We start from the raw sequence: 230,040 nt of genomic DNA, 5'->3' as shown, positions 1-230,040 counted from the left end.
GGGAGCATTGCCACGTCTTTTTGTGGATGTCAGGACTCTGGGCATTGTGCTCGTTTTGCATAACGTGCCTGGGTCCCAAGTAATGCAATTTCAAAAATTGCATAAGCTAATACAAAATTGACACTTCTGCAGGCCAGGTTTCAGCAACAGTTTGCCTGGCACCCTGAGAAGGAATATAAACTGTTCTATGGCTTCAGACTTCACAGGGATGTAAATGAGGACAGATTTATTAAGCTGATTGAAACAGCTCATAGTGGCTGAAACTCTGCAGCTGTAACCATTATATTCCTGATCCTTGAGTCCCAAATGCAATCCAGCAGAATCCAATGTTTTAATCAAGACAGCAAGTGCCATGGCTTCTCCCCACTGCAGTCAGTTTAGAAATCAACACCAGCAGGTCTGCCAGGGAGGCAATTAGGTATTTTCCATAGGTATCCTGATAAAGAAGCCAGTTATTTACAGCTTCCTGGCACATCGATTACTTCAGTATTTCCTACACAACACTCAGAATAGAGAAGAACTGTTTTTTGTTTTGTTTTCTTTTTTTCCTCCCAGATAAAGGTGCTGTATTCAAGAGCCAATTCATTTTTCTTGTTCTTGGAGTTGGCTTCTATTTCCTCACCTGGATAACCACAAGCACATTTTTGTGAACATTAGGTAACAAGAAAGGCTGCTGCTAATTCTTCCTCATCAGAGCCTGGGGAAAAATCTGAGCTGTTGGGTGAAAGCTAAAAAAACAAACAGAATAGATGGGAGGGGGAAGAGGAGTGAGAAATAATTCAGGAGTGAGTCAGTCATACTCCTCCTGCTTAGTCACCTGCAGTTGTGCTCTCCAGACACACTGAAGATCGGGAATAAGATTCCTGCCTGCCCTCCACCTACCCCCTCCTGACAAGGACTTGGAAAAAGAGATAAGGCAGAGTTTGGGGAACCAGACACTAGAGATGCTTGTTTTCCAGTGTAAGAGAGCTGCCAGTAGCCTCCTTTTTTGTTTCCCACCTTTTCTGTTGCCCCTGCCCTATTTTGCAGTCAAATCATCTTGATTCAACCTGTTAATCTGCTGGTCTGAGTTCCTCTGATGGTGCCCTGCAGTTTTGACATCGTAGGGGGTTGCCATGGAGAAGAGGGTGATGTCATTGACACAAAAAGCACCGAACTTACAAATACAACAGGAACCGAGCTATTTATAAGAGCTGCTTCTCTTCCCCCACTCTTTGCTGAGGTGGGTGGAAGCAAAGACAGCAGCTCCATTCTTGATGTTTCTGTCAACAAGTTTCAGAAATGAATTTTCTTGTCAGAAAATATCCCAAGCCTGTGAGATTACTGAATGCTGTCAGCTTTCGGACTTCATTCATTAGAGCTAGATTTATCTTTCCCAGCCCCTCACTGGTTTGAGGTTAAATAACATTCATGTTTGTAGAGTAACTTCTGCCCTGAAAATTTCTGCAGCATTACTGAGATACAACCACTTCTGGAAGGAAAGACATGTCACAAAAAGAGAGGGGACAGAGAGCCTGGTTTATCTAAACGCTTCATACTGCTTATAACCACGCAGTAATAACTCATGGAATCACAGAACAGCCTGAGCTGGAAGGGACCCCCAAGGATCCTGTGACTATTAGTTTGGCCTTGGCTGTGTGGGGTTTGCACATCAACACAATTCTTACAGAACAAATGTTTAGTGCATGTAAAAATGGCAAAACACAGAGGAGAGAAAAAGGAAGATAAAGCACTTAGAGAGGAACAAAAATAATAATTTTAGAATGCACTTAGAATATGCCAGTTCAGTTCACATACAGGTAAAGTACTGATCCAGGTTGGCTCTTTAGGGGTAGATGCAGAACAATCCAGTGCCTTTACTGCACATCAAGGAAGCATACCAATACTGAATTCTGCAATATTCCAACTTTTTTTTTCCCTACAAAACGATTCCCAAGTAAATGATAATATAAAGTATCGCACTACAAAGTACATTACTAGTTTAACTTCAAGGAAATATACAACCCAAGACACTGAAAAATCAAGAGAATCCAAAGCACTGGGAAAAAAACCCATCAGCTCAGGCCTAGAAACTGAACACTAACATTTGTCTTTTGTCAGTATTGTGTCATCCAGCTCCTGATCCTGCTTGGTAAATCACACTTCCACACCAGCTGGAACCATGAGGTCAATAATTAAATAGCTTTGGATCACAGTTATTACAAAAGGAAAGCAGGGAACAAATATTTCTAGAACCAACAAATGAACATGGTTCCTCAGTCTTTACTGAATGACCTTGATATTCATGTTGTTTAATAATTTAAACTATTAGGGAAATGAAACCTTCATATTTCTAAGCTTCCAAACAGCATCCAGCTTCTGCTGGATTAACTGAGCAGAGGGGCAAAAAGTGTAAAAGAGTAAGAACCAAAAGAATGAAACTGTTAAAGGAGTTCAGTGTTCCTTGTCAAACTTTAAGGGTGATCTGTACAAACACAGGCACGTCCATGTGACTGCAGTGCCCATAGCCCAAGGCTAAAGGAAAGACTCCAACCACCAATTCCCCACCCCACAGGCAAATAACTCACTTCAAATAAGAACTCAGCTTTTGTACATCGAGGCATCCTTGGGGAAATCGATGGGGCACAGCAGGGAGTGCTGCACCTCAGCCCAAATGCATTTTGGAATATTATTTGGGAAAGCAGCAGCAGAACAGAAGAAAGATACAGAATTACTTCCTGATGCTTATGCAGAAGGGGTGATTAGTCTTCTTCAAATAATAGAATCATTAAGGTTGGAAAAGATCTCCAAGAGCCCACCCAGCACCACCAAGGTCACTACTAAACCAGGTCATCCCCAAGTGCCACCTCTATATATTATTTAAATCCTGCCAGGGACACTGACTCAACCACTTTTTACTAAAGAGTGCCTTAAAGTCCCATAAGAATGGAGATTCTTCTCAGCCCTTTTTGTTGCTCATTTATTTATAGAAGCATTTTTATACTGTCTTTCACAGCAGTACCCAGATTAAGTTTTAGTTGGGCTTTGGCCCTTTTAATTTTGTCCCTGCATAACCTCACAACATCCTTATAGCTCTCCTGCATTGCCTGTTCCTTCTAGTTTACTCTGGAAAATCCTAAAAATCCTAGTTTATTCTGTGAAGTCATTTTATCTGCTAGCACAAGCTCAGGCTTACACTTCTGATAATGTTCCAGTTATCAGGTGCATCTTTCTCTTCTGAGGTTTTCTTGATCTTTTTATTGAACACCAACCCCAGGCTGCTAAAGTCTCACATACATGTATTCTGAGTGCACTTATCTGATAAATTTTAGGAGATTTCCCAATTATCTCAGAGTTAGGATTTTTAATCTACAAATCACATACCTTTGAAGACCAGCAGACAATCAGTACTCCTCACCTTTCCTCAAGCTTCCTTAAAATCTCTTCAGATGTTAAGTGAGAAAATAAAGCCAGTTTCAGAGATCACAACGGATTTATAAATGCTTGCAGGTGTACCTTAAAAAGCAATTATGTTCTGTAACATCATTGGTCACTCCACTAAGGGCCACTAAGGAGGTAACCTGAATCACCTGTATTTCACAGATGTAAGCAATGGTGAGCCCTCAGAAACAGTGCAATCAACTCCAGCTGCAGCTTCCAGACAAAAGGAGAAGAAAATGGCTCACACATGTGGGGTTTGTCCCATCCACAGCTCAAGCACATTAAATCAGCCCCCATTTTCTACCTTTAGCATTTTTGGCTGCTCAGTGATTTCCTGTAAATATTTCTAGACCCCTTTTTGCTTAACAGAGTGGACATTAATAATTTGATTATTTCAGTTTCTGAATCAAAGCAGCTGAAGCCTGCAGATATCTTCCAGACATCCCTCTTGTATCTCTGGTCAAGTTTTGTTCCCAAGCAACCTGGTACAATCATGACCTATCACATTCCTATTTTCCTTTGTGCACTTTTATTTATATAATAGGCATTAAAATTTTCCATAGCTCAGATTCCACTGCTCTATTTTTTAATGATAACTTCACTAGGACTTCTACATCTGGCTGTCACACAATTTCATTTTACCCTCTACCTGGTGTAGAGGGTAAAATGAAATTGTCACATCAGGATTTATAAATGCCTCTTTTCCTTCAGAAAATATTAAGACCGTTTTCATCTCCAAATATCCTGAGGGCAAGGCTGGTGTGTCTCCTACTTCATGACAAGCCTATGGCAATCCCAGCCTGCAAGGTCACAGAGCACCTGTGTGTTACACAATGATTCAAAAAGTGATGCTCAGGAAAAGTTTGTTTAAGGCTAGAGGCAGTTACTTGAACAGACAACAGGGATGTCCCAAGAGCTCCCTGAGTTCCTGTTACATGTTGGTGCAATCAGCTCATGGCATAGGGGAGGCAGAGACTGACCTGTGCAGCAGAGAGGCAGAGTTCATCGAAGCAGAAGTGGGAACAAGCATCAGAAGAGATGACTGCTGGTTCTCGTTGTACCTGCTTGCTCCTCTTCGTTATTTGCGTGTGTTTATTATGGAGAAATTTATAATGCCATTGCTGTTTCTGTTTTTACACTACTGGGGGGCAGTTTTGTGTTGTCTGGGATGTACATGAAGAGTAACTGATCATAGGCAGCCATATTAGACAGAGAAGTATTAGCACATTTTTTGTTTAGACAGAAAACAGATGCCAACAAAAAAGTAATAGTGGAGTATTGCAGTATTGATTTAGATCTCATTTAAGTAAAGACAAATAGGTTCACTTACATATTTTAAAGACCTGAAGAACAGATTTCCTCTACTGAACTTCTGCTGAGAGCTCTTATCTCTGTTCAGCCTGTTCTCAAAAGCTTTCTGTGCAAATTAGACACAGTGAAGTTGTTCTGTACTGGCTACAAACACGGCTTGTCTGAGAAGTCCTTGGGATGACTGATACTTAGTTAGGAGTCTTCTCTTCCTAATCTACCTGGTATTCAGCTCAGTGCTGCAGGATATAAACTGAAAAAGTTGCAAGTGAGAGGACAGCAAGTGAGATTCCCCAGATTTTGTCTAAAAGGCAGTTAAAGGATCAGCAAAAGCAAAAAAATTTCAGTTAAATAAAAGAACAAACACGGCATCTTTTTAGAGCTAGCAGGAGTTAGCTATGCATTGGATTACTGATTCCTCTACCAGTGATCTTGGCTCTAAACCCTGGTTTGAGACAGAGCATTGTTTATCTGCTAGCTCAACAGATGACTAATCAATGTACTACAAGAAGCATTAATTAAGGCATTAATGGACCAAAATAAATTCTTCAGCAGCAGTTTACATTCGATATTAAAGCTGGTCTACCAGGGCATTTAGGTCCTATTCCTGAATTAGAATATATAGCCCTCTCAGAGAAAGTGTAAAAAAAGGCATTACGAATCCAAGACAGCAAAAAGAAGACAGGCCAAAGTAAGAGGAACAGGGATGGAATATGCAGAAAAAAAGCAGGAGAGAAGGTGGCTTGAAGCAATGTGGAAAAGACAAAACTGAGTTCCACCCCAAAATTTGAAGGTAACATAAACGGGGACAACCAAACAGAACCATGGCTGGAGAATTCAACAAAGTGAAAAAACACAGTCGATTTGGCTTCTTAGGGAGAAGAAATTGCTAATGATGCCGTTGTCTAATCTCACTTTCCTGTGTGGGAGAAGCTGTAAGGAAGTAAATCCCAAGTCTGAGAAGTTTCCCTTCACTTCAAGAACATAGTACCACCTTGGGTTTGGATCTGGTAAATTCTGTTGCCTTGAATAAAATGAAGCCTTTGTACTGGTTTCAGTAATGCAGTACATAAAAGGTTAACACATATAACTATCCACAAAACCTCCCACAAAAGCCTGCCAACACATCACTTAAGGCAAATTGAGATTTCAGGGATGCACAATCCAGTCAGGAACTCCAGGCCTTGCAAAAATAAACAAAACTCTTGCCTTAAGAAGAAAAATGGTTTATGTGTGCAGCTTTTCCACTTCTGACTTCATCTACTTCTTCTTATGACAACTTTCTACAAGAACACATTCCAAGTAGAATCATTCAAGCTGTATTCAAGTGTCCAGGAAATCCCATGTGGTTATGAAAGCTGCCACCAAATGAGGCGCTTTTGCATCCAGCAGCCACAAAATATTCCCAGTCAGGCAGCAGCACTCCTGCATGGATTCTAAATGAAGTCTTTTGAAGCCATTTGATAGCAATGTTAAATATGATACTCGCTACCAAAACACAACTTTATTGATTAAACACCAATTAAAAGATCAACTGAATGCAGGACAAAGACGTTTCAAAGAGTGTGGTACAAGTTAGGTGTTAAATTTTTAAGGAGCTGTACAAGAAGGGGAGGTGGCAGTTAAGACAAACAATTTTCTCTCACAAACGGCTCCGATACAAAAAGGTTCACGTAGAGATTCAGGAGGTTTTCAACACACTCATGCAATAGAAACATTCTTGAGCAAGTCCCATGTGAAGTATTGCAGAAATGGCTCCAATCACTCTCATGTTTACATTTGAAAACATAAGAAAGCAACAACAAATTCTTCTCTAGAATACAAAATGTGTTTGTTTTCTATGAAGTCACTGGAAGTTCACCAGGAGGAAAGTTTCTCCCACAGCAGCTAAGGTCAACAAAAGTCGTTCTTTGAAAGAGCTGTCAAACATTTCACTGATTTCCTCTCTTAACTCCCTCAGCAGAGGTACTGTGGACTTACCATCTGCATTCAGAATTCTCTCAAAAAGTTTACTCCAGAAATCACTGTCAGGGGTCCTAAAACAAACAGAGCAGCATTCAGTGGAACAATACACACACATACACACACACACATATATACAACGTGTCTATCAAGGTCTCCATTTATATTCAGCACCAAACATCCTGGGAGAACCATGCCTGAAAAAATAATTTCACTCACCTGAGTAAATATAAAGGAAAACTAGGAATGTGATGCTCATTTTATATGTATGGACCCCATTCTCTTTCTCCAATAGGTTTCTGGATAGTAACTACACAGGTCTAAACCAAATGTTTATACAGTTGCCTCTACTAGCATACCTGACCACTACCATCATTCACACTAAGCCACAGCAGTTTTAGTTTACAGGAATTATCAAGAACATTTTTGAACCAAACAACTTGGGAAACTCCTTTCATTAATAAAGGGCAGAGGTGAATCTTATTTACCCACTTGCAAGCTAAGTTAACAGGGCAATATTAAAGGAAAGCTGCAAGGAAAAAAAAAAAAGAAAAAGGTGGTTTACAGCCAGTTTTGCTTCCTTTTTAACCCACCTTCCATCTGCCAGCGTTCTGTACAGATAATATTTTGGAGACAATTAATAGTAATAAATCCCCCTCTCTCCCAGATGTACCCACACAACACGAATAAAAAGGTTAAGTGACTCATTTAAGTCTCAGAAAACTGATATTAGAGCAAATCCTTTGTTCTTCAGTCTTGCACTGCTACTGACTACTGAAGCATTTTTCTCCCTCGAGCTAGGAGTTACAGTGGCTTTGAAACAAATTATCTGCCTCTGCTTTATCTAAGTGACTCAAAAAACAGCAGCAGCCAGTCTCAGAATGAATCCAGCCTGTACTATTTGTGCTATTTCACTGGTAACTCTTATATTTGCTAAAACAATTAAGTCAATGCAGAACCTAACCAAGAAAACAATATACAAGACTCGAGTCCATTTTCTTTGTGGGATTAGATGAGCAAGAGGTGTGGCAGAGGAGATGAAGTGTTGCTAAGGAGGTGTCAAGAGTTCTGAGTGACAAAAATAGTCCTAAAAATTCAAATGCATATATATCCTGACTTACATAAACCTGCACAGATGAAGTTTCCTAAAATAGTAGTGAAAACAGAAAAAAATCACCATATCCATTCTTTATTAATGGTAAAAGCCCCTCCCCTGAAAAACAGGCTGTCAGCATTATACTTGCAGATGAAAAAACCAACTTGATCACAATTTAGATTCTACCTTCTCCTAAATCTCTACCACAATGTTTCAGTGGTTTCCATTCGTTCTGTCACCTTTTAAGTGGGTTCTCTTTTATTGAAAGCCATTGACCTTGGAAGAAAAATGTTGTGCTCTACCCTGCAATTCCCCACTGCTTCAGTATTTTGCTGAACTGGTAGTAAAATCAGTAGCTCTTGCAGTCATTCTGCTATATCTACATTTGTTTAATAAAAATAATTAAGTCCTGTTTAAAAAGCTTCCTTGAGATAAGAGGGTCATGGTTGTTGTATTTAACACCAGTCAGCCTTCTAGCAAGAAGCCTTATTTCTAGCTGTCAATACCTGAATTCTCAGAACCATTTTGAGGAAAGTTACTCTGTCAATAAAATCCTTGAAAAAAAAATACCCCAAAACAAACCACCAAACCACCAAACTAACTCAAATGAACCTCAAAGAAATAAAAAAATCACTTGGAGAACTTTGTGTTCAAAGGACAGAAGCAATGTCATCTTTACAAAAGTAGAATTACTAAAAACAACAGGAAGAAGAATCCTGTGTCTTCAGGGGTGTTACAGTGTCACCAGCACGTGTGGCTGTATGCACAGGATGAGACATTGATCTCCATCAGCTGACTCTTCTCCCAGGGAATACTCAGTTGTGGAGCCTCTTCTGGTGGATGAAGGCTCCCTACAGCAGTGAATTTGCTTGTCACAGATGACTTGAAAGCTTCAAACTGACTAGAGCAAATGTCATCAATCAATAAGAACTAGACAGACTAAAAGATCCATGTGTGAATGGAAATGGATTCAGTGCAAATTCCTTATTCCCACATAATGAAATAGCTCATTTACACTGTTGATATAAGACTTCAGTACAATGTGTAACTAAAGCACTTATGCAGACATTTATTGGAATAACTGATATTGAAAAGTAAGTATAGATAATGAATGATAAGTCTATAACACTTTCAGAAGCAAAGCAGAAGAGAGGGTGGAAAATAAATTCCTTATTTGTACTCTGAACTCCCAAATTATGAACTGATGCATGCAGGGGAGCGAGAAGCCATTACAGCCTGGTTCCAGCTCCACAGAACTTGTGCCCAGACTTGATCTTCTTCCTGCTGTGTCTCCTGTAGCCCTTCACAGGTCTCATTCCTCAAGACTCCCTCCAATTCCTACCTCAGCCCAAAATCCTAATTTTTTCAATCCAGCATCCCCAGCTTTGACTACAATTCCTTTCCAATATACTTCTCCCCTCCAAACTCCACTGACAGACAGACAGCCCTATCCTTCCCAACTCAGACTTACAATTCCTCTTGCTCCAGTTATTCAGACAGTTACTGCTCTTTTTCCCATACCCACATCCTGATCGTGTCCCTGACACCATGTCCCAGCCTTCTCAACTCAGGCTTTATGTGGCTTCATCTGCAGTAGCTCAATTTAATCTCCTGCAGAATTAAATAAAGGAAATCATAGTAGGAAACCAGACATATACCCAGTTAAAAAAAAAAAAAAAAAAAAAAAGACATTTTTTCCTCTGTACACAGCTTAAGAAGATTGGATTTTTTCCAAAGGCTGAATACAGCAAACTGGGAGATGTAAGCAGCGCAGGTTGCTAGGGAACTGGACAACTCCCACGCTGGTAATGGGTTTTCTTAAAGCAATGGTCCTAGGAGTGATCCATGATCCTGAATCAGATACCTGTCCAGCAACTGCTGGCATGAGTGCAGAGTTCTGGAAAATCCTTATGAAATGCCAAGGCAAGAAAACCTGCAGTATGTGCCTAACAAAATAAACAACTGTTCAGTCTAAGAACAAACAAAGGGCACAGGAAGGCAGAGCAGACTGATAGTCAAAACATGCAGCTAAAAGAGAGCAAACCAAACATACCTGAGACAAACAGCAGCTTCCAAAAAGCAGCTGTTTGCACACTTGCATCTTAGATGACAGTTTTAAATTATTTTCTTTGCTGCACAAGTGTACTGTTTCTACATCTGTTACACCCGGCCATCAGTGTCTTAGTAGAATGAAAAAAAAAAGCAGAAAGCCAAACGAATCCATTTCTGAGGCAACATGCTCATGTGATCTTTGCCCCTCTCACCACCCACCCACTTACAAACTTCTCCAAGCTTGATCTGTAAAGGTGCTGACTAAGCCAGTCTCATCTGAAAGGATGGAAAAAGCAAAATCATCTCAACCACATTATTCATATTCAACTTAAAATTGTCTCCTACACAGCACTGAAGCTACCAGTGAACAAGTCCAACAACTTCAGAATTTCAGGCCCCACAAAACCAACGCTTTTTGGCAAAACCAGCCCCAAGCTGCCGTACATTCCAAGCTCTGAAGATAGTACAGTCTAACCTCTGAAGATAGTATCACTATAAAGAAAATGAAGTTAGAGGTCTCTTCTTCCCCAGCAGCCCCTTCTGCAAAAGGACTTACTTTGATAAGTTTTGGCTGATTTTCCAGATGGAATTCTCCTGATAGACCTGGATATGATCCCCAAACAACAGCAAATGGACTATATCCGCAATGCCAACCAAGTCTACCTGTAATCACAACAAACACCAGAAAATTCAATGTCTATCACTTCTTGCTCTTACTGCTTTCACACATTTAAGTCGGAAGCATCTTTACACCAGAATCTTCCAGAGACCTGTTAAGCAAGAAAACTTCAAAAGGTAAAATTCTGATTTCATTGTAGGTTTCTAAATAAATACAGTAGCAACAGTCACTGAACAGCACTGCTAATCCTTTCATTTAATGCCAAAAAAGTCCATCAGATGCAAAATTCTCTTTATTCTCTATTTATTGATCAGAGCTTTCCACAGCGCTTGTAAGTTTTAACTTAAGAAAATAGGTTTTGTAAAGGAAACACAGAAATTAAGATGTCCTACTAAATACAGACTCACCTGATAAGGAAGAGAACTTTCTGCCAGAAGCTGTTGTCCGTGAGGGGTCTGAGCTGTGGGAAAGTTATAGGGCAAGCTGACTCGAGCCAGTACCCTCAAATCCAGACTGTGAGAGAAATCCACCACCTTCAGAGCATTTGGCACCTCCTCATTAGAAAATGCATCGCAGATCCTGAGCAGAAGAAGCACATTAGGCAGAAGACAATCCAACAAATTTTGCTTTTAGAATTAAATGTAACAGCATAGTGAAGGCGAGCCTTAGCCATGTCAATACTCCCCTCCGATGGCTGCTGTCAGAACTACTGCTGCTAGGGCTGCCCTGGATGGCAAGAGCTCACAGCAGGGAGCTTAGGGATGATAGTGCTGTCTCCACAGTAAACAATAGGAAACAATAAAAAGTTGAGGATGATGCTATTTTTGTATTTGTCACAATTATCTGAAACAAAGTCTGTGGACTGTGGGAGTAGTGTGATGCCTTTTCACTGGTCCTGAAATGATGAGCCAGACACAGGTGATAAAAAAGAGGTTATCTTTGGAAGGATCCTTATGGTGCACAACACGCCAGATGAAAAGCGCTGAAGGTGCACACATAACAAAGCAAATGCAATTTTTATAAGTTTAGCAAATTAGCATAACTGACAAGAATCCTCAATTAGAGACATAGGTGATGAGGTAATTCCCCCTGGTTCTACCCATTTCTGAACAACCCCCCTCAGATAGGAACTAAACTTTGTTTATGAATGTGTCTTGAAGAGCTGGTTTTCAGCCTTGGCTCTCAGAGAGCCTAACATTGGACCCTGGGGCTTGGAGCCACTGGGGAATTTATTTTGTCTTTCTGTCTAATAGAGTAGGTTAAATGCTAGCTATGAATGTAATAATAGGCTACAGAGCTACAAATATACATATGTAAAGAATATAGAGAATAGATAAAAGCAAAAAGGCAAGAATCAATTTGGAATCAGTGTAATGTTTTACACTTCTCCCTCTCCATCTAAATCTCAAAATACTTGATATAAAAAATAATTAAGCTTGATAATACTTCTACAAACTTCTCCTAGTCTACAGGTGAGGAAGGACAAACCGGAAGGGCAGGGAGGAATCTCTTTATTGACAACTGCCAAGCCAACAATATCCACATATCACAGCTCTCATGACTACTCTTCTTACATACTTGTATGCTCTGAGCTTATTTTGTAAGTTGTACTATGCACTTGTCCTTTTGCTATCTGAAAGACCCCCAAACCATTACCCTAACTTTTTGGCAGTTGTTTGTTTTGTATTTGCCACAGAGAAATACAGCAGGAGGTATCCAAGTCCATCAAGCCACTATTAGATCAGTGACTTCCAAAACAGGATGCAACACCCTAAGGGATGTGCAAGACAACCCATTGCAGGATGTGAAGAAAATATTAGAACTTGCATAGTACAGGTATGTAATTTATAAATAATTATGCAAATAAGTTATTAATAAAATAATCACAAAGAAATTATAAGTAAAATATGTTGAGAGTATGTATGTTAGATGACTGTAGGCTCAAAGTAAATTTAAATTTAATAGCTATTTTTAGCATATCAATGATAACTAAGAACAGCCCCAGTGAATTTATGTAATGGAATTATACCTGATTCATTAGACATTCTGGTTACTGGCTTCCCACTGATGCCTGAAGTTTTTAGCTTTTATGTATTTTTCATGTATTTGTAGTTCTGTAGACTGTTAAATGCCTCAGTGTAACTTCCAGTACTTTTCCAGCTTTCCTTCCCACAATGAGCAGGCACTTATTAACACATTCCTAAAATTTTGTTGTCTTGCCTGTAAGTTCTCCAAGGACACTTTACTTTGTACCACATAATCACTGGCATAATAAAGGTAGAAGAGGAGGGTAGAACCCAAGGAGATTACATAACCAACTGCTCCTCTAATTGGACAATATTGACCAGACATTCTATTTGCCTGATCTTATCAATTGCAAGGATCTAATTTGGGGCACTGGTTTTTGCCATATTATGTACCTGAAGGCACACAATCTTCAAGTAAAGGTTTGCTTTTATATTATCATTCTAACATGGTCTGGAAAAGTTTGTGCTTTATTTCCAGACATCACCACACTTAGTTCACAGATCACATTCCAAGGGATACGTGACTTTGTTAACATAACATGGGAAAGAGCTTAAAGAAGAAAATTAGGTCGGTGCATTAAGGTACAAGCTGGACTGCAGAGGAAGCCGAACACTTTGTTTAGACTATCTGGATATTCCAGTCCCCCCTGTCTTCTGATCTCCTGGGTTTCAAGTATGTAAAGACAAGTTACGAACTATATTGGGACTTGCATTAGCGGTCAGAACCTTGGTAAAGCAGAAACTTAAAAACACAGCAAACCATAATAGCAAAACCATTTTGTTGAACATAAGTTTTACAAAGTCAATGTATACTATTTCTACAGGAAGGCTTATTCCTAAATTAAGTGTTTTCACTCTTATCAGAATGCACTGGAGCCTAAAAAACCTGGACTGCAGAATTAGGCCTGTTTTGCCAGTGGGTAGGTTCAGCACAAGAGGCACAGAAACCAACTTAAGGAATAGTGTAATTTTCTATAATGCAAGACCTTAAAGAATTACACGAGGAGAAGTTCAGCAATGCACCTCATCATTGCTGCCAAGGATTGCCTACAGCAATGAAGATACAGCACCAGTTACACCCTAAGACTTCAGCACCCTCCAGAGCCACACAGCAGCTGGGGGACCCTGTCACAGCCAAGCACTGGAGATCCCCTCCCAGAACTGGGAATTCCTACGGGTGCGTCCATCCACAAGCAGAGGCTTCCAACTGTGCTGGGACAGGGCCCAGCTTGACCAGGGGGCAATAAACAAACTGACCCACTTCCAGTGCAGGAACATCTGGGGTCAGCCTCCTCCTGGCTTCCTCCCAAAGCCTGGCCAGGGCTCAAGGAGCAACCCAGAGAATTGCCTTTGCTCCTATACCCCCAAAATCCAGGTACGGCCTTATCTGGTTTCTAAATACAGGAAAGTGAATACATGTTTTGACAATGAGTGGATACATAGATGATACTGCTACTGAGTCTTTGTTAATGAGCAGATACAAATAAAACATTTGGTTGGAAGGTCATCTAGAGATCAGCTTTGGCTCAGGGCCTGCTGTTCAGGCCTCAGTGCTTCAGCTCAAGGGTAGAAGTTACAGCAGCGCAGGAGCTTTAGCTGAAATAACTGTTCTGTACCCTCCCATCCTGACAGGCAGAGACAAACCTGTCTCCCAGAAAAAACACCTCTGGCCTCAGATCTCCATGGACAATCTCAGCTTTGTGCAGCTTCTCTACCACATGCAGAAGATCATGAACAACCAAGAAGATGATTTCCTTTGTGATGAACTTACGGTCACGGAGAATATCCTGAAAAGAGAATAAACATCTGTCTCTGTACCTTTCTACCTCAGATTAGGTGAAATATTTATAGCTCAATTTTGTTTCATTATTCATTTGTACAGAGGTAACAGTCCCACCATAAATTCACTATAATCAGATTTTGCCCAGACAGAATTACAAGAACTGTAAGCTAGGAAACATTATTACTCAAAATTGGACAAAAGACCAGGAGGAGGAAATTGAACTGAAGACTGAAATCACTACTGAATTTCAGTCGTATTTGTATGCAACAATTCAAAATGCACTTACAAGACTTAAAGTGCAAATCATTCAGCAAGACATTAATTGCTATGACCTTGCTGTAGCTGACTGGAATGTATTGAAAGAGGTCATATTAAACAACAGCTTTAGATGCAAATCTCGCTGTGGAATAACATGTGGGTTTTGGCTCCAGTCCTTTATGACTCACAAAGACAGAAAATGTGAAAAATTGGTTCAAGATTGTCTCGGAGAAGCACATGATCTATGAATGAGAAACCAGACCCATCTGAGGCATTAACAGACAGCCCTGATTTGTATACAGATAAAGCCCAGAGCATCTGTATTGCAGGATTAGACAGGAGAAGCTCTTCAGCAAGGAGCGTAACACCTCTCCAAACTCACTACTGGCACCCAAGCAGGAGTTTGGACCTTCCAGCTGTCCCTGGTTTGTCTGTACTGACCCTCAGTGTGAAGCAATTTGTATCCTTGTGCACAATGGCACAGCCATCCTGGTACAGGTAACAGCTGCAATTCTCACTGAAGCTCTGGTCAAAGTCAGAATTCAAACGCTTCTGTAACTCAAGGGTGATATAAAAATCCCAAGGCACAGGCTGAGAATACACCTACAAGAAGGTACATAAGAAGAACATTTATTTTTGGAATAAAGTGAAAATTGCTCATTTTCATATTCTTCTCATCCTCTTTTTTTTCACCCTCCCACTTGATCAAGGAAGACATTTTTCACAGTCATAAACTTTTAAACTATATCCTCAATTAGGAAGAGGACTCAAAGTAGCAAACTTCTTGCATGGAATTCAGAAATTAAGAGTTCATATTAATGGATGAGATTTTACCAGTTCACATTTCTTGTACAATAACCATCATGTGTGTTACCTTTATTGCAAATCCCTTTGCATCCCACTGGAAAATGCATCCAGTTGGAATGGCAAAAAACATCTTGTATTCTTCATCGTTCCAATATTCCATTTTGATGCAGTAAGTCTCATTTCCTGTGTTGAAAGTTTACATTCATGAACTGTCACAGTAAATAGCTCTTCCCAAGTCATTCCCCACCTGTGGCACATAAAACTAAGAGGGTGGATATGAGCCATAATTCAAACCCATTAGAGCACAAACTCTGCACTGCAAAGGGTCTGGCACACCTACCCAGCTCAACGTCTTTCTCAGGCTCCATGAGAGGCAGAGCTCCAGCCTCCAAGTGAAAATCTGGAGAAGCAGTCAGTGATGACAGCACAGAACCTAAAAGCTTTTTACGCTGTTCAGGGCTCCACAGGAACTGAGCCACATCATCATCTAAGAAAACAAACAACACGTGGAGATGAGCTGAAATTGTGTTAACTCTCTGCAATTTGGTTGTATCTGTCAGTAAAAGTAAGCTGGATACTGGAAACTTTCGATCCACATTCTGATTCATCTCTTAGCAAGTCAACTCATCTCTTTCCAATAGTTCTGGGAAGTCAATGGGACCCTTGTCTTCAAAACTGCCTTACAGACTTTTATCATGAGGTCTCAAGGATTCTACTGTAGCATCATGCAAAATGTATCTTTCACAAGAGACAAAGCTCTGAATTATTTCAGCCACAGCAGAATTCAAACTCCTTCTGCAAATCAACAATCCTTTTTTAAATCTATGCCCATAGCAAGTGATTAGTTTGGGGTTTAGGGAAATTTAGTCCTTTGATTATAGCAGAGGTTTTATGTAAAAAAAGGAAAACAAAGTTGGATTCCAACTCTGCTGTTCTCAGCAATGCTAAGAATTTATTGGCTTTTATGTCCTGGAAGACACCTGTAGGACTAGACTTATTTTCCTTCTTAAGAGAACATAAGGTCATTCAATAGATGAGTTGATCTGTAAAAACCAAGATAGCCTCAATGTTTACTCTGCTTGATCATTTGAGATAAAACACAAGAACTAGATAGCCTCTACTGCCTTCTCCCAAATGCCATGGCTGAAATGAGGGAGAACATTTTAAACTTTCACAGTACACACGTAAGAACCAGACTATCTACTGTTATGCCCCCACTTATTTGAAGAGCATTGCACTAAGTACTGCTCAGGAAGCAATTCTGTGAAAGAGGCAGGAAATAGTGTAGGCTGGAGGCTACAAAGTGTTCCATGCTTTTGCCATCACAAACCTAGGAAATTTACTGGTATATTTTGTGGGAATAAACTGACAGACATCTGAAGTAACTTTTATTTTTTACACGGTATTAAGAATTACTATATCCAGGGTGAGAGCTGCAGTTCAAGGGAGATGTGAAGAAATCAAGAAACAAAGGAACTAGAAAGATCCAAAGTTTAAGAAAAGACCATTAAAACATCTGAACAAATGCTTCCTTTTTTCTGAAGAGTTTTTTCATCTTGCTCTAAACTTTAGTACATATGATAAAAACAAGACAAAGATCCATCCAAAATATCCCAGCTATTTAAGTGCCATGATTTCTAACTGTATTTTCCTTCCAAGTCCCAAGCATGCTTCATCATAAAATAGTGTGTAGGCACATAAGAACATAACTCTCCAGAGAAGATATACTGAAATTTCAAATGCACAATTCTAATAAAGCATCATAAGCCAAAACCAAAGCAGTCAAAGAAGGTTAAACACCTTGAACACCATCATCAAACACACATCTAATTCCCCAGGCCAGATTTTGAAGGCTTTTTGTGACCATTTCTGTTCTAACTGTAATCTAAATATTTAGAACAGAAAGAAACAAATGCCTTTAACTGGAAGAAAAATAAGCAAAGAAATTGACAATTTAAGTATCAGTACTGCTTTCCATCAATAGGAATAAGAAGGATACTGTGAAGCAGCACAGCAATTTACAGCATAGTTAAAATGCAGATTTAAACCAAAATTATGCAACTTGCACTAGACTCCAAATTCCTATTCATTCCTTTCAAAGTAGTAGCTTATCAGCACATCAGGAGACACACAATATGATGACAGAGAAAAAAGAAAGACAGACCAAAACAAAGCTACCTTAGCAGTTATTACTGTCATCCAGTCCCAATTTTTAATTTGGAATTTGACCTCATTACTCCCACAGACTGCATGCTTTACTACCCTAAGTAACTTCTCTGTCACCTTAACACTGACATGCTTTGGATGCTGACAAGCATCCTGTACTGCACCTCCCTGCTACTTCAGACAAGGGAGACAAGTTCAATCACCAGTCATAGTAATGGGAAACACACAAAGCAGAGCGGGAAGGACAGAAAAATCCCCACATTTAGTGACAGGTGCAAGTTATTTGTTGTGAATGAAATTCAGTTTAGTACTAACCAGTAACCCCTTCAGCAGGCAAGCTCTGAGCCAGCTCCAGTTTCTCACTGATCTGCAGGTATTTAATAGCAGATGTTTGTGTAACAGAGGATAGAGAACCTCCTGAGACCGAAGCACCTGAGGAGTGAGTATCTTCCAGGCTTGCTTCCATGATGGGGCTGTAAATAAAGCCATCAAGTACTCAGATTAAGCAAAGATACAAGTTGTAGATAACATCGCCCCGGGGACTAGGAGATGATACTGTGCACGCCCAGATTTAATTAACATGAAGGAATTCTTTCCCATCCCTAGCAGAAAGCTGGAAGTCATGTCAGAGCTTCATTTCAGTTTTGATGATTGATTATACTCAGAATCTTAGTCTAGAGATGATTTCATTAATCTTCTTTTCCACCAAATTTATCTGCTACAAAAGAAGACATCCTGAATATTTATCACTACCTTTGCTAAACAATTTCAGTGCTTTCAAAGCAGTGAAGGGTTGGGTGGGAAATATTTCTTCCTAATTATAATCAGCAAGGTTTTCAAGGAACTTCCTAAGTAAAAAACGCATTCAGCATGGTATATATGTTCACATCCTAAGAGCCAGCAAATCAACTCAGCTCTAGATTAAGAAATTCTCATATACCAGATGAATTTTCTTCACAATGATAAAAGGGTTTTTCTTCTCTCCAGCATTTTTACTCTGTAGAAGAACTAAAGTACAAACACTATAATCATTTTATATAGTCAAAATAAGTACAGGACCCAATAGTATAAAAGGAACTGATGATTCTGCTCTTCATGTTTGATAATGAAGATAGAAAGCACTTATTATTTCTCTGCAATTTATTTGGTTAAAAAACTTGTAATTAAGTCCCACAGCACTAACGCAAAAAGCCAAGTGGGCTTGCTATTACCTCTTCAATCTGCTCAAGGCAAAATGGACCCTGAGCTATAGAAATGGCTCTCTCCACAATATTCTGGTCTTTTCAGAAAACTCCTTCCTCAGCAACACTAAAACCACTACATGAAAGGCATGCAGGAGAAGGAGCTGTAGGTCCTTCACTGTAAATTACCTCAGTTTCTTTACACTGAGAACTTCAGTGTATGCCTCTTCACCCACTGGGGTCTCCTGATTCAGAGGTGCACTCTTGGATTCTGGACTATCTTCCTTCAGTTCACTCTGAGAGAAAGCAGGAGCTGGGACTCTCTGAGCTACCACCCCGTGAAAGGGCGTTGAGGCCAGGTGGGCAGCCCTGTTAAAGTCACACGTGTCCTCTGGGTTGGCACAAAGCGTCTTGTTCTTGTAGGAGCCGGTCACAATTGCATCCTCACTCAAACGCTCAATTCCATTCAGCTCATCCTGGAAAAAAACAGAAAAGACAGTGAAAGCCTGCAGATTTTAGGACAAATCTTTCTTTTCTATAAAAGCTGAACATTTCTCTTCCCTTTCTTCCACTCCACCACCTTCCAACATGAATAGGACTTTCAGCCTTCAGGAATTCTACTTAGCACAGAATCCCAGAATGGCCCGGGTCAGAAGGGACCTTAAAGGCCATCAACTTCCACCCCTCACCATGGCAAGGGACACCTTCCACAAGTGCAGGTTGCTCCAAGCCCCATCCAACCCGGCCTGGAACACTTCCTGGGACAAGGCAGCCACAGCCACAACGTGATATTGCCAGTACAAGCTCATCATCACCCCCTTCAATTACTGCCATGCCAGGCAGCACTTTAGAATCCTCCTTCTTCACACGTGATGCCAGCCCAGCCAAGCTGACTCCGTCTGACAGCAGCACACGCTGCCTTGGTGTCTCCTGGGCAGGAATCTGCCATGGGCTCAAGTGTTTCCTTACACAGCCTCCTGCTGCTGCTGCCGTGCTTTCCTTGGCACTCAGGGAATCCACAGGATTACGAACAGCCAGAGGCTGACGGGCACTTTTCTGATGGGCACGATCTGCTGAGCAACTAAGAAGAAGTTACAGTCAATTACATATTTATTAGAGCAGCTGCCCATCTCCAACAAATTCCACTCAAGAGCTAAAGTCTAGTGATCATTCCAATCAACCAATTTCTACTCCAGAACCAGCAGTAAGCAACAGATACAGCTCTCCAGAATGAAGCAAGTTCATAGAGCAGCTTAAATAGTTCTAGGTTAAAGAACAGAAGACTATTTCCTCATCAGGGACTCTGACTAATCAAATAAAAAAAAAACCAATATAAACAAAACAAAACATACACCCACACATCCCTACAAGAAACAGTTATTTCAGCTGCTATAGCAAGGATTTGATGCTTCCCTTTGTCTTCCCTCTGAAATCCAGGTCTTGAATAATTCTACCTTGTATTCTGATTTGTCAAAGTAGAGGATTCATCAAATATAGAGAAAAATGGAACAGCAGCTGGTGGGGGAAGCAAACATACATCTGTAAAGAAAAACCAAGAGGCTCTATCATATCCACAGTTCTTCCGAAATAGCATATCTAACTCTTCTTAAAATAGTTAATATGCAGTTCTAAAAGTATGGCTCCTAACAGGAAGTTCCAGAGCTGGCATATAAAGAAACCCATTTAAAAAGGTTTGGTTTTGCCACGTTAATGAACCACCCCTTTACCACCATGTTATGTGAGCTAACTTGCTGTGTTTAAACTATGCTTCAGAATTTGTACATTTTTCTGCAAGACTGTCTTATTCCTCTGTTTCTCCTTAGAGTTTAAAAATGTATTTCCACTGTGGCTGTCTGGGGATTCATCAGGAGTCTGGATAACCACAGTCAACAACAACAAAAGTCAACTCTGATCAGAAGTAAAGTTCTTCAGGATTTGACCTTCCCAACAAAACTTATAAAAATCAACAACATACAGTTTTGGGATGCATTCCCCTAGCCAAATCTCTGAGGAAAAAGGACTTAAGGTAGTTATCAATCTCATGATAGTTTTAAACTCTTCTGAAATGTTACTGAGACTGCAAACATCAAAGATGGAAGAAAACTTTCCAGCTACTGAAAGAAAAATGCTCTTCTTCTTCTTGAAAGTCCTTTCAAATAGTGACAGTTCTCACATCTCAGATGCTCCATGATTTGCTCAATAAGGTAAAAGGCACTATTAGCACACACACTGTCATTCTTCTAATCCACCTAAACTTTGGGTTTTACTTTGCTGCCTTCTTGGTATTCATGGAACACTTCCCTTTAACCAGAGCTTCTTGTTAATGGTAAAAAACTTGACTACTTACCCTCAGAACAAGATGGTTTATGTAGCTGAGTATCTTCATAGACCTGGAATTCACTGTGAAAAAGACAAAATAACCGAGTTTGTATTCTACAGACCTTCAGAAAACCTAAATAAACTCTGTAAAAAAGGCAAGCCAAGATGACAAATGATTCTTGCAAGAAGTTAGGATCCCTCAGACAAATAATCAAACAGACTCAGAAAGAGCACAGATCCTGGTTACAGGCTGATGCCAGGCTATATTCCATTCTAGCTGAGAAAACAGGCTGCTAGTGATCCATGTTACTAATCGTACCGACATAGCCTCACAAGTGTTCTCCCTGCTGTCACAAAAACCCCTCTATTACCTTTGTGACTGAGGCTGTTTCTCCCCATATTCTTTTGCACTGGGAAAAGTAAATCCTTGCATTCCCAAAGGTGTGGAAGCTGCCATTACCTCTGCTGCCTGTGGAAACAAAGCCACATTTCAGTTCTACAGTGGTTGCAAGCCTACAGAAATGCTTGCAAGTGGTTGCAAGTTGTACAGAAATGCAAGCCAGGCAAAAAGGTTCAAAACCATGAAGATAATCCCATTTAGCCATTAAAACCCTGATAGAAAATGGTTGCCTTTAGCCAGTTTTATTTGTACTTAGCTTACCTGCATGAACAAAGTAAAGTCCACTTTTATTGCATAGTGAAGTTAAAAGGCATCATTTACTCTTTGCAACCATATTTATACTTTCATAGGAGATTTTAGTTACCCTGCAACTATTAAGGACATATGTAAGCAGTTCAGTAGCTTACAAAGTCACAACTCTGTTTCATTATTTAAAGTACTTACTGTGAAGGCATTGTTTTGGAAACAGAGAAGGAAGAGATAGAGAATATAATTTACTAGTGAAGAATCCTTTCAAAAGAGGTTTAAAATGTGTTAGAATAATATCAGAAATTCTTCCTTTTGGCTTTCTTGGGTACTTTTATTTAAAATTGCAGCTATTTGCAGTTAAACGAGGACAATACCTGTTCATGTGGTTGTTGCTGCTTGTTATCTTCTTTCTTCTTTAATTTCTTTTCCAGCTCCTCAATTTTCTTTTGTATTTCTTCCTTCTTCCGTTCTATGGCTTGTATTTCATCTAAGAAAAAAACACCTCTAAGGCCCAGTGCCTATTACACATACAATTGGTGGCTGTCATACAATTCGGCCCCCTGTCAAGGAGCCGAAACATCTGGCGGTCTTTCCCTGTCCCACAGCTTCCACATAAAGCTTTTGAATGTGTTACTGTATCTGCACCTCACAGCAGTTAAACAACTACTCCTGTAGAAACAGAGAAGCAGCTGCAGTAACAGAAGCAAATACAATTTTATGATTCCATCTGGAATGCCTTACTTACTCCAGCCCACTTTGGAACATACCCTCATCTTTCTTTCTCGCTTTCTTCCTGTAGATTTCAGCTCGGATCTCTTCAAAAGAGAATTCATCCACTCCAGCATAAACTTTCTCTTTGCAGTACATGACCATCTCTTTCTTGGCCTGAGCATCCTGCTGCTGATGCTGCACCCGCTGCAGGGGGTCCTCCCGCTCCTCAGGTTTGCGAGTACTTAACACACGGTTTATGCTGGGCTCAATTTTGCAGGGAGTCCTAAAAAAGCAGGAATTTATTACTTAGGATTGGTGAACTTCACTGTAGCACAGAAAAGCAGGCATGGGAGACAACAGGACTAGTTTCAGAACCTAGTTTTGGAGTAGTGTAAAGATATTCTGTTCCATGCTTAGAAAAATGCATGAGAAAATTGGAATGAGCAACACCAAACTACTCAGAATTGTGTGATAACTAAAACAAAACAAACAACAACAAACAAAACAAGACAAATCCAACCTAAAGTGTCTATAAGGTACAGTGAAAAACAAAATTCTTATGATGTCTGAACTGCCCAGCATCCTGCAGCAGGATCTGTTCAATTTAGTTCCATTGAGCTGTGTGACCACAGGCATGAAAAGTCCCTAAACTCTGGTTTATAGGATGATTATCTGGGAGAAAAGGGACACAGGAGAAAAGGGACTTAAAAATGGACATTCTTGGTCCAGATGAAACCTACATGCTGATTCCAGGAGAGAAGCAATGCTGGTACAGCTTTACAAACACCAGCAATCCAGCTGACTTCAGCTGGACAAACTCAAATGTGGGAGTGATGATAAGGCAAACAGGTGCTCTGATTATTTGGGGCTATAAAGCTTTATTGGAGGAGTGCGGGGATCAATACCAAGATCCCAACAGGGTCCTTTTGCCAAGAACTCTGTATGACAGCTGATGGCATGATTTGCATCACATTTAAAGTTTCAGCATAACACTTCCACATTTGGCAGGTAACAATAGAATCATAAGGAAATGGATTCAAAGACAGAAAAAAAAACCCACAATCTACTTTTAAGATTTCAGCTACATAATTTAAACCAACATACCAAGTCTCTGCCTAAGTCCCTTAGAGCTAACTTAGCCTGGTGCTCAGTTCTACCCACTCCTTCCCTCTCCCTGCTATGAAAAGCCACTGCCTAAGTAAGTAACAAATCTTCATCCCAGAGAAATGGCCATGCCAAGAGATTTACCCTGGGATGCGGCAGCACTGACTTCCAGGAGAAAGAAATTGTCTTACAGTTTAAACAGGAATGCAGATTTTACACATTTGTCACCTAAACCATGGCACAGCCACGGGCAGAGCCACTCTGCAGTCCACATGCAATCCCTGCTGCTCACCACCTCTCAGCATTCCTTGCTTCCATGCAATTCCAACCTCTGGGAACTGTCTGTACTACCAAACAGTCTTTGCCACTCCTCTCTCAGAAGGAGCCTGTCTGTTCCCTGGCCAGCATCAGCCACAGAAAGGAAGAATAACCTTGCAAAAGAATGTGCTTTCCTCTGCTCTACCTAAACCACCTCATCTCCTGGGATTTATCAGCATTTCAGGGAGCACTGTACAAGCAGCACACTCACCCCTCCACGACCTAAGCAACACTGTTGGTATGGCAACTCTGACAGCTTCTTTCAGAATCAAACTCCAGATATGCTGAGCACAGAGTTCCCAAGACAGACAAAAAACAGCCACAAATCTGCCTCCATTCGGGGCTCTTGCACAGCAAACAGCACCCTAAGACACAGAGCTCGTGCTTTTGTGTCAACACACTGAGCTAAGCTATTAAACTCATTAGCATATATGAATATGATATAGGCCCCCACATCATGAGCAGCACTCAACACTCCCCATGTCCTTACACAACCTCTGCTGAAGCCTCTCTCTTCAAGCTGCAGCACTAATTGCTTCCAGGCCGACAGATTTTTAAATTCTCCCAGCTCCAGAGGCTTAAGTACCCGGCAAAACAAGTCCCTCTTTTAGGAAGCAGCTTTGGCAATTCCAGATGCAATCCCCCCACCTCCAACTCAGGACTCACATCATTTGTGGCTGAGCTGACTCGTCCACATAGGGGGTGAAACTGGGCACTGGGTGGGGCACTTCCAAGCCAGAGCTCACAGTGCTGCGAGGACGCTGTGGGAGGAAAGGCAACATCAGCAACACAGGCATTCCTTGCAGTCTCCACATCCCTCTGCATTCTGCATCTCCCTTTTCCTCATCTTCTGCTCATTTGGGCATTTTCTTACATAGACAATTCAACTTGATGGAGACTTTTCCAAATCCAATTCCCTTCTGACACAGTCACAGCCCACCAACTGAGCACTGGCACCTAAAAGGCTCCTCCTGCACGTCCTCACCAGCCCCAGTTCCTCTTATTCTGAGGGAATGTTTATATATATTGAGGGAGATTATATATACACATTATCCTGGTCAGGCTGGGTATTCCTTATTTTCCACAGATGCCACAGTTCTCATTTTACAGCCAAGATTGTCCCAATTCTATGATAATATTCACTCCCTGTCCACCAACAGCCTCCAGACTTGGAGTTTGGTTTTTTCTCAGTTTTCCCATCAGAGGCCATTGCAGCACCACAAAAATCCCTTAACACATTCTGAGGTCCATTAGTAAAGAGAAGAGGTGGAATTTAGTCTGGCAACACACTACTCTCATCTGCCTATTTCATTTCCCTGAGACTCTTCAGACCAAAAAAATGTACGTGGTGGGAATACTTCACAAACTCACACCTCTTTTCCATCATTTCCCAAACTGCTTCCTGGGGCATCTTGAAACCAGCAGTAAGAGAAATCCCTTCTTCCCCGTGCAGGTTTTAAGAGGTCAGAGCATTCACCAAAGTTTACTTTTGTACTGCCCTTCAGTGGAGTAGAATTAAACATCCTTGCCTCTTCTGCCAGAAACAGGATATTTTATTTAATTAAATCTAAGAAATTTCATTAAGAGGGGAGTAAAGACTACTCTAAGGGCAGACATTAAAAGAAATATGGAAGCATTTGGAGACCAGAATGAATGTTTTAAACAGCACAAAGAGACTGGCAAAATAAAATTTATATTAATAATTCTTCCTTGGTCTTCTCAGCTATATTAAATCTATGATTTAGTTAACTTTTCCATTCATGTAAGCAAACTGCTTTCTATCTGAAAAGAATGTTCCTGGAGTTTCCAAGAATTTTAGCCTGGTTGCATCCCTCCCTCATTCGAGTTTTTCTTACCAAGCTCCACTTATAACAATGTCCATATTGAAAAGATGAAAATACTTCTATTATCTCAATGCCTGAAGTTTTTAGCTTTTATGTATTCTTCATATATTTGGAGTTCTGTAGACTGTTAAATGCCTCAGTGTAACTTCCAGTACTTCCCCACCTTTCACTCCCACAGGGAACAGGCCCTTATTGACACATTCCTAAAATTTTGTTATCTCTTGCCTGTTACTTCTCCAAGGCCATTTTATTTTGCAATCACTGGCATAATAAAGGTAGTTGAGGAGGGCAGAAGCCAGGGAGGAGATTACCTCACCAACTGCTTTCTCATGGGACAACATTGGCCAGATATTCCAATTGCCCAATCCTATCAATTGTAAGGACTGAATTCTGAGCACTGGGCTTTGCCCTATTGTGTACCTGAAGGCTTTCAAGGAAAGCTTTGCTTTTACATTATCATTCTAACATGCTCTGGAAAAGTTTGTGTTCCACACCACGAGACCAGCAGAACAGACCACTGGGGACACAAGCATCATAATGTCCCCCTAGGGCATCCAGGCATCAGCCTTGTGACTTTCTATGCTCCTTTCCTCAGCTACAAAGAACATGGCAACACTGGGCCTTATCCAAGCACCTAGGAAACAAACCTGATCTCACAGGATTGAGTCCCTTCACACAAGCTTCTTCCATCACTTCTCTACAACAGCCTGAACACCTGTAGCACAGCTGTTCCTTTTGATGTCTAGTTTAAGCCATTGCAAGCTACTCTCTGTCATCCTATTGCCAGGATAAATATTCCATTGATACTGCACTTGAATTCTTTTGATCTGCGCTCTTCTCTTTTCCTCACAAGCGCTTCAAAACAAGACTTGCAGAATGCTGCACAGGCCTTCTTTGCACAAGGCAGCCAACAAGTTCTTCCTTCAGGTTCTAGTTTCCAAAATAATTCAACTCTTACCTTTCTGTCTTACAGATTTAACACATGCCTGCCTTCTCTCCCCTTCTCTGGCTCATGTTTTGCCTCTTACATTCCTTTGCTGCCCCCCAAACATTTCAGCAGGCCACCTCTGCCAATTCTTCTGCTTACCAAGAATTTCCTGTTCCTGAGTTTAAAACTCCACACAGTTTTTCAACCTTATTCAAGCAATATCAGCTTGCTAAACTTGAACAGAGTACACATGGCCAGGCACTCTTTAGGACAGCAACCACTCACAAGGGCATGCAGGGACAGGACAAGGGGGAATGGCCTTGAGCCAAAGAAGGGTGGCTTTGGATGAGATATTGGGAAGAAATTCTTCCCTGGGAGGATGCTGAGGCCCTGGCACAGGCTGACACACAGAAGCTGTGGCTGATCCATCCTTGCGAATGCCCAAGGCCAGGTTGCATGGGGCTTGGAGCAACCTGGGCCAGTGCAAGGTGAAACCAGATATCTGTAAGGTTCCCCCTAATCCAAACAATTTCACCATGCTATCATTTAATCTGTATTTGCAAGAGAGACAAACCACAGGCAAGGGAGAAAGAGACAACCTCTGTGTCAGCAATCAGAAGTCATCAACTTCCACACACCTTCCTCTCTTTTCCCCATCCATTTTGAGCCTCCTTACCCTGCCAGAATTCCACGGTCCTGCGCTGAGTTCATTCTCCTTGGCCCTGGGAACTGGAGGTGCTGGCCATGACTGTGCTGTAAGTGTGGGAATCTCAGGTCCAGACACAGAATTTTCATCAAATACAGCAAAACTTGGAGCATTTGGAAGCTGTAGAGAGGCCTGAGGCTGGGAGCTTCTGTTTGGGTTCATGACTATAAGCAAGAAGATTTATGTCAATTAACCTTTAACTGCCACATTGAATTGCAAATCTCAGTATAAAGAGATTAAGCTCCTCCAATAACAGGTTTTTTAGCTCTTTAATGTACCTTTAACTGCATCTCCCACACGACTAATGGGGGCTCTCACTTTCTTCTTCCCTCTGCCTTTGAGATCTGCCAGCGAACTTCTCTGAGGCTCTGCAATTTCCAGCAATCCCATATTGTCTCCATCAGGACTATCCTCAAGTGCCAGTAGTGTCTGCCGAGAAACACGGGCCTGAAACTGCCTAGAAAAAAAAAACACTGCAGAAGTCAGCATAACCTTCCCTATCCCGGGAACCCAGGTGAGCACCTAAGCTCTTCCCTTACTTGTGATGAGCCTGGAGTTTGTCCAAAGGCTCAGCCTTGCGCTGGAGTCCTTCCTGGAATATCAGATCTGCTTTCCTGAAGCTGCCCCTGGCCTCGAGTGCCTCTGCCCAGGTGATGTAGAGCGGGGCCAGCGTGGTGCCGATCTCCTGGCTGTGCAGGTAACTGTACAGATCCAAGGGCTCGTTGCAGTAATCGCCCTGCAATGACCCAAGGATGTCGGTAATCACACAGCACTGCAGGGGCTCCCAGCCAAAATCTGCATTTCAACACCTCCAGCAAGACCCCCATGATTTCAATACAAGTCTGACAGGAGCAGCTCTAAGGCCAACACATAGAATTTTATAATTTCTTATTTGAATGTGAGGTAATTCAATGATTGAATTGCACCGTATTAGTATTGCTGAGAATGAACAGATATTTTAGCTTCAGATGAAGTATAGCATATTCCTTGCCACTTTTAGAACTGGTAGATTACCTCAGCAAGCTAAAGATGGGGAAAAGCTGCTTTGTAAAAAAATGGACAACAAAAATTACAGCCATGGAGAGACAGGACAGGACCAGAACACACTTAGCTTGCTTTGGAGTTTAAAAAGATGGGGATAGAATACAGCTAGAAGCTAAAATATCTGGTAGGACAGATATATTTTAAATGTTGTATCTTTAAATCACTTTTCTTTCTCCTTAAATAAATGCTTGAACTCTATTCAAGGCAGCTTTTTCAAAACAAAAACTTCTAGAGTTTGTAGCTGTCCAAAGTGAACAACCCTAAAAAACAGTCTGGAAATGAGAAGCAGAATTCAAGAGTAACATTTGCAGAAAAATACATCCAATATTGCATTCGTTGTACAACACTGTTTGACTCTTGTCACCAGAATCAACTTAGCTGTGTGCAGACAACAGGAAAAGGACCCAAGGAAAAGCAGCACCCAAGAGATGTTCCTAAAACACTCACAAACTTGAGCCAGAGATTAAGATAGCGAGGATCTTTGTAGTATCGCTGCTGCCCGTGGAGGGCTTGCACGGCCCTTTCCAGAACTGCTGCCAGGTTGCCATCCTTGCCACCCCCAGGGAAGGCCTGCTCTGTCCACCTGATGTACCTAGAGACAGAATGTGTTCATAGCAAGTCAGTTCTTAATAATCATCTGTAAAATATGAGAAAAAATAGGCATAACATTGAAACACAATATAGTAATTAAAAACAAATATAAAACTTAGCTTTCAATGAGTTTCTTATTAAATTAGAATGTGTTTCCCTGGCTTTTACAAGGATATGTGACCATTTAACTCTTTTTTTCTGAAATAAAGAAAAACTTACCGCTCCCACACATCCAGAGGATCATCTCCAGAGTAAAATCGTATTTCTGCTTCAAACTCCCTAAAACATAACATTATTCATCCAATAAATACATTTGTATCACTGTAAGTTGATCTTGTATATTACAAATTAAGAGTTAATTATTAATTAAAAAGCACAGCCAAATCTCTCTAATGTTTGCTGTTTAAATGCTCCATTGCAAAATGAAAAAGTTGAAGTCTGTACTACACAACACTTGCACTGAGTAGTTCTAAAATCCTAGAGCGAGTTAGTAGCATAGACATCAATTACTAAACTTCTTTTATGCCTTTTTTAATGCCTATGGGATTGGTACACTTCAAGAAGATATAGATAAAATGAGGAAGGAGGAAGATAAGAGGAAAGGAGCTATTGTAACATCACTTACTGTTTTTTAAGCTGCACAGCAGTGTGGCTGGAAGAGTCCTGCTGAGACAGTGCCTCTTGCAAGCTGGACATCACCCGTCCCTGCCTGAGGGGCTGCACATTCTCCTTGCTCAGCTCCCACTCGTGGCTGTCCTCCTGGAACATGACCACCTCTCCTCCAATCCTGAACGCTTCTCCTTTAATCCTGCACTTAAAAAGAAATGGACACCTGTACAGCTGGGTACTGACCTGAAACCTGGCAGCTTTCCTAAGCCCATTCACCCTCAATTTCTGAGCAGCCAAAACACATCGCTTAGATACCCAAATTTTAGGGGGTTTGTAGAGGGACTTGGGGGTTTAATTACCCCTACGGGAAATATGTGAAAAAAGCACCCATCTTGACAGTGAAGAACCCCAAGCAGGCAATATTAGCAGCAAAAGCCACTAGATTAAGCCATCTCCCCCTCCCCGGTGATTGCTCCTTTCTCTGGCCCGAGATCCCCCCACTCTCCTCACAGGAGCTGCCGACGGCTGCGCTCCGGCCAGGGGGAGCCTCAGCCAGGCTTAGTCGGGACCCCTTGGTCCTTCACCAGTTCGACGAGCGGCTGCAGCAGGCGGGGGCACAGCCGAGCCTCGAGCCCTGCCTGGGGCAGAGTGGCGGGGACTCCCCGCTGGCACCGACGGGAGCCGAGGCTGTTGGTGCCCCGGGACGCATCGCCCCACGCCGGGACCGGGCACCCCGCCATGCCAGGCAGAAAAATATGTCTCAGAGCGCCACAGCCGCGAACGCCAAATACCTCATACCCTAAAGCCCCTCACGGATCCCACACAAACATAGCCCCTCCGCCCTACACACCTCACGGACCCCCACAGCCCCTCAGGCCGCCTCCGCTCTCAGCCCCTCGCAGGCCCCCAGACACACCCACAGCCCCACACACCTCACAGACCACAGCCCCTCACGGATCTCCCAGTGCCCCTCAGCCCCGCGCCCCTCACAAATCCCGCAGCCGTCAGTCCCGCGCACCTCAGTACTTAGAGCCCCTCAGCCCGACAGGAATGCCACAGCTCCCCACAACTCCTCAAACCCTATTCACACCTCACGGCTCCTCAACCCCACCGGGATCCCACAGCCCCTCAGCCCCGCGAGAGGATCGCCGAGCGCCTCTCAAGGACCCCACAGCTCCACGCACCTCCTAGCACGGAAGGCCGCCTCAGTCCCTTACAGACCCCACAACCATGAGCCCCGAGCACCTTGCAGCTCCTCACGGACTCCACAGCCCCAACAGATCCTCGAGGGCCCGTCACGGCCCACAGCCCCTCACAGACTCCACAAGCCCTCAGCCGACGCCAGCCCCACAGGCGCGCGCCCCTCACGGACCAAACAATCCTCAGTCTCGCGCACTTCACAGCCCCTGAGGCCGCCTGGGTCCCTCAGGGACACCACAACCCTCAACCGCCGCGCGCGTCTCACCCCACACGGCCTCATCCCTCACGAACCCCAATGCACCTCAGGCCGCCTCAGCCTCTAGCACCGCAGGCCGGCCCAGTCCCGCGAACCGCCCCCCAGCCGGACGTACCGCACACAGCCCCCAGCGGCGCGGGCCGCCCGGACCCCCACAGAACCCCAGCAGCGCTAAAGCCGTAACGGCGGCGCCGCCTCGGAATTCAAACCTCTCCCACCTCCCCATTGGCCGCGCCCCGCCCCGCCTGATTGGCGCCGTCCTGCGTCGCCCCGGAGCATCACGGGAAATGTAGTTCCCGTCTCGCCCGCGGCGCCGGCGAGGAAGTAACAAAAAAATTTTATAAATACTGCGCTCGCAGTTAACCTAATCTGAAAGGCATACTCCTGTTCCTGCTCCCGTATGTTCCCGCCCTTTCCCTCTGCTAACAGCTGGAAGTCACTGATTCTCCATATTATTTCTCTGTCTTAAATTCATCCTGTCATTTTTTTCTGAGGTGCTCACCTCATGCAACCGGCGATGTGTTTTCCACTTTAGTGTCATAGAAAACCTTACTTTTTGGGTATCCCTGAAAAATAAATTGTTTGACACTGCCAAAAGTGGCACTCAGAAGTGTAAGGCTGTGTTAATAAGATGCTTAGTCCCATTAATAACCTTCTCTCTACAAGTATAAAAGGAACTGGTGATTCTGCTTTTTGTATTTGATAATAAGGACAGAAAGTATTTATTAATTTCCCTGCAAGTTATTTGGTTAAAAAAAAACCTGGTAATTAAGTCCCACAGCACTAACGCAAAAAGCCAAGTGGGCTTGCTATTACCTCTTCAATCTGCTCAAGGCAAAATGGACCCTGAGCTAAAGAAATGGCTCTCTCCACAATATTCTGGTCTTTTCAGAAAACTCCTTCCTCAGCAACACTAAAACCACTACATGAAAGGCATGCAGGAGAAGGAGCTGTAGGTCCTTCACTGTAAATTACCTCAGTTTCTTTACACTGAGAACTTCAGTGTATGCCTCTTCACCCACTGGGGTCTCCTGATTCAGAGGTGCACTCTTGGATTCTGGACTATCTTCCTTCAGTTCACTCTGAGAGAAAGCAGGAGCTGGGACTCTCTGAGCTACCACCCCGTGAAAGGGCGTTGAGGCCAGGTGGGCAGCCCTGTTAAAGTCACACGTGTCCTCTGGGTTGGCACAAAGTGTCTTGTTCTTGTAGGAGCCGGTCACAATTGCATCCTCACTCAAACGCTCAATTCCATTCAGCTCATCCTGGAAAAAAACAGAAAAGACAGTGAAAGCCTGCAGATTTTAGGACAAATCTTTCTTTTCTATAAAAGCTGAACATTTCTCTTCCCTTTCTTCCACTCCACCACCTTCCAACATGAATAGGACTTTCAGCCTTCAGGAATTCTACTTAGCACAGAATCCCAGAATGGCCCGGGTCAGAAGGGACCTTAAAGGCCATCAACTTCCACCCCTCACCATGGCAAGGGACACCTTCCACAAGTGCAGGTTGCTCCAAGCCCCATCCAACCGGGCCTGGAACACTTCCTGGGACAAGGCAGCCACAGCCACAACGTGATATTGCCAGTACAAGCTCATCATCACCCCCTTCAATTACTGCCATGCCAGGCAGCACTTTAGAATCCTCCTTGTTCACACGTGATGCCAGCCCAGCCAAGCTGACTCCGTCTGACAGCAGCACACGCTGCCTTGGTGTCTCCTGGGCAGGAGTCTGCCATGGGCTCAAGTGTTTCCTTACACAGCCTCCTGCTGCTGCTGCCGTGCTTTCCTTGGCACTCAGGGAATCCACAGGATTACGAACAGCCAGAGGCTGACGGGCACTTTTCTGATGGGCACCATCTGCTGTGCAACTAAGAAGAAGTTACAGTCAATTACATATTTATTAGAGCAGCTGCCCATCTCCAACAAATTCCACTCAAGAGCTAAAGTCTAGTGATCATTCCAATCAACCAATTTCTACTCCAGAACCAGCAGTAAGCAACAGATTCAGCTCTCCAGAATGAAGCAAGTTCATAGAGCAGCTTAAATAGTTCTAGGTTAAAGAACAGAAGACTATTTTCTTATCATGGACTATGACTAATCAAATAAAAAATACCACAAAACACACCCCGCTCCTTATCCATGCAGCTAACAGTTATTTCAGCTGCTACAGCAAGGGTTTGATGCTCCCATTTGCCTTCCCTCTGAAATCCAGGTCTTGAATAATTCTACCATAGACAAATTCTGATTTGACAAAGTAGAGGATTCATCAAATATAAAGGAAAATGGAACAGGAGCCCGTTGGGGAAACAGATCTACAACTCTAAAGAAAACCCAAGAGACTCTATCATATCCACAGTCCTTCCAAAACAGCATATCCAACATTACTTAAAATAATTAATAACCACTCTTAAAACTACTGTCCCTAGCAGGTGTCCATTGTACCATGAGGAAATGGATTCAAAGACAGAAAAAAGAAGTACTTATAAGATTTTAACTACATAATCTAAACCTACAGTCCAAGTCTCTGCCTAAGTCCCTTAGAGCTAACTTAGCCTGGTGCTCAGTTCTACCCACTCCGTCCCTCTCCCTGCTATGAAAAGCCACTGCCTTGGTAAGTAACAAATCTTCACCCCAGAGAAATGGCCATGCCAAGAGATTTACCCTGGGATGTGGCAGCACTGACTTCCAGGAGAAAGAAATTGTCTTACAGTTTAAACAGGAATGCAGATTTTACACATTTGTCACCTAAACCATGGCACAGCCATGGGCAGAGCCACTCTGCAGTCCACATGCAATCCCTGCTGCTCACCCCCTCTCAGCATTCCTTGCTTCCATGCAATTCCAACCTCTGGGAGCTGTCTGTACTACCAAACAGTCTTTGCCACTCCTCTCTCAGAAGAAGCCTGTCTGTTCCCTGGCCAGCATCAGCCACAGAAAGGAAGAATAACCTTGCAAAAGAAGGTGCTTTCCTCTGCTCTAACTAAACCACCTCATCTCCTGGGATTTATCAGCATTTCAGGGAGCACTGTGTGAGGAGGACACTCACTCCTCCACTGTGGGATCATATTTACAGGAAAAGGGACATGTACTTAATGAACCAGCCTAACCTTCTGGAACTAAAGAACAAGGTCATCTTTGTGGATAGAAAACGTGATGTTGCAAGAAGAAAGAAGCAGCAGCAAAGTTAGTGACACACATAGGAATGTCCACCCGAGTAAAATGACACCTTACCAGCATCTAGCAATTCGATTAAGAAAAAGATGCATGCCTGCCTGGTGGTCAAAGTAGAGCTACCAATCAAGAGATGCATGGACAAAGCAGAGCTACCAATTTAACAATGCCTGACTGTGTAGACCAAGATAAGATGTAAATATAAAGTACATTTAGAAGCACAATAAACGGCTTTTTCTTGATTCACATTGTATCTGCAGAGTCCTTTTTTGTCTCACTCCACAACCCAAGCAGCACTACTGGCATAGCAACTCCAACAGCTTATTTCAGAATCAAACTCCAGATATGCTGAGCACAGAGTTCCCAAGACAGAAAAAAAACAGCCACAAATCTGCCTCCATTTGGGGCTGCTTCACAGCAAACAGCACCCCAAGACTGTGGTTTTGTGCAAACACAATGAGCTCAGCTATTAAGCTAATTACTATATATAATATGATATAGGTCCCACATCATGAGCAGCACTGAACACTTCCCATATCCTTTTGTATCACAGCAGAGACAGACACGACATTCCAAGGTTCAAGCAGGAATAGTGATCTTTATTGTTCACAGCTCATATTTATATGGTTTTCAAAAGCAGCACATTCAATCCCAATTGGCTGGTCACTTGTTGCCACCCAGCTCACTGGCCAATAGCTGCCTCCATACGTGCTGGCCAAAGATTGGCCACCACCCATTCCTTGCAGTTAAGTCCTTCAGCTTTTCATTGTTTTCTTCCTTTAAGAAGAAAAAAATCTTCCTTAAAGACTTCCTTTACTCACAGGTACAGGCTGATCAAGTCAAGGTCAAGGGTACTTTTGTCTGTGAGGCCTTCAGGTCAGCTGTTAGCCATCATAGTTCTCCCGTTTTGTATTTCAGCAACAAAGGTGGTCTTTATCATCCTCTCAGAGCCCTTTGCAGACAGGATGACGAACATGGCACAATGTACCAAATAATTACGGTAATACAAAAAATGATAAGCCCAGTTTGAATGAGGCTCTTCACCCAGCCTGATAAATCTAACTCTTCCAGCCAGTGATCTATCCCAGAAAATCCTCCATATAACACATGCCATCAAACTCTTCATAACTCTGTCCATGAGCTAACAAAAGAAAATCAACAGTATGCTGCATGCTATCTACATCTATAGCCATAGCACTCAAAATTAAGGAAGTTTCATTTACGCTTTTTGCTACAAAGCAAGCCAATCTATTTAATCCAGAAACTATTGGGAGTAACATTTTGCTTTCCTGTTCCACTTCTGTCCCACATATCATGTTCCAGTGTGTAATTAAAAAATACACATCCTTCTGCTGATAATGTCCCTAAAATGTCTGACTCTTGGGGTTCAAGTGAAGCAACAGGTAAATTGTCATCCCAAACATCCCATAGTTCCCTACAGGGGACTTGAGTATTACAATTGTTCTGGGAAGAGCATCACATTTTAACAATATTTTGAGTTACTTGTATCCTTTGTGTGCCATTCAAGGGTACCCCCACTAAGCAGGTGTGAAAAGGTTGTTCTGGTTGTGCCATAGATGCACAAAACTGCATCTGATTCAATGCACAGAGCAACTGATACCCAAACATTGTTTCTGTTCCACAGCATCAGCTGAGGGGCCCTCAGGGAGGCGTTGCTGGTTGTGATCCAGAGCAGAGCCTAGAGCAGGGCACTGGGCAGGTACCCATCACATTCCTGAATCTGTAGGAACACAAGCCCACCTGTGCCCTCAAGTGACAAGGCCTCAAGGACTTCCCTTGTTGGTAATGAGGTCCCTACCCATACCTCAGGCTTGGGCAACTGGATGTGCCTAGAGGACTGCAATGACAAAAAAAAATATTTTAAATAAGAGGGTTTTGGGAGTTTGGCGATACCACAAAGCGATTCAGTGTATACAGAGCTTTGGCCACCCGACTTTGTGGGGTTTCACCAGACATTGTCGCTTTTTGTTTTTCAAGAATGCACTTGAAAGTGCCATGGGCAAGGTCAACACTAGCTTGGCCTGTAGGGGAATGAGGAATGCCAGTGAGATGTGACACGCCCCATAATTGCAAGAATTGATGAGTTTTCTCTGAGATACAGCCAGGGCCATTATCAATTTAAAGGTGTGGCCAGCGCTGCAGCAGAGCAAGGCCCAGCCCAGCCCTGCCAGGTCACGTCAGCCAGGTGGTGGCCTGGCCTGACCAGTGTCCAGTTACCTGTTCAAAAGCTGGAAGCAAGACAGCTTTTCCTGGGTTTTGTTTGTTTTTAAATGTGATTACACAGGGATGTGTTCAGCTTCCTTAAGTGGTTTAACAAGGTGTCAATATTCAAAACTAGCCAGATGATTGGTTCTGATGGGCCCAGAGGAAGCTTTTAGCAGTCCTCACAGAGAATCACTTCCATAACTGATGGATTTTCTCTTTACCTAAAAACCAAGCTATGTTAAACCACAACACTCTCCACCCCTTGTCTCTGTGAATACACATTTAAAACCTATCAAAGCTACATTCAACAGGCAACTTCTAATTAGAACAATAAAAATTACTAAACTAAACAGAAGGAAAAAATTTCTTACACTAACCTCCACCCCTAGACATTTCACTATAATTACAATATAAATTTTCCACTATCATTCTATTTAAACTTATTGCTTAATACTTGCTTTGCCCTTTATTTCTCCTAATTATCTCACAGCTTTCACCAATTGCGTGTATTCTCCACCAAAAGATGCAGTGGTTTCAGTAACCAGGAAGAAACACCAATTAAGTGGAATGGTTTTGGTTTGCCAATCCAAGTTTTCTGGCCAATGCACCAATTAATGAAGTGGGTCTAGCACTGGCCAAATGCCAGTGCACCCACTAGAAGTATTTACTCATTTTCTGTTGTGAGATAAGGATTAGGAGGAGGGCAAAACAGGTTTTAACTAAAAAATAAGCTATGCTAAAGCAGAACACTAGGGAAGTTAACTCAGGGTCACCTTTAAGAATATTAAACAAGGGTGATAAATGTGGGCTAGTTAATCTTAAGTAGGGTCATACCCAGCTGATGATACCTAAAAGTTTTTCTGCATCATTTAATGTTTGGATCTTGGTTGAAAATTTAATCGTTTGTGGTTGTATTGTCTGATGTAACATTTTAACTCCTACGTATTTCCATGGGGGTTGTTGTTGCACCTCTTCAGGTGCATCTTGCAGTGCTTGCATCAATTTTGGCTGAATCTGTAAAAGGCCTTCTTTGCTACATGATTGACAGAGAGCACTGTAAATACAAATCTGGGATATCATCAAGACATAAAGAAATGGTAAAGTAACAGTCTTTTAAATCAACAATCAAAATGTCCCAAGTAGCAGGTGTCATAGCAGGGGATGGCATTCCAGGCCATAAAGCACACATACTTTCCGTAACTGTATTAATTTTTCTCAAGTCATGGAATAACTTCCATTTACCTGATTTCTTTTTAATCACAAACACAGGGGTGTTCCATGGACTTGCTGATGGCTCAATATGACCTTGATTTAATTGCTCTTTAACCAACAATTAAAGAGCGTTCAGTTTTTCTTTTTCAACGTGCCAGCGATCAACCCACACAGGTCCTTCAGTGAGTCATTTTAAGGCTAATGTAGGATGCTTTATGCCCTTCAGCACAGTGGCCCCTGTTAAAAATCTGTTCCCAGCCAAACCCCCCATGCTGACAAGACATCCCTTCCCCATAGGTGAGTGGCACAGCAGTAATATAGGGATGGATCGTGGCTGTCTGTTCTTCTGGATTTTCAACTAACACAGGATTACTACTCAAGTAACTTGGTGTGGTACCTCCAAGGCCAGCAACAGATCCTACAGCTGTGGTGGGCCACGATTGAGGCCATGTGTTAGCAGATATGATCATAACATCTGCTCCATATCTATCATCCCACTGACCTTGATGTGGAATGGATTTGCCTGAGGCATTGTAAGAGTACAAACCACTCCTGGTCTTGGATCAGATATGACCTGAGTCCAGTATACTTCAAGTTCCCCCGTCAAGCCAAAGCTTCAGTTTCCTCACAGCTTTGAGTCTGTTTCTGGAACACAAGACTTAAAGGTACAAGTTGAACAATATGACTTTTAGCTGGAACGGATACAGGAGGAGTAGGTGTTGATACCATAGCACATATTTGTCCAGTATACTCTGTATCTGTAACTCCAGGGTGGACAAAAAAAACCTGTAACATGGCTCTTGATCATCCTAATAATAATGTACTTAATCCTTCCCCAGTAGGCCCATGGGCCTCGAGGGGGCTTTCTATACCTTCAATGAGTCTGTAAGTTATAATGCCAGCGACAGAAACATCCACGTCAGCTGATCCTCTTGTTGTCCCCGTGAGCTGGTGGCATAGGCCTGCACTGGAGGACGGGAAGGTGCTCGTGTCTACGAGCATCTCCCTTGAGCACTCTTGTTCCTGTTTCCCCGTCCACTAAGAGGCTGTCCGTTAGCGTGGAATTTAGACTTGCATTGCTTGGCAAAATGACCGCGTTTCCCGCATCGGTAACAGTTTCCCACTACAGGCACAGTTCTCTGTTTCTGGCGTGTCCCCCATGAGTTGTACCTATGGGGACAATTTGCTTTGATGTGGCCTAGTTGCCCACATCCATAGCATTCATACGACCTTAGAGCAGCAGCCAAGGCATCAGCTAACACAGTCATTTTATAAGATACAGTTTCAAGTTCAGCACATGCATCAATCATTTCATCTAAGGATGGATTTCCTCCTGGTAATAGGTCTATAGCTTTCTTGCAGTCTTCATTTGCATTGCTTCGTGCCAATGCCAGTATCAACAGATCTTTTACATCATCATTTGCTATTTGCTTTCCCACTGCATCTTTTAATCGTTCTATAAATTGCACATAAGGCTCTTTGGGGCCCTGCTTAATTTTTACGCAACACTGAGTTGGTGTTACCAATCTCATTTTTCCAACTTGCATCAGAGCCTGCATTCCTAAATCTCTTGCCTGTGCCAATATCAAAGGATTCAGGCGTGCTTGCAACTGAGGGTTATTTATGAGAGGCCATTTCAGAAGCTGAGAGACCCCTGCCCCAAAGCATGGATCTTGCTGCGACACCGCTAAACTACACAGCCCTCGCATTTCCACCTTTTCCTGCCAGGTGGACTCAAACATCAGGTATTCCATCGAGGTACAGAGCAACCGCGCTATTTGCTTGATATCAAAGGGTGTCATTTCAAATTCAGCTAGAAGCTGTAACATCCTCGTTACAACTGGAGACCCCAGTCCATGCTGGGTAGCTAGTTGGCGTAACTGGGAGAGAATTTTAAAGACAACTTGTGTATAGGATGCAGTCCCATTGTTTTGCCCCTCTTGGTCATCCAAGGGCCGCGGGAACATAGGTACAGAAATTTGTTCAGCAACTCCATAATCTCCACTAGCAATTGCCATTAATTTCATATAATGCCAAAAGCTAACCGGATTGTATGCTGAGATAGTAGCCCCAGTCGTCCCACTCACAAGCTCTTGGCCACTCAAGGACAGCCGGGGATTTGGTACAGAAATTTGTTCAGCAAGTTCAAGATCCCCACTAGCAATGGCCTCTAATTTAGCATATTGCCAACGTCTAACCCGGTCATATGCTGAAATAGTAGCTGACACTGGTTGCATGGTAGAAACATCCTCCTGAGGGCCAGCAGGGGGGCGACAACCTGGGCCTCTCATGTTAGGATGCCACAAATCTACTACTAGAGGGGATTCCTTGGGCCTCTCAGGCTTTGGCTGTGGACACGATGGGGTGTGGCATCCTGCCACTCTGGGTGCTGGCAGCTCCCTGCTGGAACTCTCAGCACTGAGTGCCGCTCGGCTCCCGGCTCCCGTTTCCATGCCGAGGTTGCGACTGGACCTATCAAGCACTGGAGGGTCCGTCGGCAGAAGTTTATCATCACTCCCGTCATCCGTAGGCAGAGGAGGAGAGAATGGCTTTGTGCTAACTGGGGGTGCAGGACGTGGGGGTGCAGGTGCACATGGCGCGGGCAGAGTTGCAGGGATGGTGGGTGCGGATGACAGCTGCTTCCCTTCTAGTTTTTCACCCGTCCTTTCCACTCGCAAACTCAATGTGGCACCGACTCCCCCAACCACTCCCTCCTGAGCTCCACTACCACTGGGTGTCTTGGCAGGTGGAGCCTGTGGTGCCTCAGCTGCTGTTTTTGCATTTTGCTCAAGTTTCAGCAGTTTCAAGGTATCCAGCACCAGCCTCCAGGTAGTCATAATATTTTTAGCAGTCTTATCGCCTCGGGAGGCTGATTCAAAAATCAATTCACCAGCCCGTTCCCAGATTTTAACATTAAATACAGCTTGTATGGGGGCATCTACGCCATGGTTCCTACACCACTGCAATAAAGTATGCAGAGCCTTTTTATCATACTTCATCCCTTGGTGGTCCAACATAAGGGTCCATATATTCACTATAGCTTTTTCTTCTGCTGACACTTTAGCTTTTTCTTTGGTTGACACTTGAGATCCCATCATCCCAGGTGGCTCACCTTCTTAACTTTAAATCTTGACCTTTGCAGCTCTCCACACCACTTACAGCTCTCCACGCTTCACGGTATGCTCCTGCACCCAAAGGTGTCTCCTGATTCAGAGGTGCACTCTTGGATTCTGGACTATCTTCCTTCAGTTCACTCTGAGAGAAAGCAGGAGCTGGGACTCTCTGAGCTACCACCCCGTGAAAGGGCGTTGAGGCCAGGTGGGCAGCCCTGTTAAAGTTACATGTGTCCTCTGAGTTGGCACAAAGCCAAAGTCTTGTTCTTGTAGGAGCCGGTCACAATTGCATCCTCACTCAAACATTCAATTCCATTCAGCTCATCCTGGAAAAAAATAGAAAAGACAGTGAAAGCCTGCAGATTTTAGGACAAATCTTTCTTTTCTATAAAAGCTGAACATTTCTCTTCCCTTTCTTCCACTCCACCACCTTCCAACATGAATAGGACTTTCAGCCTTCAGGAATTCTACTTAGCACAGAATCCCAGAATGGCCCGGGTCAGAAGGGACCTTAAAGGCCATCGACTTCCACCCCTCACCATGGCAAGGGACACCTTCCACAAGTGCAGGTTGCTCCAAGCCCCATCCAACCGGGCTTGGAACACTTCCTGGGACAAGGCAGCCACAGCCACAACGTGATATTGCCAGTACAAGCTCATCATCACCCCCTTCAATTACTGCCATGCCAGGCAGCACTTTAGAATCCTCCTTGTTCACACATGATGCCAGCCCAGCCAAGCTGACTCCGTCTGACAGCAGCACACGCTGCCTTGGTGTCTCCTGGGCAGGAATCTGCCATGGGCTCAAGTGTTTCCTTACACAGCCTCCTGCTGCTGCTGCCGTGCTTTCCTTGGCACTCAGGGAATCCACAGGATTACGAACAGCCAGAGGCTGACGGGCACTCTTCTGATGGGCACGATCTGCTGAGCAACTAAGAAGAAGTTACAGTCAATTACATATTTATTAGAGCAGCTGCCCATCTCCAATAAATTCCACTCAAGAGTGTAAGTCTATTGATCATTCCAATCAACCAATTTCTACTCCAGAACCAGCAGCAAGCAACAGATACAGCTCTCCAGAATGAAGCAAGTTCATAGAGCAGCTTAAATAGTTCTAGGTTAAAGAACAGAAGACTATTTCCTCATCATGGACTATGACTAATCAAATAAAAAATACCACAAAACACACCCCGCTCCTTATCCATGCAGCTAACAGTTATTTCAGCTGCTACAGCAAGGGTTTGATGCTCCCATTTGCCTTCCCTCTGAAATCCAGGTCTTGAATAATTCTACCATAGACAAATTCTGATTTGACAAAGTAGAGGATTCATCAAATATAAAGGAAAATGGAACAGGAGCCCATTGGGGAAACAGATCTACAACTCTAAAGAAAACCCAAGAGACTCTATCATAACCACAGTCCTTCCAAAACAGCATATCCAACATTACTTTAAATAATTAATAACCACTCTTAAAACTACTGTCCCTAGCAGGTGTCCATTGTACCATGAGGAAATGGATTCAAAGACAGAAAAAAGAAGTACTTATAAGATTTCAACTACATAATCTAAACCTACAGTCCAAGTCTCTGCCTAAGTCCCTTAGAGCTAACTTAGCCTGGTGCTCAGTTCTACCCACTCCGTCCCTCTCCCTGCTATGAAAAGCCACTGCCTTGGTAAGTAACAAATCTTCATCCCAGAGAAATGGCCATGCCAAGAGATTTACCCTGGGATGTGGCAGCACTGACTTCCAGGAGAAAGAAATTGTCTTACAGTTTAAACAGGAATGCAGATTTTACACATTTGTCACCTAAACCATGGCACAGCCACGGGCAGAGCCACTCTGCAGTCCACATGCAATCCCTGCTGCTCACCACCTCTCAGCATTCCTTGCTTCCATGCAATTCCAACCTCTGGGAACTGTCTGTACTACCAAACAGTCTTTGCCACTCCTCTCTCAGAAGGAGCCTGTCTGTTCCCTGGCCAGCATCAGCCACAGAAAGGAAGAATAACCTTGCAAAAGAATGTGCTTTCCTCTGCTCTAACTAAACCACCTCATCTCCTGGGATTTATCAGCATTTCACGGAGCACTGTACAAGCAGCACACTCACCCCTCCACGACCTAAGCAACACTGTTGGCATGGCAACTCTGACAGCTTCTTTCAGAATCAAACTCCAGATATGCTGAGCACAGAGTTCCAAGACAGACAAAAAACAGCCACAAATCTGCCTCCATTCGGGGCTCTTGCACAGCAAACAGCACCCTAAGACACAGAGCTCGTGCTTTTGTGTCAACACACTGAGCTAAGCTATTAAACTCATTAGCATATATGAATATGATATAGGCCCCCACATCATGAGCAGCACTCAACACTCCCCATGTCCTTACACAACCTCTGCTGAAGCCTCTCTCTTCAAGCTGCAGCACTAATTGCTTCCAGGCCGACAGATTTTTAAATTCTCCCAGCTCCAGAGGCTTAAGTACTCGGCAAAACAAGTCCCTCTTTTAGGAAGCAGCTTTGGCAATTCCAGATGCAATCCCCCCACCTCCAACTCAGGACTCACATCATTTGTGGCTGAGCTGACTCGTCCACATAGGGGGTGAAACTGGGCACTGGGTGGGGCACTTCCAAGCCAGAGCTCACAGTGCTGCGAGGACGCTGTGGGAGGAAAGGCAACATCAGCAACACAGGCATTCCTTGCAGTCTCCGCATCCCTCTGCATTCTGCATCTCCCTTTTCCTCATCTTCTGCTCATTTGGGCATTTTCTTACATAGAAAATTCAACTTGATGGAGACTTTTCCAAATCCAATTCCCTTCTGACACAGTCACAGCCCACCAACTGAGCACTGGCACCTAAAAGGCTCCTCCTGCACATCCTCACCAGCTCCAGTTCCTCGTATTCTGAAGGAATGTTTATATATATTGAGGGAGATACACATTATCCTGGTCAGGCTGGGTATTCCTTATTTTCCACAGATGCCACAGTTCTCATTTTACAGCCAAGATTGTCCCAATTCTATGATAATATTCACTCCCTGTCCACCAACAGCCTCCAGACTTGGAGTTTGGTTTTTTCTCAGTTTTCCCATCAGAGGCCACTGCAGCACCGCAAAAATCCCTTAACAGTGTTATGAATGAAGTTCTGTATGACTAATTAATAAACAGCAAAATTTAATTTAGCAGCAATTTTAATTGAACTGCAATTTTATATAAATGAATTGTTATAAATAATAAATTATAAAGGCAAATCAATAATCAATAAAAACAATTTTACTTTGCGACCAGGATTCGGTCTCTGATAGCCGCAATCAAAGGGGCAGCGTCGAGCCTGGCATCGGCACTGGGTGAACACAGATCCCAACTCGACGGCTTCGGATCCCCTCTGTTCACCAATGCTGCCTGTGAAATACAAAGCTGTGTTTGGTGTCAGGTACATACAGGCAATGTGTGTATTTGTGATTGCCATATGTGTGGAGACCGACAGTGGGACATTGGCAAATTCTAATAATAACTGAGGAAAATAAAGCATGGAAGAAGGCCTTCGAACCTATCTTTTGTTTGCAATTAACCTTGCTTGATTTAGGAGCATTGGAATTAAAGCGTTAAGGATGTTGCTTTTTCCTTAAAGAGTTCTGCAATAATAACCTTTTGAAGTATAATTTTAGAATATTACTTGTACACTTGAAACTCTAGCTTTGGAATATATATAAAGGAAATATGCTTATTTCACACCTTAAAACAGAGAAAAACAGCTTGAGAAAGGAAGATGAACATCAACTCAAGGATTTATAGTTTCGACCAAGGGAAGCTGGACATCACTGTTATGAGATTTATAGTCTCTGCAATTAAAAAGTGGACCCACATCTGGGTGTTATGAATAAGAAGCTTGACTAGGCCAATATTCAAGCAGCAATCAATTTTTTAATTAATATGGTAAAGTATGAGCAATACAGCACTGGGTACAGTGGGGGAAGTTTTCCCTCCAACTGCACACTGATAGTTGAGGTTAAAGGTATTTATAGGGGTACTCATCAGTTTTTTTCAACAGTTTTTATTTCCAATTTTTACTCATCAGCAATTTTTATTCCAAATTATTACATCACAATTCTATACACTATTGTGATCTTAGTTTCTCAGGATGTATCTCAAAAGGAGGATCCCAGATGGTGGCAGTCCAGTTTCTGAAAGAAGAAAGACAAATCCCATCTGGTGGAGTCCAGCTCCCCAGATGTGGGTCCACCTTTTAATTGCAGAGACTATAAATCTCATAACAGTGATGTCCAGCTTCCCTTGGTCGAAACCATAAATCCTTGAGTTGATGTTCATCTTCCTTTCTCAAACTGTTTTTCTCTGCTTCAATAAGGTGTGAGATAAGCATATTTCCTATTTTGGAATATATATATTCCAAAGCTATAGTTTCAAGGATACAAGTAACATTCTAAAATTATACTTCAAAAGGTTATTAGTGCAGAGCTTTTTTATGGATTAAATGCAAGCAAAAAGCAACATCCTTAACACCTTAATTCCAATGCTCCTAAATCAACCAGGGTTAATTGCAAACAAAAGATAGGTTCAAAGGCCTTTTTCCATGCTTTATTTTCATCTGTTATTATTAGAATTCGCAACTATCCCATTGTCGATGTCCACAATTTCACATTCGCAAGTACACACGTCACCTGTTTGTACCAGACACGAAACACAGCTTTGCATCTCACATGGGGAGCTGAACTTCACCAGATGGGATTCATCTTTCTTCTTTCGGAAACCGGACCACCACCATCTGGGATACTACTTTTCTGGGATACATCCTGAGAAAAACTAAATCACCATAGTGTAGAGAATTGTGACGTAAAAATTTGGACTAGAAACTGCTGATGAATAAAAATTGGAATAGAAACTGCTGAGAAAGCTGATGAGTACCCCTATAAATACCTGTAACCTCAACTATCAGTGTGCAGTTGGAGGGAAAACTTCCCCCACTGTACCCAGCACTGTATTGCTCATACTTTACCATATTAATTAAAAAATTGATTGCTGCTTGAATATTGGCCTAGTCAAGCTTCTTATTTATAACTGGTCTCTGCCAGGCTAGTTTTATATGGGTTTTTTTTTTTGCCTGAGGCAGAGATTTTCCTATTCCTCCCGCTTCACATATTTGTGTAGTTTCCTTTTCTCTGTGCTGAACTGGACAGAACAGTTTCTGGGAAGCGATGAATGCTGATTGTCGAGTTAAGGGAGCCTGGTATTGGAATGCACTACTGGTATTTGAATGGACTACTCTATCTTGATCATAGATACTTATTGGGTATTCATAGCTTGGCTGTCTCTGGACTGTCCTGGGAAAGGGCCCATCTCTGCACAGAGCCACGGCTTTTCATTTGCTAATTAGGTTTTTTCTCTTGGCTGCAGTCTGTGATTTCACAATTTGTGAGGCCATCTCTTTCTCAGGCTGCGGCTTCTGGTTTTAAATCTTCAAGAATTTTTCATACAAGCACAACTTATTTCATGAATATTTTACACAGGCACGAATTATTCCATAACATATATCACACAATCAAGTATATTCAGTATAATCAAGCAAATAAATGTGGCTGTGATAAATTAAGTATGATTAAGGTTTGTATTAAGCATAAGCAAAACCGACCGGGGTACAGGGAGGGATTTCTCACCCTGACCCACGTATGAAACAAAAGTCATCCAAACTACACTTCCATACTGTATGCTAATACATATTCATCAGTATTTTTCCATAAAACTCCTCCTATTTTCAATTCTTGAAATCTGTCACTATACTGCACAGCACATGCTCACTTGTTGCTACAGGGTCTGCTGGTTTTTCGTGGTTTTTTCAGAGGCAGGCTCGCCATCTTCCTCACTGTCCTCTGAATAACCTTGGCAGGTCGCACATGCACACTAAGCTGTGTGTTATGTAAGTAAGCATCATGTTCCAAATAAGCCTTATTATTTTATAGATAAAACCACAACTTGGATTCCTCACCTGCAATCGTCCCAACTTAGCTCTGTTTTGGGATCTTGCTTATCTCAATATTACATTCTGTATCCCTTTTTTCACATGTAACAAAGAACTCTGTTCATGCCAAGGCCGATTCTGTTTTGGGATCTTGCTTATCTCAATATTACATCCTGTATCCTGTTTTCACATGTAACAAAGAACTCTGTTCATGCCAAGGCCGATTCTGTTTTGGGATCTTGCTTATCTCAATCCTACTTTATTACTTTATAACAATTATTTTCTAAAACATTGATATAGTTACAATTTAGTTAGCACCAATCATATCCATTTATCACACACGGTTCTCATTTTACAGCCAAGATTGTCCCAAGTCTATAATATTCATTATCCTGCCCACCAACAGCCTCCAGACTTGGAGTTTGGTATTTTCTCATTTTTTTCATCAGAGGCCATTGCAGCACCACAAAAATTCCTTAGCAGTTTCTGAGGTCTAACAGTGACTGAGAGAGGGGCTCTGCTTGGTGCAAGCAAGAAGCCAATTTATTGTTCCTACAGCTCAGTTTATGTACTCTTACAGCTTTAGGTAGAATTTTCCATTGCCAAAGTGATAACCACAATATTTATGTTTCCTGGTAACATTGCTTAACCACAGACTTTCATGATTTGCTTTAGACAAATGACAACATTCTTTCTGGTTTCTCTTTTACATTTCTGTTTGCTGTTCCCGGGGCTTTGGGCCCACCAGGTGCAAGATGACTGTGTAGTACTTTTTGTTCTACTGCTCAGCTGTCGCCCACAGAGGTCCATTAGTAAAGAGAGAAGAGGTGGAATTTAGTCTGGCAACACACTACTCTCATCTGCCTATTTCATTTCCCTGAGACTCTTCAGACCAAAGTAAGTTATATAGTGGGAATACTCACTCCTCTTTTCCATCATTTCCCAAACTGCTTCCTGGGGCATCTTGAAACCAGCAGTAAGAGAAATCCCTTCTTCCCTGTGCAGGTTTTAAGATGTCAGAGCATTCACCAAAGTTTATTTTTGTACTGCCCTTCAGTGGAGTGGAATTAAACATCCTTGCCTCTTCTGCCAGAAACAGGATATGATATTTTATTTAATTAAATCTAAGAAATTTCATTAAGTGGGGAGCAGAGACTACTCTAAGGGCAGACATTAAAAGAAATATGGAAGCATTCAGAGAACAGAATGAATGTTTTGAACAGCATAAAGAGATAGGTAAAAAAATTTATATTATAATTCCTCTTCACTCTTCTCAGCTATATTAAGCCTGTGATTTACTGAACTTTTCCATTAAATTATGTTATAAATGGCTAGGTACTAGTTGGCTCTTGCTACTATTTATATGTTTTCATTATAGAATTGCAACTCCTTGCAAAGAATTATTTTAAGTTTTAAACTGTTTTTAAGTATGGAAAAATTAGTAATAGCTTATGGGCAATGCAAACGGAAAAGCAAGGCTTTCACAAGATGTAAGTGGGCTTGCAAAAGATGTATTTTAAGATATGCTGCTGCAAAACAAACATTTAAAATAGCCTAAGTAGAGAAACGGAAACCACAAAAGCACCAAGCTTAAAGTGCCATCAGCAGACCATCAGAAGATCCCTGCAGACTGCTGAAGGCTGCAATTATTGAATTGTGCAAATGCAACAGAAACCTCAAGTAAGAAGTGTGGTCAAAGAGCCCAAAACAGATCTACAACAAACACTGAGTAAGTAATGCACCTGCAACAATGTAAAGGACCCAGGGCTGAAGAAGGGGTGTGTACAGGTGCCTGTATCTTTTGCTTTATGTTTTACCCTTTCTAAATAATTTATTAAACTCTTAAAGAGTGGGCTTAGTTTCTCACATTTAACCAAACTGTTTTCCATTTGAAAAGAATGTTCCTGGAGTTTCCAAGAATTTTAGCCTGGTTGCATCCCTCCCTCATTCGAGTTTTTCTTACCAAGCTCCACTTATAACAATGTCCATATTGAAAAGATGAAAATACTTTTATTATCTCAATGCCTGAAGTTTTTAGCTTTTATGTATTCTTCATGTATTTGGAGTTCTGTAGACTGTTAAATGCCTCAGTGTAACTTCCAGTACTTCCCCACCTTTCACTCCCACAGGGAACAGGCCCTTATTGACACATTCCTAAAATTTTGTTATCTCTTGCCTGTTACTTCTCCAAGGCCATTTTATTTTGCAATCACTGGCATAATAAGAGTAGGGGAGGAGGGCAGATGCCAGGGAGGAGATTACCTCACCAACTGCTTTCTCATGGGACAACATTGGCCAGATATTCCAATTGCTCAATCCTATCAATTGTAAGGACCGAATTCTGAGCACTGGGCTTTGCCCTATTGTGTACCTGAAGGCTTTCAAGGAAAGCTTTGCTTTTACATTATCATTCTAACACGGTCTGGAAAAGTTTGTGTTCCACACCACGAGACCAGCAGAACAGACACTGGGGACACAAGCATCATAAAGTCCCCCTAGGGCATCCAGGCATCAGCCTTGTGACTTTCTATGCTCCTTTCCTCAGCTACAAAGAACGTGGCAACACTGGGCCTTATCCAAGCACCTAGGAAACAAACCTGATCTCACAGGATTGAGTCCCTTCACACAAGCTCTTCCATCACTTCTCTACAACAGCCTGAACACCTGTAGCACAGCTGTTCCTTTTGATGTCTAGTTTAAGCCATTGCAAGCTACTCTCTGTCATCCTATTGCCAGGATAAATATTCCATTGATACTGCACTTGAATTCTTTTGATCTGCGCTCTTCTCTTTTCCTCACAAGCGCTTCAAAACAAGACTTGCAGAATGCTGCACAGGCCTTCTTTGCACAAGGCAGCCAACAAGTTCTTCCTTCAGGTTCTAGTTTCCAAAATAATTCAACTCTTACCTTTCTGTCTTACAGATTTAACACATGCCTGCCTTCTCTCCCCTTCTCTGGCTCATGTTTTGCCTCTTACATTCCTTTGCTGCCCCCCAAACATTTCAGCAGGCCACCTCTGCCAATTCTTCTGCTTACCAAGAATTTCCTGTTCCTGAGTTTAAAACTCCACACAGTTTTTCAACTTTATTCAAGCAATATCAACCTGCTAAACTTGAACAGAGTACACATGGCCAGGCACCCTTTAGGACAGCAACCATTCACAAGGGCATGCAGGGACAGGACAAGGGAGAATGGCCTTGAGCCAAAGAAGGGTGGCTTTGGATGAGATATTGGGAAGAAATTCTTCCCTGGGAGGATGCTGAGGCCCTGGCACAGGCTGACACACAGAAGCTGTGGCTGATCCGTCCTTGCAAATGCCCAAGGCCAGGTTGCATGGGGCTTGGAGCAACCTGGGCCAGTGCAAGGTGAAACCAGATATCTGTAAGGTTCCCCCTAATCCAAACAATTACACCATTCTATCATTTAATCTGTATTTGCAAGAGAGACAAACCACAGGCAAGAGGGACCTCTGCTTTGAGGTTTAGAAGTCATCAACTTCCACACACCTTCCTCTCTTTTCCCTGTCCATTTTCAGCCACCTTGCTTTATTGGATTTCTAAGGTCCTGCACTGATTTCTTTCTGCAGGCTGGTCATCTCCTGGTCCCGGCCAGGCAAGCGGCACATTCTCCCTTGTCAGGAGGGAGTGGCTGTCTCCTGGGACACGACCACCTCTCATTTGATCTTCCTTTTAAAAAGAAATCGACACCTGTACAGCTGGGTACTGACCTGAAACCTGGCAGAGACAGCTTTCCTAAGCCCATTCACCCTCAATTTCTGAGCAGCCAAAACACACCGCTTAGATACCCAAATTTTAGGGGTTTGTAGAGGGACTTGGGAGTTTAATTCCCCCCTAAGAGAAATATATGAAAAAAACACCCATCTTGACAGCGAAGGACCGAACGCAGGCAATATTAGCAGCAAAAGCCACTAGATTAAGCCATCTCCTTCCCTGGTGATTGCTGCTTTCCGTGTTCCGAGATCCCCCCACTCTCCTCACAGGAGCTGCCGACGGCTGCGCTCCGGCCAGGGGGAGCCTCAGCCAGGCTTAGTCGGGACCCCCTGGTCCTTCACCAGTTCGACGAGCGGCTGCAGCAGGCGGGGGCACAGCCGAGCCTCGAGCCCTGCCTGGGGCAGAGTGGCGGGGACTCCCCGCTGGCACCGACGGGAGCCGAGGCTGTTGGTGCCCCGGGACGCATCGCCCCACGCCGGGACCAGGCACCCCGCTCCGGCCGGGCTGCCCCAGCGCCGAGCCGGGACCGGGCAGAAAAATACGTCTCAGAGCTCCACAGCCGCGAGCGCCAAGTACCTCATACCCTAAAAGCCCCTCACGGATCCCACCCAGATGCAGCCCCTCCGCCCTACACACCTCACAGCCCCCCAGAGACACCCACAGCAACACACACCTCACAAAACGTCAGCCCCTCACGATCTCCCCCGTGCCCCTCAGCCCCGCGCACCCCAACAGCCCTCAGCCCCGCGCCCCTCACGAATCCCGCAGCCGTCAGTCCCGCGAACCTCAGTACTTAGAGCCCCTCAGCCCCACAGGAATGCCTCAGCCCCCTACAACCCCTCAAGCCCTACACACCTCACGGCTCCCCAGGCGCCTCTCAAGGGCACGGCAGCTATCAGTTCCCCGAACTTCCCAGCCCCTCAGAGACTCCACTGATACCCGAGGGCCCCTCACCCCCCCATCTCCGACCCTACAGGCGCGCAACCCTCACGGATCCCACAAACCTCAGCCCCGTGTATCTCACAGTCCCTGAGACCGCCTCAGTCCTCCATGGACCCCTCAGCCCTGCATACCTTTAACCTCACAGCACCTCAGCCCTCACCCCCGCACGGACCCCACAGCTCCTCAGGCCGCCTTAGACCAGAGCGCCACAGACTCCGCCAACCCTTCCTGGATCCGCCTCCCACCCAGCCGGACGTACGATACCAGTTCCCGGCCGCGCAAACCACCAAAGCCAGCACAGCACCTCCCGCCAACAAACTAGCCAAGCATCGCCGCCGGCTTAATATTCAAGCCTCTCCCGCCTCCCCATTGGCCACGCCTCTCGCCCCGCCCCGCCTGACTGGGGACACCGCCTCGCGTCGCCCCAGTGCATCATGGGAAATGGAGTTTTCATCTCACCAGCGCCAGCAGGCGGGGAAAAATAAGTAATTTTAAAATTAATGCGCTCGCAGTTAGTCTCATCTGAAAGGCATACTCCTGTTCCTGCTCGCGTGTGTTCTCGCCCGTTCAATCTGCTAACCGCTGGCACTTGCTGATTCTCCACTGTGAAAAATGCATGTATTTTATGATTGGCTTTTCACAAATATTAAAATGAATATTATATGTGTCGCGTTAGAAAGTAAAGCTGTATTAATTCTCTTAAGTACTGTGTTAAATATAGTTTTAGGTTATAAAAATTGTTAAAATAGAAACGATGCTATGTAGGATACTTTTTTTAAAAGAAAGGACTCGCAGTGAGATAGCAGCCACAGGACGCCTAAATCTTTCAGAGAAGAAGAATTTATTGCCCTCTTATCAGAAGAAACGAACTTCTTCCCGCCTCGAAGGCGCTGTTAGGATTTGGAGGAAGAAGCTGACAATGACCAGACAGAATCCTGTGTTTGAATGGAATTTAGGCATCATATATGAAGTGTATGACTATGCAACAGGCTATTGCTTTTAAAGGTTAATCCTCTGTTAACGGGGGTCCTTTTTCGGGCTCGTGCTGCCCAGAAAAAGGCACCTGAATGTCCGTAACTCTTTGTATTTATTGTCTCATATTGTCCTAATTCAATTTGTCCAAATTATTATTACTCTAATTGTATTACTATTTTTATAACCATTTTATTACTATTAAACTTTTAAGAATTTTAAAAACAAGTGATTGGCGTTTTTAACATCCACGTCATTTCTCTGTCTTAAATTCATCCCATCATTTTTTCTGAAGCACTCACTTCATGCAACTGGAGATGAGTTCTGCTTTGGTGTCCCAAAAACCCCTCACTTTTTGGGTGAAAAATACACAGTTTGCCGCTCCCAGAAGTGTATGTGTTAATGTGATCCTCAGCCTCATCAAATACCTTCTCTCCAACAGCATTCCAAGAAACAACTTAATAGTCTGATAGGCTGCAGTAATACACAGGAGCCTGGAGTGACTGGAAGCGTCCAAGGCCAGGTTGGACGGGGCTTGGAGCAACCGGGGGTAGTGGAAGGTGTCGCTGTTTATGGCAGAGGGTGGAATGGAATGGGCTTCAAGGTCCCTTCCCACCCGGAACATTCCAGGATTTTATGAATGTGTCATCACTGCTTCCAGTGCCTGAGCACGACCGGGGAGTGAGACAAGATTTTTCCTGCGCTCGTTGACAGGGCTGAGGGAAGAACTCAGGAGAAACAACGGGGGCAGAGGGTGAGTGCCGGAAGAGGCCACACAGCCTGTCCTGCAGCACTCCCTCGTGTTCCTGCGGGGAACTGCAACGAGCCGGGACTGCCTGATCGCCCCTCTGAGAGTTGAGATCTTAAAATCCATCATCTGCAGGGTCTCAAGGCTACAGATGTCCTGTTCCCCTCTGCATTCAGGATCTGCAAACGCTGACGTATGAGGCAGCTGCAAAAAGAAGTTGTCATGGACTTGGACAGGAATATCCTGCCAGGAACATAGGTTAGCTGCCTGCTGTTGTTGGAAATGTGATCAATAACAGAGATATTTGTCATAAAGAAAACTGAATGAGCAGAAAGAAGAATTTTTCTCACAACTGCCCTTGACTCACAGACTCTGGAGGCCTTTGTGATGCTTGTGACTAATGAAGCTTTTGTATGCACAGAAGAGGTTGTTGGGGTTGATGGGAGGTTATTTCTGCGTAACATGGGCAAGAAACTCATGAGAGACCCAGGACTGGGGACAGCGGGCAGTGCCGGACGGGGCTCGGTCGAGCTGTCTGGGGCTGTGATGTGAGTGCACGTGTGTGTGTTTGTGAGAACTTCTCTGTGTTGACGGACAGCGACAAACGTCGCTCCCAAAGGGGCGGAGGTGGCCGCAAATCAAATTCGGCAACGCCCAAGAGGGCGGCTCGGGCCGGAGGTGGCGGAACCGCTCGGACCCGGCTGCTGCCAGCACAAAAGATGGCGGGTCTGGGCAGAACTCACACGATACCACACCTAAGATGGCGGACATCACCGGAAGTTACTTCTTCCAGTACACAAGATGGCGGGTCTGGGCAGAACTCACGTGATACCACACCTAAGATGGCGGACATCACCGGAAGTGACTTCTGCCAGAACACAAGATGGCGGATTTCGGGCGGAACTCACCACACCTAAGATGGCGGCTTAGGTGGATGTTGCCCTTTCCAATATGGCGATGTTTCGCGCACGCGCTTTGAGTAGGGAGAAAATGGCGCCAAGAATGGACCCCGTGCCCAGAAAGACGTCCCGGTGGGGACGGGGCTGTTGGTCAGCGGCGCGGCGGGCGAGCAGGAGGCGGCGGCAGGCAGTGGTGGGGCAACCTCTGTGCCGGTCGCTGAGGCGAGAAGCCCCCTGAGCGGGCGCGGCGCGGGCCCGGCTCTGAGGGCCCCCCGCCGAACCCGAACCCTGGCCCGACCCCGGTGAGCGGCGAGAGCGGCTGCTGCGTCAGGCCCTCGGGGAGATCGTTCATGGCCTCGGCCCGGGGAAGACATGAAACGAGAAGATGGTCGAGAAAATAACACAAAGAGCCTCTTCTGGACGTGGTGGTGTCGGTCGAAGGCTCTGTGTCACCACAAGTCTGTAGAGCCCCTCTGAGGCAGACACCCCCCGAGGCCCCTGCTCTGGGCTGTTGTTCTGGGTCAGTGACAGTTTGTCCTGGTAATTGGTGTTGTCGAATGTCATTGCTGCAATATTCCTTCACACAGGGTGCCCTGTGCCAGCACTTACAGCCCCTATGCTCAGGAGTGATTAATTAAGGTCTTTTAGTCCTTGTTATTAATTAAAGTAAATAATTTCTGTAATTTTTAGCAATATACCTGGTCTGCTGCCCTTAATCCTGACAGGGTTGTACAGAGGTTTGATCACACCTCTAAAGCAGTTTTTCTCCCCCAAACCCCAGTTATACCCACTGAGATCACACACAGGTGATGCCCTCGAACTCTTGGGTTAATGTTAATTCTTGCCAAATTATGTTAAATTCCAGTGGAACTGTACCAAAAGATAGAAGCCCTGAAGTACAAACAGCTGTGCTGCAGGACCTGGTGGCAATGCTGTGCCTCTGCCACGACCTGTTCAGGTGTTCCAGTGGACCATCAGGTCCAACTGCTGCTTTTGTACAGCCTTGTCATAGTTTGCCCCTGTATTTGAAACACAGCTATCCAGGCCATAACACCCTTCCTATTGAATGTCAGTCCCCAAACCCAAAAGGAAATGTGTGGTTTCAGACCTTTTGCTGAGTTTCTCAGACTGTCAGTGACAAACCATTATGAGAACCCAGTGAAAGAGACAGACACGGATTTATTTATAAAACCCAGTGAAAGAGACAGACATGGATTTATAAGTATAACTTAACTATTTTAATAACTCTTGTACAGTGCATGGTTATATCGTCTCCTTCGCTCAGTTACATCAATGTACAGTACTTTATAGCAGTGTCTGCAGGCAGTACAAACAGAACAGATGCACAGCTCAGTTGCATGGAAATTTGTAAAAGTGACCTCTGCAGTAAGGTCTGCTGAGATATTTGTTTTTGGAAATGCTCCTGTGGCTCCCAGCTTTACAGAGCTGTCCTGTACACTCCTGTTAAAATCCCAGATAACTGTAATTCCCTGTGATTTGCTTTCCTCTACACCCCAGCACTAGAAGGTGGGGTGTTTCCTAGCTCAACATTTGGTTTTATTTTCATTTTAGAAACTCTTTCACCTCCTGTGCTTGCCATCCTGCTTCCCTTCACCCTCTTCCAGAGCCAGGGCTTCTCAGGAGGATTGTCCTCTTCATCCCTCCCTGACAAGGTGAGTGCCCTTCTCAGATCCCAGCAGGGCTGTGACTAAACCCAGGATCCCCCCCCCTGCCTGCACCCTAATTCTGCTGGTGCCAGCAGCGTCCTCTTTCAGATGAAGAAAACAGATTATCCATTGGAGACAATCAGGAATAAAGCCAAAACTGAGGTGCATTGGTGCTCTCAGATTGAGACACGAGTTCCCCAATGCTGTGTTAAAGCTTTTTCCATTAGATGTGCAAGGACAGACAAATTTGGGCAAAGACTGAGCAGTGCTGAGAGAGAAAAGCCAACTGTCCCTGGGCTGTGGGCAGCTCTGGAGCTGTGTTTGCTTCACTGCTTTGCAATCAGGTTGGTCTGTCAGCTAAACAGAGATAGAAATGCAATGTGCCAAACTTGCTGTGGACAGGAACTACGCTGCTTGCTTGAGTTTTGAAATTCTGAGTAAATTTTGGAAGCATAATCACTAATTCTGCCTCTAGGGAAGAGATTTTCCTCACTCCCTCTTTACAGATTGTTATATATAAATGCACATAACCTTATGAAGGAAAACAGGAAGTCAAGAGCAACATCCTGTGCTAAATTAGATTTTTTTCCTTGTGCCCATTTATTTGGAGTTAAACCTGCCCTTCCCAGTGTGCTTTGGGGTTTCAGCTATTTGGGAATCATTTCAGCTGACTTTCTACAGTGAAAACGTGAAGGTGGGGACGAGTGACCAACACCCTGGCAAGGGCTGTGGGCGTGCCTGGGACGGGAACAAATGGTCAGGGCTTATCTTCTCCTGGTTTGAGGCCGAGTTTGGCAGCCCCACAACATTCCAGGGCAGGATCAGCGGCCCAGGCAGCTGCCCTGAGCCCAGGCCTGTGCATCAGCAGCAGTGGGCAGGTGGAGCTCACCCATGTCCACGTTCAGATCCCTTTGTTTGTCAGTCCTGCTCCTTTCTAGGCACTGAGAGCTCATCTCAGAGACAGCACCAACTGGTCTGTGGATTTAAGGAAGCAGCCAGACTTTGGGAATGTGTGTTGCCATTCCAGCCTTGTCCAGTGAGGGGGCACAGGGGGACAGGAGGGGGACAGGGAGTTGTCACCGGGCTGTGCTCATGGGCTGCAGGGGACACCTGCACTGAGGAGGAAATGGAAATGGGGCTGCCTTAGGCTGCCCAGAGGGGTCCTTACTCCCCATCCCTGCAAGTGTCCAAGGCCAGGCTGGACAGGATTTGAACAACTTGGGCTTGGGAAAGGCGTCCCTGCCTATGATGGCGGTGGGACAGGATGAGCTTTAATGTCCTTTCCTTCAACCCAAAGCACTGCAGGGCTGTTCCTGCAGCCTCATTCCCGTGGTGCAGGCTCCAGGCCCTGAGCTGGCCCCTCCTGAGCTGTGTGCCAGGCCTGCTCTGCCAGCGAGGGCTGGGAGCAGGGACAGCCCTTGGAGAAAAGCTCTGGGGGTCTTTGTTTGAATCCAGCCCTTGTCGTACATCCAGCCCCGAGGGAATCCTGCTCCGATCGCATGCACGGAAAATTTCAGTATAAAATATATAGTTATAAAAAAAATACTTCATGCAAAATTAAAACACCTTTCCCAGTGGGATATGGTCTTATTGTCAACCCTTCCCAACAGTGTTTGAGGAATTGTCACTCTGATGGCAGCTGGAGCCCAAGGGGAGCTCTGCTGCCTCCGGCCTGGGCCGGGAATCATTGCTTTTGTTCCCTTCCCTTTTTTTCTGCACTACTTAGGGCTAAGAGCTGAAATAAAGCAGAGAGACTTTAATTAGCAGAATCAATCCTTTCCTGGCGGCGCTTCATGATTTCTTGGAGCTCTGACTCCCCTCTGCTTTTCTGGAATGGAAACAAAACAGGAAGTTTGGAGTTGAACTTCAAGCTGTAGTTAAATTACAGTATTCAGTGAATGCTCTGGGAGTAGAGCTAGTTTCAAAGGGATGGGTGATATCAGTAAAAAGCAGATTAATTAGTGGAAACAGGGGGATCTTGTGGATTTGGGGCCTTTTAGCTTAAAAGGCACTTCAGAATTTTTACGTGTCTTTTATTGCTTGTGTAGGTTTGGTTGCATTTTTTTTCCCCCAGTTGTGTTTCTTAAAATGCCTGTTTAATGAGCTATCTGACACTGCTGGTACAGCCCCCTACTCCAGCAGGAATTATCCAGAAAAACACTCACCTCCAGCTGGTTTTTCTCCACCGTGATCTTGCTGTACACTCTGTTCCCCTCATCACCACACACCTTCTTCAGCTCCTCTCTGTTGAGGGAGAAGAGCTGAGCTCCGGTGAGGATGCCCAGGTGTTCCACGGTCCTGGGGAGACACAAAGTGGGGGATGATGGTTGTGCTGCAGTGGCCTCGTGCCAGAGGTGAGGAGTGGGAGATGGGAGGCTGGGAGCTGCACTGGGGTCGTATCACAGGGCCCTGGGGCTGTGCCAGGCTGGCAGCTGTGATTCCAATGGCATCTCAGCCCTGGGTTTAATTTGTGGATTGTTTTTCTCCAAGAAAATGTTTATAAGAAAGAAAAGGAGTGAGTTTGGGCTCTGAACATCCTGGTTCTAGAGCCTGGGTTTAATAGGGTTGAAATCTAATTTACACCACAGGCTCTGTAGGTAAATCCCAGTGACTTGTCCCAGGTGAGATGGTGCCAGCAGCCTCCCCAGCTCCTTCTCCAGGGAAGGACGAGCGTTTCATGTGGCAACAGAGCAAATCTTACTCTTTGCTGAATGACTTGGCCTCTAGCCAGGCTTTGACTTCTTCAGTGCTGGATTCAAAGGTGAGGGGCACAAAAACTTGCTGAGGCTTTTCCACTTTGAAATTCCTGTGGGGAGGCTGAATTTTATTGTTTGTGATCTTCTTTAGCAGCTCGTCATTCAGCTCATCCATTTGGTGAATAAGTTCTGCAGAAACAGGTAGGGAATGAAATCAAATCTTCAGTCAAAAATCCCATTAAATGTGTTGGTGGGGAAATTGTAAGGAAAATGGGGGTGTGGCTCAGCAATCTTATTTAAATTCAGGCCAGAAAAGTGGTTCCCCTTTTCCTGAGCCCCTGTGTTGCCATTTATTTTCCTCCCATCACCCTTTGGCTGTTGCCTGATCTGGAAGGACAGATCTGTGAGAATCTACAATTGGAGAGTTGGGATTGAGACCTTTTCAGTCCTCTCTGCTACTTCTACTCAGTGATTTGCTGATCCCAGAGCTCCAGGTTTTGCTCCACAGCGGAACAGAAGCGGCAGGAAGCCCAAACTGGGAGTGAGGAACACACTCATGATGAGATGAGCTTGAAGGTCCCTGTGATTCTGGGAAAACTCCAGGGACACTTCATCCAGTGTCACTTTCCCCATGAAACTCCTGAGGACTGTGGAGAATAACTGGGTGTTATGAAAGATCCGTGTCCTTGTATTGAGGGGCTTTCCATCGTCCCAAAAGGGCTCCTGCTTCCAAGAGTGGACAGGGTGGGATAAGGGGTGAGGAGAGTGGGGCCCCTGGTCCCTCTCCTGCTCTGTGACCCCCACAACATGTCCAGGTGAAGGAGGGATCTCCTGTTTGTCTGGGAATTCTGTGGAACCACATAAAGGAACCAGCCAGGCAGGCACTACATGTGTGGCAGGATATGAGCAAAAGGAAAGGAGAGAAAGGGATTGACCTGAGGTCTTCCTTAGACACATTTAAATGCTTTGGAAGAAAAAGGCCTTGGGAGGAGGAGGAGGAGGAAGGTCAAGCTGGAGGAAGGAGGAATGGGGTGATCACTTATTGCCCTGCTTGTCCTGGGCGGCCTGAGAGCCTGGGATGTTCACAAGCTCCAGGGCTGCTCTCTTGGCTCTTGTCCTACCTGCAGTGGCCTCCAGACCTGGTGCTGTTCTATTTCTGATCACTGAAGGGTGCAGGGGAGCCCCTTGGGTAGGTCTGGTCCCCAGAGCACCCAACCCCAGGGGACCCCAGCGTGGGACACAGGGTGGGACACACACATACGTTCTTTGGCGTCCTGTGTAGAGTTACGTGATAACATCTCACTGCCCCACTTATCCCCGGCGTAGCTGGCAGGCAGCTTGTGAGTTGGACTGGATGGGCCATAGCCTCTGGGGCTCAGGTCTCCTTTGTACCTCTGGTTAGACTGCTTAGAAAGGGGGGGACAAAAAAAAAAAAGTAAGACTTTTTTCCTGCCATTTTTCATTTTCATTTAAGAGACAAACTGCCATGTTGTCCTTGTGCTGATGTGGGGCTGGTGACACCTCAGGTGGAGCAGCATGGAAGAAGTTAATTTCTGGGAATGAAGAACCCAAAGCAAAGTCTGAAGTTTGCATGAGGGAATCCTAGACATGCCAAACATGTACAATCCCATTGGAAGGCAAAGCCTAAATGCTCCATAGCTGGGATGTGAAGCATGACCATTGCCAAGGGCCTGGAGCAGACTGGGAAGTTTTTTGACATTTTGATTAAACTATCCAGAAGCTTGCTGGGCCCTCTTTGGCTTTGTCCAAACTCTGCAATACCAAAATTGGGAAGCAATTCCATGTTTTCCTAGGGTGTTCAGAACACTCCAGCTCCACATTTCTGGAGTGGAAGTTGCAGTATTCACGTAATTCTCACTTAAATGGCATTTCCATCTGCCTCCACTGGAGTGATGTATTCCTGCTGCTGAACTGAACTGGGTGAGGGAAGTGTCCATCTTTAATTTAATCCCCAGCAAAAAGCTTGACATGGAAAAATTTGGAAGACAGGAGGCTGCTGCACAAATGGGAAGGATAGGCCTTATTTGGGAAGGTGATGATGGCAAAATGGGAGTTTTATCATAGGAGATTCAGGAATCTCCTGACTTTTTCTACTTCTGAGGGTTCATCCTGACTTGTGCGTAGTATCCTAAGAAATCCAGGGAGGTCTAATGACAAGATTGTTCCCAGAGGCAGATTGTGCCCTGCAGCTGGTGCCAGTCAGGTACCACCTGACTACAGACCTGTTCAAGCTCTTCCAGTGTCACCACATCCAGGATATTGTATGGAACGTAACCAGCCTGCCCACTCCGGTTGAGCAACTTCCACCACTGCTTATTATCTTCCAACACCTGAGAGAGGGACAAAAATGAATCTGCTAGTGGGAACATGGGATTTCAGGCATATAGAACCAGGATACAGTGGGGATGGACCACCCAGAAGGTGAAGTTGCCAGGAGGACATCACTGAGGCCAGGAGCTCTGATTAGATCTGCTGCTCTCAGATGTAACCCAGGATTGAAACTTTTCCTGGAAGGCATCAGAATTTATCATAAGGGTGAAGAGGAGAGCACTTCCAGGTGCTGAAGAACTCATACTTGCTATGTAATGTCCCTGTTTCTCCAGATCTTTTTTTTCCAATGGCTGAGTTTCTGTTGCCTTTTTGTGTTAAAATAAATAAATATATATTTTTTTTAAGCTACATTTTGCACAGAAACCTTTTCCCCAGGCCACGGATCAGCGTTAGCCCAAATAATGTCCCACATTCTCCAGCTGCAGGAAGAGAAAGGTTATGAAAAAGATATTTTTCAGAGAAAACAATTCCTCATGGAGGGGGAAGGGTAATAAGGAGCGCAGACCCAGCAGGGGATGAGCAGAGCAGGACAGGGAGTTGTTGTCCTCCCTCCTCCCCGTGGTTCGGATGGGACCGATGTGTTTGAGCTGAGGAGGTGACACAGCCCAGCACAGGCAGCCTGTGCCAGCTTGGATTGGAGCAAAGCTCTGGGTCACTGCTCACACACCACCAGGGGAAATGGGATTGGTGCTGGCTGCTCTCCTGAGCTCTCTGCTGCCCCTGGGAAGGGGAGGGGACACACCTTTCCCAGGAGTGCTCACGTACCTCCAGGATTTCATCCTTCAGCACCGAGAGCTCGTTGGCGTTTCGCGCAGTGAAATCGTAGCGGATTTTGGCAAATCTCCTGGGCACAGCCACTCCCTGGGCCTCAAAATTCCTGCAGGAGAGAAAAACTGGAGTTTTAGTGGAGGCCCATCCAATTACAAGGCCAAGAAAATTGAAATTGGAGAAGAGAAATTATCCTTTCCCTGTTCCACACTGCATCTCTACCACCTGATGTTCCTACCAGGACCAGTGATAGGGTAAAAATGAGAAAAAAAATTATTATTTTGCTGATATAAGTGGATTTAAGGTCTTTTGCTGTGGATTTAAATTCTTGTAGTAAAGCTTATAAATCTTTTAGACTAGAACAGAAAACCATGGAAAACAGTCTAGCTTGAGGGGTTTTTTCCCAGACTAGAGCTGATGACAGAAAAATGGATGGTCAGCTGAAACCTTGACTCAAATCCCTGCAAAGTGTTCTGTCAAGTCACGACAGAGGATTCATGTGGAAGTTTGGAAGAGTTTGGTGACACTCAGAGATGTGACAATTTTCAAGGTGTGAGCTCATGTAAACAAGGAAGTAGATGGAGCCTCTAAACTCTGAACTAAAAGTACTTTGATGAAGGTTTTGTATCAAGGAATAACTGGTGATGGAAAATGAGCATTGAAGCTGTTGAAAGGTGGAAGAGCCATCTTTCCCTTGGGAAAAAGCCTGAGGCAAAAGAGTGGCCTGGTTGGTTCTGGGTTTGGAAGTGAACTTTCCAAGACTTCTGAAGAAAGGGGAGGGGTTTTTCTCCATTTTCTAGAATTCTTCTCATTAAGAAGAGTTGTCTGAACCCAGCACCCTGTCAGTTGCCTGGGGGAGAGGTGGGCAGGACTGAAATATATTCTTTTATTCAGCCTCTAATCAGTGGGGTTGCCTTTGGTTGTGTCTAAAGCCAAGGGGTAGCTGCTGTCTCCAGTGAAACAAAGCTCCTTCTTCAGCTGAAATGTTTTCCAGCAGCACTGGGAGCTTGGGCCGCTCTTCCCTGGCCCTGTGTTTCCAACAGGGCAAGGTTTGTGTGCGCCCTTCCCTTAGGGCAGATTCCCCCTGTAGGCAGCTTCTGTCTGTGCAGCCTGTGGTGGCTTTGGGATGAGTGGAGAGATCCTCAAGGGTGTCTAGAGGAGGCCAGGAAGGGCCAGGAAGTGCTCCAAGGGCTGGAGCATTACACAGACATGCTGGAAGAACTGGGAATGTTCAACCTGGAGAAGAGAAGGTTCCAGGGAACACTTAGAGCCCTTTCAAGTGCCTAAGGAGACTCCAAGAGAGCTGGAGAAGGACTTTGGGGAAGAGGCTGGAGTGACAGGACAAGGGGGAATGGCTTCCCACTGCCAAAGGGTGGGTTTAGATGCATATTGGGAAGAAATTCTTCCTTCTGAGGGTGGGGAGGCCCTGGCACAAGTTGCCCAGAAAAGATGGCTGCCCCATCCTAGGAAGTGTTCAAGGCTAGGTTGGACAGAGCTTGGAGCAACCTGAGATAGCAGAAGGTGGCCCTGGCCCTGGCAGGGGGTTGGAACTGGGTAATCTTTAAGGTCCCGTCCCACCCAATCCATTCTGTAATTCCATGATTCCAACGTTTCTACACATGTGGAGAGCCAAAGCACAGTGCAGCACCTTTGGCACCTGATCCTGAAAGTCACTTTGGTGGGCTGATGTTGGGAAACAAAACCTATGGATGGACTGATGAAGTCAGCCAATATTTTTGTCTCCTGTGGTGGAAAACACCTGGGATTCCTTTCCTTGCAGAGCTGCAGGGGGTTAAACAGCAGACAATGCTCATAGGAATAATCCCTCAGCTGATCTTTATCTTCTCTTGGAGGTTATTAATAGTGGTAGGAAGTTGTCTCCAGGATGCCCAAACTTCCCAGTGTCACCATATGTGTCTATGAGGTTCCAAGGTAGGAAGGTCACCATGTGTGTCCATGAGGTTCCAAGGTAGGAGCTGAAGCTCCAGGGGTGCAGATCCATTACCTATTTCCATGTGGAGTGACATTCTGTTTGAAGGCATCCCCAGGCTGTGTCTGCTCAGCCGTCTGGCCACGCTTGAGTGAGGAGTTCCGGTAAGGATATCCATTGGCTGAGGAGAGCTGGAAAGGCAGACATGGAGTCAGTGTTACCAGGAAAGGGGAAAGCTGATCAGAGAAAAGGAGAGGCATATAGTGGGAGATGAGTCATGGCCTGGCAGCTTTTGGTCAAGATGTTCTTCAGGGAAGCTTGTGTCCCTGGAGCTCAGTGACATTGTAGGGTCCTGTTGCCTTGAGGTGGGAGAGGCTGATTATTGCTGCCCTCTTCCAGCCTCACAATTTGCTTTCCATATTTAACGCTCTGGTTGTTGGAGTGACCAGATCCAATTGAGTTTTGATCCAACTACTTGTTGTACACCACCACACCCCCCTCAGCTCGATCTCTATGGAAAAGGGGAATGGAGAGGGAAGAGAGGATCCCCAGGGACACAGGACTAACCTCCTCTTGCAAATGTCCGATGTCGATTTCCCAGGGAGCTCCACGGAAGATTTCTGTGGGTGGTTCCCAGCCATTGCGGAATTTGGGGATGTAGGTGGGGATGTTCGCGTCTCGGGGCCACTCGGCTCTAGGACACAAAGTGGGAATATCAGGTGACATTCACAGGAATGTGTCTTTGGGAACATCCTCTCAAAGGAGAAGCAGGAGCATCAGGGCATCCAAGCATCCCCTCTGCCTGGGGAGCCTGGGGAGATGGCAGCTCTGTCCTCACCTGGATCTGGTCCATGTCTCCCCCAGGGAATCCCAGAGGTTTATCTCTTTGGGTGTCAGGTGTCCTCTCAGGAAATCGGTGGCATCTTTAGAAAGCAGTGGGCTGAGGACAGACCGGGCCAGCTCGGGGCCACCACAGCTATTGATGATCTGGGTCACACACAAACCACACAAAGAGGAGAGAACTTGCAACGGTCAAAGTGTCAAACCAGGGACACACAGAGGAGCAGGAATCAAAGACAAAGCTGATCCTTGGATCAGCTCAGTCACCTCAAGAAACACCAACCCAAGTCTTTGAAGTTCAGGGGAACATGAAATTTTTTTAGATTGGAGTCAAAGATCTGATCTATAAATGAGCTGTTGCTACAGACAAGTGAAGTGTCACAAGCTGACACTTGAAAAAATGGAAAGTATCTTTCTATTCCTGTGTTCCTTCTGGCTCCTTTTCCAAGTTGGGATTTCTGCTTCCAAGCCTTTTTAGTGCAAATACTGAGCTGTGTGTGCCTGAAGGTGAGACCAGACAGATTCCCCGTGGGAACCCCAGCTCACTGCCCCTTTTGCTCACAGTAATGCTTTATTGATTGGATGGAAAAATTCATATTTGCTGGGGTTCCTGTATTTACTTTAAGCTGCAAACCAGATCAGAGGCCAGGAACAACCAGCATCACTTCTGGAAGTTCCTGAGAAAGCTGTGGCCAGGTGCGAGCAGTTTTCTAACCCTTCTGCACAATCTGTCTGCTTATAAGTGTGAAGTAGAAATAAAATGGGAGTTCCCAGTGAGACCTGGGAATAAGATTTACCAGTTCCAGTGGCCCAAATAGGAAATGCACCAGCTCCGAAGCACTGGGGTTCTGGATGTGCTTCCTCAGTTTGGCCTGGAAAGAGAAACACAGTTTAACCCTAACCTGAGTGTTCCTTCTCTTCTCTGTCACATGGTGGGAGTGTTGCTGGCTGATGAGAAGAGTAAGGGATGGAGGAGTAGGAATAATTTATTTTAATTTTGTGTCCATTTCTAATTCCTGATGAATTTTTGGATGCGTGGAGTACCCTCTCTGTTAAATCAGTGCCTTGGAAGGTAATTGTGGAACAGACACACAAAACCTTGGCTTATTTTGAAAGTCCTAGGGAGGAAAGGTCAGGGTTATGGTTGCTTCTGCCTCTTTCAGGGTTGAGAATCCCATTAGTTCTATGAATGAAAACAACAGGATAGGTGTTTTGAGGGTCCCTTTGCAATTGCTGACAAGGGAAAGTCTTCACCGAGCTCTTGCCTGTGGCAGCTGGAGCTGCCCTGGCCACTGAAAGGCTCCAAATCCAGTTGTGCTTGAGGTGAACTGTGGCAGAATGGAGGAGCAAACACTTGGGATTAATTTACTGTAAGAACTGGGTTTTGGTAGCAGCTGTGATGAGAAACCTCTCCAGTTTGTGCTTTCATTCAAGATCCTTCTCCTGTCCTGGGCTCCTGGCACTGCTGCCATGAGAGACAGGCTCCCTGCTCCTACAGAAATGCAAAGCATTTGAAATGCTGAAGATTAAGCATTAATGTGGAGTGGGAAGTGAGAAACAACTGCTGGCAGCAGGGTGACCCAGTGAATGGGCACTTCCCAAGGACTTAGCAGCTATGTGGTGAGGAATGTGGCACAGATCCACCATGGAGTCCCAGCTTTGCTCCACGCTCAACCCTGGGCTCTTGCCAGGAGATAAACTGTTCCTTCTGATCCTGAGCAGGCACAAAGTATCCATATTTGCTTCTCAAAGAAAAGGCTGGAGCTTGGTGTCCTGCAAACCCCATCTCTGGGGTTTCCTTATTAATGACTGCCCAGGAGGGAGCTTGGATGATGTGTTTGGTCACAACAGACAGAATTCCTGCTGCCTTATTATCTTCCCTGTCTCTTGTGTTTCACTGAGCAGAGCTGGTAGCACTGGGAACATCTTTATCTCTTTCTTTTCATCCCCTTCACAATACAGAGGTCTGGCAGAGGAGAGAGGGGTCAGGAATATTGGGGCAATGGGGGACTTCAGTTACTGTCAAGCAGAGATTCCCCAGGCCTGGATCTGAAAAGATCTGGGCACTGCAACCCTCTGGCTGCTCTGTCCCTTCCTGGACTTGGTGCTTCTAGTTTTGGTTTAACAGCTTGTCCCAGAAAAACTGCACAAGCCTGACACAATGTTTGTCCTGAGTTCTGAAGAACATGGAATTCACACTGTTGTCCCTTGTCAGTGTTTTCCATTCAAGTTTCACTTTAAACACTTACTGCTGGTATTCACAGGGAAAAGAAAGCCCTGTCCCTGCATGGGATGGAAACTCCTCTGTGTCTTACCAAGAGGTTAAAAGCCAGTTTCGTTTTCTGGAAGCAGTCGATGAACTCAGCCTCACTCGGGGGTCTTGCTCGGAGGGTCAGCATTCCCTCTGCCAAGTGAAGGGGCAGAGAAGGACACATTAGTGAGAGCATCCCCTTTGGGAAGCTTCCATCTGCCTGCCATGCAGAAGGCACAGCAGAAATGGGTGTTGAGACCAGAACTACTGAAAATCAGGGGTTCAGGGAAAGGCAGACTTCCTTTCTGTGCCGGAGGCTCTGCGTGCTCTGCCAGAGAGAGCAGCACCTCCCACACTTGTGTGCCTGGATCTGTGGCTGTGCCATGGCATCGATCCGGCCTTGCTGGGCCAGGAGCTGAGGTGTCCCCCCCACCTTCATCCATGACCCCCCTGTGCTCCCCGTTTGTTGAGGCTGCTGCACTGCACCTGCTGGCCCTTTCTTCTTGTTCTTCTTCCCTTTCTTCCTTTGGTTGAGCTGTCGGAATGCCTCTGCAGCCTTCTGGAGCCGGGCAACGAACACTTCAATGTCATCCAGGGTGCAGTTCAGGATTTGCTGTGAGGACAGAAACCCAAGGGACCAGTGTGAAAGTGAGCCTGGGCTGCACACAGCTGGGAGCCTGAATCCCAGGGCCTGCTGCATTTCCTGGGAGAATGCACACAAGTGGGCGATCCAGGCATGAAGTGCAGCTCAATGCATCCCTTTGCAAGCACAGAGCTGCTGGGCCTGGCTGTGTGCTGTCCTTACCAAGGGGACAAGGGACCCCTCCTAATGGACAGCTGGAAAATAACCCAAGTGGGATGGGGAGGAGCAGAGCTGGAATCAGCAGAGCTGCCTCAGGTCAGAGGACATTGTCACATTGTCACCACATTGTGATGCGGTGATGGAGACTTGCTTTTCGCCACCTTATCTTTATGCACAGCAGGTATCAATTGGAAAAATGCCTAGATGATGCATTAAATGTCTACTCCCTGCCTCTGCTCCCTCTCCCTTGCTCCCTGCCTCTGCTCCTGCCTATGGACTGTGCAGTGTCCCTGTCACCCACCGTTTCCTTCTCAATCTTCTGTGCTAACATGGCGCGGGATTCCTCATGGTCATGAGAGCCAGAGCTTCGTCGGTCATAGTCTGCAAACCAGGGAGAGAAAAACAGATTTACTATCAGAGGTTGGAAATAGGCTCCATAAAAGACAGGGGTCCATGGGATGGTAGCTGCAAGCTTGGATGTTTGTTCTGGGTTGTGAGGGCACTTCAGGAATAATGTTTGTAACAGGTGCTAAATCACAATCATCCTACAAAAAACCCAACCCTAAGGCACCTCCTGGCTTCCAGAAGCCACACACCCAGTGTGGGGGGGATATCCTAGTGGGAACAATCGCTGGGTTGGCCCCTGGTACAAAGCAAACGGTGTCAACTCAGGGCAGGGACATGGAAAGGGTCAGCACAGCAGGATCTGCCAAGTGGGAGAATTGGGGAGGCGTTTTGGCAAAGGACCATGACAAGTCCAGAGCATCTGTAAATGTGGGGATGAGGTACCCCATCCCTGAGGACAGGTTTTGTAGGAAAAGCAGGAAGGTGTTTAATGGAGAAGGAATCTCAGTAAACAGGCATCACTCAAGACTTTCTCCTGTCATCTGCTCTCCTGCCAGGCTCTGTGCACTCAGAGCCAGAAATCCTGCCTAGAGGAATTCCCAGCTCTGCTGATGTGAGCAGCCTTGGAAGGGCAGAGGTAAGAGTGGCTGCTTTTCACCAGAATAGAGATGTTTATTCATGGTCCAGCTGAGAAATAGAGATATTCCTTTTATGATGCAGAACTGGGCCTGAAATAAGTTCTCCATTCAGCAGCCAGAGCAGTTGCTTGGCTTCAGAAGCCATTCCAGCAAATTAGTGTTTTGGATGTGTTATAGTATCCTATTACGTGTTTTTGTTTTCCTTGAAACTAGAAATGGATTCTAAGATAAGGTGGTAGGATAGGCAGGAGTAAAAAATGCTTACAGTTTGTTCATCACTTTGATCTTTTGTAAGAGAAAGAGCTTGTTTCTGTTCCTAGGAACTTAATTCTGTTACTTTTTTCAAAGCAAAGTGCCAGGTTTTTCCAAGCCAACTCAAATGGGCTGAAGTCAGGATGGTTTTGGAATCAGACTTTAGATGAGCACATAAGAGGGGTGTTTAGATCTGCATTTCCACACTTGACTTTACAAGAATTCATGAAAACAAGTTGATTTTCAAGGGTGAAATCTTGTCTCCTGTGAAGTCAGCAGAGCCAGGAATTTGTCTTTCTAACCAAATGTCTTGTCTATACATTTTAAGATCACCAATGCCTGGTTCAAATTTCATGTGATGGCTTATGAAGGGTTTTTGGTTTTTTGGCATTTCTGTATCCCCCAAATAAGGGTGTTGTTACAAGGAGTTTCTGGGAGATTTTATTTGTTGAGCAGAAGATGCCCAGTGGGTACAAGACTTATTTTCACCACAGAGCACTTCAGGAAAGTTGGCTGTCTGAATTAATTAGTCTCCCATCCCCAGGACAGACTTCCTGAGTGCTCCCAGTACCTGGATCATGCTGGGAAGGAGGTGCCACCCTGTTCCTGTTCATTGCTGAGCCTCGCATGTCATGCTGGATTGGGATGGGAGCCGGTCCTTGAGGTGGGGGGAGGATGGATTGTCTCTGCTTGATCTTTTCCTGGTTTGCCCTGCAAAGAAAATGACACAGAACAAACCCATCAGTGGTGGCAAATCCCATTTCCAAGAGACTGGAGTGTGACTAAACCACTGGAAACAGAGGTTTATTGTTGCTGCTCCCAGCTGTATCCCACAGCACTTACTTGAGTGTCTGTGGCCGTATCTTCTTCCCGTGCTTGTGGTCTGCCAGGGCACTCTCTATGTCCTCATGAACCATCTCAGCCTTAAGGATAAAACAGGGATGTCTTTAAGGGCCTGGCTTTAGGAAGGATTGGAGGACGGGCGAAAGGGCAGACAGCAAGCAGTGTGTTTTGTTCTGTTTCACAGCAAGCAGGAGGGCTCTGCTTACCTCCACCTCGTCACAGTTGAAGAAGTGGATGTCAGGTTTGTGCTGCTCAGAATCCTGACACACAAGCAGGAGGATGGAGGAATAGCGCATCTGATTGAGCACTGTCTGGCAGTGCTGCACTGTTGGCAGGGGAAAGTCCTCCAGCTCCTCCTGCAAGAGAAGGGGGAAGGTGTCAGGCAATGGGGAACTACTGAACTGAGAGGGAATGGTGCTGTGCAGGAACTCCTGGGATCCCTGGGCTGATCTTCCTTAATTTGTCATTGCTAAAACCATCCTGTTCCCATGCTGCAGAGTGACTCTACTCCAGGAGAGCATTTTGGTAATGATTCACCCTTGTTTGTGTTCCTGAGAACTTGCCCTTTCCCAGGCAGAATGGAAAGGGCACTCACTGCACCCCACACTTCAGTCTGGGGTCAGTCCCACAGGGCTCCAGGTACCTGTGTCTCACAGTCCAGCAGCCGGATGGACTTGTCGTTCACTTGCAGCAGCATCTCCTGTGTCCAGATCTTCTCTTTGGAGTTGAGCAGGATGAGTTTCCGGATTGCATCATCCACTGTTGTGATGGACTCGCTCTTGTCCATTATGAAAGTGGCCAAGTGCTGAAGTTGGGGAGAGAAAGGAGATAAAAACAGGTGGAAAATGTTTTTTGGGGTGTATAAATTGGTGATGACAGCATCTCTAGAGGCTTCAATTACTGTTTGTAGTTTCTCAGAGCTCAGGCATGAAGTTGTTGCTGCACAAAACAGTTTTGGTTGTTGGTACCAGCCTGGTCGTGGCAGTGAAAGATTTGGGTTTCATAATGGGTTTTCATAACCAGTTTCACCACTTTTATATTACTCTCATCAATTCCAGCAGCCCTGATCCCTGTCTAGCAGGGCAAATGCTTCACATACATGAGTTACTCCCCAGGCCCCTCTGAATCTAGCTCGGAAGTAGAACTATGGCAGTCAAACCATTGATTTGCTTGCCAAGCTATAAAAGCACTTGTGTTTTGCTTGTCTTGTGTAGCAAACCTGCTTTGTGTGGGATTTGTGCCAGGCAAAGAGCTCACACAAACCATGGGCAAGTGTTGGTCCTCTGTGCCAAGTGGGATCCATGCAATGTGTGGGGTCCCATGCTCTGGGAACAGCTACTCTGAAGAGCTTCTATGCTGCAAAGCCTGCAGGAGCTCCAAACCTGGCAGCTCACTCTACCCCAGGCCTTTAAGCCCCCCTTAGGGCTGGGGTTACCTTCTCCCCAAAAATACCCAAATCAGCCCTCATAGGAGTGAAAATGGGTGTTGCTGACTGTAGGAAAGGATTTTTTGCTGCCTGCCTCTGTCCTGCCCTGTGGTTTTGCTTGGTTATCCTGGTATTCCTACCTCCCTTCACCTATCCTGTAAACCCAGCCCATGGTCTTTTCCCATCAGCCAGGCTTCTGTGCTGTCCTCCCTTCCTTACCCACCCTGTGTGAGCACTTGGGCCAGGAGCAGCTCAGCTACAGCACAGCCATCCAAGCTGCTTTCCCATCCCTGCTCCAACTGCACTCTGAAGTGTGTGGTGATCCAAGCCTTGCACTTGGAACCTGTATGTGAAGAGTTTGTGTAACGGGGCAGCACTTGCAGCTTTGGTGGGCCCCAGGGACTCCATGGGAAGGGAGTGGTGGGCAGGGAGGCAGCTGTGGAAAGGAGAGGTGTGTCACATCCAAATGTTGTGTCCCCACCAGCAGAGGGTGAAGGCAACTCCGCAAGTCCAGGTGAGCAAGTGCTGCTCCCTGCAGATGGAAGAACTGGGTGTGTGTGCCAGCAGAGGGCACTGCAAGGCAGGAAAAGCTGGGACTCCGAGCAGCCAAGATGTTTGCCCAGCTGTTGTCCCTGGGGCAGAGACAGCACAGCCAGGCCACATGTTCAGGTGATAACAGGGAAGGAAAAAAACCTCAGGAAGGAAAAAAAACCTCAGGAAGGAACAAGGTTCTGTTTCACCTTGTTCTTTTGTTGCCCAGCTATGTTCTTGGTAAGAAGGGAAGGGGAACATGCCTGACTGTCAAAAAGCAGCTGAAGCTTTTCCCTGTCTTTACCAACTTTCTCCAGCAGAGAAAAGCAGGTTTTTGCATGGGTAAGTTACAGGCCTGACTAAGCATCTATGCAGTCCAAGGGCCTGCAGCCCTTGGAGGCTTATAGGGCCAGATCCCAGCTTTTTCTCTTGTCCCTGGAGTATTAAAGGCCCATCCACCAGCATGACCCTCTCATCCTGGTTTCCTTGCTCAGTAGGGTACAGAGCAGGCACTTCAGCAGCAGTGGCTAAGCTGGAGAGCCAGGAGCAGATTAACCCCTGGAGCAGGAGAATCACAAGGTGCTGCAGGTAGAACTGCCCTAGGGGGCCAGGGACAGCAGTGTGGCCACCCAAAAATGGTCCTGCTGGGCATTCAGAGTTTGTGGGGAGGGCAGCAGTGAAATGCCTGCTTCTCTTTGATGCACACATCCTGGTTTCAAAGCAAGAGCTGGAAAAACAGGGAGTGTTTTAAAGCAAGTCCTAAAGGGATGGGAAATTTGTAGTAACTGGATGTGTTTTGCCTGGCTTTTCTCCCCTTGATCCTGTATCTTCCTGCTTTCTCCCAGTGATCAGAAATAACCTAGAATTAGGGATCAAGTACCTTCTTTCTGGTGCTGATGCACTCCTGAGCTAATTCAGTAACCCAGTGGGTTGTGTCCACAGTTGACATGTGCATCAATGGGCCATGGAGGAGGATGATGAAATTGTTGGGAAATAATTCCTTTCTCCTTGTAAAAGCCCAAGTAAATGCAAAGTGGGAAGCAGATTAAGAGGCAGCAAAAGCTGCTGCTGCTAGAGCATGTCCTGCTGTGGGACTTGGAGAAGCTGTGGATGTTGGGGTCTGGCACAGACCAGATGAACCTGAGATGGATGTGTGCACTTGGAGCACAGAGCCTTGGATGGTTGTGAGGAAGCACAGGCAAGAGCTGTTGCTGCAGTTGGCTCCACACAGGGTGGATGCAGGGAAAGGCTTGGATTTAAAGCACTTGTAGACCTTGCAGAAAATCTTTAAACATGCTCTTGGGCATTAGGGCTGTATAGGGTTTGTGGTGACCCATTTGCTGTTAGATGTTTTCCAAAGACTGGAGGAAGGAGCAGAGCAGAGGACAATGCAAGGCCCACTCCTGTGTTCATCAAGCAAAGGTATGGGGTGAGGCACTGTCTAAATAGAACTCCTGGCAGGTGTGTGAGCTGAAAGCTGAGATTAGCAATGCAATCACGAATGAAAAACATGCTGGGTGTATGTTACAGTAATTGTAAAATAGTGCATGGGAAGGTATTTGCCAAGTCAATTTTATCTGTGCGGAGGTGACAAGCCCTTTTCTTTCAGAGCAGTGAGGGTATGGGTTTACTTAAGATGACAGGCATTTTTATCTCTTTTATTATTTTATCCACCACCTTTACAAGCTTCATAAATTCTTTTGCTGTTTACTGTTCAGTCAGTTTTCATGGAGGGGAAGTTACTTTTCTGACTAAATCATTAGAATATTTTTCTGCTTTCCATTTTCTGTAGATATGGGTGGATTGAGAGGGAGAAGCTTGTTGCTGTCTTTGTTTTATCCCTTAAAACCCCTTTTCATCCAGATAGACATTCAAATACAGCCACTTTTATTAGAATGGGCAATGACTCCACCCACCATTAAACTTTGATCTGATTACTTCAAAGGGTATAAAATGCCTCCTGTGAGGAAACCTCATTCTATCTCACTGCCTGCCACTGCAATCCTGTTTGCCTTGGTCAAAGTTCAGGGGAGAAACTCACAAACGGGTGGCTTATGGCATAATTAATAAAGAATTAATTTACATGTCACTGTTTAAAGTCCCTGCTCTGCATCCTCATATGAGTGACTTCTGAGCCACTGAGTTGGTTTCTCCAATGGAAACCAGGACCTCTTTCCAAACAGGGACTTTTCAAGTCTAAATGTAGGCTTTCAAAGGGCCCCATCTCCTAAATATGAACCTGAGGAAGTGTTTTCCTGTCTTGCCTTGCTCAGTTTTCAGTGATGAATGGCCCCACCTCCTCCATGGAGTCCTGCACCACCAAGTTGCATTACAGGAATTGCCAAGCTCAGGATGGCCAGGCTGGCTTCTCTTTTTGGGATGGGTGTCTGTGGCAGTGGGAGGTGGATTTGGCATATTGCCTGTCTTGTGTGAAGGGGTTTGTGTTACCTGAGAGGACACAGTAGCTGAGGAGAGCTGAAAGCTGATAGTCCATGTGGTCTCTGTTGCTTGGAAAGCTAAGTTCCAGTAACCACCATGGGAACTCTGCTTTTAACCTGTCTGTGCTGATCAGAAGGGCTTAAAGCACAGGGTGATGGGACAGACAGCGTTTCATGCTCTCCTTCAAACACAGAGGAGGGAGAAGACAACAGCTTCTCCATTTCCTCTTTCCTTGTACAGAATTCCCCTTGTTTATTGAAATCTTCTTTCCCCCCCATTCTCCTTTACTCAGTGACTTGAGACTTTAATGGTAAGGAGGTTCCCAACTCGCCCTTGGCCTCCTAAAGGTCCAGAACACAGGGAACACACTGCACTACAGGCACCTATCACTGACCTCGGCCTCCCAGCCCCCTAGCACTCTGTTGTGTGTGCTCACCTGGACGTGGTACTGGGAAGTCTCGTGCATAATGATGTTGGAGTTGGAGTATTTTTTCCTTTGTTCTGTAAGAAACAAGAAAAGAAGCATTGGTTGTTTTTCTTTGGATCTGAGAATTACAACTCTTTCTCACAGTCCCCGAGCTTCCAGCTCGGGCTCCGCGGGCGCTGCCAGCAGGTGTCTCTCCAGAACAAGCATTGCCTTTCCTTGAGCTTTGCCTTGGGGATTTCACCCAAGAGCTCTTGACCAGCCAAGAGCTTTTAAATCGAGCTCCTCTTGGTGCACGGGGCTGAGCACAATCCTGCCCACGGCTTGGGGAGCGTACTGAGCACCCGGAGATATCCCAGTGAGAAGGATCATGAAAAGATGCCACTGCTCTTCTTTGGAGCCTGGCAAGGGCAGGTAGAAGTTAATTCAAGCTGATTTCTAAAGCTTTTTAACACTTACCCTACCACTCTTTAGGCTGTGCCATCAGATTGGCAGGACACACGAGTACTTCACACTTGTAGCTCCATGTCTGTGGCTGAAAACACAGCAGTGTTTTGCCTCTGTGCCTGACTGCTGACAGCCCTGGAGTGGTGGATGTTCCCCAGTAGAAGTGATTTCTTGATTTGTTGGTGGGAATATTGGCAGAGGCATTAATGGAGACTGCAGGGCTCTGAGCCTGTGTCTCATACACCACCAGCACCAGCTCAGAGGTGGAGTGAGGATCAGGGGAAAGACCTCAGACACCCAGCCCAGCTCCCTGGTCAGCCATTCCAGAGTGACCTTGAATAAACAAATTAATATTGCAGCGCAGCCCCTTCCCACCTCAGGCTGGCAGGAAAGGCTCAGTGGCACTTTCTGGTTGCTGGGGGCATTAATTGCAGTCTGTCCTACTTGCAATGTGGAGCAAGGTCTGGGATAGGGCACAGGCAGCGCATCCCACAGGGATTTGGGGCTGATGTGAGGCACTTTTTTCCTCTCAGTAACCTCAATTTCCTCCCTGAGCATTTCTCATGTAAATAGATGACACTGATGGAAATGAGAACACCGCATTCATGTGGGATGGAGACAGATTTGGGTTTTAAGACATCCCATCCCCTCCTTTTCCAAAGGGAGTGGAAAAGGCTGAAGTGGGTGGTCTGGAAACAAAGGGAGTTTACATTCGGACAGGCAAATGTCTCCAGCCCTGAGAGGAAGGGTGAGGAGCTGTGTGGGGAACTGGTAGTCCCTGAGGGAGGGAAGGAATACCAGGGGGATGAGGTTTCCAGTGGGAGGTTAGCACAGGTCTGTGTTCCTGGTAGGAAAACAGCCCATGGAGCTGTAGCAGTGGTCAGGGCAGCAGCTGGTTGCCCTCAGACTCTCTGGGATCCCTTCAAATGCCTTTTCCCCTTCCTCCAAGCTCAAGGAAGCTGCACGTGTCGCAGTCAGGGGAGATCTCAGCAGCACTGCTGAGAAAATCTTCAGAGAAGCTCTTGGAAGTTTTGGGGGCCAAAACCTCAGAACTCTGCATAGCCCAACTTCCCATCACCTGCACTCAGTGAGTGCAAGAGAGCAAAGGCCTCTTTAGCCCTTTGCAGCCTTGTTCAGACAGCAGCAAGCCCTGGGACAGGGAGAAATGCAGATGTTTCCCCTCCCTCTGTTGATTTTTCCCTGGGGGAATTTCTGCATTACCTCCACAAGCCACAGAACTAGAACAAAGTGCCTCTATTTTGTCTCCCGATGTCATTCAAGTGATGTCCCAGAAGCTGCCCAGGGCAAGAAATGGGGTGTTTCTGCATGTTCTCCTGAAATCCCTTCTGTCTCCTTGGCTTCTACCTGGCCCCCACACCCATGGAAATTTTTAGTTTTGTGTTTCCTGCTGGCATCCGCAAATAAGACCACGAGGTCTGGAACCAGCCAGAGTTTCTGGGGACAGCAGGGTTCCAGAACACCGAAATCTCCTTCTTTTCTAGCACTTGGGTTTGAATTAAACACAGGAAGAATTAAAGAACCAGGCTGCCGATCATGAAAGAGTCAGATTTGGGCCACATCTATCCAAGGAGCGTGGGTGCTTTAAAGAAAATGAGTGTTTTTTGGTTTATTTACTCAAAACAATGTGGTGAAATACTGCAGGGCTTTCCAACATGCATCATTATTTGTCTTTGATTAAATTTGGCTCTGGTTGGGCTGGGCTGATCCGAAAATGCTTTTAGGAAGAAGTTCTTCCCTGTGAGGGAGCTGAGGCCCTGGCACAAGTTGCCCTGAGAAGCTGTGGCTGCCTGATCCCTGGAAGTGTCCATAGCCAGGTTGGGCTGGACTTGGAGTGACCTGGGACAGTGGAAGATGTCCCTGTCCATGGCAGGGGATGGAATGAGATAAGCTTTCAGGTCCCTTCCAACCCAAACCACTCTGGCATTCTGTGAATGATGCCTATAGCAAAATCTGTGGCTCTTTGACTTCTTGATCAAGGGGGATCCTTTGCCTTGCCCAGGTGAACTCCCTTGCCAGCCATACCTCAGAAGGCAGGTCAGCTGTCCTGTGTGGCTCCACCCTGCCCTTCTGCACAGCTTTGTCCCTGACCTGCTGAATTTTGTATGAGTGCACGCTGGCCTGTTAGCAGCAGCAGGAGCAGGAGGAGCTCATTTCCTCCTGCTTCATCTGACACCTCACACCGGGATATTTGGCATTTCTACAGTGTCCTGCAACAGGACCTGGGCACCTTCAGGTGTTATCTGACCCCTAACCTGGCCCCAGGATGTGGAGAATTTGCATAATCCCTATGTGATAGATGAGCATTGCAGAAATATAGTGATGATTTCCCCAAATTAGCTCAAACACCCATCTGCACCTCTGTTTATCTCCTGCTATGACCTTCAGAGTCTGTGGCAGTGAAGGACTCTGGATATAACACAGGCAAAGGGCAGGGAGAGCTCCAGGGCTGTGGCACCGGTACAGCAAACATCCAGAGGTGATAAAGCTGGCATGAACCCACAGTGACCACTGTCCTTTTCCCCTTTTGTCTGCCAAGAGAGCCAAAGAGATGGGAAAACAATAGAGCTTTGCCCTGTCCTTTTTGTGTCTGGCAAGGAAAAAACCCAACTCGTAGCATGGGTATGCTGGCAGGTGCTGGTGGGATCCCCTGTGGCCTGAAGAGCAGTTGTGCTGATCCCAGACACTTGCTGTATGTATGGGATGGGGAATCCAGAAAGCCCTGAGTGCCTTGAGCATGGATAACATGTGGGATAACATGCACAACCTCTGGCAAATTGTCTCATATCTTGCCTCTCAGGGTCTGGATCAGTGATCCCTAAGACAATCCTTTGAGGGGAAAAAAAACCCTATAAATGGTTCTTTAACAGAATTCACTTCAATTCTCTACTAACCAGGTAGCTTTAATCTTGCCTCACACCCAGAGGAGTGGGCAAAATGGCAACAAATGTTATCTACCACTGGTATCTTACAGTTAAACAGTTCTGTGGGAATGGTGTTTCCCACTGGCACCAGTGAGGAAATGGGAAGAGCTGAGACCACTGCAGAGGTACAAGGTGGTACCTGAGGGCTCAAAACAGTGCTAGGCTGAAATCCCAGTAATGATACTAAAATCTTGGCAGGCAGGGAAAGAGTCCTGTTTGGCTTTATGTTAAGGAGTGGAAAGGATGAAAGAGAGTAATAAATCAGGAAAAAAAGCAGGATCGATGCACATCCTGGAGGGCTGGGGTTATCAGCTTGGTCCAGGAAGCCAAAGCACATCTTTAGTGCCAAGTTCCCTTCCCATTTCCATGCAAAACCTTATTTAGCAGGGAGCTGGGATGTGGCTGTGAATGTTCAGTGAGCACAGGAGATCAACTAGCGGGATAAACTGCCCATGGGCCCAGCTTACATCTGGAATAATTGGTTAAGGTCTCTGGAAATGCTGAGCAGTGCCAAGGAGGGCAGGAGCAGGCTTGTCTTTCTCCATGCACAGCCTCTGTCAAGCCAGAGGGGCACAGCACCCCCAGGACAGCCTGCCAGTGGCCTCTTCCTCCCCTCCAGGCACATCCTTCTTTGATTAATTAGTTTTACCACACAGGATCCTACCTGATCCTCCCTGTCCCTCCCCACATTTGTTTACAGCTGTTTCTGGGCAGAAGGCACAGCAGAAGACAGGGGGATGTATGGACAAGTACAGAGCAGTCTCTGAGGAATGAGAGGCATTGGATTTGTTCTCCCTGCCAGTGCCATACCAAGGACCTCTCCTCCATTCCCTGAATCACACTGCTGACCTCCCCAGCCTCCACATCCATTACAGCAACCTAAGGGAAGTCCTGGTGGTTGCTTCTGGAACTTGCCAGTTCCTTATATAATCTCTACGTTATCTATACATTATCTAGCAGTGCACACACTGTTTATAGGAACCTGCCAGCGTAGTGTGAGCTGCTCTGTGCCAAATGGCAGGTCAGGACCAGCCTGCTGAGCAGAAATGGGGCAGCAAATGCTCTGTGTGCTCATGGCAGCCACAGAAACCTGCCAGGCTGGCTTACAGAGCAGCAGTATGGAATAACCTCCATTCCAGGATCCCAGCCTGGGGCCAGATATGGCACTTGAACACAGCATCTGCCAGGTTCCTGCTTCCTGCTCCAGGTTACCCAGGGTTAGTCAAGGATCTGCTTTTGGGCCTTGCACTGACCTGCTGTGCCTGAGATACCTGACGGGGGAGAATCTGCAGGTCCTGCCTTGCTTCTTCCCTGCTCTCTCTGGCCAGCACAGAGAGAGCTCCATTTTGGGATATCTTTGCAGTCTAGGGAGCATCAAGCTCCCTGGGTTTGCTGTTAGATCTGTGGTACTTGCTGAACTGCTGGAGCTGGTCTGTACTGGCGCCTGTGGCACTGGGAATGTCTGCCTGGTCAGCTCTCCCTCATGGCTGTGTGTGCAGATGGATCTGGAAGCTCTTGGAGTGAATGAACAGCTCTCATTGAGGTGTGAATGGGCTGTGGCAGCAGGGAGCAGTGGCTCCGGGTTCCACACGGCTGAATTCCTGCTCGGCACGCTTCATATTTGCCACAGCTCAGCCCCAAGTGCTCACATTCCTGCTTTATTAGCTGAAGACACAACCCACTCTAGGAAAGCAAATAAAAACCTGGCACAGCTCCTGGGTTGTGCAAGGACTGAGTACATGGAGGAACAGTGTGTGTTTGTGTTCAGTGTGTCCAGCAGGCTGCTTGGAGCAGGATAATCAGGGCATTGAGAGCTATAGTTCACCAGTAGAGATATTCCCTTTTGCCTTTACAACCAGACCTGGAAGAAACCTGCTAAATTATTTTTCACCAAAAAGCCCGAAGTGGTGTTTTCTCAGCTTTCTGTAGCTGGTAATGACATTTTTTGAATGAACATAATAAGATTGGGGGAATCCTGATTTAATTAATTCGCTTTCTTTGAATCTTGAAAAAAATTCATAATGAAAAGTTCCTCCTTTTTTTTGGTTGTTATTTTTATGAACTATCACAACTTTAGTTCCCAGGCTACTTGGGCATATCCAAAACCCCATTTCCATTTAGAAAAAGGTTCCTCTGTGTGAGCTCTATGCAGTTACTCCATGAAAGGTGAAAACTTGTCCTTAGCAGTTTCAAGGTGGCAGAGAAAAAGGGTCACTGGAGATGCTGAACAGCATCAGAGGTGGGAGATCCCTTTCCACAGCATCCCTGTCACTAACTGCCATCCCAAACTCCTGGCCAGCAGCACCTGGAGCAGTGTCTGCTCTTCCCAGTAGCTCCAGTCATGGCTGAACTGAGCCAATGTGTTCCCTGTCTCACCCACCACTGGGGCTTGATCTGCAGGAACCAACAGGATTGTTGACTTCCAGTTTTTCTTCCAGCCCTGTTTCCAGTTGGTGTATTAAGTAAGTGTCCGAGGCATTGAATGGAAGGGTCACCCACACACACAGTGTCAAAGGGGAGCAGGGTAATCTGAAGCTGGAATCTCCGGTGGGAAAGGGGATGTGAAGAAGGGAGCTGGAATGGCACCAAGGGAGCAGGGGAAGGACAAGGGAGTTATTCAGGGCTGGCAGGAGGGGACAGGAGGAATTAAAGACCTGGGCAAGAAGGCTGGATCTCTGCTGAACCTCAGGCTTTTTCTCCAGTATGACGAAATCTCTAAAGACATGACAGTGAGTGGCACGGTTCTGAATCCCTGTGGATTTAGGTATGGACCTGGTCATCTTGATGCAGCAGTGTGGCTGAGCAGGCTTGGCAGGCCACTGCTCCTGCCAGGCTGTCTCTTGCAGGCAATACCAGCGTGTGTTAAATCCTGCACAAATCCTCTCCTAAAGGTTGTAGGGAAGGAACGATCCCTCCGTGCTCCTGTCAATAATGATGTGACAGCCATGTGGCCTCCAGCTGGGATTGTGAACAAGCTCATGCTTTGGGCAGGGTGTGGGAGAGCCAGCAGCAGGGAATTACAGTCTGGGCACTGTGGGTCTCATCTCAGAGACCTCTCCATGTGGCTGGGGCTGGAGGCCCTGTTGGGATACAAGCAGATCTGTGAGATCCCCAGGAGTTGGTTCATGACCATTAAAGGTAAGTTGCTTCCTCTCCACTGGTGTGTTCTGCCTGGCCAGTGCCAAGCAGCTGCCTGTGGCTCAGGGGTGATGCTGGCACCAGTGGAGCCTCTCTGCCCGTGGCTCCCCAGGGAGATGATCCCTGTGCAGGGCCACACTGGGCAGGAAGTGGCTCCTCTCTTTGTGACAGTGCCTCGTGTCCTGTTACAGCGCCGCAGCCTGGCTTGGGTTACGGGTGTGCAGTGTCAAGTGATTGGCATCAGCACTGTGCTTCTCCAGCCTAACTCATTGCTCTAAAACCCCTTTTCCAGCCCTGTGCCCTATCAAGTCTGGTTCTTTCCCAGAAATGAGTGCATGGAGGGTGGGTGGACAGGCTGGAAGCAGCTGGCAGAGTCTCACACACCCTGGAAGGAGGCTGAGCACCGCAGGGACAGACAGCAACCAAACAGAAATGAGCTGCTCCTCCCCACAGCCCTATGAGAAATCACTGCAATCATCAAACTGCCCTGAACTTCTCCTGCTATGCTGCCTAATCCATCAGGAGAGCCAGCCAGTGCTGTTTGACAGCTCTGGAAGCAGCTGAGGGGAACACCCACAGAAGCCCACTGAGAGTCACCTCAGAAAGGGGTGGCAGCAGCTTTCCTGCTGTGGGAAATGCTGTGCAGAAAGAAATACTTCCTGCCAGTCCTTCCATGGGTCCTGCTGGAGCCTGGTTTCCCCCCCTCAGGCTTTCATCTGGGCTCAGAACAGACGCCCGTAAGCAGAGAAGCAGCCTAATTTATTTATGGTGTGCATTAACATTTATTCAGCTGGTGGCTGTGTGGGGAGAGGTGGCAACCTGAGAGGGGCCAGCCATTCCCTGCTGCCAGCTGATGTGGGGCTGCTCCCTGCAGCCACAGACTCCTCCAGAATGTGGAGCTGAACGAATGTGGTGCTGTTTTACTAAGGGGGGAGGAAAAGATGAGTGTCCTGCTCCCACGAGAGCCAGGAAACTCCACTGAGGATGGCAGAGCAGCTGGAAAGCATATCAAACTCTGCTAGGAACAGAGCCAGGGGAGGGTATCTTGGGGTTTTAAGTCAGTTTCATTGTAGAATTCCCTTTGGTCATCTCTCCTCATCCCTCTGCGCTCACCACAGTGAAGAATACACAGTGGTAGGCAACATATTTGGTGATCAAAGCAATTTCAGCAGGCCAAATGTGACACCAGAGCCTTCCCCAGCCATCAACAGCCATGTGATGAGGCTGTGTCCTGTGAGGGCCTTCACACTATGCCCTGGAGGTCCCCCAGAGTGAACCTCCACCTTCACCATCCAGGTGCTTTCCTGTGCACAGCCTGAAGCTGCTGCTGTGTTCCAGCCTCAGCCCAACAATTTTAAATATCCCTCTTCAGGGTCTCCCCTGAGGTGGGTTTAATATTCCCAATAAGTCCCTGTTGATACTGGGGACATCTTGGCCCTCAGGTAGCACTTTTGTACCCACAGTTGGCACCCCTGTCATGTTAAGCCAGTATTACTGTAGAAAAAGTATCTTTAGAAAGGGAAACCAAAGGCCTTGTTCATTTAGAAATAATATTTAGACACCTGTGTGCATTGGAGCCATCATAACCCAGAGAGCTTTAAATGAGTGGATGCCTGTGTGCTGGGAATTTGGGAGTCACTGCTCTCACTTCTTGGAGGTCTGGCAGCGTACACAGGCTGAGGGTCCAGCCTGATTGCATGGGAGGAAAATAGAAATATGAAAAGTCTTGTCAGCTCCAAACATCCCTCAGCAGTGTTGTAATCACATAATCAAGGCCAGCTCAGCTTGGTGTGATTTGTTTCATTATGAAACATAATTCTCCCTGGAATTTTAGTTCTTGCTTGCCCTCTATCCCCAAATGTGCCAGCTCACAGCAGAAATTAATGCTGGGGGAGGGAGGATCCGAGTGGGAAAGGGACCAAGACATTTAAATATTGGTTTACACGTGCTGAGTGTCTTTTGCTGAATTAGCGGGTGGGTTTCAAGTGCTGCCAAGCAAAATCCCTCTGGATGTGCTCATGCCAGGGGCTGGGCTGGCCAAGAGGCACTGATTTGTGCAGGGAATCAGAGCTCAATCTGTGTTTCAGTAGTGGCAGGGAAATAGCAGGCAGCTGCTTTACTCCTCCTGAGGATTTGGCCCAGGGACATAGAGTCCTCATTTCAGGTTTGCTGGAATTTGGTCAGAGAGGTCCCAACCCTGGTGAATTTGTTTTTGAGGTGTGTTCATACAAAAAAATGTGGAATATGAAATTCTGTGTTGAAAAGTGCTTATTTGAGAGCTCTGTTTGTTTCCAAGGCAGTCTGTCAGCCTTTCCCTGCAGTGGCTTTTGTGGCACAGGATTGAGGGGCGCTCCCTGTGCCATGGCACCATTAGATCCCCCTCTGGAATTCTGGTGGCTGGAGCCCTGGGTTTCCTGCACCCATGGGTGCCAGCCTGCAAATCTGCTTGGCTTTAATCCCGTCGTGAGCCCCCAGGTTCATTTTTACACATCTCTGTAGGGCTGTTTACCTGGAACCTGCAGCCCTCCTGCTCCTGACAGGATGTGCCAGTGTCAGTGCACAGCCAAAGGAATGTGCACTGCCTTGGAGGCAGGAGGAGTTTGTCTGTACTAACATCCCTGTGTGCACCCAAAATTCCCACACCTCATCCTTTTGCTTCTTTATCATGTGTCCTTCCATCTCCAGAAGTGACTGCCACAGTTCAAACCCCTGCTTGGCACCCACCCACCCTGCAGCATCCAGGCCACAAACAGCTAAATTTCTGCTCTGCCATTATCCTCATGTTTCATTTCTTGGGAGTGAATTGACATAAACAGTGGCTTTGTTTAGCACTAAATACAGTCCCTGCCATCCCACTTCTCCCCAGGTGAGGCTGGCCTCTCTGAACACTGCTCCAGGCCACTCCACATAGATAAACCTCCAGCCTTGGGCAAAGGGAGTCACTTCTCAGGGACAAATAAACCACAGTGGCAGTTCATAGCCACCAAAGACAATCTCTGATCAAGTATAAGATCCCTAAGGAAAAGCACACACAGTCTGTTCCTTCCCAATTAAACCATCAACCAGGTAAATCCATAGCTCTCAGGTGGGAGAGCTGGCAGGCTCGGACACGCCAAAAACTGCTTGTGTTAGCCCAGACAACCTCCAACTTCTTACCCAGGAAATAACTGGGGGAGATGATTTCTCACATGATTTATGCTTGCTCTGCCCACCCCAGAGGCCACATTTTCACCTGGGACACTTGGATCTGCTGAGATCAGGAATAACTGTCATTGATACCTAAAGGTGCTGAACCCAAACAAGCTGCCTCTCAGATTGTGCACAAACACCCATCCTGCCCATTCCCTGCACTTCCAAAGAGCCAAAGGGCATGGAATTTTCATGGTTCACTAAGTAGTTAGAAGAGGATAATCATTAACCTGCTGAGGACAGTCTTTCTTTTGTGAGGCCCTTTATCAGGTGATCTTGTTAACAGACCTGGGGAGGATCTGGCTAAGGGAAGCAATGTTCTGTTCCCACAAAATCCCAGCTGTCCCCAGTGTGGGAGGTGTCAGCACAGATGTGAAGTGTCTTTTGGCTGCCAGGTCAGCCCAGCCTGTTGCGTATGGAACTCTGGATTCACGTGGCTTTGACTGAGTTCCAGCCTAAAGCTCCCCAACATCCACATCCAGCTCTCCAGAGGTGCCTTTGCCTTGGGAAACTTTGGATATGTTTGCAGGCACGACTCACCATACAAGTCCTTTGCACTCAGCTTGGAGGCTCCCTCGGCTTTGCCCATGCTGCCACTGAAAAAGGAAGAAGGTACAAATCAACCATCAGCTCCCAAATATTTTTAACATCAGTTTTCACAGAGCAGCTCTGCAGTGCCCAGAGGGACCAGCCCTTCCCTTCTTTGCAAAGCATTTCCTTGTGGGCCGTGCCGGCGGCTCCAGTGCAACCCTACCCGTTATCCACACCACAGGCACATGTCACTGAACCCAGCGCTGGAAACAGGACACGGAGCAGCCCAGCCAGGCCTGTCCCCACTAGAGTTACCTTCACAGTGTCCCCTGGAAGAACAGCATTCCGGAGGGGCTGGGTTAAGGACAGCAGCTCCCAGTGTGCCGTAAGTGGGAGTTACAGGGAGACCCCCTCCATGTTATCCCTGAGTCCACCTGAACCTGAGGCAGTACAGGAGCCAAGGTGATAATCCCTTCTCAATGGACATGTTGGACATGTACCCCTTGAAGGCAGGTGCTTGGATATAGAACATATCCCATGTAAGGGAAGGTGGAATTGTGTGAAAACAGTTGAGTTTTGGGGTGTCAAGTCTCTAAGCAGCACATGTAGGGCCACCCCCTGTACATGGGTCATGGGTAGGAATGAGCACCCAGGAGATAACAAAGTTTTCTCTGGCAGAGGAGGAGCCAAGTGGGATCTGAGGTGCTGTGGTTGGGCTGTCCTGCACAGAGCAGTGAGCCCATGCGTGCCCAGGGGCTGCTTTGTGCTCTGTCACCATGTCCCCCTGAGGGCAGGCCGTGGTTCGGGTGCTCATACCCAGTGCAGGAAGGAGGGAGAGAGCTGGTGGCTCTGGCTCAGCTGGGAGGTTGCCATGGGCTGCTGGTGGAGAGGCTCCTGATGTCCCTCTGCTCTCTCCACCTAATGTGCCATTATCAAACCCCAGTGCACAGGGCAGGTGATGTGTGAGGCAGTTTCCAGCTTGTGAGGTGCCCAGGAGGGGTGAAACAAACACCAGGGACTTTGGGGATGAGCAGGACTGCTTGGAGTATCCTGAACGGTAGGAAGGTGCAGGGAGATCCTTACTTTGACGAGCCAGGGTTGCAGTTGAGGGATCCCTTGTGACTCATGTTGCTTCACAGGCCAGGCAACTGCAGCAGAAGCACAAGAGACAGGGTCAGTGGTTATAGAACAGGCTCTCAGGTGATTTATCTGTGTGCATCCTGCCCTCTCTACCTCCAAGCTGGGGTCTCCAAGCAGATGAAGCAGTCAGGTGAGTACAAGGGTGTTTCCTCCTTGTTCTCAGTCACCTCTCACTGCTCCGACCTAGGCTGAAGGTGACACATCCCAGGACGCTTTTTCAAAACCTATTTCCACCTCTCCCTATTGCTCTTCCATTCCATGTACACCCCAACTTTGTGACATTCCAACACATCTTTTTCCAGCAGCACTGTCCTGCCTAAGGTTAAACAGGGACTGAGGTGCCCTTTGCCTCCATGGTCTGTTCCAGATGCCTGTGCCCATGTGCTTATGGCTGTGTCCCAGGTCATTTTTCATGAGTGCCATTAGCTTTTGTTATGTGGTAATTTTAAGCTCTACGCCAGCTGTTAAATTATCTTTATGAGGGGATTGACCACATAAAGAAAAATGGGATAACTGAATGCTGCTCCACTGGCAGCTCAGGGATGAAGGAAAATGTACTGCAGTGAGTGGTTAGTGAAAGGCAGACTGGATCAGCACAGATCATTTTCCTTTTCTTTCCAGTGAAATTAGAATGTGGGAGAAGATGTGAGTGAGATCCAGGCACTGTTCTGACTGCAGAACTGCCAAGGGAAGAGAGACAAATCCTGAAAACAAGATATAATAAGATCTCAGGGAATTATTTGTTTTGGTATCCAAGCTCTTCACCTCTGCTGCATGTGTGAGCTGAAGGGAAGCCAAGGCAATGTCCTAAAATTTTAGTAAGTCTCTTTTGAAAAGTTTAGGGGCACTTCTGTGCCTGGGTCAGACCCTGCTTACCTCATGATAAGGTTGTCAGAATTCAAAGGTTTGGCTTTGAAATACTTGTTGCTGGCCTAAAGGAAAAAATTCCTCAGTGTCCTCAGTGGGATTTCCTGCAAAGGAACTGCTGAGTGTGCTTGGCATGTGCCAAGGGCTGCCATGGCAGCCGTGGGCAGGCAGTGGAGCTTCCTCCAAGGGTTTGTCTTCACTGAATCTAGGCTAAAGTGTGTGTAATCCCCAGGGAATACTTTGGAGTCATCCCTGACACCTGGGATTTCCCCTCTGGAGGCTGACTACCTGCTGTAGGGCTTGTTGTATCATCAGCAGAGCTGCCCTAGATTCCTTACGTATCCGCATTTATTCCTCGTGTTGGAACACTTGTGGTATTTTGCTCTGTGTGTTTCACCCTGAGGTGAGGGCAGAGAGAGTGTTCTCACTGATCTTATCAGAACTGTCAGTGGGATGTCAGAGAGATGCATTTATGAGGATGCTGGTGAAGTACTTGGGTGTACACAGACTGCATGGAGAACACCAGCATGTTTTGGGCTCAGCCTTACAACTTTCAGCCTGTTTCCTGTCACAGTAACACACTCAGCACAAACACTGCTAGAAAGGACTCTCAAGTGCATTTTATTAGCTAGGATGTTAAATTCCCCCTTTTTTGTCTCTCTTGTGGTTGATACTGAAATCTCTATGCACACCTATAAGAGATATAAATCCATAATCACATTAGAATAGAAACTTGCTGGTCTGCCAAGCCCTCTGAGTGTAATAAAACCCATCTCTGTGCCTAAGCTTGGATACCTGTGAATTTTTCCTCTGTTAATAGCTGTCTGCCGGTTTCCTTTTACATTCCTCAAACTGTTCCTATCTCCTGGATCTCTTTGTGCATTAGCATAAGATACCTGGAAAAGAGAACTTGGGCTCTTAAAACCCCCGCTCTGTTCTGTTTACTCTGCACCACCCAATCACTTGAGTCCCACATGTGATGATAGCTGGGAGTGTTTCTGCATATTAATGTCGTATTTCTGGATCCCTTTTTCTTACTGCCCCAGGGCCATGTCCTAATGTACTGACATCCAGGTTACTCCAGCAGGAATGTGTCACCAGGTTTGGCCCATGGAGCTCAGAACTGTCCCAGCCCCATCTGTGAAGCACCAGGAGAAACCAGGGATCCAGCTAAGGTCACCCTGGTTTTTATTTCTCCTTCCTATGTTGCATCCAAAAAATAAACCTCTGGGATCTGCTCTTTGAGGAGCCCATCTGGGGCAACCCTGAGTGGCTGCCAGAGGTGCAGACTCCATGGCAGTGGCAGAGGAGTCTGGCTTCGTGGGTGAAGCAGGAACCAGCCCTGAATTCTTCAGCTCATGGTTATTCATGATTAATAAAGTCCTGATGGGATCAGCTGGCATCCCCAAATGATAAGCTAACCTGGAAGGCTTCATCTCTTTCAGGGTGCCTGTGTCCCAAAGAGGCCATGAAACTGGAAATGGTGCACACACCTGCCAAGTCGGCAGGTCCTTATCATGCTGGGCTCCCTTTTCTTTATTTATTCCTGCTATTTTCCTATTTGCCCTTTGCTCAGCTCTCCCCGCTGCATTCAGGCCATGGCCGTGCTCAGCCTTGTGCTGGACACAGCAAAGGTGTGGTGTGGTGCTGGCCAAGTGAAACCAGGATGGAGCCTCATGCCAAAGCTTTTAATTCAGCCTTAATTGCCGGATATTAATTGAATCTGAACTGGAAGACTGCAAGGGGGAAGGGCACATTCCTAAGGGGTTGGAGACTTTCTAATGAGTCTGCTAAATCAAGAGGCAGCTGGGCCTGTGAAAGGTGAAGGAGGGCTAAGAGCACTTCACCTGAAATGTGGACAGAACCAAGATGCGAGAGATGAAGCTGTGGGCTGGCCTTCCCTAGGTTCTCTCTCCCCTTGGGAGCATCCTTAAGAGCTCCCACAGTCTGCAGCCTCAGCCAGATGTTGTCTTCTCCCTGCCCTGATTAGAGGGTTCTGATCTCCCCCTTATCTCCCAGCAGGTGTGGCTGCTGCCTCCTCCTTCTCCAGCAGGAGCAGCGTAGGAAGGAAGGCGAGACCCAAATGTCACCACGCAGTGTGTGGCTGTGCAGGTATTAATTTTGAGTCAGCCTAATCAAAGCCGATTTCAAGACCATCTCCCACCCTTTTGCTGGTGCAGGGCAGAGTCTCTGCTTGGGTCACCAAGCAAGGCAGCTGAGCCTTGCACATGAGCCTGGTATGGAATGAGACATGGACTCCAGGAGCTAAGCCAGGCTCAAATTCAGTCTTCTGCCACTGGAGAAACTAGAGGGAAGCTAAACTGCATGGCTAAAGCCTAGCACCTTGATCTGGCGCAGGCCAGGAAGTCCCAGAGGGTCTTAGGGAGGCCAGCACAAATCAGTGCTGAAGGCCATCAAGGTGGGTGAAGCCATGTTGTACTCTAAAGCACAGGAAGCCCCACTCCCTGACTTTCCGGCCAGTCTTATCCTTGGAGGTCAAATATCCTCCCAAAGACACATGGAGCCGTGACAGGAGCCTGGCATTGTCTGCATCACATTTCTGTACTTTTATAGCAAATGGAAGCTGGCCATGCATTGTTTTGGCTTTCTCTGAGTCTCTTTGAAGAGGGAGCTGTGACATTGATCCCTCTTCTCCAAGGGTGGAGAAGCACTTTGTGAAGGGAAAAAGTAATATCTCTTTCTCCTCTCTGGGCTGATCTCTGTTATTGTTTTACTTTATTTTTATTAGGTATAGTTCTCCCTTATCTGCTGTGGTCAGACTTCTTATAGGGCATGGAAAGGACATGAAAAATTCTGGATTCTGGGTAAAGACTGGACAATGTGCAAATGTGAAATACTAGTGGGGTTTTTAGGGCAATTATTATTATTATCATCACTGTTAATAACAGCAGCATCTGGTGTTTGTGGGTTTTTCTCTTCATGGGTCTAAGACCTTTAAGACTGAGACTGGGTTTGTTGGTATCAGAGAATATTAGGATGTGATTGTAGCAGCAAGGATTTATGGTGGTCAGAACAGAACAGTTTTTGCTGGAACTGTAGAAAAACATGGCAAAACCCCCAAAAACCCTATACTAAGTGTTCTAGGAGTAACAGCAAGTTTTTCCAAGCATATTCTAACCCTTGCCTGTGTTTCCATCAGTCATCCCACTGAAATCTGCCTGGGGCAACAGGACTTCCGAATTCCCCATCAGCCATGCTGAAGGGAATCTCTGCACAAAGAGGTGATGGGGCTTGAGCACCGGGGAGATCCCTGGGATGGAAATGCCCCCTGGGATCCTGCCTGGGGTGAGGGGTTCAATGTAGCCCTGCTGTCTGTGTGTGTATCCCGTGCCAGGGGGATGGGCCAGGCAGAAATGCTGGACTGGCAGCAGCCTTGGCAGTAACATAAAGCGTCAGGAAGAAACATGAGCTGGCCACCACACGATGTTATCTCTCAGACTTCTCAAGCCCACAAAAGCTGTCTGTTAGGGCTGATGAGTGTTTTCCTACAGCAATGTCACACTGGAGAAAGCTGTTTGATGAGCTGTGCTGTAACGCTTGGGCTGCTTGGATTCACAGGAGAGCAAAGGGAGCACAGGCACTGTGGTGTGTGTGTCCTACACTGCTCCTGCTCCAGACAGCTCCCCCACCCTCTGAGAGTATCCCCCCAGTTCCCACAATCTACCCTACCGTCTCTGATGGTATAGAAGGAGCTGGCAGGTAGGGAAGGCCACAATCCCACATCAATCCACTAACAAAACACCTTTTGGGCATTAGTGTGGCACTGGGATATGTGTGCTCAGGGCTCCTCATGAGACACCAAGACTCCTAAATTCACAGAAACTGGTTTAGATCTCTCAAAGTGTTTGTGAGAGGGACCCCAGAAGCTGTGCTTGACTTGAGAACTTCACATGGGTCTCTGGTCTGCTGGTCCAGCCTCCTGGAACCACCCTTCTCCTGCTTTTAGTTGCTTTTCTGAACCTGCCCGTAAGGATGGCTTCAGGGCTCACCAGGAGAAACTCAGGGTCTCTGCCAGGAATATGCACTCTTTAAAAAAATAATCTTTGGGTTAGTCAGAAAGAATCAGGAAATGCAAATCCAGAGCAGAGAGGCTGACACCCAAACAGAGGAAAAGGTTGTTGTTTCTCCTTGGAGAAGCAAGCCAAGACCTTGTCCCATCCAAAATTTCCAAACCCTGTTTTTGCAAAATCAGGCCTTGGTTGTTCAGCAGGACCAAGTCAGAACACCACTACTTGGAAAGTGGCAAGTCCTCTGTTTTTTCCTTCTTCCACCCTTTCAAGTTACCTTTACAGTGAGGGAGCCACTCAGGATCATGGGTCCCTTTGGAAAGACAGAAGCCTATGGAAGGAGGGGAGTGGAGCTCCAGGGTGTGTGTGGCACGTGCCACATTCCAGCAGAGGCAGTCCCCAGGTACAACCTGCCCGGTGTCTGAAGGATACACTCCCTGCACTGCACATCAAATTGTTCACATTGTGGAGATTCTCCAGAAGACAAACACCTGGATAAATATAACCCAGCCCAACAGGTCTGGGCAGAGAGGAACCAAGTGTTCTTTAGCCTCCACAGCAGAAGTGGCAGCCACTCATTTGGACTGAGGCATCTCAGACCTACAGCCACCCCCATACCAGCTTTGGTGGACCCTGACCCCCCTTTGAATCCCATCTGGATTTCCTGTTGGTCTCCACGGGGATGAAATGGAGCCTTGGGAGCTCAGGAACACAAACTGGCACTACAGAGCAAAAGTGCCAATATTTACATATTCCTGATTGGAGATTCATGAACTGCCTATAGAGAGAATGTGTCCATGGTGATCCACAAGCAGACCTTAATTTAGGTCCCAGTCCAGAGTCCAGTGGCACTGGAGGCCCTTGGTGCCCACAAGCTGGAGTGGGAAAGGAAAGATCTGAACCAACCAAATATTCCTGCCAGAAAGTAAAACCTTCCTGCCAGAGCTACAACCAAAAGCAGGTCTGGACAGCGCCCTGCTCTATAAATACCCAGGGAAAATGCACAAATGGCCACAGTTTTCAAGATCTTGGGAAAAAACTGAAAGCTGGCTCCACCACCCCTCAGAAAGACTTGTTTGCAGAGTCCTGGTGCCGAGTCACAGCTCCTGGATTTACACCTTGCCTCTGTTGGAGGAATTCTGCAGGAGCTGGGTGGAAGGAAAACAGGGAGCAGGTTTGGGCTTGCTGTGTGTCTTGCCAGGGGTTCCAAGGTGAGCATTATCCATGCTTGGGCTGTAGTTTAGAAAGCTAGAGAGCCAGGCCGAGAAACAGCACATTAAATATTAATGGATGCCTTTGGAAAGACGGAGGAAGATGAATGAGCATTCCTTACATAAAACCTCATTAAATAGTTTAAATTAAAAGACCCCAGTTCAAAACTACCCAACTGGGAGAAAGTGTCATGTGAGTCACTTGTACTGCCCAGGAAGAAAAACCAGCATGACGTGTTCCCTTGGCTTCCTGGGAAGAGAGGAGTTTTGTGAGGAAATTTGTAGCTTTTTCCCCTCTGTCCTGTTTTTGTTTTGTGCCCACACCTTCTGTGAGCTAATCCTGTCCCTAGCACCACCCAGCTCCTGGGAGGTGGGAGCCAAGGAGCTGTGGGAGGCTGGAGCTGGCCGTGGGACTGTCTGGGCAGGATGCAAGGGAAAGGCTGGATGGCTCCAGAGCCGCCAGGACCTGTGGGTGTAGCATGCCTGGTATCCAAAAAGTTTGCTGAAGAAAGCACTGGTTGTTGTCATGCTGAAGGTTTCTCTGCTCTGCATCCTTATTCAACTCACAACCCCCCAAAATTATCCCCTTTTCCCAGCCTGGTGCTGTACTCTGTGCACTGGTTCACCAGCAGCAAGGGGTTTAAAGGTGTGATTTTTAGACATGGGAAGGATTTCATACTTTTGATGAAAGGGAAGCTTTTTCTTTGCTCTGTCTAAAAATCAGGACTCAGAGATCAGGCCAGTAAAAATAGGGAGCGACTCTGCCTGTGCGTGTCATATTCCAGAGCAGGATGGATAACAGCCGAGCCCAGCCTGGAGAAGGGCATTAATCTGTGTTCAGGCAAAACACCAAAATCCTGAAACTGGCTGTATGCTCGTGTTCCTGGCTGCAGGCACCAGCTCTCAGAGCTGTTCCTCATGTGCACCTCCTGCAGAGCTGGAATATTTCTCTGATGGCTTTTCCAAGCTCGAAGGCATCTGTGGAACAGATGGGAGACCCGGTGAAAGGCTGGCACCAGTGGGGGTTGCAGACTGCCCAGCTCTGGAAGCGTCCAAGGCCAGGCTGGATGGGGCTTGGAGCACCCTGGTCTAAGAGAAGGTGTCCCTGCCCATGGCAGGGAGTGGAGCTGGGTGGGCTTTAAGGTCCCTTCCAACCCAAACCATCCCAGAATCTATGAGGATGTGTTAAAGCTTGGATGGAGTTGTGAGGGTTCCTGTTGTGTCCCTAGTGCTTCCCACAGTAATGTCACAGCTCTGATGGACAGAAGCACAGTGGAGTGGTGTTTGTCATGGTGGGATTTCCAGGAACAAAGCTCAGGACTGTGACATCCGTGCTGGAAGGTGGTGTTCTGTTTATTCAAAGCACCCACAACAAGACTGCTTCCAGAAGCTTCAAAGCTGCCTGGTCCAACAGGGACCATGCTGATACACTTGGGTGGTCCTGGTTTGACTGGTGGGGATCAATAATTTCTCACTAGGTGTGCGTGTACAGGTAGGGGACAGGTTGACCTTGCTGTTTGAGCTAATCACTCAAGTGTCTTAATTTTCCATTAGATGATTGCTGTAATGTGTAAGAACATAGTGCCCTCCTCACATCAATCCTGTGCAATCCCTACGAGCCAGCCTCAGCATTCCTGCCTCCTTACCCCTAACAGGACAGCTGTAAAGCCTAACAGATGCATTTGGCAGGCAGATTCATTTTCCACAGTAATTCCCAACCTTCAGCCCCAGGCAGAGCATGATACAGCTGACCATCCTTGCCTAGCTGCTGCCAGCCCAAACTGGGCTGAAAAGCACCAAGCAAAGCTGGGGGGTGTGGCTGGTTCCTCATCCCCTCAGGAGGGGCGAGAGGGAGTCTTGTTTGTCAGTGCACTCCCCATGCTGACTGGTTCATGAGCAAGACAGAGCAGCTGAGATCCAAGGGACCTTTCCACTACCTCCTCCTAAGGAAGGGCATTTTTGGTCACTCCCTGAAATGCTGATTCACTTCCCTGGCAGAAATTCAGGCATGTAGCAGGGCAGTTGGTGTGCCAAGAGCTTTTTCTCTATTAGAGAAAAGCTGTCATTAGGCTCAGAGCCACTTTGGGGCCAGGTTTACCTTCAGTTTGTCTCTAGCAATGTCAGCTCAAACTCTCTGGGGTTTGATGAAGATTGGTAAAACTGCAGAAGTAATTGGTCAGTCTGAACTAAAAATCCTTTTCTGCCTAGGTAGAAAGGTTACAACATCCCATCTTTCCCCAAAGAAAGGGAGAGGGTTGCAGCCCATCTCCCTCTGCCCATACCAGGGAGGAGCTATTCCACTCTGCTCCTGTTTCAAATCTTTGTCCATAGCAATAGGGGTTTGGGGCTTGGGAAGTATCAGTAATTTTCATTTCCTGCTCTAAAACTCATCCTGGGCTTTTTGTTGGGAGGGTGGGGCAGAAGAATTAAGGGAGGAGATTAATCTCTTAAAAATCTCATTTGATATTTAAGGCTTTTCCAGCCTTTTTAAGCTAATGATGACAACATTCAACAATAATGATGACAACTGCTATCTCTTCCCATCCTATGTTGTGCTTCCTACTCATATCCTGCCTGGGTATTTTTGGCTATTTGTAACAATTCATTTGAGCTAAACTTGGCACATGGAAAATTGGCTCTGAGTGTCACTGCAGGAAAACAGCCAGTTTAACCAGCTCAGTAGTGGATCCTGGAGATGTGGTGGGGCTCAGGTCAGCTTTTGGTCTGAAAACATCACTTGAGCTTTTTTAGTAGCAGTCTAATGTAGTTTTTCCCTTCTGTAGTTGGTATTTTCATATATATTATCATGGTAGATAAATTTTTAAATGGAAGAAATGGTGATTTATCTCTTCCCCTTCACCTCTGAAAGGCAGAAATGGGAGTTCATGCAAAGGGACTTTTGCTGTCCATCACTGATTTGTTTTACATGCAAAATGCTGAGATTTTTGGATTTTCACAGAGTCCCTATAGGAACTATAATATTCATTGATGATACAAAACATGTTCTGCTTCAAAATACTCACACCCAGCTGAAGGATGCCCTGCTCTGTTTCTAGGGTCAGAAGACAAGATGTACAGTCACAGGAAATCACCGGGTTGATTTCCAATGTTTGGGCTTTCAGCAAAGCTGTGGATGAGACCACAGAAGGGTTTTTCAGCCTGAACATCCAGTTACCCAGTAACCAAAACAGTCCCAGGAGAGCTCATTCCAAAACCAAAATAAACCCCATTCCCTTTGCCCTTTGTTCTGTATAGAATAGAAGGATGTGTGAGGCTGGGTTTATCAAAATAATTCAAATGGCAGTTTCTAATCTTGCGGTGCAGAATTGTTTTAACAATCTTGCCACAAAAAAAATTTAATCTCTTGCAAGGGCGAGGAGGAAAAAGCACAATTGGTCCATGCAGAGGCTGGGATGGGAGTCTGAGCTGGGCTAGGAGGAACCAGACTGATTCCAGGGCTGGGAAGGGGAGAGAAGAGTTTCCTGCAGTGCCTTAGAGAGGAAAGGCTTCCCTGGCCACTACTGTGTGCCCACAGGGTCTTTGGCATGGAGGTTTCCAGTTCCAAAGGCTAAAGCTGTGCAGGGGACATGAAGGACAGGGTTTCTGCTCTGGGAACCCCAGCACTATGGAGCAGGTTTGCCCAGGGAGGTTGTGCCATCTCATTCTTGGAGATTTTCAAGAACAGCAGGAGTGAACTGTGCAGCCTGCTCTGATTTCAGAGCTGACCCTGCTTGAGGTTGGACTGGAGATCTCCTGAGATGCCTTCTGGCCTGCATAACCCTGTAATCCTCAGAGGAGGGGGTGAAAGAAGCAAGAAATCCCTTTTATGCCAGGTGGGCAAGGTGTGTGTGGAAGGATCAGGGCAGCTGGCACGCAGTGGGGCCAACACAGGCCACGTGGATGCTCCTGCAGCCAAAGGGGAGCCAGGTGGTGCTCACCATGACCTGGGGTTTAAAACCACTGAACTCTCCTTGCTGGCCTGACTGTCACTGGGGTCTGATCCTTAAATGAGCCACAGGTTTATGCAACCCCTCTGGAGCAGAGAAAGGTTGGCAGAAGCAGAGTTGTGCCTAAACATGCACACTGGAGAACCTGGTATATTCTGGGAAGGTTGTTCTGAAGGGAGGGGCAGATGGCCCTGAGAGCACAGGAATACCTGTGGTTTGGGAAGGACAAAGAGCTGTTCCTGGTGCTCCTCAGCCAGGTGTTCCTGAATCCTGCCCTGGGGGCCTACAGCTGAGCTCATGGATGCTCAAGGGATGGCATGAGCTACCCAAGTGCTCCCTTAGCTTGAGTTGTCAGGAGGATTCCAAGAGAAGCTGTGTGTCCATCACCCACATGGCACTGGAGCAGAGCACTCTGAGCAGCATCCTGACAGCCACAGGCACCTGGAAGGGCAGATCATGTTGGAAGCAGCTCTGGGAAAATACCAGGGACTGCTGAGGATGGTGGCAGCCCAGATCTCCCCCATAACCTTCTCCTGCTCCACATCATCCTTCTCACCTCTGACTGTTTGCTCACCAGCTGTTGGCAGGCAGGGAGAAGGGAGCAGGGAGCAGGAGTGTTTCCAGGCTCGTGCCAGGTGTGGAGCAGATGTTCTGGGACCTGTCTGGTCTAGTTTGCATGTGGCTGTGGCAGGGCTTTGGCTGCTTGGCTGGTCTCAGGCCTCCCTTCCTGGGCTCTGACTAAACCTGTACAACATTTCCTTCCACTGAGCAGTCACTGAGGCCAGAGCTCCTCTCCTCCCTTCCATCCTCCCCTTGGCTCAGAGGAGCCAGGAGCAGCTGCCTGAATGTGGGGTGGTCTATCACCTCTCCCATCACCTGCCCTCAGTTTTGCTTGGTGGCAGGCTGGGGGCACACACGACTGCAGCACTCATGCATACCTGGAGGAGAAGCCAGGAACAGGATGGAAGCACAGGAAGCCTCTCTGCATTTCCCAGCCTCCAGCAGTGTGAGTGAAGAGCTCCTGGTGCCCTTTTCCATCCCTGAATTTCTCCAACTGCATTTGTCTAAGCTCTGTAAACTCTGGGCATCCTGAATGGCCTGTGGCAGGATGCTCCATACTTGGCTCTGCACGATGTTCTCAGACACCTCCTTTTGTTCCTGCTGCACTCACCAGCTGCTGGTTTCATGGGATGCCCCCCAGCTCTGTCAGCAGGAAGCAGCTGGTCCCTCATTCCCTGTCTCCATGCCACAGGCTGTATCACAGATCTCAAGGTGGTCTTGGTCCCTCTCCCAAGCTGAAGAGCACTGCAAGTTTCAGGGCTGAAGTCACAGATACAGGGGCTGCTCCTGGTTTGTTTTTAAGCTCAGAGAGAGCGCAGCAGCAGCAAAAGGTGCTTCCTTGTCAAGAGATTGCTCGGGCAGCCGATGGCCCGACCACACCTTGGGTGTTACCTGCTCGTTCTGGCAGAGACCAGCAATGAGTACAGCTCTGGTACATTTGCTCTCAATTTATCCTGTTGAACCTGCTCCTGCCTCACTCCATGCAGCAGCTTCTCTGACAGAGGCACAGCTTTTCTGGCTTTTTTTAAGCTTCTGAAATTTTATCAACCTATTTTCCAAGCAGTAGCAACTCACAGCAAACCTGACAGCTCTTGAAGTTATCCCTGAGAGTCTTTCATGCTACTTTTACACTCCTGCCCTGCACCTTCTGTTGCAAAACAAACAAGGGGGAAAAATCCAGCCCAATATTTTCCTTGTGTTTTGACTCTGGCTTGAATGCCAGGTTGGAGTGAGCATGTACCTGGATGCTGGACTAGAGCCTTCCTTCACCAGTTGGGTTCCCTGCTATGGAAACTCTGCAGGGTAGCTGGAGATTCCTAAGTTACTCTCTTTAGGAATCATGGAAACATAGATAGAATCATAGAATCAGCCCTTTGACTTCAGTGGGTCAAAGTGTCATTTCCATGGCTCAGATGTACCACTCCCCTCCCACAGTTTGGCAGGGTTTCTGTTCTCCTGCACTGAAAAAGAAGTGAATCAGGAATGTGCCTGCCTGCATGACCAGGTCTCAAACCCATCAGGAGATCAGACAGAGATGCTGGTGTGCAGGTACCTGGTGGTGCAAGACTCCTTCCCCCACCAGCCTGAGGGCATGGACTCTCCTCTCATGGGGAAGTGGATCATGCCTGTTAAAGTCCACATAACTCCAATCAGAGGATTTGTTTGGGTGCAGTCTGGGGTACCCTCTCCATCTCAGAAATCCTGCCTGTGTCACATATCAGGGGATAGTGTGCAAAACCCTTTTGTGTTCTGTACCTGGACTGAGGAGCCACCCCTACTACCTAACCTTACCTCCACTCCTGCACAGGCTTCCTGGGTACATGTTATTGCTCTTCCTTTTTCAAGGACTTTTGAAAGTCCCATATCTCAGCCCAGAAGCCATGCTGAGAGCAGCAGGTACCAAAAACAGGACAAACTGCCTGGCTGTGTGAAAGTCAGAGTTACAGGTTAACCCGCGGGAATGGCCACAGACAAGGCCATTTGCTTCTGCCCCAGAGGAAGACATTAATATCTTCCCAGAGAAAAGAGGTTTTAATTAGTGCTCCCTTCTGCAAAGAGCCCAGCTCTCCTCCTCTGTCTCCTCAGCTGAACACAGCTATAATTAAGAGGCAGCAGTGTCAGGAATGAGAGTAGGCTCCAGCCTATGATTTATTAAGGGATATCGTGGGTGCAAATTACCTTTCTCTCTTCTCCTCTCCCTGGTGTTTTTATGAAATGAATTTGCTGATAAAAGGATTGTCTCAGGCTCAGGCAAATGGACACCTCTGTGTTTATCTCAGCACAGACAGTGAAGTCACTGCTTTGCCTCCTTAGAGTCTCCACTGAAAGCCTCAAACCTGATTTATCATGTCATAAATCGAATGGTTCAGGTTGAAAAAAAGTTCCGTTTCCCTTTATGGAAAATGGACCATGCCCTGTCCCTCCCTTCCACTAGGCCAGGTTGCTCCAAGCCCTGTCCAGCCTGGCCTTGAGCACTTCCAAGGATGGGGCAACCACAGCTTCTCTGGGCAACCTGTGCCAGGGCCTAACCACCCTCACAGGGAAAATATTCTTCCCAAAATTTAATGTAAAGCCACCCTCCTTCAGCTTAAGGCCATTCTACCTTGTCCTGTCACTCCATGACCTTGTGAAAAGGACACAGAGGAGTTTGGAGTACTTGGAAGAGTTTGTATCCACAAGTCACAATTCTGGCTGGCAGCACTGGTGGGACAAGGATTGACCCAAGAGAGTCCTGATGGTGGCAATGAGGAATGAGTGACAGACTAGGACAAGCTGCTGGCATGTCCACAGCAGGGAGGTGGGTCAGGTTTGGGATTCACCTTGTATTTGCTGGTGAGGGAATCTGGAGCCACCCTCAGCTCTAGTTCCAGCAGCCAACATTTGTAAGAGATTCTCAGCTGCCAGATGATTCCCACTTCTGTCCATCCTGAGCAACAGGGAAGTTAGGTGTAAACAGTCTGGGGGAGGGTGGTGTTGACTCAGCCTGATCCCAATCGCCATCCCACCAGCAGCACTACTTCACTTTCTGAATCAGCTGTGGTGCCTGAACTTTGGTTTATTGCCATTTGATGGGCTGCACTTTACCTTTGTAGGATATAGATCTGGACAAGTTGAGACTGATAAGACAGAGGAAGGGAAAAAAGAAAAAAGGAAGCAAGAAGGACTAAACTTAAATTCAAATCATGAAAGCTTTTGGGGGTCAGTGCCCCAACCAGAAACCAAAAATAAATAACCAAAAATAATAACCAGAAAATTCTTTCTGTCCCACTCCAAGGCAGTGCTGAAAGACCTCAGACCACAAATGTGGAGTGTTCCTGTTCCACCAGCCATGGAAAGTTCTGCCTTCACCTGGGGCAAGGCTAGGTTGGAGGCCCATGAGGGCTCATTTGTGCCACACCTGCCCATCACGACAGCCAAGGCTGTTGCAAAATCCCATCCTGTCACCCTGAGGGTGCTCAGCTCCTCCATTACAGCTGAAATTGCTGCTAGAAGCTATGGCACTGTCCAGGGAGTGGGAAAGAAGAGGTGAATAGGTGGGCTAATACCTCGACAGGTGAAACCCCAAGTGTGGACTGGATGGGGGAATGTGCCCCTGGCACCAGAGATGAGGATTTCTCACATGTGAGATGTGTTTGCACATCTCAGCAGGACAAGGAGAACCTTTGTGGGAGATGCTGGTGAGAGGGGTTGATTTGGACCCTCCTCTGAATGCAGGGATGGATGTAAGAGCACAGAGCATCCCAGGAAGGGTTGAGCTCTGTGCCAGACAGGCTAGAGCAGCCCAGCCTCTGCCACCAGCCTCTTCCCTTGTGAGGGTCCCTGCATCCCACTGTGCCTGCAGGAACAGGCACCTCCAGGCCTCACCTGGTGCTTCCAACCAAATCAGGGCCCCAGCAGCTTGTCTGGGCACTTCAGTCCCTGTCCCAGGGCAGCTGAGCAGGCAGAGCCTGTAACTCCCCACTTCTTCCCGGGGGTTGGAAGCTTTTGTTCTGTTCCTCGGCAGATCCTCAGTGGCAGCGAGCACGTTGCAGAAACACCCTTGGGAGCACCTGGAGAATGGGAACAAGGGCTGGGCTCTCCTGGGGAATTGCAGTTCAGGTGAATGGGAAATATCTCCAAACCGGTCCAGCTCAGCTACACACCCTTCCCTCCCTTCTTAATTGCAATTCTTCCTAATTTATCTGGATTACCAGGAAGTAAAATGCCAGGACTTTTTTGGTTACCCCCGTGGCATCGTGCATTTCAATTTTGAAGGCGGTACTGTCATCAGCCCAGGAGAAAGGAAAACTCTCTCTGCCTTGGGAAAAGACAAACCCTCACCTATGTGCAGAGGCGGCCATGTCCATGTGGGAGCAGCTCTCCCTGGATCCCTTTCCTTTCTCTCTTAACACCTAAATATTTTAGGGATGGGTGACAGCATATTTTTCCCTGACCCTGACATATTAAACCCACTGCAAGCAGACAGATATGCTGTTCACAGCCTCCCCACTCCATGAAAATCCTTCTGCTCTGCTGCATTCCTAACTATGGTCTTGTGGGCAGGTGGAGATCCAGAGCCAAACTGTGCTCTCAGACCTCCTGGGCCTCCTTGGATCTCATCTCCTGCATCTCTCAGGTGTGGTACAGTGCCTGGCACCATTTCTGATGGTGCAAGGACTCCCCTACAATGCAGTCGGATGAGCAGGGAGGGTTTCCTTCCTTTCCACCCTTCCCCTCCCTTGCAGTGGGAAACATAAACACCTCCTGGGCAGGTAGATGGGTGTTTCTGGGCACCTGCAGTGCCTTGGCCAAAAAGGTGGTTCAGGAGTCCATGCTGGCAGACCCAAGTGCTGTTGGATCTGCTGGCACTCCATGGGAGCTGAGATGCCAGGCAGACACTGAGCTGCTGGTAAAGCTCTAGCAGAGTGCAGGAGGTCATCCCTGTCGCTCCAACAAGTTGTAGCAGTGGACTTTACTTGGCACTTCTGCTTGGGGGTCACTAGGCTAGGCTCAAGAATTTTCCAAGGGTGATTGTTTTATTGCCAATGACACCAAACTCACAGGCTAAAGGCCGTGCATTCCTGTCCACCCTGGAGGGAAGGGCAGTGCTGCTGACTGCACTTGTGGAAAGGAGTCATGAGCCCTGATCAGCCCTGTTCAAGGACTAAAACACGGAGTCTTCTTCAAAACCACAAACCTGCCCCAGCCCAGCACTTCAGAGAGACCATGGCATGGAAGGGAGAAAGCCAAGAGTATGACAGAAAGTGCTCCAAAGCAGCAGTCCCAGATCCAGCCCTCTGGGAATAATACTCCAAGAGTCCCCCACGCACTCAGGACTTATTTCATATGGATGTTTCTCAAGCCCACACAAGCCAACGCATTTGTTCTCCCTGTTTCACTCCTTTCTTTTTTGCCACAAGGATTGAAACCTCCCAAGTCCTACAGTGCATTAGTGTCTCTTCTGAATCTTTCTTTTCCAGAATCATCCTGTGACCCTATGAAAAGCATTTTGTTTTCCAACACATTCCAAGCCATCTCATCCAGGGGCAGATGCCAACAAACCTCTGGCAGGTTTGGCCCTGAGACCATGCCCCAGCAGGGTCTCCTCTCAGTACCCACAGCCTGGCTGAGTGACCAGAGCAGAGCAAGCAGGCCAGGGTTCTTCCTGTACAACCCTTCCCTGTCTCTTCACGCCCTTGGATGAATCCAGGCAGGCAGCCATGACAATTTGTCACAGCCTGACAAAATGGTGACTGCTGTGACTTCACCAAAGACAGCATCTGCTCTGCAGTGTCCTTCACAGAATCATCATGGTTGGAAGAGACCTTTGAGATCATCTAGTCCTACCCTTGACCCATCACACCACCCATGGGAGTTGGGCAGATGGAGACCCAGGAGCAACAACCTGCAGGGCTATTTCAGGCTCAAGGCTGGGCTTTGTCACTCTGACTGATAGTGAGTGGTTTGCAGTCAGCAAAGGTGGGCACTGAAGGCACATTCTGTCTGCCCCTGCAATACCTATCCTGCGGCTCAGAAGACATTTCCTCCTGGTGCTTAGCAGGATCCCTGCTGCCCTCCTCTCTCGTGGTGTGTGTGCCCACCCTGACATGGGGGGGTGAGGGCAGAGGGGCAGAAAGCCAAGGACTGAAAGCTTGCCTTGGCAAACTGCTCCATGGCCCCACAGGAGCAGCGTGCGCACGTCACAGCCACTCTCCAGCGTCACTCACAGCTGCTCCCTTCCCGGGACTTCACCAGTTCAACAATGCTGGTGCCAAACTTTTCCTCAGGTGCCCAAAAACATTCCCTGTTCCTCTAAGCTCTATGATTACATGACAAAGCCACCCTGCCCTGATGAGTACAGAAGAGTACGTCCTGCTCTAGACCACTTGGAGAGCTGAAATACAGTTGGAAGAACACGGGCTCTTTCCCAAGGCTTCAGCTGTGGAAACCAGCAGCAGGAACAATGCAGGCCTGACCACAGTGGATCTGAGCTGCAGTGTTGTCCCAAACACCAGCTCAAGCCTTAGTTTTAAACATGGCCAACCAACGACCTTGCCTCTCACAGACACCTTCCCACAGTGGATCCCAAGTCCCTCTTCCCAGCCCTCTTTTAAAGGGCTCCTTGGTTCAGCACTGCTGCCTGCCCTTTCTGTCTGTGAAGGACTAATTTTCCTTCTTAATCAACCGAAAACTCACAGAGCAAAACGGAGCCAGGAATGTGCTGTTGCCTGTGGCATCCGTGAGCAAAACCGTGCGTGGGTCCTTGCTGTATCAGCTGGGGGCTGAGCCTCTGTCTGTCACTTCTTTACTCAGAAAAAGTCCTTTTTTGGGGCACATGCCAGCCAAGTTCTGGCACTCCTGGATGAGCAACTACCAATGGATCTGATCCCTGCTTTTGGAGCAGCCCAGCAACACAAGCGTTAACTCCCTGTTGTCCTAATTACAGCAGGGCAATCACCAGATTTTACTACTGTGCTGTGTCACAGTTATTTCCAGCATTTGAAAATAATGTCAGTCACATCAGTTGTCCCTGAGCCTTGTCCTCAGTGGAGTTTGCACCAGCATTTTCCAGGAAAATAAGAGAAAGGGGATGGGAATGCTGCGACTCGTTAACGTAGATGAAATCTCATCAGGAGGCAGAGCTGTCACGTGAAGGAACCGGGCAGCTCCGAGCTTCCCTCAGTGCTGAAATCGGGTGGCAAATCCTAGCAGGATGAGGGGTAAGGAGAGCTGGCCCACCAAAACCAGCAGCTCTTTGAGGGGCCCGGCGGGGAACGGCCTGAAATTCTACACATTTCCCCAAAAGAGGAAGCCCCGAGGTTTGCAAACAAACAGCTGCTCAAAACTACGTCTCCAGACTTCATTAGGAACAGAAAAAATGCCTCGCTCTGTGCCAAATGGACATTTTGCTGCCAAGAAAGTGCCACCTACTGGATCTCATCCGGTGGGGAATCACCAGGATGGGGGAAAAACTCAGAAAACATAATGCTGGGAAAAGTACGTTTTTTCATATTTTTTAATTAAAACAACAGAAAACTACACTGATAGTTCTCCCAGCCACAACCCCTCTCCAGCCATTCTCCCTCCACAGCAGAATCAGACAGACTTTTGAAGTGGATAAAAGCTGGGGAGGGGGATGAAGTTTTAGGATTTGCAAAGAGGGACTCACCGGTGCTGAGAAGCCGCTCTCGTTTCCCGCAGTTCGCTCAGCTCCCGTGAGTTCTCTCCCAATTTCCCGTGCCTTCCTAGTTAAATCCTGCTGCCATTCTCCAGCAGTCAAGATCCGTGTCCTGCCTGCACAGGCTGTGAGCCCGATGCCCCGAAGGCTGAAGGAGAGTGGGAGGCAGAGCCCACCCGGCACCCCGGCCTGGGGGTCCCCGTACCGTGGCTCCCCGCTGCCCTTTCCTCCCGGTGCCGCTCGCCGCGGGTGTCTGAGAGCAGGTGACAGAGGTTCCTTGGCAGAGGAGAGAGGAGGGGAGGGATGTGGAGGCAGCGAGAGGTGGAGCTGGGACCCGGAGCAACAGGTTACTGTATAACCAGGAGCCGATGGCCCCAGGAGCGCCGGAGGCTGCTGCAGCCTTCGCCCACTCCCCAGGCAAGGCGACCAAGAGCCCAGGAGGGACGTGTTAAACTTGGGGTTTCTTGCTCCCGAGATCATTTTGTACCCAATGGGAAGGGTGAAGGTGGCGAGGGGAGGTGAAGGAGTGCTTGGAGCTCAGTTTTCCATCGCCGGTGAGGGAGGGGACGTGCTGCCCGACCGCCTCATGGGGGGAACAAGGCACCTTTTGTGCAGCCCGGGCTCTCCTCAGCGCTGGCTCGCGGCTTGTTTTCCTCCAGCATCGCCCCTGCCTGCTCTCTGTCCCGACGTCTGCGGCAAGGGAAGGTGCTGGGAGACGGAGGGAAAAGGCAAAGCGTCCTTTCTCTCACATTCCCCAAAGCAATCAGGGGTGCGGAGCAGAGTCCCCTTTGGGGTACCCCCTCTGTGGCACTGCGCTCCTTGGGCTTATGTGGCCATAAAACCCCTCGTTTTGCCCCAGCTCTTCCATGAAAGAGTAGATTTAGATGGGATATTGGGAATATATTCTTCCCTGTGGGGATGCTGAGGCTCTGGCACAGAGAAGCTGTGGCTGCCCCATCTCTGGAATTGTTCAAAGCCAGGTTAGACAGGGCTTGGAACAACCTGGGATAGTGGAAGGTGTGCTTGGCAGGGAAGATATCAGCTGAATCATAGCGATGTGTCCATGGCAGGGTGGGCTCATTCTGGTTAGCCATTCCTCTCCCAAAACTGAGGCTTTTGAGAGTGTTTTTGTGGAAGTTCACGTGTCTGCAGGCTTCCCCACCATGCCCAGGCTGTGTGTTGAACCACTGCCATGCCCATGTGAAGTGAGACCCCGTGTTGCTGGCCCTGGCAGGAAACAGCTGAACTGCGACACTAGGGAAAGAAACAAGGAAAAGCTTCCCCCTCAGGACAGCAGTCTGGGAGAAGCCCAAACTCTTTAGCTTTACATTTGCTGAGTTTCCCGCTGCTGTGGGTTTCTTTGAGGGGCTTCTGCCCAGCGCAGGGCTTGGCCCGGGTCCAGGCGCCGCACGCACGGAGGAGCCGCCCTGGTGAGTTCCTGTGGGAGGAATGCGGCCGGGTGAGCCGGGCGGGCAGGGGGAGAGCAGCTCCCTGCTGACAGCCGGCATTTCTGCAGCTCGGCTTTGACAGGACCACGACCTCTCCTGCTGCGGGAGAACACGAACCGATACTTGGTGTGACACTCCCACCCAGTGCCCCGTCATCCTCATCAGGATCCCCGGGGACAGACTGTGAAAACACGGCCAGCCCTAGGAAAGGCAGGATTTAGGGAATGCCTGCTGTACCAGGCAGAAGGAATATCAGTCCAACACAAGAGAAATGCAGTGGGAATGTCAGCCGTGCTGGAGCCTTGTGAGCCTCAGCAGCCAGAAGGTTTTGTGCAGGAGATCCCTACTCCCTGAAACGCATCACTGGGGTATTTCAGCAGGACTGCTGGCCTGGGCTGACTTTCCTGGGATGCAAACAGGGAGCTGACAGGATGGTGTTTTAAGGCACTGCTTCCTATGCAGCTCTGCATTCACAATGAAGACAGGGCTACTGTGAGCTGCTGTGCCCCACAGCAAATCTCTTAACTGCTCTGCAGAGGCAGCAACTTTTCCTCTGGGCAGAGAAGAAAACCACAGCAGAGCTTATTACACCTTCCCAGCTGTCCCACCTGACAGCTGGTGCCGGTGAGGGTGGGCCAGAGGCAACTGGAGAATCATGGAATGGTTTGGCAGGAAGGAATCACGCTGTGGTATGGTGGTGGTTCCTGTCATGGCTCCCAGGTGTGGAATCAACTGAGTGCATGTCCTCAGCCTCCCTCCTTCACTGGAGCACCAGGCCACTCCAGAGGGACACCATAAAGTCATGGACCCATAACACCCTATCTTCCAGTATCTCCAATTTGGAAATCCCGGGAGGCTGACTTGCCTCTCGGGATCAGCCTTTTAAATCAGCTTGGCGGCAGACACCCCTGTGATGGCTCAAGAACAAAGACTTGTCGAGTAAACACCACCCAAACCCAGCTCCTCAAAATATGTGTTCCTCTAAATTTTTAATGCTGTTTGCATCCAACTTGCTTGTCCTGTTTCAGAAGGGCTGGGCCTCGTAATTAAAAGCTCCAGCGATTGTATGTCTGGCAAATGTCATCAATGGCTTCACTATGCCTGCCCTGCTTCTCCAAGCAGTGGGAACAGTTTGGAAAGGAGCTCCTGGTTAGGGAAACTCTCTGAAGCTGATTCACTTTGGGTCTTTGTACCACCTCAGCATCAAGAGATGCCACCATGAAATCAGGGACACCAACACATTGACAATTCCCATTGAAAGCCTGGAAATACTTGGGATGAAGGAGTTGTCTGAAGATTCCAGGCTTCATGCTTCATCTTAGAGTGCAGGTCTGTCAACAGCAGCAGTACCCCTCAGAAGAGTTCATGGACAATTTTATCTGGAATTGGAAAACTGAAACCAGAGCTGTCCTGCCCTTGTGAGAATGCAAGTCCAGGTTGGTGCCAGTTGAGCCCAGCAGGCACTGATAGCCAGCAAGGGCTCTGAACAGTTGCAGCCATCAGGCCTTGCCCTGAAACGAGCCAAAAAAATTAATGTTTGTTATCCTATGTGCATATTTACCCCATGCCTCACTATCACTAAGTACTGGCACTCTCTGCTGATCCTTGTTTTACACCCAGGTGATGGAAAGGGAGCAAAGGGTACACCATGTTTTATAATTCATATTTTGTGTTTATTTTGTTTGTGGTGATCACTCAAGAAGGTGAAGCACAGGAGCTGTGACTCAACATTAACCTGTGTGACCCTGTTTGCTGTTATCACCTGCATTCAGGTAAAAATTCCACTTTGCAATATTCCTTTTAGAACCTGTCAGTTGTTCTGTGGGCAGACCTTCGTGTAAGGCAGGTGCAAACACCAGGAAAAGTTTGTGCTTTTTTTTTGTGCCCATCCAGGAAGAGTTTTGCTTGTGTCCTTTGATCGTTAATGGGGCAGGGACAGCTCGGTATGTTGGTCACTCCTTGGAACAAGCATGTGATGGCACATTCCATCATGCCAAGCAAATCTGGGAGGACAAATAGGTGGGGGCTCCATTCAGGCAGATTAAGCACAGAAACATTTGATGGTTCCATTTCCTGGGTGCTCCTTAGCCCCTGTTCTGCTGTGATGTTTCTGTGGGAGCAGCAAAGGGCTGGCTGTGCCCTGGCTTAGCAGGACCTGTCCAAGGGGATTTGTGCCAGTGGGTACTCTGTGACTGCCAGGGGGTGTAATGTGGACAGAACTTGCTGTTACCTGGCCTGTGAGTAGAAAGGTTAGGGTTGGATGGGACTTTAAACCTCATCTCCTTCTATCCCCCCTGCCAACGGCAGGGACACCTTCCACTAGACCACATTGCTGCAAGTCCCATTCAGCCTGTCCTTGGACACTGCCAGGGATCCAGGGCAGCCACAGCTTCTCTGGGCAACCTGTGCCAGGGGCTCAGCACCCTCTGAGTCACAAATTTCTTGCTGGTATCTCATCGAAACCAATCCTCTTTTGGCTTGACACCACTCTCCCTTGTCCTGTCACTACATGCTCTTGTGAAAGCTCCCTCTCTTTCTTGTAAGCCCCCTCTAGGTACTAGAATCCTTAAGGCTGGAAAAGCCCTCTGTGATGGTCAAGTCCAAGCATGGAATGACTGAGGGATGAAACTGAGCTCTTCCACAGAACTTCTGTGTCTTTCATCCCTTTCTACCCCCACCAGAAAGCAAAGAGCAGCGTGGCTGAGGTGCCACAGGCCTGCACCCCACAGTTTTCAGCCCCTGGTGATTGCAAATTAACTCAGACCTTCCCAGGGCAGGAGAAGGGGCTACACACAGCAGCAGGATCAGGATCAGAAGAGGCTTCCACACACATCCAGGCTTGCCAAGTCTTCCTTTGGATGACTTAGCTGGAGCCCAAGATCTGAACAAGATGCTCTGCATTTCAAACACTTCTTAGACCTAAACCATTATTTATTTGAATGAATAAATAAATACAAAAATAGGAAATTCTGAATATAAAAGAGGCTTCTTCAAAAACCCAGGAACTCCCAAAGCTTTCCATTAACACATATTTTTGAGACAGTAAAAAACTCTGCAGTTGCACCAGTCAGAAGTTAAGACAGACTTGAATACAGTAATTTTTGCAAAATAGTAGAAATAAGCACATTTAACACCAAATAGAAATAAAACTGCCAACATTCTGTTGGACTTTTAAACAGGACAGAAGGGAGAATGAATGGTGAATGGTTTTGTTCATTTTAAGTCCATTCTGTCTAACCAAACATCCCCTCACGTAGTAAGAACTGGCTGCCAAACCTTGTGGCTTGGCTCTCCAGGTATGCACAAAACCCAGTTCCACTCTCCCCCGCTGGGATACATCAGGTTCTGCCCTACTAAAGTCAGGGAAATTACCACTGAGGTCTGGAAACACAAATGAGAGCAGCAGAGCAGCTGTGCCCTCAAACACGGACGTGTGCGTGGCAAGGCACAAGTGAGCCCTGGCCTGATTAATTTCTGTGTCACTTGGGCTGCATGTTGCTCCCGTGCCATGAAAACTGCCCCCATGCCAGCAGCACTGCCTCCTGTCCTGTGCTGGGAATGGACATTTAGTACTGACCCCTGGTGAATGCCAGAGTGTTAAGTGTTTTGTGATTCACCCCTTGCCTTTGCTCATAAATAAGCCAATGGTGGACAGCATCACACAGCTCCTGGGCGGGACATCTATGTCCCCAAAACTTCTCATTTAACCAGAGAGAAGCTTTCCAGGGTTTTTCTACACAAAGGAATTCAGCAGTGGAAATGAAGCCCCACTCTTTCAGAGAAGGAACGTGTGGCAGGTGTGTGGGAAGGGCCAGGCTCAGCTGACAAAGGCAGCGATGGCCGTGACCTTGAGGCCTGACTCGAGCCCGTAGGCAGCGAGCAGCACAGCGTTGAGGAGCACATCTGCCCACAGCACGTAGCTCTGCCACAGCAGCAGGTACACACACAGCAGCACGCTGCCCACCGTGAGCCCCAGGCTCAGCCCCAGCGGTGCCTCTGCTTCTGTCAGGTTACCCTTGAAACCTGCGAGGAAACAGAAACCAAAAGTCCAATTTGTTCTGACAACAGCTCAAGCTGTAACTCATGAATATTCCTGCTCAAAAAAGGCCCCGGTTCTGACTTTGCTCCTACTGAGTCCTAAAAAAGCTCAGAATACACTGAAATACCAGCCTGAATCAAAGCTCTGCCAGCAATCAAACAACAAGACCAACACCAATGGACAATCCATTTCAAAACAGGAAAACTAAACAAAGTTAATCTAAATAAGTTCATCAGTTGATAATCACAGCCAGGGCACCTCTTCTTACCACAGAGAATCAGTTCTGAAGCTGCATCCTTCTGAGCACTCAGCTTCAACCATCAAACTCTTCCTGAGCCCTCCAGCCCTGCACTCAACACAGTGACCTCAGTGTACTCCTGGAGTCCAATCCTCATTTTCAAGTCTTATTCCCTTCTAATCTATACCTGTTTCAGATGACTGGCATTGTGGAGAAGCTGTCCTTCTCTCTTCTTTGCAGCTTACTTCCAAGCTCAGCTCAGTAGATTTTGGTGTTTAACTACATTAGAGTTGAAACCCACCTCTTTATTAATGGATCAGGCTCCATAAATACCCAGAGAGATTTAAAGCAGTGGAATAAATCCAACCCTAAAGACACTCAGATTGATTCAAGGGCCCCACCCTGCACAAATGCCTTTGGAATATTAAGCAGATTTAAATTGTGATTTGGGTTTTTTAAAAATTGGACTTGAAGAAGTTTTAGCAGGCTTTGGACGAGGTCGGGAGGCCCTTCCCGCCCTTCTGTCTTAGTGAAAGGAAGGTGTTGGTGCTGGCAGGGGCATCCTCAGGAGAGAAAGGAAAGGTATAGGGGTCTCCAAATATCTGCTCAACTGACAGACTCCATTTCCAAATGATTCGTTTTTACAGATTACATTCCAGTCGCACTGATAACATCACCTACCCAAGTACAATCGAGGCACTTCCAGAATGGCCATAAGGAAAAGCACAGCAAGATCAGGAGCCAAAAAATCATCTGGATAACTGAAAACCTGACCTGGAGAATAAACCAGAGTAAATAAAGCAGGAAGACACAGCAGGACAAAACCCAGCTGTGCATCAGCACAGCCTGCTCTGGGGACAATACCTGCAACTTACTTTTGTAAATAATCATTGCAAGAGTTGCCAAGAAGTAGAAGATGTAATAAACCCCATTTACATAAAGCAGGATGTGCAAGGGAAGCGATGACAGCTGAGAACTGTTGTTAAGGATTTCTCATAGCAATGAGGTGGGATCTGTTCCATAAAAACACCATTTCCCAGTAACCCCAAAATACACTGCACTCCCTCTTTATACTGAATGGTCCAGCTATGCCTGGCTGTGGGGAGGGCTCAGGAAGGAACTTGAGGCTGTGGGATAAAAGCCTGCTGTTTCAGGCTTGGCTTTAGTTCCCTTTTTAAGGAATTTTATTTGGACTGCAGTGGGGCATCCGTTAGCCTGAGGAAGCAGGGGGGATGCATGTGTACATTACCCCAGACTACTTCTACACTTCTTAGTCAGCCTTAAGGAAGTTGACAGAGAGTTGGCAAACTCCATCAAACTTGTGTTTGGAGAAGAGGTGGCTCTGTGCAGCAGCCAGGCCTTGCTCCTACCCACAGCATGGAAATGCTTTGCTCCATACCTGTCTGAGCTCAGCTTTGAGATGCAAATTCCTAAGAAACAGCCTTAATTCACTCCCCTCTCTCCCCCAGCCTTTTTCAAATCCTACAAATATCTCCAAGCAGGGATTTCATCCCAGGCATCTTTTACAGGAACTGCCCATCCCGCTTCTAAACCCACCCACGCGCCGTGGATGGATTCCAGTTCCCAGAGCAGCTCATTTTATTAACACAGAACCAGGTTTTGGGGTTTTTCCAGTTGAAGGAAGGTGGAGCAAAAAAAAATTACTAGATAGGTTCTAAGCATGGAAATCTCAAGAGCCAAGGGTGTCTCCTCCTTGGAGGTTACTTGGATCATGGAAGGAGTAAAGGTGGGGTAACTTACTGTAAGAGAGGAGGAAGTTACTACTGAGGGCTGCTTTTACTACCCCTTGTCAGCTGTGTCAGCTGTCTGTGAGCTGTGATGAAGGGGGTGTGTCCACCAGTCCATAAATGCAATTTTTAACCTCCTTTCCTAAGAAAATTGGTTAAATCATGACTGCAGGGGGGGTGAAGAGGTTTCTGCAGGAGCAGGAGCCCATCAGGAGCAAATCCCAGCTAAACCTGCACCAAACATCTTCCATTGGAAGCAACGTTGTCCCAGTTGTGCTTCCTGTGGATGACACTGACAGAAAATTCAGGAGCACAGACCCAGCAGTGAGCAGAGTTACTGGACAGAAGACAGGAATCCACTTGAGGCAGTCTTCTCCAGGAGTCTTGCATGGAGGGAGCAGTGGTACAGAAAGGATACAATCTCTGATGTTCTTCCTTTCCATGGAGAAGGAGAAAACAAAGAGAAGAGAATATGTCTAAATCCAGAAACATTCTAACAATGGTATCTAAATTCTGGGAGGAATCTCTTTTTTCATCTCCCAGGAACATTTATTTCTTGGACTTCAGGTTCCAAAAATAACCTTTTCAAATAGATGAAGTCTCAAATAATTTGGGGAAAATCCCTTTTGGGAAAAGCCACTTTCATTGAGGAACTTTAGGCTCTTTCAAAGCCTGAAGGAAAGTGCACAGGCATTATCCAGAACTTGTTCATCCTGTCCTTTCCTAGCAGATGACACTTCATCCCCTCTAACTATGCAGGAAGGAGGTGAATATGGGATCCATTTGCTTGTAAATTGTGAGAAAGTTTGTGGAGAACACAGGGCTCCCAGGTTCCTCTAAATATCATCCCTCCAAATGTCATCTCTCCAAACCAGTTCCCTTCACAAAGTCATTCCACATCCAACCTCAGTGTGTTCTGACAGCCCACAGAAATCAAAGCAAGTATTCCCAATGATCCAACCAACACATTTCACTTTTATCCTTATTATTTTCTGCAAAAATCACATAAAATTCCCATGCAACAGGATGGCACCAACCTACTAAAGCACCTCTTGAGTTCCTCATTAATATTCTTGGCCTCTCTCAGACACATGAGGAATTGCACAGTTGGGATTTCTGTTCAATTGGGAGAGTAAAACCTGTGAAAGGCCATTTCATCTGTTTCTTCAGGGACAGCTCATCATTGTCACACCACCATCCTCATCCCCGGATTCCTGATCTCACTGTCCTCTTCACCTAAGAGTTTTATGCATTTAGGTCCAAATTATTTCCCCCTAACTCCAGGCAGCTAATTAAGGTGTCCAGTTTGGGAACACAGTGGGAACAGGCACATGATTTTAGGTGATTTATGTGTCCATGATCTGAAATGTCTCCTGGACCTGATCCTCTCCTCTCAGCTCTCTGTACAGGAACTGGGGGCTCCCAGCACTTATCCTGTCACTTGGGAGTGACAGGACAAGGGGGAACTGCTTTGATACTGGGAAGAATTCCTTCCCTGTGAGGGTGCTGAGGGCCTGGCACAGGGTGCCCAGGGAAGCTGTGGCTGCCCCATCCCTGGCAGTGTCCAGGGCCAGGCTGGATGGGGCTTGGAGAAGCCTGAGATAGTGGAAGTTGTCCCTGCCCATGGCAGGGGATGGATGAGCTTCAAGGTCTCTTCCAACCCACACCATTCCAGGATTCCATGATTCCATGTTCACTCAATATCCAGAACTACAGCTACACCACTGCTGCTGAATTGCATGATAGTCAAAGCCATGGAATTCCCACAGGGAACTCCGAGTGAATTCCCTCAGGGCAGTTCCCCATCTTTATACATGAACTCTTCTTTCCTTACTCCTTTCCCAGGAGAGGGCAGTGAGCCTCCTGCAGCTGTTCCAGGCCGGGATGGCAGCCACAGTTCCTGAGGATGTGCTGCCTCCCTCAGAGCGAGTGGGACATTTCACAGGGATAAACCCTGAAACCCCAGAGCACGCCAGAGCCAAGAGGGATTATTAAACTGCCTGAATATATCATTTCAGTGTTTTACCCAACAAAATCTTGGTTATCTATCCAGCCTGGTGCTGATTTTAGAGTGAGTGACACTGAGAATGGGGATTTGAGGTGGAACATGGCCCATTTTCTAACAGAAAGGTTTAATTTTTAACATAAAACTTTATTAAAGGCAGCAGATGTGGTTAGCATCGCCCAGAGCACCTCATTGCACAGTCTTGGGATTAGGACTTTTTTATTATTAATTCAGCACAAATTCTCTCAGCCGTCTTTATCATCTCCAGCCAAAAATTTACATTTTTGGGAGTAAACTCTGACCTCGGTGAAAGACTTGAAAATTAATGATTTTGACCACACTAATGATGAAATTTCCCCCCTCTGAATCCCAGCAGTTCCTAAACTGAAGCAAAGATCTGGATTTTCACGAGGCGTCTCTCGGCCTCAGGAAAGCGTCTTTCCCGAGGTCAAGATGCTCCCCAGCCCGCACATGCGCCAAGCCCCGGCTCGCGGCGCCACCGGGATCTCCCCAGCGTGTCGGGATTGTCGCGATATGCCAACAGGACTGGGCTCGACCTCGGCCCCGCCTCGCTCTAGTCGTGTCCCCCCGCGAGAGATCACCTCTAGCTCGGTGGGAGACGGCCCCCCCGGTGCCCCGGAAAGGGCTGTCGTGTCGTTGTCGTGTTGCTATCGCGACACCGCTCACCTCGGCTCGGCACCGCCATCTTGACGCCCCCGACCCGCCCGCCGGTCCTCCGCCGTCCCGGCAGCCCCCGCGCGGCCACTCGCCCCGCCCACCCGCCTTCGGGCACGATCGGAGCGTTCGGCCCGGTTCGGTCGCTTTCGGGCGCTGCCCGTTCGGGCGTCTCCGTTCGGGCCGGCGAGCGGAGCTCGGGCGGGATCGGAGAGGACTCGGCACAGATCGGCGCTCCTCGTTACCGCCTTCGGCTGAGATCGGACACTGCTCGAGCGCGCTCGGAACTCTTCGCCTCGCCGGGCCGCACCGCTCGGGGACTCGGCCGCGTTCGGGCGGGCTCGGGTCTCACCCGATCCGTCAGGTACCGCTTCGGGCCGCGCCGCGCGGACTCGGCCGCGCCCCATTGGCCAGCCGGCAGGGAGCGCGCACGCCGGCCGCCTTCGCACGGGGCCCGAGCGGCTCGGGCCGCTTCGGGCCTCATCGGAACTCGGTCGAAAGGCCCCGAACACGCTCGTCAGCGGTCGGGCAGGCTCGGCTGCGCTCGGCTCGCCGGTCCCCCCTGCCCGCAGTACCCCCCTCAGGCGCGCCCGGGGGGGGAGGCGGAGCGGGCTCGGCCACCCCCGGTCCCGCGCATGGAGCAGCGCGACGGCGACTCGGCCGCCGGACAGCTCGATTTGCCCGCGGGACCGGGGCAGCAGCGGGAGCCACCGCAGGCAGCGGAGGGGGAGGCGGAGCCCGAGGAGCAGGAGGAGGCGGTAACGGTGATGGCGGCAGACGCCGAGCACATCGAGATGGGAGCACCGCCAATGCCAAGCGCCGACGAGGCCGCCGCCGCCGCTGCCTTCGCAGGTCAGGGCGGGCAGCGCTCCCTCAGCCCGCCCGGGGCTCCCCCAACCCGGGCTCCGGCCCCCACACAGCCCCCGGGGCTCGGGCTGGGACAGTGAGGTCCCTCAGGGAGCGCTCCCACCCCCTCGCCGAATCCCACACTCCGCCCCTTCACACACAGTAAAGAGCGGGAGGCGCCCGGTGCGCCTGGGCCACGGCCCCGTGTCCCCACAGCCCAGCGCCCCCAGTCACACAGCAGCGTCGTGCAGCCGAGCTGCGGTGCCACAGAGGCCAGAGCCCTTCGCCCGCCCCAGCGGCTGTTGTTCTTTCACCCTCACCCACGTGGGAACCCAGAGATTTGAGCCAGGCCAAGCGCTGAACACCACAGAAACGCTGGGCTGTGCGGCTGTCAGCTCTTAACTGGGCGACCTGCACAGGTCATGGCACCGTGGGAATTAATACATGACAGAGGCAGAATCTGTTCAATTTCTCCTGATGTCTGCCTGTCACCCCTATTTAAATAAAAGCACCACAGCTCGGAGTATCCCTAGTACAGATGCCATACTTATTTTTCCCTTAGTTCATCACACACTGATAGTGACTGCCCTGGTTTCATGAAGGTTAAAGCCTGTTGAACCCAAAGATTAATAGAAATAAGAATGATTGTGTTTATAACAACTTACAGGTGCAATGAAAAATAAAATTAATTTAGAAAGGAAAGAAGAAGGAATTTTTCAGATGTTCACCAGGCTCTCTGCATGAAGCAGAAAATTAAATTAACCCTGTTTTACATTCCAGAAGTCACCACAGTGACAGTAGCCAACGTGGGGGCCTCTGCAGACAATGTTTTCACCACATCTGTGGCCAATGCAGCTTCAATTTCAGGACACGTGTTGGTAAGTCTGTCCTTTCATTTGAGGGCCTTGACAAAGTTTCTCAGTGTAAATGAAGAGCTGTACTAAGACTTGTTTTCATTGTAATATCCAGGCATTAAACTACAAAGCCATTAGCTGGGGGACATACAGGGGTTTTATTCCTAACTTTTTTACCTTTCCACCCCCACATATTTGTCTGGTAACAGAGCTGGTAACCTGGAACATGAAATCTTTGTATTTGCATCAGAGACTCAAAAATTAACCTAATAACTGCCATACTGATTGGAGTTTTGGGGTGCCTGTGAAATCTATTCATGTTGAAGTGTTTTAATCAATTTAAACTCTTTATTTCTTCTGCAGTCTGGGAGAACAGCCCTCCAAATTGGGGACAGCTTGAACCCTGAGAAAGCCACTCTGATAGTGGTGCACACAGATGGCAGCATCGTCGAAACCACCGGGATCAAGGGGCCTTCGGCACCTCTCACACCAGGTATTAGACAGTCTGCTTCTGGTGGGTCACTCTCCCAGAGGGATGGCTCCTACTCCACTCATCTTTCTGGAATCTAAAAATATGTGCATAATTTTATAAGGATGCTTTTCCCTCTTTTAAAGACCATAAAGTTGTTCAGATTGGAAAAGACTTTTAAGATATCAAGTCCTCACACAGTATTTTGTGTATTTCTTGGGAATGAAAGAATGCTTTTTTTGTTTTTGAATTTTTTTCCTGTCAGAAATGTGTTAAATTTCTTCATTCTTTGCCCTAACCCTGGCAAAGGATCTGCTTGAAAAATCTTGCCCTGTTACCGGGCTTTCTACACCCATCCCGCCCCCCCAAGGGCACACAGATAATTTTAACATGGTTAATAAAAATCTGAGTCTCCCAGTTCTGCACGTGTTCTTTCCAAGGCTCCTGGCACACATTTTCATGTCCATTCAGGCTGATACTTTAGTGTCTCTGTCGCTGAGGTTTTGTTCAGGGCTGCCTGTCAGTTTCCTTGCTGCCCGTCAGTTTCCTTGCTGCCCACGAGATGGCACAGCAAACCTTCAGTGCTCCAAAGCTTCCCACTGGATGGGCTCTGGGAAGGGGAATCTCCAGCCAGCTCCTTACACCATAGCTTACACGTGGTGTAAGGATTGGGTCACAGTCTCAGTGTTTATTCCCTGTTAGAGCCTGTTTCCTCAGGTCCTCTTTGCTTAATTATCAGCCTTTCTCAGTTCGTTCAGGCTGAGCTTTTGGTGCTGCTTCATTGTGGGGGCGTTCCAGCTGCTCCAGTCAACCCCTTGGCATATCATCCAGCCGAGCATGGGATGGAACACCACTCTGCCTTTTGGTTCTTGACACCTTTCTTTGCTCTTTCCTCCAAGGACCACAGTCTCCTCCTACCCCTCTGACAGCCGTCCAGGGGAAAAGTGGAACCAAGTACAACTGGGACCCGTCTGTGTACGAGAATGAGCTCCCGGTGCGGTGCCGGAATATCAGCGGCATTCTGTACAAGAACAGGCTGGGCTCAGGTAACTGCCACCGGGCTGAAGGGTGGCACAGCTCCTTTTCTTCCTTCTCTACTCTTCTTTTAATCAGGCTGCTCTTAATGGCTGATCGTGACAGGAAAAAAAACCAAGAGAGTTTCCAAGACAGCCCAGAGTCTTTTGATTTTACTGTTCCCTTTTGTTTTGCTTTTTCTTCAGAGGGTTTTTAACTTTTTCTTAAACCTGCAAATATCCAGGCTGCCATGCAGTGAGTCTCCTCAGTAATAGGCTGACTCCTTTAATGATTTTTTTGTCTCATAAGTAGACTTGTGTTTTTGCAAAACTCTGGAGAATCCCTGCTGGAATGCAAATAGTTTTTTCTCTTCACGGGGCTTCTGAGCTCTTCCTCTTGTCTTTTATCCCTGTGGGGAAGCTGGGGAAGCTGCAGCAGAAATTGCCAGCCAGCCTGGCTGCCCAGTGAAGTGCTTGCTTTGTGGACAGAAAGTTTTCTTCTAAACCCACCACAAACACAAAAAAGATTAGAAATTTAAGTGCACATTGAGGAAAGACTTAAATTTGTGGTGTTTGTCCAATACAGACTTTTCTTTTTTGTGGAGGAGTAATTTTTACAGCCTTTTGAGACCTAGAGTTGGAGCTCTGAACATGCCCATCATTGTCACAGCCACGATAATAAATGGACGTAGTTACCCAAGAGCAGTGGGCATGTATAGTGGTTCTTACAGATTAACTGCTCTTTTGTCCAGCAATTTTCATATTTTCTTCTTTAGAGAAGTGGCAGAATTATCCTTAACCTGGACTAACAGTGTATTTTGTTGCTTTACTTCAGGAGGCCGGGGCAGGTGCATTAAGCAAGGGGACAACTGGTACAGCCCCACGGAGTTCGAAGCCATGGCGGGGCGAGCCAGCAGCAAGGACTGGAAGAGGAGCATCCGCTACGCCGGGCGGCCCCTGCAGTGCCTTATCCACGTAAGGTTAAGTTTGCTCCCTCCTTTCTGCAGGAAGGGGCAGCTGGAGCCAGGGGCTGATGGCACCAGGAGCAGTGCTTGGTTTGGTTGAGGGGCAGTGAAGTAGGGGAATTGGTTTTGATATGTCTCAAATAGCACACTGGGAATCTCGTTTATACTGGGAAGAGTTTCTGCAGGGTGAAGCCCAGCCTTGAGCTATGCCACAGGAGTTGAGCTCTCACCTGTGATACTGTAATTCAGTAGCCTGATCTCCTTCAATGTCTGCCTGCGACGCATTCTTCATTTTCACCATTCATTATTTGAGTCTCCTGGAGAGCTTGGCATTGCCACTAGGCTGACAGTTGATTTCTGTTTGAGCAGAAATCAAGTCTCAAATTCATATATCCTGGCCTTTGGGTGTGGAAAAGGTTTGGTTTTCCTTTTCTCTCCTCTGACCCTCTCACCCCATTGCACTGGTGTGGGGAACTGGCCTCTCTGTTACTGTACAGCATCCAGGAGGGAATGGGTACCACTCTGGGAGCCATCCACATTTTTTAGCAGGATCAAGGTGTGCTCTGGGTGATTTTTGTGACTCTCGTGCTGAACTGGTGATCTCTGATTCCAGGATGGGATTTTAAATCCCCATGCTGCCTCGTGTACTTGTGCCGCTTGCTGTGACGACATGACCCTGGTGAGTGGGAGGCTTTACATCCATTACTTTAGGAACTAATTATTTTTGTTGGACAAATTAACCAGTCAAGCTGCCACAGCTCTTGGGTGAGCAGGTCATGAGTGTCCTGGGAATTGAGTGCCCTGACACATGAGTGTTCAGGGACAAGTGCTTTGTCCCTGCCCTGTGGAGAAAGGAGATGAGGAACTGCTGGCATTATTGCAGACCCTCAGTAAAAGTAGATCCTACTTAGTGCTTTTTTTCTTGTTTTTTCATTTTCTAATTAATATATCTATGCAAAATGCCTTTTGGGAATGTCAGTGCTATTCATGATTTTTGACTCAAATTTCACAATGTTTTGAGTTGGAAAAATATTTTTGTAAAGAAGTAACATTATAATCTTAATTTTCATTTTAAAACTACTTGGGCTTTTTGTTAGTTGATTAGGGGTTTGATTTTTTTGCTAGTTTGTTTCAAAAATGAGATTTAAATCCTGAAGCAGAAGACTTTAGCTTGACCTGGTGCTTTGCCTTTCTTTTCTGCTATGAACTGACTGATGTGCTTGTTTTCTAGCCTGGAACTCCTCCCTCTTTTTCTCTTTTCTTCCACCACCTTGGCCAGCAGCTGATTATCTGCCCAGTTCTACTCCTTAAATAATAGTGGGAAGATGTTGAATTTGTGACTCTTCAGCTGGAGGGAGCTGAGTTTAACTTTTCTTTTTTATTCAAAGTTCTTTTTGTTTGGAAAACTTTTAAGTGCTTTGGTCTATTGTTGCAAACCAGACATCATCCATGGGGATCTGTGCTGCTGTTCCTGGAAAGATGAGAGTAAAACCAAAGTCTCCAAAGAGGTGCCTTAGCTAATGCCTTTTCCTTTTTTCTTTTCATTGTCTTTCTTGTGTTTTTCTACCCAGAGTGGCCCTATACGACTCTTTGTGCCATATAAAAGGCGGAAAAAAGAAAATGAAATACCGGCAACTCCAGTGAAGAAGAATTGTTCCAAAAACATCACTCTGCTTCCAGCCACTGCTGCAACTACGTGTAGGTTCTTTTCTCCTGGTAAAAATTGCTTTTATTTATTGTCTCAGTGTCACTTCCTATTTTATAGGAAGTAGCACAGTGTTGCCACATCTGAACACAAGTTGAATAGGAAAAAGTGCAGCTCTAGACCTCCAGGAGACTCAGGTTTAAGCATTGTGACATCCTTGTGCCATGAACAGTAGGTTTCATATTTTGTGCTGAGAGAGGTTTGGGCTATGTCCTATGCCTGGAATTGTTCAAGGCCAGGTTGGATGGGGCTTGGAGCAGTCTGGTTTAGTAGAAGGTGCCCCTGCCCATGGTAGGGTGGTGGAAGGAGATGACCTTAAGGTCCCTTCCAAGCCCAAGCATTTCAAGATTCTGTGGTTATAGTTTATGATTATATTGCCCCCTGTACCTGCTCTCAGTGGGGTGACAATTATGGGATCCTGGCCTGGATCCTTAGTGAATTTCAGGTTGATTTTTCACAAATAACAACTGAGAAATTTCCTGTTGGAATTAGTTTTGGGAGAGGCTGGCCCTTCTCTGCTCTGCCAGAAATCCCTATTCCATCCTCTGAGCTTCTTTGTGTCCCTTAGAAGCTGGAGTAAGATTTGTGCTATTCCATGCAAAATAGCCTGGAAGCAGCTGGAATGAAATCCCCAGCCTGAAAGTCGTTAATGAAGGAGGCAGAAGGTGATGCTTTGATCTGCACATCCCTCTCCAACATTCAGCTTTGTCAGTTACTGGTTTGATTGGCAAATTATCTGTGTGAGAACAGGAATTAATTTGCAAGCTGATCCAGCTCACACATCCCCAGTCACATCCATATGTCCTCCTGCTCTCGGCACACTGGCATCATCTGCAGGTAACAGTACAAAGTGAGTCAAGGAGGAAGCAACAGAAATCTAAAAAAAACCCAAAAAAGTAAGATTAGATCATCAGCAACAGTAGGAGGAGAAACACACAAGGATTCTGCAGAGGTTTTTTTATGGCTTCGGTCTTTTTAGTCCCCAGATAGGTTGAATCTGTATTGGTTTGTTATGTGAGGTGCTGTGAGGCTGCTCGTTCTCTCATGCTGGCACTGGAAGAGAGAACCTCTTGTTTTGGTGGCCAAATACTTCAGCCAGGAATTTGTAGCTACGGTATTTTAAAATTTAATTATTGTGTACCACAGAATCAGACCATCACCAATTAACGGTACCAGTTAAATAATCCTCTTTAAAATGGGTTTTAAACATTCAGAAGCCACTCAGGTATAATTATCCAGAAGGATTTTGTGCCTTGTTCCTTTCATTGGCTGAGCATATTCTATCACTTTGTGTAGATAAACAGCTAAAATTGCCTAGCTGTCATGGAATGAGCTGTAATCCACAAGTTGTTGTGTTGATTTAAGTAGCAACAAACACTCTTGCTAAAATTGTCATAAAGCAGCCAGAAATTGATGGGGTGTGTGGCCTCACTGAATCTTTATGGGAAGTGTTAAGTTATGGTTCATAAAATAACTGAAAATGTGGAGATTTGGGAGATACTAGGTTGTAAATGAACATTTTGGCCTCGTGCCCCCAGAGCCTTGGAAGGACAGCAGAGCCTTCAGAAACCCCTTGGGTTTTTTATTCCCTTTTCCAACTGCACTGGTCACAGGTGTGATCCAAACTGGGTTGTCCCAGGCTGGTGATCTGTGAGTCCCCTGAGCTTGGATGGTGCAGCACAGGGATAACAACAAACAGCTGGACAGGCATGTCCTCTGCACTGAGTGTTAATTATGAAAGTGCTTTAATGTTTCCAGTCACCGTGACTCCCTCTGGACAGATCACAACCTCCGGGGCGCTGACCTTCGACCGCGCCTCCACCGTGGAGGCCACAGCCATCATCTCAGAGAGCCCAGCACAGGGGGATGTTTTCACTGGAGCCACTGGTAAGAGCTCAGCTGTCTCCTAGACAGCCGTGGGGAGGAGGAATAGAGGTTTGGATGCCCACTGCTGTAGGAAGGAACATTTTGAATGCAACACAAAGGATTTATTTCTCAGAGGAGACACTGCCTAAGGCACTGTCTTTCCTGTGAGATCATTTCAGCAGTTTGAAATCTTAGCAGTTGCACCAAAGGAGAAGCTTTGCCCAGGTGTGGCAGCTGCTAATGTTCACCTCTGCTGAGTTCCTAGGATTTATGTTCATCTCTGTAATTTTTTTTTTTTTTACTCCTCATTTAACCTAAAATACTACCAAAAAAACCCAAACTAGGTGAGGGTTGAAATTGAGTGAAAAATGCCAGGGTAAGTCAAACAAAATATAAATGCATTATAAACATTTTAGTTCTCTCAGTTTGAGTCATGCTTTGGGTAGTGAGCTCTTCTGGGGGAATGATCTTGCTCCAAGAATGAGAGTTTGGAGCCCTTTGATGATCATGGATATTTCAATATGTGGGATGGAACTAAGGAACCTGTGGCTCTAAAGGTGAAAGTAGAACATGGTCGCGCCAGGACCAGGATTCCTTGCTTGCTGACTGTGTGAGACCCTGCTGCTGTTTCACATTTTCAACCCTTGGGAATTACCACAGAGTGTAGGAACTTATCTAAAACATAAAAACATAGGGGTGAATGCAGTGTAAGGAACACCTGCCAGGTGTGTTAGTGATTCCAAGGCCCTTGTTCTCCTGCAGTTCAGGACACCAACGTCCAGCAGCCTTGCCGGGTGTCTCATCCAGAGCCTCACTATCCCAGTTACCAGGACAACTGCCAGATCTCACCTTTCCCTGAGGCTGCACTGCCAACGTCTCATCCCAAAATCGGTACGTTTGCTCTCCCTGTGCTTCAATTTCCTCCCATCTTTCTCAACAAAGGTAAAGATTGGGACTTTGCTCTATTTTGCTTGTGAGTTTTACAGATACTAAGATTTGGACAAACAGGTGTCCCCTTCATGGGAGATTTTTCACTCTTTATTGAGAGTGATTTGATTTATTGATTGTGCCAGAGGTGGCTGCTGTGATTCTGCATCATGAGTTGTCTTGCATTCCCTGCCGTTCCTAAAGTTTTTGCTTCCAGACTTTTGTCTCTTTGGGCACTGTGGCTGAACATTTATTTAGTGTTCGATCTGAGGAGAACAAACCCAATTAAAATCATGCCACAGAAGCTTTTCTAGACATCCCTTTACTCCGGTGATGCGTGCTGGGGGTACTTTTGACCAGGTTTAATGTCAGTTTTCAATCCCCTCTGTATGACCCTTATTTATTTCTTTGGAGTGGCACAGGATGTTCCTGGTCTCCAGAGTCAGATCTTCTTGTGTTTAAGACATAGTCAGATCTTGATGTTACTAATTAAACATTGATTGTTTTTTCACCAGTGAATACTTTCTCTTGTCTGATGTACTTGTGCCAAAATGAGGAATTGGAAGTAATTCCTGTTTGATACGTTATCAAATGCCAGACAGGGATAAATACTGTGTTGGAAATGGAGAGTGGGAAGGGCTCTTGTGCAAACAGACATGGATAAAAAGGACTGGTTTATCTCGTACTCATATCTATGCGCAAATAGTTCCATGCCACTCATGTGCAAGTTCATTAAAATTACTGTTTTAATTAAGGGTGTTTTGAGGTAAGAAGTCTGCACAACCCTGAGGCTGGTGGTACCTTCTTTGTACCAGTAAAGAATTCAGTGAGGAATGTCGAGGTCAGTGTTGGTAGATGTGAATGTCTTGGACTGAATTTTATGGCAGATGGTGAGTATTTATTGCTAGAATTACATTTTGGAAAAGGAAAGCCAGATAACATTTCTTCCTGGAATGTTACCTAAGCTGAGCTTATACTGTGTGTGATGGAGTTCCTGGGTCTGGATTTAATTTTATTAAATTAAATACCCTGATCTCCCAGTGTACACACAAACCTAATGTGAAAGTAACTGGTTCAGTGACACACTAACTGCTGGGTTATTAAAGAACTTCCCAGCCCATTGTTTTGGGAAGTCCATGTTTGGAATACACTCACTTGGAGGTAATGGTGACTGTCTGGGGTTAAGTTCACTGTCTGGCCAGGGTTATGTAAAGGTCAGATTTCAGGAAGCACAGAGAGCGTGATGTGGATCAGTACTTGAGTTTTGTGGTTTGCAACCTGAGAATTGACATCTGGGTAGGATCATCAGGATGTTTCTGTAAAGTATTGGGTCACTGAGTGACTTACTCTGACCTTACCTAGCCATGGCTGCAGGAGATGTTGGCAGTGGTGGAGGAGTTCCTGGGAATGCTGCTTTCACTGCATCATGGTGCTTCTCCACAGCAGTGCTGCGAGGTGTTAAACTCTTCCTAGGGTCATCCACGTCAAGAGGAGGCATTCCTGTCCCATGGGCTTGTTCTGCACAGATGTGCGCTTGATGTTGCAGAAGGAACAATCTGTTTAACAAACACTTTCCTGGCTGGAAATTCTGCAAACCACATTTTAAAAAAGAAACCACCACAGAAAAACCACAGAAACCAACACCCTGCCACCACCACCGCTTCATGGAAATGAAACACCCTAACTGTCTGTATATTCTCTTTTGTTCCTCATGTCCAGTGTTGACGTCTCTGCCTGCCCTGGCAGTGCCCCCCCCGACGCCCACCAAAGCCATGTCGCCGTCGGTGGTGAACGGGCTGGAGGTGACGGAGCAGCGCAGCTGGCTCTACCTGGAGGAGATGGTCAATTCCCTGCTCAGCACAGCACAGCAGCTGAAGACTCTGATTGAGCAGGCCAAGCAGGCCAGCTCCTCCTTCCGTGAGGCTGCTGTCACACAGGCCAAGATCCAGGCTGATGTGGAGAGGAAAGAGGTAACTGTGCCACAGCGGCTCAGCCATGGGCACCTTTGGGGCTGAGTGGTGAGCAGAGTAGTTTCTGGCTGGAACAGTGATACTGGAAATTGTTTCTCCAAGCCTTGGAAGCAATGCTAGCGAGAGAAATCTTCGGAAGTTATTTGTATCCTGGGGAAAGGAATAAAGTTCTCTGGGATTCCAGGAGCTGTGGGCAGCAGGCTGGTTGTACAGACTGTTTGGTGTCACGATCCTGAGCTCTCCCATCAGCTGTGCATAAAGTTATGGGATGTGGGCACTGAGTCCTGATCTGAGGAATCTGGTGAGTGTTCAGCAGTGCAGTGGCTGCTGTCAGGTGAGCTGGGCTTTCAATAGGATATGTGGAACAGCTTAACACAGAGTTTATGGGGAAGTGTTCTGTCCCAAGGTAAAAGAGGGAGTTGGGGAGGATTCTTTTTGATAGATTTCTCAGATGAAAATAAAGCACAAATGCGGCAATATTATATCTGAATATAAAGAAGGCGCCCTACTGAAGGGGCATAGAAAAGAGAGCAGCGAGGAGAAAAGAGAGACAGAGAAAGAAACAGAAGACAGGGACAGCGTTACCGCAAGCACGCCGGTGTTCGGTCGGCGCCAGCTCAGCAGGCGGAGCGTGCGTGTTGCAAGGCGCGGCGAGACCCCGCGGCTTTTGTCGGTGCTCGGGCGCAATCTTCTCACGGCAGCAGCAGCAGCGCGTTCCCGGCGGCGGATGCGGGCTTGTCGGGGTGCAGGCGGTGACGCCAGGCTGGTGGCTGCGGGCTGAGCGCTGTGGCGGGGCGGGCAGCGCACAAACACCGCGGCGGCGGTCGCGGCTGGGTGCAGGCGGCTGCAGCTGCGCCTGGGAAGCGCGGTGGAGGCAGCTGGCTGCGGCGGCACCCGCTCCCGCTTCGTCGGGGAAGCAGCGGAGCACAAGGTCGTGGCGGCAATGAGCTGGTTGGCAGGAGCAGGGCAAAGCAGGTAGCGGCAGGGAAGCAGGACAACAGGAAGGAAAAGGTGAGGGGGAAGAAGGACCAAGATGACTCTCCCAGCGAGCCTCTGATGCCTCCAAGAAACCCAAAGCAAAAGGTCTCGCCGTTTTGTTCACAGTTAGCCACTTTTGTGTGCTAAGGCTCCTTCCACAGCCCGATTGTATGGACATTCTTCATGGGAATCCGAGCCTTTGCCCTACCGGCAAGTGGGGCGGGTCGCTGACAGCCTGATCATGGAAGTTTTTTCGGCCCTGATTGGCTGCCTGGCAAAGCCCTTGCAGGAGCAGGGTTACCAATACATGTACAGACGTGTATACCTTACAGGAATTCTTCACCTCATGTGTAATATACGTCAAACCATAAATAAAAATCAGATTGATCCCTCTCGGGAAGATAAGCAGTAAAGTTTAGAGGTGTTTTGCTGAGAACTGTGCAAGCAAAGCTGACTCACGAGTCCTGGTGGTAGGACAGGCAGGCTGCCTGGCCTCTCAGGAGCCCTGACTGGTTCCCATCTTCTCTCTCTTGTGGACAGGGATTATCCACAAGGACTGCCCTCTTCTCCCTCCTCTTCTTCTTTGTAACCGATGCATGGTAGGGATCTCGGATCCTTCTGACCACCAGTTCATGCATGCACCCAAGTATAGCTTCATCCTGAAGGTGCTGTCCCTCTCCCACAGATCCACAGCTGGTGTGAACCAGGGAGAGAGAGGTGGGGGGCAGTGTTGGAACTGGTGTCACCAACAGCAGCTCCTGAATTCCCTTCCCAAACAGCACTTTCCTGCTGGTGCCATCAGCATTGTGCTAACATCAGCTTTCTACTGAATCCATAGGCATGAGTGTGCAGCAACAGGCCTGGAAGAGAGGTGTGGGAAGACTTTGCTGGAGCTGAGGACCCCTAGGACAGTCCTTGCAGCCTCTTTGATATTCTTTGCCATGTTGGCTCTGCTAACCTCTCCCATATGATGCATCTTTGATATGCAGGTGTGTGATATACTGGGAGTCTAATCCTTCCCTGCCTCCCTCCTGTAGAACAGGTGCTGGTGCTGCTGCCCAGCTGGGCTGGCTGCTGCTGGAAAACTGCACAGTGTGGGACACTGAAATATTGGAAGCTTTGGCACAGTTGAGTGATAAACATCTGCTTTTGTTTAGCTTCACTCTGCCTTTTCTTTCCAGTCGATGTGCATCTTCCCTTCTGTTTATCCTCACAGTGGTTTCTGGAATGGTTATTCAGTCCCTTCTCCACACCCTCTGATCCAAAACCAGCTCTCTTTAATGCTCTTCTAGTTACTTCTTGTCCTGGGAATGGGAGTTAGAATCCCTCCTTTGTACGGATTAAAGCTGAGTTGACATGGGAAGGATGAGCACGTGATTTCCAGAGAAAACCCCTTTCCCAGGAACTGCTGCATGCCCAGTTACACCACTTGTGTCTCACCATTCTCACTGTGTAATGGGGACCACCACACTTGTGCACTGTGGTGAAACCACAATACTCACGCTGATATTTTTTATCATCCAGACAATTCTAAGCTGTGCTGGCTGCTGGAACCATCCAGACAGTACCACAAGTACCTGTCTCTGAATTAATTCCTGCTTGTGAATTCCATATATGGACAAAACTCTGTGTTCCTGGAATACAGGGAAGCAATTACACTAAAGGTCAAAAATTTGGCTCTGCTTTTGTATTGGTCAAAGGGTCTTTCCCAATTTCCTAGTGGTTTGTGACTCAGTTTCCCACTCTGAGTATGTGTGTGGTCCCGTGGCTTTTTTGGGCACTTAAGGTATATGAGAAGCAGAGAGGCTTTCATGGCCTTCAGGTAGGGGATTTTTTACAAAGGAAATTGGTGCTTAATTAGCACTTAGTTTGTTCTTCCATTGATAGAACTTCCAAGGGTGAGCAAACAGGGGGAGCCTTTCCTGGTGGTGTCCTTGTGTCAGAGCTGCAGAGTGAGGCTGGGCTACAGATGAGATGATAACAGAGCTGCAGACTCAGCTCTTCCTGGAAAAGTGACTTAGTACAGAGCAGTATTGTAGAGATCTGATAGAAACAAGCTGGTTCCCAACTGGATACACAAACTCAGGTGCCTCGTTGTATGCTACAAACTCACTATAGTGTGTTTCAGTGTTGTATTTATTATTTGATGAGCTTTCTAGTCATTAAATAGCACAAATGAGCTGTCCTGCTCCCATAGAGCAGCAGTTAGGTTGCCTTAGCTTTAAATAGCAGGAGCTGTGCTCTGTGCTGGGCAGTGTCAGTGGCTGTGGGACTCACACAGCTCTGAAGTGTGTCTGATGTCAGGGGTTTGCACTCTGCCTCCCTCCTTGTGCCATCTCAGCCCTGTGTTAGGGGCTGGGAACGTCCTTATCCCTTTTGAAGGAACTGTTCCAAATGCTGGAGATAAAGGCTTCACCAGCAGGGAAGTTTTTTAGCACATAATTTAGTATTTTGGCAGTTCTGACATGCACTCAGTTGCTTTCTTTGTACTTCTTAATTTCTGTAAATTTGTTCAAGGGTCATGGTTTGTTGAGCAAATTTCAAGCCTGAGGATCTCCTTCAAATTTTGTTTCCATCTTTCCCACAAGTCATCTTGATGTCCCTGGGTAAGTCCTTGGCCTCACTGTGCCTCAGATGAAAATAACACTTCCTTCCCAGAGAACTCATGTGCAAGTTTGCAAAGTGTTAGGAGTCGCTGAGTAAGGTTACATTTGTGTTACTTAGAAGTCCTGGGGAATGATATCCCAAAAGAAAAGTAAACCAGGAGCCCTCCAGCCCCATGTTTATATGAACTTCCAAAATGCGTCATGATATTGCAAAAAATGGAAATATGGAGAGATTTATAAGGTTTTTCTGAATTGCAGCATTTTGTGGGGGTTTAGTTAAATACAACTGCTCTGGTTGGATTTCATGTGGCTGTTAAGAAACAGTTCTGGAGTATAATTAGTAATTAGGTTGTGGTTGAGTATCTGATCCCCTGGTTAATATCTCCATGTAGGCTTTACTGCATTTTTTGGTAGGGGAAAGACATCTGGGAATTTAGGGTGAGTGGAGTAACAAAGGCTCAGTGTCTCTTGCAATAGATATTTGACATTTGCAGATCAGGCCCAAAATGAAGAGATTAAAGGCAGGACTGACATGTTGGTGTTCTTGGGCAATGTAATTTTTCTGAGTGTGCATTAATCCAATGTTTATATCAGATAAACTTTAGGATGGGGATATTACACATACTCACTAAATTCTGTACCAGAATTGCTAGGGAATAATAAAGAGATTCAGGAAATGCATTAATTGTATTTTCTGTACAAGTTGAAGAAAATGAGTGTTGAAATCCCACAAATGTTTTAATTGGAATAGCCCTCTGTAAAGCAGAGATGCTTCTGGAGCCCTGCCCATTTGAAAGCAAGTGGAAAATTAAATCAGCAAACAGCTGGGGCATCTGAATGCTTTTTAAGAAAGATTAAACCAATTCAGGGCTGGAGAGTATGAAATTAATCTAAAAAGGGTTGGACAGTTAAGAAATATGGCTCTGGTCAGCAGACAGTGGCTTGTGTACTCCAAACTAGCAGTGATACTCTTGGGAATTGGAGATTCTGGATTTTGTGGAGCTGTTTCTGTGAGAGATCTGAATGTGTCTGGCTTCTTCCTCTCTCTTATCACACCTTTTCCTTCTCCATGGTTTGTGCATGGCTGGAATTGCCTTGTCAAATAGGACAAAACCAAATCACACCCCTGGCAGGCCACAGCAAGAGCTTCTCTGACTCCACCTCCATCTGCCTGGAGTTTTTAAATTTAATTTCTGTCACGGTAATATCAAGGTTTTGAAGGTTGTGGTTTCACAGGAGAATAAATATTGTGCTCTCAGGTCATACACTTGTAAATTAAGCCTTTAATCTCCTTATGTGTTGAGTCAACTCCTGGATGAACCTGCTTGGCCTGGAGGAAGGGATTCAGCTTTTTTGGACTTTTTAACTGTTCCAAATACATTTAAGCCAGGGTTAGCACATAATTTATTTGGGATTGAGTTTGGATGCCATTAGTTTGGGACTTCTGTCCCTCACTGCTGAGTGTGTTGCAGCTGCAACAGGTACAGCAGCACCTGGCTGGGCTTGAGTTGGTGTGAAGTGATTCTGCCAGGAAGTCAAAGTGGGCTGAGAACATCACCTCCAGAGGACTGATGGAGTCACAACTTGTTCTACAGCCCTCCCACTCTTCTGTTTCAAGGAAGAGTAATAATTATGGTTAGTGCTGCTTCTAAAGTCTAAGGTGTGTTAATTTTGTTTGGCTTTTCTTTTCCTCCTAATCCTTTTTGGTGGTCTGTACCTTCCTTCCAGACTCCTTTGCCTCTTTGTGAATTAGGATCACTGGACTTGACCCAAAATTTGGCCCCAGAATGTGCCACTTGGCCCTGTTACCTTGGTGTTTTCCTCATGTTTCTTGTGCTTGTTTCCCAGTTGCCACGTGTGGGGGAGTTGCAGTTAAACCCCCCAGTTTAAGGACAAGTGCGTGGCTGGATGGAGTGGGGAGCTGGGCTTGGAGGCAATGCCGTACTGAACTGGCAGTTTGTCACCTCAGGCCGTTTTCTCACAGGCTCCTTGCCCTGTCTCTGCATCAGGTGACAGTGTCCCTCTCCTAGAAGTGAGCAGTGAGGGGCCACCCTGTCCCGTTGCAACTGCAGCCTGGGGCTGGGCAGACACAGCTCAGCACAGGGACCCTCCATCCCAGCACCCTTTCCAACCACTCACATCATGCTCTGGCTGGGAAATTACATGTCTGGTGTGTTCTCCTTGCAGCAATACCAGAGCCAGTTATTCCAACAAACAGAGGATGTGGATGGGAAGACAGAAATCATCATCAAGGTAGGCAGAGGATGTCTCATGTTGTGAAGAGCCTTTTGGTCTTTGCCTTATTCCATTTAAAGACTTGGAGGTTTTGTCATTGCTGTGGAATCCTGTGCTCTGTGTCTGGCCTTCTGACAAAGGATCTGAGCCCTTCCCTCCCTTGGCCAGTGCACCAAGCAGTGTCTCCCCTTTCCCAAGCATTCCAGTTTTCTGTGCTCCTTCACCTGGCCAGGTTCATCAGTCTCCCTCTCCTCTGAGTGGTGGTGCTGCAGCTCTGGTGGGTGGCTGTCACAGAGCTGTGACAGGAAGAGAATTTGCTTCCTTTCTGTTCTGTGAGCTGGTTTTCATAACTCCACAATTTCCTCTGGTACTTGGAATGGGAGTTAGTTCTGGACCCATGACTGAAGCCCTTAGAGCTGTGTTGCTCAGTTCTCTTTCAAATCTGCAGGTACAACCATGCCCCATGTACTTTCCACATTTTCCAGCTACAAACAGCCCCAGTCAAGTGTCCCATCAGGGCAGGCTTTGCAAGTCCCAAATCACAGCTTTAGGCCATTTTTGGTGTCCCAAATCCACAGCTGCACATCAGGAGCACAAACACAGTTCAGTGTCACCAGCTGTTCACTGCAGGTACATGGAAAGGTGTGAAAGAGGCTATTAATCAGAGCACTGATTTCTGGGGTGGTTTTGCTCAAAGAGAGAAGAAGCCTAGAGGAACTGATGAGCCCACAAAACTTTCACAGCCCAGCAACACCTCTTGTCACTGCTGCTGACGTGCTAATGATTTGTCAGGCGTTTAATGAACTGGAAGTGGAATGCTCTGTGAAGTGCTTATTTAGGTGGCAGTTCAGTGATGTTTCCACCTAAATATACAGGTTATGTTAATTGATGTCATCAAAATAAGATTAAAGCGATAGACACAAAAACATCTCTTAAAAAGGAGGTGTGATTTTTCACCTGTGTATCCTATCTCACCTTGCTTCTGGATTTAAATCCTGGGCTTCTGTTAGAACCTTCTTAATTTGACTCCTGTTTCCCTCTTGGTACACTCCTTATGTAGTCATGACTGGGAAGGGACCAAGGAACATATCCCACAGGAGCAGATGCCTTTTTCCTCCCTAAAACTGGGGGGAAATATCTGAAGGGTCCCATCTGTATTCTTAGTCTGTTGTCCTTCCTCAGACCTTCTCTTAGATATACACAGGACTATAAACCCAACAAAACCACCAATGAAATCTGCCTTTAAACCTTTAAATTTGGGATAACCTCAGAGCTTGTGTGTCCACAGCCTGACATGTCTGGGTGGGAGACACCCGACTCCTGTAGTTACCTGACTGCTGGATACTGGACCTATCTGGAGGGAGATTTCCCTGGGGTGGTGGGGATGGGTTTCCATGACCACTCAGTGTCCACACAGTTTTGGAGGGCTTCCTGCCCAACAGAAAGAAAACCAGGTGCATTTCATTTTCCAAATGAAATTTCATTTCCTGCTGAAAGAGCAAGGAGAGTGGGTCTCTGAGGGTGTATCCAGAGGCGACTGGGCCTCTTTGTTGTGGGTTGTGTGCTGAGGCTATTTTGGGAAATGGGAGCTTTCCCACTGCTCTGGCATTCCAGCCATCACAGCACTGCTGTTGCACCTTGGTGATGCCCCTGGTTTGTCTCTGTGTGACTTGTCCCTCTCCATCCCTTCCCTCAGCAATCCTGCGTCAACTGCGGACGGGAGGCCACCAATGAATGCACAGGATGCCACAAAGTCAACTACTGCTCCACGTTCTGCCAGCGGAAGGTATCAGCCTGCTTGTGACTTGGGATTCAGTTCCCCAGAGGGGGCTGTGTGACCCTGGGGACAGCCAGGCTGCTTGGGCTGTCACCTGATGGCTGTCAGTACGGAGGGAGGAACAGACAGCAGAGCCAGGCAGTCAGAACAGAGCCTTGCATGGGTTAAGCACTCCAAACCCACCCTGCCAGTGGGATCACCAACAAGGCTGTAGTGATGGGGCAGGTCTGCAAGTCAGGACAGGGTTAAAAGGGTAGAGAAGGTCCCCAGGTTTGCACACACCTTCCAAAAGGTGACCCAAAAAATCCAAGTGACACTAGAAATGAAGCATGGACACCTCACTGGGAACTGTGGGGAGCACTTTTACAGCCCCTTCATGCTGCTTCCTTCCCTGCTGCTCCTGCCATGGCACTGAGGACATAGTTCTCCTTTCCATTACTTGTGATGCTGCAGGTGGTACAGTGGGACAGATTCTACAATTGTGAACTTGGGAGGTGGGAACAGTGTGAAGTACAGTGGAGGAAGCTGTTGTGTGTCATGTTTCACACCAGTTCCTTACAGTGACCCTTGGCCCTTGCTTGGAGTGAAGGATGCTTCAGTTTAGCCATTACAGTTCTGTTGAGTGGCCAGATTCAGGCTGAGTCAAGCTGTCCTGAATTCCAGAAGGAGTTCCTGAATTCCAGTGTTAGTTCCAGAAGGAATCTGTTCCTGTCCTAGCTGAGCTAAGATCCCAGCACAGTGCTGTCCCTCGGGAGCACTCAGTGTTGAGAGCTGCCTTTCAGGAGAGGCTTTAAGTCGAGGTTCTGACTCAGTTTTAGTAAATTTTCCATCTGACTGACACTGATATCCTGGATTGTGGTTGTATGGAGATGGCAGCATTCTGCTTAGTCCGATTCCACCTCTTACATTGATCCAGTGCATGGCTCCTTTGTCCTCCATCATTGGTCTGGTTTGTGGAGAGAGAGTGCTTCTCACACAGGAAGGGCCCTTCTCCAAGGGCCTGTTCTGCTCACAGCCTTTCTCTCTGCTCTCCCCTGGCAGGACTGGAAGGACCACCAGCACATCTGTGGCCAGTCAGCCACGGTGACGGTGCAAGGGGACGAGGTGCACGTCCCGGACAATGTCATGGAGAAGGTCACCGTGTGAGGGCGCTACCTCCGCAGCCGTTCATGGACACGCGGGGCCGGCTGGATCGGCGACCGGCGGGAACGGTCTGTCCTGTGCCAACAGCACTCTTCTCACTAGCAGACTCATTTTTCATTGATTTTTTGATACTGTGACAGCACTTGTCTATTCCCAATCCCCTTCTAAAGCTTTGGATAATACAGAGACTGTGAAAACCTCATCTGGAATCCTCTCCCTTCCGTCCCAGCCCCGACTGGCTTTGGGAGGCTTTGCCTTTGCCTGACTGGATCCTCCACCATGTGGATTACAGCAGTCTCCTCATCTCTCTTGAGATGGATCTGAAGCAGGTGCTGCAAGGAGATCTGCCAATGCTTCCTCCTACTGGGGCCTCCCCTACCTCTCATTAGAGAAGAAAAACAAATCTTTGGCTGGTTTATTTAATTGCCTTGACAAAGTCGGTACAAGTTCTTAGTTTGGCATGGAAAGGATTTTTGGGTTTCCCGTGTTCCCTCTGTGCTGGGCAAATCTGGAACACATTGGACTTCTCTACTTAAATATAGTTGAAAAATAACATGTTGTTAAATAAAATGTGCTGAAAGCACAAGTCTACCCAGTGGTTCCCCTTCATTCCCCGGGCAGCACTTTGTGGTACAGGTAACTGCTCAGGTGAGTGCACCAACAGCTGCCTGCATGTGTGTCTGTACTCCCTGTCTACCTGGGAGGTATTTTCTCCACAGGGAAGCGCAGCTTCATTCCACAGCATGCCTGGAATGTCACTCATAGCATTCAGCTGGCCAGAATCAGATGGGATCAAGCCCAAGGTGAGCACAGGTGGATATATGGGGCTGTCCTGTCTCTGCCCTGTAAGAGCTGCTAATTAGAGATGTGCTGACCATTAGGAAATTACTGGCTTTGTTCACTTTCAACAAATTAATTTTAATTAATAATCTACTATTTTAATTGTTAAATTAATCCTTTATTTGTTAATTAAGTTAAACCTTTGTTTGTGGTTGGAGATTTCAGAGGAGTTTTGACAAGTGCACAAGCCTCTGGTTGTTTGGTTGGGTTTGTTCTTAGCTCCAGGCATAGCCCCCATTAGGGGTCACAACCCCTATGAAGGGTCACTATTGTTTGCTCTGGTTGAGGGGTCACAGTCCCTGTGAGAGGTCACTTGTCCTGGCTCTTGTTTGCTCCAGTTTGGTGATGGTGGATGAGGATGGCTGTTCAGTTCCTGCTCCAGGCAGGGTCACCTGAACCACAGAGTGACCCAACCTAACATCACACACGCTGTCAAACCGAAAATTCTATCCTAACTTACAAGAAACTTAAAAAGAGAGAAAAATGCCATGGAAAAGACTCAAAGGTGAACTCCAGGGAAAAGACTAGAGGTTTCTGACAAATCTATTCCTTCCACTTTGCATCTTAAAGGTCTGCTAGGTTGCATTCCATATGTTCCAAGGCAGTAGGAGCTGGTTTTCTGTCTCTCAGTGGTGTCTCTCAGAAGTGCCCTCGGTGGGTTTGCCAGTGGCACCAGCTCCTGAGGGGCATTGGTCCTCGTTCTCCCATGGAGGGAGGTGACAGGGCTCCCACAGTCGGTGGCAGGTGGTGAGTGTTACTTCCTGGCTGTTTCCTGGGAAAGTTATTCCTCTTAACACAGGGCTGAGCAGGCCCAGGGGGCAGCAGTGCAGTGCCATAGAGGATGAGGAGCTGGTGGCCACAGTGTGCAGCTCTTCCAGAAGGAACCATGCTTACAACGAAATCCAAGCAGGAACTGAGGCAGGATGGGAACAGAAATTATCTGTGATACTCCACAGGCAACTCCTTCCATTCCCATAGCAAAATGCTCACTCCTGCTTTCCAAAGTAATACTTGAGTGTTGGGAATGGTTTCTGCTCACAGTTAAATGCTGATTGCCCATTGTCTAGAACTTGGAGACAATTAGTTAATTGAGAAGACAGTCTTGATTGAGCCCACAATAACACAGCTCATTTACAGGGTTTCTTGCCTCCTGCATTCAGATGCAGCAAAGGCAGCTCTGAAACAGCACCTCTGAAAAGCCCATGGTGCCCTGGTACCTGGGGCAGCTGTGCTCCAACCCATCATGTGCCAGCTCAGAAATGCACAATACAGTCGTGGGAATTAAGTCTGTTTGCTGGTGAGAAATAGAGCACTTGCTATTTTTAGTCAAAGGAATGCTCTAGACATCCCCTTTCCGTTCTGCTTCCAAGCAAATTCCCTCCTGGAAAGCAACAATTCTGTACAAAATCATTATCTGGAAGACTGTAATTTTCTGCAGTATTCTTTTTCTCCCCTCTGAGCCTCAGTGACGAGCATCACCTGTCCCACTGGCCACTGTGGCTGTCGCTGCGTGCAGGTTCACCTAAAGGTATGAAGGCATTTTCCTGAGGCTGGAAATGGTTCCTGGCAGGAATTGTGTGGCTTCACAGGAAATTCTGGAGCACTAGCAATAACATTATGGTGCCTTTGTAAGACCTTTGTTAAACATGAGTGAAATCAGGTTTTGGGTTTAAAATTATCAAGGATAAGGGGAAAGGAGATTGCATAGGTAGATTCACCCTCACCTGGCATATGGACATCTGGAAATGAGCTTTGTAACCTTGTCTGATATGTGGACATCTGGGAAATGAGCTTAAGAGCCTTTTTTCCCCCCAGGCCCATGTCCATGTTACCTTACAGCCCTGTTAATACCACCCCAGAAGCCAGAAGATTAGAAATTACAATTATTATCCCTGCTTACATCAAACAGCAAGTGTTTAAGAAGAGGCTACACTTGGCAGTTCCACTGGGAAGAGGATTCAAGCTGCATCCAATGGCCCTGACCTGTAACACCTTACTACAAGGACTTGGGGAGCCCCTTCCTTCAGCTGCCAGCTCTCCTTATCCTCCCCTCATCCCCAACAAAGACAGCAGACCAGAGGCAGAAATAGATCTTTAATGAACTATACAAAAAAATGACCCAGTGGTTCCTCCTGCGCAGAGGGCTCAGCAGAAGAGGTGCAAGACTTTGCGGAAGAAGTTCCTGAACTCGGCGTTGAACACGGTGTAAATGATGGGGTTGAGAGCACTGTTGACGTAGCCCAGCCAAGTGACAGTGCTGGTGACTTGAGGGGGGATGGAGCAGGACTTGCAGAGTGCCCTGGTAATGTGCACCACAAAAAAAGGTGTCCAGCAGAAGAGGAAAGCACCTGCCAGGAGGACAATAAAGAGAGAAGGTGATATGAATGTTCAAAAGGGTTTAATCTAACAAAGTCTGAGACAAAAAAGACAGACACAGCTTGGGCACTCAGGGAAAAGGCAGTAGTTGTGCTGACATGTGGAGCTGGGCTTATGCCCTCACAAAAAATTGGGATGTTATTCCTGTCCTAAACATTCATAAAAAGTCTTAAGTTAGTCTCGCTTTGGCTTTGAATGTAAGATATTGGGAGTCACAGGTTTGCCTTGGAGGGAGGTTGCGTTATAGACAATGCATGTGTTCTTTCCCAAGGGTTTGGCACTGCTTTGGATTCACCCAGGTCCTGCCAGTCTGAGTGCTGTGGTGTGAGAAGGTGGCACATTTCCCACTCTCCCCAGCCATACCTGACAGCCACTCACCGACAACGACGGGCAGCACCCGCATGGCCTTGCGCTCCCGGCCGTTGATCTTGGCCCGCTTGCGCCCGTGCCCTGGATGCGGGTACCTGAGGTGTGGGTAGGACACAGTCTGGATCCCACTGTTCATCCCACACTCCCCAGGGAGGCCAGCACGGGCATAGGGGCTGCACTCCAGCAGCCCCAGCCGGGTCTGCTCTCTCTCCATCAAGGTTGGGGGGTGATACAGCTTCCTGTTGGCTCCGTAGATGCAGCCTCTCAGCTTGGCCTTCCGGGCTTCTTCCCAGCGCTTGAGTCCTTGGAACATGCCACAGTACAGAACCAGCATGACAGGGCATGGGATGAAGAAGGAGCAGATGGAGGAATACACGATGTAGTTGTCATCCTCCAGTTGGCACAAGCTGGGGTCCCGGTCTGGGACATTGTTGAGGCCAAATATGACTGGGGATGCCACAGCAAAGGCGAATATCCAGGTGGTGGATATAAGGATCAGCTGCCGCAGGTCAATCTGCCGCCGGTTGTAGTTGAGTGGGATTTGAACAGCGATGAACCTGCCAACACAGCCCTGGGTGAGTCAGTCCTGGTGTGGTGGCATCGTGAGAATGTAACCAAGGGACCCCAAACTCCTTGCCACTGTCCTTTCCCCCATTAATTTACTTTACTAACAGCAGAGGCCTGGGCTACAGCCACAACAGCCAAGGGACAGCTCTGGATCATCACACAACGAGTTTCAGCTTGGCCACCACCAATGGGACACAAACCTGATGGTGGAGGATGTTAGGGCAGAACAGCCTCCTTAGGGGAGGGCAGAATCCTCCCTGCCTGGGACACTGGCAAGGGGGCTATGGAAGCAGTGTGCTGCCCAGGCACAGCCAGAGCAGGAAGCCACTCACCGATCCACGCTGATAGCACACAGGTTGAAGATGGAGGCCGTGCACAGCATCACGTCCATGGTCATCAGGGCATCACACAGCACCGTGCTGAGGGACCATACTCCTCCCTGGAACTGAAAAGATCCCTGGGGTCAGCAGATGCTGTGTCCTTTAAAATGACAGGAACACGGCCATGCCTGGGTGCCTCAGCCCCTCATGTTTGCTCCAAACAAGCAGCCCAAAGCTGAGTGCTCCTCCCATAGCACGATGCTCCCAGTGCAGCAGCAGTACATGGGAATCAGCCCCACACAGAGCCTACAGCCTGCTCAGGGCTTGTGATTCTGGCCTGTCTGGAGAACTGAGCCCTCAGACCATCATCACAGCCAAGTGAGTCATGCTGGGCAGAGAAATGGACACAGGATGTTGCACTGCCTTGGATGAGGTCATGTACCCCCAAACTCCTCAAACCCCCAATTCAAGACCCCAAGATCTCCCCAACAAAGCAATATTGGCTGCACAGCATCCTGAGCTCAGTCCCCAAGCAAGCAGGAGACAGAGCACAAAGCTCCTCTTCCACTTCTGTGTTTCAGCCGCTCCAAACCCCTGTGTGCAGATGATGTGAACAGTTTCTCTGTGTTACACAACTGCTCCATCCTGGCAGGCCAAGCACAAGTCCAGCCTCTGGAGACCAGGTCCAGGCAGTGAGTAACAACCCCTGATTCTCTCCCCACAGTCTTAGGCACCAGGGCAGAGCAGCAGGAACCAGTGTTGGTGCTCTGAACCACCTGGAAGTGTTGACTCTGCCATTCTTGGTGATTTTCAGCTTGGTCATGTCTCAGCCAGACAGCACAAGCTCTGCACAGCCCATAGCACAGGACAGGCAGCAGGACAAACAGAAGGACAGCAATGGCTGATGCTCATACAACCAAAAACTACTTACAACGCTTTGTTCCAATCGAGTGCTTGTCTCAACCAGGTACAAACCCAGCTTGTTCTTTTAACATTAAAGCACTTTTCAGGCTGATAAAGAAATAGGTCACCTCGATCCCATTCCTGTGCCATTATTCCCATGAGCTCCTTGAGCAGAGGCAGAGACCTATCAGTTTGCTTGCACCTGCACAGGTAAGCCAGGTAGCTCAATAGGCTGTCACCACAAGGTAGCAGGGAATTTTTCCTCAGAGTTTGAGACTGTGAGGGAAATTCCTTAGGGTTCCTCTGCAGACATAGGTTAAAAACCCAATAAAATGTACAAACAAGTATGATTTTAGCTTAAAAAAAAAAGTGTTCAGTAGCAATGGCCCCTTGTCATGTCTGATTCAAACACTTAATTTTGATATTGCAAAATACCAAACACTATCTGTATTTTCTATATTTTTTTATTAAAATATATATTATAGATATTACTATAGTATACATATTGCTGCAAGTAATATATTTAATTTTCTATGTATGTTTATCTACAGATAATGTGCATCACCTAATATATATAATTTCTTATATATTTTTATCTACAGAAAATGTGCTGCATAAAAATTATTTACATATATATATATATATAAAAACCAGGGACCTTTTTCTCTATAGCAATAGTCAGCCAGTGCTCATAGAGTCTAATGTTGCTGCCCTTTAATGTTGCAGGTTTCAGGAAGCAGGTATGGATTTGTTCCTGTACTGGTGCTAAACAACAGGTTCTGGTTTCATTCATCCCAGCACAGAGTAGAGCCACGTGGGGAACACACTCCACAGAACGCTTGGAAGGTGCTGAACCCCAGGCCCTGCCAGCCACAGGGCAGGCAGCTCTGCAGGGATTAATATCAGCCAGTAATGATGTCAAGCACAGGATTATGATTAGAGGAGCTGTAAAGCCAAAGGAGTCTCTGAAGTAACTGTTTTGCTATTTTTGTACAGCATCTCCTTGAGATACCTCCGGGGGAGCTCTGGAGTCAGACCTGTGCGCTTCAGTCAGCCTATTTTCTAGCACAATGCAGACACTCCAAACTGAATTTGGGACCTGAATCATTAAAAGCCAAATTTCTGCCAAGCTCACTGGGATCTTGACAGGTTCAGTTGAGCTTATGAGAGAGAAAAATTTGATTTTGGCCTGCAGTTTTCCAAATCTATTTGTGATTTGGGGGAGCAAATTGATTCTGAAAAGGACAAAGGCTCTTGGTCTTCAGCACCATTGGATCATGTGAGATTAAAGTTGGGCACTTGGAAAATGCTATAAACCCTTCCCTTTACCCATCAACCCCCAAGACTTGGCTTTGGAGGAGGTGCTAGGAGAGAGCTTCCCATTCTGTGGTGTTTGTCACCTGCCCACCTTGGCAAAACGTGCCAAGGACCCCTCTGATGGGAGAGTAACTTTGGATAAGAGGCTTTGCTGGGCCATGTGATTAAGGAGTACCTAATTCCAGGAGGCTGCAGCAGATTAGCCCATCAAGGTACACAGTGTAAAGATTTAGGGATCACAAACAGCTCAAGCTTCCTTTAAGTGCTCCAGAGCAACTGAACCTACAGCAGCTCTTTGGGTTCTCCACTTTTCCAGAATACAATGCAGAAGTTTTTATAGGATGCTGGATGGCAGGAGACAGACTTGGCTTCTCAAACACCCTTGCAGCTGCCTTCCTAGTCAGCCCATTCTGGCATCCTTATTGCTCAGCACAGCTGATTTGTAAGGAAAACTGCCTTCTAAACCAGCCTGATGCCAGAAAAGCTCCTGAGGGCAGGAGCCAGGACAAAGCCAAAGGTTTTAGTTCTATTTTCTCTGATACCAGCCCTTGTCTCATTCCTGCCACATGCAGGGAACAGCAGGAGCCTGAAAGGGAATTAGGAGATGCCCATCTGGACTTTGAACAAGTATCTGCCTCAGTGCAGCCATGGCTCCAAGACATGGCATGGAGTGAGAAGGCTGTGACACAAGTTGGAAGAGAAACAGTCCTTGCCAGTGGGAAAAGTCCAGCATCAGAGCCAAAGAATTGTTTCCATGTCCACCAGAAACTGACTTGGGGCTTTTTGTCATGAGTTGTGACAACTGTCACAGTCCCCAGAATACACCATGCAGCCTGCAAGGGGAGAGGAAGAAGAGGGAGTGGGACATAAGACAGAGATGCCTCATGTCTGCTCTGATGTTGTTTCTTAAATCATTGAGGTCAGGGTTTTTCAGAGATTGTGAAAAAGTCTCATCATCCGTCTGAGACATTATGAGGGCCAAGAATTCCAAGGCACCTCTCCCAATTACTGGTATCTGAAAAAAAAAACCCCTAGGCACTGGTTTGTAACTGCTGGCCTGTCTCACCTCCCTGGTACTTTGTGTGGCTCAGACATCAGCCAGGCCCAGAATAACATCTATTTCCATTAAAACTGTAACATTCTAGGAAAGACTAATCCAAATCCTGCTGCAAACAAGCTGACACGCATTCACAGAGAGCCAGGGGAAATTTGGAGAGGGTAGAGGTCTGGCCTCTTATTAGAAGAGCTGCATCACAGGCACACAGAAAAAACTGCAAGAAAATACATGTTTTGATACCAAGCCAGTGACACCCTGAACGTTTTGGGCAGAACCCATCACCCTCAGCAAGATAAGAAGATAGCTCATGAGGTTTTTACTGGCTGCTCCATCATCATGACTGCTGGGAGCATTCATCTTCCCTGACCTGGAGAAGGAGCCAGGTAAACATGCAAATCTGCTCAAACTGTTTCCTCTTTTCCGTAATCACTTACTCAGGTCTTAGTGGCAAAGATGTTTACATAACCAACACCCTCAGCTCCTGCCAGCAGCTTCCTGGCTCAGGCCTGTTCCACAGTTCTGCTGCTTGGCAGGGATTAGCAGAGAGCTGATCACAGGAGCAGCAGGTACAGGTACAGGTGTGCTCCACAGCACAGTCCACGTGTGGAGCTTGTCCTGGTGCCTGCCATAATTGCTGGGATGCCTCCACTTGATGAGGACTGTATAAACTCCTGCAGGTATCCCATAGTCTTTGGGACTCCTGCCATTTTCACAGTCTCTGGAAAGAGGAAGCTTGCCTCACAAGGCAGGCCTGTGGAGCCATGCAGCTCCCTCCCAAAGGCACCCAGAGCCAAGTGATATCCTGCAGTAACTCCATAGCTCTGCTTCCTCAGGTAACCCCTGTTTAGCTGCTACCAATGCTTCAGGGACTCTCTGGGATCTTCTCACGGCCTCTCTTCACATGAAAGCAGAACTCTGCTCCTCAGGAATAACAGTTAATGCCTAAGAGTGCTCCAGGTCATCTCCTTCCCCCTTGTTTCCCATCATCCCTGCCTTTCTGGCACTGGATTGATTGCTGACACTGGAAAGCACCTGACACACTCATCAGGAAGCCAAGGCTGGCAGAAGAGCAGTGCAACTTCCCCATGGAAGTTACCATTACCTCTCCCCATCATACTGCTAAGACCTCAGATTCCCAAGCAGGCACGAAGGTAAGTGCCTTCTGCCCACCCAGGCAGGCAGCTGTGTGGTAATTACAACTGGGAACATTGGAACATGTCTTTGTTCCATATTTGGATGAGTCCAGTGGAAGGAGAGTATGTGTCCATAATTGCTGCCAGTGTCTGAAATGAGCTTTCTTAACAACCAGAAATAAAAGCCAAGATCAAGGACTCTCCCACTGTGCTCCAGCTTCAGTGAACAGCAGCAGAGGATCACCCACATCCCACAGGGAGGAATCCCATCCCCACTGGGGCTTGGAGGAGATCTGTTCTTCATGAGAATGTCAGATGTCACCTCAAAAGTCCCTCCTGCTGTCTTCTAAAGCTCTGACTTGGAGGAATGTTTCCAAAACTGGAACACAAGATGCCACCTCACAGGAAAACAGCACACAGTGAGCAAATTTCTGCTGAATGAAAAAATGCTCAGTTTATTGTTCTGTTCCTGCTAAAAAGCAAAAATCCACTGCCTCAGCTGGTTTTTGAGTTTTCCAATAGGCCCTCAGAGTCTACCTTTACTGTATCAGGAGTTGTACTAGAGTTTAAAACGACAAAACTAAAACCCCACACCAAGAATGAAGATTGAGGTGAACATTCAGGACTGTCCAGTCCATATTTTCAGTGCCTACCATGTTTGGTACAGAGTACAAGCTGAAACCGAGCTAATTTTAAAGAGCAATCACTACACCCTGCATCTTGCATCCCAACATCTAATTCTGAGTTTTGCCTCCAAGGGAAAAGAAAAAAAAAAAAAAAAAAAAAAAAAAAAAAAAAAAAAGAAACAGCAAAAATTCTGTCCTCTGGCATGGATTCAGTGGTTACTCTCCCTTTTCCTTATTTCAGAACAAAATGAGCTGGAAATCCTGCACCGGTGTACAGGAGACAATTAAAATGAAAATGGGCACTTGCAGGCTCTGAGCCCACAGAGAAGCTTCCAGGCATGGAATGGGAACTGCTGCAACACTAGAACTGGAGTTGCTCTACACATCATAGCCTCACTGCCTGCTAAGGCTCTCCCTCTCTCTCCCTCTCTCTCTCTGTACCTGTTCAGCACTTCCCTCACCTGTTCCATGCATTCCCTCTGAGCGGCAGGAGTGCAAATCCTGGTGCCTATGCTGTTTTGTACCTCTGAATGCCTGCCTGGCTGCAGGAGCTGCAGAGGATGGGAGGGAAAGACTTCTGTCATACAGCACATTCATTCCCCATGTTTAATATCCTGGGAGCAGAGACATGGAAGAATTCCCTCACAGAACTGATATTTATGAACAGCCATGGAAGTGAACGTACCAAGTGTCACCACAAGCTGGACAGTACCAGTTTTTAAAGCTCATACAGGTATGAACACCTGTTACCTGAGAATCCAGAACTTGTGGAATGTCTGTGGTATTCAAGAAATACTCCTGCCCCATTGGAAGCATTTTCAGAGGTACCCCAGAATATGTTAACCTGTATTTTATATATTCCAGCAAAACTCCCACCTGCAGGCAAAAGGAAACCACTCTGGTGTTGGTGACTGCCCATAGAGAGACCTGGGGACTGAAGGCATCGAGAGACAACGGAAAGAGGAAGGAAGAAAAGGGATCCCAATTAGCAAAAAGTAGCTGAGAAGAATGATGAAGAATGTGCCTTTCTAACCACAGCAAAAAAGAGGTAATGAGGGAAAAGCAAATCCACAAAAGCCAAGAGCACAGTGGAAAAAGAGGGGACCTAATGCTCCAGTTCTTCCTTGGTTCTTCTCATGGGTCCCCAGATGAACCTGCTGCTCCACAATACCTGTCTCCAGAGAGGTCACAGTGTCCTGCAAAATCCTAGGACGAGGTAGAGACCATTCTAAGCCCTAATCTGCAGCCTGCCTTGCTTAGGGGAGTTCACACCTCCACAGTCAGGGCCTGCTGAGCCATGGGGTGCTCTTCATGGCTTGTGAAAGAGGACAAGAGGGGAGATGCTATTCCACAGCTGGGAAGAAGATTCACACTACCAGCTACCACCAGGATGGGTAGAAAAACCTGCCATTTGGCCCAGTGGATGCTTTCATCCTCTTGAGCAGGGAAGAGCCACCAGCTGGTACTAACAGGTTCTAAAACATCCCCCTGCAAGCACAATGGTTTATTTGTCCCTGGCAGTAAATGTTACAGAGAGAACAACTCAGCCTCAGGAGTGCCTGTTCTTTCCTTCAGCTGTCACAGTCTTGGGGGTGAACAGGTTTTGGGAGTGAACAGCAACTCTGCCCCATGTCCCTGAGCTGACTCTCTACGACCGCCATCGCATGCTGGGTCAGGCCTGTGCCAACCTACCAACCAAAGCCACCTTGGTGCAGGGTGACCAAATCCCATCCAGCCCCCAGAAAAGACAGCTTCTCCTTCTCAGCCAACATGGAAAGTTATTTCCTGGCTAAAGATACTAAAGATCTCCCTTTATCTCCAAGGCTCACTTTATGCCAAACAGAACACAGCACCTGTCTCTTCCTATCCATTTGCTGACGGCAGCCTGGACAGCGTGCAAGCCGAGGGACAGCGTGCAAGCCGAGGGACAGCGTGCAAGCCGAGGGACAGCACCCCGGTGCGCCTCCGCTCGGGGCATCTCCGCTCGGCGCGGTTCGGACGGGGATCCTAGGAGCTCGCACGGAGCCGGCCCCGCTCCCCGCCGCCCGCGGTCCCGCAGCGCTGTGCGATGCCGTGACGCTCGCAGGTAAGAGCCGGGGGCTCTGACCGCCACATCCCGGGGGGCAGGGCAGTCCCGGGGGGGAAGCACTCCCGGGCCGGCGGGGTGGCGGTGGGGAGCAAACCCAGAGAGCGGCTTGGACCCTCACTACTTGATCTCTTGCCCCCTCCCGCCTCGTAACCTGCAGGCTCGGCGGGCACGCAAGCCCCAGCCCGCCGTTCCCCGGTGTCTCCGGGCTGTCTCACCTCGGAGTAGACGTAGAGGGGCAAGACGAGGAGGGCGAGCAGCAGATCGGCCACGGCGAGGCTGACGATGAAGTAGTTGGTGGTGGTCTTGAGCGCCCGCTCCGTGCAGACGCTCAGACAGACGAGCCCGTTGCCGCCGACGATGAGGAGGATGAGGAGGATGCCGAGCACCAGGGCGGCGATGCTGTGGCCGGGTACGGCGGGCGGGGGTCCGGCGGTGCCGTTGCCCATGGCCCCGCGGCGCTGCCCCCGCAGCCCCGCGCACGGAGCCGGGCCGGCCGCCGGGAGCTGCCCGCCGTGCCGCGGGAGGAGCCTCCGCCGCCGCCCCGCCCGGCCCCGGTCCCGGCCCCGCGGGGACAACTGGGTCACCAAGCGGCTTAAGGGGTGGCGGGGGGGGCAGGCTCCCGGTGTCCCGGCTCCCGGTGTCCCGGTGTCCCGAGCGCTGCAGAGGTCTCGCTGCGTTCTCACATGGTCTTGCTGCGTTCTCACACGGGGCTGTTCTCTTAAGCAATGTTAAAGAGTTGGAATTAGTACAGGTCGGGTGAATAACTGGGAAGTTTTATTCCGATGTGTGTGTAGAATCTGGTAATGTTTAGGAGTTTGTAATTAAACTGAGTAAAGATCCAGACAGTCCATGATGAAATTTAAAGATACTGCCAAGACAGGATGCTGAGGGTGTCTTAGAGCACGGAGGAGGGATTAAAAGTGCTCTTGATAAGTTGGCAAATGCAAAATGCTCTTCAAAAGGAATTTTGCACCTTACCCATGCTTGGGCATGAATAGCCAACTGCAGAAATGTAGGATACAGGAAGGAACCAGATGGGCAGCAAGTGTGGGAGCAAAGATGGGGTGGCAGGTCATGAGCTGAACATGGGGGCTGGGGTGTTTTACTGCAGAAAATGAGAGAAAAATGCTGTTTGAGGGGTACCTATGCACCTGCAGGATCAGGAGGTATGGGAGGTGTGACCTTCCATTTCCAGCCCAGATGACTTGGAAGATGTGGGAGCTGATACAGACTCTGTGAGCATCTCTGCAGCTATGCCACCAAACCTCAGCCCAGATGTTAATGCCAGGTAAGCATTCAGGTCAGCCTGGTGCTTGTGGAAGGTGGTGGGAAGAGAAGGCATAGCAGTAAAGGGACATTTATACTGCATGGAAGGGAAAAATATATAATTGGAAGATTTTTATGAGACAAATTGCTTCTAAGATCTGTTTATAGGCTGCAGCTATCAGAATTTCACCCAAACTATTGAGACTTGTGGTAGAAATCCTCTCTCCAAACCCTACCCCTGCTGCCCAAAATTCCCTTACTCTTTTTTAGAAAGGGTCACAGTTACCCCCCAGCATGTGCAGCATGGAAAGGCCACAGCCCTGGTGTCAGCCTTGGGACACAGATCCAAGCACTGTCCTTCCCTTGGACTGGACTAACAGTAATTGATCCACACAGTCTGTTTTGCCCAGCTGCTGTGGCTCTGCAATTTCATACATGAGTAAGAGAAAATTCCCTTGGTTTAAGCACTTGGACAACAGTCTGGCTGGCTAAATTCTGCCTCCAGACATGGGGCTTCCAGGTCTTTTCTAAAGCCAGCAAGAATGCCATGTCTTTAGTAACTACAGAGTTGTACCACCCTTCTCTCCCATCCTAGTGAAGGCTGCCCATCCTCATGTTGATCCCAATATCCATGGATTTGTTTCTCCAGTCATCTCCCTCTCCTAGTGTGCAAAGACAGGAGAGACAATTCCATCTGGCCTGAGTAGGACCACATCTAGATCTGTCTGTCACCAGCACTGGAGTGGGTACTCACATACCTATATCTCTACATTCCTTTTGGGAATGGCTTCTGTTGGACTCAGGTGGACACAAGCATGGTTGCACATCTGCCAGGTTTGAAGCTTGGTGATACCTCATCTGCTGGCAAGCTCAGACAAGGAAGATGGTTTCCATCATCTGGTCACAGCTTTTCCTATCTGGCTTTGTTCCCTAAAGCCTGACTCCTGACACAGCCCTCACTGAGTGAGGGGCTGGGACAACAGAACCACGTTCACTAGAGCCCTTTTTATTCTGAGAAATTAACTCAAAGTAGTAAAAGGAGGCCCTGAAGTTCATTAATGAAACTGTGTGGACAAAATACTCTGAATTTATTTATGTTTAAACCACCTGAGCAGCCAAGAGAGCAGGATGGAAATGTGACTGCTGTCCTCCTGCCTTCCCACAGGGATTAGTGGCATTCCTCTAATCCCCTTTAACAGTTAATTTACATTCATTATCTCAATTTTCCCTGTGGGTTAGTGCTGAATGACTCTTAATTCTCAGTGTGGAAGCTCATATTCCAGACTAACAGGTCCTTAATCCTAAACTAGTTTAATCCTGGAGTGGGTTAAACTAATGTGAAATAATGCTTTTGACTTCCAGAAGTGAGTAGCCATGCAAAGCACTAATTAGGACAGTGCTTCCGTGGCAAACAGGCTACAGACATTAAACACAATTCCTTTCTTGGATAAGGGGGGCTGCTCTCCTAGCAGAGGAGAAGGAAAGTCTGTCTTACATCAGCATATCCAAAGTCATGTCATGTCACTGCACAAAAACAGATGACAAAGGATAGAGTAATGGGTCACCCTCATGGAAAGCAGGAGGAGTTATGCTGGAGTGATGGACTGGGAATGCTTAGAGCACCTTTGGAGAGGTTCTGATGTGGTTGGTGTTTTGGAACAACCCTTTCTTGTTTGGATACACAGCCTGCAGTGTCCTCATTCCCCATCTCACTCTGACAGAAGCTGTAGAAACACCACAGCTGCTCCTGGTGTCAGGAAGAGGGCAGCACCAGAAAAACACCCAAACCAACAAACCAGCGGGAGATCTGCCTTTTTGGAGTGTTTTGGAGTGTTTGGAAAAGAAACTCTGGGAGATAAGCAGTGTGGTTTATGGCTGTGGTGAAGCTGGTCTTCTGCCAAGGAGCTAGGAGGAGTCCTGCAGAGACTCCCCCAGGATAAATTAATGGAGGATTCGATTCCAGCCAGTTCAAAGGATCAGGAAGTTTACGAAGTGAGACATCTGTCAGAGTCTCCACAAGGAGATGGAACTTTTATCACTGTAATTTTTCACATCTGAGGCACTACAAATTTAAATAGAAAAGGGGAACAATGTGGCTGCCAAAGTTTCAGGACAGATGTGCCAAAGTCAGCTGATGAATAGTGCCCTGATAGCATCAGCTCTCCTGGCTGCCTTCAGGTTCAGGACAAAGGGAGGAAAACAAAGAGCTTTCAAGGCCAATCGTGTTCCTATTATTTGCTATATTCAGCCTGGCAATTTTCTGTGAGACATTCATAGGCAACAAAGCCATCCTGCTTTCCAATCTCCTGTAATGCATTTCTCAAAAAGGAGGCAGAGGCAGCATTCCCCCCTCTCAGGTGAGCTTTTGCAACAGAGGGAAGAAGATGGCTCAGCTCTCTGGGCTTTCCAGACTCTCCCAGTCCCCCAGGAAGCTGCAGGGATTTATTTACATGCTGAATGGATCTCTTGACATTCACCATTCTGGTAAATTATGATAAATCCATGTAAGATGTAAAAACTAATGCTAGTGGTTATCTGTCGGGGGTGAAACTATGGAGAAAATGGCTGCATTTTCCATCTCTGTTTGCTTGGAGTCAAAACTAGGTGTTTTTGTGGATGCCTGGTTTCAGCTTAACCACATAATTGATCTCACACAAGGGTGACTCGATGAGATACAAGGGCTTGTGCCACAGGACAGATCAAAATAATATAACTCAAGAGCTCCTGCTGGGTGTAAAACATCACTGAGCTTATTAGACCCACTTGTTGGGAAAAACCTCCTGGGCAGGGGGAGAAGTGGAAGACAACACAAGCAGGAAAGGCAGGGAAAGGCGTGACTGGGAGCAGCAAGCACCATAAGTGCACCTCCCTCCATGCTCATCTTCGTGTTTACTGAAAAGGGTGTCCCTTCAGGTCCCTGACAAAGTCAGCGAGGGATGAGCTGAAATGCAGCCCAGGCAGCTGTATCAGGAGCTGCTGGGATGGCACACCTGGGGCAGCTGGCCACAGTGCACATTCTAATTCTTCTAAACTAATTCCCCGAAGCGCTTTCTCCTCTTCCCAGACACACAAACAGCTGGAGGCTGAGATTACAGCGCTGATGCCAATTAGAGCCGTGATAAGGCAGGACACAAGGGAAGTGTGAGCGTGCTCAGTGCTCCTGTAGTGCAGGTACAGGGAGCTTCCAGCTGGGCAGGAGGCAGCGCTGGGCGGGCAAGGGTGGCCAGAGCAGCCTGGGGAGGAAGCCACCCAGTCCTCTGTGGTCAGGTCCCTGTGTTAAAGGATCAAAGCATGACTTTCTCTGCACAACCCAGGCAATGTGTGGATGGAATTATTTCTGCGGCACATCCTGGCCAGAATGAAGTAATGCCTTGATTCTCTAACACTAAAAATGTTGCTGGGGAGTTTTTTTTTTTTTGTTTTCCTGCCGTTTTGGTGATGCCTGCACTGAGATGTGTTGTTCCACCCTGGGAACATAACCAGGGGGCAGTTTTTGGGGTTTTTTCCCACTTGGGTGGGAAAACCAACCCAGGGAAAACCAGGGAAGCTTTGGAAGGAGTTCCATGGGGTGTAATATTCCAGCAGGTGATTGATGGGAGTGACAGCTTATCTTTATAAACTACTTTGGGCTTCCTTGGTGACAGGGAGACAGGCATAATGCACTCATAGGATTGGAAAACATAGTTCCCTTCTTCCTGTAAAAAGAGCTGTGCCCTGAGCTTGGCTTTTCCTTTTCTGGATCACAGTGCCAGCCACAGTAAAACCAACCCTTCTTTCCCCTTAGAGCACCCATTCCCAAAGCAGGCAGGAAGAATTTCTTCTGGGGAAGAATTTCCTCATGGAAAAGGTGGTCAGGCAATGGAAGGGGCTGCCCAGGGAGGTGGTGGAGACCCCATCCCTGGAGGTGGACAAGGAACAACTGGATGTGGCACTCAGTGCTCTGGGCTGGGTGACGAGGTGGGGGCACAGGTTGGACTTGATGGTCTTGGAGGTCCTTTCCAACCTCAATGATTCCATGATTCCTTTATTTGCTTGCAGGAGGGAAGTGCCTCATGGCAGCCCTTCCAGATTCAAGGCTTGTCACAGGTGTTTCTGCTGCAGGATGGGCCTGGCTCATCAGCATCCCTAGGGAGGCATCCCAGGAGACCCTCTGGCTTAGCACCTATCCCTGCTTCAGAGGGATCTTCTCACTTCCAAAGCACCTCTTATCTCTTATCCTGTACTCAGGAGAGCCAAGGCACCCTGCCAGCACTCAAGGTACCACTCCTGCACCAACAGGATAATTTTCCCCTTGTTCTTCCCAGTTCTTAGCAAAATGTTTCAAGCATTTGAGGACTTTTTCTTCTTTTTTTTCAGTATGCCCCAAACACCTAATATTTACTTTTTTTTTTTTCCTTCAAAAGAGCTGGGGTTTACTGCAGATTTCACCCAAGGGTTTGGCAGGAAGCTGATACAACTTTGACCAAAATGACTGAGATCTGCTCCAGCACAACCCAGAGCTCCTGACAAATGTTTTGCTGTCCTTTGCCCCTGGATAATGCTGCCAGCCATGGATGTCACCAGCATGTCCAGCACCTTCTCTCCTGGACTTCAGACCAAGCAGGCACAACTCCAGGTATGTGACATTTTGTGCTTTTGTCCCTCACATCTGGTTTTTGTTTTAAACTGGTGAAAATCCAGAAAGGTGCCACATATTTCAGTCAAACAAAGCAGGGGAGAGAGACACATATCCTGGATCTACCCACCTTCTTAGCTTAATTTGCCCCTTTGAGATTGGGGTATGTGTTTTTCTGAGGTTCCATGACCATATGGGCCTGTGATCTTCCTTCTTCTTCCAAGTCCACCTGGGCTGCCCTACTTGCCTCTTCCTTCCATCCCACTCTTCACTCTTACAGCCAAAATCATTAAATCAGGTGGTAAAGATTAAAACCACTCCTGAAAGCATCCTGTGCAAGAAAGGAGCATTTAGAAGGCTAAATCCTCCAATCCCTTTATTCCAATTAGGGGTCCTTTCTCTTACAGACCAGGGTGTGATGCAAGGAATCTCCTCCAATCTGCTCTCAGCTGGAGCAGCATCACTGTCATCACAGTGGCGTGGGCAAGGCTTACCTGCAAACACACAGAGCCAATCCCCACTGCCCACATGGCCTGACACAGACACAGGAAGGGGAAAAAAGGAATGGGGGAGGTAGAAGTTCTTGAACACCCTGTAAGCTGATTAAAGGGTATTTTACGTAGGAAGGATTTAGCCATGCAGTTCCTAGTACCATCTGACCTCAATAAACTCCCCTGCCATGGGCTGGTGCTGCCATTGCATGGGGCACAGCTTGTGCTGGGCTCCCCAAAGGTCAGCTGCACCTGGACAGCTCCATCAGGACTTGGGACAGCATTGCTGGACATGTGTGGGGCATGACATGGTCCTCCCACAGCCTTCTTGGCCTGGCTTAACCCTTGTGCATTTTACCATCCCAAAGACATGGTGCAAAGCATGGCTGTAAGATTTTGGGCTGTGTTTTGGCCAGTCTTTAGGAAGAAGAGAAGCTCCAGCAGATTGTGGGGTCTGAGTTCTGGACAGGCTGGCAAGGATTGGGCAAACTTTGTAAGGACTGCCCCAAATAAACAGCAACTTCAAAGGCTGGATGGGCTTTCCTTGTCCAAGGCAGGAGCAACTATGTCCACTTGACAATAGCAGCATTTTTCCAGCCTGTTCTTAATGCTCTCTGGAGGGGGCCTCTGAATGCATCCACACTGCTTCACCAGGGAAAAATATTTTCTGATCTCCTGCATCAATTACTTTGAAGGGTGAATGGGAATTCCTCCCCTTCACAGCTCAGAATGACCCACCCTCCACCCGCCCCAGAGCTCTGAGTCTGATTTTGGAGAGTCTGCCTGCATCCTCGCTGTGCTGTGGGCTAGGATAGGTAGCTCTGTGATGAAATCCTCTCTTTTCTGAAATGCAGTTTCTTGTATTTACCTCCAACATCAAAAAAGGCCAGGCTCACATGTTCTCTCAAATATTGCCAAATTTGGGGCTAAAGCATTTAACATGGTGTCGCAGACATCTTTTCATTAAAAATCCTTTCTTAGGATTTTTCTTCCTGAGAAGCTGAGAGGCATCAGGAACAAAATGTAAACAATGGTTATCTGCTGCTGTGGAATGCAACAGGTGCATCTGTGATTGGCCCATCTTGGATGTTTACAATTAATGGCCAATCACAGCCCAGTTAGCTTAGACTCTCTGTCCAAGACACAAACCTTAATTTTCATTCCTTTCTATTCTTAGCTTAGCTAGCCTTCTGAGATGAAACTTTTCCTTCTATTCTTTTTAGTATAGTTTAATGTATATCATAAAATAATAAATCAAGCCTTCTGAACATAGAGTCAACATTCTCGTCTCTTCCCTCACCTGAAAACCCCTGTGAACACCGTCACAACATGGCTCTAAGATGCTGCCTTTCACACTGCAGATTTGGTGACCCCTCCCACTGTAAAGAGGAGCAAAAAGACCTTCCTCAGTTCCATTCTCAGCTCTGATGCCTTTGAGACAGAGCAGTAACAGAGCCTGGGTGTTGAAGGGGGATGGTCCCTGTGTTTCATAATCTTTTCTCTCTGTTGGCACGAGGGTGTCCCAGGCATCAGCATGGTTACTGGGAATAGCCCTGGCACCCATGGCAACTGGATTTACTTAATGCATCCCATCACAGGTCTCTGCATGCTGGGCATGTCAGTCGGTGTCAAGCCTAAGCACAAGTGACTGCACAAAGATCCTGATGGCTTTATACCTGGCAGCGTCCCCAGGGCAGCTCAGGGATGGCCCCAAAGCTCATAGATCCCTTCTCCATCTTGTCCTGGGGCAATTCTCCCTGCTGTCTTCAAGGAGTGTGTGTGCACAGCCTCAGCACTGCTCAGTGTCACCTGTTTGTGGCACTCTGTTAAAATTCCTGTGCCATGGACAGGTCAGTCAGGGCAGCCAGGGGCTGGGATCAGTCCAGCCCAGACTTCCCACACCTGCAGGTGTGGCAGTGGTACAGCAGCAGGGATCAGGTGAGGCCGCTCATTTCCTCTGTCATTCTTAGAGCCAGAAAATAGCTGAAAGCTTTTCTCTGCAGTGATGCTGCACATAGATAATGGGTTATAGATTTCATCTAAATGGATGATTTAATCCTGCTTTGTGCCTGCTGGATGCAGGCAAGGGGAATCTCCACTCTCCTGCTGGGACTTGGAGTGTTCACACAAATGGAGAATAAAGGTGCAAATTCACAAAGCTCCTTTCAACTGATATTGTTAAGCAGGATTCTTTATTACTCCTATTTCCATAATGTCTCCTGATGAGAGTTTGATGTAAATTCTGGTTAAGGAGAATCAAATGTTGTTTCAGGACTGAAAAATTGGTTTGGGCTCTGGTTTATTCAGTTATAAATTTCAGCTTGAAAATGCTTTTGAGCTCTCTTCATGGCCCTGAATATCCTCATCAGGGGCTTTCAGAGCTGCACTGGAGCTCGAGCCCACATTTGTCACCTGCATTAAGTTGCAGCAGTGCTGGGCATAGCCACACCATTTTCTACCCCATCACCTTTTCACTCTGCCCCTGCTGCTGGAGGCAAACCCCATTTTTTGTTGCAAAATAGTTAATCAGGTTATTTATTTCATGTTCTTTCAGTCCCCAGAACCTTTTAGTGTCCTGTTATACACCCTCTGCTGCCATCGTGGGGCCACTTTGTCATTCCAACCTCTTCTCTGTCCTCTCGTGGCAAACTGAGTTTCCCCAGAGCTTGGAGGCATTTCAGACCCACTGAGGTTGTTTGCCAAGGAAGGAAAATCACATTAGTAATTTTTACCTCCCTACATCTTGTCCAACTTCTTTTATAAACCTGAAGCTGCCGGCACCACTGCAGGCAGAAGCAGAGGCAGAAGGCTGCCACTGGAGAAAGCAGGTTCAGAGAGGAGAGGAGAGTGTTTGGGAAATGCCTGGACCAGAGCAGGTCCCAGAGGAGGAAATGGGCTCCCCTGTCCTAATGCTGACCATGGCAGGTCTCGATGCTCCAGGCCTGGAAAGGGACCTGGAGTGTCCCTGCTGTTTTCCCCTGTCCCTGGGGCAGGGCTCTGGCTGCAGCCTGCACTCACAAGCTGGAGGGCTGAGGTTCTGCTCATCAGGCCCTGGGGCATTCTTCAAAGAGAAAGATGATGGGGGAAATCTTGTCCCTCCCAGTCCTCTAGTCATGAGGATGCCCTTTGCTTTTCCAAGGAAAAAGATAAGTAGATAAGCTCCCATTTCTCCAGTTGGAAGATTAATTTTTTTTTTTTACTATTATTATTCCTTATTCCTTCCAAGCTACTTTATACCATGCAAAGAAGGAGAGAAAGGGTAATCTTATTTTCTTCCTCTATTTCTGAGTCACCTTTAGCTGCAGTATTTGAGACCAGCCAAACCTCAGCAATGGCAGCGAATATATTCAGGGTGTTTTCCATACATGTATAAGTATGCTGGCTTTTTAGATGCTGTGACAATTTGTACTTGGCAGACCTTTCCCAGTTGAAACCACAGTTCAAAAGGTTGTTGCTCCCTCATGGAAAAGTGAGCCCTGATCCTACTGATCAGGCAATTCTTGCCCTAAAAAAGTGACACATTGTTCAGCCAAATCACTGCTGCACACAGGGACTCCCTGACAGATCCTGGCAATTGCAAACAGCCCAAGCCAGGATGAAATTACAAGAACAGATTAAGCTCCTATCAAGAGGTAATTAAAGCCAGGAAATAATTATGACAATCATAGTGAATCAATTGGTACAAGGATGTTTGCCCAACAAATGTCATTATAGGCAGAAGCAGGAATTATTATCCATCAGCAGAAATATTCCATCAAATTGCTGTGAATGACCTGATCAGGTAATTAAAGGGACATTCCAACCCCGCTGCATTATTTGCTGTTAATCATGATTGCTCATATCCATATCTTTACTCAAATAATTGCTTCTGATAAGGCTGCAGATTTATAGGGGTCCCCAAGAGGAGCAGGCAGTGGAGCATCAGCTGTGAGCCCAGAGCAACCCAGGTCGGTGAGTCCTGCTGGGGTGAGTGTGCTGCACGGGCTGCCTTCCCCTCTCTCTCACTTTGGGTGGATTTCAGACCTCTGTGATGCCTCACTGAGCCATTGCCATGAGGCCACCCCTGTCCTGAGCAGCAGTGCTGGAATATGGGGGTTTTCCCTCCTCAGGGCTCCCAGCCTGGCTCAGGGTGTAGTTCTTTCAGCTAAAGGTCCCAGCTGGCCAAAGAGTTTGCAGTCATTTAAAACCAGCATCAGTGGGGAGGAAATTAAAACCTTGGAAGTGTCCTGCTAAAGTTAAACAGCCCTTCAGTGATGACACTGGAGATCTACCTGCTTCTTGGGGTGTGGGTAATTTAAAAAATCATTATTGATAGGAAGGAAAAGTTCCCCAACAGCTATCACTGCTCTTGGGAACTTCAGCAAGCAAATATGGTCTACCCAGGGGACACAAAATTACATCCAGAAAGAGAAAAGAGAAGTTGATCACCAGATTAGCAGCTAGAAAGGTTGTGAAGAGAGGGGAAACTCTGGAGCCAGGGATGGGGTTTTAAATGGTCTCTTAAATATGGTGCTGCCAGAGAAATGCCAGCCCGTGAGAGGCCAAATGCTGAGGTGAGATCCTGGGGTCAAGGGATTGTGTGACAACTGTTGGGCAGATAGAAGGACAGGCTCAGGATTCAGGTGCCCCTTGCCCAAGGATGCTGTGGTTTTGGTGGCTGTTTTCAGCTCCTCCTGCATCACAGGACTGTGGAGGCTGCCTTGTTTGGATTCCAGTAAGATGCTGATCTTTGAAATGTCCTTCTTGCTTTACTATTCCATCCCCTCAAAGCTGGATCAGGCAGGAAAACACAACACTAAAGCTCAAAGTGTGTGTGAGATGAAGCTTATGGTTCCTTCATCCTCTCATATGTTTACTTTGAAGCCCTCATTAAATATTTGCCCTGTGGTTTACAGTGAATAAATTTCTGTATAAATCCCTCACTCTTGTCCTTTCTCCTTGTGCCTCTTCTCATCTTGCAGCACCTCCAGAGCAGCAAACAGTCCCAGAAGGGGGGGCTAGAAAGTATTCTGAATTCTTGGACATTCTCCTTGCATGTTCTTTGTGCTGTTTAGCTTCAGAATAAAGTAAAAACTAAGTGGGAGGATTTGATTTGGGGTTAGTAAGTGCCATCTTGAGAGACTGCAGGACAGTGATGAAGGTTTGTTTCTTTGCAGGAAGAAGATAAAAAATAGAGGAGTGTATTACAAATTACAGGTAGAGCTGCTGCGTGATCCTTGAGGAAGGGTGAGCACCTGGGAATAAAGGGGGAAACAATCTGGGAATAAAGGGGGGAAACATGCCATGGTTTGTGATGAACAAAATGTACTTTTCTTTTTATTTCAGTGAGAAAACAAAATAGGAGGGCCTGCTGTGACTTCAGATCTGTGTTATTTCATTTTTCCTTCTTGAAAGGTTAGAGGATGGGCACACACAAGCCCTTCCTCTATATGTGAACAAATTTTATTTATCATATGTATTTTTTTTTTTGTCTGAAAGCCCCTTGCAGATGTCTCCAGGTGTTTATCTCTGCTGGCAGGAATTCCTGCTTTATTTAGTTACAGTGGTGGTGTTTCCAGCCCTGTCTCTGTGGGGCATGTGAACTGCACCAGATACACACCAAGGCCTCTTGTCCTGCTGCTCACAAAACTTCATGTTTTATTTCAGGAGAGAACATGGTTTCCATGATGACAACTCTGTGGCAAGTAATTATTCCCATGGTTGTCCTGTCCCACTTCTCAGCATCTCTGCCATCCTGGGAGAGGTAAGCCTTTCTCAGGACTCTGCTTTCTTTTTCTCCATGGTTTTTGTTCAAAGAGCCTGCTAGCTGAAAACCCAGCCTTTTAGCTGTCTTCTTGAACTTGCATCTGCTTGCTTGTGGATCTTCTTTTTCCCTAAACAGATTTGGTTAAATGAGTGCAAATACTGTAAATGTTTTTCTTGCTTAAGGATGAGAAAGTTAATTTTATTTAATTCAGAAGAAAATTTGTGACCCCAAAACAAAACACAGTTACAAGGACAGTTTCGAGTCTGTTTTTCTCCTGTGCACTTACACAGCCTGATAAAGGTGAGAGTTTCTGTTTCCAACAGCCTGGTCCCATGAACACATAACCAGCAATAGCCAACCCTGTAAGTTCACCAAGTTCACCAAGGGAGTCGCCTGCAAGGGCTGGTCTTTGCTGCTCTTTCCTAAGTGCTCTTCAGCTTTGTGTCTCTGGATATTTGGTTATTACTTCTCCAGCCTCTTGTCCTACTCTTTTGTGCTGAATCATCAATAACCCCACATTCCCACATCCTTGTGGCAAGGTGATTACATCAGTAAAAGCAAGGGCAGGTCATTTTCCTGTGTGATATTTAACAAAGGTATTTTTTAAACTCACTTTTTCCCCCTATTTTGGTGAAACTTTGCCAAAGTGGTACGAATTCTTGCCCATGTGTGTTTGGGACTCTCTTGCCTTGAGGCAGCAGTGTTTAATGCCTGTTCTTGTGTGTTTTTAAACCATTTTAAACCCTTTGACTCCCCCTTTTCCCTGTTCCAACCCGCAGGATGGAGCGCCACGCAGACGGGCTCTTCCACAGCGAGCTCAGCAAGATGAACGGCAACGCCTACGTGCAGCAATTGGTCAAGCACCTGGTGGGCCTCAAGGACAGGTGAGCACCAGCCACACCCACCCTCCTGGGGCAGGGAAGTCTCCAGGAGGATGTGGGATCCCTGCCCTGAGGGTCTGCCCATGGAGCTGAGCTGTCCAGCTGCAGAGCCAGCCCCTGGCTGCCCAGGATGAGGACGGGAAGGGGAGGGATACAAGGCCCTGTAGTGGTGGGAGGAGAGGCATTGCTGTTTGCTGTGGCTCATGGGGAGTCCCACATGGCTGGGAGGTGCAGCTGCTGTCCCATGTCCCCACACAGGTCCCTGAGGCACTCGGATGGGCTGTTCACCAGTGAGTACAGCAAGATGAGAGGCAACGCCCAGGTTCAGAAATTCATCCAAAACCTCATGGGCCGCAAGCGCAGGTGAGAGGGAACCTCTGGTGTCCCAGTCCCCACCCAGGCTCTCACTGCCACACTGGGCCAGCAGCCCCCACTGAGGCCATGTCTGTGAGCACAGCAGCAGATACAACACAACCTGCAAGTGCTGCTCTGCAGTGGTGGTGGTTTGGTTACATAATTGGTGGTTTGGGGTTTTTAATTATTATTAATTTTCTTTAAACCAGCTCTCCTGGCCCAGTCAACACTGACATGCAGGGGAGAGAGGGAGTAAACAAACCTGAGGAACTTTGCTTTCTCTGGTTGTACCAGAGCTTTCTGAACACCAGGTAGGTGGGAGGGATTGGTCACCTCTGTGACTCTGAGCCCCACAATACTGAAGCCAAAAGAAGGCTTTTATGAACAGCCATAGAAAAGTCAGTTGTTAAAATAGTAAAACCCGGGGAAGCAAAAGAATATATTTTCTTAATAATTTCCTAAGAGTTGTCATTCTGGATTGAAGCAATTATTCATCTCATTAAGAAATGTGATCTAATGGTTAAAATTGAAAGAAAGTCTTTGCTACCCTGTCTAAATTCAGCTGCTGATTGGAACACACACCTCAGGATGGATTGTCCCAGCACTTGGACATTGTCTTTTCCTAATGCCCAACAGCTTTCCCTTAGACATCTCACTCTTAAATCACTGTAATTAGGAGGAATAAACTGGCCTAAATAATTAAATAATTAAATAATTTAAATAATTAAACTTAGTACCTCTTGTGCCACAATGGAGGAGAAACACCACTGTGCATTTGTAGAGTGCCTGGCAGCAGGCAGCCATGATCCCTCTATGGGGATCATGACCTGCTCTTTGGAGTCATCCTGGAATGTCACAAGGTGGCCTTGTCACACTTTCTGAAGTTCATGCTCTCAGAAATAATTTTTTTTTTTTCTTTTCTTTTTTTTTTTTTTTTTCTTTTTTTGTCCCTGATTTTTCCCTTCCCACAGCCGCTCGGACAGAGATGCCAGGGAGGCTGCTGCCATTACCAGCCAGTACATTTGTCCCTTCTCTAAGCAGCTGGTTGCAGACATGAAGGAAGATACAGATGGTTCTGAATGAAGGTTAAAAGAAACAAACAGCCAAGGAGACAGCTTTGCACATGTATGGCCTTGAAAATAAACAGGGAAGCTCTTGCTTAGGAAAAATTCTTGAGATAGGCAAATAAATAAAAATAATCCTGTAAAGCAGTCAAAAACCAATGAAACCTTTGAGATTATCCCAAGTGAAATGCATGTGGGTGTGTACTGCTGTCAGTAGATGGAGCCTGGGTGAAGCACATCCCTTCCACTCTGTGTTGGCATCTGGCTGCCTGCTGCTGATCCCAAATAAAAATGGTTAGCTGTGCCTGTGCCTTGGCTGCTCTTTGGGAAACTGGAATAAGGATGGTTCCATTACAAGGTCTTGGATTATTAGGAATGCAGGGGAGGAGCATTTTGCCAGAACTCCCCACATGAAGTATGGTGGGACACATGGCTGGGACTGAGGAGTGCCTACAGTGCAGCTGTGCACAGAGATCAGAATCAGGGCTCCATGTAGCAGGAACAAAGCCAGATGTTAGGTCTTATGGCAAAGAAATGTTCTGAGAGCTACACAACAGAGATAATCACTGTAAAAGTTATTTCCTCTCCATTCTGCCCCTGGAGTTGAGGGCCCAGTTTTGTCACAGCCACTGAAGACAAAGCTCCACAAGGAATAATTTGTTCCTGCCACTTAATGAGGTTCATGTACTGTCCCTCTGCCACACAGGCAGATTGCTCCCCTTTGATGGAACAGCCCACCAGCTTTCCTGTAAAACCAATGGATTTCGGAGAGCAGCTCTAAAATAAGGATCTTCAGCTGCAATCCTGTGCTGTGCTGTGCAGCCCTGCCCAGCCCATCCTGCTCCAGCAGTTTCAGCATCTGTGATGGACCTGACACCTGCAAAAGGAGCTGTTCTGACTCAAATGCACACCTAAGCACCATTCCCTTGCTGAGGAGCTGATCAAGCCTTGGCAGTTGTTCATTTTGGTCCATAGGAAGTCTCTGCTAGTAAAGATTCCTTTTGGAATACTTTTGGAAGGAGTGTTGACAGCCTGGATTTCAGTAAGCTGCTAATAACCACCTGGCTGAGGCACAGCATCTGAGAACTTCCTGAAATCAGAATGAATTTTAAAAGATCAGTGAGAGCAGAGGTCCCCTGAAAAATTCAGGAAGCTGCTGAGGTTCAAATAGTTGAAGATCTCCTGGTGTGAAATGTCCTGGAAGGAGATTCTGGGAAGCATCTCTAGAAGGAGCAGCCACCAGTAAATGGAGATCTGTTTTCCCTACAAAGTTGCTGGTCATTCTGTGGGCTGCAGGTGAGCCTTGTCACTGCTGGGATCCACTTGCTAACCTTGTGGGATATAGACCCCACAAGAAACCAAATTTTCCCCCTTTCCCATGGGAGAGACTGGAGTAAACAGGCAGTTTCCCAAGTACCAGCCCTTGTCCTGCATGCTCAGCTGGGCAAGGGCTTGGCTCTGAGTTCTGAACTGCTTCAAATATATCCTTGTTGCCACAGGGAGTTTAGGATAGGAAAGATCCAGAGAAAAAAGAAGCAGCAAGGATTTATGTGTCATCGTGTTCCATGACTGGTAAATCCTTCAATAAGTCATCCAATGGGGCAAAGAGGCAAAGGTTGAACCACAGCAATCCACAGCCAGCTGGTGTTTCTTGGTGCCATAAAGTGGTGAACGCAAACAGGGCACAGGGCAGAACAGGGAGATCAGCTTAGTTGGAAAAAGGGATTTTTCAGCAACTGGCAGCTCACCATGGCTATTCCTCACTGGCTTCTCATGTCTGCACTCTTCCTGCTGCCCCTCTTGGCACAGATTTCGGCACAGGTACCAGGTAAGCTCTTTCACAGAGTCCATGTCTTTGAGGAATGTCTCCCATGGGAGGGGGTGGCCCTGTTACAGGTGGGAGGTTGCTGTGCTCCAAGACCCCTTTGCTCTACAGCTTGTGACCACAGCTCTCACCCACCTCCTTCACAATGTGAATCCTTGGGCAATTTTGCATCTTATTTATATGTTTTTCCAGGATGTTCTGTCAGTAACAACAACCCAAGTGTCCCTGAAAATGAGTGTCCTCTTGTGGTGGCTACCATCCATGTGCAGCCAGGGTACACCCTAACAATTGATCCCAGTTACCCCGATGGCCAATTCTTCACCATTGAGGGCTCCGAGCTGCAGCTGACAAAGTGTGTGGACTATGAGGTAAACCTTCAGCTGGCTGGCTGTAAGGATGGGGTGCAATGAGTTTCAATCTGGAGTCTTGGGTTTCCAGGGATTCTTGACCTGTTTCTAGAGGAAATAAGTTATTTCAGTTGTGTGAATTTGGGAGCTTACAAAAAAGATGGAGAGAGACCATTTTAAAGGGCCTGGAATGACAGGATAAAGGGGACTGACTTCAAACTGCCAGAGGGCAGGGTTAGATGGGATACTGGGAAGAAATTCTTCACTGTAAGGGTGTTGAGGACCTGGCACATGTTTCCCAGAGAAGCTGTGGCTGTTCCATCCCTGGAAGTGTCTGAGGCCAGGCTGGATGGGGCTTGGAGCAGCCTGGGCTAGTGAAAGGTGTCCCTGCCCATGGCAGGGGGTTGGAATGAGATGAGCTTTAAGGCCCTTTCCAACCCAAATCATTCTGGGATTCTGTCATCTTGTGTGAAGCAGAAAGGCAGTATAAAAGGTCATTGTGTTCACTTAGGTGGCTGCTACCTTATTTTAGCTCCCTGGAGTGCTCTGTATACAGCCACAGGCATCCTTAAGTTCCCTTTCAATATAAAAACCCACTTTTACTGGAGTGAAGAGCAACAACCTGAGTTAACACCCCACAGGTGTCACCGTACTTGCTGCATGGAATGTTTCTGATTTATTCAATTTTAAAAGAAATCTGTTTGAATTCACCTGAGGTGAGAGAGAATGGTAGATTAGCTCTGCTAACATCTTACAGGAATTGAAGGGAGAGTGCCTGCCAGATGGGGCTGCTTTGATATCATCATAAACAAGAAAACAAGATCCCAGCATTAAGGAAAGAAAGGAAAAGTTAGATAAGACCTGAAAATAAGATAAACCCAGCAGCATTTCTGATTCAGCAAAGCATGAATTTGACTAATTTAGCCAGAGGCTGTACTCTTGGGCTGTTTCTACAGTGAGGGGGTTTGTTTTTCATGCAGGAAGACCCCATACTGCTGCTGTCCCTGACCTGCAAGGACCCTGCTGGCCAGGTGAGTGCTCTCCCATGGCTGAGCCCTGCGACAAGGCATTGCAGGCAGCACCTGCTTCCCTCTGCTCTTTCTAATCCTCACACTGGGATGGGCAGATGTCCTTCTCTTGTGGACAGACGCACTGTTCTCAGTGCCACAGAGAGTGCCAAGGCTCTGCCAGTGGGGAGGAGGTGGCAGCAAGCCCACAGTCCTGCCCAGGACATGGGCTGGCTGCAAACCCCAGCCCCATCTGGCCCCCATCCTTACACCATCCCCTCTGGTCACTGTGCAAAGCAGGATCAGCCCCAATAGTCTATTTTTGTCTTTGATTCTTTGATTTGCCCATTCTGCAGAGCGATTCCTTGCAAATCCTAGTCACCATTCTGAACAAGAACGATAACCCCCCCGTGTTTCCACAGCCAAACATCACCAGGCAAATCCCAGAGGTAAGGGGTTTTGGGAAGGGAAGAGGGCACTGCTCACTGAGTGCTGTGGGACTGAGGAAGGGTCAGCAGGGAGAGGACTTCAATCCATTTCACACAGACAATAACTACAACAATGTGTTTTTTTCAGGATACAGAAGTGGACACAGTCATTGTAGCCTGTGAAGAAGTAACTGCTACCGATGCTGACCTGGACACCATCTACTATGAACTCACCACTACAGTGCAGGTGAGCAGCTCTGGGGACAAACAGTAGCTCTGAAGAAGAGCCCCAGCTTTGAGGAGAAGATCACTACATTTAACTCACTCAACCTTTACAAAACTCAAACATTGATTTGCTTAGCAGAACAGAGCCATCAATTTGGCAGGTATTGAATTCTCTTATGGCTCACACTTCTAATGCACTGTACAGATTAAACTTTCATCTATAATGTTCAGAGCTGTAATGATTGAGGGAAGTCTTGTTGGCATGATCTGTAAACATATCAGGAGACCTTTGTACCTCAGGGAGCTCAGAATTGCACTGAGTCTGATGGGGAAAGCAGTCCTTGCCCTAGCTGCTAACAGCAGCACAGGAAATGCATTGTGCACACAGTTAAACCAATGCCAGCCTAGAGTGCAAGGGCTGGCTGTAAACTAAAATCAAAAGGAAATTCAAGAGAAAAACCAAATGTATGTTTGCATCTTTGAAAAGTGTTGTGGAGAGAGCAGACAGTGCCTCTGTTACCTCTATATCCCCAGGAATTTAAGTTTCTGTGAACAGAAACCACCAGTTTTTCAGCTCTGGGATCAGACTTTGCATTCACATTGGTGTAAATTCAGAGGGATTTAGAAATTCAGAGGCATAAGATTAAAGGAGAACCAAAGCAAATGCAGAAGGTTATAGAGTAAAATGCAACACATGATACTTCAACTCAGCTTTACAGTTTCTTTCAGTCCAGCTGTATTAGGCTAAGGCAGGTGATCCTGCCAGCTCTCAAAGGCTGAGCCATCTTTGACCTTTTTTGTGCATGGAAGTGAGATTGTTGGCTATTAGGGACCCAAAACCAAGGATTGTAGGCAACTTGCTAAATATAGGAAATAAATGAGGTGATAGATTTAATTCAGAAGCTGCTGAGCAGGTGGGCAGTCAAAGCAGGTGTTCTGTGAGAGGAAATTCACAAGAACAAAACTTTCTGACAAGCTAGGCAACTCCAGTGTGCAGTGCCAAAAATTAAGTAGATCAGACATTCCTACAGTGCTCCTCATCCAGGTTCCCAGGATTAAAGGTCCAGTTAGGATGACAAAGATAACAATGAGCAGGATTTGGAATGTGCCTGTAATTGAGTCTGCTATAGGATTTTTCTTTTTCCCTTGCCAGAACACAGACGGTTATTTTGCCATAAGAGGAGTTAATAACCCGGAAATTTATTTACAAACAGCATTGGACTATGACAAATTTAATTCAACAACGTTGCTCTTGTATGCAAGGGTAAGTGGTTTGGGAAGAACAGAATGCCTCGTTTGCATGGTCCCTCTTATCTGAAGGATGAGTCTGGATGGGACATCTCTGGGATAACAGGAGGGAGGGTGGAGACTGGAGGGGGGTGCATTTGGAGCAGCCTTTCCCTCTCCATAATTCTAGTGACAGACCTGCAGTCAGCCCACTTTTGTCAGCAGAACAAGATAACTTACTGCTTTAGCTACTCTCACATGAATTTCTAATTAAACAGAATGGAGTGACAATGGCTAAAGGGCCCCAGTCCACCGCTTTTGGCAGATGGGTCCTTGTTTTGGCAGTGAAACTTGTGTCTCATGAGTGTGCTTTGCCTGGGGGCAGGACAGGCCTGTGACCAGCCCTGAGCCGGCCAACACGGCCACTGCAACAATAACCATCACCATCAAGCAGAGTGACACCCGGGCACCCTGGTTCCTGCCCTGCACCCAGCTCTACAATGACACCAGCGTCTGCATCAGCAGCCCCTACTCCGGCAGGGTCAACATCTCCGAGATGTCGGTGAGCAGGAGGGCTCAGACAGTGCCCCTGGGCTGTTCCCAGTGGGAAGCACTGAGCCATTTCCATGAACTTGTGCTGGTCTCCAGTATAATGCAGATGATTCAGCAGAACAGGGAGCCTTTGTCATCCCCCACCCCAAGCAGCACTGCTTGTCTCTGCTCCTACAGCACATCACAGGAGAGGCAAGAGCTGGAACACCAGCGCAAGGCTGTCTCACCTTCACCCTGTCACAGACACCTCCCAGCAATAAATCCCATTCTGTCCAGGCAGAGCCATGGGATCTGCCCTGGGCTGGGAGAGCTGCAGTTGCTGATCTGGTCCTTGTGGTGTGTGATTGTTTGCCTTGCTGTTGCAGACAGACCCGCTCCTCCTGGAGCCAGGACCCATCTATGCTGTCGACCCTGACTACACCATCAATGACAGGATCGTGTACAGGATTGTTGGGGGTGAGTAGACCTTGTCACCTTCCACAAGGAACATTGCTCTTGTCTCCTGTGGTACCTGCCAAGAGAGAGGGCCTGGGATTTACCCCTCTGTTTCTGCCACACAAATATAACTAGAGCCACAGAATGCTGTTGATTAAGTAGAAGAAACAGACCGTACAGAGAGGAAGAAAAAAAATAATTGCAGTCCCACAAAACAATCTCAATGAAATCAGTTTCAAAAAGATTTTGGTTTTTTGTGAGATGTGACATGTTTTATGTTTAAACTTTTAGCTGTGATTTTGTCAATCTGGTCATGCTAATTTCATGCAGTCTTTGAGCTGTACCTAAAATTCCCCCATTATCAGCCTAATCTCTATTCATTGCCCAGAATTATGTTTTTATTCCCCAACACATTGTAACTTTCTCATCTGCTCTGTTTTAGTCTTGATTCCAAAAGGATCAAGGCAAAGGTCATATTGGTCAAGTGAAGTTCCTCTCCCTTTACCTATTATGCCTCATGCCAGCACAGTTGTGAACATCCTCCTGATGCCAAATGTATTAAAAAACATTAAATTCCACTGGCACTTGGATGGAGTGTGGCCTCACTCCCCACAGTCAGTGACTCAGATGCCTGTCAACAGAGAACCCACAGTGTCTCAGAGTGAGGAACAGAACTAAAAATTCTGCTTATCTTACAACATGTATCCAGCATAGGTATTTTTATTATTCCCACACAGATGTAGGAATCTGATTTCTACCTGTACATAAATACAAGGTTTGTGTCTACATTCCCTTTGTAACCAGTAGAGAGAAATAAGCATTCCCAGAGCAGACTGGGAACTGGATGGAGATTTTCAGTCCTCAAATTCCATCAGAGGCTCTGGGCATTTATTATACTTTAGACTGACAGTCTGTGGGCCTAGCTACTGGAAAAGCAAAGCTTTGTTGTCTTGCCTCATTTAATTGGATTCACACATATCTAATGTGTCCCTCTACATGCCTGGCCATCACTCCCAGTCTTTGGAGCAGCCAGGCAGGTAAGGAAAGCAGCATTTTAACTTGGGTAAATGGTATTTACCCAAGGAAAATTCCTTGAGGATATTTTCACTAAGATGTGGAAGAATGAGTCTGTGAGCTCCAGGTCACTTTATGAAGGAATCTGATGGTTGAATTGTCTTTGCATTTTCTCTAGGGAATACAAACAATGTGTTCTCAGTGGATGCAGACACAGGGAATCTAACCATGAACAAAATAGTGACTTCCCCAGATACCTTTCTGTTGCAAGTTATGGTAAGTGATGACATTACAGCCACCCACCCAGCACAGCTGGATTTCCAGGAAGCAGCAGCCTGGCTGTGACAGGAGTCAGTGACCTCAAAAATAACTCAGTTACTCCCTTTCTTTTGAAGGGCCCAGTGTTTGACCTGTGGGTTGGTCCTGCACCAACCCACAAGCAAAGCTCCTGCAGCAGTTGAGAGTTTCCCCTCAGGTGTGGGTGGAGACAGCAAATGAAATTCACCCTGGGCACATTCTGCTGATTTGATGAAAGCTTCAGATTGAGCCTGTCCTTTCATGTCTCATCAGGAGCAGAAGTCTGGCATCTCTCTCTCTTCCTCTCCAGGCCACCCAGGTCAGCAATGTAAGGAAATACTCTGTAGCCACTGTAGAGATCAAGGTCATCACTAAAAGCAACTTTCCACCCTACTTTGAGAAGGGGGTCTACAACGGGACAGTGTTTGTTGGGCTGCCCCAGAGAAGCTTCGTCTACCAAGCTGGAGATCCTTCCACCCCCCTGGTGATAACAGCAATGGATCAGGATTTCCCTGATGTAAGAAACTGCTCTGTGCTCTGTCTCACTGCTTCAGGCTTAAAGCAGGATCAGGAAACACTAGTGGGGGAGGAGTGGAGAGGCAAACACATGTTGTCCTCTAGTGTTCCATGTTATATTCCCTTGGAAATTGCACAGATACCAGAATCACTTATGGTGTAATGTCATGGGGAGAAGCTGCTGGACTCCCCTCTTCCAAAGCCAGTCCCACACACATCATTTGCTTGGGCAAGTACTAAAATTGCCAGCACAAACTGGATTAAGACTTGGGATTTTTACTTTTTTAAATGTTTTTGTGATATGTTCTTGGCCTCTGAGCGACAGGGTGAATGCAGTTGAGTTCAGCCTTTCTCACCTGCTCAGCCCAGCTTTATTTGTTACTCTCCACATCTGGTCGTACCTCAGGTGTTTTGGACAGATCCTGCCAAGGGGTTGTTGGGAAGATGCATGTGAAGAACAGTGTGGTTTGATCACCCACTCTCTCTCTGGCCTTTCAGAAAGTCAACCCCAACATTGAGTACTATCTCAAAAACAGCACCGATTTCATCGCAACCAAGGATGGGCTCATCCTGACCAACAAGGTGCTGGAGTCCCCAGGAACTGTGACCATCCAGGTAGGGCACCTTTCTTGGGTATTTTACCAGGGGTGTGTGGAAAGGAGGAATCCAAATCCTCCTTTTTGCTTGAGTTAAAGAAGCAGTCAATAACTCTAGACTTGTAAGAAGCTGGATGTTCCCTTTGTCCACATGCCTGCCTAAGGCTTGCCTGGCACTGTGCCATGTCCTGTGGGGCTGTCTGAACCAGCCTGGCCCCAGCATTGCCAGGTTTCACAGGCAGGCACACAGAGGTGCCAGCACCTGCTGCTTCTGCCCCACACTGCCTCAGAACCTGTGCTCTGCACCATGCTGGAGCTGAACACAGAGCAGGGACCTGGTTCAGCTCATCCACTCCCAGGGCAGGGAATCCTCAGAGCTCTTGTTCCCCTGTGACCAGGCTGTCCAGCCACAGTGAACAGCTGTGGTGACAACAGGGACAAGGTACAAGGGCCCCCCACAGACCTTGAGAGTGAGCTGGAGATCTGGAAGTCCCTAAGCCATCTCTTTCCCATATTCCCATAGGCTGTTGGAAAAGATGTGTTGAGCCTTCAGGAGGCAAGCACCATAATTGTGGTGGAGGTCATCCTTGCCACAGGTAGGCTGGGGTGGGGGGGTGTCTGTTTTTCACTCTGGAGAGTCTTTTCTATTTCTGTGGCAAATTGGCCATGATGAGTCACCTGCTGAAGTCTGTGGGCCAGGGCTGAGGCCAACCCCAACCCTACAGGAGGTTCTGTGGTGGCTTTAAGAGAGAAAATACATTCAACGTTCTCACAGCAGTCACCAGATGCCTTGAAAAGCCTCCTGAGACTTTAGTGGTGCTGTGTATTGGAGTGTCTTTTCTTGTTGTTGTTTCAAAGCTAAAACTGAAATTGGTTCATGCTGGGAAATAACCCAGGATGTCTTTTCATGGCAAAGGAGACCTTGGTACATCATTGCTCCTTTTTAGCCACACACAGAGAAAACTGCAATGTTCTTGCCTGTCTGAGGCAAAGCAGAGGGCAGCTGGCACACCCCAAAGCCAGGCTTGCCCATGAGCCAAGGCTTTTCTACTCAGGTCAGGACAGGTCAGGGTCTTTTACACCAGAATTTTATGGTCTTACAGGAGAAACAGCCCATGAGTAATAAGGGAGACATGAGGCTTCATACATAACCCTCTGGCTACTGTTTAACCTTGTCAATGTGAAATCAGCTCACACTTCCATACTGCTGAGAAATGACTCTTACATTGGTCTTATAAATAAATTAGGATTGAAGTTCATGAAACTTCTTATGCTCTGAGTTAAGCTGAACCAATAGCAATGAAATTTTATCTCAGGATAGGCAGACAATGCCCAGACTCCACTGGATTCTTCACAATGATGTGTGAGTGAAGTTCTATGACTTCACCCTCTGATCACCACCACTGTGGGGTGGGAAAAACAAGTGAGTTCCTGGGTGTAAATTTGGATTCCCTAAAGGCAGTGCTACTTCACAGCTAAAAACCACTGAACCCCCATTCCAGGGCACAGCCCAGCATAAAACTAGTCCACGTGTGAGCTCACAGAGTTACAAATGCTCCAAGCATGCGCCAACACTTGTGAGCAACTCTGAAATTGTGCCTTTGTTGCTTAAGCCACACCAAGCAATGGTGCTGCTGAATATGCAGAATTACACAGCTCTGAGACTCTCTGTGGGCTGCAGCTCCCCAGGAGACAGGATTAAGCAGCAAAAATTCCCTGAAGTCCTAAACCCTTGCTGAGGTGTTAATGATAAACTAAGGGTGGAATCAAATGCAGAGGAAATACTCCAATTCCATTATAATAAACAGGTCAGCAGGAGAACAAAACCTTGTTTCATTAATCATTAATGAGAGTCATTTACACACACAATGAAACTGGAAAATTTAAAGAATCCCACCACCAGCAAGCAAAGCTGAGAAAGGTACTGTCTTTCCACTCTGGTGTCAATCTCTGTACAAACACCTGACACTGCTCCTGAGCAGACTGGGCAATATTGCTACAGCAACAAAAGAGCAAGAAAGGTTTTCTTGTCCTGGGGACCTTCTAATGCTTTTCCTATTTCCCATTCTGGTTTTTTGTTTCTTATTTTGATGTGCTCATCTGTATTGGAGAGGATGTTCCAGATGAAAGGAAGTTTTGAATTTTCACACACAGACGTACAATCAAACCTCTTTTTTGCATTCTGGTGTAAAAGGGTGAACTGGGAAAGTCAAAGAACTAAATAACTACTCCATGTAGCATCAGCTTGCCTGATGCAGTCAGGTATTTATTAACTTAGTTAAATCATAGGGTAAAAGTCACTGTCCTGTAAATGGCTGCTATTTCCACTTGATGGGATTTATTGGAAATGACAATATTGTGTGTAATTAAGAAAGAAGCCCTCTGCTGTTAGGACAGCAAAAAAAGATTTTCTCTGGTACCAGATATATGATTGTCACATTCTGAAGCACAGGATGCTTCCTTGCCTTTCAAAAATTGATTGGAGCTTCTCCCACAGTGAAGGGTTTTGTTGGAAAATGCTGCCTGCCAGTTTTTGGCTTTGTAACACTGCTTTGTTTTCCTCGCAGCTGTAACCCCCTCTGACAAGATGTACTCTGCTCAGGACATGGCTATCTTAGGGGGCACATTAGCAGCACTGCTGTTAATTGCCTTAGTCTTCCTTGGAGTGCTAGTATGGAAATCCAGTAGATGGCACAGAAAACCTTTCACATACCTGGTGAAGAAAAAGGTAAGTGCCTTGTTTGTACCTGAACTTCTAAGAGTTAGAAAGTGGGATCTGAGGAAGCTTTGAAGTATGGATGGGCTGCCCAAGTACCACACATTTGTGTGAAGGTGGTGAATCAATCCCAAGACAAAGTCTGCAGAGGTAGCACCACTTTGGTGGTGTTTGCTGCTGTTCCTTCTGCCCCTGAGGCAGGAGCTGTGTGGTGGATGATGAGCAGACATGGTAAGGAGAGCACCACAGCTCCATGAAGAACAAAATCTAGGATAAAATGGCACATTAGGGGCGGTCTCTGAAAAACCCCTGTCTGAGGTATAAACCACAGTTCATCCTCCATAGTCAAAGGAGAGGAGAATTCCTTCATATCTGATCCCAAAGCCCGGGCTCAGACACTTGTCTACCCCTGAGCTATTTAATTTTGGACCTCTCAGGTTCCTGGCAGGTTGGTCACTGCAAGTTTAGGGTGCAGTTTGTCTGACCAGCTTTGGTCTGTGCCATAGGCTGGGCCTGCCAGGAGCCTAGACCTGAGAGCAGAGCACATAGCTCAGGTGAGTAACAAAAGTCCTTCACCCTGAGTGAGGGAAATGCCACTGCAGAATGGGTTGGATACAAACCACCACGTGTGTGGTGCTGGTGCTCAGCCCTCCTGGAGAATGAGCCTGCTTATCTGAGAAATCTCCAGAAATGGAGCCAATCAAAAATGTCTCTTCCAGGGATCTGCATCTTTCCCTGGCTTCAAATAGGTCTAACTGCAAACCAAGCTGAACTTTCTTGAGCAGGAGCTCAGTCACTGCAGTCAGCCCTTCCCTCCTGCTCCCCATTTCTTTTCCTGTTCCTACAGTCACAATGTGTCTCTCCTCCTGTAGCTTTCCAAGGAAATCTCTGAGGGTCACCAGAACAAATATTACCAGGAAGATGAACAGCCAGATGTGAGCACCAAGCAGCATGAGACATCAGAAAGCAGCAGTGTCCAGGCAGAGACTCCTGTGCCAGAGCAGCCAGCACTTGCCTCACACTTCTCCAGTGCAGAGGAAACAGAGAGTGTCCCAAAGGGCTCCATAGCTTCCACTGTCATCTTTTACCAGGAAGAGGAAGAGGAAAAAAAGGAAGAAGAGGCTGGACAGGAGAAAGAAGTGAAGTCAATCCTCAAAACAGACAGGCACGTGGCAGATGATGGCTACAAAGCTGTGTGGTTTAAGACCGATGTGGACCCCGAGGCTGGAGAAAGGGTTGAAGTGATTGAGGACAATGCAACAGATGATGATAATGATGATGATGACAGTGACCAAGATGTGCAGAAGAATGAGGAGGAGGAGGAAGAAAGTTCTGACACAGATGGTCACCACGGAGGGCTGGGAGTGTCCTTTTCCTCAGAGAACTCGTCACTCCCAGCAGCAGAGGTGACAGCCAACATGTCTCACACAGGTGCAGGGACAGATGACACTGAGATGTAAAGGAAATTGGGTACACACCCCCAAAAATGGGACAATTTCAGCTCCTTCGCTGACGTGAAGCCCAGGGGGGAAACTGGAATGCAGAAGGGTGAGGTTATCTGTCCTGCTTGTCTGAATGCAGCAAATAAGGCCAGAAGAGATTACAGCTAATTTAACCCTTTAGTGAGAGCTTGGAATATCACTTAGGATTTTCAGGGGAAGCAATTCATCTTTCCGCCTTCCTGCCTGTTCCCCCTGGGTCCCTTGGCACAGCCTTTCCTAAACTGGCTGCAGGTTCAGCAGAGCTGCAGCTGACCTGGCCTGGCAGCAGCCAGCCCAGCTCACAGGAGCAGTCCAGTGTTGTTTGGCTCTTCCCTTTAGGTGTGGTGCAGCAGGGGTCAGCAAGTCCCTCCAAGCCTGCAGGTGCTCTGACTTTAGGGCTTGGCTCTGCTCTGTTCTCCCAGCACAAATATCTGGAATGTGCCACCAGGCCCTTGTCCTGCCAGCAGGAGGGTTCCACGCTCAGGACCTGCTGTTTCCTTTGTCACTGGTAAACACGGACTGATCACATGAAGGACTTTGTCATCAATCTTCTGTGTCATAAACCCACTAATTGTGCAGTACTTTAGCTGTCTATCTGTTATCTGTCAGCCAAAGAGCTCCTGAGATATTGCCTTCAAATGCCAAGTCAGCACTCTGTTTTTAGCTAGCAGAGGGAAGGAAATATTTGATGCTCTTGTCTAGGTTTGCATCTCCCATCAAATAATCTCTTCCCCAGCTGGCAGCCAAAAGCTGGGCTGGTTTCCACCAGCTGAGAGCATGGCTGTGTGCATTTGCATCTTCTGATCATCAGCACAAGATTTATGCTGCTCCTGGAGAAAGAAACAAAAGAGTGACTGCTGGGATCTGCAGGAACATCAGAGCATGTGTGATTCCCAGGGAGGCTTTTATCCTCTTGGGCCATACACGTCCCTGTCCCAGTGTTCCCATGCTCACTCCTGCTCTCCTGTCTCTGAGGAATGCTGCCCTGGCCTCCGGGACTTCAGGAGATGTGTTTGTGCTGCAGATCAAGCCCAGGACCTGGGAAGCTTTCCTACTTCTTGCAGCAAAGCTGTTTGCCCAGGAATTACAGTGCGGTAATGGAGGGTGGGGAGTGCAGCCAGTGTTTGCCATATGAAGAATCCTTCCAGCAGCTTTGGGCTATCTCCAGGAAGCATTTTCCACAGGATTATGAGAACTGTCTGGCAGCTGCTCACTGCTAACCCAACACCTCTGGCCACCAGCAAGGCTGAGGAGGAGCCTGCCCCCCGTGCTGATGCTGCTCGTGGGAGGGTTGCTGATGTGGGGAGAAGCTGGAGTGCTTCTCTCCTGCTCCGTTTCCTTGGTGGCTGTGCTGTGTGTGGTCCATTCCTGTCAGTGCTCTGCTGTCTGCAGTCCCTCTGCTGCTGGGTACTCTGGATTTCTGCTGGCACACTGATTTATGAGCTCCCTATGACTGTGTTCAGCTCTTGGTGCTTTCCTTCCCCTCACCAGTGTGCTTCCCATGCTCTTGGAATGGGACTGGTCCCATCAAAACAGTCTTTTTCTTCTCCTAGGGCTCATCAGGGCATACAGCCACGGGATTTGGTGTTTTTCAGGGTTATGGGTGTTTAATTTCAAAGGAGATGATATTGTGTCTGTGGAAGTTGTGGTTGTTGTGAGGAGAAGCACAACACAATAATAAAACTTGGCAGCAGGCAGAGCTCAGCTGCTTCCAGCCATTGCCTGTTAAAGCCTCCAGATCCTGTGTTCTTGACTCTTGTTTTTTGGAAAGAAATTAAGAAAACTGTCTAAGGAAGAAGAAGAAAATTGGACCTTTTAAGTTCAAGTCCATGTGAGCTTCAACTCTGTCTGTCTGTATGGGTTGGTTTGTCTGCTGAGGCTGGGAGGGGTGACAGAGTTTTTGCATCCTTGTACATCCTTGTACAGCAACCATGTTCATTTATAAATATCTGCATAAGAAAGAAAATGTACTGATAGAAATGTTTTTAGAAAATTGGATCAGCTTAAGTGGTTTTTGATGGCAAATAAATATCTACATACCTTGAAGGTCTCATCCTTACACTCCAAAGATATTCAAGTGCTTTTGGAAGTTTAACTCTACAGGTAGATATAAGAAATCTCTTTCACCTCATCCCCTGCCAAGCTCTGTTTTTATTTCTGTACCAGCTTAGAATGATACTTTTTTAATACTTGTAATGCAAAGCTATAAAAAGCTGGTCAGCAAATCTGCTTGGGGAGAAAGAGCAATTTCAGTGTGGCTGTGGTAAGTGTGGATTTGAGGTTTTACAGCTGGGAGTGGCACAGATGCCGAGGGAGAGGATCCTCATGGCTTGCCAGCTTCGAGCACCCTCTCCTGATGTAACACAGACCTGGCATGTGCCTGTTTCACCTTCATTTTAGCCTCTAGAAGGAAAAGAAGCCTCTCAGCTGCCAGGAGAAACTCTAAAACTGAATTGAAATCAGCAGGTGCAAGCAGGGAATTGGAAAAATCAAGTAAATACAGACATTTTACCTGCAGGAAGTAACAGAAACAGACTGAAAAATTCCCAGGTGTCTGAAAATTAATTTCTGCTCAAATTCTGTCTCCATTTAGACCTGAATAACCTTACGGATTTCATCACGTGTCATTGGCATAACTGACAGCAAATGCATCCCTTTGCTTTTTTTTGCCTCTGAGAGAAAAATGCTTCTGGCACATGGGTTGCCAGAGTAGGGAGGGCACTTGGTTTAGTTTTGAAGGGATGGAAGAGAACTGGAGACCCTTCTCTTTGTATGTAGGATAGCAGAATGATCTAGCATCTATAAACTTCCAAATGAAAAACAGTCAGAGATAAAAGACCTGCTTTAACTTGATTCCCCTTAAATATTAAGCAGCCTTAGCTCCAAAAGGGATTCCTTTTCCTTCAAAAAATAAAGTAAATTAGATTTTATTCCAGTTTGTGCGATATATTTTTTCATGAGTTGGTTGCTGAGTCCTCATGGAAATAAAGCTGACATAAGCAGTAAATGGAATTTTAAAGAAACAGGATCAACTCCATCAAACAGGTTTTAAGCAAATTATGGCCTTTCCTTTTTATAAATACATATTTTATCCAATCAACAATAACAGCAGTTCACCATCAAATTCCAAGGAACAAATTTTGAGCTATAACAACAACTGGGGCTGCAGAAATGATCCAGTAGCAGTACTGGGGCAGAAATTGTATCCTTTTTGCACAGAGAGGTTGCTGTAATGAAGGACAGAGATGGGAGTGTCGGGTTTCCCCTTGATTTGTGGAAGTTCAGATAAACACTTGTATGATAAGCCTTAATGGAATGGCTGAAACATGTAAGACACCATATTATACTTGTGTTCTGCTTGGATTTATACATCTTTATGAAGGTGTTATGCGTTTTATAGTACGATAAGTATCCTAACTGTTCAGGTGTAAAAATAACAGATTTCTTAGGGAGATACAAGGCCATGTATCCATCCCTGCTAGGTCCCACATGAGTTTCTTGCCCATGTGATGGAGAAACAACCACCCATCAACACCATGGTCCCGGGGCTCAGGGGCGGTCCCGGGGCTCAGGGGCGGGGCCGGGCGGGGCCGGGCCCGGCTCAGGTGCGCAGGGCGGGTCCGGCTCAGGTGCGCGGGGCTCCAGCGGCGCTGCGCGGGGCGGGGCCGAGGTGATTTAATCCCTGGAAATCGCCTCCAGCGCCATTTGCTCACCCGGAGGGCAGGGAGGCTGCTGCCGGGTTGGGCTCTCCCGGCGGGTACCCCTCTCCTTTTCCCTCCTCTTTCTCCTGCCCTTATCCTCCTCCTTCGTTTCCCCCTTATCTCTGCTTTCCTACCCCTCCAGTTCCTTTCTCCCTCCCACCCCGCCCTTCCTCTCCCCCTTCGCCAGCCCTCTGCACCCTCTCTCCCTGATCCCCTGCACATCCCCGACCCTCCCTACCCCACTCCCGCACCCGACTCCCCTCTCTTGCTCCTCTACCTTTCTTCTGTCCATCCTCCCGCTCCCTCACCCACCTCCTCCCCCCATCCTCCCTCTCTCTCCCTCCTTCCCCGCAGCCGGGGCTCGGGCACCGGAGAATAAAGCCCAGAGAGCCGGAGCCGGCGCCCCCCGCCCTCGCTGCAGCCCCACACGGGGCCGAACCCGCTTATACCATGGGCTCGTGGGGTGACTTGGAAGGGACGACGAAAACTCTCTGGACTCTGTTGTCCCATCACACGGCAAAGAACACGTCCAAAACTGCCTCCTCAGGCTCGCGGAATGGCAGTGGCTGTGTGGAGCTCTGGCAGGAGTACCTGGAGACCAGGTAAGAACAGAAATGAGATTGTTTTGGCTGCTGCTGGATGTGGTTTTCTCTTTTCAAGATATTTTTCTGATTGATGTTTTCACAGTCGTTTTCTAGGTGTCATGAGAGGGTAATTCCAAAACTTTGGAAGTAGTTGGGAAACAGTGGGGCAAAAATGTGAACCTGATCCATTTCTAGTAATTCCAAACTTCTCCCACAACACCATTCTGTGGGAAAGCTGGTTAAAGGATAAAGATACAGAGGAACAAGTGTTGTGAACCCCCCTCGCTCTCTGACAGGGCAAACCTTCCAGTAATCCCAGTACATCTCTCTGAGAGACTCTGGGATCGTATGGTCTTCCAGGAAAGCAAAACAAGCACAGAGACGAGGGAATAGGCTGCTGGTTAATAATGATTTGATGGGTGTAGGAATGATTCTTGCATGTTTCACACTCCTCTTTTAACTCCTGGAATATTTTAAAAGTTATTTAAAACTTTAACAAACTAAATTTGAGAGGAAATGGTGCAAAATAAATGCACGGAGAGATCATGGAGTCCCCAAATGGTTTGAGTGGGAAGGGACCTTAAGGATCATCTCATTCCATCCCCTGCCATTCCATCCACAGCCCGGGGTGCTCCAAGCCCCATCCAGCCTGGCCTTGGACACTTCCAGGGATGGAGCAGCCCCGATTTCTCTGGGTTGATGGGCACAGGAGGGAATTTCCAGCAGGAGCTGAGGCGTTTCCTTTGCTCTGGCCAGCCCCAGCAGGGCTGTGGGAGGCAGAGGATGTGGGAGCAGGAGCTTTGCCCCCTGCCCCGGGGGAGTCTCTGCTGTCCCAGCCCCAGCAGAGCAAACGTTTGTGCTTTCACATCCCGTTCCAAGGAGCTGCCCAGGCAGGAACGGGGATGGGCGCGGAGCAGGGACGGTGCCAGGCACAGGGGGACATCCAGAGGTGCCCCCAGCCCGTCCCTGCTGCCCAGGCTGGCATGAGCAGGCTGGTGACTGTCCCTGGCTTTGCTCTGCAGGCTGAGGAAGCCAACCCTGGCGAGGAGGAAGATGAGGAGGTGTGGGAGGATGGAGACAGCGGCCCCCAAAGGCTGGGGAAGGCCCAGCTCCAGGTAGGAGATGCTGCCTTCCAAGGAGAGGGACTGGTCTGTCCCACTGGAATTTGGGGTGTGAGGCCGATGGAACAAAGGGGTTGATTCCATTTTCTTACGTGGGCCAGGCTGTGTTTGAAACAGCCCCAGGTAGCAGAGCTGGAGTCATTTCCTAGCAGGGAACTTGATTTGAAAACTGCATTCCAAACTCTTGTCCACATTTATTTTATCTCCCACATGGAGATGCCTAAGGAAGATGGGGTGTTTCTAACAAGAGAACATCCCAATTCATCTGTGGCAGAGGGCTTAAAATTAAAGTGTGAGTGGAGCTGCCTTTAGGACACTTCAAATTCCTTAGTATACGAATGGAATTTAAATGAAATATCCAAACCCTGAGAAGCTTGTGTGAACTCTAGAGCCTCTGCAAGTGTTTTACAGCCAGGGAGGGAGACAAGAGTCTGGAGTCTCTCCCCAAAAACTGGCTGCTGTTTGTTTGACCAGGCATAGGAATGACTGTGTATTCCCTGGGGCTGTCCTTATGGAGAAGGGTTTATTTATGTGCCCTGGGTTTATTCAGGGTCTCTTCACCATGATGGAAACTGATTTCATTGAAATGCCAGAGGTGCCCAATGCTTTCCCCAGCCAGAGCTCAGAAGCAGCCTTGTGGGAAGGGGTTTAATGCCCATTTTCCCAATCCCTCCAGGCAGCAGCACTGGAGCACTTGAGCCAAACATGGCCAAGGTGCCCAGTGCTGGCAGGAGGCAAATCCAGGGATTGGACAGTGGGAGTTTGCACTGCTCCTGGAATCCCAGACCTGGAGCTGTGCTTCAGAGAGCCCAGGAGATGCTGCCTCACTCAAACCTCATTTAAACCTCAGCATCCTCCCTGCTCCCTTGGAATTATTGCTGCTCCCTTAGCTGCTCTTCATCATCATCATCATCATCATCATCATCATCATCATCATCATCATCATTATTATTATTATTATTGTTATTGTTACTATTATTGTAAACTCCCACTCCATGTCTTCCCTAGCCCTTTGCTTCCCAGAGGTGGTGCTTTAGGAAACCCCTCCAGCCTGGGAAGGGCTTTTGGCCCCAGACACGTTCCCAGTGCCCAGGAGCAGCAGGACCTGTGCTGCTCCCAGCAGGTGAGGCACAGGTGCCTTTCCTTCCTTCCCTGCTGCACTTGGGCTTTTTGAGGGGTCTCTGGGGCTCTGAGGGAGAAGTTCTTTGTCACTCCAGGGCAGAATTAGCCCTGGTCCCACTAAAAGCAGGAGAATTCATTTTATCCTTGGTTTTGGATACACATTTTGTGTTTTCTCTCTGCTGGTGACACCGTGTGGTGAAGCAGCAGCTCCCAACCTTGTCAGTGCTGCTCCCTGGAATAGTTTTTATCTGTAGAACCATGAATTCCCTGCTGGAATCCAGTCACAGCCCCCAGACCAATGTGCAGGTGAAGGTCTTACACCCTGCCCAGGACAATTTCCTGTCTCTAGACATGGAAAATGGGGGAAAACTCAGGCTGGAGTGGAGCCAGGATGCAGAATGGGGCAGTGAGGCAGCGTGCTCAGCCCAGGCTGGGGTTGGCACAGGGGCTGTTCCCTGTTGGATGACACCCACGTGGAACAGATCCTCCTCTTCCTTTGTCCAAAGTCCAATGGCAAAGGATTGAATAACTCACAAGTGGGGCCTGGAATGAAAATGATTCTGTTAAAATTAGGTAAAGAATGTGATAAGAAAAAATGGGCATCCTTTTTATGTATTAAAATAGTAGGGAATAAAATGTTGACAAGGGGCACTTTTATTCAGTGTCACCTTTCCTTTTTTATGGAGTGAGCAATCAGAACAGAAGTAGGAAAGCCAGGAGCCTTTGACTTCCAGAGTGGACCTAATTTCCATTTTCTCCTCTCTTTCAGGACAGGAAAAACCACTTAACTGATCCCATCTTTGCCCAGAGCTTTGGAGTTGGAGCAGCCAAACCCAACGGGCTCCAGCTGCACTGGAGGGTCCCTGCTCCTGCCCGTGGTGTGGGGTGAGTCCCCAGCTGTGCCCAGAGTGTCACAGACCCAGAGGGATCTGCCCTGGTCCCAGGCTGTCCCTGTCCCAAGGGGCCTTTGTCACCTTTGTCACCTTGTGGGGAATGTGGTGGCAGCCCCGGGAGCAGCTGCTGGGAGCTGGGGCAGGGCCTGGCACTGATCCAGGGCAGGGCAGTGCTTCCCTTGGGGGGGTTGGCCCCCCACGCTGAGCTCAGGCAGGATCAGGGTCACAGATGCTGCATTTTGTGCCCCTGAGAGTTTCTGTCCCCCCTGGGGATTTCCTGCCGGGATGGGGCAGCGCAGGAGCAGAATTGAACCTGCAGCTCCCGTGGCCATTGCTGGCCTTGGTCTCTCTGCTGTGCCCTCAGACCGTGGCAATTTGCTGCTGCCACTGCCACCCCCTGGGGGCTGTGTCCTCCTGGCAGCCCTTCCCAGCCCCAACAGGAGCTCCAGTACTGCCTCTGTGCCTGTGGGCAGTGTTTGCTGGCAATGTGCCTCACCCCTGGCAGGATCCTTTTGTTCCAGAGCAGGCAGACTCCAGAGCTTCTGGGCTTCTCAGCTGCAGGGCTGGATTGCAGAAGTCCCTGCAAAGAAGAATAACCATGAGCTTTGTCCAGGTGGTGCTTTCAGACCTCACCTGACAGTCTGTGCTTTGTGCTGGAGGCTGTTGTGCATTGGCACTGCAGGGAATGAATGTCCCCTTCCCAGTTCAGCCCAGCAGATCCCAAAGGCTCTTACAGGAATATTTATCCTTCACTTCCCTGTGTGATAGCTTAATCTCCACCTGCCGTGGGCCATTCCTTGAGTTCTCCTGGAGAAAACCTCACAGCAGAGGAGTTTGCAAAGAGCCCAGAGCTGTGTTTGGAGCAGAGAGAGCTGAGAGCTGTGTCTGCTGTGCTGCCCCAGCCTGGCAACATCCCCATGGAACAGCCTGGGCAGATGGGATTAGATGGAGCAAAATCCCTTCATGCAAGAGGTTTTCTCCTGTGCAGATCAGGCACGGGGCAGGCAGTGAACTTTGGAAATCAGCTGATTTCCCCAGAAAGCATCACTCCCATCAGCATCAATGACAGGACCTGTGCCCACTGCTCAGGAGTCACCCAGCCAAAATCAAGGGCAAAGCTTGGTTTGGGTCTGAGAACTTGAAATAACTTGGAAAGAGAAGAAATGACCTTTTCTTCTTCCTTCCTTTCAGATGCTGGAATTGCCTCTGTGGATGTGCACTGAGCCCTCGCTGCAGGGAACTGCCAGGCCTTAATGGTGGTGAGCTCATGTTCTTCTCACTGGGGAACTGGAAATAATTATTAATTAGCAATTGCAGAAATGTTTTCTGAAACCTTTCCCCTTTGCTGGTAGATCTTCTCTTTGTGGCTTTGAATTTACAGAATTCCCTGCTGTCCTTTGCCCTGCCTGAATTCCTTGCAGCTCCTAACAGGGAAAACCTGGGATAACTCAGAGGGGACAGAGGTGACATTTTTAGCTGAAAACCTGGGGCAGTTGGGAGGGGACACAAGAACTGTTTGTGTAAGAAAATGTGAGGGGATGTCAAGGGGAGCCGGTGGCATTTTGAGGGAAAAGCTGAGGTGATGTTCAGGGGAGAGAATGCAAATTTCAGAGTAGAAAAGAGCTAATCAATATTGTACAGGAAGGAAAATTTGGGGGGTAAACCTCGATGTAATCTGTAGGGGACAGAGTGAAGATATTGGAGTAAAAATGAGGTATTCATTTTTAAGTAAGGAAAATTTTGGAGACAAAACTTGTCACAATATCAGGAGTAGAGAAGGAACACACTGAGGGAAAAATGAGGTGATGAGTACTGAGCATACAGTTGGGAAAATTCAGGGGCTAAATCTGAGATAATTTCTATGGGAGAGCATGAACATACTGAGCTAACATGAGGGAATCAGTTGTGGGCAGATGGGGAAATTTTGAGGGGTAAAAATAATATTAAATAATCTGTAGGGCAGAGAGTGAACATTTTGAGGTAAAAGTGAGATCATCGCTAGTAGACAGATGGAGAATTTGGGGAGTAAATCTTGAGAGAAGCTACATAATAGAAAATTAATATATTGAAGGAAAAATGAGGGAATCAGTAGTGGACGGGAATTTTAGGGGGTAAAACTTGAAATAATCTTAAGGTTGAGAATTACTATTTTCAGGTAAAAATGAAGTAATAAGTTATGGACAGTTACAGAAAATTTTGGGAGTAAAACCTGGGTAAATCTCAAGGGAAAGAGTGAACACTGACAGAAACTGAGGCAGTCACTGGGGGCAGGCAAGGAAATTTTGGGGGTAAAACTTGGGAAGATCTGTAGGGCAGAAAATGAACATCTTGAGGCAGAAATGATCAGAAGTCAACATTAGGTAGAATTTGGGGGGCAAACCCTGAGGTAATTATGTAGGAACAGTAAGTAGTTTTGGGAAAAAATCTGACATAATTTGCAGGGCACAGAATGAACATTTTGGAGATAAGAGACATAACCTGTGTGGTTTTGGTTTTAAAATCTAGTTGGTAAATAGGGGACAAAATGGACATTTTGTAATAAAATCTGAGTTAATCTGTAGAGGAAACAATGGATATTTTGAGGTGAAAAGGAGGTAATCAGTACTGGGCAGGTAGGGAAAATTGAGGGCTAAAATGTGAGATTATCTCTAGGAGAGAGCAGGAACATCCTGAGGTAAACTGAGGGAATTGCTGTGGACAGGTGGGTAAATCTGGGGATAAAACTTGAGGGAATCTCCATGGTAGAAAATTAATATTTTAAGGTAAAAATGAGGTACTCAGTGGTGGAGAGGTAGGGAAAATTTTGGGGTAAAATCTGAGGTGATCTGTAGCAGAGAGGATGCACTTGATGGGGTAAACTGAGGTAAGTGGTTATGGACAGGTAGGGAAATTATTGGGAGGGAAAACTGAAAGCATCTGTAGGGTAAAGAATGAAAATATTGAGGTGGAAATGGGATAATAGGGAGTGGACAAGGTAGGGAAGATTTTTAGGGTAAGTCTTGTGGTAATCTCCAGACTACAGAAAGAATGGTTTCTTGTAAAAATAAAAACTGGCTGCTGAAATTTCCTAACCCAGGGGCTTTGGCTGGCAGGGCAGCACAAGGATTGTTCCCTGTGTGGTGCCCAGATTTGAGGTACAGTATCAGCTTTGCTACTTTAGAGGAATTATACCTGTAGCCCCCCATTCCCTGCTGAATTCCTACTGGAATAACCTTACAGTCCCTCATGCAGTATGGATATTCCCACACAGATCTGCCTAATGAAGACCACTGTTCCAGGAACCAGAAGAGGCTCCAAGGAAGCTCAGTGGGATCAGGACAAAGACAGGTTGATATTCCATAGCATTTGCTATTTTTAACCCTCATCCCTCAGCCAAGTGTTTCCCCACAAAATTTTCTATCTGTCTTCTACCTATAACCTCATTGTTACCTTAAAATGTTCATTCTAGCCATGTTCCCGGGGGCACTTGACAGAGTTCCCTGGAATTCCGTGGGCTCCACCCCCGGGCTCGGCTCCAGCTGATGCTCTCAGCAGCGAGGGCGGGGCCGGACGCGCTCCCGGCCCTGCTGGGGCAGCCCCTGTGCCCAGGGGAGGGCATCGCTCCCTGCAGGAGCTGAGCTCATTCCAGAGCCTCGGCAGCGGCCTCCGGGAGCTCTTTTCCCTGAGGAAAGGGATGCACATCCCTGCCTGCAGGGCACCTGCACTGTGACCCACCTGTGCGAGCTTCCCAGCACTTCTGCAGTGCCAGCTGGCTCCCGAAAAACTCCAAACTTCATCCAAACAAAACTCCATCTACCTCTAACCTTTTGTTTTAAGGCATCTCCGAGGGCCTTGCTTGGGATTGAATTGCTGTGAGGGGAATTCCTTTGGCTTTAAGGCTGCTGCTGCTGGAGGATGTCCCCAGGCTGGAAGGGAAGGCACTGGAGTGGCTGGGACACACCCGGTGGCTGTGTGGGAGCTCCAGGAGGTGGCACCGGGAATTGCTGTCTGAGCTCCTCTGCAAAGCCAGCGTGCAGCACTCCCAGGCAATGGCAGCTGTTCCTTGGGCTGGTTTTGGGATGTCAGGGGGCTCTGTCCGGGCTGCAGCATCTCCGGGGGCCCGTTCAGAGCAGCCCCTGGCCCAGGGGCCGCGGGCAGCCCTTGATCCGTGCCCATCCCAGCGCTGCCCGGGCATCCCAGTGCCTGCCCCGGGTGTGCCTGGCACGCTGCCTGCACGGGCAGGACACTGAGGCACAGCTCCTGCCCTGCAGGCACCGAGGGCAGGAGGGGCTGGTTCCCCCTGGGCTCGGCCTCCTCCCGCCCCGCGTTCCCGGCCAGCCGGGACACACGGAGGGAGCAGCGAGGAACATTCCTGGCAGGGAGCAGGAGTCCCCGAGGGCTCCGTGCAGCTCCGGGCGGAAAAGCAGCGCCGGGCTCAGCCCCCGCCGTGAGTTTGGGCTGTGAGCACTCACCTGCAGGAAAGGCCCCTCTGCAGGCGGGACCGGCCCTGACACTCTCCAGAAGAGCTTCGGCCTTGGAGCAAGGGAACCCTCAGGACTTGCTCGTTTCTCTCTGGAAAGGGACATGGCATCAGCACCTTTACAGCTATTTAGGAAATGCTGGAAAAGGCAGGAAATCAGGATTACGGGAAGAGTTTTGTGCTGTCACACAACTGTTCACCTGTGTTGTTCCATGGTCAGGTGCTGCCTATGGAGCTCTGCCCTACAGACGTTCCAGGGGCTGGTGTGTAAAGCAGCATTGGCAAAGAAATTGCCCTGCTGGCATTTGGCATTCCTGTCCCAGGCAGGGCATTGCCATTACCTGAGATTGGCTTGGTTGGAGCAGAGTGCTGAAAATGCCCAGGTTGTGGGTTCAATCCCCAGCTAAGCCCTTCACATAAGGCTTCAACCTGGTGCTCCTGGTGTGTCCCTTCCCACTCAGGATATCTGATGACCTAAAAATAAAGAGTAAACAGTTTTCACTGGCTTCTTAAGCCCAGAGATTTTTTGCTTTGGAGAGTGTGAGCCACAAAGAAAGTGCAAGGGAAGAGGAAGAGCATCAAGTCTCACCTGGCAGGTGTCAGGTGAGCGGCCCGAGCAGAACCGAGCCCGGGCAGGGCCCCGTGCCTGCACCCGGCACAGTCGGAGCAGGAGCAGCAGCGCCGGGCTCGGCCCCAGCGCCCGGCCCGGAGCGGCTCCTCCGGCCCGCGGCGATGCAGCCCCGCTCGTTCCGCGGGGACGCGGCGGGCGAGAGCCCCGGGGGTGCGGGCACGGGGTCCGGGTCCCGCTCTGCGCGCGGTGGCCTTGGGGGTACCGGGGCTGAGGGGGCTCCGCATCCCCGCGGGGGCCGGGCCGGGAGCGCGCCCCGGGGGCCGCCGCGCTCGCAGCCCCGCTCCGTGTCCGCCAGGGGGCGCCCCGCGGGGCGGCGGCGCTGAGGCAGCGGCGGGGCCTGAGGGCTCCCGGGGCCGGCACGGGCGGTCCCCGCGCCCCGGCCGCTTCCAGCCGCGATCCAGCGCCTGCTCCGGGAATGCGCCGCTCTCCTGCCGGGCCCGGCACCGGCACAGCCCCGGCTCCCCACGGCAGCAGCGGGACCTGCCCGGAGCCGTAGCGGGAGCAGCCCTGGTCCAAGCGGGAGCGGCAGCGCCGGGCTCGGTCCGTGCCCGTCCCGGAGCGACTCTTCCCGCCCGCGGCGATCCCGATCCCAGCCCCAATCCCGCCTCGGTTCTGCGGCCCCGCGAGGGAGAAGCGGCTCAGCCCGGGACCCCCAGCAGACACCGGCAGGACCCGGATCCCCAGGCCTGGGTCCTGTTCGCGGCCCCACCTTAGCGCCTCGAGCCCCGAGCAGCACCGGGAACAGCCCCCGGTCCGGGGCTCCGCACAGCGCTCCAGCGACGGCTCCGCCGCATCCCGGGATGAGCATCCATCACACAAAGCGGAGCGGGCGTGGATCCGCCGGAATTTACGGGCGCGGGCGGGGCGGGGCGGGGCGGGGCCGGCTCAGGTGTGAGGGGCGGGGCCGGCTCAGGTGTGAGGGGCGGGGCCGGCTCAGGTGCGCGGGGCCGCAGCGCGGCTGCGCGGGGCGGGGCCGAGAGGATTTAACCCCCGGGAATCGCCGCTGGCGCCATTTGCCCCCTCGGCGCTCGGAGGGGAAGGTTCTGTCCGCGCGGGCTCCCTATCTTTTTATTTGTTTCTTTTCTTTTACGCTTTTTTTAACCTCTTTTTCTCAATACCTCCCCTCTCTCCCTCCCTTCCTCCCCTCCCCCACCCCCTACACCCTCCCCCCCCCTACCCCCCCCCTCCCTCTCCCCCCTAGCCCTCCCCTCCCTCCCCCCCAAACCGCTCCCTCCCGGGCCGGTCCCCCCTACCCTTCCTATGCCCCCACACACCCCAGCCCTACCCTACCCCTCCTTTCTCCACGCTTCCTTCCCTCCCCAGCCCAGCTCCCACCTGCCCCCTCATTCTCCTTCCCCCCAATTCCACCTCCCTCTCCTTCCTTCACCCTTCCTCCTCCTCCATCTCCCCCTGTTTTCCTTCTTCACCTTGACCCCTCCCCACCTGTGCTCCATTCTCGTCCTCCATCCTCCACCCGCTCTACCCCCGCCACCCCACCTACCCCTGCCCCCGTCCCTGCTCCCCTGCACATCCCGACCCCCCCACCTGCCCTCCATCCTTGACCCACCCCGACCACCCCCTCTGTCCCCCTGTTCCCATCCTCTGTCCCCCTGTTCCCCTCCTCTGTCCCCCTGTTCCCCTCCTCTGTCCCCCCTGCCTCTTTCCCCCGCAGCCGCGGGGCTCGGGGCGCCGCAGAATAAAGCCCAGAGGGCCGGAGCGGCGCCCCGGCTGTCCCTGGAGCCCCCACACGGGGCCGGAGCCGCTGGGCGGGTCCCCCCATTGCAGTGCAAAGCACGGCCCGACACCGCCGGGGTTCCGGCTGTCCCTACATCACACTGGGGGTCCCCGGGGGTTGGGGGGGGGGGGGTCAGGGAGGGCCCCCTCCTCCGGAGGGGGTCCGAGGGGGGAGGGGGGTTGGGGGGGATGGGGGGGGGGGTAGGGCCCCCTCCGGAGGAGGGGGTCCCTGGGAGGGGGGCGGGGCGGGTCCCCTCCGGAGGAGGGGGTCCGGGGGAGGGGGCGGGGCCTGGAGGGGGGAATTCCCCCTCCGGCCCCGCCCCCTCCTCCGGGCCGTCTCCTCCGGACGGGGCTCGGCCCGGCCCCCTCCCCGGGACCCCCTCCTCCGGACCGGGGCCCCGGGGGGAGGGAGGGGGGGGGGGGGGGGGGCAGAATAGGAGGGGCCGTTTGTCTGTCCGGTGATGTCTTTGTGTGTTCACGCTGCAGAGTGACGTGACCCCCTCTGCTTCCCCCCCACCCCGCCCGCCCCCCTCCCTCCCCCCGGGGCCCCTGTCCGGAGGAGGGGGTCCCGGGGAGGGGGCCGGGCCGAGCCCCGTCCGGAGGAGACGGCCCGGAGGAGGGGGCGGGGCCGGAGGGGGAATTCCCCCCTCCAGGCCCCGCCCCCTCCCCCGGACCCCCTCCTCCGGAGGGGACCCGCCCCGCCCCCCTCCCAGGGACCCCCTCCTCCGGAGGGGGCCCTACCCCCCCCTCCCCATCCCCCCCCCATCCCCCCCCCCATCCCCCCTCGGACCCCCTCCTGAGGAGGGGGCCCTGCCTAACCCACCCCCCCAACCCCCGGGGACCCCCAGTGTGATGTAGGGACAGCCGGAACCCCGGCGGTGTCGGGCCGTGCTTTGCACTGCAATGGGGGGACCCGCCCAGCGGCTCCGGCCCCGTGTGGGGGCTCCAGGGACAGCGGGGGCGCCGCTCCGGCCCTCTGGGCTTTATTCTGCGGCGCCCCGAGCCCCGCGGCTGCGGGGGAAAGAGGCAGGGGGGACAGAGGATGGGAACAGAGGAGGGGAACAGGGGGACAGAGGCTGGGAACAGGGGGACAGAGGACGGGAGTAGTGGGACAGAGGAGGGGAATAGGGAGACAGAGCAGGGGAATAGGGAGGGATGAGTTGGGGAACGGAGAGGGGTTGGGGAGAAGGGGGGGGGAAGGGAAAGGCCCGGTGGGGGGAGAGATGATGGACAGAGGAGGGGTACAGGGGGAAGAGAGGGGGGTCGGGCTGGGGAGAGGGGTGAAAGGAACGGGGGGTCGGGGATGTGCAGGAGAACAGCGAGAGAGGGCAGGGGAGGCTGGGGAGCGGGGAGAGGGCAGGGGGGGCTGGAAGGGAGAGGAGGGATGGGGGGGAGGGAGAAAAAAGCTGGAGGGATAGAAAAGAGGAGAGAAGGGGGGGAAGAAGGAGGAGGATAAGGGCAGAAGAAAGAGGAGAAAGAAAAAGGGAAATCACCGCCGGGAGAGCCCAGAGCGGCAGCAGCCTCACCGTGCTCCGGATGAGCAAATGGCGCCGGCAGAGATTTCCGGGCATTAAATCACCTCGGCCCCGCCCCGCGCAGCCGCGCTGGGGCCTCGCACACCTGAGCCGGACCCGCCCTGCGCACCTGAGCCGGGCCCGGCCCCGCCCGGCCCCGCCCCTGAGCCCCGGGACCGCCCCTGAGCCCCGGGACCGCCCCTGAGCCCCGGCCCCGCCCCTGAGCCCCGGCCCCGCCCCTGAGCCCGGCACCGCCCCTGAGCCACGGCACCGCCCCTGAGCCCCGGGGCCCCGTCCTGCCCGGGATGGCGGCGGCACCGTCGCTGCCGGACCCGCCCCTCTCACCTGGGCCGGGCCGGGGCTGCGAGCGCACCGGGACCGGGGCCGCGGCTCCGGGTCCCGCCGGTGGCTCTGGGGGTCCGGGCGGTGCCGCCTCTCCCCCGCCGGGCGGGCTGCGGGTCCCGGCCCCGCAGCACTGAGGGGGCTTGGGGCCGGCTCCGGCTCCGGCAGGAGCCGCTCCGGGACGGGCGCTGGGGCCGGGCCCGGGCAGCCCCCGGGATGCCGCGCTCAGCCCGACGCGCCGGGCCGGGCTCCGCGCTGAGCCCCGAACGCGGCCCCGGGGCTCCGCCGCCAGCCCCGCCCGCGGCGCTCGGCCGCTGCTCCGGAGCTCTGCCGCGGCCGGGGGAGCCCGGCTTTGGGCCGTGCCCCAGGCACGGCTCGGAGCCCAGAGACACGGACTGGCCCTGGCCGAAAGAGCCGCCTGGAGCACCAAAATGCGGCGTTTGGCCTTTCACTCAAGCCCCCGAAAATGCAGCACTTAAATCGCTCTTGGTGAAGCCCAAACGCTGACCTACCCCGGTTTCAAGACCTCGCAAACACAGGCCATGGTCTCTGCTTCACGCCTCTAAAATGCAGAACTTGGTCTCTCTGAGATCCCAAATGCTGTCTGAGGCACCTTTGGTTTCAAGCCCCCCAAACCAGTCCTTAGTGTCTCTTTCTGTACTTGGCCAAATGAGCCCAGTTTTGAGCCCCCAAATCGCAGTGCTGGGTGTCTCTCTGTGAGCCCCAAAACTGCTCCAGTCCGCAGCGTTCGGAGCCCCCAGAAACGCCCCGGGCCATGGGCGGACCCAGCTGGGCCCCAGCAGCAGCTCCCTGACCCCCAGTGGGATGTGGAAGAGACCAGAGACAAAAATCCAGCTCAGAACAGTTTAATAATGGAAACCAAGACCAGTATAACTTAATATTGATGACAGCATATAACAGTGATAGCAACAAGAGCAGTGATAACAATAAAAAGGAGAGAAGACATTCCACAGCCCCCCTTTAACATTATAAATCCAAAATGTAATCCAGAGCACCACAAACTCCCAGTGTGGGGGATTTCCATATTCCTGTTATTTTCTCTGAGTCCATCCTGGGGATTTGAGGCACTTGCTGCTCCTCTGGGCAAGGGAAAGGCTCCTGTGCTATTCCCAAAAACTGAACTCCTGGAATTGGTGCCCTGGCAGCTCAGTCCAGTCTTTCCAGTAACTGGGGGTCACCCAGAGGGTCTTTACCAGCATCAAGTGAAAATGACATCCTGGTCCAGTGCATTTCCAGCAGGATTGGGCACTCCTGGCCACGGTGACCAATCCATGAAAATTGGACCAGTGACAATCCAAAGAGGATTATAAATTAGAGACTTAAAATCAGAAATTCCAATTCTTTTCAGCACCTCTTGCTTAAATGTTTCCCTGCTGGAAGAGCTCAATTAGTATTTTTGCTGACCACATTGCCAAAGCAAGGGAAAAACAATCAGCATTCCCTGAATGCCTCCATCACTTCCACAGCCATCTGCAGCCAGTGGCCGATGGGCAGGAGCTCAAGGGGTGGTATTAGTTCCATTATTCCCAAGGTTTGAATGATTCTGGCATTATCCCATGTCTCTGAGTGTGCCAGAAACCCCAGAGCTCCAGGAGCTGCAGCCAGCTGCAGGCTGGTGTTCTTCCTTCTCAGCTTTTTAGGAGTGTGGGTGAAGGTCCCTTCCCTGCCTGGCTCTGGGAGTTGTCCCTGCCACACATCCCAGGGCCTTGCTGGATCCAATTCATGTCACAGCCCCTATCCTACAGGAAAACAGCAAAGTGCCCTGCTGGCCTCAGTTCCAGTCAGGAATGTCTCAAACAACATTGTGGGGTGTTCCTCCAGCTCTGGAAGGGAAGCTGGGATGAGCCCAATTCCAGGCTCCCTGTGGAACAGCACTCCAGTTTTTAGGTCAAGGGCTTTTCCTGGTGCCCTGAGGCACAGGATGATCCCTAGATTTGTCCCTCCCTTATTTCTCACACACTCACAGACTGAGGTCCTGCTCTTTTTGCCCTCCCTCGGGGGGTGCAATTGCCAGTGGGATTTTCCCACTTTTCAACAGACCAGGGATCATTCTCCAGTGTCTCCAGGAAACTTCCAGAGCTGACCCATTCCCAGGTACAGAGGTCAAGTACAGAGGTCAGGAAGAACAAAGGTTTTAGCACTTACCATATTTAATTTTCCTTTCTCACAACAACTTGCTCTGGCTCTTTCCATCTCAGAAGGTTCCTTGTCTTTGTTTCAGCCTCAGAGGATTCTGTGAGGAGATTTCACACCCACAAATCAAGATCCCAGACCCACAGGGTTGCCCATGAAAGCGGAGCATTGTTGGCTTCTCCAGTGAATTTCCTTCATGTGCAAAAGTTAAAAACCATTACACCACTTCATAATTACCTGGAGCTGGTGCTGTAACAATGAAAAACTGATTTTCCATGTCCAGAGGCAGGAGATTGTCCTGGTCAGGCTGTGAGACCTTAAAGTGCACATTGATCTGGGGGCTGTGACTGGATTCCAGCAGGGATGGAGCCTCCTGTGTGTGCAAACCCAGCGTGGGACTGCGAAGGTTTCCACTGAGGGAAGCTCTTCCTTTCTTCCTTGGCAGCTTTTCTCTGGAATATTAAACAAAGAGGGAGGCCTTGTCCTTAATCCAATTACCACAGGGCAGCAAATTACTGTTTCTTGTTTACCAGCTATGAACAAAACTGGGAGCAGCACTGACAAGGTTGGGAGCTGCTGCTTCACCACACGGTGTCACCAGCAGAGAGAAAACACAAAACGTGTATCTAAAAACAAGGATAAAATGAATTCTCCTGCTTTTAGTGGGACCAGGGCTAATTCTGCCCTGGAGTGACAAAGAACTTCTCCCTCAGAGCCCCAGAGACCCCTCAAAAAGCCAAAGTGCAGCAGGGAAGGAAGGAAAGGCACCCGTGCCTCACCTGCTGGGAGCAGCACAGGTCCTGCTGCTCCTGGGCACTGGGAACGTGTCTGGAGCCAAAAGCCCTTCCCAGGCTGGAGGGGTTTCCTAAAGCACCACCTCTGGTTCACATCCTGCTGGCTTTCCCCTCCCTTGGGAAAGGAAGGACTTCATCCAGAGCCTGGAGAAGGAGGAAACAAGGAGACCCAGCCTATGGACTGGTCAGATGAGCCATGGGGGGACACAGAAGCTGTGCAGGGATTTCTGCCCTAGGGGTCACATTCCTTCAAACCAGGTGCAAACTCACTAAAATTACCTTTCCACGAATACCTCCTAAGGCACATGAGAACCTGAGTAAGAAAATGGAATCGACCCCTTTGTTCCATTGGCCTCCCACCCCAAATTCCAGTGGCACAGACCAGTCCCTCTCCTTGGAAGGCAGCATCTCCTACCTGGAGCTGGGCCTTCCCCAGCCTTTGGGGGCCGCTGTCTCCATCCTCCCACACCTCCTCATCTTCCTCCTCGCCAGGGTTGGCTTCCTCAGCCTGCAGAGCAAAGCCAGGGACGGTCACCAGCCTGCTCATGCCAGCCTGGGCAGCAGGGACGGGCTGGGGGCACCTCTGGATGTCCCCCTGTGCCTGGCACCGTCCCTGCTCCGCGCCCATCCCCGTTCCTGCCTGGGCAGCTCCTTGGAACGGGATGTGAAAGCACAAACGTTTGCTCTGCTGGGGCTGGGACAGCAGAGACTCCCCCGGGGCAGGGGGCAAAGCTCCTGCTCCCACATCCTCTGCCTCCCACAGCCCTGCTGGGGCTGGCCAGAGCAAAGGAAACGCCTCAGCTCCTGCTGGATATTCCCTCCTGTGCCCATCAACCCAGAGAAATCGGGGCTGCTCCATCCCTGGAAGTGTCCAAGGCCAGGCTGGATGGGGCTTGGAGCACCCTGGGCTGTGGATGGAATGGCAGGGGATGGAATGAGGTGATCCTTAAGGTCCCTTCCCACTCAAACCATTTGGGGAATCCATGATCTCTCCATGCATTTATTTTGCACCATTTCCTCTCAAATTTAGTTTGTTAAAGGAATAACTTTAAAAATATTCCAGGAGTTAAAAGAGGAGTGTGAAACATGCAAGAATCATTCCTACACCCATCAAATCATTATTAACCAGCAGCCTATTCCCTCGGTCTCTGTGCTTGTTTTGCTTTCCTGGAAGACCATATGATCCCAGAGTCTCTCAGAGAGATGTACTGGGATTACTGGAAGGTTTGCTCTGTCAGAGAGCGAGGGGGGTTCACAACACTTGTTCCTCTGTATCTTTATTCTTTAACCAGCTTTCCCTCCCCTGCCACACAGAGCCCACCCCAGCAACTCGGATCCATTCATCGGGACACCGACTCCCCCCATTTCCCCCGGTCGCTCCAGCCCGTCCCCGTTCCCCGCTCGGGGCCGTCCCCGTTCCCCGCTCACCTCCGAGCCCTCCGCAGCCGCTCCCGGTGCCCCGGCCCGGCCCCGCCGCTCCCCGGGCTCCGCCATTGCCGTTCCCGGCTCCGCGCCTGCGCTCCCGGCACAGCGGCCGCGGTTCCTGCCGGGAGCGGCCCCGGCCGAGGGCCCCGCGGCCTCGCACCGCCAGTCCCCGTCGTTTTCCCGGCCCAGCTCCATGTCGCGGTCCCGGTGCCGGTCCCGGTGCCGGCCGAGCCGCGGGAAGCGCCCGGAGCGCTCGGAGCTGCAGTACCGGGTGTGTCCACAAGACGGCAGCACTGAGGGAGCCGCTGCCACCGCGCATGCGCAGCGGTTTTAGGCGTGCCATTAAATCCCAATTTCAGGAGCCACTAAATCCCAATTTCAGTGAATCCCAGATCTCGGATTTCGGATGTTCCAGCGGGAGCAGGGAGAAAGAGCTCCGCGTACACAGAGCTGTTTCTAGGTCTTTCATTCAGATAATCTTCTCTAACTTTTTCAAGCCCTTTATTGTTTCATTTATAGACCTAAAACATTGTATTTTTATTTTCAAGCCCTACGGATCCATAGTCAGAATTCTTTACAGTCTTGAGAGGAATGGCGGATTTGTCTTCACACACAAGCTGTGGGTCTGCTGGTAGATAAAACGAGCTCTGGAAGATAAAAGAAACAATGGGAATGATTCCACTGATTGATGAATGGGAAAAGATATTTGCTTTTACAAATAAGCCTTAGGTTTGCTGATAAACGAAATTAGACATTGAGAGATGAAAGAAACAATGGGGAATAAAACCCCCTAAATTCTGTAAGAATTAAAAATTAAAAGGGAGGGTTGTACATTAGAGGGAAATCTTTGGTATCAGGTGTATTGGGGAGTCTGTACCTCTCAAGTAGCTCAGCCAATGGGGAAAGAGAGAAGGGAAATGCAGCCAGGAAATTGGGATAAAAAGGGAGGTTGTGCCCTCCAAAAATTTGAGAGATCCCAGGGGAATGCCCCATGGCCTCTCCCTTTATTCAAATAAAGTAAAAGGACTCCTTTGTCTCCTTTTTGGACATAAACCTCTGGTGTTTGTGGATTAATTTTCTTAACAGTCTGAAATCCAATCTATAACACAGCAGATTTATCTTGAAATAAATAGTGGTTTTTTTCTATATATAAAAAAGACTCCTTCCATTTTCTAGTGTTTTACACACAAATGATTTTTCAGGCATTTTGGGGCTATAACCTCCTTTTTTGGGGGGTATCCCACCTGTTTCCCCCTCGTGGCCCACTCACCAGCTCCCCCACCACAGACATTGGGGTGCCCCAAATGACACCATCACCTCGCAGACTCACACACTTCTCTTTTTCCTCACCCCCAGAGAAGGCACAAAACGAGTCCAAGTGCCCTGGCCAGCGGCTCAGTGCTTCCATAAGAAGCACATGGACATACCCTGAGAAAAGGGGGGAAATCGAGGGCAGGGCAGCCCCCAAAGTGTTGGAGTCCCCCCAGCTCCTGTGCCACAGGCTGGCAGCTGTCCCATGGCACAGGAAGTGTCCCCAAGGGTGATGCCTCATCTTCCCCCTCAGGCCCCACCACATTGTCCCTCCACTCCAGGCAGAGGACTCCTCAATTCCAGAAGATGTCTGATCCCTTCCCTAGGCCTTCCCAGACATGGCTGGGCCGTGATGGAATCCATGCTCCCAGAGCCACCCGGCAGCTCCAGCCCTTGCACTGCTCCTGCACATCTGGCCCAGCTAGGGAAGCAGAAATAAAACCTAGAAATTTAAAAAGGAAACACAGCCCCAAACCTCATTCACTTGATGGTTAAAAGGTGTCTCTGTTTACACATACCAAGGAAAACCAGTCCCTCTGGAGAAGTCTTGCATTTCCTTTTGCATCGAGTGGCACAGCTGCCAGCTGATGCCATTAAACTCTACATCCCCAAAACCCCTGGTCACCCTCAGCTGTGGGGTTTTTGGTGTCCCACTGCTGGCAGGGACCTCTGGCCAGCTGCCCTGCCCAGGAGAGAATCCATGGGACTGATGGGAATCTCACCATTGGAAGCCAGGCAGGAATTGGTTAATTCAGAGCACCACATCAGAGTGTTGGGGGAAAACCGTAACATCCCACTGCCTCCATGGCACGGTGGGCAGGTTTTAGGTGAGGTGCCCACACAGGCTGCACATCCTAGTGCAGATGAGAATCCCTGCACAAGGGTTTTCCAGCTACTGCAGGGGCTGGAGACAGCAAGAACATCCCTGTAGGAGCGTCAGGGGGTAGGACAGACAGTCGGGACGGACGGACACGAGAGATCTCTGCAGCCAGGGCGTGGAATTTGGGGTTTATTGCAAAGGGCCTGGGTGCAGGGCCCTGCTGGGAGCTGCCAGCCACAGCTCAGAGCAGGACTAAGAGAAGAGAGGGGTAGGGAGGATGAGAGGGTAAGAGAGAGAGAGAGTAAGAGAGCGAGGTTCCCGTTACAGTACAATAAATCTTCTTCTGTGTTGAATATTCTAATTCTCACTAACCAACCTAGTACAAGATACAAATCTTATAGCATTTACATCCAGCTTGTAAGAATCATTACATTACCATACTGTGTCACATTTTAAACCCTAAAAACTCCTCTTTGGGCCCCTTCTGCCAAGCTAGTGGGGTCTGCTCTGACCCTTGGACCTGCCTGCAAGCAGAGGGTATTGTCTCATCAATAGGGGATTACCTTCAGCTGGCCACACCATTGTTTTCCAGTGGTTCAGTAACTAAGGTATCTCAAAGCTTGCTTTCATTTCAGTCTCACTTATAGTTTTCTATAGTCTCTAAATCTTTTGCCAGGCAATCATATTAATAAGGCTTTCCTGTTTCATCTTCCCCAACACAATGGCGTTCCTGTTATCTCTTCACCCCCCACTCCTGGCATTATCCTGCCCAAAAAACACAGGCACCTACAGTCCCTATGCCTCCATCACAGCTGTCACTTCAGCCTCCTCCCAGGCAGAAGTGTCCTGCAAAGAGGAACTTGGGAGCAAAACCAGGGGAAGTGAATCTGTCTGTATGGAAAGAGTCACTGTTTTCACAGCAGAAACTTCCTTTGCTGTTTATTCCCCAAAACTTGCAACACCTGCCCTGTGCTGCTGAATCCAAAGCCCAGCCAGGCAGCAGCTGGGCAGAGCTGGATCAGAGCCCTCAGCACCTGTGGCTCAGCATTCCCGAGCAGGAGGTGCTGTCCCCGGCTGGTGACACTGCAGACCCTGGGGGAAGGACGGGAGTGAGGCAGAGGAGGCTGCAGAGAGTCCCTGGCGGGGCAGAGGGAGGGACAGACACCTTCCTGCTCCCACCCCCTCCCTGGTCTTGGTTTCCCCTCTGTCATTTCTCACATGCCTCAGTTCTCACTTCTCCTTTCCCTTTCGTCAATTCCCTCAGCCAGCTCGTTTTCCCAGCTCCGGTCCCTCCGCTCCGGCTGGTGAGTGCCCAGCACCGGCTCAGCCATGGGCTTTGGGCTCGGGGGGGCCTCGCTCACCTGGGCACTGCTGGCGTGGGTGACGGGGGCTGAGCAGCCCCAGGAACTCTCGTCCTCTTTGGGGTTTGGGGTGTGCAGAAAGACCTTGAATCTCTCAAGTCTGGAAGTTCTGCCGGGGGGTGGCTGGGATAACCTCAGGAATCTGGATATGGGCAGAGTCATCAACCTGGGCTACTCACAGTGCAAGACCACAGAAGATGGATCTTACCTCATCCCAGACGAGATCTTCACCATCCCCCGCAAGCAGAGCAACCTGGACATCAACTCTGAGATCATCGAGTCCTGGAAGGATTACCAGAGCATCACCTCTGCCTCCATCAACCTGGAGCTGTCCCTCTTCTCCTCCATCAACGGCAAATTCTCCAGCGACTTCCACCGCACCAAGACCCACCAGGTGAAAGACAAGGCTGTCACCACCCGGGTGCAAGTCAGGAACCTGGTTTACACGGCCAAGATCGACCCCGAGGCGGCCCTGGACAAAGCCTTCAAGAAGCAGCTGCTGACCATCGCCAGCCACCTGGAGAACAACCAGACCCAGATGGCTGATTTCCTGGCCGAGGTGCTGGTGCTCAACTACGGCACCCACACCATCACCTCTGTGGATGCAGGAGCCACCCTGGTGCAGGAGGACCAGATCAAAGCTACCTTCCTGAAGGACAGCTGGGCCACACGGAGCACTGTCACCGCCTCAGCCGGTGTGGCCTTCCACAGTATTGTCAATGTGGGAACCAAGGAATCCCTGGACGTCAGCTCGGGCTTCACCAAGCAGTACCTGGACAACCGCACCAACTCCAGGGTGGAGAGCATCGGTGGGGCCCCCTTTTACCCAGGCATCACCCTGAAGACGTGGCAGGAGAGGATTCAAAACCAGCTGGTGGCCCTGGACCGCTCGGGGCTGCCCCTGTACTACTTCATCAAGCCGAGCGCGCTGCCGGAGCTGCCGGTGCCCACGGTGCGGAGGCTGGCCCGGCGCGTGGAGCTCGCCATCCGCCGCTACTACACTTTCAACACCGCCCCGGGCTGCACCGACCCCTCCTCGCCCAACTTCAACTTCCACGCCAACACTGATGACGGCTCCTGCGAGGGCACCATGGCCAACTTCACCTTCGGGGGAGTCTTCCAGGAGTGCGTGGGCCTGGGCGGTCCCGACACCGGCGCGCTGTGCCGGGCGCTGGAGCAGAGGAACCCCCTCACCGGGGCCTTCTCCTGCCCCGCCGCCTACACCCCGGTGCTGCTGGGCGTGCAGGAGAGGGAGGAGGGTCACAGCCACCTGGAGTGCCACAACAAGTGCACCCTGGGCATCTTCTGCCACCGTGAGTGCCAGGACGTCTTCTGGCTCTCCCGGGTGCAGTTCAGCGCCTACTGGTGCGCCGCGAGCGGGCCGGTGCCTCCGAACTCGGGATACCTCTTTGGGGGGCTGTTCAGCACCCACAGCGCCAACCCCATCACCGGAGCCCCGTCCTGTCCCTCGGGCTTCTTCCCACTGAAGCTCTTTGGCGAGCTCAGAGTGTGCGTGAGCCAGGATTACGAGGCAGGGGCCGAGTATGCGGTGCCCTTCGGGGGCTTCTTCAGCTGCCAGGCCGGGAACCCCCTGGCCGGGCAGCACCGGGGCACGGCTGAGGACGCCCACACCAAGGGCTGTCCCCCGGGCTTCAGCCAGCACCTGGCACTCATCAGCGACAGCTGCCAGGTGCAGTTCTGCGTCCAGGCCGGGCTCCTCACCGGGGGCTCGCTGCCGCCCGCCCGCCTTCCCCCCTTCACCCGGCCCCCCGCCAACCTGCCGGCCGTGGACACGCTGCTGGTGCGGGACGGGGACAGCACCTGGGTGAGGGACGGCCAGAGCCACGTGTGGCGGCTGGCACGGCCCGAGGAGGCGCAGCACGCGGCCGACATGGTCGGGGGCCGGGGGCTGTCAGGGGGAGAGGTGGCCGGAGTCACCGTGGCCGTGCTGGCCGGGCTGGCCACCGGCCTGGGGACAGCCTGGTACGGCCACCGGCGCTACAGGGCCAGGGGGTACCGCGAGCTGGGCACAGGGGACAGCCCGGCCCCCGCCAGCCCCGAGCACAGCACGGTGCTGAGTGTGGGCGAGGGGTACCAGCAGGAGATGGAGGGGACGGTGCCCTGAGTGCCCCCTCCCCCTGTGGCCCAAATCCCCAAACCCACGGGAAAAGGAGGGAGCGGAGGGGCCCCGGGGAGGGCTATCTCCCAAATCCTGCATGCTGCAAGCTGCAACCCCTATCTCCATGTATATCTATCGGGATAGATATACACACGCATGCAGAGAGGCACGGAGCAGTTTTATTTCAGCCAGCAACTCATCGTGTAGTCAACAGAGCATTAAAAAAAAGGAAAAAAAGTCACGTTGTGGAAGGACTTACTCACAGTAAGAGCCATCGGGCTGGCACCGCGGAGGTGGGAGACCCTCCCCCCTCTCGCCCAGAGGGTTTTGCATAGCTCCAGACAGGCTTTGTCTGCACTGGGGAAAACCCAGGGCGTGCAGTGGAGGAGAAATCACACGGCTGAGAGCCACCCAAACAGGGGCGTGTGCCTGGGGAAAGAGGGTTTCTCCCTTGAGGTAGAAGATAACAACCCATGCTGAGGGCAGCTGGGCACAGATGGGTGCAAAGGGAAATCAGGGGGACTCGGGGTGCCTGGCCCTGCCCACAGTGCCCCTGGCTCGCCCGGCCACACAGATGACTGACAGAAGACAACGGAGAGGCCAGGCCGTGCAGGGACCGCCAGAGTCCCCTGCCATCCGCTTTATTGACCCCCAGCCCCTCCACGGGGTGGCCGCGGGGGTGACGGACCCTCCAGGCCACAGAGAGGAAAAACAGCAACGACAACAGAACGATGCACAGCAGGATGGGCCCCCCTCCCACCAGCACAGAGGGCCGGGGAACCCCCAGCACCCGGCACAGGTGGCTCTGAGAGGCCCCATGAACCCCGGGTTTGGGATGGAAGGGACCCCACAGACTCTCATTCCTAACCCCTGCCCTGGGCAGGGACACCTTCTTCCACCTGGGCTCTCCAAGGCCCAGTCACCCCAGGGGGCTGACAGGGACCCCCAGAGCCTTGGAACACACTTCCCCCACCCCCATCACCCACACTCTCCTACCCACACCACCCTCCTGGCCCAGCCCACGCCAACCCCTCACCAAGCACCTTCCCCTGCAGACCTCTCCAAGGCCTCTCCGGGGGCAGGAAGGGGGACACTTCTTACCCCACCTGCACCTGGCCCCATGGGGACCCACAAGTGACAGCCCTCCCGTGGGGCAGAGCCCTGTCGGGGTGGGGGGCCCCAGAGCCCCTGTCCCAACCCCAAGCACCACTGTGCCCAGCCCCAGCTCGGCTGCAGCACTACGTTCTCCTAGGCTGCCTCCCCAGATGCGCCCCTATATGTACAGATATACGACAAAACCCCAAAACACGAGGTATATAGAAATTCCAACGTGGGGACGCCCCCATACGAACAGTTCAAGGAACCCACTGCGGGGGGGTGGGATGTCACTGCCCCCCACACACACTTCCTACCACCCACCAGCCCCTCCCTGGCATGCAGAGGGACATGGGGACCCTGCAGGGCACAGCTCAGACACAGCCAAGGGGAGCAGAGGGCAGGGCTGGGAGGAGCTGAGGCAGCCCAGGCCCCCCAACCTCCACAGACACAGGAGACCAGTGGGGAGGTACCGGACAGAACGAACGGACAAACAAACGTCAGAGGGACGAGGCAGAGCAAGGGGGACTCCTGTGGCCCCAGCTCCCACCCCAAGCCAGGTCCCAGCCCCAGGTGGGTGGCAGGGGTGTTGGGTCAGGCTGGGACTGGCACAGATGAGGAAAGAGAGGGGAGCCTGGCACTCCCCACGCCCTCAGCACAGTGACAGCGAGGACAGAACACCATCCAGAGGGGCGGCCAAGCCAGCCTGAAGCCCCACAGCTGTGTATGGGGATGTTCCCGCCCTGCAGGAGTGAAGGGGACGGCCAAAAGGACCTTCTCCCACATTCCCAGCCAGCCTGGGGCACTGCGTGGCTGCCACTGGGAGCAGGGGGCTCCAGGTGTGCCCTGGAAACCCCCAGGCAGGTATCTCCAGCAGCTTTATCCTGGTGGGTGCCAGCACAGGCAACCCTTTCCTTGCCTCCTCGCCACAGTCTCAGTCCTTCTCCTGTGCCAGGCTCTCCTCAGTGATGCCCTGGGCTGCCAGCTCAGCCAGGACATTGTCCAGGTAGTTGATGTCGGGGTAGCCATGGCCAGTGAGGTTGGAGCCGAACTCTGTCTTGTGGTGGATCTCATTCCAGATCACTGTGTCCGACTCGCCCGTCGTGCTGGAGGTCCCGATGGCGAAGATCAGGCGCCGGTCCCAGGCCACCAGCAGCAACTTCAGTACCTGTGGAGGCCAGGAATGGGGCAGGCAGCAAAGCAGGCACGGCCACGTGGGCAGCCCACAGGCAAGGCCTCCTGGAGCATCCCAGCACAGCCTCCTGCCCCAGCCAGAACAGAGGGACAGGGCTGCCGAGCCTGCAGGGGAAGGAGCCAGGGCTCCTGCAGAGCCTGCTGGATGGGCTGTGGGCTAAACCTCCACCCACATTCCCCTGCTTAAGCCATGTTTGCTTTTCCCACCCAGGCATGCCTCACCTTCCTGCCCTTCTCACTGTCTGGCAGGTAGCAGTGCCGGGGGAAGCCACGGGCCGTGAAGCTCTTCCCAGGGTTTGGATGCTCTGGTCCCTGCAATGTGGAGGGGAAAAGAAAACCCTTCTGGAGCTCAAAAGCAGTCTCTGGGCACAGGGCAACTCCCCAAGCCTTGGTGGGCACTGATGGCCACCATCCCCCTGCCACCAAGCAGACAGAGACAGCACTTTCATGCAGATACACCCCAGACTTCCCACAACATCCTTATGGACAAGCAGCTTCTGAGCCAAGGCACGAGCTGCAGTGGGACCTGGGGGTGATAGAGCCGTGACAAGGGCTGCCAGAGCCCCCTGGTGGCCCCCCAGACCCACCTGCACCCCCGGGGGGATGTTGTAGATGATGCGGATGGTTTTGCAGTCAGCGTGGCCGGGCAGCGCGTGGGGGATGATGTGATATTCCATCTTCCCGGGAGGCTGCGTCCCTGTCTTCACCCCATAGATGGTTTTGCAGGTGGGACACTGCAGACTCCCATCCTGAGAGTGGGAAAAAGGGGGACATGGTGAAATCAGAATCTCCAGCACTGAGCCACGCCAAGTACTGAGTCCCTGAGCAGCACTGAATGTTGTTTTAATTGGGAAAAACATAATTTCAAAAACTCTCAGGAACCTGGGGTAGGGCTGGGAGAATGCACTATCCAACTTCAACCAAAAACCTGAGGTCTGCATTTCTCTTCCCCATCAGTTTTCCAGTCCTCATTGCTTTCCCTAGCTCTGAATTGGTGCTTTGTTTTGCTTTGTTTTTTCAAAGAGGGAAATATAAAAAATATTGAAAATCTCCAAACAATGCATTTTCCAGAGAATGTCAAGCACGAGGGGTATTTGCAAAAACTCTCCCGTGGCTGGAGAAGCACTGCCTGGCACCAAATTCCAGGTAGCTCTGCTCAAATATGCAGGGATCAAAGTCCACCCTGGTAAGGAAAACAAGCACAAAAATCTGGGCATAGTGGGGGAAACACACCCACACAACCCTGGGTTCTGATTTAGCAGTCCCCAAATGCTTGCTGCTGATAAAAATTAAACTCTGAGTCAGGGTGGGAGCTCAGGAGTCCTCCAGGGCAGCCAGGCTAGAGCTGTGTCCCATGGGGAGCTCGTGGAGCTCAGCAGAGGTGGCTGAGCTGGGGGTCCCCAGGGCCGCAGGCTCTCACCTTGTTGCCGTTGTTGTACATGGCCACCAGGCAGTGGAGGTGGAAGACGTGGCTGCACTTGACCAGCTTCCCCACGAGGTCAGGCTTGATGGCTGGCTGGGGCCCCTTGTAGCCAGAGGGGGCAGAGAGGCGCTCCATGCAGATGGTGCAGTCCTGTGCCGGAGGGAGGACAGGGATCAGAGGGATGGGCGCTGATGGGCTGCCCTGCTCTCACCCAGGGACCCGCACCCAGCCCTGGGCAGGGCTGTCACCCTGCAGGGGCCATGCATGCAGCACACAGCCCCTCTCTGGGGACAGGGCAGAGCCATACAGGGGGGCATTGCGTGTGTCCCCAGCCCCTCATCCCAGGACAAAGCCCCTGGCACAGCCCTGCTGCTCGCACCTCATCTGGCGGATGCCGCACCTTCTGCAGGTATTTCTTCAGCACCTCCTCTGGGGTTTTACCTGCGGGAGAGCGAGGGTCAAAGGATGGGAGAAACCCACTGCCAGGGGCAGCAGAAGGGATGGGGGGCACAGGGGAACCAGGAAGGGCAGGAGGGACATCTCTCTTACCCTTCTTGGCCTGTTTCTTGGTGGTCTTGCGGCAGGAGTGGGAGATGCCGGGGATGGACTGGATCTCGCTCTTGCTGACGGGCGGGGGGTGCAGCACCAGCTTGGGGGGCCGGGTCAGGCACACGGGCAGCCCGGCCGCGCTCATGAGGATCCCCGTGATCCCTGTGCAAGGAGGGAACAAATGGCACTGAGGAAAACACCCTGAAACCCAGAGGCTCTCCAAAACCTGCCCCACTGGGGCTGTTTGTCCTCCCACCCTGGGGGAAGCAGCACCCGCTGCGGCCCCATCCTCACCTGCCAGTGCTGGGTTGACGGGGCTAGAGCCAGTGAGGTTCTTCACAGGGACGGTGGGGACCCTGAGGGGAGCCAGCACAGACCACGTCAGGACAGGCAGGAGGCACCCACGTCCCCCAGGGCCCAGGGGCCACACAACAGTTGCCTGAGCAACTGCACAGGCCCTGGCTGGAAAAAGAGAATCCCCCCCGACGGGGCAACATGCCCCTCCCTGCCCCACCACTGCCTTTTCTCTGGCGCTTTAGAAACCCTGACTGCATCTCCATTCATGGCCCCTTTTTGTCACAGCTCCCCGGGCCAGTCTGTTGTTTCTTTTCCTCTTTTCTCCTACAGCCACGTCACTGCCACAGCTCTTTCCCCCCTCCCCCTGGGGCTCTCTTCCATGGGAAAGTTTCCCAGCAGGTCAGGAGCAGAGGGAAGGGGGAGAATGGAGAGGGAGAGGAAAGGGGCCAGGCTGTGACAGAAGGCTGACGGCAGAGCCAGACAAAGGGGAGAAACGGGCCCATTAAATGTCCACCCCATCACAAAAAAATGTCTTTGGAGGGTGGGGGTCTGGAGGGACCCCTTCTCATGGGGCCTGAATGGCTTTTCTTTGGGCCTTTCGCAGTCCCCCACCCAACCCCTGACTCCAAGAGAAAGAGCAGCCTCAGCCTCTTCATTGAGATGCAGGAGCCACCCCATCCCTGCTCCGGTCCTCAGGCACCTGTGGGGAAGGCGAGGGGCCCAGTAGAACCCACTACCCTCCAGGGGAGGCTGGGCACCACCGCGGGTCTCCCACCACGCTCAGGGGTGACAGACCCCTGCAGTGAGGGCTGCAGACTTCCCTGGGGAGGGGGACAAGTCTGTGCCGTCCCTTTCTCCAGCCCGGCACGCCGCGGGACTCACCCGGAGGCGATGAGCACTCGGGACTGGGCGATGGCCAGGCGCTGCAGGTGGCTGCGGTTCAGGGTGCCGAGGCTGGCCCGGGAGCCTTTGCTGCTGCCCACGCCGCCGGGGGGGCTGCCGGAGGCGCCGGCCGAGCTCAGGGCGGGCGTGCTGGCCGCCTGCCGCCGGCCCCCCTGCGCCGCCAGCGGCTTCAGCGAGCCGCGCACCGCGGCCACGCCGTCCGGCGCCTTCGGCCCCGCCGCGGGCACCGGGGGCTTGGGGGTGGCCGGCGGCTTTGCGGGGGCGGCTTTGCGGGGCTGCAGCGTGGAGGTGCCGGGGCCGGCAGCGGCGGCGGCGGCTTTGACGCTCATGACCAGCAGGCACTGGGGACACGTGCAGGCGGGCACCGGCGGGGCCGCCGCCGCCCCGGGGCTGGCCGGCCACGACTGCGACTTGGGCAGGGTGCCCGACACCAGCGGGTAGACCATGTCGAGGCGGCGGCGGACGCGGCGCTTGCGCTGGGTCTGCCGGTTGATCTGGCCCATGGTGGCGAAGTCGATGACGTAGCAGAAGCCGATGGCGCTCAGGTCCACCCAGGGGTGCTGCTTCTCGTAGGCGCGCTGGATGGTGATGCCCACGTCCATGTCGTAGGGCGTCCACGTGCCGCTGTCATTCTCCCACTCCCAGACCACTCCCTTGCCCGGCGCCGAGGACGGGTCGTAGTAGCTGCGCCGGACGGGCCGGATGGTGCCTGAGGGAGGGCGACAGATGCTGTCAGACCCTGGCGCCAGCACCCACCCGTGGGCAGGCAGTGAAACCACCCCGACCTGCCCTGCCGGTGCCATTCCACGCGGGGACAGCGCGGCTTTCCGGCTCTGCTGCTGTCCCCGCCCTGCCAGGGGACCGGTGTGCCTCAGTTTCCCCAGAGGGCAGGGAGCTCCTACACCCCACAACCTGGGGTGCACCACCAGTGCAACTGGGCTGAAGGGAAGGGCAGATTTCACTCCCACTGGCCCACAGGCCAAGCATGGAGCCACTCAGCCCTGATGGGGAAACACAGAACCACAAGCTTGGCTGCTCCAGCCTGCTCCCAGGGACCTCCCGCGGGAGCCTGATGAAACCAGGCATTAGGGCACCCAAGTCCTGCAGTGCCTGTCTCCCTCACAGCTCTGGGCTGGAACAGGTGAATAAAAGATTTGAGGGGCAGCTCTGAGCCCCAAGCAGTGACACACACAGGTCCTCACGCACGTAGGGGACCAGGGCTCGTGCCAGCCCCACCATCTGCAGCTGCCAAACCGGCCCCGATGAAAACCCCAACTGTGGCAACTGATTTTCCTCACAGGGAAAATCCCTGTGAGGCCAAGCTAAGGAGTTTGAGCGGGGCCCTGTGCCCAACTCCTGCTGCCCCATCAGCAAACATTAGGAGTGGGATGAGAGCACAAAGCACCAAGGCTTTGTGCCTTGCATCCTTATTTTGGCTAAGCGTTTCCTTTTCCACCACTCCCAATCAACTAGGATGCATTTGAAGCATGGACACAAATTTTGGGAACTCCTACAATGAGGAGAAAGGCTTCCTCTTTGGGATGTCTCACAGCAGGGCAGGACTGGGTGTGCATGGTACTGGGGTCCCATCCTGAGCACATCACTAATGCCCAGAGGTGTCTGGTAACAGGTGGGACAAGCACCACTGCCTCCAGGTCCCTCTGCGGATCCCCATGGCTCAGCCCAGTGTGAGGAACAAGAAAGCACTCAGAGAGAAGCAATAACAAGTCTGCTGCTTCGGCTTTTCACCACGTGTCCTGCAAAGCCTCCAAGAATTTCAGTCCTTTCTCACCCCCACCTCTCCGCAGAGAACAGCCGCCACCGCAGGTCCCGCAGGGACACGAGTGGGATAAGAAGGAAAAGGTGTTTATCAGCACCCTGCCAAAGGGGCATGGGGTGCAGCTACACCCCAGCCAAGCTGAGCCACCCGCCCTGTCCTGCCAAGGGGCACTCGGGGCAGAAAAGCCGAGGGGAGCGGGGCAGTGATTTATCCTAATCTGGCGGCGGCATGCGGCATCTGGCGGTCCCCAGGCAGCAGTGTGGGAATGCTGTGTGTTCCCCCAGCCCCTCGCCGCCAGCCGGCCTCCCATTCAACAGGGGAAGAAAGGGAACAATAGCTATTCAGGGCCTGCCAGGGTCGCGACCCCCCCAAATCAGAGCTGTTTAATGACCCAAAATACCAACATCCCCAGCAACCCAGGGAGAGACAGAACAATCTCCCTTTCAGTCCTCCACCCTGGGCAACAATAGCCCTCAGAAGCTGGCCCCCAGCCACCCTGCTCGCAGAGGTCCCTTGTCCCCACACCCACGGGCAGGGGAGGGTCGCCGCCAGCCCCCAGGGCTGCTGGGGAAAGAGGGACAAAGGAGGGTGTCTGGCGCTCTGCTGCACCCCAGGGACAAAGCACACTGGCCATCACGGGGGTGTTGAGGATCACAACCCCCCATTCCAACGCCCTGCCATGGGTGCTTGTGCCCCACATCCCAGACAACCCCAGGAGGTGGGGGACAGACAGCCCCATCACGCTGGGACCCACCCACCTGCCCATGCCCTCCCCGAGCATCCCTGCACCTGCTTGTGTCCCTGCCCTGGGGCTGCCATCCCCCCGGGATGCAGGATCTGTCACCCAAGTGCCATTCAGCTCTAGGTCGATGGCGGCACAGACAGCAGGGCACGGCCCTGGAAGGGTGTGCAGAAGATGAGCTCTCCTGAAGGGAGAAGGATGGGGTGGGTGCAACAGGGCCCTGCAGCAGCGAGGAGGGCGGGCAGCACGACCCGGGGGGGACCAGGAATGCGCGGGCAGGATGGACAGCGAGGGCAGGGCGAGGACCTGGGGACCAGGTGGGAGGACACGGGCGAGCTGGCATCGCGGCGGGATCGGGCACGGCGGGGCCCGGCAGCGCCGCTCGGTGCAGCCCCGCACGGCCCCGGAGCGGGGGACACCGGGACGCCCCTCCCGCCCGCCCGCCCGGCCGTGCCGCCGCGCGGGGCCGCTGCGGGCGGGAGCGCCGAGCACGGCCGGGCCGCGGGGCCGACTCACCGGTGTCCTGGCGGAACTGGTGCATGGACTGCAGGTCGATGATGTAGGGCGCCAGGCGGCTGTCGGCCTGGCCCAGCACCACGCTGCCGCCCGCCCGCGGCCCGGCGCGGGCCACCGCCTCGATGTGGTGGCTGACGGCCGGGCTGTAGGGCCGCCAGCGCCCGTGCTCGTTCAGCCATTCCCACACCACCACGGCCGAGGCCAGCAGCATGGCTCCGCCGCCCCGGCCGCGGCCCCGGCTGGCTGCGCCGCTGCCGCCCGCCCCGGCGGCTCTCGCATGCTCGGCGCGGCGCAGGGCTCTGCCCGCCCCCGCCCGGGGCCGGAGCCGCGCACGGCCGGGCCGCCCCTCGCTCGCCCCTGCGCGCACCCGCGGCGCCGCTCCCGGCCCGCTCCGCCCGGCCCCGCCCGCACCGAGCGCCCCGGGCCGGGGGCGGCACCGCGCCACGTCAGCGCGCCCCGCCCCGGTGGCACCGAGCGACCGCGGGGGGCGAGGGACCCATCCCGCCCCTGTCCCGGTACCCCCATCTGCACCCCGACACCTCCCACTGTCCCCGTATCCCTGTCCTGCATCCCGGGTCCGCACTGTCCCCGTATCCCTGTCCTGCATACCGCTCCCCACTGTCCCCATATCCCTGTCCTGCATACCACTCCCCACTGTCCCTGTAGTCCCTGTACCCCCACCCTGCTCCCCTGGGAACCCTCCCAATGTCCCTGTACCCCCACCCTGCAGCCCGAAGACACCTCTCCTGTACTCCTAACCAGGTGTGCAGCCCAGGGAGCCCCTGGTGTGCACACATCCTTGTGGGGACCCCCCAGTCACTGCCTGCCAGCACTGACTCAGGATGCTGGTGGGTCACAGGGAAACTGCTCCATGTGCTGTGTCATAGAAATGTGGTCCAAGAGCTTCTTCAGGAAGTGGCCCCCTGAGCTGCTCTTGCCCGTGACCCATGACACACAACAATTGCTTCAAAGCCCAAGATTGCCTCATGTCTGGGGGCACATGGGCTGTAACCCCAGCTCCTGCACCCCAGCTCTCCCAGCTGCCTGGCTGCCCCTACTGTGACGTGCACAACCCTGTGCAACCCTCAGACTCAGGAGCAGCCAGTGCTGGCCCTGCCCAGCAGGCCAGAAAAACATTCCTGAGCTTGTTCTTCCACGGAGCCCCATAAGCAGCTTCCCAGGACAGCCCTGAATGGCAGGATATTGGTGACAGACTGGTCTCACCTCCTTTTGTGCTCCTGTGCTCAGACACACCTAACACTGACTTCCTTGTATATGAAACACCTGGACTTTCCTGATTCGGGAGAAATGTACAAATTGCCCCTGTGTCCCAGGTTTGGCAGAACAGGAAATCCCCCAGTCCATGATCCACCTCAGCCTGCAGGCAGCTCATCCCCAGGCAGGTGGTGGAGCTCCTCTCCGGACAAACCTGTTTCCCAGGCACTGCCCATGCTGCTGAGTGCCTGCCAGAGGCGTTTGTGGTGAGAAACCATTAGACAAGATCCAAAAGAGAGGAAAAAATGAAGGGAAGGAAAAGGGGGAACAGGTGGGGACTGACTGCGGTGATGCCAGCTGGTGGGCGCTGTGGTGAGAGAGGATGAGGTGAACCACAAAGTTCTCCTTTTTCCAGCTCACACTTGGATATACACATGGGGCTACGCTCGAGGCACATTTTCCTGCAAGGAGGGAGGTCTCCTGGCCCTTCCCAGGAAAGCAGCACAGCCACAGAGAGCCACTCCTCTGGGTTTTCACCTGTTCATTCGAGGCAGACAAGTGCAGCCAAGGCTACGACGGGGGAAACCCGGGGAAATCCTTTCCACTGACTCAGACAGGAGGAAATGGCTTTCCTGCTATTAAAAAAGGAAAGTGTTGGTGAATATCCACCCACCTCAGCTCCAGCTCAGGATCAAGAAGTCAGAAGCCAGCACTGCAACACTGGTGTGGGACTGTGGGTGAAGCAGTGGGACCAGCACAGTGGAATCCCACCCGCCTCTGGGCAAGGAGCAAATCCATTCTCACCCAGCATCAAGGCCTGAGGTGCAGCCTCAGCCAGCTCAAAACCTTTCCAACCCCACAAAGTGTGCCCAGCCACACGTTAAGCCCTAAAAACATTTATTATTTTGAAATTAAACACATCCATGGGTTGCTTTTGGTGGCTGCATCCCTGCTGCAATTTGGGAGTGCACCCCTCCCTCCCACCCACTCCCAGTTCCCTGTTCCCACCAGCACTACAAATCCCTTCTCTCTTCCCAAAGCACAAAGCTGGATGGTTTTGGTGGGTCCTCAGTTTGCAGGAGGCCATTGCAGGGGTCCTCAGCAGCCTTAACCACATGGGTACAACTGTCCTCCCCTCAAACTCCTAATTTCTGATTCCAAAATGAACAGCTTCGTTTGCCTTCAGCCACTCAGATCAACTTCACTTCAATCCATGGCAGAGCAAATCCAAGGGCCTCCTGGCACCACGGGAGCTCAGCTGTCGGGCGCCCTTGTCCTCGCCAAATCACTTCACTGGTGATTCCCTCAGGGCTGCAGCTGAAAAATAGCATTAAACCCCAGCCAGCTCAGACGTCACCGCCTCTGCACGGCATGGCGGGGGCTGGCTGGCAGGGAAAGGCCCAGAGCTGGAGCCTCTCGCTCAGCCAAAGCCTGGAGGTTTGGATTAATGGATTGCTTTTTCCCATTGTTTCTGGGTAGGGTGGCCATTCCTGAGCACGGTGGCTGCTCCACAAATGCAGGTGCACCCAGCTGGCAAGGTAACAGGGAAGGAGTGAGGAAGATTGCAAAAGCCCAGGGAAATCCCTGGGGAAACACCACCGTCCACCTTGGGTCTCCATTGCTGCTTTCACCCTGGAGTGCAAATGCAGCCCCGAGCTGAGTTCTCTGCCAGCAGCTGAGGTGGGAGGATCGGGTTGCAGCCTTGGCCGGCTCCCTGGGATCTGAAGGTCACCTCGTACCCGGCCTGTGCTGCCGGAGAAAAGAGGTCTGTTCCCACCTGGTAGGGTGGTGAGGTTCAAGGACACACTGCAGATGTCCCTGGCCACCCCCGGGAAGGTGAGGAGGGTGTGAGCACCCAGCCACTGCTGAGCTGGAGGGTGCAAGGGGAGAAGAGCAAGGTGGCTTCAAGCACACAGCAGCAGGCAAGAAAAATACTTGTCAGAAAAGTGACTTGCTTTGACTAATCCTGAAAAAAATAATGGCCATAAATTGTTATTCCCCAGTGCAGGGAAGCATAAAGATTGAAATAATCCAGTCTGAGCTGCAGGAAGCTGAGGGCAGGCAGTAACTGGCAGTGAAGAAGGTGCAGGTTCTTCCTCGCAGGCACCACTGATAAAAAATTAGCAAAAGACCCCATGAAACCACCCTTGCCCCAACCCTGCAGCCCTGTGGGGTCGGTGGGGTGGGCAGGATGGCACTGGGGCTCAGCCTGGGGCTGGTCTTTGTCTCCCAGAGGCCCCGTGCCTGTGCAGGAGCTGCTGGCGCTGGGGCAGGCGCTGTGCCCGATGCTGTGCCAACCTGCCACCACAAAGCCGCTTTGTGCAGGGCCGGCCCCGCACGTCCCCAGCCTCCTCCCTGCTCTGTGGCCCCGGTGGCTCCTCCTCATCTTCCCACCATCTCCTTCATCCCCAGCTCCTTCGTCTCCCCCATGACCTCCCAGTGGGTCACATCCCCCCAAACCTCTCACCCCACTGGGATGGACCCTTCCCTGGAGTGGGAACTGGGCAGCCCAGGCTCTCTGGTGAGCTGCCCCACCTCCCCCAAGAAGTACGTCACCCTGGTAGATCTCCCAGCCCTTTTATTCACACGGCAGCCATCACATCCAGCCGGCAGGAGAATCGTGGCCCAGGAAGCTGTGAAACATCCCAGCACTCCACAGGACAAACGACGTGGTTGGGGCTCTTAGATTCTCCCATGCCATTCCCAGTCCTAAAATAAGCCCTGCAGGCACTAACCCCCTTGCAGAGGGGCTTCTGAATCACAGCTAAAAGATCCCCTTTCAGTTAAAAGATCCTCTCCATTATCACGTCCAAGCAATTAAGAATTCCCCCTCCTGATTGCTCCCTCCCTCCCTCCCCAAAAGCCCCCAAGCAGTTAGAGCAGAAATTCAATGAGCAGCCAACCAAGCTGGGCAGAAGGAGAGTCCACGTGCAGGAGGCCAAGCCTTGTGCCTTGCAGCTGGGGGGCAGGTCCCAAGATTCCTTTCACCCGGTGATGCTTTTCTGTCCCTTGGCTCCTGCCCTGCATCCACAAGAGCCCCAAGGCAGCATCTGCCTGCCATAGGCAGCATCCAAATTCCAAAGAGAAGGGCAGTGCCTCATGCCTCTAGGCCCTGGGGGGAGCAGCAAAGCTGCTTCCTGAGGAATAATTCTACTGCCCAGCAGGAAGAGCCCAAGGACCCCTGCGGATCCCTGCTCCCTCCAGGGTAGACTGCAGCCTGTGCCTCAGTTTCCCCACGGGGAGAAGCATTAAAAGCATGGGGATTAATGGCATGGTCCCTCCCCTCCATGTCCCCTCCTTCGCTCTCAGCTGCCCTCTGAGAGGGTGGGCAAGGAGCCCCAGGGGCACCCAAGCCCCCCCACCCTGTGCTCGCCTTCAGGGGCTCTCGGCCAGGCCAGGGGCTGCGCCGGTGGCCGGGCTGGGCTTGGCGAGCTGCCGCAGGTCCCGCACGGACCTCACGGCCCACTGGGCCAGCTCCCGCAGCACGCCCAGGCCCCGCAGCTTCTGCTCGAAGAGGCTGAGGCGCGGCGGGGGCGGCGGCCCATCCTCCTCCTCCTCCTCCTCATCCCCCTCCTCGCCGGGGATCCCGCGGCTCTCCAGCCGCAGCAGCTCCTCGAGGTGGTAGGCAAAGGCCGAGACCTGGAGCAGGACAGCCGCCAGTGCCCGGCCCAGGCCCGCGTCGGCCTCGCCCAGCTGCTCCCGCTGCTCCTCCAGCATCTGGGCCAGCAGGGCGCGGAAGGCCCGGTAGGCCGCCAGGTTCTCCAGCAGCCGCTGCGTGCCCGTCTGCTCGTCCCAGCGCTCCACCGCCGCCAGCGGCACCCCCTCCACTGCCGCCACACTGGCCGAGGCATCCAAGCCCTGCTGCTCCACCTGCAGGGTGAGACCCGCCGGGGATCAGCGAGGCAGGACCGACGTGGGGGGATCCCCAGCCCCGAGCCCTGCGGGTGTCGGGGCAGTGCAAGCTGCCCAAGTCTCGCCCGGGCGTGAGCAGGCCCGGATCCAGCAGGACTCTGTGCCCCATCCCTGCCGTGGGTCAGTCCTTGCACCCCAGCACAGCTCCCAGATCCCAGCAGTGCTCCCAGTCCCACGGCAGCCAGAGGGAGCAGGGCAAACTCACGTAGGCGTCCAGGAGGTCGACGACATCCGCACGCATCTTGCCGGCCAGGCGGATGCCGCGGCTGCAGAGGTCGCGGCGCCGGAGGGCAGCGGAGGGGCTCTCTGCGGCCGCCATGGTCCGGGCAGCTGTCACGGCCACCAGGCTCCGGGCACAGCAGCAGCCGCCCGGCCTGGCGAGGACAATCCCTTGCTGAGCTGGTGCATTCCAGCCGGGAGCTCCGCTCACACGTCCGCTGGCCTGGTTCTCCCCCTCTTCCGTGCCTGGGGCCTGGCACCACGCTGCAAATTCCCGCCTCTGGGATCAACAGCGACAGATTATTTCCCTAATTCCCCCACGCATCGCTACTCCAAGTGCCTTGCCCAGAACTGTCTGGCGCAGCAGCAACAGGCTCCCAGCCCCGGCTGACCCACTCCTCCCTCCCAGCCACACAGTGAGATTAGCAGCACGCTAAGCCCTCGGCTCATTCCAGAGCGCGGGAAACCACTGCCGGGAAGAGGTGAGCAAAGCCCGGACATTGCTCAACACCTCAGCCTAGCAGCCGGCTGGAGCCTGAGCAGGGCCAAGGAATGCTTGAGGGCAGCCCCCAGGCTGGAAATCCCGCAGCAGCCCCAAGCCAAACTGCAACCCAAACGCTGGCAGCAGGATCTGTGCCAGATGCTTTTAACCCCCCTTCCCCAGAGGGTTCTTGCCCTAAAGAGGGGCTGCAGATAAGGAAAGATATCCCAACCACCCCAGAACAACACCAGCCACCCCACAGGTGAGCTGCACACACCAAGACAAAAACAGCCCTTCGGGTTGGGTTGGTTTTTCCTCAGTATGTTTATTTTGGTTATGCATTACCCAGATCAAGAGTGAAAAAAACCCCAGGAGTTGAAAAGCAGCTTCCCATGAATACCACAGTGTGCCTGGCTGGGGATCCCAGGGCTGGGGGATCCCCATATGCCCAGCAGGCTCCTTGCCACCCCGTGGCTACTGCAGCAGCTGCTGAGCTTGGGGAGCCCCTGGCCACAGCATCCCCCAGCCACAGAGCCCAGTGGCCCAGGGCCCTCAAGTGCTGCCCGGGCCAAAGGGCCTCCTGCCCCCTCCAATCCCTCCCCAGGAGGAGAAAAAAAAATAAATACAGGGGAAAAAAATACAAAAAAGTTTATTGCAAACTACTACAATAATTTATTGAAGCAAACTGCATGCGAGTGAAGGAGAGACATCGAGGGGAGGAGGAGCTGCAGGAGGGCTGTGTCAGTTTTAGGGCTTCAGAGGGGCATGGAAAGGGAGCTACACATCACTCCTGCATCAGGGGCGAGCAGGCTGTGGTTAGACAGACAGGCACCTGGCCACGGCCAGAAAAAGAAAAGGGAGAGCTACAAGAGGTGTCATGGAAGGACAAGGCAGGGAGCAGCAGGGATCAGAGGTGTCCAGGCCGGGAAGCAAAGGAAATGTTTGATTTTGCATCCCAGAAGTGCAGCCAGGGGCAAACCCTGCTCCACTGGGGTGGACGTGGGACGAGGCAGCCTCCCCCAGCCTGGTGCCAAGTGCTGGGTCACCAGAGGTGAGCAAGCCCTTGGCCCAAAGGCCTTTTAGTGCCATCCCTCGACCAACAAACCCCCAAGCTCTCCTTTAGTGTTCTGTGCAAGGCTCTGCCCAGCCTGCACCTCCCACAGGCACAGGGGCCAGCAGAGACACAGCTCCAGCAGCACCATGTCAGAAGGACAAAGCCAACCTGCCCCGAGGGCCACCAAGTGTCCCCAGAGTGCTGCCCCTCTCTAGCCTGCAAGGGGAGGGGACCAGCTGCCACCCAGAAAGTTTCCTGCTGGAAACCACAGTAAAGCAATCCAAGAAAGACACTGGATCATCTCAACTGAAGGAACTGATTTAGTTTAACACTATTCTACCACAGACCTGCCACCAGGTGTGCTGGGCCCTCCCGTGAGCCAGGCTGCTGCCACAGTGTGACCACGGGATGCCCACACCCAGGGCACCCAACTGCTCAGCCTCGATCCGCCCCTACACCAGGAAGTGCTTCGACTTGCTCTGACAAAGGTATCAGTGCAAGGGGGAGGAGGAAGGGAGAGGGAGAGGGGGCAAACCAGGACAAACAGCCTGAGAAAAGCCAACATGTTTGGGCCACAGCTGGATTTCCAGGCGTCACAGGGGACAGAGTGGGTGTTCAGAGTCAGTTTCCTGTTAATCCAATTAAATTCCACATTTTATTGCGGTTTTCCAGACCCCCAGGTACCCGATTTCAACAAGCTGCTGTGTGCTACAGACCAACTCAGCTGATCTTGTGCTCAGACAAGATACTTCAGCTCTGCTCCCAACCCCAGAAACCCAACCAAAAAACAAGCAAATAAACAAAAAACAGGTTATTCTTCACCTCTTCCAAAACCGCTACGAATTCAAGGCCACTGAATCTCCACACAAAGTTTCAGAGAAGAGCAAAAAAAAATCCAAGTCTCCATAGCAGACACATCTTATCCTATGTAAACTTTTCCAAGGGCTCAAAGCTGCCCTAACTACACCAGCAGGCAACACCTGACCCGCCACGTTTCAGGGAAAGCTGGGGTGTCTATGCAGAAAAGAGAAGCTTTCAGAACACGGCTACACAATCCCCCCTCAAAATGAGAGCAGGGAGAAAAGCTGACAGCCCCATAGTCCCACATCAATCTATTGCCTTGGATAAACAAGCCTGAGAAAACCATATCCAGTCCCTGCTAACTGTGTCTTTGTCCAGACCTGGAAAGGAGAGGCAGAGTTGGATGAGGAGCACCACATCCCCCAGCAGCAAGTAGCTCACAGCTGTCCCAAGAGTCACAAGAACAAGTTCCTGGCTAACAACGTCCTTCCCCAAAAGGCTGGAGGCAAAACAGGCATTTAATACAAGGAGCTCACCCAGAGCTGGGAGGGAGGGAGAGACAGCCCATCACTCACCTCATCCTCCTGCTAACACGTTGCTGCAGAGACTCCCACTGCACACAGGCTCTTCTCCAGGGGCTCTCCCTCTACTCTGCAAAAGCTGCAAGACACATCTGACTCCAGAGCGCTGCCTTCACCTCAGCTCTCCCAGCTGCTGGCACAATGGCACTGGAGCTCCCTGCACTGGAGCCTACCGGGAAACAGCCTGAACCCCTTCCACCCCCGCCCCTAAGAACAGAACTAAAAAATACCGACCCTTTTTTAAACAATAAATAAGGAATCTTGTTACCACAACACAAAAACGAAGCATGTTCAAAGTGCAAATTACTGTCGTCAAACTGGGATGCTCCTCCTTGCCTCTCCCACGCAGGGCTCCTGTAGCCCCCGGGCCTCTCCAAGCAAACATGATCTACGAGCCAGGGCGTTCCCTCCCTCCACTTCCTGCCAGGGCTGGAGCAGGGGAGCGTGGTGGGAGCGGGATGTGCACTGCTGCTTCACAGCTCACCCTGCCGAGGGGCTAAAGTGCCAAACTCCCAGCCCCGGCCAGGAAGGAGGAGACTGCAAGGACCAGAGTGCAGTGGTGCATAGAAGTCGGGACCAGGGGCAGAGGGAGTCCTAAGGAACTTCTCCAGAGCACGTCCAACGCTTTTTAGTTTGCCAGTGGGGCCATGCCATGGAGCCAGAAAGGCAACAATTGCTTTGGGGTAGAGCGAGGGGTTTCAGCAGTGCCCCCCTCCCTTGGAGAAAGCCGCCGCTCAATCCAACTTGCTCTGGCAATGGCAGCACGTGCCCCTTTCCACCAAGGGGCCGTGGGAGAGAGAGAAGTGGTTGGGAGAAAGAGGATGTGCTGTGATCCGCGCTGGAGGGGAGCAGACCCTTCAGTTATTTACTAGTATTGTAAGTTTTGTTTAACTTTCCTTTCTTTCAGTAAGTGCCTCCTCCTTTTTTTTTTTTTCCTTTTCCTTTTAAATACAGAGTCCCAACTGTCCCAGCACCCAGGTGCTCCCCTGCCACTAGGGTCCAGTGGAGTCTGAATCTTCAATGAGCACCTCCGTGCTGGCTCCCAGCATCTCTGTGTTCATGACCAGCCCCTCTGGGTTCGCGCTGCTGCCGCTGCCCACGAAGAGCTTGCCGTCAGCCACCAGGCTCACCCGCTCTGCCCCGCCACAGTAGGGCTTTGGCATCCCCTCTGGGCTCAGCAGCAGGCAATCTGCTGGAGGAGCACTGCCCAGGGGGTCGGGGAGCAGCGGGAGGCCCTGGCCATCTGTGGGTGGCACAATGGCCTCGGGATTAGTGCCCAGGATATCGGTGCTGGTGATCAGGGCACCCGCGTTGGCAGCCAGTGCTTCAGCAATGAGCACTTCGGGGTGACTCTTGGCTTTGTGGGCCACCACGCTGTCCTTCTTCTCGAATTTCTTGCCACAAATATTGCAGGAGAACTGGTAGAAGGAGTCTGCATCATGCTTCTTCATGTGCCAGTTGAGGGAAGCCTTCTGCCGGCAGGTGAATCCGCAGATCTCACACCTTGGAGGGGACAATGAGGAGGTCACAACAAAGGGACATCCACACATGCTCATAAGGACAATAGTAGTGAGGTGGCAGCTCGGGAGAACAGCAGGGGCTCGCTAATGTCACTGCAGCTCCAGCTCTGATTATATTTACTGAGGGCTTACTTTCCCCAGATCCACACCAAGACACGGCCCCGAGGAGCAGGTGACTCAAGTGTGTGTTCAAAGAGAGCTGCAACACCAGGAGCGGGCTCCAGCCTGACTTCAGAGCTGCTCTGAAATGGGTGTTTCAGGGGTCCCTCAGAGCAGGAGGGCAAGGCACAGGCAGAGGTACTCACTGCAAGGGCTTCTCGCCCGTGTGGATCATCCGGTGCACTGCCAAGTTGTGGGAGCTCTTGAAGGCCCGGGCGCAGTACTCGCAGATGTAATCCCTTTGATCTGAAAGACAACACCAGTTGCAGCACTGCTCTCCCACAGACCTGCCCCCTTTCCCAACTCTCAGGCAGTGCAGGTAAAGCTGCCCAAGAAGGAGCAGAGCTACAAGTTCTGGGAAGAGGAGGTGTCCCACAACACGCCACAGCCGCAGATCTGGAGAGGAGAGGCACGATTAAGACTCTCCTAAGAGCTAATTATCCACTCCAACCAAAACTGAAAGACTGGCAAATTGGGATAAATCAGACTTTATCTGTTGAGGCTTATTCCCCTACAGAGCCCCTGAGTGATGCCTGCCAGAAGGAGAATTAAAACCTCTATAGTCTATTTCTTTCATTTGCTTAAAAGATGGTAATCCAGAAGACAGTAATACCCTGCTGCTGCTGCAAATCTATGCCACCTGACTTGGCTTCACTCTCTGCAGAAGTCCCAGAGGCTTTTCCATTTTCCCTCTATCTGTTCACTGACCTGAAGAGGAGTTTGCATCTACTTCCCACCCCTCTGTACCTGTGTGATGTTTGGCATGACGCAGGAGCTGCTTCTGGAGCCGGAACAGCCGACCGCAGGAGGGATGAGGACACACATATTTTTTCTTCAGTAAGTGCTGATATTTTATGTGATGCTGGAAAGAAAGAGTGGAAGTTTGCAGACTGTTCATGGCTGACTGAACAGCTGAGGTTCACTTAAGTTTAGATCCCCACTGGAAAATAAAACACATATGGACATCCAGCAACCTGACAGACACTCACACACACGGCTACAACTCGCCACAAAGAAGTCTTCCAAAATGACAGCATCAGGAAGGGGTGTGAGTGCCAGTGGAGGTTTAGCTGCCTGTTCAAGCACCCCTTCCCTGCCCTCCCACGTGCCACAGAGGAAGTGGACAGCCCCACCAACCTGCAGGTACCGCGGGTGAGCCAGGACTGTGCCGCAGCCTTCCATCTCACAGCGCACATACTGGATCGGGGGCTTCTTCCTGGGAAATCAGCAAGGAGAGGGGCAGAGTGCTTGGCTGCTTCTATGCCCAGGTGATTCTATAGATAAAGATTCTATATATATTCTATTTAGAATCACAGTTCTCTGTGTCTGTGAGGGGCTGATGTGTCTCATGCCACAAATAAGAAGTGCAAGCACAGCAAAGCACCACTGCTCCAAAATCCCTGCCTGGACTGTGATACAGTTGCTGTCCAAGAGCCACCTCTTCTCCTGCCACTACTTGAGGGCTCTCCCTAGAGCTGGGAAAACCTCAGGAGACCCAGAATTGATAAAGCAATTCCTTATTGCTGGGCAATGCCATAGGAGGGATCAACTGAGAAGTGGGCAGGGGGCTGGTTCACTTGGAAGAAATTAAACCAGCACCTACAGGGGAAGGAGAAGAGGGAAGACAAGGCTTGCTGCTGTTTTTGGTTTTTATTCCCTTTAAGGCAGAGAGATGGCTTTGGGACAATCCTTGTCTGCATGTAGGACACAAGGGAAGCAAGTCTGCAGAACACAACTGGGTTGAGAGGACCACTTACCTTCTCTTGGGCAGCCTTGGGCTCTTGTCATCCTTTCTCCTCCTTCCCCTCCTGTAACAGGGATACAGAAACAGAACTGAGAGAAGCTTCTTTACATTAGCAGTGGGCAGAGACTTTGAAGTGTATGCTGTATCGCCTCATTAACTGCATGGTCTAGAAAAAAAACTGAGTGCAAGTTGGAGACAGATTTAAAAGATGGAGAATTCCAGAGAAATAAATGCTTCACATGCTTTGCTCTCTCAATACTTCCCATTTCCTACTGCATTTTTCATAAACATGTATTTTTCCAACACGGTCTAGAACCGACAGTGCACCCTGTTTCCTCTGCTCTGCTGGGGAACATTCCACACCATAGGAAAACATCCATCTGCCTGGTCAGGAAGAATAGGATTAATGATCCAGCAGCTATTTTAAAGGGCTCTGAATTAGCCACAGCAGCTTCTGTACCTGTCAAGACAAAAATCTAGGCTCTGTCTGAGCAGACCTGTGCTCACATGTAAACTGCAGCCTCCCAAGCCACAGCTCTGCCCAGCTCCGCCTGCCTGATCCCATTGCTGCAGAGACACTTGGAGCAGATTGATGGAAGTATTTTCTAGACTCAACTGAGACATCTGTATTGATGGCAAGCCAGGAACACGCTGAACACACACTCAGCATTCAAGCCAAGCCCTCAGAAGAGCCACAGGTTTTATTACGCACAGAAAGTAGTGTCTGCTTCAAACAACAAAACCTCAAGCCTCAGAAAGCAGTCTCCAACAGACAAAAATGTTCTCAAAATATCAGCCTCCTCACTCCTCTCCACTGTGAATCAGCAGCAGCTCAGTAACAGCAAGAGAAATTACACCACAAGTGTGCAGCAGGTCAGCAGAGGGAGCCCGGGCTGTTCCAACCACTCAGAGAGGAACTGAGGTACAAAACCAGCTCCTTTTTCTTTTTTTCCCCTCACATTATCCCAAAGAATGGCTTTAACACAGTCACATAAACCCATCTCCCTCTGCTGCGAGGAGGAATGCTTCAGCCATGAGTTCCAGGGACAGCACACACCAGAAGGTGTCAGCCACTGGTGACTGACTGGGTCGCAAAAGTTTATTGTTTACTTCTTGAAAGCAAGGGGAAAACAGCTGATTTTCCTGACCTCTGGTGAAGTCCTAACTGTACAAAAAGGACACTTACCACACACACACAAGGTATTGCAGTGACAAGACATCCCAGTGTCTGCCCCCAGCACACAGCAGGAATGCTGCCCTCTCCCACTGGCTTTCGGGATCTACTTGAGGCATCACAAGGAACCCATTGTAAGGACACCCGGTGTGGGAACTCAGCACATCCCTCCAGATGTCCAGAGTTACCAAGAACCCTGTCGGGGGACTCGGAGGCCCTGGCATGCTGCCAGGAACACCTGGTGGCTTGATTTTGATCCTTCCAGCGAATTGCCAGCTTGGCATAGGGATGTGAAAGCCACACAGGTTTGAATGGTGTAATAACAAGGTGTTCACAGGGTGAAAATGTAGATTTTAGGATTTTTGGTATAGGGGTTATGGGGACAAGATGGAGGAATCAGGGCGTGTTTAGTCCTTCTTTCTTCTTCTTGTTCTCCATTTTCTGCTGTGATGTTGGCACTTAGAAATTGGTTTAGAGTAGAAGTGCACTGTCTAACATAGGTGATAGGTATTGGAAATTAAAAGTAAATAGGATATATGTAGTTTGTAGTATAAAAAGACGACAGCGCCTTGGGGGCAGTGGGGAGTGCTTGTGGCTGCCGTGCTGAGCGGACTTTGGCTAGGCAGCAAGAAAATTTTGTAGATAAGAAATAATAAAGAACCTGAAGGCCAAAAAAGTGAAGAGTCCAGACTCATTCTTCAGAGTGTGGGCTGCTGCAGAACCATCCCACGCATCTCGGGGCAGAGAACAGACAGCTGACCCGAGAACCCTGAAGTATTTCCCACTGTGTGGTCACACCCAGGGAGGCTGACTAACCACAGGATGATGAAAAACCCCTCCACTTCAGCTAAACTCTGATTTTTTTGTAGCTGAAGACAGGCAAGATGTGAGGGCACAGGATAAACAGCACTGCCCCATCAGCTGTCAGGCCCAGAAGAGGAGGGGGATGGGGGGAACCAACAACAATTAAACACTGTTGTACACCAGCAAGAATGCAAAACACACAGCACACACTGGCATGCGCAACTGCAGAGTTTACTTACTTCCTTGGTGGTTCTTCATCCTCCTGAAACTCATTCTCTTCTTTCACTTCCACTTTAATCTCTTTCTGCCTTTCTTTTTCCTCCTTCCCCTTGCTAGCTTTTCTCCTTTGCTTTGGTGCTTCCCTACGAAGACACAAATACAAGACTTTACTCCAATACTCTTCCCACTCTCTGCTTTTTACAAAGATTTCAACAAAAACTGGACCCAAGTTCAAGTCTGTTCTTCAATCCCACTTTCAAGCAGAAATAAGAACCAGGCTTAGGGAAGTAGCCAGCAGCCAGCAAGGCTCTAAAGGCTTCAGTCCCTGAGACAACAGTTCTGGCCAATGCAGGCACTGTTTAGAACCATTCCACCAGATCAACTAGCACAGGTGCTTTGGGGCATATTAAGATAATTCAAGTAACATGCCCATATTTTTTTGGTCTAAAGCCCCAATAAGTACATAATCCAATATACTTCTCTAGGTGAGGCTTGTAGGTCTCATCTCTGGGATCATCTTTGAAGGGAACTTCTTCCTCACTGATGAGCATCTCCTCATCATCATCACTGTTCGGAGAAAAGGAGAAGAGAGGACTTTGGCAGCAACAGCTTGGCCACTACTGCAAGAATAATATCTGTGCACCATTCCCCAGCATGGCAAAGACACTATTACACTGCACTTCCTCATCCAGCATGACTGGGGAAAGGTACCAGCCTGCACTGACCAAGGAGCACAGTGACAACCAGAACAGGCCAGGCAGAGCTGTGTCCTCTCCTGAACCCACCCACCCACAGCAACAAAGCTACCAGGTGGAATGCCCAGATCAAATCTTACTATCCATTTCTCCACAGTATCTCCCGACATCTGTGCACACTGGGACTGCAACAGCAAGGGGCCAAAGGAGACAGAGCTACTGTCAGTCCCATGGATCATTTCACACTAACATTTATTTTCAAGCAACTCAGGCCCACCTGGAGACACCGAATAGGAAGAAACACCACAAAATAAGATGTCCTACCTGACTCCATCTGGAGACTGATGCTCATCTGTGACCACTGAAAGGAAAAGTCACCATTAGGTTTCAAAGTGTGTTCGCTGCAGTGAGCTCATCTGTCTCACGGTACCTCCGTCAACATTCAGAGCCGGGAGTGCTGGTGGCAGAAGGCACCCGTGACAAGCAGCACCACGCCAGCACAGCCACACGCCCCGAGTCACACCCGCAGCCCTGACTGTCCCTGGGCCTTCCGTGGCACGTACCATACTCCAGCTGGTCGGCGTTGGGCTCTGACTTGCAGATGAGCTGCAGGGAGGCAGCCTTGGCTCTGGAGGCGCGGGAGTTCTCAGGGTCGCGCTGGCGGGTGGCCGCCGCTGTCCGGCTGCTGCGCCAGCTCCGGCTGGGCCGCGCCGTGCCCATGGGAGAGCCATGGCTGAGCGTGCCAGACACCTCCTCCTCCTCCTTCTCTTCTTTGGGAGCTGGAACACACAGTGCAGGGTGTTTCATCAGAGTACAAAACACCTAAATCCCCTCATTAAATCACACCTTAAATCACAGCAGCCCCTGTTCACGCCTAGAAAGGCTGATCTGGAACAGAGACTAGACGGAGCTAAATGGATAAAATAGGTATTTATTGAAAGGCTCAAAAGGATACACCTTGGGCAGTGTATCCTGCCAGGAGGATACACTGGCAGGGCCTGGCCAGACCCAGAGCCTGGCCAGACCCAGAGCCAGCCCAGGACCCTACGCCCAACATGAATCCAAGAATGGTTCCTGGTCACGAGTTTTTTTACGCTTTTCTAAGTTTTGGTTCATCTACATATTGGGTTCAATTGTCAAGTTACAGCTCCAGCTCATGAAGCCTCACTCCCCTGGCTTGCCCCCTTCTCTTCACCGTTGTTTATGCTTTTTGGGTAATGGCTTTCCTTGATTCTCTAGCTAGGAAGGGATTGTTTTGTCAAAGTACCCTGTGAAGAGAACTTACTAACACCTAACATGAAGTTTCGGAGTTACACACCCAATAGCAAAGAATGTGAAAAATATAGAAGCTAAAACCCAAGGCGTCACTGCCTGCTGTGGGGAACCTGCTCAGCCCTCTATGCTGAGCCAGGAGACCCCCCAGGCCCTCACCTCAGCAGACCTTCCCTTAAAACTCTCCTCACATTCCCTCTAAGGAAAGACACTAATATTTAAAAGCAGCTTGTATTTCCCTTGGATAAAGGCTTCTAAGACAATGATTTGCTGGCTCTAAGCACAACAAGAGACACTCATAAAGCTCAGCAAGTGCTTTATGAAAGGCCAGCTTCAAAGTTGAGCCATGTGAAAAGTCGTGTTTAGAGAATTCCCCAAACATATACTTCATTGGAATTGTACACCTGGCAATATCCCTGAGGGATCTGAGCTGGATGTTTCTGGTGCTGTGCTAGAGCAAAAAGCATCACAAACGCTGTTAGCCTGAGGCCTCCACACTTATTTACAGCTTGTACAGGTGGTTTCCTTTTGGCTCATGGCTGGTCTCCAAACATGCTTTGGCAAGATAAAGAGAACTGGCTGAAATGTCTTGTGAGCAAGTTAATCCCTTAAAAACTAAAATTCCCGAGTACAGTTCATTTGATCACATTTTTTGGCACTTGCTGTGACACTGGGCCGTCATGAACTCAACACCCTTTGAAATGTTACAGCTGGTCACAGAATGGTTTGGGTTGGAAGGGACCTTAAATCAGCTCATTGCAACCCCTGCCATGGGCAGCAACACCTTCCCCTAGCTCAGGTTGCTCCAAGCCCTGTCCAACCTGACCTTGGATACTTCCAGGGATGAGCAATCCACAACCTCTCTGATTCCTCCCAGTCTGCAATCTCCAGTTTTACATCAAGCCTTCTGAACCAAATGATCCTTTTTCTCCTAGCATGTAGTTTGCTTTGCATTACTCACTGTCTGATCCTTGATTAACAGGGTGGGAATAAGCAACATTTGGCTGGAAAAGCCTGACTGGAATCCCGGATGTGAGGCATCACACTGTGTTGTAAACCATCAAGCTGTGTCTTGCACGTATAAACCTCACCATCAGAGCATGAACTGCACCCTCCTGGATTTCCTTAGCAGATCTCAAGGTGACTGCTGCATGTTCTCAGTCCTTGTGGTCAACATCTCATTTTTGAATGCTAAACCAAACCCAAAGACACTCGAAACCATCCTCTATAAATTCCCCCCTCAACCACTACTGTGTTGCCAGGGATAGCACTGCTGCTCTGGAAGAGCTGTATTCCTCCCTTGGAAGACCGGGCATTCAGCTGATAATACTTATCATTTTGAAAATCATGCTTGCAGAGCTGAAGCAGTCCTGCATCAGAGCACACCCCTCACCCAGCAGCTCTGTTTCCATCCTCTCAAGTGAAGGTCTTGGATAAGCCTTTTCCCAGGATTTCTTCTTCTACTTCCTGTGCTTCATGTGTCTAACAGATTCAGGGCATTTTCACATGCTGAGAACACCCAGGTACCTCCCAAACCCCATCCTTAGGAGAGAGATGTATCAATTATTTACCTTGCCACACAGCTGACAGTGATACAGAGCTAGGAGCTGAAAAACCTTCCAACTCCAGACCCTCCCAACATGGTCCCTGGTCCCTATCCAAGGGTCAGGGCTGCACCAGGGAACTTCTGTCTGTCAAGTGTTCAGCTGCAGGAACAGCTGGAATCAGCCATCACCAAAGCCCTTGCTCAAAACATGGGAAGTCCTAGATTGGAATAAATTTTTGTCTCTTTTTCCTTCATCAAAAATAGATTAAAAATCATGAGCGAATGCCAGTCCCTGGGAAAAGGGACAAGGAAAGGAAACCTGGAAGGACACTCACAGTGAAGTTGTGGCTTTGTTTAGACAATCAAAGGACAAGACTCTGGGCACTGCTCTGCTTTTCAACAGAGCTGAACTTTGATTTATAAGGCATTTGGAAGCTTCTTACTGACCCTGCAGACAATTTCAGAAAATGCATGTGTGCAGTTAGGTGAAAAGAAAATAAACTATTAATTGCTAAGTTAAAAAGCTTCTATAAAAATAAATGCACCACAACAAATGCACACCTCTGGGATTTAAGGAAGCAACCACACAGTGGGTAAGGCACCAAACACCTGCTTTCATAATGGAAAATGGACAAAAATGAAACTCAGGAAAAATATCCAAGTGCAAAGCTCTATCCAAAGGGCTCTTCCCCACCAGAGCACTGTGGAACTGTACAGATGGGATACAGGAAAATCCTTGGAGGGTTTGGTGCTGAGCTATTTAAATTCAGTGCGTTTTTATACGGTTTGGTTTTAAAAAATGACACTACTTTCTCCAAACACTGACAAAGCCTTAAGGGAAAGCAATGCTCCCAAAAAGAGCATGAAGCATTAAGAATAAAACTCTTAGGTATAATGTGAGTCCTCTCTGTACAAAACCAATTACCACTTCCTGAGCCCTAAAGTTTTCCATCTTTTTTTAAATTTGTCAAACCTATCTTGTTTTCTTAGCAAAACCCCTGGATTTGAGAATGGGCTTCCAGGGAGGTGACTTTCCTGACTACTGACTAAAATGAAAATTATTCCCACAAGAATACAGAGCGCTGTGGGAAGGCAGACGTGAATTCTGCTACACAGCGACTGCAGCTACACAAATTCATTTGTAAGCTGAGATTAAACGTTCTACTTATGCATCCAATATTCCTGCAGGCACACGTTGGGAAATCCTGCAACTGCATGACTAAGCAGGCAACAGGGAATAGCCAGGGAGCACAGGCTGACACTGCAGCTGCCCCATGGTGACAGTCACACTCGGGCTGTGACACAACACAACACACACACCTTGGGCTCTGATCTCCCTCCAAACTCCCTGTCAGACCTGCACAGCCAGAACTGCCCAGGGGATGCAGGAAAAGCCTGATCCCATGGCTTTGTACCATGGCTGTCCCAGGGAATATTCCCAACTGGATTTAGCAGTTGACAGTAAAGGCTAATACTGCAACGCAAAAAAAAAAAAAAAAAAAAAAATCAATATTTTTTGATTTATCAGGGAACACAAGCACACAAGAATTCCAAACCTTCACCAGAACCACTCAGCACCTTATCCCAGCTCCATGCAGGGTGAAAGGGCAAATGAGATTTTGCCTTCCAGGCTCACAGGGGGGCTCCTGGCTACCAAAAACCCTGTTGTGCAAGGAAAGCTGCTGCTTGCTTACACTGGTCTGGCTCCTTCAAAAATCTCTGCTAAAGCCCAACAGAAGGAGGAGGGAGAAGCTCCCCCTGCTCCTGCACAACCTGTCCAAGGAAGGAAGGAGGAGGAGGAAGACACTCCTCAGCCTGTTTCCAGGTTCCCTCCAAGCAGCACAAGGTGCACAAGGGCTCCATCCAGCGTGCAGCCAAGACACAGGAGTGCAGCTTCCTCACTTCTGTGCTCCTGTAGACTAAAAAACAAACCAGAAACAAACAACCCCCACCCCCCACGGCACAGACTTCCTCTGGCCCAGAAGTCAGCACTTCCCAGTGCCAATTTCCACGCAACTATCCCTACCATCACTTTGGCTGCAAATGTAATTGGGAAAAGAAAGAGCCCCAGAAGTTTAACACTTTTTCCACTCTCACCTTGAAGCACAGCTGAAACTCTCAGAGGCCAAGTTAAAGGCTAAAATGGCTCGAGTGCAGAGAGCCCCCAAACCCAGGAATTTCAGTCTGACAACTTTCACTTCCTGGGGTAAAAATGGGAATATTCTGCCTGTTTTCTACCACTGCCAATGAATATTTCTCCTTAAACTAAAAACCAAGAAAGTCTTAACTCTATGCACATACAAAGCTAAACTTTTTTAGACATTTCAGCAACTCTGCTTTGCCATAAAAGCCTGAAGCTCTGACATTATGCTACCCACCCTGTACACAGTGAGGGGTAAATACACACAAGCAAGATCAGGACTCAACACACAGTGGTTAATTCTGCTTCAGTCTATAAAAACACACCTTGCCAGCTGGAACTGCAATGGATTTCCACACCCAAATGGAATAAAGTCTTGTAGGAGGAAAGCTAAAGAGTTACCAAAACACGAGAATAACAGCAGCCTCTGAGACAGAGCTGCTGGCAAACAAACCCGGGCAGCTCCAGCAGAAAGGGGAATTCATCGGCACAGGTGTGTGACCTCCTTTCCTCAGGGCTTCATTCTGCCACAATTCTCTGGTGCCAGATCAAAAACAACACTACACAAAGCCCTCTACTTGGACCTGTTTCAGAAGTCATCACCAGGTAAGGAGCAAAGCCCACTAGCTTTTTTTTTTTTTGCTTTTTAGGCTTTTTTTTTTAACAAGAAATTTTTAAATAGGTGCACAAAGTTCACAGTGTGCACTGGAAAACAAAAGCTCTGCTAAAGGTTGCAGATCCCCACAGCTGGGGCTTTTGTGTTCAGACCCTACTCACGCCCCCAGTTCTAAATAATTTTCTCTTTTACCCCTGAAGACATCAGCCTAAAAAATCCATAATCCACTAAAGCTAGAACACAACAAGTGTGAATATCTGAATACTCTGATTTCCACACAACTACCCCAGGTCTCCTGAGGATCTACTCCTGTATTCCTGAGCACAGAACAGAAGTGAACCCAGGATTTGCCGACTGCTTGGGACTGCTGTGCAACAAGAGCTGTCAAACCATGGAGCAGCTCAGCCTCACGCTCAAACAGCCATGGAAAACCCGAGTGCTTTTTGGGACAGTGAGATTTTGCAGGTTGGGTACGTGCCAACAGCAGCAGCTTATCACAGTTCCACAGTCTTGAGAGAGACTCAGAAAGAAACTGCACATCACCCAGCACTAAAATATTCTTTAAAAGGAAGATCCAAAAAGAGGATTGGGCTAAACCATGGGACAACCCAGACTTTCTAGATGGAACACGACACCAGGAGTGAACAATTCAACTCTTACCTTTACCAGCGACTTTATCTGTGGACCTGAAAAAAAGCACAAAAGCAAGCGTAAGAGCCAGACTCTATGGGGTGGGCAGCAACAAGGAACTGAATGACATGGAGATGAGCCCCAATTCCCCAAAGCCGTGGTGCCTCTCTATAGGATCATTGTTTTCAACCCCTCATGCCAAGGTGGATTGTTTCAGCCGCAGGAAGCTGAGGGGAACTACAGGAATATCCAGCAGCAGAGGCCCAGCCATGCCCAGGACAATTAGGAGTGATCCAAGGGGGTTGTGTGCTCAGAACAGGGGAGAGCAGCTGCACTTCCGAAGGCTCCGGTGTCCCGCTCAGGACCGAAAGTGCAGCGAACGCAGCCTCTCCACACGGGAAGGAGGATCCCACCGCCTCCCTCACCCGGACCTTTGGCAGAGGAAGCCAAACCGCGCTGGCGCCGCGGGGCACCGGGACAGCGGCCGCTGCCCGAGGGCGCTGCGCAGCCGGCGATTCCCGGGACACGGCCCTTCCTGGGAAGGGACCGGCGGGGCCGGCCCAGCCCGGCCGGAACAAAGGGGTAGCGGCGCGGGGCACCCCGCAGCCGGAGGCGGCCCCGGGCCCTGGGCCCGTTCGCGCGGGTCGGGCAGAGGCCGCATCCCCCCCCTTGCGGCCGCGACCCCCGGAAGGAGCGGGCGGAGCCGGCGCTGCAGGGACTCACCCGGCCCGGGGGGCCTTCCTGGCCGCGGGCGGCGTCTCGGCGGCGGGCTGCTCGGCGGCGGGCCGCGCCCCAGGGCTGCTCCGCCGGCGTCGGGGATACTCGGCCTTACGGCGGCGGGACGCGGCGGCGGCGGCTGCAGCTCCCCCCGCGGCCGAAGCGGCGCGGCCGCGCTCCCGGCCGCCCCTCAGCACCCGGCTGCCGCCGGACTCCTCCCCCTGATCGGCGGCGGGTGGCGGCGGCGGACGGCGGCGGCCCGAAGCCGGTGGTCGGTCGGCGGCGGGCGGCGGTCCCGGGGCGGGCGGCGGCTCGGCGGCGGCGCCCCCCGGCTGCTCGGTGCCCGCCGGCATCGGGGCGGCGGCGGCGGCGGGGCCGGGACGGCCGCGCTCCACCCTCGGCCGGGCACGCCCGCCCCCGCCGCCCACGGCCAATCAGCGCCCGCCGCCCGCCTTCACGCGCGGCCCCTGCGCCCCGCCTCCTGCCCGCGTCCACCAATCCGCAGGCGGGACTCAGGGGACGGCCCTGCCCCCCAGGACCGAGTGCCCCCGCCCGCCGCGCTCACGCCTTTCCCCGCCGCTCTCGCGCCGCCTGGCCAATGGGCGGCCCGGCCGGGGCGGGGCCCGCCCCCCCACCGCCGAGCGGCCAATCAGCGCGCTGCTCCCGCGCGCGCCCCGGACTCGCACCGCCTCTCGCGCAGGCGCTGCCACGGCCGCTGCGCTCGCGCTCCCGCTCCCCCCCCGGCTGGCCCCGCTCGGCGCCCACTCGAGCGCGGCCCCCGCCGCCGCCGCCCCGCAGGCCCCTCCGCCCGGACCGCCCGTCCGCCGCGCGGCCGCCGCCCAGGCCCTGGCTCCGCAGGGCTCCCTACCGCCGCCGCTGCCTGCGCCCCTCCGCCTGCCCCCGGGCCCCTTTGCCCCTCGGGCGAGGCCTGGCAAGGGAAGCCGCTCGCCGCCTCGCCCCACGCGGCTGCTCCGTGCCGTGGGGCTGCGGCGCCGCCCGTAGTACCGGCGGGGCCTGGCGGCCGGGCCGCTTTTTGCTACCGCTTCTCCTTTAAGAAAAAAAAAAACGCCCCGTCGGGCGGCGGGTGAAAGTCGGTGACAAAATGGTGGCCGGCGCAAGGGGGGCGGGGCACATAGCCCTGGCCCCGCCCGCTTCCGTCCCCCAGCCGCGCATGCGCGGGGCCTGCCGGGAGCTGTAGTTCCACCGGAGCTGAGGCAGCGCCAGTTCCGCGTTCCCGGCGGTGTCCCCGCCGCTAACGGCGCCTGAGCGGAGCCCTGGGAGCGACTGGGGCCGGGGCACCCTCCCCCCCGTGGTCTCTAAGGCCCGAGTCCCTCCCCAGAACAACCCTAGCAGCACCTGACTGTCCCACAGGAACTGCACTAACACATTGAACCCACACCAAAACACCAAAACTTCGCCCCCGCAGACACTGAAGGCACCACCCAGGAGCGGGTTTTGTCACGGTCACCACTCTCACTTTCCCTGCTGTCCCAGCCGCCTCGGTGGCTTTTGGACCGAGCAAGATGTGACACCAGGCCAGGACCTTGGGGAGCAGGACTGGGGTGTGCTCTGGAGAGGAGGGTTTGGCCAATCTTACCCAGTGCTTTATGACAGGAGAACAAAGGGTGACACTTTCCCAGAATAAGGTGCTCCTCATCCTCCCTCGGGAGACAAAAAAGCAAAAATCACTGAGGTTCAAAGAGCCTGCAGCATTGAGCTGGAAAATCCTGTTTGCTGAACTGGTTCCCAGCAGTGAGAGGGCTCTGAGCGCCTGCTGCTCCCTTCTGCTTCTGCATTTCAAATCCTTTCTGCTTCTGCATTTCAAATCCTGAGCTCTGCCATGTTCCTAGAAAACAAAAGTGTGTCCAACAGTTCCTGAGAGAGTGCTAATAAACCCCCTCACTGTGGAGAGCCGCATTCCCCTGAGCCAGACACTGGGAAGGAGGAGAATGTCCTTGCATTAAA

The 230,040-nt window shown here is 49.5% G+C and overlaps 14 protein-coding genes across 25 annotated transcripts; 5 read left to right on the top strand and 9 right to left on the bottom strand.

The window, feature by feature from the left end:
* Nucleotides 1-6,200: 6,200 nt before the first annotated feature.
* BUB1B (BUB1 mitotic checkpoint serine/threonine kinase B) lies at nt 6,201-51,632 on the bottom strand. 6 transcript variants are annotated; one of them, XM_077179734.1, is made up of 27 exons: nt 51,589-51,632; nt 47,575-47,737; nt 43,243-43,337; nt 31,934-32,220; nt 31,461-31,524; nt 29,519-29,706; nt 29,113-29,172; nt 28,750-28,894; nt 27,798-27,994; nt 27,537-27,715; nt 27,229-27,422; nt 24,447-24,541; nt 22,415-22,641; nt 22,022-22,134; nt 21,370-21,467; nt 21,027-21,079; nt 20,134-20,218; nt 19,649-19,760; nt 18,869-19,155; nt 17,814-17,971; nt 15,673-15,819; nt 15,400-15,515; nt 14,967-15,128; nt 14,129-14,271; nt 10,865-11,036; nt 10,395-10,501; nt 6,201-6,764 (listed from the first exon to the last, which is right to left on the bottom strand). In XM_077179734.1, the coding sequence occupies exons 2-27, from the start codon at nt 47,612-47,614 to the stop codon at nt 6,575-6,577; spliced, it is 3,714 nt and encodes a 1,237-aa protein (XP_077035849.1). In that variant the 5' UTR covers nt 47,615-47,737; nt 51,589-51,632; the 3' UTR covers nt 6,201-6,574. The 6 variants fall into 6 exon arrangements, with proteins under 6 accessions (XP_077035849.1, XP_077035850.1, XP_077035854.1 ...); XM_077179735.1 differs by lacking the exons at nt 31,461-31,524; nt 51,589-51,632 and having other exon boundaries at nt 29,519-29,701; nt 47,575-50,990; XM_077179739.1 differs by lacking the exons at nt 43,243-43,337; nt 47,575-47,737; nt 51,589-51,632 and adding an exon at nt 32,714-32,821.
* A 3,977-nt stretch (nt 51,633-55,609) lies between these two features.
* LOC129121354 (EPS8 signaling adaptor L2) lies at nt 55,610-105,488 on the bottom strand. Of its 3 annotated transcripts, XM_077179741.1 has the most exons (22): nt 103,797-105,488; nt 100,013-100,197; nt 85,478-85,542; nt 84,404-84,459; nt 74,160-74,224; nt 69,971-70,132; nt 69,534-69,683; nt 69,328-69,407; nt 69,056-69,195; nt 67,551-67,630; nt 66,934-67,060; nt 66,512-66,600; nt 64,994-65,068; nt 64,195-64,343; nt 63,924-64,050; nt 63,432-63,547; nt 61,424-61,535; nt 60,550-60,657; nt 59,568-59,712; nt 58,312-58,495; nt 57,776-57,908; nt 55,610-57,438 (listed from the first exon to the last, which is right to left on the bottom strand). In XM_077179741.1, the coding sequence occupies exons 3-22, from the start codon at nt 85,519-85,521 to the stop codon at nt 57,367-57,369; spliced, it is 2,214 nt and encodes a 737-aa protein (XP_077035856.1). In that variant the 5' UTR covers nt 85,522-85,542; nt 100,013-100,197; nt 103,797-105,488; the 3' UTR covers nt 55,610-57,366. The 3 variants fall into 3 exon arrangements, with proteins under 3 accessions (XP_077035856.1, XP_077035855.1, XP_077035857.1); XM_077179740.1 differs by lacking the exon at nt 100,013-100,197; XM_077179742.1 differs by lacking the exon at nt 100,013-100,197 and having other exon boundaries at nt 59,568-59,709; nt 103,797-105,487.
* Nucleotides 105,489-106,904: 1,416 nt separating this feature from the next.
* On the bottom strand, nt 106,905-114,606 carry TMEM80 (transmembrane protein 80). Its single transcript, XM_054635513.2, is given in 7 exon segments — nt 106,905-109,276; nt 110,212-110,304; nt 110,406-110,499; nt 111,697-111,713; nt 113,971-114,004; nt 114,007-114,116; nt 114,119-114,606. Coding segments are annotated over 7 exon segments (801 nt in total). The 5' UTR covers nt 114,366-114,606; the 3' UTR covers nt 106,905-109,070.
* DEAF1 (DEAF1 transcription factor) lies at nt 114,305-133,903 on the top strand. 4 transcript variants are annotated; one of them, XM_077179745.1, is made up of 14 exons: nt 114,594-114,810; nt 115,585-115,682; nt 116,022-116,151; nt 117,027-117,173; nt 117,976-118,115; nt 118,719-118,784; nt 119,677-119,803; nt 121,569-121,697; nt 122,439-122,567; nt 123,419-123,493; nt 124,323-124,573; nt 130,345-130,410; nt 132,089-132,178; nt 133,211-133,903. In XM_077179745.1, the coding sequence occupies exons 1-14, from the start codon at nt 114,594-114,596 to the stop codon at nt 133,313-133,315; spliced, it is 1,770 nt and encodes a 589-aa protein (XP_077035860.1). In that variant the 3' UTR covers nt 133,316-133,903. The 4 variants fall into 4 exon arrangements, with proteins under 4 accessions (XP_077035859.1, XP_077035860.1, XP_054491487.1 ...); XM_077179744.1 differs by lacking the exons at nt 114,594-114,810; nt 123,419-123,493 and adding an exon at nt 114,305-114,322; XM_054635512.2 differs by lacking the exon at nt 123,419-123,493.
* A 2,328-nt stretch (nt 133,904-136,231) lies between these two features.
* DRD4 (dopamine receptor D4) lies at nt 136,232-145,355 on the bottom strand. The gene is made up of 4 exons (XM_054635547.2): nt 145,125-145,355; nt 137,797-137,909; nt 136,907-137,454; nt 136,232-136,500 (listed from the first exon to the last, which is right to left on the bottom strand). Exons 1-4 carry the CDS (start codon nt 145,353-145,355, stop codon nt 136,298-136,300), a joined length of 1,095 nt encoding a protein of 364 aa, XP_054491522.1. The 3' UTR covers nt 136,232-136,297.
* Nucleotides 140,434-160,451, top strand: LOC129122223 (uncharacterized). Its single transcript, XM_077179746.1, has 8 exons — nt 140,434-144,906; nt 150,579-150,790; nt 156,438-156,507; nt 156,928-157,024; nt 157,807-157,911; nt 158,167-158,271; nt 158,472-158,573; nt 159,234-160,451. The coding sequence occupies exons 4-8, from the start codon at nt 156,936-156,938 to the stop codon at nt 159,343-159,345; spliced, it is 513 nt and encodes a 170-aa protein (XP_077035861.1). The 5' UTR covers nt 140,434-144,906; nt 150,579-150,790; nt 156,438-156,507; nt 156,928-156,935; the 3' UTR covers nt 159,346-160,451.
* Nucleotides 160,452-160,530: 79 nt separating this feature from the next.
* CDHR5 (cadherin related family member 5) lies at nt 160,531-173,901 on the top strand. The gene is made up of 14 exons (XM_054635811.2): nt 160,531-161,154; nt 161,344-161,519; nt 162,479-162,529; nt 162,862-162,954; nt 163,082-163,180; nt 164,312-164,422; nt 164,771-164,947; nt 165,303-165,393; nt 166,565-166,662; nt 166,994-167,200; nt 167,698-167,814; nt 168,319-168,391; nt 170,363-170,523; nt 171,384-173,901. Exons 1-14 carry the CDS (start codon nt 161,076-161,078, stop codon nt 171,969-171,971), a joined length of 2,121 nt encoding a protein of 706 aa, XP_054491786.2. The 5' UTR covers nt 160,531-161,075; the 3' UTR covers nt 171,972-173,901.
* A 2,612-nt stretch (nt 173,902-176,513) lies between these two features.
* On the top strand, nt 176,514-184,369 carry LOC129121459 (uncharacterized). 2 transcript variants are annotated; one of them, XR_013182693.1, is made up of 5 exons: nt 176,514-177,392; nt 178,407-178,521; nt 179,290-179,405; nt 180,605-180,672; nt 183,230-184,369. XR_013182693.1 is itself a non-coding variant. In XM_077179733.1 (4 exons), the coding sequence occupies exons 1-4, from the start codon at nt 176,949-176,951 to the stop codon at nt 183,256-183,258; spliced, it is 657 nt and encodes a 218-aa protein (XP_077035848.1). In that variant the 5' UTR covers nt 176,514-176,948; the 3' UTR covers nt 183,259-184,369. The 2 variants fall into 2 exon arrangements, 1 of the variants encoding a protein (XP_077035848.1); XM_077179733.1 differs by lacking the exon at nt 178,407-178,521.
* On the bottom strand, nt 183,286-185,970 carry LOC143694259 (uncharacterized). Its single transcript, XM_077179440.1, has 5 exons — nt 185,931-185,970; nt 184,462-185,387; nt 184,214-184,346; nt 183,865-183,964; nt 183,286-183,460 (listed from the first exon to the last, which is right to left on the bottom strand). Exons 1-5 carry the CDS (start codon nt 185,968-185,970, stop codon nt 183,286-183,288), a joined length of 1,374 nt encoding a protein of 457 aa, XP_077035555.1.
* A 2,973-nt stretch (nt 185,971-188,943) lies between these two features.
* LOC143694320 (uncharacterized) lies at nt 188,944-192,754 on the bottom strand. Its single transcript, XM_077179732.1, has 3 exons — nt 192,470-192,754; nt 191,457-191,549; nt 188,944-190,699 (listed from the first exon to the last, which is right to left on the bottom strand). The coding sequence occupies exons 1-3, from the start codon at nt 192,659-192,661 to the stop codon at nt 190,565-190,567; spliced, it is 420 nt and encodes a 139-aa protein (XP_077035847.1). The 5' UTR covers nt 192,662-192,754; the 3' UTR covers nt 188,944-190,564.
* Nucleotides 192,755-195,848: 3,094 nt separating this feature from the next.
* Nucleotides 195,849-198,308, top strand: MPEG1 (macrophage expressed 1). The gene has a single exon (XM_054634959.2). It carries the CDS (start codon nt 195,927-195,929, stop codon nt 198,081-198,083), a length of 2,157 nt encoding a protein of 718 aa, XP_054490934.2. The 5' UTR covers nt 195,849-195,926; the 3' UTR covers nt 198,084-198,308.
* Nucleotides 198,237-206,998, bottom strand: DTX4 (deltex E3 ubiquitin ligase 4). Its single transcript, XM_054635074.2, has 9 exons — nt 206,577-206,998; nt 203,518-204,247; nt 202,633-202,694; nt 202,339-202,500; nt 202,169-202,230; nt 201,787-201,939; nt 200,954-201,115; nt 200,589-200,678; nt 198,237-200,340 (listed from the first exon to the last, which is right to left on the bottom strand). Exons 1-9 carry the CDS (start codon nt 206,785-206,787, stop codon nt 200,107-200,109), a joined length of 1,866 nt encoding a protein of 621 aa, XP_054491049.2. The 5' UTR covers nt 206,788-206,998; the 3' UTR covers nt 198,237-200,106.
* A 1,793-nt stretch (nt 206,999-208,791) lies between these two features.
* CNTF (ciliary neurotrophic factor) lies at nt 208,792-212,429 on the bottom strand. Its single transcript, XM_054634814.2, has 2 exons — nt 211,909-212,429; nt 208,792-211,661 (listed from the first exon to the last, which is right to left on the bottom strand). The coding sequence occupies exons 1-2, from the start codon at nt 212,020-212,022 to the stop codon at nt 211,167-211,169; spliced, it is 609 nt and encodes a 202-aa protein (XP_054490789.2). The 5' UTR covers nt 212,023-212,429; the 3' UTR covers nt 208,792-211,166.
* A 606-nt stretch (nt 212,430-213,035) lies between these two features.
* Nucleotides 213,036-229,202, bottom strand: ZFP91 (ZFP91 zinc finger protein, atypical E3 ubiquitin ligase). The gene is made up of 11 exons (XM_054634813.2): nt 228,082-229,202; nt 227,389-227,414; nt 221,718-221,933; nt 221,479-221,515; nt 220,937-221,026; nt 220,480-220,602; nt 218,276-218,326; nt 217,656-217,734; nt 217,266-217,380; nt 216,665-216,764; nt 213,036-216,342 (listed from the first exon to the last, which is right to left on the bottom strand). The coding sequence occupies exons 1-11, from the start codon at nt 228,426-228,428 to the stop codon at nt 215,832-215,834; spliced, it is 1,695 nt and encodes a 564-aa protein (XP_054490788.2). The 5' UTR covers nt 228,429-229,202; the 3' UTR covers nt 213,036-215,831.
* Nucleotides 229,203-230,040: the final 838 nt, after the last annotated feature.

Source organism: Agelaius phoeniceus, chromosome 6 (genome assembly GCF_051311805.1).
Source record: "Agelaius phoeniceus isolate bAgePho1 chromosome 6, bAgePho1.hap1, whole genome shotgun sequence".
Classification (NCBI taxonomy): Eukaryota; Metazoa; Chordata; class Aves; order Passeriformes; family Icteridae; genus Agelaius; species Agelaius phoeniceus.
The sequence above is the reverse complement of the archived record's forward strand: the minus strand, read 5'-3'. Positions and strand labels throughout refer to the sequence as shown.

Bases quoted from the DNA above. Each gene is read 5' to 3' on its own strand.
- CNTF (XM_054634814.2), bottom strand. From the start codon at position 212,022: ATGGCGGCCGCAGAGAGCCCCTCCGCTGCCCTCCGGCGCCGCGACCTC. The intron at 211,662-211,908 runs GTGAGTTTGCCC...CTCACCCTGCAG, and splicing joins TCGACCTCCTGGACGCCTAC to GTGGAGCAGCAGGGCTTGGA.
- LOC143694259 (XM_077179440.1), bottom strand. From the start codon at position 185,970: ATGGAGGACGAGAATGGAGCACAGGTGGGGAGGGGTCAAG. The intron at 183,965-184,213 runs GTAATGGCAATG...GTCCCTTTCCAG, and splicing joins TCCAACCAAGCCAATCTCAG to AGAGAAACGAGCAAGTCCTG. The intron at 183,461-183,864 runs GTGAGTGCTCAC...TCCCAAAACCAG, and splicing joins CAGAGGGGCCTTTCCTGCAG to CCCAAGGAACAGCTGCCATT.
- LOC129121459 (XM_077179733.1), top strand. From the start codon at position 176,949: ATGGAGCAGCCCCGATTTCTCTGGGTTGATGGGCACAGGAGGGAATTT. The intron at 177,393-179,289 runs GTAGGAGATGCT...CCTCTCTTTCAG, and splicing joins TGGGGAAGGCCCAGCTCCAG to GACAGGAAAAACCACTTAAC. The intron at 179,406-180,604 runs GTGAGTCCCCAG...CCTTCCTTTCAG, and splicing joins GCTCCTGCCCGTGGTGTGGG to ATGCTGGAATTGCCTCTGTG.
- DTX4 (XM_054635074.2), bottom strand. From the start codon at position 206,787: ATGCTGCTGGCCTCGGCCGTGGTGGTGTGGGAATGGCTGAACGAGCAC. The intron at 204,248-206,576 runs GTGAGTCGGCCC...GCCCTCCCTCAG, and splicing joins CCAGTTCCGCCAGGACACCG to GCACCATCCGGCCCGTCCGG. The intron at 202,501-202,632 runs GTGAGGATGGGG...CTCCTTGCACAG, and splicing joins CGTCAACCCAGCACTGGCAG to GGATCACGGGGATCCTCATG.
- BUB1B (XM_077179734.1), bottom strand. From the start codon at position 47,614: ATGCCCCAGGAAGCAGTTTGGGAAATGATGGAAAAGAGGA. The intron at 32,221-43,242 runs GTGAGTCCTGAG...GTTTTTTTCCAG, and splicing joins TCAGCTCAGCCACAAATGAT to GATGAGCTGAATGGAATTGA. The intron at 15,129-15,399 runs GTAACACACATG...ACCTTCTTGTAG, and splicing joins CAAAGGGATTTGCAATAAAG to GTGTATTCTCAGCCTGTGCC.
- ZFP91 (XM_054634813.2), bottom strand. From the start codon at position 228,428: ATGCCGGCGGGCACCGAGCAGCCGGGGGGCGCCGCCGCCGAGCCGCCG. The intron at 221,516-221,717 runs GTACGTGCCACG...TTTTCCTTTCAG, and splicing joins CGCCGACCAGCTGGAGTATG to TGGTCACAGATGAGCATCAG. The intron at 216,343-216,664 runs GTGAGTACCTCT...GTCCCCTCCAAG, and splicing joins ACGGGCGAGAAGCCCTTGCA to GTGTGAGATCTGCGGATTCA.
- LOC129121354 (XM_077179741.1), bottom strand. From the start codon at position 85,521: ATGAGTCACAAGGGATCCCTCAACTGCAACCCTGGCTCGTCAAA. The intron at 69,684-69,970 runs GTACCTGGAGCC...CTTCTCTTGCAG, and splicing joins TGCTGGACTGTGAGACACAG to GAGGAGCTGGAGGACTTTCC. The intron at 57,439-57,775 runs GTGAGTGTTTTT...TTTCCATTCCAG, and splicing joins TGGAGAAAAACCAGCTGGAG to AAAAGCAGAGGGGAGTCAGA.
- LOC129122223 (XM_077179746.1), top strand. From the start codon at position 156,936: ATGGTTTCCATGATGACAACTCTGTGGCAAGTAATTATTCCCATGGTT. The intron at 157,025-157,806 runs GTAAGCCTTTCT...TCCAACCCGCAG, and splicing joins TCTCTGCCATCCTGGGAGAG to GATGGAGCGCCACGCAGACG. The intron at 158,272-158,471 runs GTGAGAGGGAAC...TCTTTAAACCAG, and splicing joins CTCATGGGCCGCAAGCGCAG to CTCTCCTGGCCCAGTCAACA.
- MPEG1 (XM_054634959.2), top strand. From the start codon at position 195,927: ATGGGCTTTGGGCTCGGGGGGGCCTCGCTCACCTGGGCACTGCTGGCG.
- DEAF1 (XM_077179745.1), top strand. From the start codon at position 114,594: ATGGAGCAGCGCGACGGCGACTCGGCCGCCGGACAGCTCGATTTGCCC. The intron at 118,116-118,718 runs GTAAGGTTAAGT...CTCTGATTCCAG, and splicing joins CCCTGCAGTGCCTTATCCAC to GATGGGATTTTAAATCCCCA. The intron at 119,804-121,568 runs GTAGGTTCTTTT...TAATGTTTCCAG, and splicing joins AGCCACTGCTGCAACTACGT to TCACCGTGACTCCCTCTGGA.
- LOC143694320 (XM_077179732.1), bottom strand. From the start codon at position 192,661: ATGGAGCTGGGCCGGGAAAACGACGGGGACTGGCGGTGCGAGGCCGCG. The intron at 191,550-192,469 runs GTGAGCGGGGAA...TTTGCTCTGCAG, and splicing joins CGGCTGCGGAGGGCTCGGAG to GCTGAGGAAGCCAACCCTGG. The intron at 190,700-191,456 runs GTAGGAGATGCT...TTAATATTCCAG, and splicing joins TGGGGAAGGCCCAGCTCCAG to AGAAAAGCTGCCAAGGAAGA.
- CDHR5 (XM_054635811.2), top strand. From the start codon at position 161,076: ATGGCTATTCCTCACTGGCTTCTCATGTCTGCACTCTTCCTGCTGCCC. The intron at 163,181-164,311 runs GTGAGCAGCTCT...TTCCCTTGCCAG, and splicing joins AACTCACCACTACAGTGCAG to AACACAGACGGTTATTTTGC. The intron at 170,524-171,383 runs GTAAGTGCCTTG...CTCCTCCTGTAG, and splicing joins CATACCTGGTGAAGAAAAAG to CTTTCCAAGGAAATCTCTGA.
- DRD4 (XM_054635547.2), bottom strand. From the start codon at position 145,355: ATGGGCAACGGCACCGCCGGACCCCCGCCCGCCGTACCCGGCCACAGC. The intron at 137,455-137,796 runs GTGAGTGGCTTC...CTGTGTTGGCAG, and splicing joins TGTGCTATCAGCGTGGATCG to GTTCATCGCTGTTCAAATCC. The intron at 136,501-136,906 runs GTGAGTGGCTGT...TCCTCCTGGCAG, and splicing joins GGTGCTGCCCGTCGTTGTCG to GTGCTTTCCTCTTCTGCTGG.